Source organism: Pan troglodytes, chromosome 6 (assembly GCF_028858775.2).
Source record: "Pan troglodytes isolate AG18354 chromosome 6, NHGRI_mPanTro3-v2.0_pri, whole genome shotgun sequence".
NCBI classification, from domain to species: Eukaryota; Metazoa; Chordata; class Mammalia; order Primates; family Hominidae; genus Pan; species Pan troglodytes.
In genome coordinates this window covers 88,866,020-89,154,377 of record NC_072404.2, presented here as the reverse complement: position 1 = coordinate 89,154,377, position 288,358 = coordinate 88,866,020, and the positions used below count along the sequence as shown (strand labels likewise).

The window sequence follows — 288,358 nt, the reverse complement described above, 5'->3', positions numbered from 1 at the left end:
AAGTACAGTAGTCACAGAGATGTGTGTTTAAAATATAGCAACAAGAATGTGTATTAAATAATGTTTATACATGGACACACAAGCAATAGTTCATTATTAAAATCTCTATACAATCTCAGTTACTATTCACTTCTAAAAGAACACATTTCTGGTTTTAACCACCTACTTTGGTTTAAAAAATATTGTGTACTTAGTGACAATACCTCTCTAATTAATTTTAATTATTGCATAAAGATCTATTTTAAGAGTCTTTGGTCTCTTGGAAAATTAGTCTACATTTCTGGCACCTTAATGACAATATATAGTGCCAAATTCCTATTGTTGAAAAAAGCACTTTCCCAACAAGGCAAATTCCTTTACCAGTAATCTTTAAATTCCATGCATGCAAAGATATGCTTTTACAGAGAAACTTTTAATAATAAACAAGGAAGGTAGATTAAAATGCAAAATTCCAGCCCAGCTAGAAACAAAACAAGTGAATACTTCAATGAAAACATTATGAGAAAGAAGACTTCATTCATCTCATTCTCTGTTGTATTATTGGTGTCTCGGAGAGGACAAGACACATAATAGGCACCCAGGGACTGCTAAAGTGAACGAATAAGTGAGTGAACAAAGGTAATCGAATATTGGGGGAACCCGCCAATATTTCAACGTAGGTTCTTTCTATTTTCCCAAAGTGTCAGCCAGCTGAGAAATAAAGAGAAAGAGTACAAAGAGAGGAATTTTACAGCTGGGTCTCCAGGGGTGACATCACATATCGGTAGGACCATGATGCCCACCTGAGCCACAAAACCAGCAGGTTTTTATTAAGGACTTCAAAAGGGGAGGGGGTGTATGAACAGGGAGTAGGTCACAAAGATCACATGCTTCAAAGGGCAAAAGGGAGAACAAAGATCACATGCTTCTGAGGACACAGGGCAAGGACAAGAGCAAAGATCACAAGGCAAAGAGCAAAATTAGAATTACTGATGAGGGTCTATGTTCAGCTGTGCACGTATTGTCTTGATAAACATATTAAACAACAGAAAACAGGGTTCGAGAGCAGAGAACTCGTTCAAATTTACCAGGGTGGGATTTCTTCCCCACCCTAATAAGCCTGAGGGTACTGCAGGAGACCAGGGCGTATTTCAGTCCTTATCTCAACCGTATAAGACAGACACTCCCAGAGCCGCCATTTATAGATCTCCCCCCAGGAATGCATTCCTTTCCCAGGGTCTTAATTATTAATATTCCTTGCTAGGAAAAGAATTCAGTGATATCTTCCCTACTTGCACATCCATTTAAAGGCTCTCTGCAAGAAGAAAAATATGGGTCTATTCTGCCCGACCCCGCAGGCAGTCAGACCTTATGGTTGTCTTCCCTTGTTCCCTGAAAATCACTGTTATTTTGTTCTTTTCAAGGTGCACTGATTTCATATTGTTCAAACACACAAGTTTTACAATCAATTTGTACAATAGTGGTCCTGAGGTGACATACATTCTCATCTTAGGAAGATAACAGGATTAAGAGATTAAAGTAAAGATAGCCAGAAGAAATTATGAGTATTATCTGGGAACTGATAAATGTCCACGAAATCTTCACAATTTATGTTCAGAGATTGCAGTAAAGACAGGTGTAAGAAATTATAAAAGTATTAATTTTGGGAACTGATAAATGTCCATGAAATCTTCACAATTTATGTTCCTCTGCAGTGGCTCCAGCCAGTCCCTCCGTTCCGGGTCCCTGACATCCCACAACAATGGAAAATAATTGCTATGGTGTGAATGAGTCTCCCAAAACGTATGTGTTGGAAACTTAATCCCCAGTGTAGCAGTGTTGGGAGTTGGAGTCTAAGGAGAGGTGATTAGGCAAGGAGGGCTCTGCCCTTATTGGATTAATGTCATAATTTCAGGAGTTGGTTTGTTAATTGTGAGAGTGGGCTCTTTATAAAAGAGCAAGTTTGGCTTTCTCATACTCTCTCCCTTGCTTGCTCTTCTCCCTTCTGCCATGGATGACAGCAAGAAGGCTCTCACAAGATGCTAACACCTTGATCATGGGTATTCCAGCCTTCAGAACCACAAGCCAATAAATTTCTGTTCTTTATAAATTACCCAGTCTGTGATATTCTGTTATAGCAGCATAAAATGGACTGATACAGAAAGCTGGTACCAGTAATGTGGGGTGTTGCTGTAACAAATGTCTAAAAAGGTGGAAGTAGCTTAGGAACTGAGTAATGGCAAAGGCTGAAAGAGTTTGGAGAAGCAGACTAGAAAAACATTTATTGATGGAAATTCTGGAGAGGGCTCAGATGAGAACTGCAGAGAAAGCACACACTTTCTTCGAGATGATGTAAGTAGTCAGGAACGAAATGTTAGTAAAAATATGGCAAGTAAAGGCCATTCTCATGAGGTCCCAGATGAAAATGAGAAATATTTTATTGGAAACAGGAGTTAAAGGCCATCCATGTCATAAAGTTGTAAAGAACTTGGCAGAATTGTATTTATGTCTTAGGGCTTTACGGAAGACATATTTTAAGACCAATGAACTAGGATATCTGGCAGAATAAATTTCTTTTCTTTTTCTTTTTACTTTTTCTTTTTTTTTTTTTTTGAGATGGAGTATAGCTTTGTCACCAGGCTGGAGTGCAGTGGCATGATCTCAGCTCACTACAACCTCTGACTCCTGGTTCAAGCGATTCTCCTGCCTCAGCCTCCCAAGTAGCTGGGATTACAGGCATGCAACACCATGACCAGCTAATTTTTGTGTGAATATATATATATATATATATATATATATATATTTTTTTTTTTTTTTAAGTAGAGACGGGATTTACCATGTTGGCCAGGATAGTCTCGATCTCCTGACCTCATGATCTGCCCTCCTCAGCCTCCCAAAGTGCTGGGATTATGGGCATAAGCCACCATGCACAGCCAGAATAAATTTCTAAGCAAAATACTGAAGAAGCTGAGGAGTTTCTTGTTTTTTTTCTTTTTTTTTTTTTTTTTGAGATGGAGTCTCGCTCTGTTGTCAGGCTGGAGTGCAATGGCGTGATCTCGGCTCACTGCAACCTCCACCTCCCGGGTTCAAGTGATTCTCCTGCCTCAGCTTCCCGAGTAGCTGGGACTACAGGTGTGCACCACCACACCAGGCTAACTTTTGAAGCTGAGGGGTTTCTTTTAACTGCATACAGTAAAGTAAGAGAGCAGAAAATGATTTAAAGATGGAATTTATAATTAAAAGTGAAGCAGAATGTAAAGATTTGAAGAATTTACAGCCTAGCCATGTAAAGAATGGAAAAGTGTGCAAGGATGTGGCCAAGCAACTGTTTGATAAGATTAGCATGGATAGAAGGAAGCCAGGTGAAATTCTTCAGGACAATGGAAGAATGACCCCAAAGGCATTTCAGAAATCTTCAAGGCTACCCCTCCAATCTAGGACTTTGAGGACAAGGTTTCTAGAGAGGCATCCACTAGACCTCAGGATTCAGTGCTCTGTGATGTCTCAAGTTTCTTCTCCCTGCATTTTAGCACAGGACTCCTTGGCCTCTTCATTTCTAGCTACGTGGCCCTAGGTATGCTTCCAGCCACCATTACAGCTACTACTCTGGAAAGTATAGGCTATAAACTTTGATATAAATCAACATTGTAGTGCTGACTGTGCAGATGTGCAGAGTGCATGACCTGTGGAGGTGTAGCTGTCTCCAGCAAGATTTTAAAGGAAGCTGTAGATACCTATTGTAGGAGTGGAGAAGAGTTCCCAGTAGGACAATACCTAATGAGACCTTGATGGTGGAGCACCCCTGAGACCCGAGTACTGTAGAGTCATTAACATGTAGCTTCAGCCCAGAAGTGCTGCAGGCACAAGACTCCAAACTGTGGGAGTTGCTGTGTGAGCTGACTTCAGCAAAACCATAGAAGTGGAGCTGCCTGAGGCTTTGGGGTTCCAAACCCTATCCCAGTATATTCTGAAGGTGACACATGGAGTCAAATATTATTCTGGAGCATTAAGATTTAATATTGTTGATCATGTTGTCTTTTGGACTTACTTGGAAGTTGTTAACTCCTTTCTTTTTCCCTATCCCTCCCTTTTGGAATGGTACTATTTATCCTATGCCTGTTTCACCACTGAATTTTGGAAGTAGGTAGCTTATTTAATTTCACAGCCTCACAGCAGGAGGGAAATTTACCTCATGATAAATCCTTCCTGAGTCTCATCCATATCTGATGATAAGACTCTGGAATTTTGAATTGGTTCTGGAATTTGTTAAGGTCCTGAAACAAGTTAAGATTTTGGGGCTATTAGAATGGAATGAATATATTTTGCATATAAAAAAGACTTGAATTGTGTAGCTGTGGATAGAATGCTATGATTTAAATGTGCCCCTCCGAAGAAAGCATGTGTTGGAAAATTAATCCGCAGTTCAATAGTGTGAGGAGGTGGGGCCTAAGGAGAGATTACCAGACCATGAGGGCTCTGCTTTAATAAATAGATTAATGCTAATATTGCAGGAGTGTATTTGTTATCACGGAAGTGGATTTCTTTTAAACAGACAAATCCAGGTCTCGTCTCATATCTCTCTCCATTCTCTCAGTAGCTCTTGCATGCCCTTCCACCTTCTGTCATGGGATAACACAGCAAGAAGGCCCTGATGACATGCTGGCACATTGACCATAGACTTGCCAACCTCTAGAACTGTACACTAATAAATTCTGCTTTTTAAAAAATTACCCAGTCTGTGGTATTTTGTTATCTCTTTGATTTCTGTTCTTTCATTTCCTTCATAGAACTGCTTGCTCAGAGAAATGAAGAATTCAGGAATAACAACACTGTTCATGTTGCATGTGCCACTTTACAGGACACATAATTAAAATCATAGTACAATAGGATTTTATAGGGGATTTTCTGAACTGAAACAATAAAAATTTTTATTGAAATTGAAATGGTATTAATTTATTGGCGCTGTTTCAGGTCTTATACAAGGATTTGATATTAGGAGCACATTTGTGAAAAAATAATCTGTGTCAGACTTAGGGAATAATTTTGGAGACTTTTCTATGGTGGAATTCCGTAATTCACTTGTAGCAAAACAAAGCAAAGACAAAAGAAAAATGACTTTCTCCTTTTCCTTGAATAATTTAAGTTTTGCATTGTCATACATTCCTTTTGAAGCTAACAGTATCAACTTATAATTTATTATAGGAAAGCTGAATTTAGGGTACACCTAAATAGTACTGTTAAATTTTGGAGTTTCTGCACTTTCAGAAAGTATCCTTGATTGAAAAGTGAAATTCTTTGAAATAACACTTTATGAGATAACAGAAACCAAAGCATCAACTCCAAGGTAAACGTGGCGTCATGTGCTCAAAACTGAGTAAAGTATTTTAATAAAATTTCCACTAATTTTAGCTGAGTTTTGTTTAGTGGCTGTAGGGAGAAGAGATTCAGACCAAAGGTTAGAAATAACTCCAATTCAGATGTGAAATTATATTGCTTTTTTAGGAATCAAAATGGAGCTGAAGTAAATAGTCAATGACTGGATATTAACATTTGATTGCACAGTAACAAAAATGGGACAAGAAGCCAAAGGGTTGGGTCTAGAGTTGGCACTAGCTTAACAATAGGCAAACAAATGAGAATAATTAGAAATAAAACAATTGCTTATATCTTAAATAAGCTGAAGAAATACATGCACGTAAGACTTTGTATTTCCAGACTGTCCATCTGATATGGTTAGGCTTTGTGTCCTCACCCAAATATCATCTCGAATTGTAATCACCATAATCCCCACATGTTTAGGGAGATACCTGGTAAGAGATGATTGGATCAAGGGGGTGGTTTCCCCCATGCTGTTCTCATGACAGTGAGTGAGTTCTCATAAGATCTGACAGTTTTATAAGGGGTTCTTATGCCTTTGCTCCTTACTCTTCTCTCTCCTGCTGCCGTGTGAGGTCCAAGCTTGCTTCCCCTTTGGCTTCTACCATGATTGTACATTTCCTGAGGCCTCCCCAGCCACACAGAATTGGTAGTCAATTAAACCTCTTTCCTTTATAAGTTACCCAGTCTTGGGTTGTATAGCAGTGTGAAAACGGACTAATACACCATCCGATTCCAATTTGCATGAGTACACCTTAGTTGAGACAATGTGAGGGATGTTGCTCTGTTCATTTATGAACTCACTTAACACGTTTTTATTTTGAAATGAATTAAATTTTAAGAAGTTTTTAAAATAGGAAAGTTTCTCTTCCTCTTAACCCAGCTTTCCACAATGAAAATATCTTTTTTCGTAATCCATAATCTATTGCCATAAATAGAAAATTGACATTAATTAATTACTTCAAATACAGACATTATTTGGATTTTACATGCACTCTTTCTTGTGGTGTATATTTCTATAACATATCATTACATGTATTGATTAAACATCACTACAATCAGGACATGGGACTATTCCAACACTACAAAGAAACTATGTTGTGTTGCCTCTTAATAATGTGTTTCTCCAATCCTAAGCGCCCTGGGAACCACTTATTTGTTCTTTATCCCCAGTTTTGTCACTTTAAGAAGATGATATTAATGTAATCTTGTAGTATGTAACCATTTTTAAGTTTTTTTTTTTCTTTTTGGGCCTGTTTTTTGTTTGTTTGCTTGTTTCAATCAACTGTATGTTTTTTGAGATCAGGTCAAGTTGCTACATGGATCAAAAGTTCATTTCCTTTTGTTGCTGAACAGTATTCTGTTCTATAGACGTATCAGAGTTGACTCACCCAGTTGAAAGACATTGTGGTTATTTTTGGACTTAAGTTATTACAAATAAAGCAGCTATGCCCATTCATTTATAATAGAGTTTTTCATTTTTAACTGAGAAACTTCCAAACTGCTTTCCAGAGTGACTGCACCATTTTACACTTGTACCAGCAATGCATGAAGAGTTCCTGTTGCTCTACATCCTCATGCATCAACATGTACTTACAAGCAGGAGACTATGCCAGTATCCAACATTTTAGACAAAGTAGACATGGTGTTGCTGTTTAGATTTTATGACTGAGTAAGGAAGACAAACTTTATCAAATGGCTTACAAACATGCAGTTATAAATTTATAAATTCTAACAAGTGCTGCAAAGGGAAAGTACAGGATTCTCTAAGATCATAACATTGGTTGACTCAATCTAATCTGCAATGTCAAGAATACTTACCTGGGGAAGTGTTAAGCCAAATTAAGGTACAAACACCTCAAAATGCACACAATGCAGGTATAAAAAAATCTTTCATGAGGAAACATGCAAATGGAAGCTAATCAATACATTTTCTCCCTTAATTCTCATCAACCTTAAGGTGGGATTGGTTTGTGCTCCAGGAGAAGAAACCGCTCCCTTTCCACGTTATATATGTATGAGTAATTTGGGAAGATTCAGAGAGTACAAAACTGATTGTATTTGTGTTAGGGAAGTTTCTGATTGGAGATATGGCCTTGCTGCAAAAAGGAGCATCCTGAGCTTGACATATAGTTATATTTCAATGTATATTTTAAGAAATTTTTGGTCCCCAAACAAAACACATATGCTTGCTACATTTATAAAATCAATTTAATTAAATCGAACTGCTTGTTAAATGAGAAATGTAGAAATGTCCCCTTTTTTCAAGGTTACAATAATTCCAACATGTAATATGATCTGCAACAAATTATTTGGATATGAGAAATAAACATGAAATCCCAAGCCCCCAACTGACTGAATAGACCCCATCTTGGCCAAGGGGTCCCCAGAGTAACCTTGAAAACAGTTATTGGCAATGATGGAATGAGAGGTTAGACATACCTCATAATATTTCCTTTCTCACTAACTGCCATTGGGTTTTCTTCCCTAAGGGCTAAACAGAAACCAATCCTTTTAAAAGACTCTATCATTGATATTAACCAACCCCAGAAGCCAACCTTCTTTTTTTGCCTTAAAAGACTACTGAACAGAGAGTGGCTCTGGCCAGCCTAGTAACAGTAAAGGTTTTCATGTCCTCTGCCTCACCTTTTAATGTCAGAGGCCAAAAACTCTACCCTCAGATCATGCTAACTCTTCCCTTTTTCGAACATGGAAACCATGAAGGGGCATGGAGCTCAACTGAGTATGCACATGTTTCTCCTTTTATGAATATTCATGACTGTTCCTACAGCTTATTAAATATATATATTCAGCCACCCTGCTCAGCATAAATTTCTGTTCCCTTTGCCCCTTCAGTCTTCTGGCCAGAGGCGACATTTCCCAGCCTGTTACAATGGCCATTATTCAGGCTGCAATGCTTTATTAGAAATAAAGCTCTCCTTTCCAAGTTTATGAACCTTGTCATTCATTAGTTGACAGTTAGATACTTAAGAAAAATGCTGGGTAAATAATGATTGCAAAGCACTGATTAAATAGAATTCTATCATTTTACAGATGATAAAACTATGGATTAGGGAACTGGTGTCTTCATCACAGTCGTAAAACTAGACATGACAGATATTCGTATTAGAACCCCAGGTATTTTGTCGTTATTTTCATATTTTCTCACTATATTACAGGGCCACTAATACAGATTTTTACTATTTTTAAGTGATATACATAACAATATTCCCAGGCTTTAAGAAAATCTGGCATTATACAAACATGCCAATTTACACTGCCAAACAAGGGATAGAATAGGTTAAAATAAAAATTAACACCTATTACAAAGAAAGCAATTAAGAAAATAATATGACAATTTGAATGTTTCCCTTGAAATAAAACAGTATTAAAATATTGAGTGTAAATAGCCATTAAAAAAATAAAATGTAGGCTCAACAGAAGCTTTTCTTTTCCAGGTTGTGAGAAAGTAGAAATAGGAATTAAATGTGTTCAGTTAGTTGGCACTTTATGAACACTCTCTCAAGGAGACTGGGGTCTCTGAATTCACATCTCTCTTTTACAGGTTTCAATGAGTCATTTTACCTTTTCAGTAGTATTTGATTTTAATATTTTAACAATTATTGGTAAGTGTAAGAATTGCATCTGACTGAAATCAGTCCATGTTCTCAACAATTAATTCAAGTATAAATGAGACAGCAATATTTCTTAGACAAAAGTAATTGGTTATTATCCTTGAATCATTGTTGGAATATGCTCATTATATTTTTGAAATCTGACAAAATGGAAACATCATCAAATTGTTTATGTTTTGTTTTTGTTTTCCTAAATCCAGACAAATTGATACAAAATATCTTGCAGAGAATTAACTATAAAAATCAGAAATATAAATTTAATATTTGAAATTATGCAAGTAGTAGCAGGAAACATAGGTGAAATCCTTTATAACCTGGATTATAGAGGAATGCTTTCTAGGTAGAGCACAAAATCTGATGCAATTTAAAAAATGATTGATGAAATGTTGTACATAGAAATAATTTTTAGAGTTTTGTATGTAAACAAAACCAAATAAAAACAACAACAAAAACACCATAAACAAAGTCAAAAAATTGATATCAAAGTTGACGAAAATATTGACAAAATATATTCCTTGTTCAGAGTCATATCCTAAATACAAATAGAACTTTTTCAAATTTTAGAATTTCCTAAAATTTTTTGAAAAATGGGGAAAAATAAGCAAACAAGTCACAAAAATAAAGATAGCCATAAATGCATTAAGATATATTTAACTTCATGTATAAAAAGAATTACATAAATTAAAACTGTGTTTACATACCATTTCTCATATACAAATGGCAAAAACTTAGAAACTTGACAATACACTTTACTAATGAGGCTGTGGAGAAACTGTAATTTGTGGGGAGGGGAGACAAAATAGCACAACCTCTTTGGAATGGAATTTGGCAATATTTAGCAGAAATGCCTATGCATTTGTCCTTTGACACAGTCATCTTATATCTGTGAATTTACCATGAAAGTATTTTAATAATACAAAAAATACACACACACGGTTGTTCATTGTAGCGTTATTTGTAATTGCAAAATGTTGGGAACTATGTAAATAACCAACATAGCAAATTGGTGGAATTAACTATTGTATATACACACAATGAAAGACTATGCGGCTGTTTAAAATAATACAAGAATATATAAATTGATATGGAGAAATTTCTAGAATATATCGCTAAATTAAAAAAAAAAAAGCAAATAGCCGAAGAGTGTATATAGTATGCTATTTCCATGTAAGTCACAAGGGAAAATAAGAAAACATTAAAATATTTGCTAATTTTACAGTAAGGAATACAGCAAGAATATAAAAAGAATAATGATATTAGTTTATCTACAAGTGTGAGTTGAGAAAGGGGTAAAAAAACATAATAGAGAAAGTAACATTTCAGTGAGTATAACATTTACTACAGTTTTAAATCATATTAATATTGTACATATTCAAAAATAAACAATGCAAAAACAAAAAAAGAACCAATTATATATCTAATTTCAAAATAACCCATCACTAAAATAAAAAATAAAATAAAATAAAAAACACTAATCCAATTGATGTTGAAATGCAGTTGTTTGACTACATATCCTTTGGATAAAATAAAAAAAGAACTCCAAACATATCTGAAACTTATCTTAATAGACTTGTTTTTATTTTTTAAAGATTTAACAATTATGACTATTATGTGTATAGTAATTATAGCACAAATGATTAAATATAATGATATTGGGATTCAGTTTTCTCACTGTGGAAATGGAAGCATAAAAATATGAATTGGGAAAGGCAAAAATGAATTTTTTTGAGTATCTATTCATCTAACTCTGCCTCCTCACTTCCCTGCCCAACTCCAGCCAGCTGTGTCCTTGAAAGGGCCTCGAAGCAATCAATATTCCATTAGCAATAAGCACATTTAGCATGCAGAAATCTGGATCTTTCTTTATAAATATCATTTCTCACTACAAGACATTAGAGATTCTTGGAGAAATAGCTAATTTTAGTGCTAGAGAAAAAATGGTTAGGATGAACCTGAATCATTTTTGGTGCCGGCAAATTGGGAAGTGAACAAACAGAAATGTTAGTATGCCAAAATATTAGCATACTAAAAATACACAGGGATGAGACTGAAGGGGGGCTCTTTTTGGCCAAATCTGGAACAACTTGTATATCTAATTAAATACGAACAGTCATGGATTATGATCCGTGGACTGAAGTAAAAATCCATGATTTCATACTAACAACACAAATATGTAAATGTGAAGAAAATAATAAAAAATCTTTTTTTTACAATATAATTCTCACCTATGAACATAAAAGGGATGATAGGGTAAAAAATTATCATTTTGTACCATTATAGTAAAAATTTTGCAGGCAAGAAACAACAGCTGTTAACTTTAGAGGTAAAAATTTTGATGAGGAAGAGAATAATTACATTGCCTCGAATTATCTCTCTCTAAACTAAATATTTAAAGAAAAATAATAACTATATAGGCAATAAACCAGACAACATCTCAACCAAGTAATCAAAATTGCCATGGTCGCTAACAGGGAACAAACATCCTGTGTGTCTGAATATGACATCCTAAGCAGGACACAGCATTACTTACACAGATTTCCACCCCACAAAAAAAGCCTAACCTGAATCTAAACATAAGAAAACACCATCAAAACCTATTTGAAGGAAATTCAACTAAAATAACAAACCTAAATTCTTAAAAACTAAAAAAAAGTCAATGTACTGTAAGTTAAAGAAAGGCTTAAAATATGTTCTAGATTTAATCTTTAAAGATTAAAAGACAATTTAAGAGATACGTCAAGTAAATGCATACATAATCCTAGATATGTTCAAGGAATGAGAAAAACGGCTAGAAACGTTATTAGGACAGTTGAAGAAACTGGAATGAGAAACATAAATAAAATATTATACTAATGTTAGATTACATGAATTTGATTATTTTACGATGGTTATATAAGAGCATCTTAGTCTTAGAGAACTAAAACTGACTTTCAAGTGGGAAATGGGGCACAATGTATGCAATTTCATTTCAAATTGTTCTCTACATCTATGAGATGTAGAGAAATAATGACACAAGTAGAACAAAATGTTAAAAATTGATGATTCCAGGTAAAGGATATTTGGGAATTATTTACTTTTTTTCTAGGTTTAATTTTTTGGAGGAATAAAATGTATAAGAAATGACATTTTCCAACATTTGAGGAGTTTTATAATTATCCTTCTGAAACTTATTTATTTTATTTATTGTTTACTTTTGTAGAGACAGGGTCTCACAAAAGAGAGATCAGGCTGATCTCAAACTCCTGGGCTCAAGTGATCCTCCCACCCTGGCCTCTCGAAGTCCTGGGATTACAAGTGTGAGCCACCAAGCCCGGCCTGCGAAACCGATTTTTATTTAAATTCCATTGTGTTTAGATAACGTACTTTGACTATTTTTAGTTTGTAAAATTTGTTTAGACTTGCTTCAATGTCAATTACACAGTTTACTTTGGCAAAAGATCCAAGGGTATATGAAAATAATGTGTATTTTGCTACTTAATTCTGAATTGAGTCTCTATCTCTGTGTGTGTGTGTAATTTCATGTTTCTGTTAAAATCCAACATTCTTTTCTTTACTTTCTTGAAAATATTAATCACACAGTTTACTTTGGCAAAAGATCCGAGGGTATATGAAAATAATGTGTATTTTGCTACTTAATTCTGAATTGAGTCTCTATCTCTGTGTGTGTGTGTGTAATTTCATGTTTCTGTTAAAATCCAACATTCTTTTCTTTATTTTCTTGAATATATTAATCACACAGTTATATTTAAGCCCTTGTATGACAATTCTAATACCAACTCTAGGTCTTCTATTACCTGCCTTTTTTTTGTTTGTTTTCATTTTTGGTCATTTTGTCCTATGTTTTGGTATATTTGGTATTTTTTGACTGAATTCTCAACACATTGGATGAAAAATTATAATAACTCTGGAACATGTTATTTTTCTCCAAGGAGGGTTAGATTTTCTTTGACAGCAAATACTGTATTAGTACTTCCCTTGAGTTTGTTGTGTGCTGATTTCAAGCTCTGTAGAACTATTCTATATCACTTTCACTGTTACTTTCAGATGGTAGTCCTTGCTCTTAAGCATGTTCCTTATACCTAGGAGGTGGCCTTAGTCCTAGGTTGTGGTTTTTCTGGGGCCTTAACAAAAGACTTGGAGTATTTGAGAAAATATTTGCATCATTCCAGGGTTTGATCTTCAACATCTGCCTCCCTGGTATTATATAACTGATAAAATTTCTGTTTAGTTGTTTCCTTTCAGCTAATATTCATTTCTAGTCTTTTTCTTTTCTTCCTTCCTTCCTTCCCTGCTTCCTACCTTTTTTCCTTCTTTCCTTTTCTTCCTCCCCTCCTTTCCTTCCTCTCTCCCTCCCTCCTTCCCTCCCTCCTTCCCTCCCTCCTTCTGTCCCTCCCTTCTTCCCTCCCTTCCTTCCTTCCTTCCTTCTTCCTTTGTTCATCATTCTTTTTTCAGTTTCATTTTTCATGTGCAAGGATGGGTAATTAATCAAAAACTAGAAGGGGATTTGCCTGTAGATTTTTTTTACTCATTATAGTAGTTTCCTCATTTCAAAGATTTTTGCTTCTTGAGTCTTATCCAATTTGGCAGCTTTAAATTCCAGTCACTGACTTTCAGCCAAGTGAGACGCTGGGTTCTGCTTGGGCTCTGCTCTATGATGCAGTGAATTGAAAAATGTTTTCAAGGAAAAAGATGGATGAATTTGGAAATCATCTTATGCTCTTCCATTCTCTCAAGGATTACAGATCCTTAAATCCTGCCTCAGTTGGTTTATCTCTAATGCTTTCAAATAGTTGTTTCATAGATTTTGTCGTTCATAATTTTTTTTGTAAGAGGATTTGCTCAAAACAAATTACTTTGTTGCAGTAAGAAAAAAAATTTTGGAAGTTATTATTTGAGCTCACATTTACTATCTCTATTTTAGAGACTCTCCCATAATACAAAGCTAATACTGGAAGAAGTATAAGTTAAATTCAGATCTTTTAATGACAAGTCCATTGATCTTTCAGTAATACATTAAGAAGTATACATATTTATTATAAAAATACTTTCAATATGTAGAATCTTCTGTGTACAATTTGTATTAAAACCTATGTTATTTGTGACAGGCTTCCTAATATTCGTATATGCTACATATATGTATGTTAATATGTGTATATATATTTTTTTAATTTAAAGCAAAGTAGATATCAGCATATGTAAAACATATTTCCAAGCCTTTTATCCTAAGGTGCTATTTTTGTAGGTATGTGTTTAATAGATGTGACTAATACTCTCACTCAGCAGAAGATCTAGGGCAGAAGAGATCTTAAATAGTTAACTCAATAACAAAATTGCTAAGATGAGTCATTAACTTTAATGAAGATCATTTTTTCCTTCCTTTTTATATTTTATCCACTCATGTAATAAATAATAGTCATAATAAAACTATAAAAGTGATAATGATGATTTTGCTGGTTGTATAATTTTATACTTCCAAAAGGGCTAAAGCATATCCCATCCATAATCAGTTGTTTAAATTATATGCCTTGAAATGACACTCAATGTTTTAAAAAAGAAAATGTATTTTGGGAGATTTTCATCCTAAAAATAAATCTGCCTCAATTAGAAAGCTTGAGTCCTCATTCTCCTGCTCATTTAGCTTAATGAATGTCATTAGCATGGGCTGTTAATCATAATGGATAAGATATGAGTTGCTTTCTTTCTCCCTTATATTTTCTACCCTAGGAAAAAAAATTCTCCATGCAGGTGGGGTTTTTACAAGCTTAGTCTTTCTTCATCATAAGATAAGGATGCTGAGACAAAAAATGCATTTTGAGGCAATTTTGATAAAACATGGCTAGACTGATGTTCTTGCTTTTCAATGCAATAGCTGTAGAAATTCACGTATATTGAAGAATGTAATGTTAATGTTTTAGGGAGAAGTTTGAAAGATAAAATGATATTTATATAACATATTAAATAATATTTATAATATATAAAATATATGAATTATTATATACCTGCCAAACATATTTATGCATATATACACATATATATATGTGTGTGTGTGAGGGTCAGTGTGTGTTTTTAATGCATTTATATATAGATACGAAGATATTATAAACTCAAAGCTTAATCCTTCTTAATCTTTAGAAGGATAAATTTACTTTCGGGAATAAAATAATTTATTTGTGTGAAAGCCCTCTGATTCATCAATAGGGAATATTAAGGAAAATTCATTAATCCATAGCAGCATGTCAATAGAAAAGGGATGCAGAATACCTTCTGGACAATCAAATTAAAAATATATGCACTTTTAGATGGTTTTCTTGTAATATCAGTCTGCTTTTATCATCTAGACCAGAGGAACTAACTTACTGGCAGAAAATTTCAGTTCTGAAAGTTGGTACTGTAGTAACACAGGAATGGTACGTTTTTGTCTCAGAAAAAGACAATCAAAGCAAAGTGCATGTTTCATGTAAACTGTCGCTCAGCATTTTGATATTCTGTTTTTCTGGTACAGAGAACTACTTTAAAAGATGATTCAGAAACCTCACAGAGAAAGAAATGGGAAAATTGTCAGCCTGTTGGCAATGTTAAGAAACCACAAATGGCTGATAAATAATCGCTGTCTATCATGCAGAGCCAAGAAAAAACAGAAAAACAAATGAAGAAAATCACAAAAACAACTGCAAGAAGCCAAAAAGAATGTGAGTCTTAACAGGAAAGAATGAAGTCTTATTGTGGAAGAAAAAAGTGCATGAACAGAAAGGATAGCGTGTAAGAAGATGAAATAAGAAACATAGCAGAATATAGTACAAAACATAGAGGTTACAAAGATCAGGTGAAATAAGGTGTATGACAGAAAGAAATAAACATGCAAGAGTAAAATGTAGCACAGATGCAAAATAATTAAAACAAGGAATATTATACCAACTTCCACTTAGACCCAAAGCTTTGTGAGACTGGCAATAGCAGGATGCTGAGATATTTGCTATCTTCTGAATCTCAGCTGCAACCAGCACAGCTATTTTTCTCAAGTTATGAAACGAATATTCCAGCTGGAGAGATCATTAAAGGCTTGCTGTCATTTTGAATTTACTTGATCCTTCAGTGAACATATCAATTAAGACACTCTGCCTAAATAAAAAAGAGACCCTTTACTTGGGAACTGTCATTACAGCCATGTCTGTGGACCCTAGAGCCAACTCTGTAGTGTCATCGATAATAGCATGAAACTCTAGAGCCATAGTGTCTGGGTTCATATACTACTTTTGCCATTTATTTCCTATGTGACCTTTGACAAGCAGTGATACCTCTTATCACCTCAGAGTTCTCATTTGTGAAAAGGAAGCAATTAGACTATCTCATGAAGTTATGACAGGGATTAAATGTATTGAGTTATATAAAGTATTGGAATAATGTATGTCACATACTAAGCACTATCTGCTTATTAAAGGAATAACAACAACTGTATATGCCTATTAGAGGTACTCTCTTATTCATTCAATGAATACTTATTGAGCACCTGCTATTTGCCAAGCATTATTCCAGGAACTTTGGATTCTGTTGTTAATAAAATGGACATAAATCCTTATCTTTTTGGAAATGACATTCATAGGTATATTTTAGTAGAAATATTCTAGGTATAAAGATGATAATAATATCTCATTAGGCTCTGTTCCAATTTCTTTAGATATATTATTGTTATGGACTGAATCTATGTATTCCCCCAAAATTCATATGTCGAATATGGCCACCCCTAACCTCCACAGTGGCCATATTGGAGTAAGGAAATAATTAAGGTTAAATGAGTGAAGTGGGGACCTGATCTGATAGAATTAGTTTACTTACAAAACAATACACAAGAGCTTTCTCTATCTCTCTCTCTTTCTGTCTCTCTCATCTCACTCTGTGTGCATGCAAGGCCATGTGAGGATGCAGTGAGAAGACACCATCTGCAAGCCAGGAAGAGGGTTCTCACCAGAAACTGAACCCTGCCTGAACCGTGATCTTCAACGTTCCAGCCTCCAGAACCAAGAGAAAATAAATCTCTGTTGTTTAAGACAGCCAGTCTGTGGCGTTTTGTTACGACAGTATGAGCAGACTAAGACAATTATCAACCATGACAAGTAGTTTCTATTCCATATCCCATTCCATAGATAAAGAAAGTGAGTTGCAGAAATATTAGCTAAGATATCAAATACCTGTATGTTTCTAAGTACTTGTCTTTCTTCCCATTTTTAATCTGTTTTTTATTTGGTATTTATTTATTCATCTATTCATTCATTTATTCAACAAACAGCTATGAATATTTTCTGGCAGACCATGAGTTCAAAGCCAGAAATTCTGGCTTCAGAATTCCTCCTCTTAATCAGTTCATTTTGCTGCCTCAATTAACAATTTGCCAAAGCTGGAAAAAATTTCAGCCGTGTTGAGCTTATTACAGACTTCTAATTCCCATTTGTTTTCCAATTCAAGGATAATATCTAGTGTTGGATTACAAAATACTTGAATAAATTAGTATCGTCTGAGTAGTATTCCTCATTCTCTAATACAGTGCACTGAAACAGTCATAATGGCACGAAACTCTACCTTCTAAAAATCTCTTGAACACATCATTCCCACCCAGTTTCCATTCCTGTGGCCTTGGTTCGTGTTCTCATTACTGTCAAGTCCAGAGATGTATGTTTCGGTCACATCAATTTCTTAGCCAGCCTTTCTTTCTTTATGCTTGTTTCATAATGTAACTCAAAAGCATGTGTCTGAATGTTTATCTCATACCTATAACCTTTAACTGTTCAGAAGATATTGAATCCCTGACTCATTATAATGGCAAGCAAACCCTTTCATTATTTTCCTCTCACTTAGTTCTCTAACACAGTGCCTGGCTGGGAATGATATCAGTTCTTCAAAATATTACTTAGATGTTAGTTCAGAAAACATTTCCTGCTCAATCCCTCTGAATGTATTACATTTCCCACACCTTGTATATTTTCCCATCCTGTCATTATTACTCAGTATTAAAAATTTACTTGTTTATCTGATACTTCTAATAGATTGAACTTCCTTTGGACAGGTTTTGTGCCTCATTCATTTTTATATGCCTAGGTTTAGCACAATATTTGGCACAGACTAGTTCAATAAATGATTGTTCAATTAAATAGTATCAGGACAACCCCTGAGGAAATAGACACCCAATAATATAATTGTTCCATTAGCTATTACTAATTTTTACTCATCTGATCATTATTTACAATAAGGAATAAGTTGGTGTCAAAGACAAAAACATTACTATTTCTCTCAAAGGATTTAATTGTTTTGTTTTTTTCAGACTGACATAAAAATGGGTATTTGGTAGATCTTCCTACCTAGCAGTTTTCAGATAAACAATTTGGAAGAATAACCAGCAATCAAAGTCTCATCATCTCTACCTATCTCATATTCATTTGAAAAATTTAAAAGCCAGTGCCAATGTATGGAATAAATAGTTATTAGGCAAGCACATAAATACAAATATTGTCATCTCTAGGACTTCACATCGGTGAAGAACACAACTGTAAAAATCACTCTTAAATTGTAAACAGCAGGGATTTAATACAAGGAACTGGTTTTGGAGGTAAGGAATGAAAAAGCTGAAATACCAACCAGGAAATCTGTAAGGTTACCCAGAGATTAAGAAGCAATACTACTACAACCCTTAGGACTGAGTGCCAAAGGGAACAAGTAGTGTCACCAGAATTCAGAGATCATAATAATCTAGGGGAAGCTGGAATCAGTGTGGGCTTTTCTAGAGGGAGATAGAGGCTGGGAAGAAGCACAGCTTTTGCCAAAGACACCATTTTAGACAGAAAATAGAGAGAGGAATATATCCTTGACTGACCCTTTCTCTCACTCTCTCACCTCCTGACAATGTCTGTCATTGACTGAACCCAGGTGGAGACCCACTAGCATGGATCCCAGAGAATGCAGAGTTCAGTGACTGTCTTTCCTTTTCCTGTGATACACAACAGAGCATAGAAAATTTGACATTTCTACAAGGAGAACTACAAAACACTGCTGAAAGGAATCAGAGATGACAAAAATAAATGGAAAAACATTCTATGCTCATGGTTTGGAATAATCAATATCATTAAAATGACCATACTGCCCAAGGCAATTTACAGATTCAATGCTATTCTTTTCAAACTAATGAGGTCATTCTTCACAGAATTAGAAAAAAAACTATACCGGAATTCATATGAAACCAAAAAAGAGCCCAAATAGCTAAAGCAATGCTAAGTAAAAAGAACAAAGCAAGAGGCATCACACTACCCAACTTTAAACTGCATTATAAAGCTATGGTAACCAAAACAGCATGGCACTGGTACAGAAAAGAGAAATATAGACCAATGGAACAGATTAGAGAGCACAGAAATAAAGTCGCACACTTAAACAACTATCTGATCTTTGACAAGGCTGACAAAAACGAGCAATGGGGAATGACTCTCTACTGAGTAAATAGTGCTGGGATTGCTTCCTAGCCATATGCAGGAGAATAAAACTGGACCCTTACCTTTTACCACATAAAAAATTAACCAAGATGGATTATAGATTTATACGTAAGACCTTACACTGGAAAAATTCTAGAAGAAAACCTAGGAAATACTCTTCTCTACATCAGCCTTGGAAAAGAATTTTTGAAAAATCCCCAAAGCAACTGCAAAATAACCAAAAATTGACAAGTGAGACCTAATTAAACTAAAGAGCTTTTGCATAGTGAAATAAACCATTAATAGAGTAAACAGACAACCTACAAAATGGGAGAAAATATTTGCAAACTTTGCATCCAACAATGGTCTAATATCCAGCATCTATAAAGTATTTAAACAAATCAACAAGCAAAAAACAAAAAAGTCTATTTAAAAATAGATAAAGGATATGAACAGACACTTCTCAGAAGAAATACAAGCAGCCAGCCAATCAATATTATATATGAAAAATGCTCATCATCACTAATCTTCAGAGAAATGCAAATTAAAACTACAATGAGATACCATCTCACACCAGTGAGATGGTGGTGAGAATGTAAATTAGTTCAGCCACTGTGGAAAGCAGTTTGGAGATTTCTCAAAGAACTTAAAAGACAGCTACCATTTGACTCAGCAATTCCATTACTGGAATACACAAAGCAAAATAGATGATTGTAACAAAAAGACACATTCATTTGTATGTTCATCACTGCACTGTTCACAATAGCAAAGACATTTAATTAATGGAGGTGCCTATCAGTGGTGGACTGGATAAAGAAAATATGGTATATATACACCATGAAATACTACACAGCCATAGAAAATAACAAAATCATATATTTTGCAGCATCATGGATGCAGCTGGAGGCCATTATCTTAAATGCATTAATGCAGGAACAGAAAACCAAACACCATGTGTTCTCATTTATAAGTGGGAGCTAAACATTGAGCACACATGAACATAAACTTGGAAACAATAGATACTGTGGACTATGGTGGAGAGCGTGGGTTGAAAAACTACCTACTGGGGACTATACTTACTACCTGAGTGCAATATACCCATGTAACAAATCTGCACATGTACTCCCTGTATCTAAAATAAAAGTTGGAAGAAAAAACCTTTTGTTGAGAGAGAAATAGATCTGATGGCAAAGCTTTTTAATATAATTGTCTAAGATATATGATACCATCTGTATCTTAGACTTTAAAACTCAGACAATAGGTTATTTGGGGGATGGTAAGTATTGGTTTTTACAGCACCATCATCACTAATCAGAGAAATGCAAATCAAAGTATCTTCTACCAGTCAGAGTGGCTATTATTAAAAAGTCAAAAGACTACAGATGTCGGAGAGTCTGCTGAGAAAAGGGAACACTTACACACTGTTGGTGGGAGTAAATTAGCTCAGCCACTGTGGAAAACAGCTTGGACATTTCTCAAATAACTTAAAACCGAGCTACCATTTGACCCAACATATAAACAGAATATAAAGCCTGAAAATTCTGTTTGAATTAAGGCTTATCAAAATCCCTTATAATAGAGTCACCTACCGTTCTGACCATACAGATGAAGATTTTTTTTTTCAGTACACTATGATCATCTAAGAGAGTATTAGCTTGTATTCATTTATCTGGCCAATTAATTCACACTTTAGGAACTGATTCTACATAGCAGAGTTTACTTCATTAGGATAAAGTTTGGCAACCACATGTCTAAGTGCGGGGGAAAAGGGTGAAGAAGGAAAGATTATAACAACAATAACAAGAAGGAACGATTAGGATGACATTTTGGTCAGAAACCTGGGAGGCAGCAATACCAGGATAGGAAGACTAGGACAAAAAGGGAAATGAGGACTATTGAAAGCCACCTTATCTACTTCAAAGTGTGGATCAGAGCTGTTCCTGATGTTTCCCAGACATGGTTTCTGTCTGGGCTTAGTAGCTGATTTATCTTTAGGAAGAAAAATATAGCAACAAGAGGTCAAGTGAAAACTAGGGCTTATACTGAACCTATGTTTGCTTAACAAAATGCAGATTCTGTTTATTTTGGCTAGGGGCAAGGAGTATGATAGAGACTACACAAGATCAAGAGTTTTCTCCAAGCAAACGCTGGACCCTGCTGTAATCTCTGCTGTTTATTTCTTTGTATGTATAGTGTCAAGTCAACGTCGACATATTTTTCCTCATTTGAATCAAACAGGCTTCTGTTTCTACTCTGTTTCTATTTCTCATATTATCTTGCACATGTTACTCTTTTTCTAAAATAAAAAATAAATTCAACATTGGTTGTCAAATGTCTTCATTAATCATGAATGCCCCAATGCAGTGTAATATAGAAAGCATGGTTTTCTTTTTTTAAGAATGAAATGTAATCTTTAGGGGTGACATTTAAAATATGTTTCTTAGCAAAAGTCTTATGATCTTTCTTTGACATATTCTCACCTGGATAAATTTAATTTTAAATTAGGAATGGTAAAAATTGAAAATCTTTTTATTTAATATGTAATATCTTAATCATGAAGATAAAGTTTAATAGGACTGCATGTTTATGTTTGTATTAATGGTAGGACATGGAGATGTATCAATCAAACCAATAAAACTCCAGTACACGTAATATAAATGTCATCTTGCTTTGGTGGGTGAGTAGCATTGTGAACAGGATTTCTTGTCAAGTTGGTGCTGTTATTGAGGATATGAGAAGCAAAGTTCTTGAGTAGGTAATATTCATGCAAAATTTTCTGTTTCTAAGTATCTTCTAAATACTCTTTCAATTATAAACATCTTGGAATTAATAAAATGCAAATACCATAGGTGAATATGGAGTTTGGAGTTTAAAAATCATATAATGATTCTTTTACTATAAGTTAGTTGGGTTGAAAGATTTTAACTTTATTTGGAAGCCCCAAGCAATACGAAATTTAGTATAGAAGGCTCCCCTAAATGAAAATCAGAAAATTAGTAACAATCAGCACACAGGAAGAGGCACTCTAAGAAGGAACCCAGGAGGCGCCCCTGGAGATTTATTCTAGCATGTGTCCTCAGTGTGACTTTTTCTTCTAACTCTCCTTTACTACTACATGTTTGTCTTACATTGGACTTCCCATTTTTATCCCTATCTCATAGGGCTATCCATTAAAGTTACTGCTTTCTAATCTTATTCTTATTTAAGGTTTCTTAAAAAATTTGGCCCAGTCACCTCATGTCCTCCTCTCACATTGTTTCAACTTCAGCAATTTCAAACTGTTCCATGCTCTTCTATATTTCTAGACAAAAATAAATCCATATAATTTATCCTTTCTATCCAGGCAATTTGGGCCATGCTTTGGCTTGCCTGCTTTTAGATTAGATAGCCATCTATGGTCCAATCAGTTGTGATCAGAAACCAAATGTTCCAAAGTGAGATGGAAATCACTCTTACAAGCAAGGTTTTATAGCAGTTTTGGGCTGGGCACAATGGCTCACACCTGTAATCCCAGCACTTTGGGAGGCTGAGGTGGGAGGATGGCTTGAGCCCAGGAATTTGAGACCAGCCTGAGTACTGTGGCGAAACCCTGCCTCTACAAAAAACTGGATTAAGAAAATGTGGCACATATACACCATGGAATACTATGCAGCCATAAAAATGGATGAGTTCATATCATTTGCAGGGACATGGATGAAGCTGGAAACCATCATTCTCAGCAAACTATCGCAAGGACAAAAAACCAAACACTGCATGTTCTCACTCATAGGTGAGAATTGAACGATGAGAACACTTGGACACAGGAAGGGGAACATGACACACTGGGGCCTGTCGTGGAGTAGGGGAAGGGGGAAGGGAAAGCATTAGGAGATATACCTAATGTAAATGACGAGTTAATGGGTGCAGCACACCAACATGGCACATGTATACATATGTAACAAACTTAAATGTTGTGCACATGTACCCTATAACTTAAAGTATAATAATAAAAAAGTAGGAAAAAAAACCCAAAAAAACCCATAAACACATATAAACATAAATATTTGTGATTTAAAAACAATCTATATTTTCCAAAATAAAAATACTTAATGAGAAAAAAATAGAAAAAACATTTAAAAATAATTAGCCAGAGGTAGTGGCACATGCCTGTAGTCTCAGCTACTCAGGAGGCTGAGGTGAGACAATCACTTGAGCCTGGGAGGTCGGGTTCGCAGTCAGCCACGATTGTGCCACTGCGCTCTAGCCTGGGCGACACAGCGAAACCCCATCTCCATAAATACATACATAAATAAGTAAATCAGTTTTGGTGGTGGTTGGTTGGAGGGGTGAGGTTGGTGGTGGTAGTTAAGTAACAGTGTGATTTCTTAACACAGACAAAATTTTCTATCAGCCCCAGCTCATTTCAGATTCAGTCATGGAAGAAAGAGAAATGGCTTTCGTTTGCTAAAACTTTAATGCCATATATTTTTTGGTCAAGAACAACCTCCAAAACGAGAAAAGTGAGGGCCAGAGAGGATTAGCAACACATGCCCTCTTATACCACTAATTACGGACATTGCTGGGACTAATTTTAACCCAGGAGTTCTGTTTCGTGTAGCACAGGAAGCTGTTTCCAATTCCTTATTCATGTAAGACTGCGCAAGAACAGAAAGGAAATTTTTTTGCCTGTGAATGAGCAATACTTGCACAATGCCTATTTAGCATACTTCTGCAGATTGTGGTTGACCATGGCTTTGGGGAAGACATTAACTGATATGCTTAAAGCCTCTGAACAACTTGTACCCATCCTGGCTTTCAAGGTACTGACACCCACATAGCAGGTTTCTTGCTCAGGGCTTTGTTTTCTTTCTGTATGTAGACTATGAAAACAGAAATAGGAAATTTGGTTAGAGCCAAAAAATATTTGCCACTTTCTCTACCTAAGCCATGTTGCATAACTCAGATGCTGTTTATGAGTTACAATCATAGCAAAGATGCCACTACTTAGAAATGATTCAGAATCATCAGAGGATGAAAAATATTATAGAGAGAGACGATAAGAAAAAACCACTTTTCTGCAAACAAAGTATTTGGATTTTAGAAAATAATTAAATTTGGTGCTAAAAGAGAACAGCTTGATCAGAGTTGTTGACGGTGATCTGGTCAAAATGAGGAACAATGCAAAGGCCAGATAAAGTGTCTGCTGTCTTTCCCACTCCTTCATACACCACTCAAGCGACTATTAAAATGTATAAATTTGAAACATTTGCCATGTGTGGATTCAGGGGACTCCTGAAAGATGAGATCAAGTAAGAAAAGGAGAACAGGACTTTTAAATGATCAATTAAATACAGAAAGAAGAGAGATGAAAGGAAAATGTCAAATGCAAGAGGTAAGAGAGAGGCAAAGAGGATGGGAAGAAGGCAGGCAAAATTTTGTCTCAGAAAGCTTCAAAAATAGTGAACAAAGATGATGCTGGCCAACTGCAACATGGACATCATGTGCTGCAGTAGCTTTCAATCCATTTTTGGTATGCAGGGTACATTTCTGAGACAATTATAATTGAAGAAAATTAACACAAAAGTTACACATTTCTTGGTACCTAACAGTATAGCTCCTTTATAAATTTATATTGTTATATTTAGAAGTAGTTATGTTCCTGATTCTCTTTGAAAAAGAGGGAAAGAAAATACAAGAGGGGAGAATGTTATTGATCATCTGTTTCAAAAGAAAACAGTAACTGCCTGGCTCAGCTAAAGTCTGTACTGATTATTCTTTACAATGTCATGTTTAAACACCATGGGGTAGACATTTCCCACGGAGAAAAAGGAAGAAAAATCATGTTACGATCCTGAGTACCAGCTCTGTAAGACAATGCCCAGTTTCTCTTGAAAATGATACAAGTTAAATACTACAAAGGTTGTAGAGTTATGCTTCTTGTGTTAGAATTGGGATGAAGGCTCTGCAGCTAAAGAATACACATTATAACTGATTTAAGAATTCAGAAAGTATATCTTTAGAAATCTCCTACCCACAGACTGAAAATTGAGCCCCCTACTAGAGAGTATTACATCTCTGAGCTAAGTTTAGAACATGACCCAAATATCCAAGACACCTATTAAAAAAAAAAAAAAAATAAAAGGATCTCCTCACTCTGACTCCTGGCTGGTTTTGTTTTACAGCATTATTTTCTGCAACTCCTTTTCTATACTTCATGGAAAGGAGCCAAAGCCCTAAAATCCATTGTTCATCATTGAAAATGGATGCACTATTCCATCAGGACTGATAGTACGACAGTTCAAAAGGACTTAGATCATCCAACCAAATGTTGACGAAAAATAACTTACTATTGTTTCAAGTAATGTTTTCAAACCCATTTAACTTTGCCGTTTTGCTTCTGTAAGTTACTAATAAGAGAAAAATTAATTTTCTTTGTCATTTATTTTAATATAAAAGTAAAGAAAATTTAAACAATTGGTTAATTTAATAATAATTTAAATCCTTATTTATACAAATTTGGATTAATTTAATAATAATTATGAAATAATATATTGTACATTAGTTTAATTCTTGACAATAAACATACTTCATACTTATTTTATAAATGAATGTATTAATGTCATAGGAATTCGAAATGTTATTCCCCCTCCTTCTTTTCCTATCATACCACCTTCTCCTTCTTTTGCTTTTCCTCCCCTTCCTTTAACTTTACTTTATATTCTGAAGTTTTGCAAATATAAGTTTCTCCATTGCAAACATGCATTATTGACTCATTATTATCCTACCTGATAGTAGATCGTAACACTTTTAGCAGAATGACAAGAAAAAATGTTATTATGAAATATTTTTTTAAATTGTTTTTAAGACAGGTTCTTGCTCTGTCACTCAGGCTGGAGTGCAGTGGCATGATCACAGCTCACTGCAGCCTGGAACCCCTGGACTCCAGCAATTCTCCCACCTCAGCTTCTCAAGTAGCTGGGACTACAGGCATGAGGCATCACTAGTGCACCTGGCTAATTTATTTAATTTTTTGTAAAGATGGGATCTCACTATGTTGCCCAGACTGATCTCAAACTTCTGGCCTCAAGCAATCCTCCCATTTCTGCCTCCCAAAGCCCTGAGATTACAGGTGTAAGCCACCATGCCCAGCAATATCGTTAACTGATAAATTTCCTTGTTTTTTTGTAGTATTATGATATACACTGGTTTTCATCCATGGTTCCTGGCTTATAACTCCCATAGGCATTGTTACAGCTTTTTGTTACAGTGTTGGTTGTGTTAGGCCTCAGGGCAGGCCTCTGACCTTCTCCTCCCTTCCTTTCACTGTAATGTTTCTCCACCTTTCTTACTGTGGGTCTTAGGACCCTCCCATGAGAGAGTACCACCCTATAAACTGGAGGAAGGAATGTGAATGTCATGAAGCTTCCATAAAAACCCAAGAGGACAGGGTTCAGTGAGCTTCAGGAGCTGATCACGTGGAGGTTCCTAGAGGGTGGCACAGCCAGGGAGGGCATGAAAGCTCCGTGCCCCTTTCCCAATACCTTGCCCTATGCATCTCTTCATCTGTATCAATTGCAGTAACCTTTTTAATAAACTGGTAAATGTGTTTCCCTGAGTTCTTTGAGCCTCTCCAGCAAATTAATCCATCCAAACTTTGATTTGGTTCATGGGAACCCCAGCTTGAAGCTGACTGATCAGAGCTTCTGTAGGCCCAGACTTGCGACTGGGTGTGTGTGAGGGAGCAGTCTTGGAGACCGAGCCCTCAGCCTGTGGGATCTGAGACTATCTCTGGGTAGACAGTGTTGGAACTGAGCTAGACGACAACCAGCTGGTGTCTGCTGCTTGGTATGTGGGGGAAAAAACCCTCACACATTTGGTCACAGAAGTTTTCTGTGTTGATGATTGCTGTGGTGTGAGGGTAGAGGAAAAACATGGTGAAAGCAAGTTTTCCCTACACAATTTTATTGATTTTGTTTGTTTTGTTTTGTTTTGAGACAGAGTCTTGCCCTGTCACCCAGGCTGGATTGCAGTGGTGTGATCTCGGCTCACTGCAATCTCTGCCTACTGGGTTCAAGCGATTCTCCCGCCTCAGCCTCCCAAGTAGCTGGGATTACAGACATGCACCACCATGCCTGGCTAATTTTTCTATTTTTAGTAGAGATGGGGTTTCGCCATGTTGGCCAGGCTGGTCTCATACACCTGATCTCAGGGGATCCGCCAGCCTCGGCCTCCCAAAGTGTTGGGATTACAGACATGAGCCACCGTGCCCTACCTGATTTTATTGATTTCGATGCAGGCTACAATTCAAAATCCAACTTTTGGAAGCATTTCTGAAAGAGGACATAAATTGTTGCTAAAGAGTGAACAGCTCATGTATAGATTATTTAAAAACCCATCAAGGGTTAATATTGCAAAAGTAGAGCATCTCAGTCATGTATAATTACTTATCAGTGTTTTAAAAATAAAACTGCATGGCTCTCAAATTTTTGAAAGCCTAGATGAAAATGACTTAAAATTCTGTTTTCATTGTCTCTGGCTGAGGGAATGAACGAGATGCTTTTGTGATTAAAAGCGTTAAGAATTCTGTATAAGTCTTGTATAGACTTCAAGTTTTTTTTTCCTGTAAATTATCAAAGTCTTTTTCAAATGGAACATTGTGTTTGCCCTTTTAAATTTATGATGGATGTTATACACTTAACATTATCATGACAACTGAAATGTGAAAGCAATGGACCTACAAAATGTAATTGCTATAAAATAATCCTGGCATTTGTCAACCACAAAAGTGGAAAGTATTCTATCTCAGCATCTAAACTTTTTTTTTACCTAACTTAACACATACATTTATTTTTACTATTAAACAGACTTCTTGTTTCTTATTCAAGGTCTATATAATTACATTATTCTGGATACATTTTTGTTTTCCTTTATGAGAATAAGTTAGAATAACCTCACAAAAACAAATTCAGCAAATATTAGTTATTTACTCTACTTTATATTATTCACCTTAATTTGTGATTATTTCCTCCAAAAGTCAATGTTTTATTGAATTACCAATAACCATAGTATTGGGATCAACACTACATGTTAGCATTAGAGTTATTTACATTAACTCTGTATGTTTGTGGAAAAGCTCATAAATAGATTTTATTAAATGCTCTTCTGTATTTGTAAGTGCATATTTGCTTTTGTTTGTTTGTTTAGTACCTTTATATTTTGGAGCATACTGGAATTTTGTTTTTCACCTTTATTTTTTCCAAAGTGTTAGAATTTAACTTATTTCCCTTAAAAGTCTAAAAGTTATTTGTGTTGTCAATTAGAATTTGAAATAAGGAATCGAGTAATCTTAAATAACAACAATAAAAATTATGTTCAAAGTTTTAGCAGTTTATGGATATTTATGTTTCTGGACAAAAACTTTTTACAGAGATTCTCTCTAATTTCATCCATATTTTGATCATGTAGAGTCTCTGATCACATTTGATGATATACTTTCTAATTTATATTCAGTAAAATTATGAGATACTTACATAAGTGAATAGAAAAGGTATATGAAGCATGCTTTGGAAGCCACTCATGGTGAGTCAACCTGGAAGAATCTCTAAGCTTGGAGTTAGGCTTTCAGAGTTTTCCAACTCCAGCTCTTTCTTACCTATTATCTAGCTAACAAATTTGATCCATTTATGGGGCTAATTTGAATATATATTCCTATTCTATGTATTTTATACAATTTATGTGATTATAATTTTAAATTATGTCTGCAAGAAAACATTGCTAATTTAAAAGAGCTATGCCAATATGTAGTCATATTATTATTATTATCTATATTATCAAATAGTGTTTTTAAAAAAGCAAGATAAGCTAGAAATAAGAAGAGCATAATATGTCCAATAAAGTAAATTTCCATGGGGAACACTAAAGAGAAAAACCATGAGTAATCTCTTTATAAGGGCTAAGAGGTATTCTTGACATTATCGGGATACAAATCAAAACATGATGAAGAATTTGGGCCATTTTAAAATTAAGTATAGTCTTACATTAGGAATATCTTTTTCTCTTGTTAAATAAATAATAGTTCTGGTAAGCTGATCTTTTAAAAATATCAGATTTTGCTTTGTAGATGGGAAAGTCTTTCAATGACGGAAGTAAAGGCATATTTCTAAAAGTTTAAGTGATTCCAGCAAAGTAACAACATGGATTTCACCTTTCCACATCTGTCAATTTCAACTGTTATTTTACTGTGTTGTTATTTACCTTATGGTAAAGTTTAGCCATCCTTTCAAACTTTTGTGGAAAAGTACCAAATATTAGTTGCCATTCTCTCCCATTAATTTAATAGATTTGAAAACAGAATTAACAAGATTTTCTTGTTTGTATAGACAGATACACAGATTTTAGGCAAAGGTGAAAAAGAAGTGTTTATTACTCTGTAACCATTCTCAAGCTCATAAACAGTTCCTAGACCATAAGGCTTTCGATGTGCTGTTTTAGAAGGCTCTAATCAAACCATGTTACATTATACCTTTTAAATTTTAACAAAGAGAGTACCCATATGTAAAACAAATAAACATACAAAAAAAACCCACAGAAGGATTAGTAGACAAAACAGAAGTTTTGAAAGTATCCAATTGACAGCACCAGGGTAATAGCACTGGCAGGCTATTTTAAGTCAATTTTTCTATGCTATTGAGTAGCTAGTATTTCATGGTTGGAATATCTATGATAAGCTGTGGGACCTATGGGTAGGTAGTAATACTGATTAATTCACCTGTTTTCATTCTCTGCATGTTGCTAGAAACTGCTTTCTTGTTCTCCTTTCCAGTAAACACTTAATATTAAGACTTACAGTGCTTCACTGTAGAAATAAAGGAAAACTGGCCTTGGGCCACATTTGTAAATCTACATTCAAGTACGCCATCAATCAAATCTTACCCAAATGCCAATGTGCAGCTGGGTATTACAGATGTTCAGTAGAGCCACTCCTTTCCTTTCCACAAAACAGACCTAGGGAACAAATTTAAAACAAAACAAAAGAAAAAGAAACAGAAGAAATTAATTTTATATTAGGACTCCTTTTTCTATCAACCAAAGCTTCTTGTTGTTGACTGATATATGAGTTTGTGTTATTTACAGATTGACTGTTATTGGTACACATTTAAGCATATTCAGAGTTCTCTTTCTCTACATGTTTCCATTTCATTACTTTTTCCTTTATTCTAAATATTCATGTGACTAACATAGGATAGTTGTTACTTTGAAACACTCTATAGTACCTTTTACATTGCATTTTACTTTGGTGAATGTTTTTTGCTTGAATGGGTTAGAATATTTGGAACACTGGTTTTAATGTATTGGTTTGACATGAAGTGACACTAAAATGATATCCCCGAGGCCTTATGTTCATTCAACCAAGTTAAATAAGATTCTTGTTCTTAAAATGAAGAAAATGTAGATATCTGCAATATTGCAATATTCTTGGAAGCTTATTGAAAATTTGACTATTTTCAATAACACCTGCATTCTTCAAGCTTTATTCTATACTTTCCTAATAGTTAACATATACAAGTATTTTATAACATTACATTTCAGTTCATGAAAGAATAGTAAATATTTTTATTTGAAAAATATTTTTTAGCCAAGTATTACATTTTGTACATTAGGTGAGCTACATTATAGATTACATTTGCCAATAAGTCTTTCATAAATATATTGTAGGAAATAGCAGAATTGGCTGAGAATATGCACATTTGTAATCTTACATGCATGAATTTTGGAAAGGAACACATGATAAAAATTTATAAATAGTTGAATTATAGTATTAAATTACATGCAGCCACACTTGTTTTAAAAGAAATGATCAATTTCCATACTAAAAGAAGTGAAGAAAAAAAACTGTGGTACTCAAAGAAAATATTTAATGATGAAATATTTCCAAAACTTATACTTATTATTCTAACCTTCTTCCATTTTTGGTCAACTCTCTATCTCTCCAGAGATATAATTCATAACACGGTCTAAGGATACATCACTTCTTATAAATAACCTAATTGTACCGAGACATTTTAGAAGCTGGCAACATGAATTGAGAAAAAAAAAGCAAACATCATTCCTAGTCATGTTTTTAAAGTTAATGCTCTTCACTAGGAATATTTTTCAAATGTAGAGAGTAGAGAATACAAATATAATAAATGCATCCCTATCTGATGAAAAGTAGTGACTATTCAGACAATGTCTTCTACTCAATTGGGTCTACCCAAGTTTCTCATATACGCATTTATTTTCATATTTTGTTTTAAATGAAGCAACACTGCTGGCAAGCCCTCAGTTTAATTTCCTAATTAGTATAAAAGCTGGTAGGTGAATGGCAGATTTACCAGCCAGTTTTCCCTTATTTCTACAATGAAACATTGTAGATCTTAATAATCACGTAGTTTGGCTCTTTTCATTATAGATTTTGATTTTAGAATATTCTAACAAATGTTTTAATTTTAAAAGGTACTTTAAGTTGGGAGCACTCAAATTACATCAAAGAGTTAAAATGTAAGTTCAGACCCCCAAGAGAGTTTATAATTTTACTTGCGTATTAATACCTGAAGGGTTTTATATTTCATCATATCAGATGATTTTTGAAGTCTTCATTGTAAACGGCAAAAACCACAACTACCTTTGCACCAACCTAATATTAAGGCTGTATTAGAAATTCATCATAACAACAATGTAGAGAAGTCAATTGTATGGGACAACTTCAGAAACTGAAACTGTCTTGAGATGAAAGCCTTTTCTTTCATGTTAGTAACCAAATGTACTTGAAAAGGATTTAAGTTAAACTGATGACCCCTCAAATGTTGTTCTTAGGCTATGATTCGTATAAATATTCAACTTCTTATCATGAAATATTTTTACCAAGAATTCAGTGTTTAATCCAAACTTTCTTTAATCTAAACTTTTTGTATCATTCTTTATTGCGGTGGTTAAATGGCTCTGTGCAAATAGAATAACATCACCTACATAAAACGTATTTGTGTCTTTAAAAAATGAGCTCTAAGTCATTTTAAACCAAGGAAAGTTGTAAGTGAAAAATCTAAAATCAAAAATGATTGGTGAGAAAGTTGGCTTCATCTTATAGAAAACAAGTGTATTTAGAAAGTTACTTATTTTCTTTCTTATACATCCTATTTTCATAATAAAATTTAAATATGTGTTTCTCAGTACAAATGTGTAAAATTATATTTAAGTGTATGTTATGATTTTCAAATAAAATAGTATAAATTTATTTCTAATAATATCCAAGTAAAATTAACAGCACTCAATAGCTATAAAAGATATCTGGGTTTATTTGAACATTTGCTTCAAAAGTTGTCAAAGGGAAAATAAATACTGTTTATATGACAGAAAACAAGTATCAAAAATCCTGTCTACAACAGGCTGCATTTCAATTTTCTTTTATATTCTGATTATTCCCTAGCACTTTTTTAAAAACTACCAATAATCTTTTTTGAATAAAAGTAAAAAGGAGATTTAAACACACAAGCCGAAATTGAGGAAAGAGATTCAAAATGTATTCATAGCGAACAAACTGGAACAAGGAAGAAAATACATATAAAATTGTACACATTTTTTTCCTGGTGCTCTGCCAAGCATTTTTTAGTTTTTGACCTCTTTTAATCTTCACAGCAGTCTTACACAATAGGCATCATTATCCCTTTTTTATTGGTGAATTCAGACTTGGTCAGAGTGCTAGTAACAGAAAACACACACACACTCAATTTAAAGCATAATTTAATCATAAACTCAGTTGCCTTCAAAGATGTGGCTTTTTAATTTTTCTTTTAACCTCAAAATGTTCTGAAATAGCAAATTTTAGCATATCAAGTTTGATCAGCCAACAGTATTTATTAATGCCTCTAGTTTCCTACTGGGTGACTTCAGTCACTTCCTATCACAGCTCCAACCTGCTATATGTGCAATTCCTGATCTGGCTCTTCACAGATACTAATGGCCTAAAAGTGGCAAAGTGATCTGTCTGGGAAAGTGCTCACTCAATTAAGATTAGTGGCATACGGCACCAGTTCTAACATGCCAATCAGAAGCCAATGATTGCTATTAAAATTTTGGCCATTTCACACCCCTCTAAGTCTCTCTGATCAAATTAACAGTGAACCAAGGGGAAAAGGTGTGATGGTCTCCCTTTTTTGCTTATGAATTATAGGTGCTCTCAACCTTCAGATTTATATTAACTGCGAAGGTCCTGTTGAAGAACAAAAGTCTACTATAAAATTTAAGAAACTACTGGGCCATGAAACAATACACTATTTAACTTACTTCATTTGCCCAACTCTTTATCACTCTTACGAAGTATCCATAAGGTTCCCTAAGTTTTGCTTGTGGGCCAACTTCACAATGAGCTGCAGGTACAAATTAAAATGCGGATTCCGAGGGCCTCTACAGACGTAATCTATTAGAATCTCTAAGTGTGGTTCCTAGAAATCTGCTTTTTTAAACATGCTTCCTGAATTAGTTTTAAATACACTGGCGTTTAAAAGTTGCAAACAAAGCAACCACACTGGTCAGTAAACCCCAGGACCTAAAATTAAGACAAAAGACATTTATGCAGAACAAAGATGACTGGTATCAGTAATTATTTTGTACCTTTAATTAGCTAAGAAACCCTGGGTGAAGGGTTTTCAAGGAATACAATAGGCAGAAAGGACCCAAGGTAATCATTTCCAGGAAGATTGCATACCCAGCAAGAATTTAGTAGATAATTTAATCTCCTTTTTGTTCTGAGCTTTCATATTTTTCTTATTTGTAAAAATAGTACATATATATTCTTATATATACACAAATTTATTGAAATATCTTACAAATATCATAAACACGAGACAATAAAACAAGTGTCTAACTGGCTTTTTTTGCAACACTCCTTTTATACAATCAGAGTAAAAATGTTAAATGGCTATGAGTGTTTACCAAAATATTATAATTTAACCAAAACTCTTTTATTGGCTATATTAGGAAAACTTCTCAAATAGGAGCTCAACTTGGACTCAGGTTAGAACTAGTTTGTTCTAAATAAATGTATTGATGCACACTACGTTTATTTAAACTTTAATTTGTACTCTAGAACAAAATTATAAAATTGTTCATTTAATTGCCAGCATTTGCTTGGGGTCTTTAACACAGACATTTGAGGCGATTCCTTTACAAGAATGGTATCAATTTTAACCACCATTGTGTAGCAGGACAATTTGCTCCAGAGAAAAACCCATTGTGCTTTTTGTTCTCCAATTTGCTATCTATAAAAATGCCTATCAACCGGTCATCTATGTTTTAAGCCCTGCATGCATTAGGTATTTCTCCTAATGCTATCCCTCCCCCTGTCCCCCACCCCACGACAGGCCTTGAGAGGTGACAGTGTGCTGGCAGTCCTCACAGCCCTCACTCGCTCTACGCGCCTCCTCTGCCTGGGCTCCCACTATGGCGGCACTTGAGGCGCCCTTCAGCCCACCGCTGCACTGTGGGATCCCCTTTCTGGGCTGGCCAAGGCCAGAGCCGGCTCCCTCAGCTTGCAGGGAGGTGTGGAGGGAGAGGCGGGAGCGGGAACCGGGGCTGCGCGTGGCGCTTGCGGGCCAGCTGGAGTTCTGGGTGGGCGTGGGCTTGGCGGGCCCCGCACTCGGAGCAGCCGGCGGGCCCCGCACTCGGAGCAGCCGGCGGGCCCTGCCGGCCCCGGGCAATGAGGGGCTTAGCACCCGGGCCAGCGGCTGAGGAGGGTGTACTGGGTCCCCCAGAAGTGCCAGCCCACCGGCGCTGCGCTCGATTTCTCACCTGGCCTTAGCTGCCTTCCCGCGGGGCAGGGCTCGGGACCTGCAGTCCGCCATGCCTGAGCCTCTCACTCCCTCCATGGGCACCTGTGCGGCCCGAGCCTCCCCAATGAGCGCTGCCCCCTGCTCCACGGCGCACAGTCCCGTCAACCACCCAAGGGCTGAGGAGTGCGGGCGCACGGCACGGGACTGGCAGGCAGCTCTACCTGCAGCCCCGGTGCAGGATTCCACTGGGTGAAGCCAGCTGGGCTCCTGAGTCTGGTGGGGTCGTGGAGAACCTTTATGTCTAGCCCAGGGATTGTAAATACACCAATCAGCACTCTCTATCTAGCTCAAGGTTTGTAAACACACCAATCAGCACTCTGTGTCTAGCTCAGGGTTTGTGAATGCACCAATGGACACTCTGTATCTAGCTAATCTAGTGGGGACATGGAGAACCTTTATGTCTAGCTCAGGGATTGTAAACGCACCAATCAGCACCCTGTCAAAACAGACCACTGGGCTCTACCAATCAGCAGGATGTGGGTGGGGCCAGATAAGAGAATAAAAGCAGGCTGCCCCAGCCAGCAGCGGCAATGCGCTCAGGTCCCCTTACACGTTGTGGAAACCTTGTTCTTTTGCTCTTTGCAATAAATCTGGCTACTGCTCACTCTTTGGGTCCACGCTGCTTTTATGAGCTGTAACACTCACCACGAAGGTCTGCAGCTTCAATCCTAAAGGCGGTGAAACCACGAGCCCACTGGGAGGAATGAACAACTCCAGACACCGTGCCTTAAGAGCTGTAACAGTCACCTCGAAGGTCTGCAGCTTCACTCCTGAGCCAGCGAGACCACGAACCCACCAGAAAGAAGAAACTCCAAACACATCTGAACATCAGAAAGAACAAACTCCAGATGTGCACCTTAAGAGCTGTAACACTCACTGCGAGGGTCCGTGGCTTCATACTTCAAGTCAGTGAGACCAAGAACCCACCAATTCCGGACACAGCCTCAGTGTGTGATGTTCCGCAACCTGTGTCCATGTGTTCTTATTGTTCAACTCCCACTTATGAGTATGAACATACAGTATTTGGTTTTCTGTTCTTGTGTTAGTTTGCTGAGAATGATGGCTTCTAGCTTCATCCATGTCCCTGCAATGGTCCTGAACTTATTCTTTTTTTATGGCTGCATGGTATTCCATGGTGTAGATGAAGTTACAACAGAAGGATGAATCCCTTTATGTAAGGAAAAGTGTGATAGTTCTCAATTGGTCACCCTTATTTCTCCTGACCTCAGAGAAATTTTGTTTAGTTTTTGTCTCAAAAAACACAGGTGTGCCTCTTCTCTCTCTGGTTTGATGACCTAGCAAGATAGAACTGAAGGCACAAAGCGCTCATTAGATAAAAGGTGTCACTCTTACTGTTTACTTTTTTTATTAATACGTTCCTAACAGTTGCATCTTAGTATGTCTGCAGTACATATAAGAATTTGAGATGCAGAGAGAAAAGTTATCCTGAGTGGGAACATAATTTTAAAAATATGCCTACTTCAGTAGTATGTTTCTCTTTTACATTTACTGTAGTTAATGAGCCCACTACATTCTCTGTGTAGTATTATTTAAAAGCGTGGATTGAGAAAATAAAACTACAGTATTTAAAATCAACTAGAAAGTGTCTTATGCCTCTGGCATATTGTTATACCATCTTTACTGTCACAGGAATATCTAAATAAGTTTTCTCTATTTCACAAGAACTGATTCTATTTAACTTTTATTTCATTAAAAAATTATTGACTGCTGCTTATTTTGTATTTTCCCATTTTTACTGTATATTAGTAAACAATGAAGGTGTCTTCTTTAAATGGTTTAATAATTATAAATCCTATAGGATATGTTAGGATATGTTATTTCTGATATAGTCTAATTGAGTGCATTCCCTAGAGAAGCTACCGTTTTACTAGACTTTTCACTGTCGGCATTCCGTGTACACATCTTACGGGGCTTCATTTACTGATGTCTAAATCATTAACCTGAGAGATAATCATAAAGATAAATACTAATTCAGAACCCTTCACAATGTAAAAATCATTTAAGTCCTTTCATTTACAATGTATTATTTAATTAATCAAGAATGGGTTGCCCATTTAATTTATGAAGGAAAAAAGTGAATGCCTTTGAAATCTTTGCTACAAACTTAGGTGGACTCAAAAACAAAATCTGTGCTACAAGTATATTTCACAGCTTTCTATTAGACGACTTTCATTCCTGTAACCGTTTCAATTTTCTTCACAGTTTAAAGAAAAATATTGGATTTGCCTTTACATAAGACTATATCTGTTCATAAAGTCCACCTAGATTAGCTGAACCAGTAAAATTAATCAAGGATTAAAATTAATACCTACATATAGGCACAATCTAAGTTGGTTGATTACTACTGACATATAAATATGCATTTGTTCTTGTGACTCGAGTCTTGAGAAAATTTGAGAGCTCTTGGGAGGTTGAAGAAAACTTGTTAAGATTGGTGAAGCTATGGAGAACACGAAAAAAACAAAAACAAGAGTTCAAATAGCCAAACACTTTATTGGCAACCATTTTTTTGATCTACAGCAGTGAGTGATTTGAAGTGAAGTCTGGTGATGAACTGTTTGGGAACAAACATCTCATCCACCAGAAGTCAGCATGACAAACCAAATTGATGGAAGCAGAAAGGGCCTGAGAGGAATTCAAAATGGTACCACGACTCCCAGCAAATTGGACTGAAGTCCTCGGCTTGGCCTGGAAGTAATGAGAAATGAGACCTGACTGAAAAGACTATTTGAGCACAGTGGCTACAAATATTGAGTGGTAAAATAAGGTCTGAAGGCCAGTTTCCTCATTGTGTGCCCGAAAGACTACAGTTACATAAAACATTAGGAACAAAGAAATGTCATGTTTGAAAATAGCAAAATTTTAACAGACCTGAATAAGAAGTGAAGAAGAAACTTCCAGGGGAGCCTCCAGTGGCTCAGGATCAGCTCTTCATAAAACACCAGAGTAGTGGGGATTGAAAACTGTTTGTGCTTTTCCAAGATTTTGCAGCATTGAAAGGGTAATGCTTTCCTGGAATAGACGTTCACTTTCTTAAAATTCAAAGCTCGTATAGGGTTCTTCGCTTTGCCGTCTCTTTCAAATCATGCAGAATCACCCAATCCTAGTTATATTATAATGTGTTGGCCAGAAAATTGCTATTGTCCACTAATTTTGTTCAAGTGTCCAGTTGTTCATCTAGCACTTCTTAAATATTTGATAAGTTTTTTCCAGGAAACTGGCATTTTTTTTCTGTCTGGATCTGTATCTCCCTCTGTCATTGCATGTAGCTCTAAATATACATGGCCAAATATGTGTATGTTTGTATATATTAATCCCACTACCCAAAGACCATCAGAAACATACCTATTATAGTCAAACACATTTATGTATGTTAATTTGCTACAGTAAGGAAAATCATGCACCATGGAAATTGTGGAGAGGGAATTAAGTAAGAGGGACTTATGATAGGATTATTATAAATTCAATCTTATTCTGGATAATTTGAGGGAAAGTTTAAGGAACTATTGGTTTGTTTGGAATTAGGTACTGTCAGGTAGTAGAACCAATTCGTATTTGAGTATCCTATTAATTTGAATAGGAGGTGGGAGATGCTAAGATGGGCTGGAATTGTCACTGGAGAAGAAGCAGTAGTCATTCATATTTGCCAGGAGAGAAGGATATTTGTCATTGTGATGTTTGCACTTGTGGTGTGTTGTCTTGTTCCAGTTTGGTGACAGAGTGATCTCATCTGATGCTAACATTCTCTGAAATTGTTAATGCCCAGCAGGGCACACCACAGCATGGTCATGAGCTGCCAAGCTGGCTACAAGCTATCAGCAGCTATACAATTTTTTCTCAGCAGCTATATTTTTTACTGGAAGCACTAGCTAATTAAACTTTAATTTCATAGTAGCTTAATTAAAACCTTCTTAATGTAGAATGGATAAATCTGAGATGAGTTTTATAAGCAAGTAAGAAGAGACTTCATAATCATCTAACAGATCGGTACCTCTATGCTTAGTCAAATAGATAGATATGAACATACAGTAAGGGATGCTGCAATAATGTTTTGCCACACATTTTGTGGAACATTGAAGTATAATTTTTTAAAGACACAATTTTAAAAGAAAAGAAAAGCAAATTAAAAACACAATATTAGGCTTTGAGGAATTTAGGATCTATTAAAAATTGTAAGTAGCCACTAATTTAAGGTGCAAGATTTTTGAGTAGATCAAGATAATGTGTGAAGAGTGCTTTAAACATTTGTTGTGCAAATAGAAGGCATTTTTTCTTTATTAATATTAAATGCAGTCTATTCTTCTTTAGACTGGGGTTGGGGGAAGACTAATATTATGTAAAGTTGAACTTTTTTTAAGTTTAGAATTCAGTTCTATTTCGATGATTTGGATGAAACTTTAAAAATTTTGTAATTTAAAAGCAAGTCAGTCTGGTAAATTAAAACTATCAGCAACAGGAAAATGTAGATTCCCCACCAAAACTTATACATTTATCTTCTGGGTGAGTTTTATCCATTTCTCCTTACAGAGGTTCATGAAAGCTTTATGTTATAACCATGAAATGGACTTATTAAACCCTAGGATTAGAGTGTATCATATATCATGCAGATAGCTGCCAAGAAGTACCCAGAGAAAAAAATAATTTGTAGGGCACCTTGTGGTACTATAACTTCAAATATTTCCTTATACTGCCTCCAAAGGTAAAAGTGAAGAGAAATTACTGGAAATTATTGGCAAAAAAAGTAACTTGTTATACTTACAGGATATGCTTGAAAGTTCTGTCTAAAAAGGACAACCATAAAAGTTAGTTTTACAATTTCTTGGGTAATGTCTTAGAACCTCTATTGCAATATGGGTTTTATATGTATGGTAGTTATTTACATTATACTTAAACTACGAGATATATACGTTGCTGAAACTGGTTTTGAGAAACAATATCTGGCAGAAAAAAAGGAAATCTTGTATGATTTTTTTTTGGTCATGGTTGCTTCCTTGCCATCCTAATTTTGATGAATTTTTATAAAATTAATTATCCTTATATACTCACATATATGTACATATTGTCAATATGGCATGATACTACGATGCCATCTATTTTAACCTTCTGGCTATGCCAGTAAAATACATATTATGGTCTTATAAGTTCAATGCCCCTGTGAACCTATAACCTTCTAATTTGATCTGCTTCCACTGAAGGTTCATTCAGTCTCTTTTCAAACTCTTAGATTAATGACATTTCTAAACAGAGGGAGTTTAAGGAACCCTAGGTAAAAAGTCAGCAACTTGGCTTCAAACAGAATTTGCAGTGCACCTATCTGATATTCATTTAATCAGAACTTCAACCACCAATTTATGTCTTTTGCTGTGCGATTTCAGCTAGCTGACGGTACCTGGTTCTTCTCAACCATGAAAATTCTCTTGAAGACATCAAGATTGGAAAGAAAAAAAATTATCTTTATTTGCAAATGACATGACCTTATGAAAAACTCTAAGGATCCACTAAAATACTATTAGAACTAATGTAGATTTAGCAAAGTTGTGGGGTACAAGATCAATATACAAAAATTAATTATATTTTTATATACAAGTGATCCAAAGTGAAATTTAGAAAACAATTCCATTTAAAAGAGCATCAACAAGAATAAAATGCTTCTGAATATACTAAATGGCTATCCCTGACCCGACCTGGTGGTCTTTCTCTACCCACCCTGGTAGCCAAAGGAAAAGGTCATAATCTTTTGGGAGCTCTATGGCCCTGCCCACCACCTGAGAAAACTGAATACACAGCCAGGTGTCCCTAGGGCAAGTTTGCAACCTCCTTATAAGTCTGCAGCTGATGCACTCTTGAAACCTCCACTTCCTGGTTGGAGGCCAACAAACACAAAACCAGTGCACTAAACAAAAACACAACCAAGGACCCTCACAGAGTCCAATTCACTCCCCTACTACCTCCACCGGAGCAAATGCTGGTATCCATGGCTGCAAAAACTGAAGACAGATAACATCACAGGACTCTGTGCAGATACTCCCCAGCACCAGCCTGGAGCCCAGTAGCTAGATCCAGAAGAGCAAAAACAATTATTAGAGTTTGGCTCTCAGGAAGCCCCATTCCTAGGGGAAGGGGAAGAACACCACACCAAGTGAGCACCCCATGGGACAAAATAATCTGATTGTGGTGGATAAGCTTTTTGAAATGCTGCTGGATTCAGTTTTCCAGTATTTTACTGAGGTTTTTTGCATCGATGTTCATCAGGGATATTGGCCTGAAGTTTTCTTTTTTTGTTGTGTCTCTGCTAGGTTTTGGTATCAGGATGATGCTGGTCTTGTAAGATGAGTTAGGTAGGAGACAGTTCTTTTCAATTGTTTGCAATAGTTTCAAAAGGAATGGTACCAGCTCCTTTTTGTGTCTCTGGTAGAATTCAACTGTGAATCCGTCTGGTTCTGGGATTTTTTCATAGATAGTCTATTAATTGCTGCCTCAATTTCAGAACTTGTTGTTGGTCCATTCAGGGATTTGACTTCTTCCTGGTTTAGTCTTGGGATGGTGTATATGTCCAGGAATTAATACATTTCTTCTAGATTTTCTAGTTTATTTGTATAGAGGTGTTTATGGTAGTTTGTATTTCTGTGGAGTCAGTGGTGATAACCGCTTTATCCCTTTTTATTGTGTCTATTTGATGATTCTCTCTTTTCTTCTTTATTATTCTAGCTAGCGGTCTATCTATTCTGTTGATTTTTTCAAAAAAAAAAAAACAGCTCCTGGATTCATTGATTTTCTTGAAGGGTTTTCGTGTCTCTATCTCCTTCAGTTTTGCTCTGATCTTAGTTATTTCTTGTCTTTTGCTAGCTTTTGGATTTGTCTGCTCTTGCTTCTCTAGCTCTTTTAATTGTGATGTTAGGGCATTGATTTTATATCTTTCTAGCTTTCCAATGTGGGCATTTAGTGCTATAAATTTCCCTCTAAACACTGTTTTAACTGTGTCCCAGAGATTCTGGTATGTTGTGTCTTTGTTCTCATTGATTTCAAAACTTTATTTCTGCCTTAATTTCATTATTTACCCAGGAGTCACTCAGGAACAGGTTGTTCAATTTCCATGTAGTTGTGTGGTTTTGAGCGAGTTTCTTAAGCCCGAGTTATAATTTGATTGCACTGTGGTGTGAGAGACTGTTATGATTTCAGTTCTTTTGCATTTGCTGAGGAGTGTTTTACTTCCAATTATGTGGTAGATTTTAGAATAAGTGCCATGTGGAACTGAGAAGAATGTATATTCTGTTGGTTTGGGGTGGAGAGTTCTGTCCATATCTGTTAAGTCCACTTGATCCAGAGATGAGCCTAAGTCCTGAATAGCCTTGTTAATTTTCTCTCTCATTGATCTGTCTAATATTGACAGTGTGGTATTAAAGTCTCCCACTATTATTGGGTGGCAGTCTAAGTCTCTTTGTAGGTCTCCAAGAAGTTGTTTTATAAATCTGCCTGCTCCTGTATTTGGTATATATATATTTAGAATAGTTAGCTCTTCTGGTTGAACTGATCTCTTTACCCTTATGTAATGCCTTTCTTTGTCTTTTTTCATCTTTGCTGGTTTAAAGTCTGTTTTTTCAGAGGCTAGGATTGCAACCTCTGCATTTTTTTCTTTTGCTTTCCAGTTGCTTGGTAAATTTTCCTCCATCCTTTTATTTTGAGCTTATATGTGTCTTTGCACATGAGATGGGTCTCCTAATACAGCACACCAATGGGTCTCAACCCTTTATCACATTTGCCAGTCTGTGTCTTTTAATGGGGGCTTATAGCCCATTTAAAATTAAGTTTCATATTGTTATGTGTGAATCTGATCCTATCATCATAATGCAATCTGGTTATTTTGCACACTAGTTGATGCAGTTTCTTCATAGTGTCATTGTTCTTTATATTTTGGTGTGTTTTTGCAGGGCCTGGTACTGGTTTTTCCTTCCATATTTAGTGCTTCCTTCAACAGCTCTTTCAAGGCAGGCCTGGTGGTAATGAAATCCCTCACTATTTGCTTGTCTGGAAAGGATTTTATTTCTCCTTCATTTATGAAGCTTAGTTTGGCTGGATATGAAATTCTGTATTGAAAATTATTTTTTTGAGAATGTTGAATATTGACCTCCACTCTTTCCTGGCTTGTAGGGTTTCTGCTGAGAGGTCCACTACTAGTCTGATAGGCTTCCCTGTGTAGGTGACCTGGCCTTTCTTTCTGGCTGCCCTTAACATTTTTTCTTTCATTTCGACCTTTGAGAATCTGATGATTACGTGTCTTGGGGTTAATCCTCTTGTGGAATATCTTAGTGGTGTTCTTTGTAGTTCCTGAATTTGAATGTTGGCCTGTCTTTCTAGGTTGGGGAAGTACTCCCGCATAATATCCTGAAGTGTGTTTTCCAACTTGGTTCCATTCTCCCCATCTGGTTCAAAATACACAAATCAATAAACATAATCCATCACATAAACATAACCAATGACAATAACCACATGATCATCTCAATAGATGCAGAAAAGGCATTCGATAAAATTCAACATCCCTTCATGTTAAGAATTCTCAGTAAACTAGGTATTGATGGAACATATCTCAATAAGAGCTATTTATTACAAACCCACAGCCAATATCATACTGAATGGACAAAAGCTGGAAGCATTCCCTTTGAAAACTGGTGCAAGACAAGGATGCTCTCTCTCACACTCCTATCCAACATAGCATTGGAAGTTCTGGCCAGGGCAATTAGGCCAAGAAAAGAAAAAGGGTATTCTAATAGGAAGAGAGGAAGTCAGATTGTCTCTATTGGCAGACGACACGCTTCTGTATTTAGAAAACCCCATTATCTCAGCCCCAAAACTCCTTAACCTGATAAGCAACTTCGGCAAAGTCTCAGGATACAAAGTCAATCTGCAAAAATCACAAGCATTTCTATACATCAACAATAGACAAGGAGAGGGCCAAATCATGAGTGAACTCCAATTCACAATTGCTACAAAAAGAATAAAATACCTAGGAATACAGCTAACAAGGGGTGTGAAGGGTCTCTTCAAGAAAAACTACAAACCACTGCTCAAGGAAGTAACAGAGGACACAAACAAATGGAAAAACACTCATTCCTCAAGGATAGGAAGAATTAACATCATGAAAATGGCCATACCCTCCAAAGTAATCTATAGATTGAATTCTATTTCCATCAAACTACCATTGACATCCTTCACAGAATTAGAAAACTACTTTAAATTTCATATGAAACAAAAAATGAGCCCATATAGCCAAGACTATCCTAAGCAAAAGAACAAGGCTGGAAGCATCACACTACTTGACTTCAAACTGTACTACAAGGCTACAGTAACCAAAATAGCATAGTACTGGTACCAAAACTGACATATAGACCAATGGAACGGAATAGAGACCTTAGAAATAACACCACACATCTACAACCATCTGATTTTTGAACAAACCAGACAAAAACAAGCAATGAAGAAAGAATTTCCTATTTAATAAATGGTGCTGGGAAAACTGGCCAGCCATATGAAGAAAACTGAAACTGGACTCCTTACACCTTAACGAAAATTATACCTTATACAAAAATCACACCTTATACAAAAATTAACTAAAGATGAATTAAAGACTTAAATGTGAAACCCAAAACCATAAAAAACCTTGAAGAAAACCTAGGCAATATCATTTAGGACATAGACACAGGTAAAGACTTTATGACAAAAATGCCAAAAGCAATTACAAGAAGAACCAAAATTGACAAATGGGATCTAATAAAACTAAAGAGCTTCTGCACATCAACAGAAACTATTATCAGAGTGAACAGGCAACCTACAGAATGGGAGAAAATTTTTGCAGTCTAACCACCTGACAAAGGTCTAATATTCAGAATTTACAAGGAGTTTAATCAAATGTACAAGAAAAAAATAAACAATTCCAATCAAAACGTGGGCAAAGGACAAGAACAGACACTTCTTAAAAGAAGACATTTATTCAGCCAACAAACATGAAAAAAAGCCTAACATCACTAATCATTGGAGAAATGCAAATCAAAATCACAATGAGATACCATCTCATGCCAGTCAGAATGGTGATTATTAAAAAGTCAAGAAACAATAGTTGCTAGCAAGGCTGTGGAGAAATAGAAACACTTTTACATTGTTGGTGGGAATGTAAATTAGTTCAACCATTGTGGAAGATAGCGTGGCAATTCCTCGAGGATCTAGAACTAGAAATACCATTTGACCCAGAAATCCCATTACCAAATACCATTTGACTGAGAAATCCCAAAGGAATATAAATCATTTTACTATAAAAATGCATGCATATGTATGTTTATTGCAGCACTATTTACAACAGTAAAGACATGGAACCAACCCAAATGGCCATCAGTGATAGACTGGATAAAGAAAATGTGGTACATATACACCCTGGAAACTATGCAGCCATGAAAAGGAATAAGATCATGTCCTTTGCAGGGACATGGATGAAGCTGGAAATCATCATCCTTAGCAAACTAACACAGAAACAGAAAAAAAAAAAAAAAAACCACATATTCTCACTCAAAAGTGGGAGTTGAACAATGAGAACACATGGACACAAGGAGAGGAACAATATGCACCAGAGCCAGTCGAGGGGTGGGGGAAAAAGGGAGGGAGAGCATTAGGACAAAAAGCTAATACATGTAAGGCTTAAAACCTAGATGATGGGTTGATAGGTGCACCAAACCACCGTGGCACACATATATCTATTTAACAAACCTACATGTTCCGCACTTGTATCCCAGAACTTAAAGTAAACAACAACAACAACAAACCAAGAATCTGATCAACAGCCCTTGAATTCCAGATCTTCCCTCTGACATAGTCTACTCAAATGAGAAGGAACCAGAAAAACAATTCTGGTAATATGACAAAACAAGGCTCTTTAACACCCCCAAAAGATCATACCAGCTCAACAGCAATGGATTTAAACCAAGACGAAATCTCTGAATTGCCAGAAAACAGAATTCAGAATGTTAATTATTAAGCTAATTAAGGAGGCACCAGAGAAACATGAGGTCAAAAACATAATACAGGATATGGAAAGAAAATTCTTCAGTGAAACAGGTAGCATAAACACAAAATGATCACAACTCCTGGAAATCAAGGACACGCTTAGAGAAATGCAAAATGCACTGGAAAGTTCCAGCAATAGAATTGAACAAGCAGAAGAACAAAAATCAGAGCTTAAAAACAAGGCTTTTGAATTAACTCAATCCATTAAAGATAAATAAAAAAGAACTTTTAAAAATGAATAAAGCCTAAAAATGCAAACCCAAACCACAATGAGATACTACTGCTTCACACCTTCTAAGATAGCTGTACAGTAGCCTTTCCTTATCTGTGGTTTCACTTTCCTGCAATCAACCACAGTCCAAAAGTATTACATATAATAAGATATTTTAAGAGAGACCACATTCACATAACTTTTGTTACAGTATTTTGTTGTAATTATTCTATTTTACTGTTTGTTAAACTCTTACTGTGCCTAATTTATAAACTATTCTTGATGATGTATGTATGTATGTATATACATTTATGCATGTATGCAAACAGGGAAAAATAGTATTTATAGTGTCCATACTCTCTGTGCTTTCAGGCTTCCACTGGAGGTTTTAGAATATATCCCCTGCAGATAAGAGAGGACTACTGTAATAATAATTTAAAAAAAAACAGAAAACAATAAGTATAGGTGACTATGCAGAGAAACTGAAACCTCATATATTTGTGGTGAGAATGTAAAATATTACAGCCTTTTGAAAAACAGTTTGCCAGTTCTTCAATAACTTAAAAGCATACAATTAACATGTGATTGAAAAATTCCAGGTATACATTAAAGAGAAATAAAAACATACGTTCACACCAAACCTTGTACACAAACGTTTATAACAGAATTATTTATCGTAGTCAAAAAGTGGAAACAACACAAATGTCCATCAGCTGATAAATGTATATGAAAATATCCTATTGATGAGGAGAGACAGAGAGAGACTTTTCTTACAAGTCCAATATTTGTAATTCTTTAGATATAAATTTATTTCTGTTGTTTCTGTGAATTATCATATAGGATAGCATAATTCTTTATTTTTGATGATGTTTGATTGAGAGCCTATTGCTGATTTTAATCTTTGGGAATTCCATGAGGGAAGCTGAGCCTGGTAGTCACTGTTTGAACTGGAAACTTTGAGAGTGGCTGAAATATTGCCAGGTTGTTGTTCCCATGTACCCTCTCTGGAGAAAAGCATCTCTGATATACATGTACATACTTATCTCTCTCTCTCTATCATCTGTCAGCTCTATCCATCCATCCATCTATCCATCCATCCATCCCTCCATAGAAATAAAATAGGTATATATGTAATGTATAAACAAATAGGCAGGGGTTGGCAAACTATAGCCCATATTCCAGCCACATGTTTTTGTAAATAAAATTTTATTGAAACACAGCCACTCCATTTGTTTCTGCATTACTATGGCTGCTTTTATACTATAGTAGCAGAGTTGAATGATTACAACAGAGACTGTATGGTCCATGGCCCAAAAATATTTAATATCTGGATACTTAAGAAAAAGTTTGCCAAGCCCTGAAATAAGAGGATGGAAACAAAACACTAAGCTGTCAATAAAGGGCTATCAGGGATGTTCAGCAAAATATGAAAAAAAAAAGTTAAATTGTGTCTGGAATTGGTTCCTTCCAGGGGGTTCTTGTTCTCCCTGACTTCAAGAATGAAGCCATGAACCCTCGCCATGGACCCTCGCGGTGAGTGTTACAGTTCCTAAGGATGGTGTGTCTGGAGTTTGTTCCTTCAGATGTTCAGATGCGTCCAGAGTTTCTTCCTTCTGGTGAGTTAGTGGTCTTGCTGACTTCAAGAGTGAAGCTGCAGATCTTCTCAGTGAATGTTACAGCTCTTAAAGGTGGCGCGTCCAGAGTTGTTTGTTCCTCCTGGTGGGTTCGTAGTCTCACTGACTTCAGGGGTGAAGCTGCAGATCTTCACGGTGAGTGTTACAGCTCATAAAGGTAGTGCGGATCCAAAGACTGAGCAGCAGCAAGTTTTATTGGGAAGAGCGAAAGAACAAACCTTCCACAATGCAGAAAGGAACCCAAGCACGTTGCTGCTGCTGGCTTGGGTGGCCAACTTTTATTCCTTTATTTGGCCCCGCCCATGTCCTGCTCATTGGTCCATTTTACAGAGCACTGATTGGTCCATTTTACAGAGTGCTGATTGGTCTGTTTTTACAGAGTGCTGATTGGTGCATTTACAAAGTGTTAGCTAGACACAGAGCACTGATTGGTGAGTTTTTACAATCCTTTAGCTGACGCAAAAGTTCTCCAAGTCCCCACCTGATTAGCTAGACACAGAGCACTGATTGGTGCGTTTACAAACATTTAGCTAGACACAGAGTGCTGATTGGTGCATTTACAATCCTTTAGATAGACAGAAAAGTTCTCCAAGTCTCCACCCGACCTAGAAGCCCAGCGGGCTTCACCTCTCAAAATTACTAAGAAAATAATAATTTTAATTTAAAATATTTCATGGGTGGATTAAAAAAAAACCCTAAAACATTCAAAATCCTGAAGGCTGAGGTGGGTGCATCAGTTGAGGTCAGGAGTATGAGACCAGCCTGGCCAACATGATGAAACCACGTCTCTACTAAAACTACAAAAATTAGCCTGGCATGGAGGCAGGTGCCTGTAGTTCCAGCTAGTCTGGAGGCTGAGGTACAAGAATCTCTTGAACCCAGCAGGCAGAGGCTGCATTCAGCCAAGATTGCACCATGGCACTCAAGCCTGGGTGACAGAGCAAGGCTCTGTCTCAAACAAACAAACAAAAAACACTATGAACAGATATTAGAAAATTGGAAGAAATATGCAGTATAGATAAGCCAGAAGACAAATATAAATGAGAAGTTTAAAAATATTGAAGATAAAATAATGTGAGTGGAGTTTAGTGGAAAAAACAGTAGAAATGGAGAGGAGGAAATATTTAAAGAAATATGACTGACAACATTTCAGGAGTAATGTCAAACCTGAATCTACAGATATAAGAAGCTAATAAGCACAATAAATATTACATACTTAGTCACATGATATAGCAGTTGCAGTGCACCAAAATTAAAAAAAAAATTAAGGAAAAGAAAAAAAATCTGGAGTGTAAAGACCAGTCATTGCAAAGTAACATAAATTACACCAAGGGAAGACTTCTCACAGCAATAAATGAAACCAAAAGACTAAAATAATATCTCTACAGTATTATAAGAAAACAATTAGAAATCAAAACTTTTTTACCCAGCAAAAATATGTCTTTTAAGAGAGAATAAATTTTAAGACAAAAAGAATCCTTAGGATTAGATAATTTCCCTGCAAAATGCTCATGAGGAAAACAGGCATACATTAATAAACTAGCCTCAAAATATATTAATAGAAATATTGATAATAGGGAGAAACTTTACACATCTATTCCTATAGTAGAAGATTTCAATTCATGTTTTTAACTATTGATAGATAAAACAGTTAAAAAATTGGTAAAGATACAAAATATATGAACAACACAGTTAACAAGCATGGCCTAGTGGGTGAGATCTGGAATTCTGTACCCAAACAAGAGAATACAATTTGTTCTCTACCAAATATAGAACAGTTTTTAAATAAGTACATTATAGGCAGTGAATCAATTATCAATAAATGCCAATGAATTTCTATTATATAGAAAACATAACGCACAAGATTTGAAAAGAAAAAAACACACCAAGGTAAATTTTTTTCTGAGGTGCTAGGAGAACATCAGAAATAATAAGCATAATATAATGGAAAGATGAAGATTTCTGCCCCACAATTAAACAATACAAGTCACTCTCAGGAAAACACGCATTTACAAAAACAATGATCACAATTTAAGCTCGTAAATCAATTATCAATAAGTTCAAACAATTATTGTTATAAGGCTGCATAAAAACATAAGGTTTTAAAATGATAGAACACTTAAATTAGTACAGCCACTATGGAAACTGCATAAAGATTTCTCAAATAATTAAAAATAGAACTGCCATACGATCCAGCAATCCCACTACTGGTTAGATATTTAAAGGAAATTATATCAGTGTATCAAAGAAATATCTGCACTCTCGTGTTCATTTCAACACTGTTTACAATATACAAGATACGAAAGAAAAGCAAGTATCCAACAACATATAAATGGATAAAGAAAATGTGGAATATATACAAACAACGAAATACTATTCAGCTATAACAAGAAAGAAATCCTGCCATTTGTGACAACATGAATGGACCTGGAGGACATTATGTAAAGTGAAATAAGCCAGACACAAAAAGAGTGGCACCATATAATTTCACTTACATGTGGAAATGAAAAGAACTGGACTCATAGATGTAGAGAGAAGGGTGGTTACTAGGGACTTGCGATGGTGGGGGAGGCAGGCAGATGTTAGTCAAAGGATACGAAATATGACTTAAAAGGAATAAATTCAAGAGATCTACTTTTCAATATGGTGAATCAAGTTAATAAAAATGTAATATATTCTTTAAAATTCCTAAGAGTAGATTTTAAGTGTTCTCACCAAAAAAAAAGGTAAGTAAATGAGGTAATGAATATGTTAATTAGCTCAACTTAGCCATTCCATAATATATACATATTTCAAAGAAATGTATTGTACACAATAAATATATACAATTTTTATTTTTCAATCAAAATACAGGAAATAAGTTATTTTTTTCTCACATGGTATGATTCATTGTATATATGGGAAATTCAGTTAAATTTATGGATAAATTATTAGAAATAACAGAATTTAGCAGGGTGACAGGCAATAAGATCAAATTAAAATACCTTTCTATATATGAACATCAGTTTCATAGCTATGTAAACTTTGTCAAGTTAGTATCTCTGGAATTATAAATTCCTCATATATAAAATAAGAAAAATAATAGTAACTACTTCATATGGCTGTTAGAATATCAAATAAACTAACATGTATAAACTCTTAGAATAGTGCGTGATACATTGTAATTTCTAAATAAGACCTAAATAATAGATACATTCGCATTTATAATATTTTAGGTAAAAAGAAATATGTAAGCTATTGGAAACAGCCTTTTATGATCTTCCACTGTAATTAGGAACTGAAAAGTTTCTACAACATTTGTAAGGCTTTTGAATTACAAATTAGTTCCAGTAAATGCCACCCTCAAGAAAAATGTCCTCAGCTGGTATTTTTTGAAAAATACCCATGGTAGTAATCAGATAAAAACCGTTGTAATGGTCTGCTAAAATTCTGAAACAAATTAATATAATATAGTGCTGGAAATAACTTTTTCATCAAAGTATTAAGTTCTTATGAATGCTTCCTGCAATATTTTCTGTTTGGAAAAATTAAAGAATTTTGCTGAGGATTTTACAGCAATTATAGAAAGTGGAACAATTTTGCACTTATTCTAAAACCCGTAACTGTACTTTGACCACTAACCATATTTTATAACACAAATCTCCTTTTATTTGCAAATTTCCTTAAGAGGAAATTAGTATTTTCTCACAAGTACTAAATAAATCAGAATAAACATTTATATAATATTTACTTGTAGACATGACAAATGTTAGTTTAATCTATATGTTTCCCTTTGGCCCTTTTAATATCAAATCAGTTTTGTATAAATAAAAAAGTTACAATATCTTTTGTCCACATTCTCATTGTGCATCCAGAGGATAGTAAACTGGATGAAATCAAGCTATTAGGAACAACGTGAAATATACATATATTTACATGGCTTTCAAATGGAAGAAACAATCATAAAATGAATAATAACAATATCTTCAATGTATGTGCAGTGAATAGAGCATCGGATACTTAGTAAAGTGTAATAAATAAAGTAGCAGACAAACTAAAGAAATTTTTAAGAAATAGGAGGAAAGGGATAAACAGAAAAAATATTAAACAATTAAAGGATGAGTGACAAGATCAAGTGAACCAATTAACTTAACAATTGTAGAAGAAGCAAACAGAGAAAATGGAGATGAAGCAATAATGAAAGAAATAAAGGGACATTTAGGAAGCCCACAGATAAAAAGATCGACATAAGCAAAAATATTAAATTAGAATAACATTAAGACAGCCTAGTGTCTAAGTCTGATATTTTCTTAACATTAAGAATAAAAAATAGAACTTCAAATTATATCTGAGATCAATATTTGCCTGCAAAGTAATTAAACTAAGGATAATCTATGACTTTTTTTAGGATAGATTCTAGAAAACCATGATCAATCTACACAGTGGTTTCTTGAAAAGTGACTTGGGTCAACCTGAATATCACTGCTTTGCCAAATGGAAAGAAACATAATGTTAGCTACATAAGAGCTTAGAAATGAATACTAAAGTCAGTGTATATAAAAACTTGAAAGATACGGGTGAAAAGAGAAACACATAATAAAAATGCTTTTAAAAATAATGAATATAAATGAACAATTTAATCACTTAATGAATGTAGAATAGAAATAAAATAAATCCCAAGAAAGCAGACATTCTCCCACCAAAAAGATAAAGCAGAAATTAAAACAGTCCAGGCCTCGTGGCTCACACCTGTAATCCCAGCACTTTGGGAGGCCGAGGTGGGTGAATCACTTGAGCCCTGGAGTTTGAGATCAGCCTGGGCAATATGGGGAAATTCCATATAAACAGAAAAAATAAGAAATTATTAGGTTAGCATGGTGGCATGTACCTGTAGTCCTTGTTACTTGTGAGGCTGAGGCAGAAGGACTGCTTGAGCCCATGAGGTCAAGGCTGCAGTGAACCATGATCTTGTCACTATGCGGTAGCCTGGGCGACAGAGCAAGACTCTGTATTAAAGAAAAATAATAATAAATAATAATAAAAAATATAGTAATACAAAACTAAAAACAATTGATATTATCAATAAATACTTGCCTAAAATATAGATGAATCTTTAGACAGGAAAAAAGTTTCATAGGTAAAAAAAGAACAAAAATAATTTACTCACATTTAGTATAAGGAAATATGAAATCAACAATCAAATAATCATACAGAAAGAGAACAAATGTAGTAACAATATAGGCAAATGGAGAAATTTACAGATGCTAACCTACAAAGATAGTTTAAAAAGTGAAAAACTGTTCAATTTCCTTAGTGAAATTTGAGACACCCTGCTAAGTGGTGTCAATCAAATTAACAAAAATAAGAAAATGCCAATACACAAAAGTAGAAATAGTGTATACTAAACAGTAGAGAAACAATTTTAACAAAACCCAAAGGATATTATTCAAAATCATACAAATTTGAATAAAACATCAAACATATGAAATAATTTCTGGGAAAATGAAATAATTCAAAGCGACTCAAGGTAAAATAGAATAATTTTTAAAAAGTAAGTAAAAAATGAAATGCTTTGAAAGTACTACCTTGAAAAAAAGTCATTTTATAGAATTTTAAAGATACCATGGGAACAATTACATCTCAAATAAAATAAAAATTTCTACTATTAAGAAAAAGAGGAAAATTGTGCTAATTTGTTCCACACATTAGCTATGAGATCTCTAATGCCGTTTTGATTATGATGGATTTTCTAGTATCAAATGTGCCAGCTGACATAAACAAATAAAAATGGCAAAATATATTAAACCACACTTTAGACATTGGAGAAGGGCAATCCAGGACTCTAGTCCTTGAGAGAAAAAGCCTAATGAAATTAATCTTCCCTTTGCCTTAGTTTTCTGAGAAACTTTTTGGACAGTAGAATGGGCTGGGGTTTGGGAGAAACCCAAGTAGAGCATACGTCTCTTGCTGGGTTGAGGCATAAAAGATTACAGTGCAGGAAGACTGCAGGAGATGAAATTTTTGGTGCATAATATCAGCAAAGGAGCCACATGAAAAAAGAGCTCCAGAAACCTGCATGGGATTCCCCTTGACAAAAAATAAAGGACACATGTATAATGATTCTCTGCTATGCTGAGTAAAGAACTACCAGGAGGCTATACACTGAACAAGTTCCTGATCATGCACAGGGCTAAGAGAACTTGAGATTCTGAACAGCCAGAATAAAGAGGCCACATTGGACATCATGGAAATTCAGTAAAGACCACAGAAGGTCTGTCTTTCTAGTCAGGCGAAACTAGTCCTAAATTAAAAGCAACCCTAAACTCACCCTAAAATCATGGAGAAATGAGGCTCCTGCCAACAGCTATGTGAGTGAGCCACCTTGGGAGTGGATTCTCTATCTCCAAACAAATCTTTAGGTGATTGTAGTAATGGCCAACATTTGATGGCAACTCCATTAGAGACCCTGAGACAGAATTTCTGAACCATGAAAATGGAAAGAAATACAAAATGTTTATTATTGTTGTAGCCACTAAACTTCGGGGTAACTTGTTACACAGCAATTGATAAATAAAACAGTTATTTATCCAGCTACCTTTACTGCTGTGTCCAAACTGTAACACCAGAGGCCAGTGGTCATCTCCCGAACTGTATCATCTCCTAGGTGAACCAACCTGGGGGTCCACTGATTTCACTGTACCCCTTCCATAGATTGAAGAATCTTTTTGTCCTATCAAGAAAATACAGTAGCATAGGCATAGATTTGCCTTTCCTACAAAAAAGACTTATGTAAGAACCACTGTTAATTAGTCACTTGACAAAATGCTTATCCTGGATATTTTACACAATATTGTATTTCACCTGGAGATGCAGTTCATGGCAAAGAAAGTGTGTTAGTAATCTCACATCTACAGAAACTTGTCTTTCATCATTACTCATCATGTAGAAGCAGCCATCTTGATAGAGCAATGAAATAGTCTACTCATGTATGATCTCTCAGCTAGGAGACAATACACCATGAGGCTGGGCATAAATTTGCCAGATCTGGTACATCTTTTGAAGCTGCAACCAATATATATTGCCACTCTCTCCATGAGTAGGGTACAGAAGTCAAGATGGTGATGTGAATACTGTTATTACTGAAGTTTATATATAATTGAAAAAAAATTTCTTCATCTTCCCACAATTGGTAGACTTGGACCAGTCTTAGTGGAAGAGTAATATTCCAAATAAACAAAATCAGGTTTCTAATGGATAGGGAGATGAGTCTGCCCCCTGATCAATTTGCTCTGAGAATGTCTATGAAATAGCAGTTTGAGAAGGAGAGTTGTTAAGGTAACATGGAAGAAACACTGTTAACTTAAAATATAAAACATTTCTTATTTCATCCTTATTTTATGAATATTTTATTGTACCTCGTGAACAGGAAAGCATGTGGAGACTGCAGCAGCTATATTTAATGTTTTCAAAGCACTTCTCTTTTTTCCCTCACCACCTTACAAAAAGTACCAGTGAAACTTAAAGTTTCAAGTGGGAATATGACCGGAGTTATTCCAGGACTCCACAATTACAGTGAGGCTGATGAGACGATGATTTTTTGTGCATCTGCTATGATAGGGAAGTGTTCTCAAGCAGGCAAAGAATATGAGTAGATAGTAAGGGGCAAAATGGGTGAGCTGTACTCTCTGCTTTGTAGTCTTCTCCATTCTGCTTTCTACACCAAGAGGCTGAAAAATAAGAAATCTGCTTTCCATTGGTTTCAGCCAATCCACACAGAAGATCCAAGGTAGAGGGGAGAAAGAGATGACAACATATATTTCCCTGATTTCTGCTGCTGACGGTCACACTGAGCTGGCCATGTCCCTTAGTCAAATGCCACTACCTCTTTCAAAATGGCCAGCTTTACACAACTCTCTCTCTGTAAGTTCTTCAGACACCTTCCTTCCTTATTCTTTCTGGCCTAGAGAACAGTTGTGTGTCTGGAATCGGTGGGTTCTTGGTCTCACTGACTTCAACAATTAAGCCGCGGACCCTCGCGGTGAGTGCTACAGTTTTTAAGGTGGCGCGTCTGGAGTTTGTTCCTTCTGATGTTCGGACGTGTTAGGAGTTTCTTCCTTCTGGTGGGTTCGTGGTCTCGCTAGCTCAGGAGTGAAGCTGCGGACCTTCACGGTGACTGTTACTACTCTTAAGGCGGCGCATCTGGAGTTGTTCGGTCCTCCCGGTGGGCTTGTGGTCTCGCTGGCTTCAAGAGTGAAGCTGCAGACCTTCGCGGTGAGTGTTACAGCTCGTAAAAGCAGCGTGGACACAAAGAGTGAGCAGTAGCAAGATTTACTGCAAAGAGCAAAAGAACAAAGCCTCCACAATGTGAAAGGCTACCGAACGGGTTGCCACTGCTGGCTGGGGCAGCCTGCTTTTATTCTCTTATCTGGCCCCACCCACGTCCTAAGGATTGGTAGAGCCCAGTGGTCTGTTTTGACAGGGCGCTGATTGGTGCGTTTACAATCCCTGAACTAGACACAAAGGTTCTCCACCTCCCCACCAGATTAGTTAGGTACAGAGTGCTGACACAAAGGTTCTCCAAGGCCCCACCAGAGTAGCTAGATACAGAGTGTCGATTGGTGCATTCACAAACCCTGAGCAAGACACAGGGTGCTGATTGGTGTGTTTACAAACCTTGAGCTAGATACAGAGTGCCAATTGGTGTATTTACAGTCCCTGAGCTAGACATAAAGGTTCTCCAAGGCCCCACCAGACTCAGCAGCCCAACTGGCTTCACCCAGTGGATCCCGCACCAGGGCTGCAGGTGGAGCTGCCTGCCAGTCCCGCTCCATGCGCCCGCACTCCTCAGCCCTTGGGTGGTCGATTGGACCGGGCACCATGGGGCAGGGGGCAGCGCTCATCAGGGAGGCTTGGGCCGCACAGGAGCCCATGGAGGTGGTGGGAGGCTCAGGCATGGTGGGCTGCAGGTCCCGAGCCCTGCCCCACGGGAAAGCAGCTAAGGCCCCGGTGAGAAATCGAGCACAGCGCCGGTGGGCTGGCACTTCTTGGGGACCCAGTACACCCTCCGCAGCCACTTGCCCGGGTGCTAAGCCCCTCATTGCCTGGGGCCGGCAGGGCCGGCCGGCTGCTCCGAGTGCGGGGCCCGCCAAGCCCACGCCCAACCGGAACTCCAGCTGGCCAGCAAGCGCTGCGCGCAGCCCCGGTTCCCGCTAGCGCCTCTCCCTCCACACCTCCCTGCAAGCTGAGGCAGCCGGCTCTGGCCTTGGCCAGCCTAGAAAGGGGCTCCCACAGTGCAGCGGTGGGCTGAAGGGCTTCTCAAGTGCCGCCAAAGTAGGAGCCCAGGCAGAGGAGGCGCCGAGACGGAGCAAGGGCTGTGAAGACTGCCAGCACGCTGTCACCTCTCAGTCGTAAGAACTGTTACGCTGCAGGTAACTGCTGATTCCCTTACTCTTTTACTTTTGTAGTTAGTTTTTTAAATAAGCCTTCTCTGAGTTCTGTTTGAATGTACCATCTTATTGGAATCCAGACTGATATACTAGGTTAACTGTTAATGGCCAGAAATATTTAAGTTAAAGATAACTCTATCAAGAATCATGAAAAAATAAGTTGATCAAAATCAGGTACCATTACTTGGAACTCTTGGTTACACAGGATTAAGTATCCAGCAGACATTCAGATGGTAGTGCTGATTAATTAAATGATATTTTTTAAAAGATAAGATTATTCTTAATTCTGAGATGTGATTTTCAATTTTATAAATAACACCTCTAAGAAACACTAAAATATTCTTTGCATAGAAACATAAAAACTGCCAGGTGATAGATGAAGAAACAGTACAACAATTTATCTCTGAAATTGGCATCAAGGACCTTTACAATTACATTGTTCTGTTTTTATATAATACATGTTAGGAAGATTTTCTCACCTAGGAATTTACATGATAATAAATTTTAATTCATTTTAAATCTGTTTACATTATTAACTTATATACCTATTGTCAGTAATATCACCATTTTCCATTTAAAATTTATGTTCTTGTTCTACATCTACCTCTTCTGGGCTTTCAGGGATAGTCTCTCATTCTGCCTCTGGTTCTCTTAAAATTCACATTTTTCCACTCACCAGGGCCATTTTCCTGTAAACCATTAGGCTCCAATCTTATTTCTCTATATGAACAATTTATTTTTGTCCTTTCTTCATTAAAATTTTGATTTCTTCATGGCAGACAATATTCATGAGGAAATGTCAACTTAGCTACCACATTCAGTCACCTTTAATTTTAAGCTGAGGAATTATTCTGGATAATGAATTACACCTTTTAAATTGAGATAGTTGACCACAGTGATATATCTGGGTATGTTAATTCAACATGTATAAAGCACCTACATTAATTAATAATATTTTTTCTAATTTGTTATAATTAATAAAAAAATTATGCTGAGAATAAGCTTATGAATAAGACATAGTTTCTGTCTTGAAGGTGCTCACAGGCAAGTTGAATTATGATGAGAGGTAAAAATCCCAGAGGTGTCTGACACAGGATTGATTACATTTAGAAATCTCCCCAGTAAGTCCTCTGCATTTTATTATATGGTTCTCTCCCCAGTTAAAAATAATTTCACACCATCCATCAGAAATTAAAGTTTGTATTTTATTGAAAATGGTTTAGATCATATTCTATTTTATTTTTTACTTTTGGATATTTGTGGTATGACTTTGTTCATCTCTTATTATATTGAAACAAATAGGTCAACACTAAACAAACCAACATAAACGACTAATAAATCATTTTTGTTTTTACCAACATTAGTATTATAGCTGCAAAGTGTTTGAATCCCTTGGAGTTTGGATGAATTATTTATTATAATTCAGTAAAGGTCTATATCAATTTATCATAACTACTGCCTAAAAACAATGCACTGATCATGCATTCAGATCCTATGTAAAAATAGAGAAAAAAATATAAAAAGACAAAGAGGGGAGAGAAAAGGAGAAAATTAAAAGAAGAAAATTTAAAAAGTAAATTAATAGAGCTGAACTATCTTTTGTCTTAAATTCTTAACCTTATTTTTTTAAACGTAGTGTAGAATTTATTAGAATTACTTTTGGTGGGTGATGCATATTTATTTTGTTTAAGATTGGATTTCTTAATTTAATAATTTGAGTCATGTAGGTAAGCAGAAGAGATATTAAAATAATATGTTTAAGGGCAAGATAAATCTATCAGGTCAAAAAGGCTGTCTATAAGTTTGATGATTTTTGATAATTCAGATAAATTTTAGCAAAATCTCACTTACTTAAAGTTAGTATATGGAACTTCAAATATTCATAATCCAGTCAAGAAGTCTGAAGAAAACACCCTGCGCCACCAAAAAAAAAAAAAAAATGGAGAGGACACTCTAAGAAGCAAAGACTTATAATGACACAAAGTACTGAAAGTCTATGCTTAACAGACGGTAAGATTCAGTTGTTTGAAAATTTCCTTATATGGATTTATCCATGCCCAACAGTGCTGAATGAATAAAATATCACCATATTTATACAGCGAATAAGTTGGAATTTTTAAGATTCTTTAGGTTGCATGTGAGATAAATGTCTATATTAAAATAAACTTGATGATATGCAAAAATGCTATTTTAATTAAATAATGCATAAATGGTAGGAGAATTAAATATGCACTTCAGATAATTTCAGATGCTTCCATTATATTACTATTCTTGACTTTATGAAGGAATTATAGAGAGCAACATATTCATTAATTATATTAGAAGTGAGTAAAGCAATTCAAGAAGTAATTGGCCTTACTAGTGTATCCACAGGGACACATTCCTCTAGAATAGTTAGACATAGTGGGAGATAGGAGCAAGGATAATTCGATCATGACAGTTGTTCAATACATAGAAATGCACATTCAGCAAATTGTGGAAGAATGAAAAAATAAGTCAGAAGAGAAAAACAGAGATTCTACAGTTTTACATTATAATATACGCTGAATATAGAAATGAATTTGAATCACACGCTTGAAATCTTTCTAGGCACCAGTGCCCTTGTGCCTACAGTTCTGCAAGATGCTCCTCAAAGATTTGCAGTTTGATTTTTTATGTATTTTTGAAATGTAGGAGAAAAAAGATCTTTTACCCATCACAAATTCATGCTCGACTCGTCTATCAAAAAACAGATTAACAAGTGAAAAGAATACAAATGTATTTAACACAAGTTTTACGTGACATGAGAGCCTTCACAAATCAAGATGGTAAGAAAGAGGGAAACCTGAATATTTTTATGGACTGTAATGCAGACGTGTGATTGGAAAAGAAGAGGGTATGGTAATAAACTGAGGGGAATTTGGCTAGCCTGTTTCTTCATACGTTCCTTATGTGTGGGTAGAGGGTGGACACCTCTGGAATTAAGGTTCTGTGACCTACTTCAGATTCAGATAATTCTCTTATAGCCTGCTTTACGGGAGAGTAGCGAGAAGAAAGTGAGAATAAACTTCTGCTGCTGCTTCCTCGAATGCCAGAATGCCATATTTTAGAGTAATATGTCCTGAACTCCATCAGAGAATGGAAAGAAATATACAAACTAAAATACCTTTTCAGGCCACACAGAGATTATAATTCTTTTAGTGTTAAACTGAAATTTAAATTATTTCTTATTTCATCTTTATTCCATAAATTTTTTAAAATCCTATAAAAATATCTCATTGGTATGTTTTCTGTCTTCCTTTTTAGTATGTATGAAATTGATGAATATATTTCTGAATATATAAATTCCTGTAATTTTCTTCACATTGTTCAAAAGTACATCAGAAAAAAGCCATGGGTCATTTAATCTATGGAACATATTAAGAGGAATTAAAGACTGAAGATTTTGCGAACCTAAACTTTTAAGATAATTTTTTTCAAAATACTTATTTTTCCTTCAAATTTCTTTTGTCTTAACTTTTATTCTAGGTCCGGGGGTACATATGCAGGTTTTTTGTGTAGGTAAATTGTACATCATGAGGGGTTGGGGTACAGATTGTTTCATCACTCGGGTAATAAGCATAATACCTGATTGGTAGTTTTGTGATCCTCTCCCCTCTGCCACTCTCCACCCTCAAGTAGGCCTGTTATCTGTTGTTCCCTTCTTTGTATTCATTTGTACTCAGTGTTTTGCTTCCACTTATAAGTGAGAACATGTGGTATTTGGTTTTCTGTTCTTGTGTTAATTTGCTTAGGATAATGGCCTCTGGCTCCATCCATCTTGCTGCAAAGACATGATCTCATTCTTTTTATAGCTGCATAATATTCCATGATGTATATGTATCACAGTTTCTTTAACCAGTCTACTATTGATGGGCATTTAGATTGATTCCATGTCTTTGATATGGTGAATAGTGATTATCATATATGTGCATGTGTCTTTATGGTAGAATGATTTATATTCCTTTGAGTTTACCCAATAATGAGATTGCTGGGTTGAATGGTAATTCCATTTTAAGTTCTTTGACAAATCACCACACTGTTTTCTACAATGGCTGAACTAATTTATATTCCCACTAGCAGTGTCTAAGTGTTCCCTTTTCTTAGCAACCTCACCAGCATATTTTTTCTAACTTTTTAATAATAGCCATTCTAACTGGTGGTATGGTATGTGCAGGTAGATAGTGTATATCTCTGGAATAAAGATTCTTATTGGTATCTCACTCATATTTTATGGTATTTCTTTGATGGCATCTCATTGTGGTTTTGATTTGCATATCTCTAATGATTAGTAATATTGAGCATTTTTTTTCATATTATTTTTGGCTGCATGTATGTTTTCTTTTGAGAAGTGTCTCTTCATGTCCTTTGCCTGCTTTGTAATGTTTGTTTTTTGCTTGTCAATTTGTTTAAGTTTCTTTTAAAATCTGGATATTAGACCTTTGTCAAATGCATAGTTTGCAAATATTTTCTCCCATTCTGTAGGTTGCCTGTTTACTTTGTTGATTGCTTTATTATTTAAATTGTCAGATAAAATTGCATGTATTTATCATGAACAACAGGATGTTTTGAAGAGTACATACATTATGAAATGGTTAAATCTACCTAATTATATATGCATTACCTCACATAGTTACCATTTTTGTGGTGAGAACACTTACTCACTGTGTTAGCATCTTTTAACAATAAAAAATATCATCACTAACTACAGTAACCATGCTGTACAATAGATCTCTTTATTCCTTCCATCTCACTGTAATTTGTGTCCTTTGACCAACATCCTCCCAAGTCCCTACTTGCAAAATGCTCCAGCCTCTACCAACAACCATTTTACTCTTTATTTCTATGGGATCAACTTTTTTACATTCTGCTCTGACCCTATATTATTTTTTTCCTTCTATTAATTTTTGACTTAGTTTGTTCTTGTTTTTTTTTTTCTTTTAGTTCCTTCAGGTGAAATGTTAAATTGCTTCTTTGAGAGCTTTTTTCTTTTTTGATATAGATATTTATTGCTATAAGCTTTCCTCTTGGAGCTGATTTTGCTGTATTACATAGGTTTTGGTATGTTGTGTTTCTAGGTTCATTTGCCTCCATTTATTTTTAAAATTCCCCTTTAATTTATTCTTTGACTCATTTGTGTTTTAAGAGCAATTCATTAATTTCCATGTGTTTCATGTGTTTCTAAATTTTCCAGAATTACTTCTGTATAGATTTCTGCTTTCAAATTCTTGTGGTGAGAAATGATACTTTATATATATATATATATATATACAGACACACACATATATATGTATTTACATGTATTTATATATATGTATTTACCACTGTTATATTCTCTTGCTGTATTAACTCCTTTATTACATAAAAACTTATTTGTTTCTTTTTACAGTTTTGACATAAAGTTTTGTTTATCTGATATAAAAATTGGTACTTCTGTTCCCTTTTGGTTTCTACTTACATGGAGTATTTTTTTTTTCAGCACCTTCACTTTCAATCTATATATGTCATTACGGATAAAGTGAGTCTCTTGTAGGCAACATATAGCTGGTTCTTGTTTTCAATTTATTCAGTCAGGCTATATTTTTGGTTTGAAGAATTTAATCCCTTGATATTCAATGTTATTATTGATAGGTAGGGACTTACTACTGCCATTTTGTTAATTGCTTACTAGCTGCTTAGTAGCGCCTTTGTTCCTTTCCTCTTCCTTTATGGTAAAGTGATTTTTCATTAGCATTTCTTATAAGACAGGTGAGATGATGAACTCCCTCAGATTTTGTTTGTCTGGGAAAGTCTTTGTCTCTGCTTCATTTCTGAAGGAAAGCTTTCCTGGATACCACAGTCTTGACTGGCACCTTATTTTTCAGTATGTTGTATATATCATTCCATTATCTCCTGGCTTGTAGGATTTCTATAAAGAAGTTGGCTTGTGGTTGTACTAAAACTGCCTTATATGCTATTTGCTTCTCTCTGCTTTCATGATTCTTTGTTTTGATTTTTGATAGTTTTATTATAATATGTCTTGGGGTAGTCTTATTTAGATTGAATTTGATTGAATACTTCAAACTTTCCTGTGCCTGGATATTTATATCTTTCTTCAGTTTTGAAAAGTTTCCTATTATTTCTTTAAATAAGGTTTCTACACCTTTATCTTTCTTCTCTCTCTTGAATTTCAATAACTCAGAAAAATTGCTCTTTTGATTCTGTCACCTAAATCCTGCATGTCTGCTTTATTGTTCCTCATTACTTTTTTCTTTTAAAAAATATCTAACTGTATATTTTCAAATAACCTGTCTTTGAGTTTTCAGATTCCTTCTTCCGTTTGATCAAGTGCTGTTGATGTTCTCTACTGCATTTTTTCATTTGTTCATTGTATTTTTCAGCTCTAAGATTTTTGCTTTTAAAAAATTATTTCAATCTTCCCTTATATTTCTCATTATAGTCACTTATTGTTTTCCTTATTTGAATTGTTTCTCTGCATTTTATGGAAATTTCCTTAGCTTCTATAAAACAGTTATTTTTGTCAGGCTTTCATGCATCTCAATTTCTATAGGCTTAGTCACTGGCATTTTATTTTGTCTCTGGTGCTGTCACCTTTCCCTGTTTGATCTTGATCCTTGTGGCCATGCATAGATGTCTGTGCATTTGAAAAATTACGTACTTATACTTGTTTTTGTAGACTGGCTTTGTCCGGCAGCACCCTTTAATAGTAAGCTTGTCCAGAGATCCTTGGCAGGCCATCTTGTATGGTCCCTATGCCAAGGACAGCTTAGCCATTGCAGCACTGGGGGAACCCTAAGCCTGGGACCACTATGTCTGCTGGGGGTAGGATTGGAAACCTTGTGGCTGCTGAGGCTGGCATAGTGCTTGAGCAAGCCCAAAGACTCCTGGCTTCTGAAGCCTATCATCCATTGAGATTTGTCCAGAGCTGAACACTGCTGTAGTCAGTAAGTAGTGATGTCAGTTGCAGATAGTGTCTGCCTTTCAGGAGCTATGGGTAGCCCCTGGCACTGGGGCAGGTCTGGAGGTCATTCCACAGGTACTTGCCTGGAATCAGGGGTCATGGGAGTCTGCCTGATGATGGGCTTTTCTGTGCCAGGCCTGGTTTTAGGGTCCAAGAAAAAGTCCTCTGCTTACTTGCCTCTCCTTCCCCCAAGCAGGCAGCATATCTCTAAGTGTGGTGCTACCTGTGGTTGGGAGAAGGATGATGTGTGTAATGTAACACGGTTCTCCTATCCTCTTCCATGCATCTTTTTTTTTATTATGCATATCTAGGTACTATAGTCTTGCACCTGTTTCATTTTACCTTTTTGAAGATTTTTGTGAGTGTATAGTTGTTCAAATTGATGTTTCTATGATGGGATGATCACTAAAGATTTCTTTTTTGCAATCTTGCAACATTACCTTCTTCCCAAAATACTCTTTACTGCACAGAAAATCCTGGCCTTCAAAGACAATAAACTTGAGTCAGTAAGGGATGCTTCCTATGTTCTAAGGAAACTTCCTTTAACACAACTAATCTTTGGAATTGTTATCATGTAGATCTGGGGAAATACAGAGATCTTTTAAGTGAATCTTGTTGGCATTTGATTTTTATAATTTTATTTTTCAAGGCAGTAATATTTAGACACTAAATAGGACAATAATAATTTCAGAGACTTATCTGAATAATAAAGAGTATCTAGCCTATTCCAGATTATTTGTCAGACTTTGTCCTTCTAATTATGACAATGTTAATAAACACATATATTCTCTCATTTCCCTCAAAGTTTCTTCGTGTGTGTGTACATAAATGACTCATATGTATGTTATGATAAAACAAGGATGAAGAAAAGGAAATTTAGATTTTTTTGTTTTGAGAAGGTAATGCTCCATTGCCCAGGCTGAAGTGCAGTAGCATGACCATAGCTCACGGAAACCTCAAATTTCTTGGCTCAAGTGATCCTTCCGTCTCAGATTCTCGAGTAGCTAGGCTTTAAAAAAAATCATAGAGATGCAGTCTCACTGTGTTGCTCGGGCTAATCTCAAACTCCTGGCCTCAAGCAGTCCTCCTGCCTTGGCCTCCTGAAGTGCTGGGATTACAGATATGAGTCACCATGACTAGCCTGGATTAAAATTTTTACTGAATACCTTTTCCATGAATCTACCTGTTAAAATGATTACATATCAAAATATGAAACTTATTAATACATTATTTATTCCAATTTTCCTAGTGTGTATGAAAATGACTTTTTGTCTAAATTAATTTAAATTTTTACAGATATATTTTTGCAATATATTCCCTACAAACATCTCATTTATGATATTTACATGTTTCTTTATTGGGAACATAAGAATCACAAGTACATAATTTTTACCACTGGTATCATTACTTATAAAAAACACACCCACACACACAAAAAAACAAAAACCCAGAAGGCAAGCATCAAAGAAAAGCAATCAATATTTTAAATATTTAAATATTTTATAAATATTTATTAAATATTTAAATATTTTATAAATATTTATTAAATATTTAAATATGTAAATATTTTATTAAATATTTAAATATTTAATCAATATTTTAAATATTTTAAATATTAAATCAATATTTTAAATATTTAAAAAGAAGAGAAATCAATATTTTCTAAGCACCAAGGACTGTACCTGATTATTATTATCTCATTTAAATATAATACAGTGTTATGAAATGAGTTCTTTTTTTATACTTTAACTTTTAGGTTACATGTGCACAACGTGCAGGCTTGTTACATATGTATACATGTGCCATGTTGGTGTGCTGCACCCATTAACTCATCATTTACATTAGGTATGTCTCCTAATGCTATCCTTCCCCACTCCCCCCACTCCACAGCAGGCCCCAGTGTGTGATGTTCCCCTTCCTGTGTCCATGTGTTCTCATTGTTCAATTCCCACCTATGAGTAAGAACATGCGGTGTTTGGTTTTTTGTCCTTGTGACAGTTTGCTGAGAATGATGGTTTCCAGCTTCATCCATGTCCCTACAAAGGACATGAACTCATCCTTTTTTATGGCTGCATAGTATTCCATGGTGTATATGTGCCACATTTTCTTAATCTAGCCTATCATTGTTGGACATTTGGCTTGGTTCCAAGTCTTTGCTATTGTGAATAGTGCTGCAATAAACATATGTGTGCATGTGTCTTTATAGCAGCATGATTTATAATCCTTTGGGTATATACCCAGTAATGGGATGGCTGGGTCAACTGGTATTTCTAGTTCTAGATCCCTGAGGAATCGCCACACTGACTTCCACAATGGTTGAACTAGTTTACAGTCCCACCAACAGTGTAAAAGTGTTCCTATTTCTCCACATCCTCTCCAGCACCTGTTGTTTCCTGACTTTTTAATGATTGCCATTCTAACTGGTGTGTGATGGTATCTCATTGGGGTTTTGATTTGCATTTCTCTGATGGCCAGTGATGATGAGCACTTTTTCATGTGTCTTTTGGCTGCATAAATGTCTTCTTTAGAGAAGTGTCTGTTCATATCCTTCACCCACTTGTTGATGGGGTTGTTTGTTTTTTACTTGTAAATTTGTTTGAGTTCTTTGTAGATTCTGGATATTAGCCCTTTGTCAGACGAGTAGATTGCAAAAATTTTCTCCCATTTTGTAGGCTGCCTGTTCACTCTGATGGTAGTTTTTTTTGCTGTGCAGAAGCTCTTTAGTTTAATTAGATCCCATTTGTCAATTTTGGCTTGTGTTGCCATTGCTTTTGGTGTTTTAGACATGAAGTCCTTGCCCATGCCTATGTCCTGAATGGTATTGCCTAGGTTTTCTTCTAGGGATTTTATGGTTTTAGGTCTAACATTTAAGTCTTTAATCCATCTTGAATTAATTTTTGTATAAGGTGTAAGGAAGGGATCCAGTTTCAGCTTTCTAGATATGGCTAGCCAGTTTTCCCAGCACCATTTATTAAATAGGGAATCCTTTCCCCATTTCTTGTTTTTCTCAGGTTTGTCAAAGATCAGACAGTTGTGGATGTGTGGTATTATTTCTGAGGGCTCTGTTCTGTTCCATTGGTCTATATGTCTGTTTTGGTACCAGTACCATGCTATTTTGGTTACTGTAGCCTTGTAGTATAGTTTGAAATCAGGTAGTGTGATGCCTCCAGCTTTGTTCTTTTGACTTAGGATTGACTTGGCAATGCGGGCTCTCTTTTGGTTCCATATGAATTTAAAGCAGTTTTTTCCAATTCTGTGAAGAAAGTCATTGGTAGCTTGATGGGGATGGCATTGAATCTATAAATTACCTTGGGCAGTACGGCCATTTTCACGATATTGATTCTTCCTACCCATGAGCATGGAATGTTCTTCCTTTTGTTTGTATCCTCTTTTATTTCCTTGAGCAGTGGTTTGTAGTTCTCCTTAAAGAGGTCCTTCATATCCCTTGTAAGTTGGATTCCTAGGTATTTTATTCTCTTTGAAGTAATTGTGAATGGGAGTTCACTCATGATTTGGCTCTCTGTTTGTCTGTTATTGGTGTATAAGAATGCTTGTGATTTTTGCACATTGATTTTGTATGCTGAGACTTTGCTGAAGTTGCTTATCAGCTTAAGGAGATTTTGGGCTGAGAGGATGGGGTTTTCTAGATATACCATCATGTCATCTGCAAACAGGGACAATTTGACTTCCTCTTTTCCTAATTGAATACCCTTTATTTCCTTCTCCTGCCTGATTGCCCTGGCCAGAACTTCCAACACTATGTTGAATAGGAGTGGTGAGAGAGGGCATCCCTGTCTTGTACCAGTTTTCAAAGGGAATGCTTCCAGTTTTTGCCCTTTCAGTATGATATTGACCCTGAACGCGCCTGATCTCGTCTGAAATTAGTTCTTATTGTCCTTCACAGATTCAGAAATCTAGGCTTAGAGGAAATATGCAATATTCTTCAATGATAAACTACTAGTAACTAAATATAATTGTTATTAAAATCTAAGTCTGCTTGTACCCAAAGATCTCATTCGTTAGCTAATATATCATCTTATACATTCACCCAGTACATTTTAAAGCCCTTACTATGTCCTAAGTACAATACTAGACAATTTTTATAATTGGAAACTTATCTTTTTGACAAGGCCTCATTCTTATTACACTTCATTTTTAAGAAAAAGACTCTGATTATCATTAGGAGTTTGCTGAGTTAAGAAAAAAAAACCTCAAAACACTCAGAAAAAAACTTGTTACAATGACTATAAATAAGATTTGAAGTTTTGTCGTATTCACCTATGTGAAAAATAAAACAGATTAATAATAATGTTAGAATTAAGAGAGTACTCATAGCTGTACTACAGTCAGTTGGGTTATGTGAAATATTCTGTATTCAGAGGACAATTTGTGAAGTATGCTTCTTCAAAGGATGTAATACCTGGAGGGAATAATATTTACCTGAGCTATTAAAGGATTCTGCTTTAAAATAATGACTTAGTTTAGCTCTGGATGTGAAACTTGTAATAAGTTCTAAATATAGACATGCAGAATTTATAGATATAAAAAAGCTATAGAACTAATTAGTTTTGTTGGAACATTTGAGCTGAAAAATTTGCTCTGACCCATCACTGGGAACAATTGAGATATCCATAGATGTCAAGGCAAACAAGTTATTTCATTGCAGGTTCTGGGAGAAAGAAGTCCTTTTTAAAATTTTCATAAATCCTTACATTATCTCAGAGGTTCTGTATTTACTATTAGACCTTGATTTCACCAAGATTATGTTCACCTACAAAATATTTAGAAAATTTAAATTATCAGCTGCTGAAAGATAACACAGAATGGTCATATGCGATTTGCAAATAGGCGCTAGTAAGAATACCATTGAGTTCTCACTGAATAAAGTGTTGTGATTGCTCTTTTGTCTTCCCACTGGAGAAAACTGTTATCACTATGCCTTTGGTTTACTATCTAAGTAGTAGAAATAAAAATCCTCAAAGGAACAATTTATTATTAAGTAAGTGAAGTAAATTAGTCAGTTCAGCACTTGGAAGTGGTAGTTACTTAGGAAACGTCTGTCTCTAACAAAAATTTAGTTTGTGAAAAAAATAAAGAAACCCTTACCAAGCATATTTATTTTCATATTAAAATTTCAGCTAATGCCGGGGAGGTCATCTTTCTCTTAAGACTGACATTTATTTTCCTCACAAAGAGTAATATCTTTTATAACTTTATATGCAAAAGAACAATATTTGTGACAGAGCACAATGACTTGTAGCTTACATTGTATTTGGGTTGATTTTATGGCCTTTTCTTGTCTTTCAGAGTCAGCCATACTGTTTAAACAGAGGAAGACATTACTGCATTTGAATGAATTTTCTTCTTTTTCACAATATTAAAGTATATATACTAATTATCACATTCATAAATTTAAAACGTTCCAAGTATTTACTTTAACCAGTTAAACTCATAAACTGCTACAAGCACTAAGTACCATAATATACAATAAAATGTAATTTTATATTTTCCTTTTTTAATGTGATATATTCTATATTTTAAAAGTAATATTTGCAGTTCCATTTTTGGTAATGAATGCATATACTCCCACAGATAACAATTATGCATTTTATTCAAAATATCTATAAACAACTATTTGAAGCACTGGTGAGTGACTAAAAACAGGCAGAAACTGCAGCATAAAATAGATAAAAACTCCATTTAGTGACATTTGTGCTTATGTAAATTTTTTTCCTGAAGACACTTACCAGTTCACAAGATGAAGACAGCTGAAAGTCAAACAGAAATCCGTAATTTTACTGATTTGAGGCATTAGAGGATAAAGTTATAGGATGCCAAACAGCTGAAAAGTGAATGAAGAAATTTTGGAAAGGAGAAAGAGATAGAGAAAGGAGCCCTAATGCTTTGTCTTTAAACTCCACCTAAAGTCTGGAGTTTAAGACAAGCATGCTTATTACTACTGTTTGTATTCAAATTTGTTGCAGAGATACTAACTACTGCAATAAGGTAATAAAAAGGAACAAAATGCATACTATTTTACAGACACTAAAAAGATAAAGATGATAATGAAATCTTTTTAAAATGTTATACCAACACATTTGATGACTTATATTATACAAAAAAAGTCCCTGAAAGAGTCCAACTAGTAAAGCTCACTCAAGGAGAAATAGATACTCTGAATGTTACTGTCTATTAATGAACATAAATTTGTAATTAAAAGCCCCTGTGGCTTCACTAGTTAATTCGACCAAACGTTTATAGAAGAAATAGTATCAATTTCACACAAAATCATATAGATAACAGAAGAGGAAGGAATATTTTCCAGCTATCTTTAGGAAGCCAAAAGCAGAGAAAATCATTACAAGAAAATAAACTATGGACTAATATTACTCATAAAGTTATATGTGGAAATCAGTAAATCATATCCTAAAATATGTAAAAATCTATGACTCCCTAATAACACAAATAAATCAATGTATAATTAAAATATGAGGACAAAGGAAAAGCTCTTATTTAGAATAGAATGTCAACCAGTATACATATAGACACAGTGAAGGCGTAAGAAAATCACAATACTCTAAAGTCAGTAGGTAAAGACTTTTAGAGAATAGGATATTTTCATTGTCTTAAGGTATTCTCCACAAATTGGTTATCAATTGATAAGGAGAGAGTCACATCATAATGGAGAAACCTGGGGGACCCATTTTACTAAGTGATCAAAGTTGAAATCATTAATATTGGGTCGGTACTGAAAGGAATTAACATAATGGCCTGAGACTGCTGTCCTTACAAAGGCTTCTTGCAAGGTTAGTCACCAGCATCTGGGAACTTGGCTCTCCAAATGTTCCCTGGGCAACAGTTAACTGATAATAATGGTGGGGTTCACTGTGCATAGACTGCACGTGCAAACAATATGGTTATGTTAAATGCCTGCTTTTCTCTTCAGAGTCTAGAATTTGTGTACATGTAAGGTAGAGGGTGCCTACAAATAAATAAATAAAATCTTAAATAAAAAGTATGTTTTTTTCTTTTTTACAATATTAAAATATATCTACTAATTATCACATTCACAAATTAAACGTTTATGAATAAAAAATAAAAATCTTAACTACTTAAATTAAAAAACAAAAATCCTAGCTGCTTAGTCTCTAATGAGCTCCCCTAGGCAGAAATACTGCACATATGTTGCTGCAGATGGGGTTCAGGACATGCTACACCAAAATATGGCAGCTTGGCCTTTAAGAAAACAGCAGAAGCAGGATGTCCACTTACCTTCTCCTTTCCCTTCTTCTTTGAAGTAGGCCATAAAACCTAGGTCATTCTTTAACCTTCCACCCTCCCTTCTCTTCTGAAGACCTTCACGTGACAGGTATCCTCCCCTGCCCAGATGGAAGGAATGTTACACAGGGATGCCAAGAAGCATTTGAACAAGCCGGACTTGCTAAGTTCCTCCCAGTTTATTACCAGAGATCATACCCTTTTGTCCTCCAATAATACTTCTCTACGACTGTCCATAAAAATACACTGATTCTTCTGTTTCTTGGGGGTCTTCATTTCTGGAGACTGCAATATCATGTAAAACTTATATTAAGCAAATTTGTATGCTTTTCTTTTGTTACTTCATCTTATGTTATGGGGCCTCAGCTATGCACTTGCAAAAGGTGAGGAAAAAATATTAATGTAATTTTTTTCTCCCCTACACTATATTTTTTTGCTGAGGAAAAGTGCACTCTGGGTGACCCCACGTGGGAGGCAGAGAGTATAAGTAAGACAGGCTTCATGTGAATTCCTCCCCATTCTGACTTTTTCCCTTCTGATTCAACCATTTGTCTGTACTACATTGCTGTAATAAATTTTAGCTGTAAGTACTACTGTATGCTTTGTCTCTTGAATTTTTTAAGGGAATATCTGAGATTCTCTTGGGTGCTTCTGTCACAGGGGCAAACTGACCTGCTGTGCATCCTAACAGGAAGCAATGAGAAGAATAAAACACCATTTTTAATGTTTCTGTCAAAACTGTATAAGCTAAATGTAATCATGAGAAGACATCAGACAGATTAAAATTGAGGGACATTTTACAAAATAACTTGTCAAAAATGTCAATGGGAATACAGATAAAGAAGCGCTAGGGACTTTCTTAGAATGAAAGAGACTGAAAGAAACATAACTCCACACAATGACCTTGGAGTGAATCCTGAACCTCACAAAATTAAAATAGTTTTAAAAGACTGTTGAATAATTTAAATTTTTTTGATTTGGGACAATGAAATAAATAATAGTGTAACATTGTGGTTAAATTGTTCACACTTTAATAATTTTACCATGGTATATAAGAAAATATTACTTTTTAAATAAAAAATATGAAGTTATTTAGGAAATAGAGGCATGATGACTCCAACTTACTCCCTAATGATTCAGAAAAAGAATAATAGCAGTATGTGTGTGTGTGTTTGTGCATGCGTGTGTGCATGTGTGTGTATGTCCGGAGAGAGGGGAAAAGAGCAAGAAGAGCATGAGAACAAGAGCCAGAAAGAAAAAACAAATGAGGCTAAATATAAATAAGTGACAAATCTGGGTAAATAATACATGAGAGTTCTTTGTATCATTCTTGCAAATTTTCTTCTGGTTTGAATTTATTTCAAAATTAAAAGATAAAAATTTTAAAAAATTAAAAATAAAACAATGTATGCATTAAATTTAACAATTCAATGTTGTATAAAGAGAAAGGTCAACAGCCTCCCGCCAATCCCACTTGTGAAGAATAACCATGATAATAAACTCATGGGTGTCATTGTGCAACTTTCTCTTCACTTACACAAAAAACCCCAAAGAATGGGATGTTATATAATGTATTAAAATGTTATATATATATATATATATATATATATATATATAAAGCATTTAAGTATATATATAAAGCTTTAAGCCTTGTGTGTGTGTTTACTAAATGGAATCATAATATAAATACTACCCAACAACTTATTTTTTTCACTGAATAATATGTCAAGAACAACCCTGTAGGTCAGTACATAAAATTCTAATTAACCGTTTTTTTTAAATTGCACACACAAATATATAATTTTGTATGAAAGAGTATTTTTTTGTTGTTGTTTTTAGAGCAATCTTTTTCTGTTGATTTTTTTTCTTTTGCCTCTCGCTTACCTTTTCTTCCGCCACTAACTTATTTCTCCACACATCCTCTCTAACCAGGTAACCCATGTTAAAAATCTGGAGTATTTTGTTCTATTCCTTACTTCCTGTCTGTTAAATTCTTTTTAAAGCTTTTAAAATTACTGCCATAAATGAACCATTTTCACAATTCTATTTATATGTTTATTATTAGATTTATAAGGTTAAAAGTGTAACTATTTTTGTCTCTGATTTTGCTAAGTTTGCAAAACAACAGCTTTCACATTGCAAAATGAATTGTGAGACTAACATCATCTATTTACATAAGGAGATGAAAATCCATCTTTCAATATTTTTAACAGCTACTTACAGCCCATAAAAGTCATTGGGTTGTGGCAGGTTAAAGTGATTCCTTAGGGAAAAGCAGTGCTGTCTCCAAGGGAGAGGGTGTATGGCTCCCACAGTTACCTCTGGTCATGGAAAGGGGCTTCAGTGGGATCATTAGGGTAGCTTCCTTTGTCTTCTATTTATGTCTGAGAAATATAAAGGAGGTGAGGGGCACTGGCTTCAAATATGCTCTCAACATAGAGAAAAACAGAAGTGGTGCTTTGGATGGTTTTTGTATCCGAAGTTTGAGCGCAAAGGATTCGTTAAGTATTTTCTGTGGATTAGAGCTGAACCAGATGCAAGAATGTCAGAAAGCATTAGAGCTTAAACAGCTTCCAAACCTGGGGGTGGCTTTGCCACCTGACAATAGCACTAGTCAAGTAAAATCTTTACTGTTTCCTACTCTCCCTCCAACTCCTCTCGTCCAGTAAAAAAAGAAACTGTTAATTCTGTTGTCCTTTATTTGGGCAATGGAAAAAGTAAATGATGGGGAAAGGAGAAGCAGCCATGCACTCACAGTTCTTTCAATACCACTTGACCATCTTGCAGTTGCCCAGAAATGGGAAAGAAGAGAGATGAGGGGGCTGTCTCAAAAAAAAAAAAAAAAAAAAAAAGAAAAGAAAGAAGAGAGATGAGAACGAAAAAGTTGATGACATTTAAACCTTTTATTACTTCATTGAACTGGACTTAAGGATACTGAATATTAATTACCTACAATGACCTGAAAAGTCATGAGAATGTCTATAAATTTCATCTAGGAGAATGAGAAGACTCAGCATCATAGAATAAACATAAACAGCTTTGAGAAACTATTTCTATTATTCTAAGGTAGACATATTTATTTTTTCAATGTTTTATTGACTAGTTTTCTGATACAAAATAACAGACTTTTGTTGTAGTCTACTAACTTTGTAATCCAGTGCTGAATTTTATTTATCCAATTTACTAATACTTATTCAATCTTTATAATTATTTAAAAATTTTATATTAAGAAATATAATTTGTCTTATGCTTTTCTATTCATGTCTTCTTTTTAGATTTTGTTATGATTGTTATAAAGGCTTTATATGCATTAGAGATAGCGTCATTTCTTTTGGAGTGAAGTAGTTTAAATATTATTGGAAATGTTTTATAATTCATTTATCCAATTTTTCCCTGTGATTATTTGTCATTTCAAATCTTATATGGTTTTATTCTTTTTAATTTATGTAATCAAAATGTCAAGAATATTGTTGGCATTATTAGTCAAAGAAACCATGTTCGAATCCACTTATGCTTTTACAATTTTCCATTTTCTATTTTATTAATCACGTATAATCTTTATTAAATTCTTCTCTTCTTGTTTTTGCATTTTTGAAAGTACTATGAATTTTTTTTAATGAAGGCTATACATTTCCCATGGAGCAAAAATAAATAAATAAATGGATTACTCTTTGTAGTGTCGGTGGACGTCATTCAATCAGTTGAAGGCATTAAGAGCAAAAACTGAGGTTTCTAAAAAAGGAAAACAATAGTTTCAAGTGGTGGTGCACACCCATAATCCCAGCACTTTGGGAGGCTGAGGCTGGAGTATGGCGTGAGCCCAGCAGCTTCAGACCAGCCTGGGCAACAAACTGAGATCCCATCTCTACAAAAAAATGAAAAAAAAGTCATCCAGGAATAGTGGTGTGTGCCTGTGGTCCCAGCTACACCAGACCCTGAAGTAGGAGCGTAAAGAGCCATGTTCCTACCACTGCACTCCTGCCTGGGTGATATATCGACACACTGTCAAAAAAACCAAAACAAAACAAAACAAAAAAACAGACTAATACAGGAAATTGGTACAAGGAGTTTGGGGCACTGCTCTAAAGATATTTGACAATGTGGAAGCAACTTTGGAACTGGGTAATGGGCTGAGGTTAGAACAGTTTGGAGGGCTCAGAAGAAGATGTGGGAAAGTTTAGAACTTCCTAGAGACTTGTTAAATGGTTTTGAGCAAAATGCTGATAGTGATATGGACAATGAAGTACAGGCTAGGGTGATCTCACATGGAGATGAGAAACTCATTGGGAACTGGAGCAAAGGTCATTCTTGCTATGCTTTAGCAAAGAGACTGGTGGCATTTTGCCCCTGCCCTAGAGATCTATGGAACCTTGAACTTGAGAGAGATGATTTAGGGTATGTGGCAGAAGAAATTTCTTAGCAGCCAAGCATTCAAGAGGTGACAGAGCAAAAAAGTGGAGAAAATTTGCAGCCTGACCATGTGGCAGAAAAGAAAAACACATTTTCTGAGGAGAAGTCAAGCCAGCTGCAGAAATTTGCATAAGTAATGAGAAGCTGAATGTTAATCACCAAAACAATGGGAAAATGTCTCCAGGGAATGTCAGAGATCTTGATGGCAGTCCTTCCCATCAGAGGCCCAGAGGCCTAGGACGGAAAAATGGTTTCATGGTCCAGGCCCAAGGCCCTGCTGCTCTGTGTAGCCTTGGGACTTGGTGCCCTGTGTGCCAGCTGCTCCAGCTCCAGCCATGGCTAAAAGGGGCTAAGGTACAGCCTGGGCTGTTGCTCCAAAGGGCTGTTGCTCCAAAGGGTGAAAGCCCCAAGCCTTGGTGGCTTCCATGAGGTGTTGTGCCTGAAGGTGCACAGAAGGCAAGAGTTGAACTTTGGGAGCCTATGCCTAGATTTCAGGGATGTGGGGAAATACCTGGGTGTCCCGGCAGAAGTCTGCTGCAGGAGTAGAGCCCTAAAGGAGAACCTCTGCTAGGGCAGTGTGGAAGGAAAATGTAGGCTCAGAGCCCCCACACGGAGTCCCCTCTGGGGCACTGCCTAGTGGAGCTGTGAAAAGATAGCCACTGTCCTTCAGGCCCCAGAATGTTAGATCCACTGACAGCTTGCACCATGCACTGGAAAAGCTGCCAACACTCAATGCCAGCCCGTGAAAGCGGCCACAGAGGCTGTACCCTGCGGAGCTGCAGAAGTGGAGCTGCCCAAGGCTGTGGGAGCCCACCCCTTCCATCAGTGTGCCTTGGATGTGAGAAATGGAGTTAAAGGAGATCATTCTGGAGCTTCAAGATTTAATGTATGCTCTGCTGGGTTTCAGACTTGCATAGGGCCTGTGGCCTCTTTTGTTTTGGCCAATTTCTCCCATTTGGAATGGGAATATTTACCTAATGCCTATACCTCCACTGTATCATGGAAGTAACTAACTTGTTTTTGATTTTACAGGCTTCTAGGCAGAAGGGACTTGCCTGATCTCAGATGAGACTTTGGACTGTGAACTTTTGAGTTAATGCAGAAATAAGACTTTGGGAGACTGTTGGGAAGGCATGATTGGTTTTGAAATGTAGAAAAGACATGAGATTTGGGAGGGACCCCAGGCAGAATATTATGGTTTAGCCCTGTGTCCACATCGAAATCTCATCTCAGATTGTAATCCCCATGTGTCAAGGGAGGGACCTGGTGGGAGGTGATTAGATCATGAGGGCAGTTTCCCCCATGCTATTCTCATAATAGTGAGTGAGTTCTCATGAGTTCTGATGCTTTAAAAGTGTGTGGCAGTTTCCCTTGTTCTCTCTCTCTCTCACCTGCCACTATGTAAGATGTGCCTTGCTTCCCCTTCTGTCATGATTTTAAGTTTCTTGAGGCCTCCCTAGCCATGTGAAACTGTGAGTTAATTAAACCTCTTTTGTTTACAAATTACCCAGTCTCAGGTATTCTTTATAGCTGTGTGAAAACAGACTAATACAATACTTTTATAAATTGATATGCTCCTGCTTTATTTTATTTAGATTTGAATCTTAAATTTCTTCATTTTTAATGTTAACCACGTTTTGTTTTTGTTGTCATTTGTCTGGTATAGTATTATGCATACCAATTCTTTTTTTTGAGACAGGGTCTTGCTCTGTCACCCAGGCTGGAGTGCAGTGGCACAAACATGGCTTCCTGTAGCATTAACTTCTCATCTCAGCCTAAGTAGCTGGGATTATAGGCACTCACCACCACGCCTGGCTACTTTTTGTATTTTTCTTTTTGTAGAAAAGGGGTCTTGCTATGTTGCCCTGGCTGGTCTTGAACTCCCAGGCTCAAGCAATCTGTCTCAGCCTCCCTAAGTGCTGGGATTACAAGAGTGAGTCACCATGTCAGGCCCCAATTTTTTAATTCTTAAACTCTCCTTCTGACTTAGCTGTATTACTTATTGAAAGACTATGGCTGATTTATATTCTTAACCTAATCTGATAGTGTCTTGTTATGTAAGACTTCAGTTCATTCTCATTCAGGGATTTGACTAATATACATGATTTACATTTCTTGATTTATATTCTATTTATTATATGATTCTTATTATATTTTATATTGCTTATACTTATATTTATATTATTGAGCTTCATATTTCCTTTTCATTTTTTATTTGATTGAATTTTTCTCTAATTACCTTTAGAGTTTTTTTTTCTCACACCAAATAGATCTATTATGCCACTGTTGCCACTGACATCCAATGATATGAGAGCTTTAGAACATTTACTCTTTCCTGTTTTTATTCTCAAAACAATTTTGACAATGATTTTACTCACCTATTTTCACCATTACCTCCCACACCTCTCCACAGGGCTGGCAAATGCGAACTGTGGGCTGCCTAAGGCTGATCCTGGGCAGATGTGATGTGCTGGTCTTGGGGATGCAGCATTCACTGTTCTCTGTTCCCAGACTTCATTTGTTGGGCCCAGTGCATATTCCTGCTCCTGCTCTTCTTCCAGGGGTAGTTTTTTTTTCCTCCTGTTTCCTTCCTCCAGCAGCAATTAATTTATACCTGTTCCCCTAAGTTGGCAGTGTTATGCCCTCCACCTCAAAGATTAAGGCATTTATTTCATATGGTAGATAGGGAAGAAGAGTCCAGATAAAGTTTTTGACATTCCCACACCACTGATGTTCCCCTTTTCAAGTATGTACCACCAAAAACTTTTTCTTAGGTATCTTCCCATTCTTTTCTGTGAGTTCCTGTAAGAGTTTACAAACAGAGAGCCTGCCATTGTGTGGGGATTTCCCCAGTTTTAGGGGTCCTCACAGACTCTACACTCTCCATCCCACACTCAGCCTCTAACAATTCATCACGCACTCTAGCAGTGCTTTTTGTACCTGAGTCCATCTGTGTTTCCCTCAAGTAGAAGAGTGAACACTTGTCCTTTCTTCCTTCAGACTCCTGTCTCTCCTTATATTGTGGGCCAGTTGGTGGCTCTGCAAACTTAGGCCTAGTTGGGTTTGAAAAAAAATTACGAATCTGAAGTTTATCTCATTCCTTTTTGCTGTAACAGTTAAAGGGACACCCCTTACAGGCTGTCTACATTCTTGAGCCAGAAAGTGTTCTTAACTCTTTGAAGTTTCTTGGAAAATTCTCAAAAAAGATATGTTTTCTCTTTAAAATTAGTGTACTTAGAGTGGTGTGCTGGAACTAGCTAGTACCAGCTCAATAGAGTTGCTTGTATATTTTCAGGAATTTTATAAGCTACTTGCATCATCCATGGTGAGAATATCCAACCATAAAATAAGCAAATGCTGCAATTAAGGGTGTTTCTTTTTTTTGTCCTTCTAGAGAGTCAGTTTTTAAACACTAACCAGCATACCCTACATGATAAATCATAGGAATATGGGTAAGAATCTCAGATGAAAGCTAGGAAATTATAGGTAAAAACATGAAAACAGGAATTAATATTTTTTGTGTGTACAAATGGCTATCAACACTGAATATAAAACCAGGAAAATATCCAGAAAGTGAATATACGTGGAGTAAAAAACAGACAACGCTGATCTTGCAAAATTTTTATTCTTTGGGAAAATTAGGCACAAGGATGAATAAATGAATGAATGAATGTATATCAACAGTGGGATGAGGCAGGGTGCAGTAAAAAAGCAAGCAATAGTAGATATAGGACATTTTCTATTCCAGTAATGTATTCAATAAAATGATTCTAAAATTTATCCAGGGTAGTTCAAAGCGTCATTTTCACTTTATGGCATGAGGTTAAGCATAAGATTGAGAATATTTTGTTTTAGATTATGTATCAAGTCTAAATTTTTAAAAATCTACTTGATGAACAAACTCTCTGGCTGTCTTTCATACTTCACTGAGAAATTGGAGGTGAATTTCAAACTCTTTCCACCTTTAATCATACATATGGATGACCTTGTTTTTAACAATAATATTTTCAACATTATTATCAATCAAGACTTTTTATTTTCAAAGACTCTTGCTCTAATCTTGTAAAGTTATAAGAATTTAATCAACACAGTCAGGACTTCTAGATTTATTTTCCCATAATTGAAGCCAGATATAAAGGGCTCTTGAATTTGTTCACTGAAATACTATTTTTCCTCAAAGTGAAAATTGTGCTCTTTATGAGAAAGTTAATATGGAAAAGCACATTTATGTGATCATAAATTGAATTTGAAAGAATGTATAAAATTAAACTCTCACTTTTCTCCTGTACCAATGAAGATTTAATACAGCTCCACTGAATAAAAACCAAGGTTTCCAATTTACATAATTGCCAATTTTGATGTTACCCAATGATTATAAATACCTCTTGGGTAAATTGTGTAGCTCTCCTTTTTTTCTGCACTTCTCAATGAATGGTCTGTCTAGAAAATAGCCAATAAATTGCTGTCAATAACATTTTGAAAATGGAATATTTTCAAATATCACATAATTGAAATTCAAAGTGTTTTCATTTAATTATATTGTTATTCATATTGGTATTAATGGCTATAAATTAGCAATGATATGAATACTAGAAAAATAATTAGATATAATGGTTGTTTACAAAGAAAGGTACAACTTCTTTGCTTCTTCATGTCAAAATGTCATTATAGTATGGAGTATAAGGTCTCCTTTAGAACATATTCAACTAGAGACCAAAAGTTTAAGAAGGTTTTTATGGAAAAACAATTTTCCAGTGGATATGTAATCATGTAATCAGGTGATCCTTTTACCACTGCTATGTAAGGCATAGGATACAATTGTAATATATATGTGTATTTATTTTACAATTGTATTATATATATCTATATTACAATCATATCATTGTGTGTGTATATGTATCTATACACATATTTTTACATATAATTTTCTTACCAATAACATAGTCATACATATGCTCCTATCAGATATTGTTTTTCAGCAGCCTTGGCAAGCAATAGTTCATTTTACTTAAAACTATCTGCGTTTTGTTATTGCTGTTCCTCTGCTGAAGCTGTCTTTTTTGAGCTAATATCTACATTTATCTCTTTCTATATGTTTCTCAATACATTTATACAATTATTTTGTTTTCCTGATGTATTTGCTATAAAACGTTTAGTGGCAGTTGTAATAATAGTAACAATATTTCCTTGAGTTGTCTTCATTTTGTCCAACCTCCAAAAGTTGTCTTTAAAAATGGCAGTTTATTACCTTCCAACTACAAGTTCAGACACATTTCTATTAAAAGTTTTAATATTCAGGTCTTATTTTAATAGAACTCTCAATGTATTTGAAGGATAGTTTCCAAAGACTATATAAGGAGGATTATCACTGTTTTTGTCACCTCTACATTATCCTCATTAATTTTCCCCAAGAATTACTTTTTTTCATTGTTATACAATATTTATCTTACTTATATCCTTTCACAAAAGTAATTAGACTCAGTAACAGTGATCTGTATATAAAGCATATTCAGTCCAACAAAATGCAGAGAAAATAATTTGTTAAAGTGTTTGTATTTGGCTTGAGCTGTTGAAACCTGTGATTGTGCCTCATTCCCTCTATGAAGTAACTTTGAAAACCAAAAACTGAAAGAAACTAGATCCACTCCTCTTCATTTTCCCATATTTAATTTTTCTTTTAATTGAATTGCCTTCTTTGTGTTGCTCTTCTTATTTTCCAGTAATTCTCTTAAAGTCTGAGACAGAGTCTTGTTTGAAGGTTTTTTTCAAGTGTTTAAAACTTTGATAGAAAAGGTTTGTGTGGACGTTCATTAACATTAATGTGTCTCCCCTCCTGGCAACATGCCAAAAATATCTGCCTCCTGCAATCAAATACATAATTTCTAATTTTTTATTCATCATTAAAAAATGTTCATTGGGAAGTATACTCAAATAACCCAAGGTAAATGAGAAGTGGTTGCTGGTCTCTAAGAGCTCTCCCTCAGGAGAGTGGGGACCACCAATGGATATGCTAGGAAGGAATAAGAAAGAGACATGAAACTAGAGAGAACAGTGGCTGCTTTGACCTTCCAAACTGTGCAATTTTATTTCAAAAAAGTTCATGGCATCATTAAAAGCAATATTTATATAAATAATCTTTGGTTCACACACTATTTAACATGATCTTATTAAGGTTTGGGGAAAGGAAAAAATGCAGAAGTTTCCTGATAATAAAGGATAACATAACTTTCACTGGAGAAAATGCGTAACGCATTTCAGAACCAGAAGCAGATTTTACTTTTCTTTTACTGGAGGTCAATTTTGTCATATTGAATGTATATTTGGGTTTTAAAGCACTTTATGTTCCCAGAATTCACTCATCGTAGGCCTTGTTCCTCTCAAACTGTCATTTTCAAGACTGTTGTATCCTATGAGTTAACGTTTTTTAGGAGATCAAGGTTCGGTTCTTTGTTATTCTTGTAAATAAGTAACAGGGAAGAATGACATAAAGTAAACTGGTTTGAATCTAATTTTTAAAAAATCGAACCAGGACATGCAAAATCACCAAGTTCTCAGAATTAAAATGAAAGATTGCTTTTCCAGATATCTTCTCTATACTAAAAGAGACAGCTACTTTAGCATATTGTCAGTCTGAATGAGTTCACTAGCAGCTGTCACACAATTTTAGCCAATTTCCTACAGTCACATAGAGAACAATGTCATCACAATAACAAGGAATGTCATTAACTGTTACTAGAATGTACATATGTTACTTGTAAAATTTTCATTAAAATATGTGTTGTTCACTCAAGACTGCATTACTTAAAATAGCTTGATAGTTTGGGGCATTGGTAAGAAGGCTCTGTTCAGACAAAGCCATCAAAAGCAATATGTATTTCTTCCTCAGATAAGACATTGTGTCTCATGTTTAACAGTAAACTATGTTTTGAAGTGATGACAGGCAGTGTCAACACTGGTGATATTTATGCTGGATTGCCAATGCCAACGCTTTGGTATTACTTGGGTATTAGAATTTTTGAGAGAATAGACACTAACGTAGATTGACTTAAGCAAAACAAGTAAACAACAAATAAAAACTATTTCATATGAAACATTGGGCTATCTTGTCTCACAGAATCCAATCCAAGAGAAAATTTCCTTGCAAGTTTTCTACAAAGAAAAGCTCTTAGTCTCAATGACAGGGCTTAACTACCCCACCTTAAAAGCTGAACTATTGCTAAGGCTAACCTTCTAATGCTACTCACCATTTCCATATCTCAGACCAACATTCCAACACTAGGAAAAATAGCTAGGATCATAGTGTGTAAACGTAGCCACAGGGGGGTCCATCTGTGAGAGTGAAGTTAAGATCCTAGCAAAGAAATGTCAGATATTACACCACAGTATGTTACATCTCTAGAAATTTCTGAAAAAAAAAATCAAGCAAAGGAAAAAAATCTAAAACTAAGAAGTGCAATAAATAAATAGGCCCACACCAAAAATAAATTGTTTTAGAAAAAACGTTCAGTTATTGGGTGAACTATAACACTGTGCAATGTTGATTAGATTTAACACACATGGAAATTAACATTGGATCTTCCTTATTGGGAAAAATCACACTCAATGCAATTACCTCCTTGACTAAGGCTCTCCAAGAAGAGAGCAAAACTGGGGTCAGAAAAAAGCAAAACTCAGTCCAATAGCCAGGACAATGGGAAACATGAAATTTATTCAATATACTTTGAGTAGGTCTACTCTTTCAAGTAGAGGCTAATTCACATTAACACCATACCCAACCACATAAAACCCACTTGGCTTTTTTGTTTATTCCCCAGAGAAAAATCTACTTTGCAGCAGTAGATTATTTCTAAATGAATTCATTAAAAGCATTGCCAATATACTCTGTTCTTTAATTCATCAGTTGGGCATTCATAAATTTGTCAGTTTTGTCAGAATTAATAAGCTTGTTAATTTGAAATATTTTGCAACAACACCCCTGAAGATCATATTTTGTTTTGAACTTTGCATTTAACATATGTTATTTCTGACTTTAGATTTCTGTAAATGATAAGACACTAAATAATAAGCTTCCTCTTTGGCTGTTATTTATACACATCGAAACATTCAATCTTGAAGTCAGAAAAAGCTGTGAGAAAGAGTTTATTTGGGACATAAATTCTCCCCGTAGTTTAATTAAAGATTGGTAATTAGGATTATTATGTGTTGTGGCTTATCTTGAATTCTGATCACTATGTTTTGTTCCCAGTTGGCCCGTTTGATCTTTTCTTTCATGCTCCAAATAGTTTTACCAATTTATGTCTGAAAAAAAAAATCCTTTGTGACTCAATTTAAAAAATATGTGCCACATCAGTTCAGGGAGAATAATAGTGAAGATGTAATTGAAATGTTATGATGAAGTTATTTCTTTTGAAGTGTGTTCTGCCCGAATTTATTTTCCTTATCTATTTTTCTTTTAAGATATAATTAGTATAAACTCATTATAAAATAATTCCCAATTATCATCTGTAGGTTATGTGTATCTGTTTATATATGTATGCATATATAACAATTTCTTCTTTATGATTTTTTAAAACATAGTTATACTTTTAATAATTTCTAAATGGAAAGCATACCATTTTCTTCTTTTTTAACAGGGTAAATAAAATAGCAGAATTTCCTCAAGACTTATCAAGTGTTAGATAGCTTTTTTTTTCACTTTGTCAAAACTTACTACTTTGATTTATCCAAGAGAGTCTAGAAACTTAGTTGATATAATAAACTATGAATCTCGAATTTAAATGGTTAAGAAATTTGCCAGATTCACAAATCGTGCTTTAGGGTTTCGGGGAGAATAAAAAGATTATGTGCTGGAGAATGTTGGCCAAACCAAATTCAAACATTCTGTGTGACACAATGGGGAAATCTTCCATGCTATCTCAATTTCAACCTCATGGAAAATTCATGACTGCCATGAAAAGACCAAGATTGTGAGTTTTATTTAACCCAGCTCTGACACCAGCAAATTCAGGAGAGAAACAAAATCTAGGTATTTTAGTTTTTAATTTTCCTTTGAAAACAAAAAGTTCCATCAAATCCAAGCTTCGGTTTTAAAGCCCATGTTCTTTTGTGCTACAACTTAAAAAGACAAACATATTTTGTTATGTTTGTATCTGTACAATTGTTAAAATAATGGATTACTGGCTCCAGTCAATTTGCTATTTCATTGTACCACAGATGGTAATGCTTAAAAAATAAAATAAAATCAAAAGTTTATGAGATGTAGGATTTTTTATAAACTGAGGTTGTAATATATTCCTGATAATTAAAACTGAATTATATCAATTTTTATTTCTTATTCTATTAATTTAATTAAAATTTTCTTCTTATGACTATAATTCTTTGACAAACTGAATTCTATAGTGATTTACCACTTAAAATACGTAGATATGGGCATATTAGTAAGAATATATATGGTTTTCTAGTTACTAAAATTCTATTTAAGATAGCAGTCATAAATACGTCTTTTGAGGAATCCTATACCTATCATGTTCATGCTCTGCAGGCAGTTGAAGAAATGGCTTTCTGTTGTTTTTTAACTTATTATTATTATTATTTTTTACCGTGAATCTACTAGCTATTAACACATTATTAAAAAAGTCGTTCTCTTTGTCAGTCATGATAGGCGGGGTAAATATTATGGTAATAAACAGCCCCCAAATCTCAATACCTAATGCATTGAAGATTTATTTACCTTTCACACAATTTCTGCTGGGCTTAGGTAATTCTCCAGGACAACTGACCTACATGATGGAAGTCAGTATCCCAGGTTACACCTCCATATCGTCAGAGCTTCGACAACCGCAGCAGCAAGATAAGGCACAGCATGAAAAGCCACACACATTCACTTTAACACTTCAATCAGGAAGTGATTCATGGTACCTCTGCTCACATTTTATTGCCAAAGGAAGACCTATGGGATTGCTTAAAGTTCGAGGAGTCAAAAAAGAGCAATCTTCCTATATGCCTGAAAGGAAAAGAGAATCGGAAATATTTATGGGCAATAGTAATATCCACTATACCCTATGAGGTTTTTTAATTTACTTGTTGGGTTTTATTACTTGATTTGTTTTCACGATTGCAGTGTACTTCAGCAGGGGTTGGCAAACCTTTCCTGTATAGAGTAGCATAGTAAAGATTTTCATCTTTGTGGGCTATATCCTCACAAATACTCAGCTCTTTTGTTATAGCATAAAATCAGCAATAGATAATAGGTAAACAAGTGAGCATGGCTGTGTTCCAGAAAAACCTTTTTTATGGCCTGCAGGCCATAGTTTACTGGACCCTGACTTGGAGTAACACCCATCCCTTCTGATACTGGTAGCAAGAAATCCCTTGGATCTTTCTCTTTTTCGTCATTTCTTGGCCTCCTACCAAGGCTTCCTCATCTAGCCATGCAGATTATTGTGCACTGTGTAAACTCAATGGGAATTTTTCACATTGACTACAATAGGAATGGTGCCTCCTGGATTTCTTCCCTGTGGGAGCCCAATCTACTAAACCTTGCATACAAGTTACAAAAATCTCTTATATTTCTGTGTAGATACCAGTGTGTTCTCTTTGCTCTTACAACGTAAGTTCAATATAGTACTCAAGGGAATGGGCAAGATGTTGAGGAACTGTACATGCCATAAACATTATCAATATTTTTATTTGATAATGGCTCATTTTGATATATGATTTTTAAATAAAAATTAGCAAATGCAGAAAAATAATGAAATAAAGAAACAAACTATAAAAGTAGTTGTGTTTTTAAATTTAATATTTTCCATTATTATAAACTTATGGCATTATAATTTTTAATAAATCTCTAGTTTTTTATTAAATGAATTAGCTATAGTTTTTTGATGGACTCCCACTTTGAAAGTTCAGCAAGTTTTAAATTTTTGCTAGTAAAAATAATACTAAATGAAATGGTTATACATAAGTATTTGAGCATTTTCTCAGGATAAATTTGTTAAGATAAATTATTTTCTTAGGACAAATTTCTATGGTATATTTTGTAGGTCACCCTTACATATTCTCATTTAAAAAAAATAAGAATGTGCCTATTTCATCTTTTCCTCACCAAGATTGGGTATTATCTTCATACAGTAAATTCATGTAAAAATACACATTCTTGATTATTTGACTATTATTTCCTGATTAACGAATGACTCATTTATCTGGCCATTTCAGGAAACAAATTTACACACAGACACACACATATAACTTTTCCAGGTATTAGTACATACCTATTAGAGAGCATATATTTGCTGTACATTTATCTGCCTTATTACAAAGGGCATAATGTAAACTTTTCTCAAAGGTTCTAAGTTATCATTAAGATAACATAGAATGAAATTTTCAAAGATCATTATCAATATTAATGAATGTTCACTCTGTGATATATTTGTAGTATTTGACTTTGTTCACCTTGAAGATTTATTATTCTTATGATAAAAATAGAGATAAATAAATACATACAAATGAGTTGGGACTATGCACTAATAAACTGTTTTCTTAATGTCCCTCGGGAAAATCAATCTTATTAATGTGTAGCTATATCTTTACATTATTTATGAGCTTATGTTTTGTAGTTGAATAGTCTGTGTTTGTTCTTATTCTTTCTTGCTGAGTAGTAGGGACAGGGGAAATAAGCAACTCTTCCAGTTAGTCACAGAAAGGGTAGGTACATAGCAATCCTGGAGAAAGATGGTTTTAGAGGAAGTCTATTTGAGGGCTGTTTAAGAAAAAAGTGAGGGCGAGCATTTGATTCCACAGGGATAGGTGGGTTTAGGAGCCCCTATTTCCTGCTATACTTTTGTTTTTCACATTTTTCAAGTTTTCTTAAGATATCCTGTGTACTCCCAAATGTCCCCTCCAATAATGTTTTACTTGTCTACTTGATTCTGTGAGAACACTTTTACATGTCACTTTTTTCAAAGAAAATATGAAAGGCAGCTGTTGACTATAAAATTATGATAATTATTGTTAATTAGTAAGTTTTCCTTTGCCTTTTTAAAATGTCATCTACAATCTCTACCGCTATTTTATTTACTAGACACGTGTTGAAAAAGTAATAATAGAAATACGTTGGAGCAAGACAGAAGAAATAGGAGTAGTGGTCAAGGAAAGAAATTTGAATTTTAGAGTAATAACAGTGTAAAAGGCCTACATTTAAGAAGACAAGTATACTCTATTTTTGTTAATATACACCAGTGAATGAAAGATGTTAACATTAAAAATCTAAAATATATATATTAGCACTGCTTATGAACAATGTCTTGCAAATAATGAAGGCACTATGTCAGTGATGGTAGTACTCCTGACTTTGTATAACCTCAAACTCTAAGAAGCTGTTAGGAGATAACATCATTAGTCAAAAAGATTATCGTTCTCGTCTAATAGGGAAATGAATCAGATAGTTTACAATTGTCCCTTGGTATCCGGGGTCGGGGAAATTGGTTCCACTGGTTTGCACTAGAAAGCGAAAGTTAATGCACAATTATAAGAAAATCTATAAGAAAATCAAAAGCAGGCTTGGAAGTAAAGGCAAGCAAAAGTAATTGTAATAGATGGTAATATTAGTATGATAGTATGATTAGTATAATAATAGAATAATATTACTATGAACAAATACTAATGGACATTAGTATAATATAATAATATAAGGCTGGGCGTGGTAGCTCACGCCTGTAATCCCAGCACTTTGGGAGGCTGAGGTGGGTTCATCACAAGGTCAGGAGATCGAGACCATCCTGGCCAACATGGCGAAACTCTGTCTTTACTAAAAATACAAAAATTACCTGGGTGTGGTGGTGCATGCCTGTAATCCCAGCTACTCGGGAGACTGAGGCAGGAGGCTTGAACCAGGGAGTTGGAGGTTGCAGTGAGCCGAGATTGCGCCACTGCACTCCAGCCTGGCAGCAGAGCGAGACTCTGTCTCAAAAAAAGATACATATATATATATAAAATAATGGTAGTATAATATAATAATATTAGAACTTTGGGAGTACATATGGGTGATTACATTTATTCTGGATATCAGGCTAGGTTTCATAGAAGAATTAACACATGATTTAGACCTTAAAGAATGAGTTGTGTTTTTCCAGCCTTGTCTTTTCAGAGGTTTCCAAGAGCCAAATTTATCACAATGTCAGATGGGCTGCATCAGGAAGCAGTAAATTTTCTATTACTGAAGATGATACCACACAAACTGGACAAAGCTTACCCAGAATGTTGTGGTGGGCCCTTAAGCATCTATGTTGGGGTGTTTGTCAGATTACTTCTCTAAGTTCCTTCTTCCTTGAGATAATAATCTTATAAACTATCTGAGCTGGGGGAGTTGTTGGGGTGAGGAGAGAGTGGGAGGGAGAGAAAGAGAGAGAGACAGAGAGAAAGAGAGAGACAGAGACAGAGAGAGACAGACAGAGAAAGAGATAGAGAGATGTAAATGCATTCCAGGCAAATGGCAAGCATGTATAAAGTTCTACGAGTGACTTATATATTTGGAAAATTTGGAATAGGCTTATGTGATCAGGATGAATAATGGCAGGAGTACATTGGTGAAGAGGGAAGTAAAAGTGGAAAGAGATAAGAGATGGAAAGTACAAGCTGAGTTCAGATTAACAAGATCCTCAAACATAATGTTAATACATTTTAAATTTATTCTATTAGCTACTGAAATACAACAAAGATTTTGGAGTAAGAAAGGTGAACAAGTTTGGAAAAAATCGAGTGAAGATATCATCATTTGAAAAATTGAAAAACATCATAGGCCGGGCACGGTGGCTCACGTCTGTAATCCCAGCACTTTGGGAGGCCGAGGCCGGGGGATCACGAGGTCTGGAGATTGAGACCATCCTGGCTAACACTGTGAAACCCTGTCTCTACTAAAAATACAAAAAATTAGCCTGGCATGGTGGCAGGTGCCTGTAGTCCCAGCTACTGGGGAGCTTGCAGTGAGCCGAGATCGCACCACTGCACTCCAGCCTGGGTGACAGAGCGAGACTCCGTCTCAAAAAAAAAAAAAAAAAAAAAAATCATGTAAGATGTTTAGTGGGCCTCTGTTATTTTTGCCCACAAAGCATTTCTCCTTCTCTTGCTAAAAGTACTCTCTTTTTCTTTTAGAATAACCTCTTCCATTATAAGCAGTCTTAGTAAAACTGTCAATTAAGAATTTGTAAAACTATCAATTAAGAAGGAAAAATAATCTAAGCTAGAAAGTGAAGTTCCCCTTCAATTTGGATCTTGTGCAAAGCATCACAATTGGAGCTAATGATTCTCCCACAATGACTGTGCCTTAAAAAGATTGTTTACTAGTTCACAAAATCTAAATCTGAAGGGCTGCTTTGTTCTTGTTTTTCCTGGTGGTTAGTCAGGGTTCATTTCTGTTGTTTACAAACAGAGAATATTAATTCACAGCCACAACAGCCCTGTGTGAAAATAAGTATATGCTTCTCACATTACCAGGTCACATAGTAAGTGACATCTTTGGTATTATTTTAACAATAATGCTGGATATCAGCAAAGTGGTGGATCAGCAAGTTCTGAACACTCCTTTCCTCCACAGACACAGTGATACAGTGATTCAGCAATACACAGACCAATTCCCTTGGCGAGTAACTGGATTCTAACATACATGATGGGTGAGGAATTGGGTTGTTGTTATTTAGATACTATGCAAAAGCTGACTTTTACTTGTCACAAAGGACAAGTAAACATAGAAAAAAATAATCAAGTTTGGGAAAGGCTAATAGAATACAATTCTGGATGCTTTGTTCTACCTATGTCTGGCTCTTGTAGCCTCATTCCTCTTAGAAAAATAGAAACTGGGAAATGGCAATATGACCATTCTACTGGAAATCTTATTAGAATTTTCTATCCAAACTAAGAAAGACTATGTTTTTATAGGTAATAATTATTTCACTTTCTCTCATTCTCTAGTGCCCCTTATGCTGCCCTGGGGCATGGTAGGCAGACAGCAACACTTTATTGTTTCTTCTTTGCTCTTAACAGCCTTGAATCAAACCCTAAGCATCCCTTGGCCATAACTGTCATATTCACACCACAATAGGGGCTTCCAAGTCCATAGAGTATTATGGAGGCCACAGAGGAGTGCACACTCTCTGGGATCACTTCCAGAGTCAGAGAGGTGATGATTTCATTTGTGGTGACATCTGGAAGCCTTTATTATTTCTGTGCATAGAATTCTTCAGAATTTCTCTAGGAAATACTATCTAAATTGTTAATGTTCATTTTCAACATTTCATTATTTGTTGTTGTAAAGAAATCTACATATCTGGACCAAATAGAATATTGTAATTATACTGCGGATAGAGCCAGACTCTTCTTATTTCATGTATTCATTCACTTATTTAACATATATTTATGGAGTGCCATATTAGTCGGGGTTCTCTAGAGCAACAGCACTAACAGTATATATATGAAAATTAATGATAATTGGCTTGCATGATTATGAAGGCTGAGAAGTCCCTTATTATGCTATTTGGATAGCACTTTCTTACTGGAGACCCACGGCAAATTGGTGGTATAATTCAGTCCAAGGCCAAAGACCTGAGGGGGGCAGTCACTGGTGTAAATCTTAGTCTGAAGACCCAAGAAAAAAGAGCTCCAGTGTCTAAGGGCAGGAGAAGATGGATGTCCCAGCTCAAGAAGAGAAAGAGAGAATGTGCCCTTCATCTGCCTTTTTGTTCTACTGAGTCCCTCTACAGATTAGATAATGCCCACCCATGCTGGTGAGGGCAGATCTTCTCTACTCAGTTTACTGACTCAAATGCTAATTCTTCGAGAAGTGTCTGTTCATGTCCTTTGCCCATTTTTTAATGGTGTTATTTGTTTTTTGCTTATTGATTTGTTTAACTTCTTTATAGATTCTGGACATCAGACCATTGTTGAATGCATAGTTTGCAAATATTTTCTGTAGGTTGTCTGTTTACTCTGTTGATAGCTTCTTTTGCTGTGCAGGAGCTCTTTCATTTAATTAGATTCCCACTTGTCCATTTTGCTTTTATTGCAATTGCTTTAGCAGACTTAGCCAAAAATAATTTGCCCTAGCTGATGTCAAAAAGGGTATTTCCTAGGTTTTCTTCTAGGATTTTTATAGTTCGAGGTGTTACACTTAAATCATTAATCCACATTGAGTTAATTTTTGTACATGGTGTAAGAAAGGGGCCCAGTTCATTCTTCTGCATGTGGTTAGCCAGTTATCTCAGCACCATATACATAGAAAGTCCTTTCCCCATTGCTTGGTATGTCGGCTTTGTTGATGGTCAGATGGCTGTAGGTATGCGGCTTTATTTCTGGGTTCCCTATTCTGTTCCCTTGGTCAAAGTGTCTGTTTTTGTTCCAGTGCCATGCTGATTTGGTTACTGTATCCTTAAAGTTACTTTGAAGTAGGTAATGTGATGCTTTGTTCTTTTTGCTGAGGATCACTTCAGCTATTTGGGCCCTTTTTTGGTTCCCTGTTAATTTTAGAATAGTTTTTCTAATTCTGTCAAAAATGATGTTGGTAGTTTGATAGGAATAGCACTGAATCTGTAAGTTGCTTTGGGCAGTGTGGCCATTTTAACAATATTAGTTTTTCCAATCCATGAACATGGAATTTCTTTTATTTACTTGTGTCATCTCTATTTCAGCAGTCTTTTGTAGTTCTCTTCATACAGATATTTCCTCTCCTTGGTTAACTGTATTCCTAGGTATTTCAGTTTTTTATGTGGCTACTGTAAATGGAGTTGTGTCCTTGATCTGGCTCTCAGCTTCAAAGTTACTTGCTTACAGAAGTGCGACTGACTTTTCTACATTGATTTTGTATTGTGAAACTTCACTGAAGTCATTTATTAGTTACAGGAGTCTTTTGGCAAAGTCCTAGGGTTTTCCAGTTATATAATCATATTGTCAGTGAAGATAGTTTGGTAACTTCTTTTCCTATTTGGTTGTCTTTTTTTTTTTCTCTTGCCTGATTGCTCTGGCTATGACTTCCAATACTATGTTGAATAGGAGTGATAAGAATGGGCATCCTTGTCTTATTATAGTACTCAAGGGGAATTGTTCCAGCTTTTGCCTATTCAGTATGATGTTGGCTGTGGATTTGTCACAGACGGCTCTTATTATTTTGAGGTATGTTCCTCCAATGCCTCTAATCTGTTAAGGGTTTTTATCATGAAGACGTGTTGGATTTTATCAGAAGCTTTTCTCGTGTCTATTGAGATAATCATATGTGTTTTGTTTTTAATTCTGTTTATGTGGTGCATCACATTTATTGATTTCTATACATTGAGAGAAGATGATATGGTTTGGCTCTGTGTTCCCACCCAAATCTCACCTTAAATTGTAGCAATCCCCATGTGATGTGGGAGGGATGCAGTGGAAGGTAATTGAATCATGGAGGCAGGTTTTCTTCCATGCTGTTCTCATGTTAGTGAATAAGTCTCACAAGATCTGATGGTTTTATACAGGAGAGTTCCAGCATGAATGCTCTCTTGCCTGCCGCCAGGTAAGACATGGCTTTGCTCCTCCTTTACCTTCCTCCATGATTGTGAGGCCTCCTCAGCATTGTGGACATGTGCACCAATTAAACCTCTTTTTTTTTTTTTTTAAATAAATTACCCAGTCTCGGGTATGTCTTCATTAGCAGTGTGAGAATGGACTAATATAGAAGACATACTAGTAGCCAGCAAAGCAATGAAAAATGCTCATCATCATTAATCATCAGAAAAATATAAATCAAAACCACAATGACATACCATCTCACACTAGTCAGAATGGCTATTACAAACTCCAATAATAGCAGATGCTGGTGAAGCTGCAGAGAAAAGGCAACATTTATACACTGTTGGTTGGAATGTAAATTAGTTCAACAACTGTGGAAAGCAGTTTGGAGATTTCTCAAAGAACTTAAAAGAAAACAGAGCTACCATTGAATCCAGCAATTCCATTACTAGGTTATACCCAAAATAAAATAAATAGTTCCACCATAAAGACACATGCACTCATAATGTTCATTGCAGCACTATTCACAATAGCAAAGACATGACATAACCTAGGTGTCCATCAACATTAGATTGGATTGGATAAAGGATACAACATGGAATATTATGTAGTCATAAAAAAGAATAACACAACATCTTTTGCAGCAACGTGGATGCAGCTAGAGGCCACAATCCTAAGTGAATTAATACAGAAACAGAAGAGGAAATACCATATATTATCACTTATAAGTGGGAGCTAAACATTAGGTACTCATGGGCATAAATATGAGAACTATAGACATTCTGGACTACTGGTGGGGAGGGAAGGAAGGGGTGTTGGTTGAAACGCTACCTATTGGATACTATGCTCACTACCTGGGTGGCAGGATCTGTACCCCAAACCTCAGCATCATGCAATATACCCGTGTAACAAACCTGCACATCTACCCTCTGTATTTAAAATAAAAGTGAAAATGTTTTTTAAAGTGCTAATCGTTTCTGGACACACCTTCACAGACACATTCAGAAATAATGTTTTGCCAGCTACCTGGACATTTCTTAGACTGATCAAGTTATGCATAAAATTATCCATCATAGATACTTACTAAGAGCCAATCACTTTGCTAGGCACTGACTATTGAGTAGCATAAAAGATAAACATAATCTGACCTTGTGGAGCTTGAATTATATTAAGGGAGACTTTGCACCAAATTAAGCATATATATTGATGGTAGTCTTGCCCGTGTCCTCAATATATTAAATTCTATACTCTAATGTCCCCTACTCTGAAAAGACATTCCCAGGACAACATGTCTAGATTCTTGAGTAAGAAAGATACTACAATTTGCTTTTCTATTTAGTCACATAATAGCATTAATATATTTGTAGTATATATATACATAAATCATATATGTTACATATAATAAACATACATAAAATATTAAACATGTAACACATTTAAACTAGTATAATCTATAACAAAGCAGGGGAACATTTATTTGTTATTTAACACATAAATTTTATTTGAAAAACAGCACTTATAGCAGAATACAGAACAGGAAGATGAAGATCAGTGTAATGGAAAAGACTTTTTTTCATTTCTAATGACACAGAATAATATGAAAAGCACTTTAAAATGTTAAGTGTTTTATTTACTTCTTTTTGTTGTTGAATGTGAAATGACTATGAAAATGTATGAAAAAATAATGGTTTTTCTCTAAAAAGTACACAGTTAAAAATACGCCCATCTCAAAATGAAAAATAGCATTTCATGTTAGTTATCATGTACTGGTAACTAGATAAGTATGCATGAAAATATGAGTGTGATACTAATACATCATGCAAGAAAGCCAAGCAATAAACCCTCACTTTCTCAAGAAAAAGTACCCATTATCTTTTACACTCCAAAAACAACTTTTGTATTTTTATAAAGTAGTAGTAGATGTATTTTCAGTTCTTCAGACTCTGTTCAAGCTACTGAGTTTTTTTTTTTTTTTTTTTTTTTTTTTTTTTTTTTTTGAGACGGAGTCTCGCTCTGTCGCCCAGGCTGGAGTGCAGTGGCGCGATCTCGGCTCACTGCAAGCTCCGCCTCCCGGGTTCACGCCATTCTCCTGCCTCAGCCTCCCGAGTAGCTGGGACTACAGGCGCCCGCTACCACGCCCGGCTAATTTTTTGTATTTTTAGTAGAGACGGGGTTTCACCGTGTTAGCCAGGATGGTCTCGATCTCCTGACCTCGTGATCCGCCCGCCTCGGCCTCCCAAAGTGCTGGGATTACAGGCGTGAGCCACCGCGCCCGGCCAAGCTACTGAGTTTTAAGCTGGTTTAATTTTACAAAAGTGCAAAGAAGGTTAATTTGCATTTTTCTATTACTGCTTATTGTTTTGTTTATTTTCCCCCTCCTGACCTGCCTTTCATTAGTTAGATTTTTGTCATTATTTCTTTTCTGATAACTTGAAAGTTGGAATTGTGAGGCAATTTTTTATTTGAGTGATTATATCTAAATTCTTAAGACCTATTCCCCTATTTGATCTCCTTTATAAATTTCTAAACCTTATCAATGCCTAGATTTTTGCTAAAAACAAGACTATTACTTTAGGCTTTTTACCTTCTGTTGTCCTTGACATTCTACCTTATAAACTTTCTTATATGTTACGAAAAATTTTTGGCTCACAAAACTGGAAGACCAGATAGAAGTCAGGCTTCAAGATTGGCTTGATCTAGTCACCCTATCTCTGTTTTTCAGTAATTCTGTCCAATATAATTTATTCAAATTCACTCTGTGCTTGCTTCATTGCCAGCCTCAATTTTTTTTTTTTTCATGATGGAAAAGTGGCTATAGTATAATGTCAGACATCTGACCCCTACATCAGGAAGAAGGAAACCTATCTCTTTTGGTGGATCTCTTTTAAGAGGGAAGAAACTTCATTTCCAAAATCCTCCAGCAAGTCATTGTCCATGTCTCTTAGCCTCATCTTAGTTCATATATTCAATTTATATCCTTCATTTTGCCTAAGGGTAATGCTGTATGATGATTGGCTGAGGCCTGTATCATTGAACCAGTCATTATTACTCTTGAACAATAAAATTTGAAACTTCAAAGTGGAATTTAGGTCAGTTGCCCTTAACGCAAATGAGATATTTGGAGAATTTTGAATTTGCTCATTTTAAAAATCAAGTCATTGATTAAAAGAGGAAACAGGCAAGGCTCAGTGGCTCACAACTGTAATCTCTCAACACTTTGGGAGGCAGAGGTGAGCGGATTACTTGAGTTCAGGCTCAGGAGTTGGAGACCAACCTGGGCAATGTGGCAAAACCCCGTCTTTCCAAAGAAAAGAAAAAAAAGAAAAGAAAAGAAAAGAAGAAAGAGAGAAAGAAAGAGCAGAAAAGAAAGAAAGAAAGAAAGAAAGAATTAGCCGAGTATGGTGGCGCATGCTTGGGAGGAGCAGTTAAGCACAGAAGGTGGAGGTTGCATTAAGCTATGAGTGCACCACCGCACTCTAGTATGGGCAAAAGAGTGAGACTTTGTCTTAAAAAAAAAAAAAAAAAAAGAAAGAAATTAAAAGTAAATAAATAAAATAAAAGAGAGAACAGATGAATAGTTACCAACAATAATCTCTCCATTCATTATCACCATATTTATTTAAAATATACGCCAAGTCTTAAACAGTTATGAAGAACAAGAAAAATTAAAAATAAAAGGAGATATAAATATCGGAAATCAGTGACTTGGAAGGGTTACAAATTTGTCATTTTATAATATTATCTTACAAGAAATAAATTAGAGCTCACTGAAAGTATAGATTATTGGATAAGATAACTGGGTACAAGATCAACACTTGAAAATATTCCACATCAGCGTAACTGATTAGAATTTGTAATAATTTATTACATACTCATAATAGTCACAAATCTCTGTTAAATGTTAAAATAAACCTAATACATAATATGCAGTATCTGTATGTTTAAAGTTATAAAACCTTACTAAAAGACTTAAAATGGGTAAAGGACTGAAGAACATGATTAAATATTTAAATTTTTACAAAATAAAATGTAGAAAGAACAAAAAATGAGCCACAACATTCCTCACCAATATTTCTTTAGCATAATCAAGGGAAAAAAATATTCCATATTCTAACTGCTTTTACTTTAACATACCTTAAATAGAATTAGGAGCCACAACTCTGTAAGTACACGTTCATGTGAGTTCAGTTTGTCGATTTTTAGTAATATAACTTGTTGAAAGGACAAAGTTTACAATACCTAAAGAATGGAAGAAGAGTTTACATTTTATTCTGTGGCTTCTGGAAATGATCTAATTCAGTGTTTCTCATCTCTGTCTGCATGGTAGAATCACCTGGGATCTTTAAAAATTATTGATGTCTAAGTCTGTGCTGACCAATTACATCATATTTCTGGGAGTGATACTAGGCCTCTGGAATTTTTGAAAGTTTCCCAGGTGATTCTAAAGTAAATCCTGTGTGACAATCTCTGACTAAATTCCCTAACACAGGCTCTGTGACAATGGTGAGGAACTGCAGAAAAGAAAGAACGCAATAGCATTTTTCTGGAAATTTAGAAATATTGTTATAAATTGTTGGACTACAAAGAAATTGATGAGCAAAACATCTTAACCATTCCAAGACAATATGCTTTAAAAGACTAAAATGATTAGAGAACAGGACAGAATGTTTTGGAATCAAAACATCTTTCATTCTTATAAAAGTATAAAATTGCCCAGAAAATTACTTGGTGTGTTGCCATGAGAGATTCTGTAGATGTGTCCATTTCCTAATGCTGAAGCAGACATCCAGCCCCAAAGGAGACTCAGACGCGGTCAAGAGGGTGCAGACCAGAGTGGATGATGAGGAGGTGGTAAAGGTCAGGTGCAGATCTGGGGGCCAGAAAGCTTAGCTGAAACAAAAAAAATTCAAAAGCAGGCTGAAAATTATGTAGAACCAAACCTGAGATTTCATGATACATTGTGATTTTCTTTATTCCAGTCCTGACCTTAACAGTGGCTTGGAGACAACAAATGCTGTGTTTCAGGGCATTACTGTTCAGTGCTATTTCCTCGAGATGATTTCTGCTTCACCTATATCAAATATCAATTGTGAAGCATCTGAAAACAAGTTGTTTAGCAAGCAACAAGTTACAAGGTCTTATTCAGGCGTATTATTAGTATTATCAGAAGGCTATTTTCATAATTCATAGGGCTTCGTTAAAATATGTTGAAATAACATTTAAAACAGAGTTATTTTAGGCTGGATCTTTCCAAGTTACATTTTGTGGGAAAATATTCCCCACTGGATGATTCTGAACAAGCTTTGCCTCTGGAAAGGGTGATTTTAAAATAATTTTGGCAGTAATTTGATGTATTAACTTTATTTTTCTGTGATTGTTGTTTTAGCAATAATTTTTTTTTTTAATTTAAGGTGATCATTTGTAAGAACATGGATAAACCTGAAAGAAGTTATGCTAAAAGTCAGTCAAAGAAAGACAGATATTTCATGGCTGCTCTTACATGAGGCATCTAGCCAAATATACAGAAGTTAGACAACAGAATGGTGGACACTAGGAGATGAAGTTAGGTGAAAATATGGGGAGTTGTTCAATTGATGTAATGACACACTACACAAGAGAAAATGCCAGAGATCTACTGTATCACATAGTGCGTATAGTTAACAATATGGTATTGTATAAATTGAACTAGCACTGTTTTTTTTATTAAGAGGGTAGATCTCATGCTAAATGTTCTTGCCACAAAACAAAACAACAACCAAAAAACACAAAAAAGGAAGAAAAGGAAACTTTTGGAGGTAATAGGTATGTTTATTACCTCAACTATTGTGACTGGAACACGACTGTATATATATATGTGTCCAAACTCACCAAATTGTATACATTAGTTATATGCAATTTTTCATATACCAGTTATACCTCAATAAAGCTGGAAAGGGCCAACCATAGTGGCTTGCACTTGTAATCCCAGTACTTCAGGAGGCTGAGGCGGGAAGATTGCTTGACCAAAGGTGTTTGAGAACAACCTGGGCAACACAGCAAGACTCTGTCTCTGCAAAACATTTTAAAATTAGCCAGGCATGGTGGCACACTCCTGTAGTCCTAGCTACTTAGGAGGCTGAGGCAGGAGGATCTCAAGTCCAGGAGTTTAGGGTTATGGTGAGCTATGATTACACCACCAGACTTTACCCTGCAAGACAGGGCAATTCTTTCTCAAAAATAAAAAGCTGGGGCCGGGCGTGGTGGCTCACGCCTGTTAACCCAGCACTTTGGGAGGCCGAGGTGGGAGGATCACGAGGTCAGGAGATCGAGACCATCCTGGCTAACATGGTGAAACCCCGTCTCTACTAAAAATACAAAAAATTAGCCGGGCGTGATGGCGGGCGCCTGTAGTCCCAGCTACTCGGGAGGCTGAGGCAGGAGAATGGCGTGAACCCGGGAGGCAGAGCTTTCAGTGAGCCGAGATCGCGCCACTGCACTCCAGCCAGGGAGACAGAGCGAGACTCCATCTCAAAAATAAATAAATAAATAAATAAAATAAAAAGCTCGAAAAAATAAATATTTTTGATTCAGTGTCTTTAACTGTTAATACTAAGAATATGTTTGTGGGATGATATAACAGAAAGAAAAGATCTACAAAAAGAAGTGACAATCATTATTTTAAGTTAAAAATGCTATATAGCCTTTTAAGTTTGGCAAATAAATATTTTCTTATTAAATTCTATGTTTAATAATATCCACATTATTCACACATTATATGTTAAAACTCTTTCTAGCATGGCAGAGTACCATTTTCTTTACTTCTTAATAATATAGGCAAAAATATTAGAGCTTAAGTGTTGATCATCTATAAAACATTAAATCAAATTTATAAGAAGAGAAATTTCCTACTGATCTATTTGCACCTTTTTATTTACCCTGTGACATTCAACTATTCTACCAGATACTTTTATGCTTCTTAGTCATATTAAAGTCTTCATAACCATAATCAGTGTCTCCAGTGTTGAAATATAAGATGTTATATAGAAAATGTTAAAAATACTTACATCCTTATAAATAATAATTTATTTTTAGCTGATACACCAATTGAAGTTCCACTGAACTGTGTTTACTGGATCACAGTTCTACTGAACACTCTTAATGCCCTTTGGATAGGCCTAGCAAACCCTGGCAAACCAGGAATATTAATGCCAGGAAGACCAGTCCAAGCCAAAGTTTTACAACCACACTGATCCCAAGACAACTTACATAGGTATCAGAAAAATTAGTTTTGGCCACTTTTCTGTCTCCTGGAAACAATACTGACAAAATTAGAAAATTCCAACATCACAGAGAAAAGTACTAGGACAACAGTGGGCTACAAGATCTTACGCCCACAGGCTGTCTAATACTTTGGGGCATACAAAGTTCTTCCCCTCCTGTCTTCCTTCTTGGCCTATGACCTAAACCATTTTACACTCATCTCAGATCTTCCTACAATGTGTCATTTTTCCTTGAACATAGTTTCCCCCCTTCCTCCATCATAATATTATTAGTACGGGAAGGTACTTCTTTATGAGGGTGGTGGGAGTGTTGTCTGCTGTAATCTAAACCATACATGCTCAAACTCTCACTTCACTTTTGGTTCATCTCTATTTTGCAGTAAACAAAATATAAATGTTTTTTAAATTTCCTCTTACTACGTCTTTTACTTTCTAAAGTATTATCAATTGAATTGTGTCCCCAAAGAAGATATGTTGAAATCCTGATCCACAGTGCCTCAGATGTGACTTTATGTGGAAACATACATGGCAAATCTTCTACTGAGAGACCCTCCTAATAAGCCCAAGTGAATTTGTGTCATTACTTCCTAATGTGTCTTATTTTTATATTGCTGTTATTCTAATCATCATGTCAAGAAACATCTAAGAATAGAAATTGAATGCAATTTGCCTAAAAGCTCAGTTATCCAGACTCCCGCTTGGTAAACAAATAGAAGTTTAAAAAGTTCTGACAACAAAAATACTGGACTCAAAATATATTACCTTAAATCCATGCACCCAGCTCAATGGAAATCCTTTGGGCTGTCATTCAAAGCCTATGCCCTCTTAATTTATAGACAGGTTTACAAGCAAAATTCACTATTTTCCGATCAAATACACAGAAATGTAAGAAATTCCTCAAATTTAGTATATTTTATTTTTGAAGCAAAGTAAACACATTAAAGAAAATGCTAAATATATTTTGAAAGGTACCAACAGATTAAATTTCCATGCATTAAAAACTTATATTAGCATTTTAAAATTCTCTCTTGGTTTTTACCTGTGTATACATCTTTCATAGTAAATGCTGTACATTTATAAAAATGTATTCTTTCTACGTTACCACTTTAAATCAAGGATTTTTTCCATGCCATTACTTACTGGCCATTACAACCATTTTAATGTCTGCATAATATTCTACTTTTTAATTTCATCCCATTAAAACTATAAATTAAAATAAGTAGATAGCAACAAACATTGGCAGATGGAACTGTAGCTTATAGAGATGAGCTGAATGATTATTTAAAGTTGATATGTGTATCAGTTTGTTCTCACACTGCTATAAAGAACTGACTGGGACAGGGTAATTTATTTTAAAAAGAGGTTTAATTGATTCACAGTTCTTCATGGCTGGAGAGGCCTCAGGAAACTTACAATCATGGCAGAAGGGGAAGCAGGCATGGCCTTCCAGGTGGAAGGCGAGAGAGATAGTCTGAAGGAGGAACTGTCAAACACTTATAAAGCCATCAGATTTTGTGATAACTCACTCACTACCACAAGAACAGCATGGGGGAAACTGTCCCCATGATCCAATCACCTTCCACCAAGTCCCTTCCTCAAAACATGGGTATTATGGGGTTTACAATTCGAGATGAGATTTGGGTAGGGACACAGAGGAAAACCATATCAATATGTAAACTCTAACATAACAATATGATGTTCCTCAATAGCTATTGGATGATTTATTGTAATACTGTATGCCTAGAGTTATTCAAAAGGTTTTAATTTTTATGTATCTGCTGGTTACTAAGTCTGAAAAGCAATATGCAAGACATGTTAAGTCATGTTTGTAGAATATTTAGGACTACTTTAGCTTAATAGAAGATATTTCAGATATAGAGAAATAACTAATTAACCACACTTGCTTGATTGGGACAGGCTAAGTGTATAAAACACTTTGCTGCCCAAATTTCCAGCTCTGGTTGCAGCTAAAACAATAATCAACCAGTCCTTATACTGGGAAAGAAACCACGCACTGTTCTGGTGGGAAAATCCCTGCTGGTAAGGAAAGATTAATATAACCCAAGCTACAATATTTCATGGGATCCAACAAGTTGTGAAAATTGCCCCATTCTGCAATGAAACTAGATTTTGAAACTCCTTTGGAAAGACTCTTCCTTACAAAACAAAAATAACCAAAATCAATTGAGGGATGTATTGTCCTAATTATTAAAATACGTATAGGTGACTTTTTAAGAGAAAAGAAACATACATTTTCTTCTCATAACAACAATTACAGATGATTAGACCTACTTAAATTTAAACCTCCCAACTTGCTAACTTCTGGATTTGTTTTAATGGTAAGGCAAGGGGAAATATGATTTGTTTTTAAAGCAGCATGAACTGAATCAGAGAACTGATACACCTCACTCAATTTAGTAATTATGACATTGCTATGGAGTATTAATTACAGATGAGGAAACAGTCAATGAGAAAGATACATGGCTATTATAAATGGGATATTCAAGATTAAAATTCTGATACTCCTTTCTTCCTGTATTCTGTTAACTTGATAGGTCTTTCCCAAGTTCAAAGAACCACAAAGGATCCTTCAAAACTATTAAGACACCTTCTTTCTTTCTGATTTAAACTCTAGCTGGAACTATTTCAGCTGCTCCTGTATGTCTCTCAATCGCATCAAAATTTAGTTCTCAGTATCTGCAATCTATGGTCTAGCAGCAAAAGAAAAGAAGGTAAAAAAAGGGATGAAGAAAAATAGAACAGTACAATTGAAAAAAGATAAAAAGATGTAGAAGAAGAGAAAGTAGATGAAAAAATAGAAACACAGCCCCAATTCCCTACGTTTTAGCTACTGTACCTGAGAAATATAGTGATAGTGCGTTTCAAGAACCCCCAGATAAAATGGAGTTCCAGCACCGGAGTGGCTAGCAAGAAGAGTGGGACATAGGTGGATACAGTGTGCCTTCCCCAGGATACTTCTGTTACCTGCTGGGCAGACTGATAACCTAATTGTCTGACCCATGACAAGGTGGCTCTCAACAGGAAAATAGTTTATATTGGAAGACGACTGTGTTGTCTTGTGGCTCTTGTCTAACCTATGCCCACTTAATGCCATAGCCATTGCCTTGTCCCTGAACCTTGTGTTCTCTCTGGCATTCTGGGGAAAACTTGGCCTCAGATTCTTCAGAGGGAAGACACAAACTGGTTATATAGCACCACAATAGGAAATAGGTTCAAAGATTTTTACTTACAGATTCTGGGCAGGGTGCAATGAGCTGGGAGGGCAGCCCACTGTCCCTGAGTCACATGAGGCAAGAATGAAGAGTCAGGCAGAGAGAGAGAGAGAGAGAGAGAGAGAGTACAAGTGTGGCAACTAGTAGTATATGTAAGAGAATAGGCTGTGAGTCACTTTAAGCTCCCAGGCAAATGCCTCAGTGGTCCATGTATTAGTCAGGGTTCTCACACTGCTAATAAGGATATAACTGAGACTGGGTAATTTATAAAGGAAAGAGGTTTAATTGACTCACAGTTCCACGTGGCTGGGGAGGTCTCACAATCGTGGTGGAAGGTGAATGAGGAGCAAAGTCATATGTTACATGGTGGCAGGCAAGAGAGCTTGTGCAGGGGAAAATCCATTTATAAAACCATTAGCTCATTGAGACTTACTCACTATCATGAGGACAGTGTGGAGGAAACCACCTCCATGATTCAGTTATCTCCACCTGCCCTTGACACATGGAATTATTACAGTTCAAGGTGAGATTTGAGTGGGGACACAGCCAAACCATATCAGTTCATTTAAAGGAAATGGAGGGACAAGCTGGGAGCCCAGTCTGGTAAATAAGAGAGAAGCCTCTAAGCTGTTATCTCACTACCAGCTTCGGCCTTTTGGATGTGGTGTTCTACTTCTAATGTCTAAGCAGCAACTTTGCTGTGATGTTCCCATGATAGCATGTGCGTGTACTCTTATATTTCAACTCTGTTATTTTTTAAGTGTCCTAGGTTAAGTTTTGAGTTTGTTGAGAGCTCTGAATGCTGACAAAATAAATGGAAAAAGTAATTCTAGAATTTAGAGTAAGACTGATATATCACACGTTGCATATTTCATCAACTGTCATCTCAGTTTCAATTTTTCTTTAGGATAAATCTGCCAGGAAGTCAGCCAGTCTTCATATCTTGACTTCGTTATCTCTGCAGTATTTGGTACCACAAAATAATTTTTAAACAGAAGCAGAAGGAAATGCAACTGCATACTGTATCTTGTGTGATGTCCCTGGGATTTGCATTTATTGCCTCCGCAATCTCATTCCTTATCAGTACTTGCAAAGTCCACCTATGACTGACAGTCCACTTAGCCAGCAAATGTGACATATTTTGTATTTTGCACTTTAAAAATTATCTAAAACACATTAGCAATTCTTTGAAAATATGGCAGTGTAACCTGAAAAAAAAATGACAGTACTGTCATTCAGTATGCTCCAGTTGCAGTCCATTGTCTGAATCCAGATTCAGGATTCAAGGTCTACCTGTGCTACTTTCTGGCTGGGTAGCATGGGGAAATTCACTTAAGCTGTGTGTGTTTCATTTTCTATTTGTAGAATAGAGAAAACAGTACCTATCTCCTACTGCTATGGTGATTAAAGGAGATAATTCTTGGAAAAGAGTATAATATCATGCTGTCCTCTGCAGATTACACTCAACAAAAATAGTAAACATCACTGTTATGATGATTATTATTATTACTGTTATCACCAATGTAAAATATCTGAAGAAATAATCTCACACACCCACAGGTGTCTAGAAATATCCCTTCCCTACACTGTTGACTATACAATGTTTATTACTCCAATTTGTTAATAGCCAATTTGCTTCAAAATTTTACATGCATGCAGGTCAGGTGAGAAGAAAAGAAAATTATATATTATTTGTGAATCAATTAAATGAAATGCATTTTGTGTGTGGTTTCTAGGCATTTGAAAGGAGATTGTATATCTATGCTGGCAAATATGGCCTAAATGAGCTTTGAGGGGCAGGATGTCTCGATAATCCTATACCACAGAGGCGGAGTATAACCAGCACTCTAAGGATGACTAGGTGGGAGTCCTGTGTGTTTCTCTCACAGAACATTTGTGGTCTCTACGTCTCCTGAAACATCCTGTAAATACATAGAACTACTGCATTTCTGTATTTATTGCAAATCAGTGTTGATGCAACAAAAAAGTGAATATACACAGTTATCTTAAAGAATGAGGACTTTTACTCTAGAATAATATACAATTTACTAATTCAAGCTGTCTCTTGAATAGTTAAATATAAAGCCCAAATAATGAAGATGTCATGAAGGCAAGCCTTCTAGTTCATTTCAGCAATTATCTGTCTCCTATGTAGAAAGTGGATACACCAGTAATTGCAAAAGTGATACCTGCATGACTATTTTACCACTAAAAATTTGTGCTGTTACCCTATGTGTAATGTCAACCAACACAATTTAGTTAAATATATTTTATAAAAATGTATTTTAAGTTTCCTCCCTGTGGCTTGCTAAATGACAGTCATGTTACAACTCTGTAATAACATAGTTTGTCATAGATAATGCTGAGATCCACAAAAGCAGAAGATGCTAACAGGCACTATTGTAAGAACTGAATTGTGATGCCTTCTACAATTACCAGAAATGACTAGGGAAAACGTCATGAGATCATTTGAGAAAGTTTTCAAAAGTGAATTAAAATTTAGTGTGGGTATTATCACTGACTAAGCATTCCTGAAAAATCAGTTGAGGTTTCTCTGAGTAAAGTAAAGCTACACTGGGCATGATAGTACAACAAAGAGAACAATGAAACTCTTCAACCAGTGATAGCCATATATTACATTTGTTGAAGGGAAAGCAAACAAACAAACAAAACCTGGCATTTGTATCAGTTAACTCTGGGTACCATAAAGTAAGAAAAATAACTGTAATGAAAAGAGAAGTATGTCTTTCATTCTAAACTTCTACTTAATCTTCCATTTTGTCAGATTTAAGCTTCTACTTTTTCATCTGCCTTAGGTCTTTTGAGTTGCAAACATGTTCTCTTACTTTTAAGATATAATTATCTTTTCCGTTAAAAAACCTTCCTGAACGATCTATTTTATTCCGCTGGAAAAAAAGCTGAAGTTCAAGTCAAACACCGCTATTTTTTTTTCCAGCAAGGCTTTCATAATGGAGTATTTCAGTTTGCTTAATTTACTATTTTAAAAAAAATTCCATATATTACTCTGTAACGCTCTAGTTTATGTAGCCAAAATTGTTGAACAACTCTTTTATAAAAGTATTTCCATTTTTAAACTTTAATTTATGCCTTGAATATCCCTATATTTTAACATCTCAGGGTTAATGCTTGCTCTTATAGTTGAAAAAGTTTGAATATTGCAGCGATTATTATTAACAACATCTATCAAAAAAAGGAAAACAATTTCTATTATTTCTGAATGTCCTCTAGGAATAATAGGAATCACTGTATCATGATTTTGCCTCTGCATCTGTGATTAATTTGTTTCATTTGTTGTAATTTTTTGTTATTAGAATCATATCTTTTTATCAATTTCTATTTGTGACCTCTAACTTTGCTCTTGCATCAGTGACAGGCTGTAGCAAAATCTTAATTCACCATGCCACAACTATGCTCCATTGGTCACAAAAGGAATTCATTATCGGACCAGAGATAGTACAAAGTTAGTGCAAAATCACCATCCAGATTACTAAAACAACTTTGAAAGTCAGGTGTATAACTATATTCATGATGGACAACACATTAATAGCATCATTATATGTAATTTAGATTCATAGCTTTTACAACATATTAAACAAGTACAAAATACTAGTAGGCATCATCAGCTTTTCTCTTTCAGCTTCTAAATATGCATTATAATAAGAGTAATAAAATCTATTACTGCTCAGAAGCTGAATCCTGTGATGTATAAAATAAATTAACATTATGCCATACACAAGCTTTCCCACTGATCCTTTATGGTAACCTTCAGTTTTCCAGTAGGTGACCACTTGCAGTAATTTGTCTCTAACCAGTGGTCACACATGCTCAGGGGATGTTGCCTAGTTGCTGAGGGAAAAATAATTTGATGAAATAGGAATGAAAATGTAATAGACATTTCATTCCTCAGCAAATGTTTTTCAGACTGTAGACAGTCTTCCTGGAATAAGAAACAGATTTTGAATTCTGGAGATGAAGCAAAGAGTATAGAAGGAAGAACTCCATTGTGCACCCAAAGCAATGCAGTGGTCATTGAAATCCCTTAGCTCAAAGGCTAACCCAAACCTAGAATTTTATCAACTTAATTCGAATTAGGAACTTGGAATAAATATCCATCTGGTTTGCAAGACCTTCATCAGATGTTGGCTCCCTGACTTTGGACTTCCTAGCCTTTAGCACTGTAAAAAAAAATATATTTTTTTCTTTCTCAATTACCCAGTCTGTGATATTCTGTTATAGTAACACAAAATGGACTAAGACAAGCCCTTAATTATACATCAGGGAATTTTGTTCAATATGAAGCTTTTATAAGGCCTTAATCTAATTTGAAAAAAAAAGAACAAACCTTGGATATTTTCCAAAAACTAAAGATGTTCCCTCTGTAGCTCTTTCTCTCTCTATTTATTTATTTTTGAGACAGAGTCTCACGCCCATGCTAGAGTAAAGTGGCACAATCTCAGCTCACTGCAGCCTCTGAATCTCTGGTTCAAGTGATTCTCCCTCAGTCTCCCGAGTAGCTGGGATTACAGACATGCACCACTATGCCTGGCTAATTTTTGTATTTTTAGTAGAGATGCAGTTTCACCATGTTGGTCAGGCTGGTCTCAAACTGCTGATCTCAGGTGATCCATCAGCCTCAGCCTCCCAAAGCGCTGGGATTACAGGCATGAGCCACCGTGCCCGGCCCCTGTCTCTTTAATACATACCATATTTTGTATTATTGTCATTGCATTTCATATGTAGTTCACAGTCCACAGTCACACACACACGCACACACATACACGCGTGCGTGCACACACGCACACACACACACACAGGCACAAAAGTCATCATAGGGGCCGGGCGTGGTGGCTCATGCCTGTAATCCCAGCACTTTGGGAGGCTAAGGCGAGCAGATCAACTGAGGTCCGGAGTTCGAAACCAGTCTGACCAACATGGAGAAAACCCATCTCTACTGAAAATACAAAATTAGCCAGGAGTGGTGGTGCATACCTGTAATCTCAGCTACTCGGGAGGCTGAGGCAGGAGAATCGCTTGAACCCGGGAGGCAGAGGTTTCAGTGTGCTGAGATCTCGCTACTGTACTCTAGCCAGGGCAACAAGAGTGAAGCTCTATCCTCCCCTCCCCCTCCAAACAAAAAGTCATGGCAGGTTGTATAATGGCCCCCCAAGGATATCAAGCTCCTAATCCCTGGACATGTGAATGTTACCTTCTATGGGGGGGGGAAAAAAAAAGCTTTCCAAATTTGATTAAAATAAGGGTATGGAGACAGTGAGATTATCCCGGATAATATAGGAGGGCTCTAAATGCAATCAGAAGTGTCCTTAGAAAAGGGAAGCAAAGCCAGATTAGACTATAGAATGGAGAACAGACCACACGATAACAGAAGCGGAGAGAGACTTGAAGATGCCACGCTCCTGGCTCTGAAGATGGAGAAAGGGACCGTGAACCAAGGAATGAAAGGAGTACATCTCTAGATACTGAAAATTTCGGGGAAACGTGTTCCCAGTGAAGAATACCATTGGGAATAATACAAAATATGTTATACACAATAATATGGTATATATTTGAAATACAATAATACAAAATATGGTATATATTTGAAATGGCTCCCAGTTTCAAATATCATTACATTTAGGGAATAGAATAATTTCTTGGCAAAAGCTGAACCTATATTATTTAAAGTTGTCTCAGCAACTGCCCTGCTTCTAATAAGTTCTGTTCTACCATTACTGATGAAGAAGCAGCAGAAATATTCTCTGTCACAGGCTCTGATATCTCTAACTTCTCCCTAAATCTTTCCAGAGATTATGGGATCAGAAATGGGCAAATGAAACAAATGCAGCCAATTTCTAGGTGGCCAGGGACCCAAGGCCTGGAAAAACTGTGAAGATATAACAATATATCTATCTCAGGAATATGTGCTGAGTTTGCCAGAAAATAAGGAGCAAGAGATGTCACAGCACATTTATAAGGTCTAGGAATTATGAGGCAGTAGGAGAAGCCAATTGAGAAGATACACACAAACCAGAAATCAATTAAAGTGAAACCATGTTGTTCAGAAAAAAAGACAAAGAGAATATATCACTCCCATGGTGTCTGTGGTTCAAGGACATTTTCTGTCCTTAACAAGTCTATGAGGATCTCTGCACCTGGTAACATAAATAGCCCTGGCTACAGTAACATAAATACTTCCAAAAATATTGTTTGAATTTTTAAATGTACTTATTTTAATCAGATGTTCTACATTGTACTTTCCCTTTCTTTTTTGAGACCAAGTCTAGTTGCCCAGGCTGGAGTGCAGTGGCATGATCTTGGCTCACTGCAACCTCCAGCTCCTGGGTTCAAGTGATTCTCCTGCCTCAACCTCCCCAGTAGCTGGGACTATAGGCATGTGCCACCACACCTGGCTAATTTTTTGTATTTTTAGTAGAGACGGGATTTCACTGTGTTAGCCAGGATGGTCTCCATCTCCTGACCTCAATCTCCTGATCTGGCTGCCTCGGCCTCCCAAAGTGCTGTGATTACAGGCATGAGCCACTGCGCCTGGTCTCTCTTTTTTAAAGGACGTTATTAGAATTTGAGTATATTTTGTATGACTTTGAAGTAATGGTTAAATCTCACACTTCCTGAATCATATAGGGTCTGCATGTATCATGTGAAGCCTGGGCTCTGAAATCGGACACATCCAGTTTGCTCTCAACTTTTTCACGTAGCATCTATGGAACCTTGGCATGTAACTAAACCAACTTACTCAGATCTAAGGTTACTCCATAGAGTAACTGTGTTGGTTCATATAAAGCATCTTACCCAGTGCCTGACAAATAGTAACTGTTAAATAACCACTGGTCATTCTCCCTCTTGCCATTATGCTAGAAGAGAGTTTACTTGGCCTAGTAGAGTTTGGACATGTAGGAGAAAATAATGGAGGAGGGATAAAATTAGAATGGTAAGTTTATAGAATTTTATTTTTCTACTGATTATCACTAAAAATTATACTTCTTTAAAAACTAAGTTGTACAATACTAAGTATGGGGGCAAACGCTTGGCCCATTCATTCTCCCTGCTTCTGCTCCATTTTGCATTTCAAGGAGGCTCACCCCTACAGACTCTTAAGCTACTGTGTCTGCTGGCTTTGGCAGGGATCAGCGAGCAGAAAGGTCTCACAGAAGACTGGAGCCTGGAATAAGAGAGAAGCTAGAGTATTTCTTTCTCCTCTCTCTCCCTGCCTGTAGTGACATCACTGGTGTGCACTTGCATCTCTTCTATGGTTCCAGCTGCCACCAGACTTCCACTACAGATCAAGCTTCCCCCAGGTGACTATAATCTTGGACACCAATAACACTGCCCCGTCCCTTGTCCTTTTATCCCTCTTGGTCTTCCTAAGCTCTAGGTGGACTTAGTTTTTCATTTTGCTGCTCAGCTCTTTCTCTACGTCCTGTTTCTATTTACTTCATTGGATACTGACAGCTATAGTGTGGGGTAAATAAAAGCTGCTTCTCACCTTCTCTGAGCATCTGCATTAGTTCACATTGTGACTACTTATTTACTATCTTTCTTCCCTATTCCACTGCTACTTTGTGAGAATGATATCTATGTTATTTTGATCACTGATATATCCTAAGTGCTTAGCACACACAAGAAAGTGCTGAAAACATTGCTTGAACTTATGGATGTTATCAAGGTTTTCCAATGCTAGCCACTATTATACTAGACTAAGTTGATTAAAGGTCTTCCAGAGACCTGGAAGATACTTAAAAATTACAGCAGCTGTCACTGTATTAGCATGCATTGCCAATAATAACATCACTTTGCTAAAATGGAGAACACGGTAGACAATAGCATAAAAAGTAGTTATCACATTTATCTTATTAATACCTTAAAATGAATTTTAAAATTAAAATGAGTTATTTAAGAATAAAAAGTCAAATCACAGACTACGAGGAAAATATTTGCAAACCACATATCTTTTTATAAAGTCGTGTATCCAAAATACACAAAAGATCTTGAAACTCAACCATAAGAAAACAACAACCTAACTGAAAAATACGCAAAAGATCTGAATGGACACCTCACCAAAGAAGATATACAATAAAAATATAAGCATATGAAAATGTGCTCAACATCATTTGTAATTAGGGAAATACAAATCAAAATGGCAATGTGATACCACTTCACACTTATTAGAGTGACATACATCCACAGAAACCTGACAATATCAATTGCTAGTAAGGATGCATAGCATCAGGAACATTCATTTTTGCTGATGAGAATGCAAAATGGTACAGACACTTTGGAAGAGAGTATGGCACTTTCTTGCAAAGCTAAACAGAGTATTAATATGCAATTCAGCAATGGCACTCCTAGGTATTTACCCAACTTATTTGAAAACATATCCATGCAAAAATCTGCATATGGGTTTTTATAGAAGCTTTATTCATAATCATGAAAAAATGGAGCAGCCAAGATATCCTTTAAATAGTATAATATATAAACAAAATGTTTTACATTTGTACATTGGGATACTATTCAGTGATAAAAGGAATGATACCAGTGTTTACCAGGGATGTGTGTGTGTATGTGTACGTGTTTATACATGTTTGTGGTTTTCCGTTTGAATTAGTGAAATATGAGAGAATTGTTAAAGTGGCGAAACATCTGTATAGTATTGTAATGACAGAAATGCTATGGTATCTATGATACTGAAAGGTAATGCTAAGTGACATTTTGCATTGTCAAAACCCAAAACACTTCCCATAACAAAGAGTGAACTTCAATTCATGCAATGTTTTAAACAAGCATTTAGGATATGGGGATAACCTAAAATGGAATGTAGACAATTACAAGAGAATTTAAATATATTACAAACGTATGAAACAACATCACTGAAGGGGATGGGGTAAAAAGGTGCTGACCTAAGTAATTTTGAAAATGAGTGAAGTCTCAAAGAAGGTAAAAGTAGCAGTATACAAACACTGTACACTAGTTGATAAAGTTGTGTACCGTGGGGTTCACTTAATAATTCTAATTCTAATTCTAATTCTAATAACTCTAATAATTCTATACTATACATATATACTGTAATAAAACAAATAATGGGTGGTTAATGATGAAAGCTAGGTTTCTATCATTGGTGTCATTGGAGTTTACAGATAAGAAAGGAGAAGAAGCTAGAATGATCCATGTGGCATGGATTAGCATTGAAGGGATCAATAGAAACTCAGGTTTACATTCATATAGATACAGGTGACTAAACAGATAAATATTTATAGATAGGTAACACAGGTAAGTATATATACAGGTATTTCCTTGTTCTACCAGTGGAGGGATGAGAAGCAAAGACTTCAGTTGCACTAAGCACATGGAACACATTATCCAATGAAAAGAACCAGGGCTCCTTGAGAAAAAGGCTGGTTCTAGGACTAGGGCAGGTAATATACTTGAGGAGCCTACAGCATTGTGTAGTGTCATAAAGTACGAAAGTAGTTGCCCTTCCTTCCACACACCACGCACACACACACACACACACAAGCACACACACACACACACACAATGATGGGGTATGTCAAAGAAACAAAAGAGCCAATGGAAAAAAGCTTCCAATGGCTAAAATTGAAAAAATTTGAGCAAGAAGATAAAGTAAGTAGTGATGAATTATAATCAAAATGTAAAATAAATATCCATGAGTCCATAATGACATAAATAAATGAATAAATAAATGAATAAAGCAGAACAGAAAAGTCTTCAATGCAGAAAAATGTCAAATAAATTGAGTACATTTTCTGTCCTTACTACCCTTTCCTTAATTTGGGCTGCACAGAGTGACTTCTTTCCAAAGAATACAGTATGCAAGGTGCGTCGGGAGGAAGAGGAACTTTGCTGTAAAAAAAAAAAAAAAAAAAAAAAAAATCTGACAGAAAATACTTCAGTGAGGAGATCAGGTAAAAAATAAGTCAGGTTGATAATATGGAGTATTGGCATGATGTAATAAGAATGGCTTTAGCTTTAGCTTTAGCTCTGTGGTCTTCTGCCCCAAAACTCACTCCTCTAGTCTATGCCTGAGAAAAACATCTGACAAATCTAAAATGAAAGCCATTTTACAAAATACCCATTCTACCAAATACCAGTTCTCCTCAAAGTTCTCAAAACTTCAACAGGGAAAGTCTGAGAAAAAGTTACACCAAGAAGAGGCTAAGGAGACATGACTAATAAATAGAATACTAATTCTGAATGAGATGCTAGAATAAAAAACAAAGGAGATTAGGTAAAAACTAAGGCAATCTGAATAAAATATTAATTACAGTAGATAATGTGTCAATATTGGTTCATTATTTTTGACAAATGTACATTCTAATGTAATCTGTTAATAACAGGGGAAACTGGGTGTTAAATTGTATTCTTCCACTTTCATGCTGCTGATAAAGACATACCCGAGACTGGCAATTTACAAAAGAAAGAGATTTATTGGACTTAACAGTTCCACCTGTCCCGGGAGGCCTCACAATCATGGCAGAAGGCAAAGAGGAGCAAGTCACATCCTCCGTGGATGGCGGCAGGCAAAGAGCGAGCTTGTGCGGGGTAACGCCTCTTTTTAAAACCATCAGATCTCCTGAGATTTACTCACTATCACAAGAACAGCGTAGGAAAGACTCGCCCTCATAATCCAATTCCCTTCCACTGGGTTCCTCCCGCAACACATGGGAATTGTGGGAGTTACAATTCAAGATAAGATTTGGGAGGGGACACAGCCAAACTATATCACAAATAAATGGAATTGTCTGTACTGTCTTTGAAATTTTCTGTAAATCCAAAACTACTCTCAAATAAAACTTTTATTGCACAACGGAATATGATTCAGCTGTTAAAAAAAAAATTGAAATCCTGCCACTGGCAGCAACATGGATGAAACTGGAGGTCATCACGTTAAGTGAAATAAGCCAGGCATGGGTAGGCAAATATCACATGTTCTCACTCATTTGTGAGCTAAGAAAGTGGATCTAATGGAGCTAGAGTGTATAGTGGTGGATACCAGGTTCAGAAGAGTAGAAGGGAAGGAGAATAAAGAGAAGTTGGTTAAGGCATACAAATATACAGTTAGATAGAAAAAATAAATTCTAGCATTCAAGAGTAGAGTAGGGAAATTACGGTTAGTAATAATTTATTGTATATCTCAAAATGGCTAGAAAAAAACAATTGCAATGTTCCCAACACAAAGAAAAGATAAATGGTTGAGGTGATGGATATCCCAATTACACTGATTTTATCATTACACATATTCAGTCATCAAAATATCACCTGTACCCCAAAATATAACTCTTAAATATCAATAAAAATTATTATATATAAGAAATCAATTACATCAAAATGAATCTGTAAATTCAAAGCAATTGAGATCAAATTAATCAAAGGAATTTTTTACATAGACAAGCTAATTCTTAAAATTATATGAAAGAGCAACCATTCAAAAAATAGCAAAGAATTATCAAAGAACAAGTTCAGAAGACTGCAATTAATGATGCAGCAATTTTTGTAATTATTTTTCATAATATATTTTAGGGATAATGTAATTGGGGAAAATGACCTATCTAATAAATGGTCCTAAGATAAACTTTCATTCAAAGATAAAAAATAAACTGGATTTCCATTTTATACTAACGATAAATGTTATTGACATTAAAATACTAAATGTGAACAATTAAAATATGTTGGAACAAAACAGAAAAGAATAACTTCATGACTGCAAGATAATCAATAATTTTGTAATAATGTGTTTTAAAAATCACAATCAAAATGGTGGTACTCTATTCAAATACATTGAAAAATAAATCTCTGCGTATCACAAAATGATTTAAAAGGCAAACCACAGACTACATAAAAAAAGTGTTTGAACAAGGTGGCCATCAAAGGGACACACATCTGAGATGATAAAGATCTCTCACAATACAAAAATAAGACAGACTGCAAATAGTTAAGAAAATAAGAGATAGTGGCAAAGACTATAAATAGGCAGTTCACTGATAAGGGAAATAAAATGACTAATAAGAAAAACAGATAATCTACTTCATTGCCAGTGAGGGCAATGCAAGTTAAAACTGTGAGAAGCAATCAGTGTCTCAGAAGCATTGGTGAAACTATACGCAAACAAGATTTCGCCCTCACTGCTTTTGAGATTTAGTTGGCACCAACATTCTAGACAGGAAAGTGGAAATATCCATTTAAGATGCCTGTACCCTACTATCAAGGAATTCAATTCCTAGTTACATATTTTAAAGCAGTACTTAAAAAAATTGACCACCATTCCCAGTTAAAAAAAAATTTGTACTACAATCTCATACAAATATACTTTTTTTTAAGGGAAAAAAAAAAGGTCCGTGAAACAATACCCTTACTATATGTGATACATTCAGATATTTTCTTTTCTTTTCTCTCTTATTCCATTCCATTCTGTTTTGATTTTTAAATATTAAGGAGACATGTGCAAGCATGTTTATTGTGTATTTTTTGTAACAATGAGAAAATATAAAATAGCTATCAAGCAAAGAATGAATGTATAGTGAATAAATGAAAGAGAAAATTACATCAACCTAAATAAATCTTAAAAATATATTGAGATAAAAATTAGGCCCAGAATCATACTTTCATATAAAATTTATGAACATACAAAATGAAATTATTTTGAGGTGTAAACATATTTAATAAAAATATATGATAAGCACTAGAATGATAACCATGAAATTCGGGATTTACACCTCCAGGGAGTAAAGGAGAGAGTATGGAACTGAGAAATCCTATAAAGGAGGTTTTAGTTATATTTATAAGGTTGTATTGCTTAAACTAGAGGGTAAGCACTTGGAAATCCATGTAGTATTCCATTTTTAGTGTGCTTAAAATATTTCATTATAATAAAAAGGAACCCAATATACAGAAATAATTATAAGAAGCAAGCTTTATAGCTATTGTGATACTTATCTTTGCATAATAACTTTATTCAAGCTAAAATAATTAATTCAAACTTGGTGTCCTCTTGGAGTTAAGATCTGGTATATTTCCAAAAAGCTCACTGAGTGAATTCATCATATTTGCATCTGGTTTTGAATCTTTATTAAACCACCTTGATCTCTTCAGTTTTCCTTGTCACTGAAAGCCCAGAAGTGAATTGGTAGTTTTTTTCATATGTAAGAAAAGTTTGCTGGTCAGGCATGGTGGCTTACGCCTGTAATCCCAGCACTTTGGGAGGCAGAGGTGGGTGGATCACCTGAGGTCCAGAGTTTGAGACCAGCCTGCCCAACATGGCAAAGCCCTGTCTCTGCTAAAAATACAAAAATTAGCTGGGCATGGGGGCGTGTGCCTGAAATCCCAGCTACTTGGGAGGCTGAGGGAGGAGCATTGCTTGAACCCGGGAGACGGATATTGCAGTGAGCCCAGATCACGACACTGCACTCCAGCTGGGCGACAGAGTAAGACTCCGCCTCAAAAAAAAAAAAAAATAATAATAATAATAATTGCTAACCACAGTATCTTACCAAAATTCTACATGGAAACCTATGGCTTTTTAAAGAGTAAACCCTCAGTTTCATGTGGATTTTACTCAAGCTGAATCTGTTTAAATATTAAATTTTCCTCAGGCAAAAATATGCTTTCGTTTTCAGGTTTTTGAACTAAAAATGAAGTATCTTTAACAACGAATTTGCTGGGCTAAAGAGTATGAGCTGAGTCGTTCAATTTAGAAGAATAGCACATCTAGACAGCATTGTAATGGCTCAGTAGCGCATAATTTAATGTGTGAATCTTTGCTTCATTTTTATAAGCTCACAGGCAAATCTGATTTATTTAAATTAATGCTTAGTTTTTAAGATATACTCCATTTATTTGAAATTATAAATTGAGTTGATGACAAACATTATCAATGACCTTACTATATATGTGTGTCTTGGTTAACTGATGTCCACTTGGAAAAGACAGATGACAGGACAGTAGAGGCTATTGGATATCATGAAGACTGATATCTTTGGCCTTTGTAGAGTGAAGCACATTTGCTGTCGATTTAAATGCCAGCTGTTCATTTCAGGCAGAGCCAGACAAAATAAGAAAGAAAGAACAAGGAAAGGATCTGTACCTTCAAAAGATATGAATACAGGTGCAATAACTTAAAATGTCAGTGAGTGGAATTTTCATGTTAAATACATGTAAGTGAGGAGAAAAAAAGGAGAAAACATACAAGTTGTATTTTTCTCTAATTTGAATCATAGATATTGCCACTTCATATAATTTTTAAATTCCTAAAGTATTATATTTTTGGTGTATAACTATGGAAATATGGAAAAATAACAAAATAACCTCCCATCAATCACCATCAAATATAAGAAATAGAACATTATCCATATTGTTGTAATTGTCTGTATATTCCTGTCCCCCCAAATTTCATCCATTGTCTTCTCTCAAACCTGTAATTTATATAATTTTAGTTTGCTGCTTTTTTACTTAAAATAGTATCATGAATTTGTTAGCTTTCTACTTTCTACAATTCTGCCCTCCTTTTTCCACTTATTCTTGATTGTAAATTGTTTCTTTGTTATGTTATTACATATTTTCAAACCACATGTTTTAAAGTTACAAATTCTATTTTTCTATCCTGTTGTTTACACTTTGTAATTTCCTGTGGAATTTTACAAAGTGTGAAGTTAATATTTTATATCTTCTTACAAAGAAAAGTGTTATAGTCTTATAAGATTTTAAGTCATCACCGCTGCCTTAAAATATGAATACTGTTTTTCAGGGTTGGCCTTTCTAACTCCACAAAGTGGATTTTTAAAGTTGTTTTTGATAGATCATTCTTATTTATATTTAACTTAAATGCTTACATATTTCTTTGTTTACCATTGTTTTTTGCATCTCTTGATTCCTGAAGTACATTTCTCAAAATCTTAATGAAGATTTATTAGTGGTAATTTCTCTGATTTTCACATTTATAGAAGCCCTTATTTCACCCTCCTTAAAATATTGTATGCAATCATGAGACCGTAATTTTAAGTTTACAGAATTTTTTCCCAAAATAGTTTAAATATATTATTCTGAGGTGTTCTGGTTTCCATTTTTCTCATAAAAAGCTGTAGAGGATGTGGAGAAATAGGAGCGCTTTTACACTGTTGGTGGGAGTGTAAATTAGTTCAACCATTATGGAAGACAGTGTGGTTTTTCCTCAAGGATCTAGAACTAGAAATACGATTTGACTCAGCAATCCCATTACTGGGTATATACCCAAAGGATTATAACTCATTCTACTATAAAGACACATGCACATGTATGTTTACTGTGGCACTGTTAACAATAGCATAGACTTGGAACCAACCCAAATGCCCATCAGTGATAGACTGGATCAAGAAAATGTGGCACATATACACCATGGAATACTATGCAGCCATAAAAAGAATGAGTTCATGTCCTTTACAGGGACATGGATGAAGCTGGAAACCATCATTCTCAGCAAACTGAACAAGAACAGAAAACCGAACACCACATGTTCTCACTGATAAGTGGGAGTTGAACAATGAGAACACATGGACACAGGGAAGGGAGCATCACACACTGGGGCCTGTTGGGGGATGGGGGACTAGGGGAGGGATAGCATTAGGAGAAATACCTAATGTAGATGATGGATTGGGTGCAGCAAACCACCATGTCACATGTATACCTATGTAACAAACCTGCGCATTCTGCACATGTACCCCAGAACTTAAAGTATAATTTAAAAAAAAGAAAAAAAAAAGTATATTGTCAGGCTTACAGTCATTCCTTTGCAAGTTATTTGCTTTTTACTCTATCTGCGTATAAGTGCTTCTCTTTGCCATTGATAATCTGGTTTCACAATGACATATCTAGGTATGGATTTTCTGGTATTTATTATGCTTAGGCTATGCTATGCTTTCAAAGTCTATAGATCAGAATACCCATCCCCTCCTCATGAATATTCTCTACTGCCTTACCTGATATACTTCATAAAATATACTTTATATTTGACTTATGCACATGTCTCCCTTGATTAGAATGTAAGCTTTATGTAGGTGGCAATTTTGTTTGTTTTATTTACTGTTGTATTTCTAGTGTCTAGATAGTGCCTGGGCTTTATGTAAGATTTAAAAGTTATATGTGTGTGTGTTATATATAAACTAAGAGACATAGACTAATCTATATTCTGGAATTAGAAGAAAAATGATTCTAAATCAAATCTCAGAGGAAAAAAAGAAATTAAATACTAAAGAAAAGGATACCTATGTTGGAAAATCTAAAAGAATAGTGGCTGTTTACTGAAAAAAAATGATTTGTACATTTAAAAGAAAATTAGTATATGTGACAACAATGGCATGCAAGTTGGAAGAAGAGAAGATAGACTTGAATGATGTAATGTCTGGACAGATGTCAAAATCACAATTTAGCATTATATTTGATGAATTAAGGAGACATGCAGTAATACTACGGTAAATAATGAATAGGAAAAGAATGCATAACTTTCAAATTGAGATCATGACAACAATTTTTAAAACACTTAAATAAAAATAAGGCAAGAAAATAGAAAGTAAAGAATCATAGGCAGATGAGTCAAATAGCCCTTTGTAATGTGGTAGTTATAAATTAAATATGTTATTTATTTATTAAATGTAAGTGGGCTAAATGTTACAATAATATGAAAAAAGGTTTTAGGTTATGAACAATAATGAGTGAAATTGTAAATGTTAGAAAACACATCTAACACATTAGTAAATAAACGTATGACATGTAAATCTAACTTTTAAAAAGCTGGCCTATGATATGGTAGCTGTAGGGAAGAAACAATTACAAGAGATAATGATATAAGGTAGACATATAGAGGAAATATGAGAATTCCAAAAATTAACAAAAGTATAAGACAAACCAGGCCAGTCTATAAAGATACTGAATGATTTTAGTATTGCTCTTAATTACTGATAGAGCATGAAGACAAAACTCAATAAAAATAGACAATGATAGAAAAGAGTCTAGACTCAGGTATATTATGAACACTTGAGTTTCAACAAGATAGCATTGCAGAGCAAATTTGTAGAAGCAGTCTTTTTAATACCTGGTGCTAGGGCTGACTGGATATACATGTGGGAGAAAAATACTTGAATACTGTCTTTTACCATGTACGTAAAAGTAACATCTGGATTATTTCAATCAAATTATGATAGACAAAACAAAAGTTACTAGAAGATAATACAGGAGAATTTATTTATGGGCTGAAGTTAAGGTCAGTCTTCTTAAATAGAATGCAAAATACATGAATAAAGGGGAAATTTATAAATTAGATTACAATAAAATTAACAATTTCTGTTTATTAAGACACCATCAAGAGACCAAACAGAAAAGTCTTAGACTAGAACAGTAAGTTTGTAACACATATAAATGACAAAAGGAATTATATTCAGAATTCATTTTTAATTCTATAAAGGAATGAGAATAAGAAAAACAGTAGAAAAATGAACAAGAGGTGTTAACAAGCAATTTTAAAAAAAGGACGCCCAAACAGCCAATTAAACATAAGAAAATATGCTAAGACTATTAGTGATAAGGGAAATTTACAAGCTAAAACTAAAATAAAACAACACACTTACCAAAGTGGCTAAAATTAAAAGTACTAACTAAGAATTGGAGTGCAGGAGGAACAATGGAAATTTCATAAACTGCAAATGGGGAGGCAAATTTGCACAATTTGGAAAACTCAATAGCAGAATCTAATATAACTTACCATATATACATGTCCAATATCTATACGTGGCTAATAGCTGCTGAATTGGATAATGGAAAACATTTATATCATCTCAGAATGTTCTGTTGGATGGTGCTGATCTACTATTAACATGTTCAAGTCAGACAGTACCTTTGGCTAATTTGGTCCCCAAAAATCTTTCTTTCACTAAGATTTGGATATTTTCTTGAAATGATTTAGATGCTGTATTTTTTAGGGTGTGGTGTGGCTGTTACAAAAAATGAAAAAATAGCAGTGGCTCAGGCAAACAGCAAATATATAACCCTTTCCAAGTGGAAGCAATCTGTTTCATGACATCAAATAATACAGGCCCTGCCAGTTTATGGCTTTGCCAGCTTCCTCATGCAGGTCTTATCTCAGGTCTGAGATGGCTGTTCTAACCCCCACCATTACATCCATACTCCAACAAAATTACAATAGGGAAAGAACAGGAAGAACCTGCCCCTTTTCTCGTAAACCACATAACTCTGAAATAGCGTATATTGCTTCCTTCCAGTCCAAGAAAGTAATCTTCAACTTGATGTCCATGTGCCTAGCTAAAATTCCTATTCCTGTAGAAGATAGAAAGATTTGATTTTGTTAACCCATCTAGCAATCCTTCCTATATATAGCTCCCTTTTATACTCTTTTAAACATGTAATTTAGTTTTCCTGCTTCCCTCTATAGCTATTCAGATAGACATGTAAAATTTTGATTGCAAACATTCAGAACATCAAACAAGATATTTATATTATCATCTGATTTCTATAGTAGAATTCTTATTGTCAATTTTGAGCTCCCTACAACTGTAAGTAGTGAGTTACCCCAAACAGGAAATAGAAATTCACTCCCATTCAGAAAAACGTTTTGCAGAAACAAAATGTCAATACAAAAAGATCTCACAGCTGACAAGATTATCAAGTTCTAATGAGCAGTAAAATCTGCTGTATGCCATCTATTCACCTGTGTGTGAAAGCTGAGTATTTGCATTGGAAATCTGTTCCTACTTAAATTGTAAAATGGAGTGTAATAATTACAGTTAATTTTTGCACAGTGCAGCACATAGTAAGCATTAATTAATGATTGTTTTACATAGTATTTAATAAAAGACTTATTTAATGGAGATGCATATTGTGTATGTAAACCATTCTCTTCACTGAATATAAATGCAAGTTAAATCAAATGTATATGGGTAAAATTTATCAGATTAATAATTTCATATAAATTCTTAATAATTGAGAAATCTCTATTATTTCAGGTTTTTTTCTTTTGAGATAGGCCACATGAAAGGAAAAATCAGATGCTCAGATTATATTTTATTTTTTGAAAGTGAACAAATAAAAGGATCTTTATGATAAATAGTATGACTACACAACTCTTCAGCCAGAGAACATAAGCCTTCATTTGATGACCCTGTGCTCGTGATTTACAAAGTGGCTGGCACCATAACACACTTGTGACAACAAGGTCAGGTTTGACATTGCTATCTATTCAGGTGGTAGACACTATATTAACAGAGATTGATGGAATACTGAGTCATTTACTAAAAATTTGCCTTCCAATTTGTCTGTTCATCATTTGTATGATGGAGTACCAGGACTCTATAATATAGTAATAGGACTTTTGTCAAAGGAAGTAAAGGTTATTAAGAAAAAAAAAACTCTCAAGAGATGCCTCTAGGCCAACTACAGATAAACATGTCATAATCCCCTTGACATTTCATGTGTGAATTTTTTTTATCAAACACTTCCTCATGTCTACCATTTCTTTCTTCACATCTTTATCTTTATACCCTCAAATTATCTCCTTCTGTATAAAACTCTCTCCTCACCTGAAGCTTCTATGTCAAAAATACCAGACCACAAAGCCAATGTACTGGCTCCCAGAGACTCATATATAAAATCGAAGAGACTGATGCTTAACTAGGGGATAGGATTATGTATTTGAGAAATACTAGAAACTGGGGGAGGGGGCAGGAAACGGGAAGATTAGGAACATACAGTGATTGACTTACCTCCAAATTTAAGCTGCAGATAACTATAATGACACTCTGAGAAAAAGAAAAACCACCTGTGTCTTGTTGTATCAAAATCGTACTTAATCCTCTTTAAATTTTTACTTAGTTGAACTATTACAAAGCCCCAATCCTTAGAAATTAGTGGAAAGCATTCCCATTTGTCTACTTCCATTTTATGTAGTTACCCAGCTATTAGCAAAACTATACCAGAACAACATAGCATACATAACTATATCTTTCTACAGTGCCCCATAGTGCTCTGACCACTAACTAATAAAATGACATATAGGTAGAGAGAATGTTCCTTAGATGTGTGTTCTTTCCGAATTTTTAGTTTCTTGAAGAATGGAAATATTATGTGTCACTTGCTCAGTAGTAAACAACTTTGTTCTATTATATTTATTAGGTTTTCACAACAAGAGAGAATCTCACAGAGGAATATTTGTTTGTTACGTTTTGAACCTCTGGTCTATACATCAGGAATCAGTCATCTCTGGAAGTTTAACCAATTTTTGTAGAGGCATTCAGATCACACTATCACCATAGGACAATCATACATTACTACATTTTTATTATAATTGTTGGTTATTTTTTAAAAATTTGAATAATTTTATTTGTGTACTTTCTATGTTCGGATTTCAAGTTAAATTACCATAAATGTGATTGTTTTCACCTTTTCTTTCTAAGCCTACCCCAATACAGGATATAATCATATTACATCTGTATTACTGCAATACATTCCTAAATGTAGTAGGAGGCACCAGCAATATAACATTGGTGCAATTGATACTACAGCCTTGACACACTCTTTTAAGCAAATTGCCAGAAACAAACAACTGAAAATGAAAATCTAACCTTTATCAGCTCTACATTGCTACCAAATTCTCAGTTCAATAGTTGAAGCCCTATAACATCATATATCACACCCTGCATGTCCACACTAGCAATCACAGTCTGATATCTAAACCTATGCTTCAGTCCAAGCATCATCTCCAAAACAAAAGAGAATAAGTAAGGAGATGAGTTAAATGTATTATTTTAAAATATGTATTAGTCCATTTTCACACTGCTGATAAAAACATACCCAAGACTAGGCAATTTACAAAAGAAAGAACTTTAATGGACTTACAGTTCTACATGGCTAGGGAGACCTCAGAATCAAGGTAGAAGGTGAAAGGCACTTCTTACATGGTGGTGGTAACAAAAAGAATGAGAGCCAATGAAAGGGGTTTCACCTGATAAAACCATCAGATCTCGTGAAACTTATTCACTACCACAAGAACAGTATGAAGGAAACTGCCCCCATGATTCAATTATCTCTCACTGTGTCCCTCACATAGCACATGGGAATTATGGGAGTACAATTCAAGATGAGATTTGAGTGGGGACAGAGAGCGAAACCATATGAGTGGTAGCTGGCTCCTCCCAAAATCTCATGTCATCACATTTCAAAACCAATCATGCCATCCCAACAGTCCCCCCAAAGTCAACGCATTTCAGCATTACCTCTGAAATCCACAGTCCAAAGTCTCACCTGAGAAAGGCCAAGTCCCTTCTGCCTGTGAGCCTGTAAAATCAAAAGCAAGTTAGTCACTTCCTAGATATTATGGGGTACAGGCATTGGGTAAATACAGCCATTCCAAATGGGATAAATTGGCCAAAACAAAGGGGCTACAGGCCCCACGCAAGTTCAAAATCCAGTGAGGCAGTCACATCTTAAAGCTCCAAAATGATCTCCTTTGACTCTGTCTCACATCCAGGTCATACTGATGCAAGAGGTTTGTTCCCATGGTCTTGGACAGCTCCACCTCTGTGGCTTTTCAGAGTACAACTTCCTTCCTGGCTGCTTTCATGGGCTGGCATTGAGTTTCTGTGGCTTTTCCAAGGAAATGGTGCAAGCTGTCAATGGATCTACCATTCTGGGATATGGAGGATGGTGGCCCTCTTCTCAAAGCTCCACTAGGTGGTGTCCCAGTAGGGACTCTGTGTGGGGGCTCTGACCCCATATTTTCCTTCTGCATTGCCCTAGCAGAGGTTCTCCATGAGGGCTCCGTCCCTGTAGCAAACTTCTGCCTGGGCATCCAGGTGTTTCCACACATGTTCTGAAATCTAGGCAGAGGTTTCCAAACCTCAGTTCTTGACTTCTGTGCACTCACAGGCTCACCTCGTGGAAACTGCCAAGGCTTGGGGCTTGTACCCTCTGAAGCCACGACGAGAGCTCTGTGTTGGCTCCTTTCAGCCATGCCTCGAGCAGCTGGGACACAGGACACCAAGTCCCTAGGCTGCACACAACCTGGAGATCCTGGTCCTGGCCCATGAAACCACTTTTTCCTCCTAGGCCTCTCAGCCTGTGATGGGAGGGGCTGCCATGAAGACCTCTGACATGCCCTGGAGTCATTTTCCCCCATTGTCTTGGGGATTAACATTCAGCTCCTCGTTACTTATGTAAATTTCTGCAGGCAGCTTGACTTTCTCCTCAGAAAATGGGATTTTCTTTTGTCTTGCACTGTCAGGCTGCAAATTTTCCAAACTTGTATGCTCTCCTTCCCTTATAAAACTGAATGTCTTTAACAGCACCCAAGTCACTTATTCAATGCTTTGCTGCTTAGAAATTTCTTCTACCAGATCCCCTAAATCATCTCTCTCAAGTTGAAAGTTCCACAAATCTCTAGGGCAGGGGCAAAATGCCACCAGTCTCTTTGCTAAAACAGCAAGAGTCACCTTTGCTTCAGTTCCCAACAAGTTCCTCATTTCTATCTGAAACCACCTCAGCCTGGACTTTATTGTCCATATCATGATCAGCATTTTGGGCAAAGCCATTCAGCAAGTCTCTAGGAAGTTCCAAAGTGTCCCACATTTTCCTGTCTTCTTCTGAGCCCTCCAAACTCTTCCAACCCCTGCCTGTTACCCAGTTTTAAAGTTGCTTCCACATTTTTGGGTATCTTTTCAGTAGCACCCCACTCTACTGATATCAGTTTACTGCATTAATCCATTTTCACACTGCTGATAAAGACATCCCCAAGACTGGGCATTTTATAAAAGGAAGAGGTTTAATGGACTTACAGTCTCATGTGGCTAGGGAGGCCTCACAATCATGGCAGAAGGTGAAAGGCACTTCTTACGTGGTGGCAGCAAGAGACAGAATGAGAACCAAGTGAAAGGGGTTTCTCACCTTATAAAACCATCAGATCTTGTGAGACTTATTCACTACCATGAGAACAGTATGTGAGATACCACCCCCATGATTCAATTATCTCCCACTGGGTCCCTCACACAACAAATGGGAATTAAGGGAGCACAATTCAAGATGAGATTTGGGTGGGGACACAGAGCCAAACCTTATCAAAATGGTATATAACAGTGAAAATATGCTCAAGTCACTATCCTTGAACCAGAGCCATGAAAGAACAAGGTAGATTTGGGAAACAGTAAATAGTTTTGTGTGGCTTCAATATAAACAAGATGGCCAGGAAAAATGCAAACTGTTAAGAAATGTCTATGTCATATTAAAGAACCAAGATTTTATGCAACATACACAAATTCATTGAAGAATTTTAAGCAGAACAGTAACTTGATTAGATTTGTACTTAAGAAAACTGTCCTTGAAAGCCTGTGGATGATTTATTGTCAGGGAGAGAGATTAGGGAGTTTAGTTTGGAAGTCCAAATGAAAAATGATGATGGCCCCAAATAAGAAAATGATACTGGAAGAGAATGATTTGAGGACAGGAGTTATTTCTTATCCCTTTCTTTTGGCCACAACACTTAGCAGAGTGCTTATCACCTATCTGTCCTTAATTTCAAAATGACTCTATAGGTAAGAAAAAGTAACTAGTGTCAAAATGTGACAAAAATATAAATAACTGTCACATTTTATAGTTTATTCATTTAACACTATGTTATTAAATGTCTCTGATATGGTTTGGATGTGTGTTCCCTCTCTATCTCATGTTGAAATGTGATTCCTAATGTTGGAGGTAGGCCATAGTGGGAGGCATTCCATCGTGGGGGTGGATCCCTCATGAATGGTTTAGCACCATCCCTTTGGTGATGAGTGATTTCTTGCCCAGTTCATGAGAGATCTTGTTGGTTAAAACGGTCTGGGACTTCTTCCTTCTCTCTCTTGCTCCTCCTCTCTCCATGTGATATGTGGGCTGCCCCCTTTACCTCCCACCATGATTGTAAGCTGCCTGAGACCCTCACCAGAAACTGAGCAGATGGTGGTGCCATGCTTGCTGTACAACCTGCAGAACCATGAACCAAGTAAACCTCTTACCTCAGGCATTTTTTATAGCAATGAAAAATGGACCAACACAGTCTCTGAGAGTACTGTTACAACCAATCTGTTAGCAGACTTATTATGAACCACCTCCCCACTACAGAATGCTTTTCATTCTGGTTCCATCATGTTTATGGTAAAAACACTCAAAGAGGAAAATTCAGCCCTCTTTCACTTATCTAATTTACTCCTTATTTCAGCCAAAAGAAAACAAGCCAAACATCCCCATTAAATCTTTTCCCTATCCAGTAAATACAAAGCTACTCAATTTCCCTGGCTAATAACACACATGTTATCATGAATGTTTTTCTCTTTAATTCACTTTGCTTTCTCAGCCATAGTGTCAGTTTATTGAGGGTAAGGATTTAATTTCTCAACACTTCTAGAATTGTACAAGGTGCAGCATGATAGACACTTTAAAATAATGTTGGTTTATTAGTTCCTAAATTTAGGCATATTTAAGTCACTGATATTATTTTACATTAAAATACAATTACAGTTGAGGAGGGATGATTTTCATATCACTGTGATGTACAGGTGCTCTAGACAGCTTTGAAAGTTTGAAACTTTGTAGGTTTTTCTGAATATTTAAGATGTCGTATTTTATTATTGTTACGTGCAAAAGAAAGGAACTGTGGCTGTGACTTGCATAAAAAAAATTCAGAAGGATGGAAAAGTCAAGTCTAAACAGGCTTTTCTTCGCAAAATCCTAGATGTAAGTGTGTCACCAAGATAAAAGCCATGGAAGCATTGTATGAAAACCTTGTATTGATCCAATTTTACTGATAGAATTAATTGCAATGGATTTTGTTCTCTTATTTACATAATACAATTTATAACTACATTTTAGTAATATTAATCTGAACCTTTTACCTTTTAGGTTCAAAGTGATTTGTTAAATGTGCTTATGACTTTAATAGTGAGAAATAACCATAAAAATTCACTAACCCATGTTTGGACTCAAGGCTGCTTGTGCATGGGCCACACCCAGGCCTTGCAATCATTAATTAAGGCAAGGGTCAGTGTGAAAATGGGGAAAAAAATTACAGGTGCACAAATTGAATACTGCTGAAGGTCTATTTGCCTGGCTTGTCAGTCTTAGCTACCACCTCATCATGGGAAGAAAGGGGGTCATAACAAAGCATATTCAAGAAACATTTATTTAGTGCCAGTTATATGCCGGGCAACCAAACCCTGAAGCTATAAATCTGAGCCGTCCCCGGAACCTGACAATCTGCAAGGATCAATGGTGTCCTCTGAAATTCAAAGACCAGACCAGATCATTTATTTCAGCTCAACTACTATGTATCCAGTCCTCAAAATATATGTCTAGTTATCCAACTAAATAATTTAATTGGCTCTTGTCTAACTCTGAGTTGACCAATTTTGTCCCTCAGACTTTGCATAACATTTACCTCTCCGGGAAAGCTGGAAACAAAGCAAATGCAAATAGCTTTTACCTCTCTTCTAGGTAATTCCCTTCTCAAATAGAAAAGATAAAAGGAAAAGCCTGGCTAGGTGTGATGGCTCACGTCTGTAATCCCAGCAGTTTGGAAAACTGAGGCAAAAGGATTGCTTAAGCCAGGAGTTCAAGGTACAGTGGGCCGTCATCACCCACTGCACTCCAGCCAGTCAATGGAGCCAGACCGTCTACAGAGATTAAAAAAAAAAAGTCTAATTAATTTTATCTACTAAATATCTTGAATCTCTTCACTGCATTCCACAGTCCTTGTTATCACCTGCTCTTGCCTGGACAATGGCAAGTGCTAGTTATAATTTCTGGATGTTCTCCTTCATATCCACTCTTGCCCCTTCAATCCATTCTTCCTAGAGCAGCAAGGGCAATCCTTTGAAATCTGAATCAGTACCTGTATACCCTACGTAAAATTTTCAATTACTTCTCATAACATGTAGAATAAAGAACACAATACATGGCTCTAAATAACATGAGCTCTAAAATTCCATGTGATTTTAGCTCTGTATCATGCTACTTTACCTGAAACCCGTGCTCTCTGTAAGACAGGCTATTTAAGTTTCTGTACTTCACCTTGATACTTTGCACTTACTGGAATCTTCTCACTGTCTGTATAACTTCTCTTCCCTAGTTTGCCTGGTTAGTTCTTTAAAGCTACACTAGCTGATATGGAAGCCACTAGCCATATGGCTATTGGGCACTTGAAATGTGGCTGGTTAGAATTGAGATGTGTTATATAGATACACTGAACTATACACTGGATTTCAAATACTTAGTAATAAAAATATAAAATAGTAGGTCTTCTGTTAAGTACTCTTACCACCAAAGGAAAAGCCAAAACAGAGCGATAGCAGCAAAAAACCCAAAGGGGATGGGAGAAACCTTTTGGAGGTAATGGATACATTTACAGCATTGACAGTGGTGGTGGTTCATATATGTATAGTTATCTCCAAACCCATCACGTTGTGTACATTAAACATGTACAGCTTTTTGTATGCCAATCACACCACAATAAAGTGGTTATAATACACACAGGCACACATACACAAAGAATGTAAAATAGTTCATCACTAATTTTTATATGATTGTGTGACAGAAGAATAGGAAATTAAGGTAACCAAGGTTTAAAACATAAGCAAAAAAAAAAAAAAAAAAAAAAAAACAAGCAGGTGCATCCAATTCTAGGCAAGAGTAAGCAGCATACAGGCCACATCCTCACTCCTGTGATAACAAGTTTCCACTTAAGCCTCTGCATGGCTGTAGGCCAAGTCTCCACTTCAGCCACTGATTAGTTGTGGGCCAGTCCTTCACAGGGTGTAACCAACTGGAGTCTAAAGGGTCTCTAGTGATGGCAGATAAGGTGTCTTTTTCTTCCAAAAGGGAAATTTTGGCTGAGGGGATCCCTCTTGGCAGTAGGTCCAACTTGTGAGCTTGTTCACAATAGTAGTGGCACTGGTGTCTGATGAGTGGCACTCATTGAGTTGTCACCGAGCTGAAGCCTAAAGCATGAACACACATGGAGAGATGATAGCTCTGGAATCTCGGACAGTAATGGCATTGGTGTCTGGAGTACTAGCACCCTTCTGCTGCATTGGTAACAGTATGCAAGGGATGGATGCTTGTGAAGTATTCAGGGAGCCTATTATAGGAACATAGTTGTGTGCAAAGTTACAGTGGCCCTGGGCGTGGCCTCTGAGCCTGGCCTCAGCCCAAGCTCTCTATGGCAGCTGAGCTGGTGTCCAGAATGCAGGCATGCTCAGAGAGATTTTGGCTCTGGGGCTTGGAGTGCAAACTAGTTTGCTATGACAGTGCTCCAGCTTCTGAGATGTAAGCAGTTAAAGTGCAACCACAGAGCACAGGGCTGGAGTATGGGCACTTTGGATATAGCCATAGCTTTGGAGTTGGGGCATACAGAAGATTTGGAGAGGTGGCATTTCTTTTCCCAAAGCAGCTCAACAATGGCTGCTTTTTATGGGGTTAGAGTTTTGTACCCAACTCTTCCTCTCTAGAGTTTCCTGGTGGAAATGGATGTTTGTTACCTCAGTTACAAAAGGAACCAGTGTTCTCAACAGAGCTGGCCACTGGAAACCAAGGTGGTTCCAGCCACATGGCTGATACCTACAGCCTCTGCCTTTCTTCTTTGTTCTTAGACATTTACTGGCATTTCAGGGATGTCGATCTCACCAGTATTTCTTTCTGTGTGTATATTCTCCATTTGTTGTTGTTTGTTTGGTTTTAAATTTTTTTTTTTTTTTTTGCTTTTTTTGAGGGGGTTGGGGGGATGAATACTGCTATTTCCTACTCTGCCACCTTGTCCCTTGTTGATGTCATTTCAAAGTCATGTAAATATGTTTTTCTCACAGTAATGCAGAAAGATAGGAACAGAAAGATGGGTACTGTAATCTTAATTTGTGTCGGTGAGAAAATTGAGGGTCTGAAAGTTTATAAGGCAAGCCTGAATTTGAACTCTGAGTCTCTCATATTTAAAATCACAAAAACACACCTATTCTGATGCTGAATTTTTATGACACAGTTGAGTATAACAGACAAACAGAGAGCCAAATCATGAGTGAACTCCCATTCACAATTGCTTCAAAGAGAATAAAATACCTAGGAATCCACCTTACAAGGGACGTGAAGGACCTCTTCAAGGAGAACTACAAACCACTGCTCAATGAAATTAAAGAGGATACAAACAAATGGAAGAACATTCCATGCTCATGGGTAGGAAGAATCAATATCGTGAAAATTGCCATACTGCCCAAGGTAATTTATAGATTCAATGCCATCCCCATCAAGCTACCAATGACTTTCTTCACAGAATTGGAAAAAACTACTTTAAAGTTCATATGGAACCAAAAAAGAGCCTGCATCACCAAGTCAATCCTAAGCCAAAAGAACAAAGCTGGAGGCATCACGCTATCTTACTTCAAACTATACTACAAGGCCACAGTAACCAAAACAGCATGGTACTGTTACCAAAACAGAGATATAGACCAGTGGAACAGAACAGAGCCCTCAGAAATAACGCCGCATATCTACAACTATCTGATCTTTGACAAACCTGAGAAAAACAAGCAATGGGGAAAGGATTCCCTATTTAATAAATGGTGCTGGGAAAACTGGCTAGCCATATGTAGAAAGCTGAAACTGGATCCCTTCCTTACACTTTATACAAAAATCAATTCAAGATGGATTAAAGACTTAAATGTTAGACCTAAAACCATAAAAACCCTAGAAGAAAACCTTGGCATTACCATTCAGGACATAGGCACGGGCAAGGACTTCATGTCTAAAACACCAAAAGCAATGGCAACAAAAGCCAAAATTGACAAATGGGATCTAATTAAACTAAAGAGCTTCTGCACAGCAAAAGAAACTACCATCAGAGTGAACAGGCAACCCACAAAATGGGAGAAAATTTTTGCAACCTACTCATCTGACAAAGGGCTAATATCCAGAATCTACAATGAACTCCAACAAATTTACAAGAAAAAAACAAACAACCCCATCAAAAAGTGGGCGAAGGACATGAACAGACACTTCTCAAAAGAAGACATTTATGCAGCCAAAAAACACATGAAAAAGTGCTCATCATCACTGGCCATCAGAGAAATGCAAATCAAAACCACAATGAGATATCAACTCACACCAGTTAGAATGGCAATCATTAAAAAGTCAGGAAACAACAGGTGCTGGAGAGGATGTGGAGAAATAGGAACACTTTTACACTGTTGGTGGGACTGTAAACTAGTTCAACCATTGTGGAAGTCAGTGTGGCGATTCCTCAGGGACCTAGAACTAGAAATACCATTTGACCCAGCCATCCCATTACTGGGTATATACCCAAAGGACTATAAATCATGCTGCTATAAAGACACATGCACACGTATGTTTATTGCGGCACTATTCACAATAGCAAAGACTTGGAACCAACCCAAATGTCCAACAATGATAGACTGGATTAAGAAAACGTGGCACATATACACCATGGAATACTATGCAGCCATAAAAAATGATGAGTTCATGTTCTTTGTAGGGACATGGATGAAACTGGAAATCATCATTCTCAGTACACTATCGCAAGAACAAAAAACCAAACACCGCATATTCTCACTCATAGGTGGGAATTGAACAATGAGAACACATGGACACAGGAAGGGGAACATCACACTCTGGGGACTGTTGTGGGGTGGGGGGAGGGGGGAGGGATAGCATTGGGAGATATACCTAATGCTAGATGACGAGTTAGTGGGTGCAGCGCACCAGCATGTCACATGTATACATATGTAACTAACCTGCACATTGTGCACATGTACCCTAAAACTTAAAGTATAATAATAAAATTTAAAAAAAGAAAATATTGACATAGGAAGTAAATAAGGTTCTCACCAACTTTCTCTTTCTATATATTCTTTTGTTAACAATTACAGTTGTAGTTTATAATACTGAGCAAAGGGAGAGCTGGCATCTCTGTCTCACCATGGATCAATATAATGACTCCATTAGCACAAAACACCTAGCTATCATTACCTCAATTTGTGTATGCAATACATTGTAAAGTTGTCATAGAACATTCTTTATTTTATGCTTTAATGTCATGATATTTAGGAATGGCCATTATCTGGGAGCAATGTTGCCATATAAGTCCCATTAAACTATGAGCCACACTTAAAAGAATTTCAATTAAAAAGATTTTTAGACGCTGGGGCTCTTTCAAAATCCTTTCTGTTCCTTTGCAAAATATGTGGTTTCTTTTTGGCTAAAGATTGTAACACCTTTTTCATTTGCTAGAATATTCTACCCTCAAAGTAAAAGTCTTATTAACATAATCAAAAACTGAAATGCATTTCTCAAAATTAATATAAATTAACTGCTGAGCAATTTAGTCCATTGCTTTTGACAGACATGTCACTAAATTGTGAAAACGAAATGCTGCTAAGTGGCAGAGATCATGACACTGAGGATGAAATGTAGACTTTAGGGCCCAAAGCAGCTATAAGAGAAGCAAGTCATGCAAGGTCTTCAAATAGAAAAAAACTTGGGGGAAAATTTGTAGCAAAAACTTATTTTGTAAGATGACAACTTGTTCTATATTTACCATTGCTATATTTTATAATAACGTAGAGAGAATTCTCACCCACCCGCATCATGGATGACAGCCCAGTGCCTTCATGCATAATCCTCTCACCTTGCTCTCAGAAACTCTAGTTCCCTGAAGGTCTTCTGTTCTTTTAGCTGGAGATACTAGGCATATCACAGAAGCAACACATTTCACACCAGCACATAGGCATTGAGCTAAGCTTCCTATGTAGCCAATTCAACGCAAGCGTTACTAAGCAATTCTAACAGAATGATGGTTGACACTTTAGCCTCTCTGTAACAGCCAAGAAACACAGAAATCAGGCAGTGACCACAAATAATAGTTTCTGGAACAATTAACATTATGAGGATATATGAGTGTCCCAGCCCAATAACTTAGAATTTTTCAAACATGAGAAATTTATCTTTTGTGAAAGCAAACAAACCAAGCGTGAAGTCTATAAACGTGAATGTGAATGCAAAGATGGATAAAAAGTATTCATGTTAACCCAATGACTTATCTGGAAGAGAACGTTTATCCTGTGGTGTGGAGGCTAGCATTAAGGAGTCAGCCCAGCTGCTTTCTTCACCTTACAATAAGCACATGTCACATTATCAGCTGTAACATTCCACTTCCATATCTTTGCACATACTATTCCCCTGTCCCCAGAAGTGCAGCCTCTGCGAACCTCCACTGTCTCCTTCTTTTGCAATTACTCTTGACACCATAGAATTAATGATTTACTCCAATTGTCTTATTCTCTGATAGTCTATACTACATAATTTAATCATTTAGATAACTGAATAATCTGTGGACATCTGGCACATTCTGAAGAAGTCCAAAGGAACGTCAGAGGAAGAGAATAAAATGACTTTGCGTGCACACACACACACATACACACAAATTTTCCATCTGAAATTTGGGAGTGATGGGAAACATATCACTTCCACTGATACCCACGCCAATATTACCAGGCAAAATATAAGGGATGCTACAATTATTTGAAGAACTAAATCACTCATTTCCTGCTTAACTGAATTATTGATCTTTCTCACCTCTCACCTCATCTAGATGTGTGGGTTGCTCTGCCTCATGGCGATTGAGATGGAAAACAAAGTCCCTTCATGTCACCAATATCTACATCTGTAACTAAATAAGCTAGACAGATATTTCTTTGACTATTGGAATTGTTAAAAGTAGAACATACATTTTAACTGTTTTGAAAACAGATGCTTCTATAAAGTAAAATGAGAAAATCTTTTATCCCTTATCTCCAAAGTCATTCCCCAACAGACTATATGTTTTCAGGGTGACGGAGTGTATGTGTGTGTAATATTGAAGGGACTTGCTATTCTAGGAACAATAGGGGAATAACTATCTTTATCTCTCACCTTTTCTCTTCCAACCTGCTCTTCTTTCCCAGCTCTTAAGGAAAATATCTTAAACTCACAGCTTTATGATCATTTTCAGGCATTAAAGGAATATTTATTTTTTAGGTCTAGAAAATTCCAGGTTGATCTAAATCAAATGTTCTGTATCTTAATTCAAAAGTTCTCTGCTGTTCCTCAGCTCAAGACTGACACAGACTGGAGAATCTGAAGTGGGAAAATGGGTGTGGTCTGTTTTCTTCCCTTTGGGCTCTTTTCTTCTTTATTTTCTTCGCTGTTATGGTCATTTTTCTTTCCCCCCTGTCTTTTAACCTGCTTTTGTTTCTATTTCATCCAGGATCAGATGACACAGGAAGGAAGGATGGAAGAACATATACATGACTTATTCAACACCGATTGTCACCTGAGGTCAGTAGCTGTATTCCTGTTGTTGCTATGATAAATTACTACACATTTTTTTTTTTTTTTTGCTTAAAATAGAGGAAATTACTTATCTTAGAGTTCTGGAAGTCAGACATTCAGAATTAATTTTATGGGACTGAAATTGGGATGTTAATAGGGCTACACTCGTTCTGGAGTCTCTCGTGGAAAATCCGTTTTCTTTTCCAGCCCCTAGAGGTGGCGTGCACCCCTGGTCATGTGGCCCTTTCCTCCACCTTCAAAGCACATCACTCCAACCTTTGCTTCCATTGTCATATTTACTTCTCTCATCCTGATACTCCCGTCTCTTTCTTATAAAGTCCCTTGTGATTATTCCAGGACAATCTAACCATTCAAGATTCTTAACTTAATCATATCTTTGATTTCCCTTTTGTCATTTAAGTTCTGGGGATTATGACATAGACATTTTTCAGGGAGGAGGTCATTATTCTGCTTATCACAGCAGCATCCCTCAACAATTTTTATTGATTCTTCAGTCAAGCACAGTAGTAATTGGTACTTCTGCAAGACCAAGGGACACTGTTCACATTCTCAAATTCTCTGGACCATCATACTCCTGTGGCAGCAGAAGATTCCAAGTCACGTCACCCCTACCTGGCTTAATTTATGTGCAGGGAAAGCACTTGGCAATTTCCTAGAGAAGAAGTGGGAGGGTGTCCAACACTCTTTTGGCCCAGTTTTGGGCCAAAAAGTGAATACCTACTTATTGACCTTGCCCTCCTAAATGCTTCCTTGATTTTTTTCAACTCTGCACAGCTTGCAGCTGAGTATGAGCCAAAGTCCACAAGTTCTGTTACATTACCACTGAGTCAGTGTTGTGGTCTATCACCTTGCTCTAGAGTGTTTGGGGCCTCAGCAGTCATGGTCTTAGCATGGGACCTTTGGCAAAGTCTCAAGATAAGGGGAAGATATAAATTAAATTTCCTGCTACATATAAATGTAAATTTAATTTTAATCATCTGAATAAGATATTAAATTTTACTTATAAGATTTGGGGCAAAAGTCTCTCCTCTCCCAAAGACAGTCTATCATTATTTGAAAGTGTATCCTAACTCTTTGTACCTAAAGAAATGTGCCATTTTGTTTTGTGTGGTTTTTACTTTTTACTAATTACTTTACTAATTTTACTAATTACTTTTTATTTTATTTTTTATTTAATTTTATTAATTACTTTTTACTAATTCACTTTTTACTAATTTACTAATTACTTTATTTAAAGTATCATATCACATTCTGTGATCTACCTCATTCTTTTAAACTATAATGCATTGTTTCATTGACTATGCCACAATCTGTTTAGCCATTTTACCAAAGCCAATTCACTGAAAGGCATTTTGCCAACTAATCAATTTGTCAAATAAACATTTTGCAATGTTTACTTTTTTACATTTTAACTATTTGTGTTGTAACAATGATTTTATTTCCTTCTTTTTAAAGGCTAAATAGTATTTCATTGTGTATAGATAGCACATTTTCTTTCTCCATTCATCTGTTGACAGATACAGGCTGATTCCATAACTCAGGTAATTTGAACAATGCTTTAATGAACATGGCAGTGCAGATATCGCTTTACATAATGATTTACATATCGCTACATATCGATTTACATAATCGCTTTACATATGTCCTTTGAATGTACACCCAACTGTGGAATTGCTGGATCATACAATAATTCTTTATGCAGTTATAATTTGTCAATTTCCAATGCAATAAAATTTAATAATTTAAAAATTACTTACAGTACTTACACAAATTTGAGGACATAAGATAATTTTGTCAGCTTTTGCAGATTTCTGCAAAATTTAAGTTGAGTTATTTAGAAATAAAAAATATTTCACTTTTCAGAAGGTGGTGATCATGTTCTAAATATATGCCCTTCTGGCTTCCCTTCTTTGTGCCCCTCGCTCACCTGTAACCCCGGTATCACCATCCTGGGATGATTCTTTCCTTCATTTTTGTCCTAGCAGCAAGTTTTCTCTATGTTCTGATTCTTTCCACTGAAGCTTCAAGTTGCTAAAGCACAAATGGACATTCCTTATAATTCTGTCAAGAAAATAAAAATAAAAAATGTGTCAACTATCCAAAACAAAATGTTTGTTTAAATTTTTCATGCAATTTAAATTATTGTAAACTTTAAAAATATTTGTTTTAATTTAAATTTGCCAAATTGATTTTTCTATGAATTGACTTTTGCAATTTGGCTATTTGGTGAATTAGCTTGTCATAATTGGCTTGAGTGAATTACCTTCAGCAATTGCCCACTTTCCCTGTTAATAGAAGCCTAGTGTCTGTTTTTTATTTTCCAGTGGGCTTTTGGAAACAAAACGTAATAATATTCTGCCTCATTTTTCTCCAAAATGGCTTTTGCACGCCGATAGGAGTATATATAAGGTATCAATTTCACCAAACCTTTACATATGCTAGTTATTATAAAAATTAGTGTTTTATTATTGTTGTTTTTGTTTCCCTGTATTAGGAAGATTAATAATACTTGCATTTCTAGTTTGTAACTCGTGTTGGGTGTGGAGCTTTTGGCAATTTTTTTCTTTTTGTGGGATTTGGGGGCTTAATGTTAATTATTTTAAGGGTTTTTGTGTTGTTAAATTTGCCGATAATGTTATTTACCATATAGTAGTTTACTTTTGTCAATTAAAATATTTTACTTCAGAGATCTTGCTTCATTTTTGGAGCATAAGATGGCCTTCCCTGCCTTAAAATCATAAAAATTTTTTATTGTATTCTGCCAATATTTTTCCTTAATGTTCAGTAAATGTGGAAGTTATAGTTTAGAAAGATATGAGATAGAGACTTCATTCAAACTTGATTTTTTAAATTATCTAAATTTATAAGATATTTTGGCATTTGATAGAGTAAGTCCCCATCTTTTTTCATTTCCAAAGTTGGTCTTGCTAAGCTGACATACTGATTATAGAATCAACTTGGCAAGTCCCATAAAAGATCTTCAGAACAACTTTGATTAAAATTGTAGTACATATATAGGTTGATTTGAAAACTAAATGTGTACCATGTTTATTATTTATGAATATGGGCTAGATCTACTTTTTCTTTATTGTATTTTTCTTTATTTATTTTAATTATACTTTAAGTTTTAGGGTACACGTGCACATTGTGCAGGTTAGTTACATATGTATACATGTGCCATGCTGGTGCGCTGCACCCACTAACTCGTTTTTTAAAGTTTTCTCAACATATGTCTTGTCCATTTCTGTTTTAGTACATGCATAGATACTTTATTGATTTTTGTTGCTGTTTTAAAGGGATTTTTCTTTTTTGCATTTTTATAATTAATTATTAATTTTTATAGGAGAATTTGGGGTTTTTATATATTTAATCTTATATCCTTTTATTTTGTGGTACTTTCTTAAATGGCCCTGAATTTATTGGAAATACTTCTACTGCTTCATAAGAATTTATTTTGCTTGCTGAAGGTTTTAGATAGAATCACTAAATCAGGTATTATTTCTTTCTATTCCTTGTATGTCAAATACTTATATCAGGAACAAGATGTAAATTTTAAAAACACCTTTCTGGTATCTATTGAAATGACAGTGGTGCTTTTCTCTTGAATGTGCTACTGTGTCCAGTATAAAATGAACACTCTATCCAAGCTTTGGGTAATGTGTCCAATACTGCCTGATAGAAGGAGAAGCGTCATTGCAACCGAAATCATATAAAATTGATCTTATTTTCACAAAGCTCCTAATGTTCTAAGGTATATTAATAATGTTTTGGTTGCAAATGGTAGATACCCAATTTCTACTCAAGGGAAAGAAAAATTTGGTAATAAAATGGGATTCTGCATAGGTTTCAAGAGGAGGATGCAACCTTAGAATGAAACAAAGGCCTACATTGATATTAGAAAACTCAAATTGTTTTCCATTTTCCTTACTTCTCCTCTTTGTGAGTACCTGTTGTATTATTAATCTTTCATTGCAAACTAACTTCTGTTTCTTAGATCTTGTAGCAGAAAATGGCTACCACATACAGCATCCCAGTGTATATGTGATAGTCCAGGCGCCCACATAATTTCCAAGGGCTAAAATTCCCAGAGAAGAGACCTTATGACTCTATCTGAGTAAGATGTTTGCCATTCGACCAGTCGTCTATGGCCAGAGAAAAGGGCACAAATTAGTATCACCACAGCTACTGCGGCAACATGCAGGTGGAAATAAAAAGGGGAACTTACCAGACAATCCTTCTGGGCCCACGATTCAAAACCTGTCCATTACACAGGAAAGACAGACACCTTTTCTTGTGTGCTGTGTTCTGTGATATGGAAAATGTGGAGTCATTAGAAATATCCAGTGCAGAGAGAAGAAGAGGCCTTATTTTTGTTTAGGGAAAAGTGCACACCTCCCAGTTGAAGTAATATTTCCCCTAAGCCTTTGAGAGTAAGTAGCCATGCAGATGTCCTAGCTGGTGATCAGCCTGGATTTTTACAGTAGAACCTCTGATTTCATTCAAGTGAAATTTGTTTTTCGAGTGAAATTAGAAAACTTTGTTCTGATAAAGCTCTAGAATTAATTTTTCTCTAATGCAGTAATTCTCAAACAAACTTTAATGTGTATATAATATTTTGGGGTAGTCTTGCTAAAATGCAGATTCTGTTTTTAGAGGTCTACAGTGGGAATTTCGCATGTCTGCAAGCTACTAAGTGCTGCTGTTAGTGCAGATGCACAGACTACACTTTGCGTTACAAGTTCTCGTGTATTTTAAGGAAAGATTTACATTTTGGAGATTAACATGAGGCTTCATGCCTTAAATCAGAAGGAATATTCACCATGTAATGAGTATTGGATGAATGAATCAAGTGATAACAGAATGAAGCATAATCAGAATTTCGCTTTTTTAAAGTAAAATGTCAAGTATCTTAAAGAGAGAAAATTGAATAATTGCAGTTGATGCTATGGCATATAAACTAGCTTTTCTTTAACATCTGGGGGACCCACTGTAAATAAAGTAATTTTTTATACCGTGTTGTTTTTATGTCTGATTTATGGCCGTTTGGTGCTTTGCAGTTATCTTCAGTGTCCTTTAGCCATCTTCTGAGGCAAAATATATAATCCTCTGGAGTTCATACAAACACCTACTGCAATTCCCCTGTAATTTCTTAGCTGAATTACTGAGCATGGGAAGCTAATTTACACACACACACACACACACACACACACACACACACTTTCATTCAAAGGTCAATGTTAAACAAATTAAGTAACAAAATCATAGTATCTTCCCATTACATACTGCGAAGTTCTCTGTGTAAAATAAGACTTGTAATAGAGTAATATTTTTAAAGTGTTTTAAACCAATAAATCAAAACCAATTTATAGTTTAAGCCTGATGCAGTAAGTTTATTTTTTAGAAAATAGACACCAAGCTAAAGATTTGCATGCAAGTTTTTTACTGGAAAATACTCCTGGTGGGGCAGGAGGAGGACACCCACAAAGAAGCGAAAGAAGGAGAGTTGGGCAAAGAGAGAAGATGAACTGTGCTACAGTTACAAAAGCGACTTTAGCAGAGCCTCAGTGGTAGCTCTGAACCTGGCCGGTCAGAGATGTTCTGGATTGAAAAAAAAATAGTAAACTATTGTTTCCTGCTCCTTGTCTGAAAGCAATTGTCTGGGAAGGATATAGCTGTGACATCAACTGCCAGTACTCCCAGAGATTGGGGTAGTGATTGTTCCATCCTGAATTAAGATCTGAGCCAGACACCACAGCATCCATCGCAGAATGCCTCTTGCACCTTACATGTTCATCATCTCTCTTCTGCCCAGTCAAGATACTCTTCTCCCATGCAAGTACTAACTAGGCCCATCCCTGCTTAGCTTCTGAGATCAAATGAGATTTGGTGTGTTCAGGGTGCTATGGCTGTGGGAGATTCTCTTCTCTATTAGCACCTCTGCTGGCCTAGGTTACTTACATGATGGGTAATCCACGCCCTTATTCCTGAGGGCTGTGAGTCCTGGTTCTTTGTCTTTCTCAGGCTGTGACTGCTGCATTGGTTAATTAATATCTAAATTGGCCAGGACAATACCAAATGATGCCACAGTAGCTTGACTGCATACTATGAACTTTTCATCCTACCCCCGTTTTATCACAGCAGCCTTGCTTCCTCCTGATGGTTAGTGTTATTTGCTTTGGCCAGAATAATTAGTCCACTCCCTGCTAGCTTCTTGTTGACCAAATGGCAACTATAGCTTAAAGTTTAGTGAGATTCTTGCTGTGTCCCCTGGTAGAAATATTCTTTCCCTGGTATTCTGTATGCATATAAACATTAGAGCTCAGAATTGTGGTGATGGAAAGCACATTTGTGCCCACATGGGTCATTGCAAGTACAACTAAGAGGGAATATTCCAACTTCTACACTTTGTTTCCTAATATATAAAATAGGATGAGTGTAGCCAAGAGTCAGATGCCCAGGGTTGCTTGTCTTTTGCTGTAAAGTGTCTTCTCTGTGTGATATGATATTAGATAGGATTCTATACTAATGACTCAAGTACTCTATAACCTCTGTGTGATATATTAGATAGGATTCTATACTAATGACTCAAATACTCTATTAGCCCTGGAATAGTAGTTTGACTTGAATCAAAACACATTACCATTATGAACTTGTCTTCCCTGTAGACAGGAAAGATACATTCATAACACTAAAATATTTTCATTCAAGTCAAACTGAACTGCTGCCCCCTCCCGAGTGGAAGTGGTTTAATGAGACCAATTTGCCACAAAATATCTCGAGTCTTCTTGGGAAACAATGCTGAATTATGGCCTCAGCTTTGATCTCTGTTGCTGGCATGTTGGAAATTTGGTAGCAAAAGTAGTTAAATTAGGATTGGTGAGTGAAAACCCATTATGTTGGGCCATTTCCTGCTACTATGACTATTCTGGTCACAAGTCCCTCATGCCAGCAATTGAATGGCTGATATCAGAGGCAGGCTAAGAACTAATAGCCAAATCACTTTCTATGTGATCGTTGAGTTCTTCTTACATAGACAATGCAATGTAGGAGGCCCTAGTATATAATACACAGAGCTTCACATTCCAGTCTTATCAGTTCATTCACAGCTTATTACCCAGAGCTTGTTGTCTCTAATCTTTCAAACTTTCTCTTTCCAGGCCCGTGAACAATCAACCAAGCCCTTACATATTTCCCATGAGATGTTTTAAATTCTAAACTCAGGCCACTTTTCTAATAAAGTGGATGACCACATACAACTTGTAACCTCTATTCATTGGGATAATTTTCCCTCCTCACCGTCTTTCAGCACTAACCCTGCAATAGTAGTAGCAGTCCACTTAGGGCTTCAGTTTGTATACCAAACTGACCTATTCATAAACCTCGTACAGCATTTCTCCTTTTCTGCCAGCAGGTCTAGAAGGAAACACAAAACCACAGTTGTGAGCTGAGAAAGATGCACTAGTGTAACAATGGTAGATGATATGACAGTCTGTTTTCTTGTGCCCAAGTATTCAAGTAAAATATGTCTTCAACTCAGTGCAGATACATTAAAATAGCCCAAGTTCTATACTAATGAATATTTCAATCTACAAATTACATAGCATTAATATCCAAAAATAACTTAATTTATAATTAATGACTTAAATGCATCACTCTCTTTTAATTAAAAGGAATATATTATTGCACATTAGCTCCAATTTACAGGGAAAATGCATTCAGCGAAGAAGAGTTCTCTCAATTGCTTTTAAAATAATAAAGAGAATTTTTAAATAATTATGAGTTAAATGTAGCAGCAGCAAGTTTTGAAAACATAACTTTTACTAATGTGAATTTTCCTGATGTTCTTTTCATTGGAATTTAATTTTAGGACAAATTGAAGCTTTCAAATAGCACCATCTGGTCATCTATTAGACGGTGACATACAATACAGCAGTTGCAAAATGAAAAGGAAGTGAAGCAATGTTAACAAGTAAGGCAAAATTGTTTCAATTTCCCAAGATGTCTGAATTGATAGAAGACTGATTTAGTGACTGTACAAGTAGGAGCATCATATTCTATACCAGAGTCATAATAAACCTTAAATTCATGTTTCAGCGGCAGAAGTGAAAGGTGTACTATACAGTAATTCTGAGTGCCTAAGAATACAGCAGAGTCCAACAGTGTACCAGGAGTTGTTTTACACTATGAACACTGTGTTTTTAATGTATAGATAAGCCATAACCAAACTGATAAGCCATTTGTTAAATTATTTACAGTCTACACGTCTGGGTGGGGAATGGGTAGAGGTGATGGCAACCAGTAATTTTGGTAACTTTTACCTAAAATCTTTTTGTTTACATATCTATGAGTTGACAGTGGGAGCAAAGAGACAATACAACTTGGCTGAAAAAAATGCCATATAAGGTATAATAACAGTTTGTGGAACAAGTCTGCTCACTGAAGCATAAGTGGGTCAGTAATTGCTCCTGGCTATATAATGAAAAATTTTGCAATGAATTAACTAAACCCTTTGCAAATAGTATCTTTTAAAAATGTTCTTACAGAAAACCTCAAAACACACAAATGTAGCAACAGAAGTAGAGTGAAGTTCTATTTCTCCACTCTCCAGTGTCAGCAGTTATCAACTTTTGAGCCATCTGGTTTTATCTGTACACAACTCACTTCCTCATACCCCTGATTATTTTAAAGCAACTGGAAAGTATTACACCTTTTCATGAATAAATATTTCAGTGTAAATCTCTAAAACATAATGCCTCTTTTTCTACACATAGCACCACCAACATAACACCTGAAAATTAACAGTAAGTCCACATTATCATCAAATATCCAGGGTTTACATTTCGTAACTTTTATAACTTTTGTCTGCCATTTGCAATCCTAGAAAGATCTGTGGATTACACTTAGTTAATATATCTCATACGTTTCTTTTACTAGAGTTTCACCTTCCATTATATTATTTTTCTGGCAATCTTTTATGGAAGAAATACTGTAGTTAGCCCCAGATTTTGCTCATTACATTACCGTGGTGCTACTTAACACATTCTTCTGCCTCCCATATTTTCTGTAGTTACTATGGAGGCAGGATAAGATTTAGTTTTTTGTGTGTTTTGTTTTGCAAGGCTATTTCATAGTTGGTCATGGTCATTCCCATTAGAAGGGATATATTGCCTGCTTTACTCTGTTTTTGTGCTATTATCAGTCATTGATGATAATTTCTTGGGTCCACTAATTAATTAGAGATTGCAAAATGATGATATAATTCTAATATTTCTTAATTTTTTTTTGGATACTTCTATAAGAAGAAACTTTCTTTTATCAACTCTTTGGTTAACTGGAGTGCAAATAGCATAGAAAACACAGTGAATGGTGTTTTCTCTCTGTTTATTGGTTTTAAAATAATGAGTCAATTTCTTCTCATCATTCGAAGATGAGGATTTTTTACAATAAAGGTTTTACGATGCATGCATGGATTTAAACATGCGTGATGTTTTTTAATCCATTGCAGTATTCTTTATGTTAACAATCAATGACCCCATTTTTGACCATTGGGAAAAACTTTGGCTTCTGTGCCCTTTTGGCATGACACCGGTAGCCTTTGATAGACACATTTCTTGGTAGCCTAACAGTATACTCCAGGCTCATGTAGTATCTTTCCTGCTTTGACTATTTTTTAAATAATTTTAAAAATTATTTTAAGTTTCTTTGTGTGAAAATGTATTTAGAGACCATAGCCTGAGTGAAAGAATGCTCATTGCTATGGGGTTCATTATTATTCCCTGGCCTCTGAAGCGAAGACACCCAGAGTATGTATACCATGTTATTTATAAAGTACATGAGTTCATGAGTTTATACTGATAGTTATAATTCAAATTCAAGTTAACAGAGTTTTATTTAACTTCATTGATCTTACATCTGTATCTCTTTTTCTCCAGGCCAAATATTCTACAGTTTTGTGACACCAAAATTTATGAACTTGCTTTATCTTCTAAACTGCATACAAAAGAGTCTCAGAATAACACTCGCCCTATCACCATTAATATGCTTATGAAGAATTCAATTCTTAATTTTTTTCCTTTATATATTTCCCACAAGAGATGTGTAGTCCAGAACTACATTTTATTATCCTTAGATTAGTTCCATTCTGCATAGAAATGAAACTAGCTCTATACATTTTTAGGCTAATCTGTTCCATTGTACTTTCAATTTTGGGAGACATTTTTAACAATGTTGTTTTATACTTTTATAATTTTCATAGTTGCAAATTAAGATCTACCAGAGTATATCCAAAGAAGTCTAGATCCATTCAAATGGTGTTCCCTCCAGCTTATTTATACCTTTAAACTATTAGTAACTTTTTGATAAAAAAGGTTTATCTTTTCGAATTTTAAAATATAACTATATATTTTACACAAAGTGCTATTTATATATCCTATACTAATTTTTACACACATACAATGCCTCTATGTACTATCCTTAATCCCTCACTCTTGCTTTTCCTTTGATTTTATTTATTGATACTTTGTGCCATGAGAAATATTTAAATTATGTGCTAACTTTTTTATCTCCTTTGACACCCTGTTATCATTATCTGATTTAAAGTAGTATCTTATTTCTCCAAAATAATATCTGAAAGTCAGTTATTGAGCATCTTATTTTTCACATAATTTCCTCATTCTCCCTCAGTGGTTAATAATTGTACAGTGTACATGGTGAGAATGTATAGCCATTCTCTGCAACACTGATTTTCTTATAATCCATTATTTTATTTTGATATACAGGTAAATATATTCCATATCAACACTGGTTCATTTGTTGATGGCTCTTCAATCATTTAGGTTACCTAAACTCATTATTAGATGACTCATGAATAGTAACAATATTGTAGAAAATACCTATAGAAGATGGCACGTTCTAAAAGGTTGCTTGTGGCCTCCATATTTGAAGTATTTGGGGTTGAATGTATAATCCCCAGTTCACGTTTTTCTTTTCTTGAGTATCTTAAATAATGTCCTACTTTTGTCTAACGTAGCATGTTGCTTTGAAAAGGTCTGATGACAATTTGTACTTTTTTTTTTTTGCAATTTGTCTTTTGTCTGGATGTCCAAAATATTTTCTTTCTTTTTTTAAGTCCAATACATTTAAGACAATATATCTTGATGAAGAAGACCCACAAACTCTGAGCAGATCTGCAGAAAGAGAGGACTGAGAATACACAGAGGGAGGATGAAGATGCTGGGCTGAACGGGGAGGAATCTGGGAACCCTGCATGGGGCTGCCAAGCACCAAGGCTTGTTTGCAGCCCCCAGTGGCTCCTGGTGAAGGGATGAGCTGAATAGGTGAGGAGTGGCCCACTCTCATCAGAGACCTCTGGAATCCTGGCTGAAGGGGACCCCATGATCCCACTGATATCTGAGCTGGCAGGGAAAGCTGCTTGGAGAAGTGGCAGGGACAGGACTCCAGCCTGTGAGGAGCCTAGAAGATTTGGTGTGGGAATAGCAGCAGTGGAGCACAGGCAGTGATGCCCATCCCAAGGTGTGTCACACTCCTCTAGGTGTCTTTGGCCTTTGTTGACTGTCTTACCAGGTCAGAGCAGGGCTGTCTTGCTCATGGGACAGGGTCAATCTGATCTCAGCACCACCATATCTGCTGGCCTCTTCTGGGTCCCCTCCCTGGCCATACCTGTTTGCAGTGCAGCGTTGGATCCTCAGCCAGGGTGCTTTCCAGAATCTGCCACTATAGCTTCTTAGCTGGTAGACTCCACTTATCAGATAACTTCAGCAGACGGGCCCCCACTGACATGCACTCCCCCAGCAGCCTCCCCCCAACACTTAGCCAGCACACACTCACCTGTGGTGCATGTGTGGACAGACTCCTGCTTCACTGTCACCAGTACATGTGTGTACCTCACCACCACAGCCCTGCCTTCACCAATATACCCACTTGCATAGACTCTCTGGCCACCAGCTGCCATTGCCAGTGCATGTAAGTGCAGACCCTGCTGCCACCACCCAACAAAGTGCTTTTGCCGGTACCTCCCCCCCGCTTGGTGTGTTGTTTCCAGAAGACTGGGAGTACCTTGACTCCTCCAGTGCAGCAGGTGGCTAACCTCAAAGGACCAGAGAACAAAGTGGTGGGCCTGATGTCAACTCTCCAGGTTAGAACATATAGCCCAGGAGTGCTGACCTGAGCCCGGGACCCCTGAAATTGTCCAGAAATGAAGCCAGTTGACTGACTTAAACCACAAACCCTCAAGGACACCATGAATATAAAAGCAAAAAGTCCCATCAAAAGGACATTAACTTCAAATATTAAAGGAAAATCAGCCTACACACATAATAAAGAACCACTGCAAGAACTCTGGCAACTCAAAAGCCAGGATGTCTTCTTATCTCCAGAAAGCTACACTAGCTCCCCAGGAATGGTTCTTGACCAGGTGAAATGGCTGAAATTACATACTTAAAATTCAGAATCTGGATGGCAACGAAGATCATTAAAATTCAGGAGAAAGTTGAAACCACTCAAAGGAATCTAGAGAATCCAGTAAAATGATACAAGAGATGAAACTCAAAATAGCTATTTTAAGAAAGAAGCAAAGTAACCTAATAGACATTGAAAGCTCACTATAAGAATTACAAATGGAAGCATTTACAGCAGAATTGACCAATCTGAGGAAAGAATCTCAAAGCTCAAAGACCAGTTTTTCAAATCAACTTAATCAGACAAAAATAAATAAAAAAGAATTGAACAAAACTTCTGAAAATTATGGGATTTTATTAAGAGAGCAAACCTATGACTTATTGGTGTCCCTGAAAGAGGGGGAAAGAGAGCAAGCAACTTGGAAAACTTTTTGAAGATATTGACCAATAAAATTTCCCTAATCTCACTAGAGAGAAGGTTGCTTCTTTTTTTGTTTGTTTGTTTCTGTTTCCTCTGGGTGTTGAAGGTTGTTTCAACATTCAAATTTAGGAAATTCAGAAAACTCCACAAGATACTATATAAGATGACTATGTCCAAGACACATAATCATCAGACTCTTTATGGTCAAAGCAAAAGTAAAAAACATTAATGGCAGCTAGAGAGAAAGGGTGGGTCACCTCCAAAGGAACCCCATCAGGCTAACAGTGGACCTTTCAGCAGAAACTGTACCAACTAGAAGAGATTGAAGGCCTATATTTAGCATTATTAAAGAAAATAAACTCTAAACAAGAATTTCATATCCAAACTAAGCTTTGTAAGTGAAAATGAATTCATTACTATCATACCTGCCTTATAAGAGGTCCTTAAGCAAGTTCAAAACATGGAAATGAAAGATTGTTACCAGCCACCACAAAAGCACACTTAAGTACATAGACCATTTACACTACAAAGCAACTACATAATCAAGTCTACATAACAACACAATGACAGGACCAAATATGCGCATATCCATATTAACCTTGAACGTAAATAGGCTAAACACCTCACTTACAAGACATAGAATAGCAAGTTGGATGAAGAAGCAAGAACTAAGTTACACTATCTTCAAGAGACTCATCTCACATGCAATGACACCGATAGGATCAAAGTAAAGAGGTGGAGAAAAATCTACCAAGCAAATGTGAAACAAACAAACAAACAAAAAGGACAAGTTACTATTTTAATTTCAGACAAAAGAAACTTTAAACCAACAATGATCATGAAGGGCAAGAAAGGGCACCACATGGTAATAAAATGTTCAGTTCAACAGGAAGACTTAACTATCTTAATTGTATATGACCTTAACACTAGAGCACCCAGATTCATAAAACAAGTTCTTAGAGACCTATGAAGGGACTTAGATAAGCACAGAACAGTAATAGGAAACTTCAACACCCCACTGACAGCATTAGACAGATCACTGAGAGAAAACTAACAAAGATGTTCAGGATCTAATTCGACATTTGACTAAATTGACCTAGCAGACATCTAAAGAACACTCCAATGAACTGTAAAAGAACATACGATTTTCTCAACAGCATGTGGCACACACATTAAAATTGATCACACACTTGGCCATAAAGCAATTCTCAAAAAATTAAAAAAATCCAAAATCATACCAACCACACTCACAGACCACAGCACAATAAAACTAGTAGTCAATACTAAGAAGATCTCTCAAAAACATACAATTACCTGAAAATTAACCTGCTCCTGAATGACTTTTAGGTAAATAGTAAAATTAAGGTAGAAACTAAGAAATTCTTTGTAATTTATTAGAACAAAAATACAACATAGCAGAGTCTTTGGGGCACAGCTAAAGCAGTAAGAGGAAAGTTTATAATGTTAAATGCTCACATCAGAAAGTTAGAAAGATCTCAAATTTACAACCTAAAATCACACCCAGAGGAAATAGAAAAAAAAAAAAATAGAAGAAGTAAAAAAATAAACCCAGCCCTAGAGCTAGCAGAAGAAAATAACCAAAATCAGCTGAATTTAATCAAATGGAGACACAAAAAACCATCCAAACGATCAACAAAACCAAAAGATTGTCTTTTGAAGGAATAAATAAGATTAATAGACTGCTAGCTAAAGTAACAAAGAAAAAAAAAAAGAGAGGAGATCCAAATAAACGCAGTTAGAAATGACAAAAAGAACATTACTACCAACCCCTCAGAAATACAGAAAATCCCTCAGAGACTATTAGGTACACCTCTACGTACCCAAAGTAGAAAACCTACAAGAAATTGATAAGTTTCTAGAAACATACAACCTCCTAAGAGTTAACCAGGAAGAAAATGAAACCCTAAAGAGACTAATAATGAGTATGGAAATCAAATCAATAATAAAAATCCCACCAATCAGAAAAAGCCCTGGGACCAGATAGATTAACAGCCAAATTCTATCAGACGTATAAAGAAGAACTGGTTCCAATTTTACTGAAAATATTTCAAAAAATTGAGGAGAGACTCCTCTTTAACTCACTATATGAGGCCAAGATCATTCTGATACCAAAACCTGAAGGACACAACAAAGAAACAAAGCTTCAGGTCAATATCCCTGATGATCACAGATGCAAACATTCTCAACAAAATACTAGCGAGTGAAACCCAGTAGCACATCAGAAAGCTAATCCACCATGTTGAAGTAGGGTTTATTCCTGGGATGAAAGGTTGGTTCAATATACTCAAATATATAATTGTTATTCATTACATAAAGAGAACTAAAAACAAAAAACACATGATGATCTCAATAGACACAGAAAAAGCTTTTAATAAAATTCAGCATCCCTTCATGTTAAAAATCCTCAACAAACTAGGCATCAAAGGGACATACCTGAAAATAATAAGAGCCATCTATGACAAACTCATAGCCAACATCATTTCCCTTAAGAGCCCAAATAAGACAGGATGCCCACTATTGCAACACCTGTTCAACACAGTATAATACAATAGTTCTAACAAGAGCAATCAGGTAAGAGAAAGAAATAACAGGCATCCAAAAAGGAAGAGAGGAAGTAAAACTCTCTCTCTTCATAGACCATAGGATTTTATATCTAGAAAATCCCATAGTCTCTCTCTCTCTCTGAAAGAGTCCTATATCTGATAAACAACTTAAAGCTTCAAAATAGAAAATAAATGGAAAAAAATCAGTACCATTTCTACACACCAATAATGTCCAAGCTGAGAGCCAAATCAAGGAGCACTCCCATTCACAGCAGCCACCTAAAAAGGAAAATACCTAGAAATAAAGCTAACTAAGGAGCTGAAAGATCTGTACAAGGAGAACTACAAAATGCTGCTAAAAGAAATCAGAGACAATACCAACATATGGAAAAACATTCCATGCTCATGGATAGGAAGAATCAAAATTGTTAAAATGGCCATAGTACCCAAAGCAATTTACAGATTCAATGCTACTTCTATCAAACTACCAAAATCATTTTCACATAATTATAAAAAAACTATTCTAAAATTCACATGGAACTAAAGGAAGAGACTAAATAGCCAACACAATCCTAAGCAAGAAGAACAAAGCCAGAGGCATCACACTACCTGACTTCAAACCATACAGAGTACAGTAACCAAAATAGTATGGTATTGGTACAAAAACAAACACATAGACCAATTGAACAATTTAGAGGACCCAGAAATAAAGCTGCACACCTACAATCATTTGATCTTTGACACAGCTGACAAAAATAAGCAATGGGGAAAGGACTCTCTGTTCAATAAATGGTGCTGGGATAACTGACTAGTGGTATGCAGAAAAATGAAACTGTACCCCTACCTTTCACCATATACAAAAATAGACTCCAGACGGATTAAAGATTTAAATGTAAAGCCTAAAACTATAAAACCCTAGAAGAAAACCTAGGAAATACCATCTGGACATAGACCTTGGAAAAAATTTCATGATAAAGACGCCAAAGAGAATTGCAACGAAACCAAAAACAGACAAAAAGGGCTTAATGAAACTAAAGAGCTTCTGCACAGCAAAATAAACTATCATCAGAGTAAACAACCTGAAAAATGAGAGAAAACTATTTGCAAACCGCATTCAACAAAGGTCTAACATCCAGAATCTATAAGAAATTTAAACAAATCAACAAGCAAAAAAACAAAACAAAACAAAACAAAAAAAACATTAAAAAATAGGCGGCCAGGCACAGTGGCTCACACCTGTAATCCCAGCACTTTGAGAGGCCGAGGCGGGTGGATCACCTGAAGTCAGGAGTTCGAGACCAGCCTGGCCAACATGGTGAAACTCGGTCTCTACCAAAAATACAAAAATTTGCTGGGCGTGGCAGCACGCGCCTGTAGTCTCAGCTACTCCGGAGGCTGAGGCAACAGAATCGCTTGAACCCAGGAGGCGGAGGTTGCAGTGAACCGAGATTGTACCACTGCAGTCCAGCCTGGGTGACAGAGCGAGACTCTGTCTCGAAAAAAAAAAAAAAAAAAAGGCAAAGGACATGAACAAACCCTTCTCAAAAGAAAACAAACACATAGCCAAGAAGCATATGAAGAATTGTTCAACATCACTAATTAGAGAGATGCAAACCAAAACCACAATGAATTACTATTCCTCACCAGTCAGGATGGCTATTATTAAAAAGTCAAAAAATAACAGAACTTTGTCACTTCTCTTTTTTATTTTCTGTTTTTCTTATTTATTTATTTATTTATTTATTTATTTTTGAGATGGAGTCTCGCTCTTGTCACCCAGGCTGGAGTGCAGTGAGGTGATCAAGGCTCACGGCAACCTCCACCTCCCGGATTCAAGGGATTCTCCTGTGTCAGCCTCCCGAGTAGCTGGGAATACAGGTTCCCACCACTATGCCAGGCTAATTTTTGTATTTGTAGTAGACACGGGGTTTCACCATGTTGGCCAGACTGGTCTCCAACACCTGACCTCAGGTGATCCGCCCGCCTCGGCCTCCCAAAGTGCTGGGATTACAGGTGTGAGCCACTGCACCCGGCCCATTTTCTGTTTTTCTAATAATCAAATTTTTAACTTTAAAATTTCTAATCCATAATGTTTTTTCGTAACTCTTACTCTTTTAATTTCTTCATTTTATTCTGAAACATTGGTTTACAGTTTTTCTGCAAGATGTCATTCAATCTCACTTTCCCTTTTCTTTTAAAATAGTTTGTGTGGAATTTAACCAAGGTACTTTTCTGCCATTATTTTTTAAGTAAAATTAGTTTTCTTATGCTTTTAGGAGGGAGAGACATTCTCAAATAATTTTCTAGTTTTGTAGCTCTGTAACTCTATTAACCTTACTGAAGTAATAAAAAATGTCTGTGTACTTTGTGAGTTCTTTCTCCTCACTTTCCCTCTCCCACCTTTATCTTGATATTCTCTTTCTTTGCTTCTATTATCTCTGTTCTACTGAATTTTTCTTCTCCCAACATTTTCTCTACACATGTGCTTTTTGCTAGAAAAGAGCTTTTGTGTGTTCAAGAGTTCTCAGGGTGCAAACTACTTCCAGGTGTTTTAGACTTTCTGATGATTCCGTGAAGTCTGAAGTCATCTGAAAATTGAAGTCTGTATCCCCCTACCAGTTATACTGTTCATCTCACAATGGCCTGACACCCATTTCACTATGTTCCTGATGATCACTTTGGGGTTTTCCTTTTCTCAGAGCCTCCACTTCCTTCATACAGATTTCAAATGAATCTAGTAGATGTTGGTATTTTTTGCTTAGATTTTGGTAGCACTTCTTTTTGTTGTAGTCATTTTTTCTGAGGTTTGGTCTTTACCATCCTAATTGCTCAGTGTGTTTTATGTGGAAATTTAGGGAGATGAAAACACTACTCCTGGCACCAACATCTCCCCAAAATGCAGCAGAAATATAGTAATTATTACTAACTTTTCAAAATCACATAGTAAATTCCCAGGATATATAGATAGAGCAAGAATTGGCAAAGGAAATAATAAAATTGACATTAGCAGTGATAGACTACATGTTTTATAATGACAGCTTTGGCCCCAGGAAACGATGACTCTATAACAGTGCATTATTTTACATGCACACACACATATACAATGTTGCTAGATAAATGAGCAATAGCAGAAAAACAATGTTTTAAAAAACAAAATAAATAAATTAAATTAAGGAAATATATAAATAGGCCAATACTAGGCTATAATATCTAAATAGAAAAAATAAATGGCTACTGCAAATGAAAGAATAAATATTAGCTAGTCTTGTAATACATACAGTATCTCAGAAAAAAATATGTCTAGGAATTATTAGGAATCTAAGAGCTCTAATCTAAAGCTCCACCTTATGTCTAAGCAATTTTCTTAAGTCTCCCAGTGTGTGCATTATGTTCATTCTTCAGTTTAGCATTATTGTGCATTGAAATCATGTAAAATTAAAATCTTTCATTAATTATATAGAATATCTAAAAGTGTCTTTACCTAACTGCATTGCAAAGAAATATTAGCTAAATATTATAGTTAACTTCAAAATTTCATACAATGCAACACAGTATATTTCTGTGACTTTCAAAATTAGTACCTCACTGTCACTTCTTAATTTCCTTTTCTTTCTCTTTTACTTTCAATTGCTAAATATTGGAGACATAATGTAAGTTAAAATGAGTTGATACAGTGATTGACAAATGGTAGAAGCAGGGCCAGGAAAAAGCATACTGTATGTATGAAGGAACAATTGCAAAAAGGCAGTTTTTTCTGACCCTCGAAATCCTTTACTGTTCAAAACTACTTTGCAAAATAGTTATATAAATTTTACGTTCCTAATATATTCCTTTTCTGAAAGCCAAAAGCACTTTTCCAAAGTTAATATGCACTTTAGATTCAGTCCTCCCATTTGGAATAATGGAAAATAAAACTTAGTGTTAGAAATGACCTTAGAAATCGAGTTGTTTTTCAAATGTTACTAGCAACGTAAGCCTTTCTTAACAAATGAAAATGTTCTGAGAGCACCAGTAAATCAGATGAGAGCAGAACAGCATTAAATGAATTTAACAAGAATGGTTGGAAATCCCCATATTTGATATCACTCAGCACCTTTGGAAGGTATTTGAATAATTCTGGAGAGCCTATTAGGGCTTCTTCATAGTTTAGATACCACACATTTAATTCAACTACTTCATGGCGTAGATGAGAAAGTTGAAGTTAAATGATTTTCCTAAGTAGAACAGTTAATTAGTAGCAGAACTGGTGTTTTAAGTAACTTGAGTCCAATTATGTGCCATTTGCATTATTCATGGTACCCTGAACTTTCCTAGAAAATCTATTAAACACTTTTACTTTTATTTTTCCATTTTGATTATATAACTATGCCTTGGTTTGATTGATGGTTCAGTGTTAATTAAAGTGTTATATAAGTTGAATTATGTAAACAAACTAGTGGAGCTCACAGTTTCCAAAATATCTTAATCTTTGTGAATCAAAGAACTTTATTGACCATATAAAAATCACACAATAAATTCCCTATGTTATAAACTCTGACTCGTTTTATATAAGCAAAGACCAATTATGTAAATTTGCAAGTGTACCTGTAGATAAACAGAAGGTACATATTAAGGAAGTGGGGGGAAAATAAGGAAAAAGAAACCAAGTGGAACAGATTTTGTCAGTAACAACCAAAAGCCTACTGAGACAGTACAATTGTTTAAAATGATGAGTGTCATCTCTTCCTAGTTTCTGTTTTGCATGTGAACTGGTTATTACTTCCTGTGGCTAAATGTCATACATTCTTATGGCAAACATTGGGCCTATAGTAATCTCTAATTATGATCCATATTTAATGTGAAAACAAGAAAAATATATTAACTTACAATATACTTCATGAAAATATAAACTTCTCAGGAAACAAAACATGAAGCACAAATGCTCTAATATTTTTTCTCTGTTTAGGCAAATTTTTATTTTCAAACAAATGACAGTGAGTTGCTCCTCAAAAGGATGGTGCAAAAGTTAAACAGAGATAGCTTTGAAACCTAAGTAGCTGATCATTTCAAAATAAAACATTAGAAAATTGTCATAATTATAATAATAGTAAAGATAACTAATATCTATTTAACACTTTCTATGGGAAGACACTGCGCTAGTAATTTATATGCATTTGTCTTATTTCATTGGTATAAATATTTTAGGAAGTAGATACTGTCAACATTTTATAGATGACAAACTAAGGCTCATAGTCAATGAATGTACTACAGTCTTTATAAACATGATTATCAGCATAGAGAGAGATCTGGGTCAAACTGGGTCACAGTTCACATCTGAGCTGTGAAACAAAAGACAAGCTATTACATGTATTTGTTATTAGAATTCCTACTCCAATAATTGGGGTAATTATCTTACAAGATTATTATTAAGAGATTATGTATGGATGAACCTGGCCAACAGAGGCATTAAACATGTTGGAAACAATATGGTACTGCTTTACTATTTTTGTAACTATTGTTTACTACCATAAATATTGTTATACTATTTTATACTCTTCATATTTCTACCATCAAAAATACTTTAATTTTTTAAGATTTTAATTTTCTTTCTTAACATATGACTAAAAGGGCAAAAAGTGCAGTAATCATAATTGTTAAGTATTCACTATAAGCTATTTGTTCAGAAATGACATTTCAAAAATGACCTTATTTCCAAACTGAGTCCAGTCTCTTGAGGAATAAGTAGAGTATGTAAGAAGTTCTACTTTACTGATATTCACAGCCCTAGGCCATTTACATACCTAAAAATGTAGGAGACATTGAAACAAATTACTATTTATTTTCCTAAAACTGGCATTTCCTGAAACTAGCTAGTAATCAGTGGCTAATTTAAAAGATAATCACTCTCTACGGTTGACTCGTTTTTAATAGTTTTGGTGGAACCTTCAGAAAAATGTCACTTACTATGATCCCAAGGAAAAGGTTCTAGGAGCCTAACAATTTCTCCCTCGTGTGAGATTATTCTCCCCATTAACCTTTTAAATGCAATTTCATGAGTTTATTAACAAGAAACAAATCTGTTAAAACTCAAGAGGATTTTTATGACATATGACTTGTCATTTTAAAACATATTAATCTCACTCACCCTACATTACAACCAACCCAAAATCATCTTAGGCAGTTTATTGTATGTGCCATTAGCAAACATAAAATAGAGCTTTATTACCACCACATAATTTAAATGATTTTTTAAAATGTCAGTAAACTCTCATCTAATCAGTTCGTTTTCTCTAACACCATTTATTATTAGCACTTGGGATAATATAACACTTGGAATATTGGCCTCTCAATATTTCACTCAAGATCAATCATTATTTAATATTTCCCTGCAGTAGTATAAATCTGATAAACACTTCTTACAAATCACATAGAAATTTATATAAAGTAAATTTTTAATGAGTGAATTAAATCAGTAAATTTGTCTCGGTGATGCTATGTTCAAGTGGTAAGTGTTTTGAACATGGAATAACATAGAAATGCTATTTTTAAAAGGAAAACTTCAGTGTCCATTCATTCTGACAAATACTTATTAAATGCCCAATTGTATTCACCCTTAGTTATTCAGCTTCACTTTCTATTGAGTAGTCTGTTTCTAGTTTTCTAAGTCACAATTTATACTTGTCAAAATAATTTCCCCCATTTCTAAACTCCTTGCTACTGTCATATTAATGAACCAATTATTTTTCATCCCCAAAACATTTTCCATATTTAAACTGCATGTAATGTCTCTGGTCTGGGAGGGCAGCACCACCTCATCACTAACTGATGGAATCTTAGATATTCCTCAAAGACACTTTAAATAGAGTCCAAAAGTAGTATCTCCCTACATTAAATTGCTAGAATTAAAATGAGGAATACTGAAACACATAAACAAATAAATGTCATTCCCTTTGTTGTCAGAACCTCCCTCACAGGAGTTACAAATTGTATGGAAGAAAAAGGAATACCAGTCGGTGCCTTCCCTGGGGAAATGACTTATATTTTCCCGGCAACTTCAGAGGTGATCACACATTTTAAAGACTTAGGCATATATTTAATAAATACTGATTCAGTGCCTACAATATGCTAACGCACTTCTGGAGAGTTAATTATAAGATAGGCAAACTTACACTCTAATTGGGAAGAGAGATCATACAAAAACAAATAAATGACCATGACAATTTTAGATGACACTAAACCCTACAGAAATAAAAATGTATAAGATAAAGTGCTGAAATATCATGGTTACCAGAGTTGGAGCAGTCAGGGAAGTCAGCTCAAAGAAGCTAACATTTGAATAAATAAATGTAAAACTAAATAAGAAAAAAAAAAAACTGAATGACAGGAACAAACTGTATAGCCAAGTCTGAACTGTTCTTAAAATCTCCACCTTCTTAAAATGGGTGTGCTTTCCAGCTAGCAGGGCTCTGAACTAGATAAGGATTGAAGGTCAGAACCAAGCCCTCAAGGACTTACACATTTCAGGAAGTTCAACCCTGAAAATGGCGACTATGGGATAGATTATTATTATTTTTTAAATTCCTTAAATCATAACACAAATATTTAGTAGTGCCTATTATGTGCAAAATACTGTTCTAGGACTGGCTTAAGATATCACAAACTAAATTGTTCATAGGCTGATATATTCAGCAGAGATTTATTGAACTTCATGTACTCAGCTAGCATTAACAGGATTTTTAAATTAACCTACTCTTCCTGATGAGGTAAAAAGCTGTTTTTGACATCCTATCCTTGACATTTTAAAGCAAAAGGTTACATTTCAGAATGATAACGCTCTTGCCTTGTTTTCACCTAAATTTGTCACCACTCATTTCCCTTAGCGCATATGATGTTGGTGTTATTAACCATTTTGACAATGCTCACAGCTATGACTTGTTCCCAAATGTTTGCCTGAGTCCAGAGAACAGGTTTCAACTACCGGCTACTTAAACAAAATCCTTTTTGAAGGACCATTATGATAATTTTTTAAGTGGTAAGTTTTCCAGCATGCTAAATACTTTCAAAATGAAAACACAATATTTATAAAACAGATCAAAAGTGCTTCAGAAAAATTATTATAGGGCAGTGAGTCAATAAATAATGAAAGCCTATTTCAGAAATACAGCACCTTTCAGCCAAAGTGCTTTATGTATGGAGATAGCTTCAATCATTCTCTCCAAAGTAGAATACACTTTATATCACGGCCATTTATGATGGAAAAAAATAAAATGATTGTACCTCACTTAAAACACAAAGAGTGTGTTAGATGACAAATTGTGATCAGTAAAATGCATCTAGTTTAGGATGGCAATACTCAAGCCAAAAGTTTCATAGAAGTTAATTTCATCCTCAAATCAATTATGAGAATGCAAGTCCAAATTGTACAGTCAGTGTAACTGAAAGTCATGAGGACAGACAAAAAGCTGGCACAAGTTAAAGGCCAATATTCAGCACATTGACTTAGACATATTCTTGTCATAAGTCTCTGTGCATCCAAAGCAGGAAAAAGCAAAGAAAAAGAAAGTCAACAACAATACAAAATACCGTGGTGACTATGCCTTATGTCTTACATTACTCCTAAGCCCCAAATAAACAGATGAATACACACTGAACTATTGAAATCTTTTGTCTTTCAATATAAAAATCAAGCCAAAACATGAGTTTGGCTACATGTGAGTTAGACTTCAGCAAGTAAAGGATAATTATTTTAAAAAAGGAAGATCTGTTTGAAAGTAACTTTACTTTTTACATGGTTTCTTTTTATGTATGCTCAGGAGATATGGTTGTTTTATATGTTTGTTTGAAATTCATGAATAGATGTATTCTATATAAAGAAGAGGTACATTTCAAAACTAGACATGATGTTATAGAAATCAATCCCATTTTCTTACCTGGTGCTCTAGCAACATGAGAAAACCAATTCAGCATCATACTGTTAAATGTCTCTATGTAGTCATGCTGTGTATTTCATAGATTATATTTTCACCATTATAAATTAACCCCTTTATAATGCCAATATCAATAGTTTACTACTGAGTCCAGATGCTTGTGGAACTATGATTTAAATATTCCATCAATCCTTCTAATTATTGATCTACTCTTTCACATTTGGATGGAGGATAAATTTAACCTTTCTTTAAAAATAATTTTCTTATATGGAACTGAAAATCTCCATAACTTCAGGACAGCTCAGATTACTATTTGAGATATTTCTATGAATTCTATCAATTAATTTTATATTTTCTTGGCTTTCTTGCTTTGCTCCATTTTTTGTCTTCCTTTAAACTCTCTGACTTTCATTGCGTCATAAATATTGGTCCTCCCCATTGCTTGGGGCATTTTTTTCCTGAAATACTCTTTTTTCTTGTACCAAATATTTATACTTTCTCTTTTCATAACTGTCTATGTACTTCTAAAATCCACTTGCATTCTATATTGCCATCCCTAAAATTTTTCTTCACCTCCAGTTGCACATTTTCTTATTTTATATTTTCAGCTGTTTGCTGACAATTAACTTCTGCTTATTCTACAAGTTCCTCAAACATAGTATTTTAACATTTTAAATGAACTCTGCATCTCTTTCTAGTAATGTGGTTGGTTAGATATTTGGACTAAGAAAGAGTAAAATCAATCAAACAAAAACTTCTAATAAGAATTGTTAAGCCATCAAAAACATAATATACCTTCAGGCAGAGACCAGGTGAAGGCAGGCATGAGAAAGAAGCAGAGTACTGGAGCAGCCTGTTATCCTGGGTGCATTTGTCAAAGGCAAAAGGTTTGGTACACAAACCTGCTGGGGGAAGGTAAAAATGGCTTAAACCCAGTGTATGGCCAAAGTGGAGAGCCTTGCAATACAGCAGCCATCCAATAAACCCAGGGCCCTGCCTGCAGTATCCAGACTGCAACGTTTGAGCACAGAGTCCTCCAGAGATGGCTAGCCCTTTCTAATATCAACTGCAATGTCAGGGGATTACAAAACCACCCTTAGTCTTGATAATTTGCTAGAATTCATAGAACACACCAGAAGCTATTATACTCACAGTTAGAGTTTATTAGAGAGAAAAGATACAGATTAAAATTAGGCAAATGAAGAATTTCATAGGGTAAAATCCAGGAGGGTTCCAAACATGGAGTATTTCCTGTCCTGTCTCTGTGGAGTGAGAACACAAAGAACACAAAACAATGCATTGCAGCTTCCATATTCAAACCTTTTATTGGGGCCCCATTGCATAGGTATGATGGACTAATTAATTGCCCATGTGGTTGATCTTAGCTTTCAGGTCAACTGATACCACATGACTGGGATACCACATGATAACACATGGCCCAGCTTTAAGTCACATTATTGGTCTTTCTGTCATAGCCAGCCCACATCCTAGGCCTATGGGGTATGGTTCACCCCATCCTTAACATCTGGTGTGACCCGCCCCCACCTTAAAAAGTCTAATGCAAAATCAGACCTCTCTTTGTTGAAGTACAATTTCTTTACTCAAAAGACTTTATAATTAGTATAAGAGTGAATTATATATAAACTCATGTTCCCCAAACTGGAGAATGAAGTTATGCCAGCCATTTTATATATTGGTGCTCAACAGAAAAAAGAAAATAATAATCAATAAAAATTTGGAATCACAGCTGACCTCCACACAATATTGCAACCTAATTACCAAGAAATGAGAAGTTCAAGAAAATCTCAATCCAAAAATATGCAGAAGCAAATGTAGATTCTCTTTAGTGTGTCACGTTCTGTCTCAGGCCTCAAACAGTTTCATTAGATATAATTCCAAGGAAAATGAATATTGCATAGTAAAAATGAACATACAATGTATCAAGACACCATAAACAAGAATATGTAGAATTAATAGAGGCAAATCAGACTCAAAAAATCTTCAAATAATGAAATTATTATGGATAGACAATAAAGTAAATATGTGTAGGACAAAAGTAAAGCTTAAATATGTTCATGTAATAAAAAACTAAAAAGTTCAATTATATGTTAATAAAGTGAAAAAATCAAATGTATCTCTACGAATAATACATGTGAATTGAAAAAATCAATAAAGAATACTGTATAATTTCATTTATATGGTTGACAGTGGGTGGGGTTGGGTAATAGCATCTACAAAAAGTCATGAGAGGTTTTTTCTCATGATAGAGCTGTTTAAATTTTGATTAATGTGGTGGTTGTGTTTATATGCATTTTTAAAAATCTCATGAAACTACACAAAAAGGGTAAATTTTACTGTATGTTAATTATACCTTAATATTTTAAAAATATTGAATGGTTTAAATAGCAAATTAGAAAGATGAGATTTAGCAACTGGGTAATGATGAGAAGAAATATGTTCCAAAAAAAGAGATAATTGTGTATACAATAAATTAAGATATATGTAAGATAACAAGGTAAATTGAAATTAATGAGATGGAAAATACACAATAAAACAAAACTTCAAGAAATTCACTACAAGGCCAAACATATATATCTAATCAGAGAGTCAGAAACAAAGGAGAGAAATAGTAAGCGAGAGGTGGAATTAGGGTCAAGGGCCAAATTTTTCAGTCTATAAAACTCCCAATCCAGACTAAAATGTCTTTTTATTAGTCAAGATTCTTCAGGCTAACTGAACCAATGTTCTAGAGAAAAGAAAGGAAGAAACAAAGGAAGGAAGGAAGGAAGAAAGGAAAGAAGGAAAGACAGAGAAAAGATGTTTATTATGGAAATTGGCTTATGTGATTATTGAGGCTGAAGTCCCACAATATGCCATCTGCAAGCCTGAGAACCAGAAAAGCTGGTGGTGTAATTCAGTGCATGTCCAATGCAGTGGGGGATTGCAGGGTAGGGAGCAGGATACTGCCATAAGTCCCAGAGTCTGAAATCCCAAAAATCAGGAGCTCTGATGTCTAAGGACAGGAGAAGATGGACATTCAGCTCAAGAAGAAAGCAGTAATTTGCCCTTCCTCTCTCTTTCTGTTCTATTCAGAAACTCAAAGGATTGGTTGATGCCTGCCTCTTAGGTAAGGGCTGATCTTCTTAACTCACTTTACTGACTCATGTCCTGATTTCTTCCAGAAAGACCCAGAAATAATGTTTAGCAACTATCTGGGCATCCCTTAAACCAGTCAAGTTGACATATAAATATAACAAGGATAGTCCTGAGTGTTTCAATAAACATACACAGAAATCACATTGTGATATATCAAAATCAAATGGAAAAAATATGAAAGACAAACGGAGTTTTAAAAATATTCCAAGGCTGGGCGCAGCAGCTCATACCTGTAATCCCAGCACTTTGGGAATCCAAGACAGGAGGATCACTTGAGGTCAGGAATTCGAGACCAGCCTGGCCAACATAGCAAAACTCCATCTCTACTAAAAATACAAAAATTAGCCAGGCATGGTGGCACATGCCCGTAATCACAGCTACTCAGGAGGCTGAGGCAAGAGAATCACTTAAACCTAGGAGGCGGAGGTTGCAGTGAGCCAGGATTGTGCCACTGCACTCCAGCCTGAACAACAGAGTGAGACTCCATCCAAAAAAAAAAAAAAATCCCAAATAAAAGACAGACTACTTTAAAAGAGTAAATGTGTATGCAGTAGACAACAGCAATACAAAAGCAAAAGAGAGTGGAATGATGTATTTCAAAATTCTAAAAAAAAAACCTGTCAATTTGGAGTACTATATCCAATGAAATATATCTTCAGAGCAAAACAAGTAAAGCAAAAATTCAAAAGACTTACTACTGCAGACTTTTATTAAGGACAAATATAAAAGGATGTTTTTCAAATAGAAGAGAAATGACTAAAAGAAAGGGCTGAGATGAAGGAAAGAAAAGAAAAATAAAGTGAAAAGCCAGTGGTTAAATTGAAAAAATACATAGTTTGAAAATATTTTAAAAACCAAAAATAGCAATTCCATGGGAATATTTAATAAAGAAGAATATATATATATAATATATATATATAATAAGATGGAAGTGGGTGAATGCAACTAAGGTAATGTTAGTGTATTGCTCTAGAGGGGGGTATAGACATTGATTAACTCTAGACCTTGGCAATAATTGAATTTGTTATTATCCAAGGAACTGCTGAAAAATTATAATACTATATGAATCTTCCAAACTTGTCAAAGGAAAACATTGAATATTGGGGGAAAAATAAAAGGATATAAAATAGGAAAGAGAGAAGCTGACAGATATAAAGAAAAAGAGAAAATAAACGCAGGAAAATGAAAAAGCACAAAATAAAAAATTTCAGATAAAAATTCATATATAAGTCATTACAAGAAATGCAAATGGACTAAACACTTCAGTTAATTCAAACTTGTTAGACTGAATTAAAAATAGTTTTAAAACTTCCATGCTAATTGCAAGGGACACAGTTAAAACATAAAACTAAATAAATATTGAAAGTAAATAATGAAAAAGTATATCAGACATATTTTTACTAAACAAAAGCTAGTATAACTTCTGATATAAATTTTTGTCAATTCTGATATCAAAGAGAATTATCCTTAAGGAAAAAAGCATTACTTCAAATAAACAGGGTAACTTAATAATAATATAGTTAAAGAAATAAAAAATATATCACAATTTTTAATCTGCAAATAAATGTGTATACTTCTAGGAAGAGGGCCTCATGCATAGTGAGAAAACGCTGACAAACCTACAAGAACAATTTGAAAATCCTCAGTTATAATGTGGACTTTAATATACCTCTCAATAGTTAATAGAACCAAAAACCAAAATAAGTTTGTAAATATAAGAAAATTCTCAACACCAAAATTGACATTCTTGATCCCACAAATACATACAACTTATTGCATTGATGAGATGCAGAGCACATTACTCTCAAACATAGGTGAGGTGCATATAAAAACTGACCATATACTGGACCATATAACAAGTCTCAACAAATTTAAAAAGCTGAATTCATATGGGATATGTTCTCTGGCTAGAAGTGCAGGTAAATTATAAATCAAAAATATAAACATAGCAATAGAGAATTCTTACATCTGTGGAAATTAAGAAATAGGTTTCTAAGTAATCCAAAGACTACAGATAACAGGTATAATTTTGAATCTTAAATTAGAAAAAAAAAAACTGAAAGAAGTTAGGGGGAAAAACAAAAAACAATACCAGAAGAATTCAAAAAAGTAGGATGAATAAAAAAAAAGAGTAACAACTAATAAAATAGAGGGCAAAACTTCAATAAAGAGAATCAAAAAAGCAAAAGTTGGTTGGTTCTTTAAACACACTAATACAACTGACAAATTTCTAGTGAAATCGAACAAGAAATAACAAAGGCACAAATAATATTGGCAATGCAAAGAAAGCTAGAACTGCAGCCAAATATTGTAAGGATAATTACAGAATAATACAAATTATTATATGCCCATAAATTTGAACATTTTGGGGGAAACAGGCAAATTCCTAAGAAAATAAAACTTATCAAACCAAATTTAAGAAATAGAAAACTTCAGCCAGTTTCAGTGAATTACACCTATAATCCTAGCAGTTTGGGAGGCTGAAACAGGAGGATTTTGTGAAGCTGGGAATTCAAGATCAGCCTGGGCAACACAGCAAGACACCTGTTTCTAGAAAAAAAACTAAAAAAAAAATTTTTTAAAGGCTGAGCCCAGGAGTTTGAGACCAGGCTGGGCAACACAGTAAGACCTTATCTGAATAGTCCTATAACCATTAAAGTAACCAAATTATTGGTCAAAAATTTTCCTACAGTGAAAACTCAGGCTCAAATGGGATTCATTTGGTTGTTCTACCAAACAATCATAGCACAGATAATTTAAACTATTATAAAAAGGAGAAAAGAAAGAATATTCAGTAATGTCGTTTATGATACTATCATACTGTTCGTACTCAAATTCAGTGAGAACAAAATGAAAGAATGGAAATTACATACTAATATGGGTCCAAAACCCTTAAACAAATAACACTTAATCTAGCAATTAGGAATACTAAAACAAAACAAACAAAACAAAAACTTTATAAAAATAGCCAAGGTGCACATACCTCTGTAAGATAGACTAACTTTTATAAATTACTCAGTGATTTCTTGCAAAATTGAAAAGTTGCCCATCACTAGCCAAGCCATATGCTGATGGACTTTTATCTGCTTTCTTAGCCATTCATACAAAATAAAATATGAGATTGCAGCCACTCTGTATGAAATAGATAATACATCATAACTCTTCAGGCCTTTCCTAGGGATGCAAAAACATCAACAAAGTAATAAACCACAAAATTATTAAAGGAGAAAATATAAAATCATTTCAACAGATGCATACCAGATTTATCAAAGTGGAAAGCTAAACAATGTCTAAGAATACTTTGAATAAGTATGGTATGATTCCATGTAAGTCGGGATCTATTTGTATAAAAGTTATTTTCTTCTAGGCAATTACTTCTTTTTTTTTAAGGGTTAAGTCTTTCTGAGAGCTTACCGATTACTATATTAGGAAAGTCAAAATAGTCAGTATTTTCAAAGGACTGTCACATCTAGAATCCCTTCATAGTATCTTCCTTTATGATATTCCAGGATAAAATATTAGATAGGTATAGATAGGAGAGAAAGAGATGGGTCATATCAAGGTCTATTTATTTATAAATATATATATATATCATTTAATATTATACCATTGAATATATTATACCATTGAATTTATAGTGATATATAGATTTTTTGGTAGTATTTTCCATTCACTTTTACTAAAGATTCTTATTGAATTTCATCACATGTACTTGCTGTTATAAATGCATTTCATTTTTTAAAAAGTTTTCACTTTGAAGTTATCAAGTGAAAATAACTAGTAATTTATTGGACATAAGTCACAAATCTATATAAAATGCATTGCTTTATTTTATTCCCAAAATGCTTTGAAAAAGAGGCCTTACCTTTATTCCTATTTTTCAGTCTGGTAGGAAGGTGTGATCAAATGTGAAATACTGCAGATAAACCAAGTAAGATGAGGCCTGTTTTATTAAGGACACTAATCCCATTTATGAGGACTCTGCCCTCATGACCTAATCACCTCACAAAGGCCCTACCTCCCAATACCATTGTCTTCATGGTGCAGACTTCAAGAGATGAATTTTGGGGGGACACATTCAGACCGTAGCAGAGAGCTAAGTTATAAGAAAGTCTTTCATTTTTCACCTGTGTAACTTTAATTTAATAGTGTTTTTATCTCCCCATAGTTGTGTATGTGTGTTGCATGAAGGCTGTTACTTTCTATCAGTAGATTTCTCATGTAATTTTTAGAGCTGTAAAACAATTACATAAGAGGAGCCATGTATTTCATAAAACTTATAGCATTATACTTTAATTTATTAGGATAAATGGGAAAATAAGCACTTTTAGAAATCTGTCAATGAAGAAATAAATTAGTTATTGAAAATGTTATAGTTTTCTAGAATCTATGTTTCTTAAACAAGATCCCAAAACAGAGTTTTTATTCTCTTGATTATAGTAAAGAGGAATTATGTAGAGAAACACATTAAACGAGTGAACTCAATGCTTGAATTTTAAGTATTTGAAAACTGTTAAACTAGTATTAAATATTTTTGGTCATTTACAGCTTAATTACAGAACACTTCAAAGTAATTCTAAACTTTATCTTCTCCCCATATTCTGCATCCCTTGCTGAATATTTTTGCCCTTAAAATGTATTAAGCACAGCACATGCTTATAAAATTCTTTCTAAATTTACGAACATCCTGTCCTTTTTTTATGTAGGAAATTTCCTGAGGGTTTCAGAATCCCATCCATATGGTCAGTATGTGCCTCCTGATGAAAGTACACAGCATCACCTATGAAGTATTTTTGTCCCTCAAACAAACCTGACTCTGATAAGCCTCTAGATAAAGCTATAAGTTACAGAAAATGCAAGGGACATATTGTATTTTAATTAAAGCAGCGTATTAAATTACATGAGTACCTATGTACTCAGTAAAATTCATGCTTGTCAACACTGCAGAAAAAATGACCCTGTTTCTTCAATAAAATATTGAAAGAAAAAAGAGATGGAGAAGTAAAATATATATTTTTAAAACTATCATTCAATTGCAATATATGGATGTTATTTGGGCCCTGATTAAAACAAAGAAATTAAAGGGCCAGGTATGATGGCTCACACCCATAATTCTGCACTTTGAGGGGCCAAGGTGGGAGGACCCCTTAAGGAGTTCGAGACCAACCATGGCAACATAGCAGTACCCCAACTCTACAATTTTTTTTCTTCAATTAGTTGGGGAAGGTAGCACACTCCTGTCAATGCAGCTACTTGGGAGGCTGAGCCAGGAAGATCAGTTAAGTTCTGGAGTTTGAGGCTGCTGTGAGCTATGATTGTACCACTGCACTCCAGGCTGGGTAACAGAGTGAGACCTTGTCATTGGCAAAATATAATTGTTACCAATTATCAGATTAATTACCAATTAAAGATATTTGATCATCTTAGAGAATTATCTTTTAACTATAAAAAATTACAATGATGATTAGTTTTCTTAAAAGTGTCCTTATCATTTACAGATGTATTCTGAAATATTTCCAGATAAATATCTAATGTCTGAAAATTGAGTTCCTTTTCATGAGTAGATGAACATATGTATGGTATGTATACTTTATGCATGACATTGTCGACAATGTTATTTTAAAAATCAGTATGATTAGTTCAAAACATCTGACTATACTATACCCTTCCTGACTATATTTTCCTATTATTGGATATGTTATATTGGAAGCTCTATATAGACATATATAATTTTATATATATAGAATTACATGTATAGAGAGATTTGGATATAGATATATTATATATAATATAAAGGCATATCATATATAATATATAGAAAGACATATATATAATATATAGAAAGACATATCATATATAATATATAGAAAGATATATATAATATACAGAAAGATATATCATATATAATGTACAGAAAGATATATCATATATAATGTACAGAAAGATATATATAATATATGAAAGATATATCATATATAATATATAGAAAGATATATCATATATAATATATAGAAAGATATATCATATATAATAAATAGAAAGATATATCATATATAATATATAGAAAGATATATATAATATATAGAAAGACACATTATATATAATATATAGAAAGACACAAGCACTTTATTTCCTTCCCATTATGACTAATTACCAACTTGTATTACAACTCTGATGCAAAAAAGCAAATATGACTCAGAGTACCTGTCAAATTTATTTACAACATGAAAGTATGCTCACTCATGTTAATTTATAGTTCATTGATTACACAGTGCAAGATGTGTAATATTAATTAATATATAGAAAGATATATAATATATAGAAAGATATATTACATATAATATATAGAAAGATATATATAATATATAGAAAGATATATATAATATATAGAAAGATATATAACATAATATATAGAAAGATATATAATATATAATATAGAAAGACATATATAATATATAAAGATATATAACATAGAAAGCTATGTATAACATAAAGATATATTATATAATATATAGAAAGATATATAATATATAGAAAGATATATAATATATAGAAAGATATATTATATAATATTTGGAAAGATTTATATAATATATAGAAAGATTTTTATAATATATAGAGATATATTATATAAAATATAGAGATATATTATATAATATAAAGATATATTATATAATATATAGAAAGATATAATATAGAAAGATACAATATAATATATAGAAAGATATATAATATATAGAAAGATATATAATATTATAGAAAGATATATAATATAATATATAGAAAGATATATAATATAATATATAGAAAGATATATATAATATATAGAAAGATATATATAATATATAGAAAGATATATTATATAATATATAGAAAGATATATTATATAATATATAGAAAGATATATTATATAATATATAGAAAGATATATAATTTATATATAAATATGAATAGAGAGATTTAGATATATATTTTATATCTTGAGGGAGATATATAATATATAATATATCTCTATATAGAATATATATATCTATATATCCATTTAATATATAATATATAACATATAATATGTGATATATAATTATAACACATTTTATATAATATATAATTAAACTATATATTATATAATCCATAAATTTTATATATTGTATTACATATTATATATTATGTATCATATATTATATAAGCCATACATTTTATTTACAACATAAAATATATAATAAAATTATATATATTTATTATAACATAATTATATATTTACTACATAAAATATATATAATTAATTAGATATATTTTGTGTTGTAAATAAAAATTGACAGTTGCTCTGAATATTTACTTTTATATGACTCATAATTTATAAAATATACATGTTATGTAATTATATATGATAAAAATAATCATATATATAATGAGTCATATATAAGTAAATATGACTCAGAGTACCTGTCAATTTTTATTTACAATATAAAACTATGCCCACTTATGCTAATTACTCACTGATTACACAGCACAAGAAGACAGAAGAAAGAGCAGTGTGGGGTGAGAAGGTGACAGAATGTCAGAAAACTGAGACCAGAATTCTGAATGAATTGAGCCTAACTTGCTGGATAAATTTTGACAAATTTCTAAGAACACCCAAGGCTGAGTATCACCTTAGGTACAGCAAAGTTTGGTATGACTTTAAAAATCATATATATATATATATATATAATATTATATATATAGTCATTATATAACATAATATAACATCTCCAATAATTAGAAAATATAGTAAAAAATAATATATTTTTATATGGGAAGCACTACATATATAGCTATAGTGTTTCATACATATATAGTGCTTTCTATATATATAGTTTCATATATATATGAAACAATGTATTTCCCAATTAAAAATAAATGTATTGACCAAAGATAATAATTCTACAAAAATAAAATGTTACAAACTTATTATTAAAGCTTATTATTTATAATAGTAAGCAAAACATGTATGAAAAACATCATTATATACCTCACATTTACAAATTGACATTTATAGTAAGTGTGTATCATATTTAATATAATCTCATAATATGTAAGCATCAATACATGTCAAGATTAACAATATCATTTACTAAATAATCGTAATTACTAAATAATTATTGACTATAAGATGTGTGATTCTTATGAAGGATGGCCAGACAGTAATTCAGAGAAAATAAAAAGTCATTCAGAAGAGGAGAGAGAGTAAAGTTCTTCTGTGATATCAGGAAAAATTATCAAAATAATATGTTTATATATAATGGTGTACAAAAAGAGAAATAGCCACCAACATGTGATTTTGCTATATAAAACCTTTATAAATATGACCAATTAATAAGGGTAGCTCAGCATTGTGGAAATAGTGTCTACATCTGGGTTTGCCATTTAATTTAACTTCGTCACCTAAACTGTGAGCCTCGGTTTTGCAATAGTTAAATGAAAGTAATAATACTGATGATAAAATGAAACAATGTATATGGGACTCAATAACTAGTATTTAGTGTCTTTGTGAACCATCTAGAATTTGTTTATTTGTGACCTGCAAATAGAATCCATATTTTTTCTTGGGGCCAGTGTCAGCATATTGTCACACAAAAATAAATAAAACAAGAACTGCTATGCAAACCTCACAAAAGTACTGATGAGAGGGATCTCTTCTGAAGGATTGCTGTCAATACTAAAGAGAGGTTTAAAAGAACATAGCATGCAGTCTACTGAAACACATTTTAAATGCTTCTATCCTAAGTTCTATTACTCATGCCAGCAGTTCAACTCTCCGCCTCTGTAAATCTAGTGGTCCTGTGCCCTTTCCCGCAAGGATCACCCGCACCACTTCCTATTTGGAGACGCTTGGATTCTCTCTGTTCTCTCATTTGTTCATATTTCCCAAAGGCCATTTTCCACCTTACCAAGGGTACCAGCAGCCAATATACATAAAGTTTTTAGAAGGCAATGAACAAAAGAAAACTTGCCAGACACAAGCACTTTATTTCCTTCCCATTATGACTAATTACCAACTTGTATTACAACTCTGATGCAAAAAAGCAAATATGACTCAGAGTACCTGTCAATTTTTATTTACAACATGAAACTATGCTCACTCATGTTAATTTATAGTTCATTGATTACACAGTGCAAGAAGACTGAAGCAAGAGCAGTGTGGGGTGAGAAGGCAAGAGAGTGTCAGCAAACTGAGACCATAATTCTGAGTGAATTGAGCCTAATTTGCTGGATAAATGTCAACAAATTTCTGAGAAACTCCCAAGGCTGCGTATTACCTTAGGTACAGCAAAGTTTGGTTTGGTTTAAAAAAATCTTTTCAGCCATGCCTCCCTACCTGTGTGTCTTATTCAAACTCAAGATAGCCTTGGCTATGCTCTGGAACTTCTTCATGACTTAATTATCAGCAACTGTCATTCTGTGCCTTCCATTGTTAAGTCTTTCCTTCTTATTCAGAATAGTGACACAGGAGAAAGTAGCATAAAAACTCTTTCCTCTACTAAATGCATCAGACTTCTCCAACTCTATATTGATTTCCACATTTTTCCTTATTTGGTTATAATTCTAATATTGAGACCCTTGGTTTCTCTTTATTCTGTTGGTTCTACCTCTCCACTGATGACACTTGCTCAGCTCATCCACAGGCCCAGTAGACAAACAGCACGAACTACACTCCTCAGAAGAAAAGGGGCCAGACATGGTGGCTTCATGTCTGTAATGCCAGCACATTGGGAGGCTGAGATGGGAGGATCACTTGAAATCTAGGGTTTCAGGACAGCCTGAAAGGCTGAAGAAAAAGCTGTAGAAAAGCTGAAGAAAAAAAAATATATATATATATATATATATATTTTATACATATAAAATGTGTATGTGTATATATATATAACATGTTGTACAGAGTATGTGTATGTATATATAGTGTATGTGTGTGCGTGATTACATTATATATATATATATATATATATATATATATATATATATATATATATAAAATTAGCTGAATATGGTAGCGTGTATCTGTAGTCCCAGCTACTCAGGAGGCTGAGGCAGGAGTATCTCTTGAGCCCAGGAGTTTGAGGCGCCAGTGAACCATGATCCTGCCACTGCATTCCAGCCTGGGTGACAAAGGGAGATCTTGTCTCAAAAATAAAAAAAAAAGAGAGAGAGAGAAAGAGAAAAGGGAAAGGATTAGAGATTGCGCTAGCCACGAGTTTCCTCATTGAGGAATTCCCATTTGTGGCTGTGCACCAAAATCACCAAGGAAACTTGAAAAGTTTTGGTTCTGTAACTCCAGAGTTACTGCCTTGAAAAACTATTACAAAAAAGGAACATTTGGTTTTACAGGGCTGAGATCTACTGCTTTAAGAATGGTTGGGTGACTAACAGGTTTTAGAATACTTTAGGATAGGGAAATTCTATTAAGAGAACCAAAAATGAACTCATCAAAATTAATAGAATAGAAATTGATACGTTTTTCTAATACTCCCAGAGAAGTGTGTTCAATGCAATACTAATTAATCAAGTGTTTAATACACTGCTCTTTTCTTATTTATATCACTGAAATTGTCTTGTGACAGTTGTTACTTATTTTCTTATGTCTTATTTTGTAGTTCCTGGAGAAAGGATGAGAATAAAGTTATCTCTTGGGTAACTTTAAAAAAATTTTTCTTATTTGAACTTGTTCTAATAGATCTAATTTTCTAATTGATTGCTTCTCCATAAACCCTGAAAGTCCAAAATTCAAGCCAGTAGAAGCCAGAATGTTTGAAATTCAGATTAGTACTTTATTTCATTTCTTTTTTTCTGTAGAAAGTGTCCTTCCATCCCCGCTAGTATCATAATTCAAGTAAACTTTGATATACATTTCAACATCCACTATTTATTCCTGTCTATAAAAAGTTTCAGCAATATGCTATGCTCTGTAGCCAAAGTTAAAAACAGTTATGCCAACTGGCTTAATTTATTAAATACTACTCAAAAAAGGAAAAACTTAATAAATTCCATTTACCCTATGTGTAATTGAAAGTTTTGTGAAGTGTTGAGAGTGTCATTCACTTTCATGGCTTGATGGTAGTCAAACGCTTTGTATAAGATAACAACATTGAAAAAAAAATGTTTTACTGCTTCACTGCTTAACCCAAGTTGATATACATATAATTAATTTCCTCTAAGAGAAACAGTTGTTTTTGTTTTTGTTTTCACAACAACTCACAAATAGATTTCATACCTATGGCTTTTAGACCAATTGAACACCAGGCCTATTTTAATTTTATTGTGTATCTTGTCTTTTCTTCAGCAGATCTTCTCAATACCTGAGGTTTGAGTGAGTACCTTGAAGCTGATAACTCCAAATATATACTATATGCTCACATTTCTGTCTTAAACTACAAACTAGTGTGTTTATTAGGTGTATATTTCTGTTCTCACACTGCTATAAAGAACTACCTGAGACTGGGTATTTTATGGAGAAAGGCTTTAACTGACTCACAGTTCCACAGGTTATACAGGAAGCATAGCTGGGAGGCCTCAGGAAACTCACAATCATGGGAAAAGGCAAGGGAGAAGTAAGCACGTGTTACCATGGCAAAGCAGGAAAAAAAAGGGCAAAGAGGGAAGTGCTACACACTTTTAAACAATCAGATCTCATGAGAACTCATTCACTCTCACCAGAACAGCAAGGGGGAATTCTGCCCCCAAGATCCAATCACATCCCACCAGGTCCTTCCCCCAACATTGGGAATTACAATTCAACAGGAGATTTGGGTGGAGAAAAAGAGCTAAACCATATCACTAGGTAATCTACCTGTATATTAAAAATTCAAAATAAAAAAATAAATAAAAATTAGCCTACATTATTCCCTCAACCTTAGCTCCCATCTCCATTTCATTGCAAAGCCGTCACTTTTTCCTAAAGTAAAAACCCAAAAAGAAAAGGAACTTCCATCCCGCTCTCTTTACCTCTATCTTTGCTGTTAATCTTTTACTAAGTACCTCAAATCTTCCTTGAACTACTGAAATAATTTTTTACTAGGCCCTGTGTTGTCTCATTTATCTTTTTCTAACACCCATATCTGATTATATCACTGTCATTGATATTTCTTCAATGACCCCCACTGTTAAACAAAGGATAAAACTAATAATCCAAACAATTTAGCTTTATTGTGAGTGTGGCTCCTTAGATTTTTGCCTACTGATGCAATATCACCATGTATCAAGCTCCCCACATTGGAAATTCCAGCAATGCTAACTTACTCAATGTTAACCTCAAGACTCTGGGCTCTCTCCTACCTTCATGCCTTATATCTTAGTTCCCTTGATGCTTTATTAAAACCACTCTTCATTCTTCATGAAAAGCAGCACAAACTGACTCTGTCTAGGTGATTCAAGCAGAAAGAGAATGTTTTGAAAACATATCTAAGGCCACAGAATATCACTGAGAAGTCCTAATAAACAAATTCTTCTCTCTCCCAAAAAATAGTAGAAACAAAAGGAGGTAAGGTCAGAGATTGCAACCCAGCTGTTACCTTCACTGGACCAAAGATGGCACCACTGGTACTGCTATTCCTAGAGACTGGATGTTGGAGGCACTGCTACTGCTACTGCCACTGCCAGGCCCAGGTGGGAGGGTCTAATAGCCACCCCTAGGGGTCTGGCTCACGCTCTATTTCCCAGAGAGATTAGGAAAGTGAGTCTCCCTGGCATTATTTACTCCTATCTCAAACAGTAGGCAATTACCAAAATATACAAAACATTCTGATGATAAATAGCAAAACAAAGAAAAAAGCACATTGTGTTTGTTTTCTACTGCTGCTGTAACAAAGCACCACAGACTTTGTGCTTAAAACAACACAATTGTGTAAATCCCAGCACTTTGGGAGGCTGAGGTGGGTGGATCACGAGGTCAGGAGTTTGAGACCAGCCTGGCCAAGATGGTGAAACCCCATCTCTACCAAAAACAAACAAACAAACAAACAAACAAATTTCCCAGGCGTGGTGGTGGGCGTCTGTAACCCCAGCTACTCGGGAGGCTAAGGCAGGAGAATCGTGAACCCGGGAAGCAGAGGTTGCAGTGAGCTGAGATCTCGCTACTGCACTCTAGCCTGGGCAACAAGGGTGAAGCTCTGTCCCCGTCTCACCACCCCCCACCACCAAAAAAAGTGCCACTGCACTCTAGTCTGACAACAGGGCAAGAGTCCATCTCAAAAACAAACAAATAAACAAAACGAACACAAACATATTACCCTATAATTCCTGGAAATCAGAAGTTCAAAATGAGTCTTATTGGGCAAAATCAAAATATCTTACTTTGGGGCCTTCTGTGTTCCTTCTGGAGACTCTAGGAAAGAGTATGTTTCCTTGCCTTCCCCAGCTTCTAGAAATTTCCTGTATTCCTTGGTTGCTGGCCCCTCATGAATCAGACTTCTGATTTTGTCATGATATTTCCTTCTCTGACCCTGGTTCCCTCTTCCACTTCTAAGGACAAATACTCTAGGGCAGTCTTTTCAAGACTTTTAACTTGATCACATCTTCAGAGTTCTTTTTATTATGTAGGGTAACATATTCACAGGTGTTAGATATTAGGATGTGGACTTTTTGGGGTGGTCATTAATCTGCCTACAACAAGCAAAAACTAAAAGAAACAGGATTCCTCTTCCATGAAGCCTTTCTGAATTCCCACAGACAAACAAGGGCATCTTCCTTGTAGGCTCATAGAGGTATTTTGTTACATTTCTATTGGTGCAGGTACTGATTTCCCAGTTTAGTCTACTAGACACAGAGATAAAGATATGTGTGCCATCTTTATCTCTATTTTTCAGTGATAATTACATATTTGATACCTGGTAGCTATTAAGAAATAATGGCTGATTGAAAAAGTACTAACCACAATTAAGATTAAAATTATAGTATTCTTAAATTGAGACCTTTTTATTGTATCCTGATTGAAATGTGTTTATCTATATTTGGTTTCAAGAGATTGTTGTATCATGGCAAAAAGAGAAAAGTGAATTAATCAGCTCCAAAGTCCTGAAATTCCATTTTCAAGACCAACAAATGTTAATATTAAATAACACATTCCCCTTCCTTCAGCGTTAGCTGAGGATTTTTTCTCATCTATTTTTCCCTATAGCTTCCCAAAATTTTACTGTATATTATAATAAAACATCATGTAAAACAATCTAACTTTACATATTTGGAAAATAAAGAATAGTTTGCAAACTAATAGGCATGATAAGAAACCATAAATCTGTCATTGTGGAAAACAATATGAGTTTTCTTATAACTTCATTTATTTATAAATACCACATGCCAAAAAAATTCATCATGATATTAAGCTATAGTGTTAACAAATGACAACTAGTTTTCAAAAGGTACTTTTGGGATTCCCCCCCAATTGCAGAAAAATTTCTCAGTTGTATATTACTGAAAGCAAGGAAAAATAAACACAATACCTCTGTCAATTTTTCTAGGTAAGACTAATTTTGTTCAGGTAGGTAAAGAATATTGATATTAATATTAGTATATTTATTAACAAATATCTGAATATTTGACATATAGTTTTCTGTGAGAAAATGACAATTTTTCAATGAAATATTTACTGGGTTGCTAGCATGTTTCACAGACTGCAGAATGATTGAGGGGAATGGCAAACACTTGATCAGTGCTATGAAAAGCACTAGGAGCTTGGATAATTTACCACTAACTGAAAATGATTTTCTGTGTATGTAACTCATCAGCAGCATCATTTGGAAATAGGAGGCAATAACAGCTGTAAAGCTAGGGGCCTACTGTCATATGCGAAGATGGGATTAGATTTTCTAGCTTAGGTTTGCTCACCATTTTATTGCTTTGACAGCCATAAAATGAAGTACCACCATTCTCATTAGGTGTATTTAGAAAAAACAACAGAGTCACCACATGAAACAAATGCAGGCTTTTGTAAAAAACTCAGCTCCTCGTCAGTTAGTGCAAACAATCCATAAACTACAATCTACGGACCTACAATGGCATGGTAGGTCAGCAAATAAGGATTGTGCCTGTACAAATGTAAATTTACAACAAAGTTGTAACCACCCAACAGGTTCACCTTGCCTGCTGCCTAGATGGAGACAATTTATCAAGACAGCGGAATTTCAATGGATAAAGAGTAATGCATGTGGAACCAACTGTTCAGGAAACCAGCATTTTATTACCGGTCAAATTGTGTCCCGAGTTGGTTTCTTTCAAGGGTTCTTGGTTTCACTGACTTCAAGAATGAAGCCGCAGACCTTCACGGTGAGTGTTACAACTCTTAAAGATGGTGTGTCTGGAGTTTTTTCCTTCATATGTGTCCAGAGTTTCTTCTTTCCGGTGGGTTTGTGGTCTCGCTGACTTCAGGAGTGAAGCCGCAGACCTTCGCAGTGAGTGTTACAGCTCTTAAAGGTAGTGCAGACCCAAAGCGTGAGCACCAGCAAGATTTGCGAAGAGCAAAACAACAAAGCTTCTGCGCCCGGAACGGGGACTCCAGCAGGTTGCCTCTGCTGGCTCGGGTTGCCAGTTTTTATTCCCTTATTTAGCCCTGCCCACATCCTGCTGATTGGTCCATTTTACAGAGTGCTGATTGGACCATTTTACAAAGTGCTGATTGGTGCATTTTTACAGAGAGCTGATTGGTGTGTTTACAATCCTTTAGCTAGATACAGAGCGCTGATTGGTGCATTTACAATCCTTTAACTAGACACAAAAGTTCTCCAAGTCTCCACCTGACCCAGAAGCTCAGCTGGCTTCACCTCTCAAAATCAGTCTCCTGGAGCATTCAAGCATCAGAGTTTTTAAAGATAATTTGGCGGGTAAGGGCTTGTGATGTGGGGAGTGCTGATTGATCAGGTTGGCGATGGAATCATGGAGTTAGAAGTGAGTTTTTCTTGTTGTCATCTGTTCCTGAATGGGATAGCAGAACTGGTTGAGCCAGATGACCAGTCTGAGTGGTGTCAGCTGATCCATGGAGTGCAGGGTGTGCAAAATATCTCAAGCATTGATTTCAGGTTTTACAATAGTGATGTTATCACCAGAAGCAACTTCGGGAGGTTCACAGCCTTGGAGCCAGAGGTTGCATGACCTCTAAACTGTGATTTCTAATCTAAGTATGTTTTTACTTTCTCTTATTACGTTTCATTTCATTTCATTTTAGATGTATATGCTTTTTAATCTCAACTTTCCTGAGACAAGATACATATGTTCTCACAGGAGTGAAATAAAAGACAAGAATGAAGAAAATTTTGCAGAATTGGTGATGCCGTCATCTTTTGACGGGCATTAGATAGCACAACAGAGTCATTGTTATATTTTAAGTTGTGCGTTTTCTGTAACATGACTCACCACCTAAGAGTTGTTTTTCTATAATTCTTGTTCCTTTTTCTAATGATAGCTCATATAAATCACAAAGGGTACCTTATTAGCATGCTTCAGCAAGGACATTTGACAGAGAAAGGAGCAGCCCTCACAGAGCACACCACTGTACTCACATTAAGTTAACCTGAGAAGGGTGGAATTTTTTCAGATGAATTTTCCCCAGTTAATGGTCCTAAAAGGGAAAAACCACAAAATTTTAGCGAAATCCAGGAAAGTGGGCTTTTTAAAATACGGTGGAAAAAATTTTACATGAACACGGATCTCTAAAGATCCTGGCGTTATAAATGTAAGTCCATTGTGTGTGTACTTCTTTGGCAAAAATTAAATTCTCTTTAGTTTGGGGTAAATATGTAACTAGTATTTGTGATACATACTGTTTCAGCCTTCACAAAACACTTCCACAGACATTATTTTAATTAAAATAATTAATTAAAAGTCAAATTGTCTCTATTTTAAATGAAAATTGTACAATCTTCATTTAAAATAGAGACAATTTAACTTTCTGGCATAAAGAATCTGATGCTCAAAAGTCTTATGTTATTTGGCCAAAAGAGATGACTTCCTCCTCCATTTCCCTTGTTCTTCCCATTAAACCCAGCAAGTCTTACTTATACTGAGCATGTGGGCAAGGTGCTCTACAAATGAAAGGCTTGAAATTCATTTTATTAATAAATTTGTGCTAAGTAAAAAAACATTAATGTGAATGTTACCAAATCGTGGTATTAGAAACATTTAAATTACTAGGGTTAGATATTCTTAACTGCAATAGAAAGAAGAGTTTTTATTTTAAAAATTTCCAATTGCAAATGTAAACAATTTGGCATAATTGAAGGCAAAATATAGGTCTAAGTTCCTAACCTAATCAATAAATTAAAAAAAAAAAACAGGTTGATACTATGGTTTAACCACAAAGAAGCCATACAGCACCATATTTTTACCTCTTTCTACCTCTAATATATCAGTGGAAAGTGTAAAATATTCATTTGCCCTGGCTGCCTGAAAAGTAGAAGTAACTGGAGAATAAGTTTTGCCCAATATATGTGAGTAAAAGTCACTGGGTAGGGGTTCCAGAAAAGATTTTTAGAAAAATAGATGAAGTCAGCTGCTTACCTTTATTTGCCCCTCTTCCATGTGGAATGTACACGCAGTGTCTGAGAGTATAGGATCGTTTTGTGACTAGAATGACAAAACTCACATGTACAGAATAGGCAATCAGGAAAATGAAAAAATCTGTCTTTGAACAGTCACTCCAGGCTCCATATTCAGTGGGATATATAAATCTTAACGTCTTCAAAGCTGCCTTTATATAGGATTCTTGTTATTTGAAACCAAAACAAAATTTTAACAAATACCAAAATGTGAAATTTGAAATTAGTATGAATATTTTTTAAAAAAAGAAATAAAGAAAATAACAACTTTGGTAAGTGTAAAAGACATAGTAAACTGAGAGGCAAAGTCCTGCCAATTGCTGCATAGAGGAGGATATTGATTCTTCTTATATGAAGACAAAGCATTCGGTCTAACTGTGGTCTGTTATAGACCACATGCTGAATCAGATTGTAACTTTTATGGAAATAAGAAAAATTCAGAATGATAGCCTATGTCAATTTCAGCAAATTCCTCCAAGAAATGGTGGGCCTTCCAGATTTGTTCTATCAAATTTGCAAATGGTAATAGAGATGTTCCTTGTAGCTGCAATCGATGTTGACTGATTGCTGTAATTTGGAGCCCTGTTAAAAAGGCAAACTTAGATTCAGGACAGGGGAATCAAGAAAACAGGAGTCTGTGTATTTGAACAGATAGTATCAGTCTTACAGGGAGCAAGACAGCCTCAGGCATTTCTTTAGCTTGCTAAAGTGCTCTGCCATTCAAAGGTGTGGAAGTGGGTGGCAAAAATGGAATTAAAATTTTACCTCAGTAAAACTGCATCAAAGAAGTTGCATCAAACTAAAAGATGGGTGGATCAGAAAGGCAAATACCCAAGAGTCAAAGCCTCTGACCTTTAAAGAGAAAATTCAGATGAAATCTATGAGTAGTTTCTCATAGATATGACCCAAAACAATTTTACTGAGCACTTACTAATTTTAGGGGAAGCTGAATTGCTAAATAATTCACAAATGTAGACCTCAAGAGGCAGGGAATGTTCAAAATTAAGACAAATTCGAATCCAAACTCAGTCTAAGAGGGAAAAACATGAGAGACTTCCATAGCCACTAGGGAATACATCATCCCCAATGTCACCTTGGATATCACCCAGAGATATCTTATAACTGATAAGGAAGTTGTTTCCATGAGCAGAATCAAGGGTTCACTGATTATTTTTTTTCATCACTAGAGCAGAATTCTCCCTATTCTTAAACAGCAGGATTGGATTGTAGTTATAGTTAGGATGTTTTTAATGTCCAATCTTTCCTTTCTGAGTGGTATTTTTTTATTGCTCATATTTCATGGCTCTCTATCACTGTATATTGCATCCATTAAAGCAGATAACTTGTCCTTTCAGCTCATAAGCTATTAGGTCATATTCACATCTACAGATAGGGGCAGACCAACTGCGTATCATCCAGATATTGTAAACTTGAAGCTGGATTCAATAATTGAATCATACTTTTGGGTGTGTATCTTGGGAGTGGAGGTGAGTGCATAAACTATTAAATAAGAATGCAGTATATTTGGATATTGGGTGGTAAAAGGACTGGCAGACGTGACAAGCTACTTCCTCAAAAGGTATTCATAATCCACATTTTCCTTGCCTTACTATAGCGGCTACAAACTTTTTCAATCTATCATGTGACTATAGGTGGTCACGAGATCCTGTTCTAGACAATGGGATGTTTGTTGAAGCTATTTTCTGACCATAAGAATGAAAAAGCCGGCTGAGCGTGGTGGCTCACTCCTGTAATCCCAGCCTTTGGGAGGCTGAGGCGGGTGGATCACGAGGTCAAAATATCGAGTCCATCCTGGCCAACATGGTGAAACCCCCTCTGCACTAAAAATACAAAAATTAGCTGGGCATGATAGTGCGTGCCTGTAGTCCCAGCTACTCAGGTGGCTGAGGCAGCAGAATCGCTTGAACCTGGGAGGTGGAGGTTGCAATGAGCTGAGATCGCACCACTGCACTCTAACCTGGGTGACAGAGTGAGACTCAGTCTCAAAAAAAAAAAAAAAAAAGAAAAAAGAAAAACCCATAACATAACTTTTGATGAAACAAGAATATTGAAGGCTCTGGATCTATGATAATGTGCTTGAAATATCTCACTAGTCCAGGATTTTCTTCTTCTAGAATTCTTGTTGTAGAAGTAGACACCATAGATATGTTGGTTAACTATTTCTTACTAAAATTCAGTGGCTTACCCCTCTTGCATCTGTGGATCAGTTAATGTAGGATATGCTCATCTGTGGCAGCTTGGCCGGGTGGCTCTGTGCCAAGAGTCTTTCATTGTTTTTCTGAGACCAGCAGAATAGTCAAAGCAAATTATTCTTATGATAATGGTAGAATAACAATAAAGCAGATGGAAACCCCAAAGGCTTTCTTAGGTCTAGAACTGGCATCCTTCTTTCTTTTGACTAAACCAAATCACATAGATGACCCGTCGTCAAAATGTGGGAAATAGGCTCTACCATATTTAGTGGAGAGAACTACAGAGTCACACAACAAAGGGCAAATGAATCCAGGAAGTGGTGAGTATTTGAGGCAGATAATGTAATTTACCAAAGCTGATGATATTCTAATTTTCTATTGTACACAAATGAAAATCTAACAGTCACCTATATAACTGTTGGAAGGGTTACATTAGCAAAGTAAAGCAACCAGTACAATGCCAGCAACATAATAGATAATATTTATTATTATTGTCATTATCATTGCAATTATATCTCCAACACAATCCAATTGAATCACCAAAGAAAAAAATCATAAATTTATAAAATAAACAATTATAACCTTATATAACTAATTTTCAACTTTTACAAATTTCATTTTATAATGACATGAATTAATGTATTTTAATTTCAACAGAACACTAATGTAAAACTACAATAAGTCTGGAGAATAAAAATATTCCTGATGATTTTGAGCTCTTTTGTTATCTGCCTGTTTAAACAATAGTTATAACAAACAATAGCATGCGTTTCATTCATAGAAAATAAAGATTGTATTAATAATCAAACTCACTGATAATGCATTCCTATTGGAAGTTGAATGTCTTATTGACTACTTTTTAAATCTTCATTAAAAACAGTTTTAAAAACCATAAGGTAATATAAATAAATGGCATGGAGTTTTAATAGAAGTATGCATTAAAATCATCAAAAATTTGTGAAAATCCAACTTAGCCTTTTTCAGTACTTGCTAGGTGCAATTCCTAAAATCGCAAGTAGAGATTGTATACATGTAATACCAAGCTCACATTCACTGCATTAAGGAACAGATGATAAGAACAGCAGCCAGCCAGAAAATAGAATTGTTGCACATGGACTGTCTGACTCTCACACAATCATTACCCTATTGAGTGAATCCAGACTTCCTAAAAGCATGATAAGCATAGTCCACAGCACAAAGAGTCAGCCAGGTCCTATCTCATCAGAACAAATCTGGTCAGGTGACTGTTTAACAGTCCAGCTGTCCAGACTCTTTTACTAAATTAAACCTAGTTGGATTAGTCTAGAGACAAGAGGCTGTGCCTCTGTCAAAGTAATTGACACAAGGCCTCTGCGTGCTCTGGGATCTTAGACTGAACTCAGCATTTTCATTATCACACATTCCCAAGACTGTAGGATAATAACCACATAAGACCTGAGCAACAGGGGCCATTAACCTGGCAACAAGGACCATTGACCTGGGTCCCATGTTGTAAAGGGGGTTCTCCCTCTCTGTTTCTGTCTCTCTTTCTTCCTCCTCTCCGTCTCTGTCTTTCAGTCTCTTTCCTTTCCTTTTCTCCTAACACACACACACACATACTTAAAATTAAAAAACACACATGGACTGGTCTGACACTTAGAATCCAATATGCAGTACACAACCAGCACACAATGACTGAGTCATTATAGTCACAACTAGACCCAATGGCAGGGCACAACCAGTAACTATGTATCTACTCTTGTGATGAATGATAGTACAAAGAAATGGAAACATTTCTCCACATTTCCTGCACTGTGTCTCCTAGGAACAAAAGCTAATTGTGTCCAAATATCATGGAAGTTTGTGGTTTGGATTGTTGCTGACATTGGAGAGGGAAACTGTTTCAGAGTTCCAGAAGGATTTCATTGGTGGGATGCTTAGGTAAGAGAAAAGACAAGTGAATCAACATGTAATCCTTCCTCTCAAATAGCATGAATAAAATAGATTTTGTTATAATGGGATATCATTTCACAGTAGCTCCAAACACCTATTTTATTTTTCTCTTTGTGTCCAAAGCATAGTTCTGGAAGTACTCAAGAATTATCATATTTGCAAAATTATCAATAGGAAAGGAGAAATACTGTATAATATTAAACAATTTATATATTGCCAAACGTGTATATTTGTAAATTTAGATTAACATGAATGAAACATAATCATTGTTCACATTACTAAGCATAGCTAAATATTACTGTAAGAGAGGGCAAACATATTTTATAAGTGATAAAAGTCAGCTTTTCGGGAGTAATGTGATAATTATAATTTATCACATGTGTGGTCATTTTACAGTATTTGAGGATGATAAGTAAAATTCATGTTAATTTCTGGATATAAATATTGCTGTAAGGAATTTATTAGTAATTCCAACTTAGTGATAATTTGAGCAGAACAAGCTATCTTTAACTTAATATGAATAAAACACTACCCAAAGAACCATAATGACTAAAGAAAATTGTTTAATTTGGCGTTACTATTATAAGAACACAATTTATGCAAAAGACATTATATTAATAACATCATGATTTTATTTAAAGTAAAAGAAAAACAGGTTTTATGAGCTAAATACTAAGTAATTTATAAATTACAAGTATTTATCACTCAAACATCATCATTGACCAGTTGAACAATACTTACATTCAACTTTTTTTATATTTCACCTCAATCATATGGAGAGATACACACATATATATATACATATGCAAACACACACACGTTCTATTTTTAATTGTTTCTATTTAAAAGGTCCGTTTGCCCTGTTTACCTCCCCTTGCCTGTGAACAGGGCTGACGTCTTGCGAGGTAGTTCTAGAATCTCTAACCCTAAAAGAAATTAAAAAGTAAAAATATATAAATAAAATAAAATCAAAGGTCTTTTTGCCAACATAGGAGATAGAATATATTTTAGAATTTATAATCTGATATATAGCTTTGAAATATATAAGCATTTAATATGTCGACCATCATTTGTGTTCTTGCTTTAGATCTCAAAGAAATTAGAAATATATTTGCCACTAGAGATTTAAATTTGAAAAAGTGGGTAGCAAGGCTTCTGAGGAAAATGAAATAAACCAACTCAGGTTGCACAATCCATGAGCATTACATGCTTGAGTCTGTAACAGGCAGTCATAATTTTGGTTTATAAAAGAAGTAGCAATATGTGTTTTGTGATGACCCTGAGATTCCCAGAAGAATAAGAAGAAATATTCTCTGCCCTTAGACAGTAGCAACAGAGACCCTTTTATGGAATATTGAAAGTCATATACACACATATGCACACATGCATGCATGCATTCATGAGTACATGTGTGTATATGTACACAGTACACTCACACAAACAGATGCAATTGAGAAAAGCTTGCTCCTGGGAAAATATAACTATCCTAGTAGTCAGAGAATACTTGCATAGAACAGGTAAACTTTTAAGGTTCCGGATAACTTACAAAAGGTATAATGGATGCAGGAGAAAAAGGTGGCCATTAAGGCCGCTGATACTTCTTCCCTTCCCTTAAATTGAGCTTTTTTTCCCCATGATGCATTTAAGATATTCATGCAAAGGCAGACCCTCCTCTTCCCCTCCTAGACATATCTGGAAATAGTGAAACTTTAGAATTTGATATTGTGATACGCTTTCCGGAATAAATATTCAAAGCAGTATAGTATTTGAATTGGACACTTTGGTTAAATCTAGGCCTCAATAATTACTATGCTACTTAGTGTACTGGTTATCTGTTGCTGCATAAGAAATTGCTCCAAAATATTGGCTTAAAATAACAATGATATTTTGTTATCTCTTCCAGTTTCTGTAAGTCAGGAATTTGGGAGGGGTCAGTTGGATAGTAACTGCTTGAAGTTTCTCCTATGATTGCAATCAGATGTTTCCTGGAGCTGCAGTCATCTGAAAGCTTGACTGGAGTTTGCATTTACAAGAGTGTGCACTCAAAAGGCTGACAATTTAATGTTAATTAATGATCAGGGTTTCCAGTGCTCTGCCCATTGAACTCTTCATGGGGCTTCTTGATTGTGTAAATAACATAATAGCTGAATTCCCAGAGCCAGTGATCTGAGAGTCCAAGGTACAAACTGCAATGCTTTATGATCTAATCCCCTCTGCCGTATTCTATTGGTCACACAAGGCCAATAGGCCTTGGTGCAGTGTGGGAGGGCACTATAAAAGGGTAGGAATATGAGGAGGCAAAGATTATTGGGAGCCATAATGAAGACTGGCTACTACACTTGGAAAATATAGCCAACCATATTAATCTTCAAATTCTGTTAAAATTAAGCTATCAATTCCTATCTCATGGTGATGTCATATTAGAGAAGATAAGTTTTTTTAATGGCCTGGCACATAGCAATGGTTCAACACATTTTATCTCTTTCCTACTTCATTTTCCTCTATACTGTTGTGCATTTCAGCAATCTGCATACCTATTTTACTTGCCACATTAAAATCTAAGAAACAAAAGGTACACATGAATCCAGATTAGATTTGTGGTTCTAATTTCTGAGACAAGCAATTCAGGGAAATCATATAAAATTTGGCAGCTGGCATATTTTCATCTGATAAATCAGAGTAAGTAAAATAACGCCTATAGACTTGCTTTCTCAATTAAGAAGTTGTATTCTAGTAATAAAAAATAAATTAATAAGCTCCTTGTGTCTTCTCTTTTGCTAGTACTCTCCCTATGGCCATCTGTTTTTATTGACACTTTGTAATTGTACTTATTTATAGGCTACAATTTGATATTTTCATACATATACATGTCATATAATGATCAAATCAGGGTATACAGCATATGCATCACCTCACACATGTATCATTTCTTTGTGGTGAGAACATTCAAAAGCCTCTTCTAGCTATTTTTTAATATACAATATGTTAACCATTATTACCCTACTCTGGAATAGAATACCAGAACTTATTACTCCCATCTAATGGAAACTTTGTAACCATTGACCAACCTCTCCCCATCCGCTGCTTTCCCCTCCTTACCCCAGTCTCTGATAATTGCTGTTCTACTCTCTGCTTCTATGATATCAACTGTTGTTTTTTGTTTGTTTGTTTTTAAGATTCCACATGAGATCATGCAATATTTGTGTTTCTGTGTCTGGCTTATTTCATTTCATGTGATGTCCTCCAGGTCAATCCGTGTTGTTGAAAATAATAGGATTTCCTTCTTTTTTGTGGCTGAATAGTATTCAGTTGCGTATATGTACAACATTTTCTTTATCCATTCATCCATTGTTAGATACTTGGGTTGATTCCATATCTTGTTTATTGTAAATAATGCTGCAATAAACATGGAAGTGAAGGTATCTCTTCAACATACTGATTTCATTGTCTTTGGTTATATACCCAAAGGTGGGATTTCTGAGTCATATAGTAGTTCTATTTTTAATTTTTTGAGGAACCTTTATACTGTTTCCATAGTGGCTGTACTGATTGACAATCACAGTAACAGTGTGTAAGTGTTCCATTTTCTCCACACTTGTTTTCTTTCGCTTTTTTGATAAAGCCATTGTAACTGGAGAAAGATGTGGTTTTGATTTGCATTTCCCTGTTGATTAATGATGCTGAGAATTTTTTCATGTCCTTTTTAAGAAATGTCTATTAATGTCTTTTGCATATTTTAAAATCTGGTCATTTGTTTTTTCCTGTGACATTTCTTGTGTATTCTATATATTAAACCCCTTGTCAAATATACGGTTTACAAATATTTTCCCATTCTGTAGATTGTCTCTGTAGTCTATTGATTGTGTTCCTTTGCTGTGCAGAAGCTTTTCAGTTTGATGTAATCCCATTTGCCTATTTTTGTTTTTGTCACCTATGTTTTTGAGGTTTTATTTAAAAAAATTCTTGCCCAGCCCAATGTCATAAAGCATTTCCTGTATGTTTCCTTCTAGTAGTTTCATTATTAAGGGTTTTACATTTAAGTCTTTAACCCATTTTGAGGTGGTTTTTGTGTTTGCTGAAAATTGTAGGTTCAGTCTCTTTCTTCTGAAGGTGGATATGCACTTTTTCCAGCATCACTTATTGAAGATTTTCTTTTTCTCAATGTGTGTTTTTGGCATCTTTGTTGAAAGTCAGTTCACTGTAGGTGTATGAATTTATTTCTGGCTTTCTATTCTGTTCCATTGGTCTATGTGTCTGTATTTTATGCCAGTACAGTGCTGATTTGTTTACTATAACTTTGTAGTATAGTTTTGAAGTCAGGTAGTGTGATGCTTCCATCTTTGTTCTTTTCACTGAAGATTGTTTTGGCTATTTGCTTTTTTTGTGATTCCATTTGAAGTTAGGGTTGTTTTTCTATTTCTGTGAAAAATGTCATTGGTATTTTTGTAGGTGTTGCATTAAATTTGTATATTGACTTAAGTACTACGGTCTTTTTAACAATATTAACTCTTCCAATCAATGAACATGAGATATCTCTCTATTTGTGTCTTCAATTTTTTATCAATGTTTTATAGTTTTCAGTGTAGGGATATTTTATATCCTTAAGTTTATTCCTAGGTGTCTTTTTTTCGTAGATGTTGTAAATGAGGTTATTTTCTTTAATTCTTTTTCAGATTGTTCTTTTTGACAGATTGTTATTAGCATATAGAAACAATACTGATTTGTGTATGTCGATCTTGTATTCTACAAGTTTACTGAATTCATTTATTAGTTCTAAGAGTGTTTTGGTGGAGTCTTTAGGATTTTCTATATAGAAGATCATGTCATCTTCAAACAAGGACAATTTGACTTCCTCCTTTCCAACTTTTATTGCCTTTTATTTCCTTCTCTTGCCTAATCGCTCTGGCTACGACTACCAGTAAAATATTGAATATGAGTGTTGAAAATAGGCAAGCTTGCTGGGAGTGGTGGCTCACACCTGTAATCCCAGCACTTTGGGAGGCCAAGATGGGTGGATCACCTGAGGCTGGGAGTTCGAGACCAACCTGACCAACATGGAGAAACCCTATCTCAACTAAAAATACAAAATTAGCTGGGCGTGGTGGCACATGCCTGTAATCCCAGCTACTTGGGAGCTTGAGGCAGGAGAATCGCTTGAACCCGGGAGGCGGAGGTTGCGGTAAGCTGAGATCATGCTATTGCACATTGCACTCCAGCCTGGGCAACAAAACTGAAACTCCATCTCAAAAAAAAAAAAAAAAAAAAAAGTAGGCATCCTTGTCTTGTTCCTAATCTTGTTCCTAATCTTAGAGAAAAAGCATTCAGCTTTTCCCTGTTTAGTGTGGTGTTAGCTGTGAGTTAGTCATACATGGCCTTTATTGTGTTGATTTTCTATTTTTTTCCAAAATTTAATCTTGGCCCATTTTAAGTGTCCAGGAAGTTAACTATTTCTCTGATCTCAAACTTGTTGGCATATAATTGTTCAAATAGTCTCTTATGATCCTTTGTATTCACATGATATCAGTTGTAATGTCTCCTTTTTCATCTCTGATTTTAATTATTTGGATCTTTTCTCTCTCTTTTTTTTTTGTCTAGCTAAATGTTTCTTGATTTTGTTTATCTTTAAGGAAAACTCTTCGTTTTGTTGATCTTTTGGGTATTTTAAGTCTCTATTTCATTTATTTCTGCTCTGAGCTTTATTTCCTTTCTTCTAATAAACCAAAAGCGTTTTTGTTTTTCTAGTTTACACATTCTTATTCTTGTTTCCCTAGTTCTTTGAGGTGCATAGTCAGGTTGTTTATTAGAAATCTTTCATCTTTTCTTTTTAGATGTAGGCATTTATTGCTATGAACTCCTCTGTTAGAACTACTTTTGTTGTGTCCCACAGGGTTTGGTACGATATGCTTCTATTCTCATTTGTCTCAAGAAATTTTTTTGAATGTATTTTGGTATTTATTTCTATTCTTATAAGCAGTATGTTTATTCCTTGTCTCAAGAAATTTTTAAATTTTCCTTTAAATTTCATCATTGATTCTTCGGTTATTTAAAAGTGTGTTGTTTAATTTCCATGTATATGTAAGATTTCCAAAGTTTTTCTTCTATCATCTTCGTTTGCACACTTTGATGAAGCAAGCCTCCATGTAGGAGATGACAATAGAGCTTCAAAATGTGAGGGTGGCCCCCAGGCAGAGGCCAACAGGGCTCATTCTGTAAGCTCCTGTGCAGAGCTTAACAATACTACCAACAACCACTGACTGAGCTTGAGGATGGAACACTTCCAAATTAATTTAACGGGGCTCGTATTACCTTGATACTGAAACTAGACAGGAATAGAACGAAAAAAGAAAGCTTCTACCAATATTCTTTACAAATAGACACCAAACAATCTTAACATAATATTAACAAATACAATTCAGCAACATATTTAAAACAAATTATACACCATAATCAAGTCGGTTTTATTCCATGGATGCAAGTCTTGTTCAATATTAAAAAGTCAATCAGCTAAATAAAAAAACACATGATAATTAATTGTTGTAGAAAAAGCATTTGACAAAATTAAACACCCATATATGATTTAAAAAAAAAGTATCAGAAAAAATAGGATCAGAATGGTACTTCCTCAACTTGATAAAGAACATCTACGAACACCATACAGCTAACATTATACTTGATGGAAAATGGAATGATTGGTCTCTAAGATTGAGGAGAAAGCAATAATCTCCATCCTTATCATTTTTATTTAATGTAATAGTAGATGTTCTAGTCAGTGCAAAAGGGCAAAAAAAAAGAAATAGCAATCATAAAAATATAATTCTTCATATTTGCATATGACACAATAGTCTACATATATATTGCCTCTATCATGACTGTATCAGGCTCAACATCTTAAGAGTCATATTGTATTATAGTTTTGCAGATTTATCACTGGGGAACCAGGTAAATGGTACCTGGGATATCTCTGTACTGTTTCTTATACATGCACATGAATCTACAATTTTCTAAAACTAAAAAGTTAAATTTAAAAAAGGATTATGTTTAAAAACATTTTTAACTTCAGATATTCTTGCATTGTGCTTGAATATGTATAAGAATTGCATAATAAAAAATCCTAAATGTTCATCAATATGGGGATAGCTAAATAAATGATATGACATCCATTTGTAATGCTATGCAGCTGTAAACAGAAATTAGAAATCTCTTCCTTTACTAGGGAGAGTTCTCAAAAAGAACATTATAATATACTAGCATTTGTGTATTTTAAGGAGATAGATATCTGTATTGACTTAAATATCTAGAAACGTAAATAATATCTAACTGGGAGTTGCTGTTTGTGAAAGGAGATGGAAATTGGGCAGATGGGGAATAGAAGATGGATGAAGATATTTTACTACATATTTTTGACATTTGATCTATAACATTATGTTACTTAATAACAAAACAAAATAAGTTATTAAAAATGTTCTGCCCATACTAAAATTCTAAGGATTAAAAACAGTGTGATACTAGCACAAAGATAAAAAGATGGAACAATAAATCAATGGAATAGAATATTCTTATTACTATAATGAAGGTGGTCTTCTGACCAATAGAGAAAGAATTATTCATTTGTGGTGAGAAAATAATTGATAGGATATTTGACAGATGGTAGAATTGAGAATTTCCATATACCATGCATGAAGCTGAACTCTGGAGGAAATAAAGAATTACATGCAAGCCAGGCGTGGTGGCTCACGCCTGTAATGCCAGCACTTTGGGAGGCTGAGGCGGGCGGATCACCTGAGGTCGGGAGTTCGAGACCAGCCTGACCAATATGGTGAAACCCCGTCTCTACTAAAATTACAAAAATTAGCCTTGTGTGGTGGCCGGCACCTGTAGTCCCAGCTACATGGGAGGCTGAGGCAGGAGAATTGCTTGAACCTGGGAAGCGGAGGTTGCAGTGAGCCGAGATCACGCCACTGCACTCCAGCCTGGGAGACAGAGCGAGACTCCATCTCAAAAAAAAAAAAAAAAAAAAGAAAACAGAATTACATGCAGAAGTTAAAGCCATGGAAAATCTGAACGTATATGTAAATGTGTGTTTCCCTCATTTCAAGATAATGGGACTTCATAGATTTGAGAAAAAAGGAAAAATTCATAGAGAAAGAAAAGAATGGTTTACATTAAAATAGATCACAGACAATAGCGTTCCAAGTTTCTATTAGATTAAAAATATTAGTCATTCTTAAGACAATATTTGATTTTACACATAAATGTGCACGTCATTATTTATGTGTGTCCATATAAATAGTAAACAGTGATTTGAGCCAAAATAAGAATTGGATTAATTTAATAGTATTTTTTTCCCTATGTTTGAATGCAACTAAACCACTGCAAATCAGTATAAATCAAACTAATAATATAAGTTTATGGGTATGCAAAAATATGATATAATTTATATGACAGAAACATGACAGAAACAGCATTTGGAATTGTGGAATTCTATGTAATATTTTTTTCTTTTTACTTCCTATATTTTCCAAATGCTCTGCTGTGAACATGTGTTGGTAATTTAATTTGGAGATATGTGATTTTTATGTAGTTTTTATACTACAAAGAAACTGAAAATTTTCTATAGTGGATATTTGATTTTGCTCCAACATCTAAACAGCTTGGAAGCTGTTTTGTGATTTTTTTTTCTAGTGAAAAAAATCTAAACAAGCTAAAAATCAATGACTTTTGTTAGATCCACCAGAGAATTGAGGTCACAGGGCAAATCATCACTCTGAAATATGTAAGGCAAGAGGCAAACACAGAGAATCACAGTTGAGATCAGTTTACCAGGAACAGAAGTCATTAGAGCTGGTAACTGATAACAACACTTAAATAGTAATTTTGACAAATCTTTTCAAAATTCTATTGGGACATTTATTTATTTTATTTATTATTTGATTTCCATAGGTTATTGGGGAACAGGTGGTGTTTGATTACTTGAGTAAGTTCTTTAGTGGTGATTTATGAGATTTTGATGCATCCACCAATCATGAGGAATCTTTACAAGCAGGGCATGGACAAGCTTGACAATTAAAAATGCCTGGAAACCCTGTATTAGATGGGATCCTAGGTCCCTACTTTTGTGGTTACAAAGAAAGGCAGGAGTGAGGGCCTTCCTGGAGCCCCCACCAGACTGTCGCTATGAAGATCTAACAAAAATTCCCTCATATTTTAGACATGCTCAGGGGGGAATGAACCATTTTTAAAAATATGTCCAGATCATTGTCCTAACAAAGGTCTCCCCTTGAAGGGAAGTTACTTTGCCAAAGCATTATCTGATGTTGGGAAAGGGCAAGGAGACCACTTCAGCATTTTCTACCCTTTCTATCTCACTACCACGACCAAAAAAAAGGCTAAGAAATACTTCTGAAGGTCACAGCCTAGAGACTCAAGTTAAGTAAAAACTGAAGATTTAATGACAAGATTATATAATCCTTCCTCTCCTCCCAGTTTTACCATCATATCATCATGTTTCCAGTAATAACCATGGACTGCAACAGAGAGCTGCAAAACACAAACTCAAATTAGAAGAAATTCTTTGAGAAATAAAAATATGGGAGAAAAAAAGAGGAAACGAGAGGAAACTGGTCTCTGGTATCCACAGCTACAACAAACTTTAAAACAGAGTCTGTTAGGATGTATATTTATCCTAATGCATCCTATTACTTGACACATCATGTCAGCTTTCAACAAAAAGTTAAAAGGACATGTTAAGAGAGAAGGAAGAGAAATACAAACTGAAGAGATAAAATAAGCATCAGAACCACATTTAGATTTGAGACAGATTTTGGAATTATATAGGGATTAAAAATAACAATTATTAATACATGAAGGTCTCTAGTGGAAAATGTAAACAACATTACAAGGACAGATTGATAGAAACAAAAAATGGAGATTCTAAGAAATAATCAAAAGGTAATGTTACAAATAAAAAGGCAGTGCAAGAGAAATGAATAATGTTCGATGGGCTCAGTGGTGGACTGGGTACAGCCAGGAAAAAGTCATTGAGCTTGAAGGCATGTCAATATAAACTTTCCAAATTGAAACGCAAAGAGAAAAAAGAATGACAAATAACAGAACATTGCAGAAAAGGCATTTGTAAAAATCTAAGACTCACTCATGATAAAAACTCTCAGTAAACTGGGAATGGAGGGAAACTTCCTCAACTTGATAAAGAATATCTACAAAAAGCCTAGAGTTGGTATCATACTTAATGGTGAGAAACTAGAAGTTTTTCTGCTAAGATCAAGAAAAAGCACTGATATTCCCATTTAACACTCTTTTAAACATTATACATTAGTCCAGGCTAATGCAATCAGATTTTTAAAAGGAAGTAAAAGGTATATATATTGGGATGGAAGAAATAAAACTATCTTTGTTTACAGGTTACATGATTACTTATATAGAAAACCCCCCAAAATTGACCAAAAAAATTCTGAAATTAACAACAGCCTATAGCAAGTTTGCAGAATCAAGGTTGATATACAAAAGTTAATTACTTTTCTATATACCAACAACGAACATTTGGAATTTGAAATTAAAATACCATTTACATTAGCAACCCAAAAATAAGAAATAAAGAAAGTATGTGTGTATGAATGTAACAAAATATGTACAGGATCTGTATGAGAAAAACTACAAAACTATCATGAAATATGTCAAATAATATTTAAACAGTGAAGAGATATTTCATATCAATGGATAGGAAGACACAATATTGTTAAGATATCAATTCTTCCAAACTGATCTATACATCAAAGTAATCACAATCAAAATTCTAGCAATTTATTTTGCAGATATATACAAAATGATTCTAAAGTTTACATTGATGGGCAAGAAGAGAGCAAAATTTACATAGAAGAGTTAACAGAATATTGAAAAAGAAGACCATGGTCATAGGACTGATACTACCTGGCTGCAAGACTTACTATAAAGCTACAGTAATCATGACAGAGTGGTATTCATGAAAGAACAGACAGAAATCAATGAAACAAAATATAAAACCTCAAAATATACTGTCCCTCCCCCTGACACACATACAGGTCAAGTAATCTTTGGACAAATGAACAATGCCATTTCAATGGAGAAAGGATAATATTTTCAACAATTGATACTGGATCATTGGATATTAAAATGCAAAACAAACAAAAAAAAACCCAAAACAAAAAACTAAACATAGACCTAAACCTTTGACAAAAATTAGCTAAAAGTGAATCATAGATATAAATGCAAGTTGAAAAACTATAAAACTTCTAGAAAACAATATAGCAGAAAATCTTTGTGACTCTGGATTTGTCTGTGTATATATAGAAGTAAAGACGAAAGAATGAACCATGAAATTAAAAAAATTACGTCAGACTTTATTAAAATTAAAAACTTCTTGTCTGCTGAAGAGAATGAAATGCAAGCCAAAGACTAGGATAAAGTATTTGCAAAACACATTACTGATAAAAGATTTTCATTCAAAATACACAAAGAACTCTTAAAACTCAACACAGTAATAGTAAAACAACTCCATTAAAAAATGGCCAAAGATCTAAGAAGACACTTCATCAAAGAAGATAAATAGATGGAAAATAAGTATATAAAAAGACACACAACACCATATATCACTGGGAATTTAATTTAAAATAATAATCAGGTATCATTATACTTCTATTAGAATGGCTAAAGTCCAAAACACGGACAAGTACCAAACGCTGGGAAGGATGTGGGGCAATTCTCATTTACTGCTGGGGGAAATGTAAAACGGTAACAGCTACTGTGGAAGACAGGTTGGCAGTTGCTTACAAAACTGAAAATAGTTTTACCAAATAATCTAGCCATCTCACTCTTGGATATTTGCCAGATTTAGTTGAACATCTGTCCACTTAAGAACCTATACATAAATATTTATAGTAGCTTCATTCATAATCACTAAAACCCAGAAGCAACTAAGATTTTCTTTAGTAGGAGAAAAGATAAACTGTTTTACATCTATATAATGGGATATCATTAGGCTTTAATAAGAAGTGAGCTATCAAGTCATGAAAAAAGTGGAAGAAACTTGAATTTCTTGTATATTGTTAATTGAAAGAAGTTAGTGTGACTTCAAATATGTAACATTTTGGGAAAAGCAAAACTATAGCGACAGTATAAGATTAGTGGTTTCCAAAGTTTCAGAAGCAGAGGAGGAGGGTACAAAGGCCTACTTGAAGTGTAGGGGATATTCTGGTTGATACTTTATGGTGGAAATATGACATTAAGTGTTTGTCGGAACCCATAGAACAGCACAACACAAAGAGTGAAACAGACTATCGACTTCAATTAACAACAACTTATCAATATTGGTTAATTTATTGTAAGAAATGTACTAACCAATGCTAGATGTTAATAACAGGAAAACTGGGGGGGAAGGAGACATGGTCACTGACAGTCTGCTCAATTTTTCTGTAAATCTAAAGGTTTTTTAAAATAGCTTATTAATTTTTTAAAAATGATTACAAAGTAAGTTCAATCTTTCATTGCAAATTTTGTTTGTTAGGATGAAGCCCTATTCATGCAATCTTCCTCCCAACTCTGGGCACCCTGCTGTCATTAGGCATTATTTGGAGAACAGATGGAGTATCACAATTAAATTTGTTTCCTAGTTTTATGCCTTGCTCACTTTATTCCACTCACTTTATTCTGACTTCATACATGTCATTTTATCTTTCTGCCATTTCCATAGGCCTAACATAGTTTAACCTTTCAAAATACAATATAGAATACATCCTTCTGATACGCTGTCAAAAATGATATGGAAAATGACCAACAACGTATTCATCAAAGATCCAATCTGTTGTTATTACAATAAATTTTGTCTTGTAAAGCCAGAAAATGTTGATGAATTACATCAGTTAACGAAATGTAATGGTGCATCTGAATTTTCAGAAATCCAGTATACATTTAAAAAATCTGAAACTGAATAATTCCAAAATCATTTCAAGGCTTTGTATTACTATTCCTTTGTGTGCTCTAAAAATGTGTTTACATCTTCATGTAAAAGGAGTCTATCATTGACTTAACACTTGGTAGCTTTCTTACTTCTTCCTTGATGCACTACTTTTCTTATTACAGTGCTTTTTAAACTGAAGCTGTCTTTTTTTCCTAGTATCTGAGATTGAAGAAGTCCACATATCTCTAAAAATTTTTACCAATCATACTTGTTTAAAATATTTTGGGAGAAATGAATTTGATCATATTCTTAAACGTTTTGTGACCCACAAAATTACTATCTTAGAACATGGCAGAAACCCTTATAGAAGGCATAGTTTTATCTCAATTGCTACAATAGATCCAAATTTTTCTACCTGAAGATAAAGGCATTATTTCAGTGTATATTTGCTTTACTCCATCTGTGTCAGTGTCGGATGTATTTGCAATTTGTAAAAATAATGCATTGACAAAAGACAAGCCAGTGTTTGGAAAAAACAGAACTACCTGCAATTCATAGTCAATGGTGCCTGAGAAATTTCCAGCTGTTTTGTTTTTCTAAAGTAACATTTTTTTCAATACAAAATGTTCTAATTTTTATTTCATATTTTTCAAAATAATATTTTGCCTCCCATTTTGTTTGTTTTGAAAATGACTGACTCTCAAATTAGGGATGCTTCATCTTGGTGAAATTCACATCCTAGCAAGTCATGGACTTCCCTTTTCCAGTTACCAACCAATAGGATGAATAGGCTTTTCCATCAAAAGCTTATTTCTTATTCATAAGCTGGGTTTTTAATCTAAATTTCTGTTGGCTTTTAGCCCACTGACTCTAGCCCAGAGGGGCTATTTTTATAATTTTTTTTCATTTCATATAAAACCTAGAGATAGCACTAATTAGTCAAATATGCACTTCCTTTAGCTCTCTCAAAGCAAAAGACATTTCCAGGTTCAGGTCTAATCACTACAAAAGGCAAGTGAAAACAGAGTAGAAGAGAAAGAATCCAAAATGACCAAGGAACAATGTTAAAAAATCATGTAACAAAAAGATTCGTTCAAAATGCAAGATAGGTCAAGGATTTTAGTATAATAGTTTGTTAATATTCTGTCAAATTGTATATTACAAGCAACTTTTTTGCTTTGTTTTGTTTTGTTTTTGAGACAGAGTCTTGCTCTGTTGCCCAGGCTGGAGTGCAGTGGCATGATCTTGGCTTACTGCAGCCTCCAACTCCCAGGCTCAAGCAATTCTCCTGCCTCAGCCTCCCGACTAGCTGGGACTACAGGTGCCCGCCACCACACCTGGCTAATTTTTGTACTTTTTAAAATCTAGTATTTAAGTTTTGTTTGGTAGTGAAACTATCAAAGAACAATATCAGTTACCTGAAAAAAAAAAAACTGATAAAATATTCGTACGTTTTCCAACTACATATCTGTAAGAGTATCTTACAATACTTCAACCAATACAACATATGGTAATAGAATGAACACAGAAGTAGATGAGAAATATCAGCTGTATTAGTAGGTATAAAATCTAGTTTTCTAGGCAGACATTAAATGGATTTTCAAAAATGTAAATACTGCCATTATTCTAATTCTTCTCATTTTGAAAAATAATTTTCTCAAATATGTTTTTATGTTAAAATATAGTAGGTTTACTGCTATTTTAAAATGGATTAATAAAATACTTCTCAATTTTAATTTCTAATTTGCTGTACTTTAATAAATATAACTTTTGGGAGTACTGAATAATTTTTAAGAATGTAAACAGTCCTGAAGCCTTCAAGTAGCTTAAGAAGCACTGGCCTACACTAAGTGTCCCAGAATTTGGTTGTGAAACTATGAGCTTTTTCAGACAATATTCAACTCTCCATCAATTTACCTTAAACAAAACTTGCCAGGAGATATGTCCCATGCCAAAGACAATATTACATTTCCTACTTAAGTGACAGAGCTATAATAAAATACACCTATTTACATAACAGCAAAGGCACCCATGCCTGCCATTTAAAATACTATTTAGTCATTCCAAAATATGAAAAGACTATCAAACGTCACCAACATTTGAGGAAAACTAGTAGCATGAAGAAAAGTGACAACTGGATATAAAACCAGAGAAAATAAAACACACATAATTTAAAAACCAGAAAAAATATATATACACACATACATATTAAAACTTTTTAAAAAGATTAAAAAATATATGGTTTCTATAAACAACAATGGGATGATAAATGAAAAGAAAAAGAAGAGGACAAGGAAGAATTTTTACAAAAACTTATTATATATGTCATATATATCACATATATGGATTCTCTATAATCACCAACATTTTAAAAAGGAATAAGATTCAATAATTTCCACAGAGTATGTATTAGTCCATTCTCACGCTGCTAATAAAGACATACCCGAGACTGGGTAATTTATAAAGGAAAGAGGTTTAATTGACTCACAGGTCAGCATGGCTGGGCAAGTCTCAGGAAACTTACAATCATTGTGGAAAGGGAAGCAAACACATCCTGCTTGACACAGTGGCAGCAAGGAGAAGTGCCGAGCAAAAGGGGGAAAAGCCCCTGATAAAACCATCAGATCTTGTAAAAACTCACTCACTATCATGAGAACATCATGGAAGTAACTGCCCCCGTGATTCAATTAGCTCCCACCCGGCCCCTCCCATGACACTTGGGGTTTATGGGAACTACAATTCAAGATAACATTTGGGTGAGGACACAGCCAAACCACATCAGAGTACGACCTAATAAAAACAAAAAAAGCAAAAATGAAAGCATAAAGGATGGCAGCCAAATGTTAAACCCAAGAAATTAAAGAGTTCCAAATAGGAGAAGAGAACTATGAGGAACAAGATTATAGCAAAGAAATAATAAATTTCCCAAAATAGAAGAGAAACATTAGGCTTCCAATCAAGATGGTCTTGAGTTTACAAATGTATATATTCATCCCAAATGATACTAACACTACATTTATTTTTTTGGAAAATTAAAGAGGTATAGCTATGTTGAAAACCCAGAAGAAAAATAAATCATTGTAGGTCAGAAATTATAAACCAGGCACTAAAGCCTCAGATTTGTTTAGCGTTAAATTCAGTAACAGGCAGAAGATGCTGGATGTTTGGCCCTTCCAGAGTAACTGGGCCCCAAGAGCTCTCCAGAGATGATTTGGAGAGGAAAGAACCAGGTTCATAATATGAAATCTGTGGCTGAAATGGACTTTCTCCATCCATAAAAAACTCTGAGCATAACTATAATTATTCTCTGTAGCTGTGACCTATGAACTCAATCTGGCAGAAGGCATGCAGACAGATGATCAATCAGTATGTTTGCCAACTGAATTGCTGGATCCAGGAATGGATAGGAGATATCCCTAGTGTATCCATGGGACAGGAGCCAAGAATCTTATAAATTCCTGGCTGAACTGGAGATTGGGCAGGTGGAAGAAAATACGATGAGAGGACAAGAGAAAGAAAACAGAAACACAACAAAATAGAATTAAGCCTCAAGATGAGTCACCAAGAGAATATTATAAAGCACTTGAAAAACAAAATAAAACAACACTAAACACTGGAGGCAGTAAAATTAATAATCTCACCAATGTGAAAATAATAACTTTGAAACAATAGCTTTCAGGTAAATATTTTTAAAGTCATTACAGAGATAAAAATGACATCTATAAAAGAAATGAGTCATTTTCAGAAAACTGAGGAAGAAATCAGTCAAAGCCAGATATATATGGAAAATAACCCATTAGAAACATAAAATATAAACATTTTTATAATCAAATTTAAATAATCAAATAGAAAGTACCCTCTAGCCTTGTCCAACAGAACTTTCTGCAATGATGGAACGATTCTGTATCTGCACTGTCTAATATGGTAGTCATTAGCCACTTCTGGCTAGTGTGCAATTGAAATGTAGCCATTGGGACTGAGCAACTGAAGTTTTAATTTCACTTCATTATAATTAATTTAAATATGTTTAAATAAGAACACATGCTTCGTATCTACTAGACAGCAGAGTGACATAGAACATAGTCAAAGAAGGAAATTGTCATATGAGAAATAGCACATAAGAATTTGTCCAGAAAGTGATATAAAGAGATGGATACAAAAAACATAAAAGTATAAATATGGGAGAATGATAATAGATTGAGACTTGAACATATGTCTAAATAAATTCCCAGAAACAGAATATAGGGAGAATCCAGGAGAACAAATATGTGAAGAAATAATGGTTGAAAATTGCACAGAAAGTAAAAGAGGTTATTTCAGATTGAAAATATGGCCTCTAATTAAGAAAATAAAGACACATCTAAATTTACCCCAGTGAAACTGCAGAATAACAAAGGTGAAAGGAAAAAACCCTAAAAATTACAAAAGAAAAAGTACTCACAATTCAATGACAGCTGGAGTAACAGAAAACTTTTCATCAGAAACAATGTTGGCCAGAAGAAAGCAGTTATGTTCAGAATGAAGAAAAATAACCAGTCTTCAGTCAAACTCTTGTTTAAGGGTGAGGGTGAAATAATGATTTTTTTCAGAAAAAAAATACAAATAAGAGTATTTATGTCCTGTATGCCCTTCATAAAAGAGGTCTTGAAGGATCCATTTCAACATGAAGAAATGGTTACTCCAAAGAAGAATACAAGAAACAGACGGAACTAAGAAATATGTAAGAAACATTGGTAAATTTAACTGTTGCATCTGTTATGTTGTAAGTAACAGACTTCTGAGTCAAACTATTTCAGAAATAATAAGAGAATTCTCTGTGTCAAATAACTGGAAAGTTCTGAGAAATAGAATCTTCTGAGCAGGTTGATCCAGTGGCTTTACAACAGATCCAAGCAAATATCTATTTCCCCTTTATTTCTTATTTTTACTATCCACAAAGTCGGCTTCATTCTAAAGATGGATTCTTTGTAAGGGTGACACCTTTTATAGTCATAGGATGGATGCCAGAAGTGTTACATGGATTCACTCTCACACATCGCAGAAGAGTGATAAACTTCAGTTTTATTATGATTGAATAACCTTAGTGTCAGTCACTGTGAGTAGTGTCATGTGCCGATTGTAGTACATTTGGGATAACTGAACATCTAACTGTGTCTTGAGGGGCTAAATTACCTTTTTCTTATAAAGACCCAGACCTAACTGTTTAGGCTTTCAAATACACTCTTAAGTGTATTGGTATGGATATTAGAGAGGAAATAAATATACTCACTTTATTTTTGTGATTGTAACAATATACCATTCAATTTCTATTCCTGAAAACAGTTGGAATTAAAATTGTAGATTATAAAAAGAAAAATAGCAGGGGTATTTCAGTAGTTTTTTTTTCTTAAACACAGTTTCTTATTTTGGTTTGGTGTGTTTTCTTTGAGGATATAAATGCTGAATCAATTTAGAATTATCCCAGACTTATAAAGTTTGATCTCTGTGTTAAAAATGCAAGAATACACATTGAAGACTAAAAATAAAGCTTGTGGTTTTTAATAAAGAGACAAGTAGATAACAAAGAATGTTTGAAATCTACCCAAATGTAAAAAATAAAATAATGGAGTAAAAAAAGACGTGATAAATGGAAACCTCAAAAATATTTGACTGAAATATGCCCAACTATATTAGTAACCAAAGTAAATATAAACATATTTAATTCACCTATGAAAAGACAAAGAACATATAATTTTTAAAATTCTAGTTATAGACTCTACATGAAAAATGCATTAGACAAAAAACAACTACACAGAATGGTTAGAAAAACTATATCTCACAAGTATTACCCAACAGAAAATGGATGTTACAATATTAATATCAGAAAAAAAGAATTTAAGGCAAAATATTAATAAGAGGAAAGGCACACAGATAGTAAAAATCAACAATGAGGAGATATCTCAACCACAAACACCTATGATCTTTATAATATTGTTTAAAATTATGCAAGGCACAATTGACAGAATTAGTAGGAAAGATTGTGCAATCCACATTCATGCTTAGGAATTTCAACCTACTTATCTCAGAAAATTTTGGATCAGAAAAACCCCAAAATTTAGTTAAGTCACAGAATATATAAACAATATAGTTAATAAATGTGATTTAATAGTTTATATGTAACCCTGTGCTACATGGAAAGCCACATTCTCTAGGCAAAATATACTTTACCTTAGAAGGCCACTGGGATCAAGTGTCAGTAAGCTGGAACTCAGGAAAAGAGAAGAGGCTAGGAAAATATTGTTAGAACCTGGATTCTAGCAGCCTGGTTTCAAGACTAGACTATGGACAGATGGCTAGGAATGGACTCCTTATGGAGCAGATGGTTGAATATGAATACAGGGTCTGATCACCAATTTAAATTTTTTCATGTTTTGTTCTATAACTCTCTGTTCCCCTCAAACTTCAGTAAAGTTCTTTTATATATAACAAATATTTTTAGTAATAGTGCTTTGCAAAATAAAAGGGGGATGAGTATGTTCACCTTAGGAGTAATGTGGATAAAACCAAGCAGATTCTAGCAATAGGTAGAAGGAAAGAACAAATGAGCCAGGGTGAGCCCAGATAGAGAAACCATGATGACTACAAGGACCCCGTGTTCTCAGGAATATGGGGGAGGGATGACAAAGACTTCTAGCAGCTGTGGGGATTAGTGTTCAGATTGTTCTCTTAGAATAATAAATCAAACGGTAACTCCTTGGTAGGGACATTCAGGTTATACATCCATAAAGTATCTCATTTACTTGAAGAACATGGCTTAGTAAACTCAAGGGAAGCCTGTTTGTTGTAGAAACAGATTTTCAGTCTGACATGCCTGAAATAAATTTGCCACAAGCTGTGTCTTCACTACACATAAAAGTGTACTTCTATGTCTTTAGAGAACTAAGCCAAGGACACTATGTTTCCTATTTAAGAAAGAAATGTAGATTTCTCATTAAAAGGCAAAGCCATCATTTCAAAAAGATGAATTAGAAAGTACTTTAAAAAGAATTCCAGGTGGTTAAGGCACTTAAAACAAGTCTAAGAAAATGTCTTGGCTCTAGGCCCAAATAATTTTAATTCAATTGTGAAAAGCATACACTTTTGCTTCTTAATTCTTGATTCTTAAGATTTTATTCTTACATGTACACAAAGGTAAGTAACAGTGGCTCAGTAAACCTTTATAACTTATTATTGAGAATTCTCAATTTTCATCAATTCAAGGTGAACTTGGAAGGGCAATATATTGTACATTAAAGAAGAAAAACTCATCAATTAATTTGGACTTCATTCTTCAAGTCTTTGAAGTTGATTGGCAAAGCAGAACTCTATCAACCTAATTCATACCTGCCTTAAAACTTGATTTGTGCATCTTTAGCAATGAACCTCATCTATGCAACACTTGTTCTGGAGTTGTAGAATTGATAGAATGTGAATCTGCTCCCTGGATCTCAGTAGCAGGTTTGTTGCTGCTGCTCCCCTTCCCGATCTGAAAACACTAAGCAAGACCCTTAAGCAGTTCCAAATTTTCAGTGGGTTGTAACACCTGAGAAATAACTAATTGATCCTTCTCTCCAAGATGACAGTCCTTGAGAAATCTTTGATATTTGAACAAGTTCCAGCCAGTTTAACACAATGTGTTTGCATTTTTTTTTTACACCTTCATAAATGAGCTCACTAACTTCATTCTGCAGCAAGCCAATCACTGGGACAACCCTCTCATAAGCTACTGATGAGAGAACATGGGAAAATCAGTGTACTTAATCATCATTACAGAAAAATTATTTAGACAATATTTTCTACTAAGTACATTATCTTTGGTCAAAGTCAAAGTATCATAACATCTGAAATGGTTATATATTTTAAATAACTCAAACAAGATCTTAGTTTGCATAGCAAAAATATCAATTTTTCTGGTATGTTGATCTTAAATGAGTCATAGCTGACAATTAATGTGATGCTACAGCCCACTGCCTTTCATTAACTACAATCAAACAGGGACTGATCTCTGTGCAAACAGCATCTAAACCAGGGCACAAAGACCAGAAAACCAATCAATATCTACAAGTGAATCAAGGAATGAATGACACTACAATAGCCTTTCAAGAAATTAGAAAAGATGTGTAGTAAATTCAAAGTGCTGTCACATTACTCATTTATTCATTCATTGAAATTGACCCTATTGTGCCTGATATGAGAGAGGAGAATCCAAGTTCATGCTCTAAAGATTATTTTGGAATCACCTTGGATAAGTTACTTAGCCTCATGATTCTTTCTCTTCTATAAAATAAGGCTAATGATAATATATGTCTCACTACCTAACCATTTTTTACAAGAACCAAAATAAATAAACAAATAGAGTATAAGAACCCTTTATTAATTACTTTGTATTATGCAGACTTAATTTAAAGGTAATTTCTGCAAGATTATTTCTAACCAAGTAGGATACTTGAATATTTGTCATAGCTCTCCCAATAGCTATGTGTAACTCTCTAATTAACTATAGTTGTTACTTTATAGGAAATATGTCCCATTGGATTTACTTTCCCAACAGCTAATATTTTCTGTTTAGAGTCATATACCTCAAGAGTGAGACAGAAAAACAAACAAACCAACCAACCAACCCACGTATTTGATACACTAAATACCATTCAGACTCTGGAAGTATGGCTGATCCTTAAAGAATGCGGAGTTTAGGAGTACTGACCCTCATGCTGCAGTCAAAAATTCACATATAACTTTTGACTCCATAAAAACTTAACTACTACTAGCCTACTAGAAGCTTTACAGTAAGATGAACAGTTAACACATATTCTTTATACATATTACATACTATATTCTTGCAATAGGGTAAGCTAGAGAAAATACAATCTTATTAAGGAAATTATAAAGAAGAAAAAATATGTTTACTATTCATTACATGGAAGTGGATCATCAGAAAGGTCTTCATTCTTATTGTCTTTATGTTGAGTAGGCTGAAAAGGAGGAGGCAGAGGAGGAGTTGGCTTTTACCATCTCAGGGGTGGCAGAGGTGGGAGAAAATCTGGATATAGGTGGACCCCCATAATTGAAATCCATATTGTTCAAGGGTCAACTGTATAGGTTTTCATTATCAGGATCCTAGAAAACACTCATGTTTTACCATGAAAAGAAATGTGGGGATATAAAAGAAATTAAGGCTGCCTAAACTTATTGAGGTACTAAACAGAGTTAAAAAGCTTGGAGAATACAGAGCTAGGTTTTGAAGCTTCTTTATTCCCTGAAATTTAATATATTAGGTTGTATATAAATGCATAAATTGTCTTCTTGTCAGAAGATCCTCTGTTGTTTATCAAATGCTCTAAGTGTTTTCCAACCCCCGAAAGATTAAGAATCACTTCTTAATGATAACTGGATAGTAGATACAGAAAATTAACCATAAAAAAAGATTATCACTTCAGTTACTGAACTGTTAAACATGGTCATGGGCCTCGATATTTATAGAAAATCTTTGTATAAAATGGAGAAATACTCTATTATTTATTTATTTCACTCTTTTTACTTTATCTCCTGGTAGAGAATATTGAGGCGATATAGTCTTTGACAATACAGTGTTCAACTGAATTAATATAAAACTATGGAAGAATTTTAGCCAAGATTTCTTATAGTGTCTATAACTAAATATTACATTTTAATGACTAGCCCAGTAGCCCTTCTCACAATGATATAAGACTTAAATATTGCCTAAAAAGTACTTAGAGTACTGAAGGAATACTAAAAAATACAATAAATTACTATATTAATATTTTCTGCTGTGTACCTTTTGGTTTTCTGTGTTCTCTTTTATAGCTTCTGCTATGGGAGTTTAGAGAAACCAATAAAATTTGCACACACAAGAAAAAGCTTTTTCATTTTAGAAATTGCCACATTATGGAATTCAGAGAAGTTACCTCATAAAGCCAATTGATTTTCAAATTGTCTTTCTTAAGTCATTGCATTCTTAGGTCATATCTTCTCAAGTTTGCCTTTATAGTTTTATGACAGAAAGTCGTAAGAAACTATAAAACTTTTTTTAGTTGGTTTCTGTATTTGCTTCTCACTATTGTTGGAAAAGCACCCAGTGAAAAGCTCACACTATGCTCTTGCTTTGTAAGGCAGAGAACTAAATAAAATGAAGATTTTTATGATATTTTTTTAAATAATTGACTTCCTAAAAACTGTAAAAATTGGTTAAAAAGCCATGTAATTTTACAACAAAAAAATTGTAAAAGTAAAGTGTTCCTCCTTCACATTACCATGAATGACAGAGAGAATTGTTATGGGGAAGTTGGCAGTAGAAGCATCTTCTTTCAAGAAGCTTATTAAACAAAATACCCTATAATAACTGAAAAAGTTCGAAAAGTCACTGTGCAAACACATCAAAAATAAGATTGAAGACGATGTAGAAGACCATGTGATCAACTTATGCTGTGTTTTGTACTGTCTTATACTTAGGTTAATTTAAAAAATATTTAAGATAATTTAGAATTAACATATATTCTATTTAAAATTAGTTAAAATTAAATAACTTTCTTGTTCAGAAATTTGGTTTCAAGGAAAAGAAATCCTTTAAAATTCATGTCAATTAGTATAGGCTCCAGGAGTAATCTTGGCATGTCTATTTGTGAACTATATGCAGGTATTACATGGATGAGAAATTCATCAGATGTATTTGTTCTTTCTTCTCTATTCTTATGTTTCTTTTCTCTTAATAGTCCACTGAATTTTTGCTCCCAGTACTTTAAGTTCTAGGGTACATGTGCACAACGTGCAGGTTTGTTACATAGGTATACATGTGTCATGTTGGTTTGCTGTACCCATCAACTCATCATTTACATTAGGTATTTCTCCTAATGCTATCCCTCCCCCAGGTCCCCACCCCACAACAGGCCCTGTGTCCAAGTGTTCTCATTGTTCAGCTTCTACCTATGAGTGAGAACATGCGGTGTTTGGTTTTCTGTCCTTGCGATAGTTTGCTAAGAATGATGGTTTCCAGCTGCATCCATGTCCCTGCAAAGGACATGAACTCATCCTTTTCTATGGCTGCATAGTATTCCATGGTGTATATGTGCCACATTTTCTTAATCCAGTCTATCATTGTTGGACATTTGGGTTGGTTCCAAGTCTTTGCTATTGGGAGTAGTGCCACAATAAACATATGTGTGTCTGTGTCTTTATAGTAGCATGATTTATAATCCTTTGAGTATACACCCAGTAATGGGATCACTGGGTCAAATGGTATTTCTAATTCTAGAACCTTGAGGAATCGCCACACTGTCTTCCACAATGGTTGAACTGATTTGCACTCCCACCAACAGTGTAAAAGTGTCCTATTTCTCCACATCCTCTCCAAAATCTGTTGTTTCCTGACTTTTTAATGATCGCCATTCTAACTAGTGTGAGATGGTATCTCATTGTGGTTTTGATTTGCATTTCTCTGATGACCAGTAATGATGAGCATTTTTTCATGTGTCTGTTGGCTGCATAAATGTGTTCTTTTGAGAAGTGTCTGTTCATATTCTTTGCCCACTTTTTAATGGGGTTATTTGTTTTTTCTTGTAAATTTGTTTAAGTTCTTTGTAGATTATGGATATTAGCCCTTTGTCAGACGGGTAGATTGCAAAAATTTTCTCCCATTCTGTAGGTTGCCTGTTCACTCTGATGGTAGTTTCTTTTGCCATGCAGAAGCTCTTTAGCCACTTTTATTAGTGTGAGCTGAGTAAATGTTTTCAGCCCAATAATGTCAGGGTTGGCCATATGCAAACTCCTGAAATAAAAAAGTCAAACCAAAAATACTATATCTGGAAAAAGTGTTGTTCAAAGCAGAAGGAGAAATAATTTCCCAGATAAACAAATGCTAAAGAAGTTCATCACCATTAGATATGCCTTATAAGAATTGTTAAGAGCTTCCTTCAAGTTAAAATGTAAGGACACTAGACAGCAAGAAAAAAAGTAAACAAAAATGGAAAGTTTTCTTGTAGAGGTAAATATATACATGATACAGAATCCTGTAATACTGTAAGAGTGGCAGGTAAATCAGTTTTAATTCAGGTGTAGAATTTAAAAATGAAGGCATGAAAAATATAATTATAAAATTATGCTAATGAATACAAAACATAAAAAGATATAACTGTGACTTTGATAACATAAAGTGTGGGAGGGAGACATAAAGGAGTAGAGTTTTGTTATGCAGTTAAAGTTAAGTTGTTATCAGTTTAAAATAGATTGTTATAACTGTAAGGTGTTTTATGTAGTCCCCATAGTACCACAAATAAAATACCCATAAAAGATGCACTCCCCCCCCAAAAAAGCCTGACAAAATAATCAAAGCCTGTCTCTACAGAAAAATCAATAAGACACAAAAAACGGCAGTAAGAGTAAAAGAAATTGAGAAAATAACTATAAGACACACAGAAAACAACTTAAAGGTGGCAATAAGTTCATCCCTATCAGTAATTATTTTAAATGTAAATACCACACTCAAAAGATTAAGAATGATTGAAGGGTTAAAAGCAATATCCAGCTATGTGCTGTCTATAAGAGATCACTTTAATTTTTTTTTTCTTTTAGAGACAAGGTCTCCCTATGTTGCCCAGGCTGGTCTCCAACCACTGGGCTCAAGCAATGCTCCTGCCTTGGCCTCCCAAATTGAGAATCATTTTAGATACAAGAACATATGTAGGCAGTCTAGGTGCAGTGGCTCATGCCTGTAATTCCAGCACTTTGGGAGGCTGAGGCAGGTGAATCACTTGAGGTCAGGAGTTTGAGACCAGCCTGGCCAACATGGTGAAATCCTGTCTCTACTAAAAATACAAAAAATTAATTGGGTGTGGTGGCATGTGCCTGTGATCCTAGCTACTCAGGAGGCTGAGGCAGGAGAATTGCTGGAAACCGGGAGGTGGAGGTTGCAGTGAGCTGAGATCATGCCATTGCACTCCAGCCTGGGTGACAACAGCAAGACTCTGTCTTAAAAAAAAGAAAGAAAAGAAAGAAAAATAAAGTAGGCAGAAAGTGAAAGTATGATAAAAAGTATTCCATGCAAATGGTAACCATCTGTTCAGCATGGTACTGGAAATCCTAGCCTAAGTAATCAAGGAAGAAAAAGAAATAAAAGTCATCCAAGCAGAGAAGAAAGAAATAAAATTATCTCTGTTCATGGATGACATGTCTAGTATATAGAAAACCATAAGAATTCCACAAAAATACTGTTAGAACTAAAAAACGACTTCAACAAATTTGCAGGATACAGTATTAACACCCCCAAATCAGTAATGTTTTACATTAACAGTGAAAAATCTTAAAAGGAAATAAAAGAAAATACTATCACTGACAGTAGCCTCAAAAAATAAAATACTTAGGAATAAAATTAATTAAGGAGGCAGAAGATTTGTGCACTGAAAACTACAAAACATAGCTGAAATAAAGACACAAATAAACAGAAAGATATTTGTGTTCATGGATTAGAAAACTTAATATTCTCAAAATGCCCATAATTAGAACTCCAGTGCAATCCCTATCAAAATCCTAATGGCACTTTTTTTTTGCAGAAATAGAAAAAATACTAATTTCATGTACAACAGTAATGAAAACATTATGGGAGTGGCAAAAGACAGATATGCAGACAAATGGAATAGGATAGAGACCAGAAATAAGCCCTCACTTAACATGGTCAAATAATCTTTCACAAAGGTGCCAAGACTACACAATGGGAGAATGGACAAACTCTTCAACAAATGGTGTTGGGGAAACTGGATATCCACATGCAAAGGATAAAGATGTCCAACTTTACTAATGTTCAACAAGCATAGGAAAAGATGCACAATGTCATTAATCATGGGAGCAACACAAATCAAAACCACAATGAGATGGGATCTCACACTCTTTAGGATGGCCACTGTCTGAAAAACAACAAGCATTGGTGAGGATGTGGAGAAATTGGAACATTTGTGCACTGTTGGTAAGAATGTAAATTAGTGAAGTGGCTACAGAAAATAGTATGGAGTTTCCTCAAAAAATTTAAAATATAACTACCATATGATTTAGCAATCCTACTTCTGAGTATTTAATCAAAAAATTGAAACAGGATCTCAAAGAGATATTGAACATCCATATTTATTGCAGCTTTATACACAATAGTCAATATGTGGAAGCAACCTAAATATTTTGGTTAAAGAAAATGTGATATATACATAAAGTGGAATATTATCTGGCATAAAAAAGAAGGAAATCCTGTCATAAGCTACAATATGGCTGAACATTGGGAACATTACACTGAGAGAAATAAGCCACTTATAAAAAGACAAATATTGCATGATTCTACTTATATGAAGTATGTAAAGTAGTCAAATTCTTAGAAAGAGAAACAGAATGAATGTAAAGTTTCAGTTTTGCAAGTTGAAAAAGTTCTACAGATCTGTTGTGCAACAATGTGCATAAAGCTAGCATTATTGTACTGTACGCTTAAAAATTATTAATGTGGCAAATGATATGTTCTTTGAATAAGATTTTTTTAAAAAACTAGAGTAATAGTATATGCATCTTCACAGGTTTGAAACAAAACAATTTATGGTTTGAAAGAAGATAAGATGTATGAGTCTTGCTCAGTATCCTGTACAGGCTCCCAAGACAACACACATTAGTTCCCAAGGGACCCCTGCTCAGAGCCTGAACTTTAGAAAGCCTAAGGTGTCATAAACAGACCCACTCAAAAAAATCATTATGGAACACACTAGTGCTCTCTCACTCCAATTGTGGTACTCAGCATAGACAGAGGACAATCCTGTAATCTTATAAACTCACTCTCATGATGAACACTATTCAAGTACGTCCAAGATAAATGTTTCTCCACATATTTTGTCCCCAAGTACTCAAAACAAAAAGTGTCCCAATCAAAATGTCATGGAGGTCTGTGAGAGTGGAAATGAAAAAGACAAAATAAATATCTTGAAAATCCTTTCTCTCAGAAGGCATAAATGCAATAGATTCTCAAATAGCAAAATATGGTTTCCAAGTGGATTTAGCTGACCATTGTCTTGCTTTTCTTTGTGTTCAATTTTAGTATGCAAACATGACAGGTGGGTAGCAGCCAGTGGCACACTACACCTGATGCACATGGAGGATGAGAAATACAATATTAATACAATTCATATTATTCCTAAATATGCATATATGTACATCTTAGATAACTACAAGAAGCATGATACTTATTTTTCACAATTACAGACAGATGAATATTGAATGCTAGAATTGTGAATAATTTTATTTTTTAAACATATTTTTAAAATCTAAGTAAAATTAAAAACTAAATGTTTCAGCATTATTTAATTATTGATCTTATTATATTAAGTATTTGCCTATTAGTTTTAATAAATCCGGTTGAAGATCTCAGAACTGTAACTTTTGAAAATATAATGAAAATATTTGTATTGAATTTTATATTTTTTTCTACTTAATAAAATATTTTCAAATTTTGTATGCTTGGAATATAATTAAAATTTAAGCACAAATATGTGACGAGCAAATGAATAAATAAGGTAGTCTTGGCAACATGAATTTCCAACAAAGTAGACCTCAAGAAAACAGGGGCATTTTATGCTGATAAAAAATTTACTGTTATAAATGTATGAACTGTGGATCTTCATATACACAATAACGGTATCAAATGCAGAAATAAAAAATTTAGAAATACAAAGAAAAATGGATAGCAATTCTATTGTTACAACATATTGTAACAAACTTTTTGGGTCAAATAGAGATAAAGAAAGCAAGAAGCAAGTAAATATATAATAGTTTTAGTAGTTGGAAGTAGCCTACTTAAGACATAAGGTTAACATTTTCATCTTTATAATGACCATTTCTCATTTTCAACCATCTAAAAAAAAATCTACAAATAATTCAGTCACAGCCTTGAAATGATTCTTACACTATTAAACATAATGCAATGAATCTAGAAACAAGTTTTTGAAGTTCTAACACAGCAAAAGTCTAAAAAATCCCACTCATTAAAAATAAAAAAACTCCTTAAGACTATGTAACTATTCACTTAGAAGTAAAATTTAAATTATAATTTCAAATATTTATACTGCATATATACAGCAGACAAAATATTTGCAAATATGACTAATATTCATATTATGCAACATATTAATCATTCCAAGTTAATGTCCTTAAACTAATTAATAGCAGCTGAAAAAGCATTAAAATTATAGTCTTCAGTACTGCTTTCAGGATTTATAGAGGGATGGAAGGTGATATATCTTAAAGCAGCAGCCAGAATTCACTAAAGATGGATTATTATTTTTCTTACTATTGAAAATGCTCCCTCTCATCTTTATTATTTAGCATTATATTTGGAGGATCTAGTTTAAGCATTATGGCATATAAAAATGAGGTGAGAAAACTAAGATCATTGGTTTGATGAATAGGGATGACTACCAGTTCCTGAAATACTGGACAAGGAATCAAAGCAAGGACTAGGGGACCAGAAGTCATTGATGCTATAAACATAATTTCCATGCTTCAGTCTTTTTTTTTAAAAAAAATGAAAATACCCAGAAGTCATCATTACTACTTAACATCATTTGAAAGTTCTGGACGACGTAATACTTTATAAAATAGAAATAATGCGGGAGAATAATAATATCACTGTTGGCAAATTATATAATTATATACTTAGAAATCTTAGGAGAAATCAGATTTATTAAGAGTTAAGCAAAATAGCTGAGTTTTTAAAAATACAAAAAAAGGATTTTCTTTATACCAGTTATTAATACTTGATAAGTAAAATAATCATTTCAAAAAGAAAATAAATCAAAGTAATAAACAAAGCATTAGAAATAATTCTAATAAGAAATGACTGCATCCAATTTTTAAAATTTATCCTTTGGAAACTTTGAATATGTAAAACGTCTTGTCTTCTCAAAGTACACCATATGTCTAACCAAAATCTCAAACAAAATATGTGTGTGTGAATGTGAAGACAATGTATAAATTCTAAATATTCTCAGGAACAAAAAATGGCCTAGAATAGCTAAGAAATTATCTAATATTTGAATATTAAGGCAAAATATTATTTACCACATATCATATAGTATAACAAAATTACAATAAAAATAATTCATAGTGTTATCACAAATGACACATTATAATTCAATGTGGAATAGACAAAAATAACAAAGGTTGTTAAGAAAAAGTGACCATTTAGAAACATACAATTAGAGTATCTGCTCACTTTAATCACTCAACTAAATTTCAAAATTAACTGTTGAAAATTAAAAGGTAAAGGTGATGATGTTGGGCTCTATTTAATTGCTCCATAGATAGGAAATACTAAATGTTTTTAGTACTCATGAAAAGAAATGCTGGCAAATTTGATTGTGTAATATTTAAAAGATTCTTGCTATTCAAGTACCAAAATGAGTTAAATTTGGAAGCTTGCAATAAAGGTGAAAGAAATAATATTATATACCTTGTTATATAAAAATTCTTACAAATTATTATAAAAATAGTACTCAATATGAGAAGATGAGCAGGCTATTCAAAAGGAACATACAAAGGGTAATGTACATTTGGTTAAAAAAAGAAAAAAGAAAGAAACATTTTCACCAGTAAACAGGAATGCAAATTTAAAGCAATGAGATAACATTTTTTTTTCACTTAGGACATTTTTAGATAATATCAGAACTAATACTCAGTGCTAATGAAGATAGAATGAAATAAGCTGAGGAGACAGGCCCAAACTCCCTTAAAAGCAATTTGTCAAAATACATTGTGCTTGAAAATGCTTCTCCATTTTATTTAGAAATTCTTCTTCAAAATGTCTGTCCTCAGTAAATAATTAATGTTGTCACAGACTTTTTATGAAACAAAATTTTGGAAACAAACTAAACGTCCAAAAATGTGAAATTATTTTACAAATTACAATGCATCAAGAGAATGAGATATTATCTAATATTTAATGCCATGCTTAATAAATGTTTCTTATAGTTCTGGAGTCAGAAGTCTAACTTCGAGGCATTGGCAAGTCTGTGTTCCTTCTGCAGACATCAGAAGAATTTCTTGTTGTTTTTTTTTCCATTTTCGAAGAGCATCTGCATTGCTTGGCTCTTGGCCCCTTCCTTGAATTGTGTCATCCTCTCGTTTCCACTGTCATATTTTCTACTTCTCACTCTGATCCTCTTACCTCCCTCTAATAAGGACTCTCTGATTACATTGGGTCCACCTGGATAACACAGGATAACAGGATGCCAACACAAGATTCTTAATCGCATTTGCAAGGTTGTTTTTACCATGTAAGGTAACACTCAAGGATTTGAGGATTAGGATGTGGACATCTTCGGGGAGCCATTATTCAGCCAATCATTGTGAAACAAAGTATAAAATGAAGATGGCATGTGCTATGGTCTGAATGTATCCACCCCAAATTTTTATGTGGAAACCTAATCACCAGTGATGGTATTAGGAGGTAAGACCCTTGGGACATGATTAGGTCATGAGAGCTGAGCCCCAGTGAATGGGATTAGTCTCCTTGATAAAAAGAAGCCCCAGAGATCAGCTTTGCCCCTTTGGCCATTTGAGTTTACAATGAGAAGATATCCATGAGGATACCAGCCATTTCCAGACACTATATATGCCTGCACCTTGATTTCGTGCTTCCTAACTCCAGAAATGTGAGAAGTAAATTTCTGTTGTTTACAAGCCACACAGTTTATGGTATTTTCTTACAGCAGCCAGAATGGAATAAAACAACATATAATCCTACCTCTCTAAATAATGGAATTATATTGTGATATTAATCTATTTCCAATGTTTTTCAATGAGAATGTAATACTATTATAATCAACATTGTTCAATGTCAGGTAGAATCTTTTAAAATTCTAATCTGCTTGTAATGTCTTAACAGCAGTTGTAAAAGCACATGCAAAAAGGACTTCTTTTTCCAATATTACTCCATACTACATTTAAAACCTTACTTTTCAGATATAACTAAGTAACTAAGTCTGAATACACAAACTTTAAACATTGAAGACCCCCCCACACACACACACTTCTTGGAATACTATATATAATTTGATCTTACCACATATAACAAGTCTACTGTATATGATTTTCTTGCTCTAAATGAATATCTTTAACACTTGTACAAAAAATAAATAAGTATCCTTTGTTTACACACAAAAAAATAAGAATAAAGTACATATTGTATTTTATCTTAATCCTTGAAGTATTATCAGTTGTTTTGCATTTTTTATAAATGCAAACATAGAGCTATAAGCTTATAGAAATTTTCTGATTCTATTCATAATTTTCCCATGCAATTTAATACTAGCATTAATTTAAAACTGGGGTCAGGTAGTTTTACCACCAATTTATGTATTTTTTTGTTAAAATAATTATAAATGAACATAATAGAAAAGTTCTCATAATAAAATTTGGGATTTTCCTTCTTTTAGCAATAATGTTGAAATGATTATCACTAGCCCCCTTTTCCCCTTGGTTTCTTTTGCAGAATTTTTTCAGTCAGTCACAGATTTTAATTTTGGTGTTAACCTTAAATACCCGTTCTTTATTCTGTATTGTCAACGGAATGCCATTCCTCGGAAGCCTGTATGAAATGTCTTTATGATTTTATGCTAAAGTTATTTAAAGGATTTTACTCTGAAACTAGCATTCAATAGCAATGCTGGAAATGCCAATTATTTATTAAACACAAAGATGAAAATCTAGTAACATTTTAAAGCTTTTAATAATTTCTCAGAGTATTCTATCTGAATTTGCTCACATGAATTGTATTAATCTCTTTATTGTTGGCTGAAACAGTGGTGTGCCTCTGCTCTCTGCCTCTGGATATTTCGATTTCATTTGGTAACTGCCAGGCCATCCTGCTGTGGAATTTATGAATCTCTTGAGTGAACGTAATGGAAAATATAATGGCACTCATTTGTGTATTACTTTAATTATGTAACTCATGGAGTCTTCTTGTTCACAGTTTAACCTTTACTTTTACCACTAGTAAATCTTCCACTTCTGCATTTTATTTGGCCCTGTTTTCATTTAGTTTTCTCACTACCTTTTGAGAACGAAACAATCAGAAATTACATGCTGATTTTTATTCTAATTCAAGTTAAGCTGGTGATGTTAGCTACCATAATTGTGTGGTTTGGCCTTGCTTTGAGAACATTTAAATGATTTTCCTCAACAGCATTTGCTACTTTTGTCTGATAACATGGGGCTTTGACACAGGAGTCCTTGGGTAACTCCAAAAGGTCAATTGAAAATAGTATTTCAATCAATTTCTACAATAAAGAATTCACCACTGGATGCTTATGGTGAGCAGCTTGAATTCCTTTCACCTTATGAGTATATTGAAAATGTATTTTATTCCATATGCACTATTTCTAAGCTATTGTTTTTGGTAACTTTCCGTCCTTTGCCATCTTTGATCTGTAAAGAAACAGATCGGACATTTTAAAATCTTTTGACCCAAGTCAGCAAGTTTGCCAATTAAATCACTCATTAACTTGAATTTTTGAATTTATATTCCAAGCAAATCCTTTAGACTTATTTAAAGTACTTAATTTGAGGTAAAAATATTTGCATGTTTTGTAAAAGGACTTACTATGTTATGCTGGTTTTCCTACAAGTACTAAATTTCATATCAAATTTTAGTAAGCTTCTGAACGTGATTTCCCAAGATTTCCAATGGATGTGACAACCACCTCTGGTCCCTTGACTTGTCTTTCTGTTAGCTCTGATGGCTTTGACTACTCCTCCAGTCATGCTTTCAAGCCCATGGAATTGCCTCTACTCTTAGCCATGACACTCCATGAGCTTCTAGACCATAATAATTTTATGTGAAAGCCTTGTCAACACTCAGTCACTATCAAATCCTTCACTCAATCTCTGGTCTTGAGAAAAACCTCTTTCATCCTTGAAAGTATAGAGAGTTCCATAACATATTTGCAGGTTATAAATAAATGCAAATTCATAAATACATTTTACCTTTTTTTTAACAATGTAAACAAGTTTAATTCTTCTGGATTTCGTATAAAATTTCTACTTATAATTAAAAATCAGCTTCACAAATTGTATTGGTTTCCTAACTTTAAAAATATTCTACTAAGTAATATAGATAGTAAATTATTTGGGAGGCCGAGGCGGGTGGATCACAAGGTCAGGAGATCGAGACCATCCTGGCTAACATGGTGAAACCCCATCTCTAATAAAAATACAAAAAATTAGCTGGGTGTGGTGGTGGGCGCCTGTAGTCCCAGCTACTCGGGAGGCTGAGGCAGGAGAATGGTGTGAACCCGGGAGGTGGAGCTTGCAGTAAGCCGAGATCTCGCCACTGCACTCCAGCCTGGGTGACAGAACGAGACTCTGTCTCAAAAAAAAAAAAAAATACAGACAGCAAATTAAATCTGTTTTCAATTTTAAAACACTCATCTGTCAAATATTCAAACTTTAAAACGTTATAAATGTATTGACTATAAAATATAAAACAAAATAATTTTATTTACATTTTAAATTTAAATTCAGTGATAAAGAATGATATATAAATATATATTACTGTTTATTCAGTAGATATAAGCATGGACATAGACATTTACCTGTGTAATTGTTTACCATGAAAAAGCTCTTTGCCTTTCTCCGTCCACAGCAATTGCATCTAACCTTTCTGAATACATGAATGCACTCATAAATAGAATAACTTATCAGGCAATTGTTTGTTTATTCAAAAATATACGAATACTAGATTGGCTGATATTTCAAGGTAAAGCATTTATTATTTTCATGGTTTTTATCTGCAGCAACAAGTAAATAACTACTTAGTAGCCTTGTTAGTCTTTTCATTGTATTTTTAAAAATCACATAAAAGAACATTAGGTAGAAAAATATTGCCCTTTACTTTGAAATTTAATAACTCATCCTAAATTTTTTACAAACTACTATTTCTTTTTTACTTTTTTAACCAAATACATTGAAAAAATAATAAATAATATTGGACAGAAATTTTTTTGTATATTTGTGCCATTGACTTATATTAAATATTAGTCCACTAAAATGTGATTTATGTTAAAGGTATGTTTTTTCTTCTAATGGAGGATAATAATAAAACTCTGAAAATATTTTGCATCATTATTTAACAGTGTATTAGTTCATTTTCATGCAGCTGATAAAGACATATCTGAAACTGAGAACAAAAGAGTTTTAATTGGACTTACAGTTCCACATGGCTGGGGAGGCGTCAGATCATGGTGGGAGATGAAGGGTACTTCTTACATGGCAGCGGGAAGAGAAAAATGAGGAAGAAGCAAAAGCGGAAACCCCTGATAAACCCATCAGATCTCGTGAGACCCCATTTTTTGAGGAGACATTCAAGCTGGCTACAGAAATTAGCATAAAAAGAAAGGATCCTATTGTTAATTCCCAGGGCCATGGGGAAAGTGTGTCCAGGCCATGTCAGAGACCTTCACTGCAGCCCATCCCATCACAGTCCCATGAGAATAGCATGGGAGTCCCATGAGAATATTCACGAGAATAGCATGGGAAAGACTGGCTCCCTATGATTCAATTACCTACCCCTGGGTCCCTCCCACAACATGTGGGAATACTGGGAGATACAATTCAATTTGAGATTTGTGTGGGGGCACAGCCAAACCATATCATTCTACCCCTGGCCCCTCCAAATCTCATGTCCTCACATTTCAAAACCAACCATGCCATCTCAACAGTTCCCCAAAGTATAACTAATTTCAGCATTAACCCAAAAGTCCACAGTCCAAAGTCTCATTTGAAACAAGGCAAATCCCTTCTGCCTACGAGCCTGTAAAATCAAAACCAAGTTAGTTACTTCCTAGATACAATGGGGGTACAGATATTGGGTAAATATAGCCATTCCAAATGGGAGAAATTGGCCAAAACAAAGGGGTAACAGGGCCCATGAAAATCTGAAATCCAGCAGTGCAGTAAATTTTAAAGATCCAAGATGATCTCCTTTGACTCCAGGTCTCACGTCCAGGTCACACTGATGTAAAAGGTGAATTCCCATGGTCTTGCACAGCTCTGCCCCTGTGGCTTTGTAGGGTACAGCTTCCCTCCTGGCTGCTTTCATGGGCTGGCATTGAGTGTCTGTGGCTTTCCCAGGCACACAGTGCAAGCTGTCAGTGGATCTACCATTCTGGGGTCTGGAGGATGGTGGCCCTCTTCTCACATGCAATCATGCTCAACTTGCATAATTATATTTGCATCATTAAAACTAATTACTAGGCAGTGCCCCAGTAGGGACTCTGTGTGAGGGCTCTGACCCCACATTTCTTTTCTGCAAAGCCCTAGCGAAGGTTCTCCATGAGGGCCCTACCCCCGCAGCAAACTTCTGCCTGGACATCTAGGCATTTCCATACATATTCTGAAATCTAGGTGGAGGTTCACAAACTTCAATTCATGATGTCTGTGCATGTAGAGGTTCAATACCATGTGAAAGCTGCCAAGGCTTGAGGCTTCCACTCTCTAATGCCACAGCCCAAGCTCTATGTTGGCCCCTTCCAGCCATGGCTGCAGTGGCTGGGACACAGGGCACCAAGTCCCTAGGCTGCACAAAGCACAGGGACACTGGGCCTGGCCCATGAAACCACTTTTTCTTGCTGGGCCTCTGGGACTGTGATGGGATGTGCTGCAGTGAAGGTCTCTGACATGGCCTGGACACACTTTCCCCATGGCCTTGGGAATTAACATTAGGATCCTTTCTTTTTATGCTAATTTCTGTAGCCAGCTTGAATGTCTCCTCAAGAAATGGGGTTTTCTTTTCTACTGCATTGTTAGGCTACAAATTTACTGAGATTTTATGCTCTGTTTCCCTTTTAAGATGGAATGTTTTTAACAGCACCTACATCACCTTTTTAATGCTTTGCTAATTAGAAATTTCTTCTGCCAGATACCCTTAATCATCTCTCTCTAGTTCAAAGTTCCACAAATCTCTAGGGTGGGGCAAAATACCTCCAATCTCTTTGCTAAAACATAAGAAGAGTCTCCTTTGCTCCAGTTTCCAACAAGTTCCTCATCTATATCTGAGACCACCTCAGCCTGGGCCTTATTGTTCATATAATTATCAGCATTTTTGTCAAAGCCATTCAACAAGTCTCTAGGAGGTTCCAAACTTTCCCATATTTTTCTGTCTTCGTCTGAGCCCTTTGCACAGCAAAGGAAATAATCAGCAAAGTGAAGAGACAACCCACAGAATTGGTTAAAATATTTGCAAACTATCCATCTGATCAGAAATTATGAACTAGAATATATTAGGAGCTCAAACAACTGAAAAAAATTAACAATCTAATTAAAAAATGAGCTAAGGACATCAGACATTTCTCAAGATAATACATACAAATGGCCAACAGGTATATAAAATAATTCTCAACATCACTAATTATCAGAAAAATGCAAATCAAAACCACAATAAGATACCACCTCTACCCAGTTAGAAATGCTGCTGTGGATGTGGAGAAAGGGAATCCTCATACACTGTTGGTGGGAATGTAAATTAATACAGCCACTATAGAAAACAGTATGACAATCCTCAAAAAATTAAAAACAGAGCTACCATATTATCCAGCAATTTCATTACTGGGTATATATCCAAAAGAAAAGAAGTCAATGTATCAAAGATATATCTGCACGTCCATGTTTGTGGTACCACTATTTACAATAGCCAAAATATAGAAATAACCTAAGTGTTTTTCAATGGATAAATGGATAAAGAAAATGCGGTATATAGAGACAATGCAACGTTTTTCAGCCATAAAAGAGAATGAAATCCTGTCATTTGTAGCAACATGAATGGAGCTGGAAGTCATTATGTTAAGTGAAATAAGCCAAGCACAGAAGGACAAATATTGGATGTTCTCTTCACATCTGGGAGTTAAAATTTCAGTGAATGTCATGAAGATCAAGACTAGATTGGTGGTTATTAGAGGCCGGGAAGGGTAGGAGTAGGGGGCAATAGAGGGGTTGATTAACAGGTATAAATATACATTTACATAGAAGAAATAAGACCTAGTGTTCAATAGATCAGTAGGGATATAATAGTTAACATTAATTATATATTTCACAATAACTTCAAGAGAATAATTCAAATGTTCCTAGCATAAAGAAAAGATACATATTTAAGGTGACAGATATCTCAATTACTCTGATTCAATCTCTACATATTATATTGATTATCAAATTATCACTTGTACCCTTAAAATATATACATCTATTATGAATCAATAAAAAAGGAATTTCACCTTACATTGGCATAGTGAAAAATAATTTCTACAATAAATAATGGGTGCCCTGTTTTAAAGGAAATCAGTTTGTCTTTTGATTCTATGGTATTCTCTTGTGCTTCTAGGACCCTTAATATCTCTAAATTGTTCCCTCATTTGCTTTTGTATAAAGTCCCCAAAAGATGTTCTCATTTATATCCAAGTCAACCTCTTCTTCCCTAAAACTGATAACTCCCAGATCTGCCACTTCTAATCCCATGCATTTTTAAACATCTTCCTTCAGATTTCCGAGTATAAAGTGTTCCAATACACTAGTATTTGCCAGTAAATACTGGCAAACCTGTATTTGGGTTGGTTGGTTCTTTGGTTGATGTCTTTTGTATTCTGCCACTAATAGAATCTTTTTCTTTCTGTGCACTGTTTTTTTTTTCTTTTTCTTATTTGACATAGTACAGCCAGACTGTACTCTGGAATGGGCCCCGTTTATTTCCCTGTGTATGTGTAAAAATAAGTTCATTGTATTCTCTGTCTCCTAATTATATTACTATGTTGTAGTCATGAGTTATGGATGGTTCGTTTGCTCCCCTTACTGGCCTGAATGGTTTTTGGAAGATGAGTGGAGAGATTTGGATTCAGGTAGCTGTTATTATCCTATAGAAAGATCACAAACCTGAATTACTGAAATGTGAGCAATGCACTTCTAGAATCCTCGAACTCTGACAGTTAAGCCTACTCATATTCACCTGTGTGGTCTTGAAGAAAGAAAGAAGATACAATTGTAAACATTTTAAAATGTTAATAATTCTTAGTAAGAATTGAACTAAGAAGAGAAATATGGAACTCTTCAAATAATTTGTTATTTACACTCTAGTAATAAAGGAGTTTTCAACACTCAACAACCAGTATTAGGTTCTGATACTTCTCCACTCAGCCATGTCAGTGTTGATTCTTGGTTACCCAGTCACAGCAATTGCCTGCTTGGGCCTGATTGGAGGCCATTCAGCTGTGGAATTATTGGCCTTACACTACCACTTCCACCTATTTATGTCACCTCAGCAAAAACTTCAATCTGCTGACAGGTCAAAGTAGATGACCAGAGGATACAGGTTGTAAAAATTCAGTAGGAACTATTCAGAGATGACAAGGAAGCAAAGGACTCTTCTTTCAAGAGGAGGTTTATTGTTTCTGAAGATTCAGTACCAAAAATAGTGTGGAGTTTTGGGTCTGACATGAGCAATAGTTAGGGGGAAAAAAAAAGACTCTTTAGAGAAAATTCTACCCTTCCTTCCAAGTCAAAGAATGATAGGACTTAGTCCCATGAGAACATTTTACACCTATCTATTAAAAAAAAAAAAAAAGTAAAAGAATAGTGAGAAATCCAACTGCATAGCACAGAAGCAGGGAGAAATTGTCCTCAGTATGCAGACACAATAAAGGTCCCTGTATGTACTGGCTTTGACTGGGAATGAACAGGAGATTGAGGTCTGAGTGAATATATGGAGGTGCAATGAAGCTTGTCTTTCATACCACTCAGGCCAGTCTCTCTGGGCTTCCTTTCCAGGAGTCTAGCTTCCTACCTAGGCTGGAGACACTTGCATGAGGAGTAGTCATCACAGCTACTGGAATGGAAGGTGGTGGTTACAGAAGGGGATAGATTCCTTAACTAAAACTCTTCATGTTGTCAGGGCTATCTGAAGCAAAGGATAGAACAGGGCAGGTCAGGATAATTTGCTTTGCAAAGCAAAATAAGTCAAAGAAAGACTTGTGCTATTAATTTGTCGCTAAATCAGGACTGAATTTCAGACTGAAATCTTAATCTGGGAAAACGTTCTATAGTAGCATCTTTAGCATTTATAGATTTTCTTATATTTATATTTAACTCTTAATGGATATGGTTCTATGCACATAATAGAATTTGCTTAGTGTTTCTTCGAATATATAAATGCTCATATATGTATCATGAGTCCTCTTGTCCTGAAACACAATAACTTACTCTTAAATTTGATTCTTATGTTTGATTATGCCATCCAATACCTAGTTCAGATCTAGGAGCACAGTAAAGATCAACTAATAACATCTTATTTTAATTGACAAATAATCTTTTCCCAGTAAGTGATATCAATAATGTTGGAAGTTGTTTCCACCACTGAAACACTGAACTTAACACAAAACACACACTTTTTTAAAAATGGAAAATTAAGCATATTAAGAGCATGCTTCAAAATCATTAATTTTAAATTACTTGTTTGTATAAAATTATAGTAATTCCTTGAAAACAACTGAAATAATTTTAATTTCCATAGGATAAGTGTTCCTATATTTATAATTAGGTTTTCTACTTGACAAAAGTCAGAAGACATTTGGGGTCTGAATTTACTAAATGAATTCTATTATATTGGGATATTTAACATTTCACATTCTGTGATATGTTTTAGTTCCACTAAAGTCAATATAAAAAGAGAACAGAACAAGAAATAAAGTATTAATTTTCATTTTGATTCAAAATGTGTCTAAAATTTAACATCCAGAAAATGCTAGAGCTATCCATGACCTCAATTTCAATAGACAGCATGCAGAGGGAGAATTCAATTGTACCATACAGACTTCATTAAATCAAGGGAACAATGGAACAAAAATGTTCAGAAAAATGCCAAACTACTTATTGACCAGCAGGATAGAAACTACTAGAGCAAACAGAATTTTGGACCTGACTTATGGCAGTCTGTCTACAAAAAGGAAGTTGAGGATTTTAAAAGAATGAAAAGAGATGTCATTATATCATGTTACTACTATATCAGGTTCATTTAAAAACAATGTTTTTGGATTTTAAAAAATGCTTAAAATTTTAATTAAGTCAAATTTGACAGGTCGATTTCTATTTCCACTAGTTCTATATTAAAACATTTATCATTCAGATAAAAATGTATAATTTTCACATGTATAAGTAAGCATATTAATTTTTCCATAAGTAGTGCGGTATTTATTATAGTTCCAAGCAAAAAATAAAAAAGCACACAGTTCAGTTTTAAAAATAATTATGCTTATAGTGTCTTAAAGGAAGCAAAAGATTAGCACATGACCTTTGTCACTGAAGGGTAATTTTCAGCCTTTGAAAAGCCTCTTGATAATCAAGATAACTTTGAAACTTTTTAATAATATGTCACAAGTAAACCATTGTAGCTGAAGTTATACAGAGCACGTTGCATGGCTTATATGTGGGACATGAATACACCTATTACTAAAATCCTATGCATCAAATGGGAAGAAAGCCAGAAACAGCAAAGTCATACCTTTTTCTCTCGTTTCCACATCCATTTGGTGACGTCTTTTTGTTGTTGTTGTTGTTGTTATTCTGGAAAAACTCATGGTTCTGATTTTACTCACCTATGTTCCTCTTTTTCTTCTTCTCCCCTCTGTCTTCTCCTCTTTCATCCTCTACTTCCTTCTCTCCGCATTTCACACTACTCTGCTCTGCACTCCCCTGTGCCTCTGTCTTCTCTCCCTTCCTACTCGTGTCCACGCCTTATAGTTGGGACTTTTTCAAGAGACTTCTACTGAAAAGGCTTTTTTCATTCAGACCCCCACAGTCAGAATAATTATTTGCCTCAAAGAATTATTTGGTTTTGATAATGCCATCTGAAAACATCTTCAATGGAGACTGCAGTTAAAATATAAAACATAAAACAACTGAAGTTCACAGTTTTTTGGGAGGCCGAGGCGGGTGGATCACGAGGTCAGGAGATCGAGACCATCCTGGCTAACACGTTGAAACCCCGTCTCTACTAAAAATACAACAAATTAGCCGGGCATGATGGCGGGCGCCTGTAGTCCCAGCTACTCGGGAGGCTGAGGCAGGAGAATGGCGTGAGCCCGGGAGGCGGAGCTTGCAGTGAGCCGAGATCGCGCCACTGCACTCCAGCCTAGGCAACAGAGGGAGACTCCGTCTCAAAAAGAAAAAAAAAAAAAGTTCACAGTTTTGAAAGACCATAATGCTGTGGCCCAGCCTACCTTACAAGTCTGACTTCCAGCCAGGGGTCTCTCACTCTCTAGCCACCACGGACTGCCTACTCTTGTTTTCTGAATATGCCCCACAATCCTTTGGTGCTGCGTCTTTGCCTGTGCGGTTTTCTCTGCCTGTACCAAGTCGCCCAAGTAGAACCCAATGATGTAAGTTTTAGCTATGTTCACTGCCACTGTCAGGAAATAAGTAGAGCAATCAGATATGAAATAACTCATCTTTGTTCAGTTAGCAAAAGGATTGAAATGGGAAACGAACCAGGTCTGCCAAAAAAAAAAAAAAAAAAAAGAATGCATTAATTCGTCCAATGTGCCAACCATGTGCCAGTAATTGTGGACTGGGAATATAAATGAGATGGACTTGATTCTTCCTTTAACAGAAGTTCTGTTTTTAAAGAAATACGATAGATTTAAACAAGGATCTTCATAGACTTTCTTAGGGACACCGTAAGGTACAAGTAACTAACCTCTGCTATTTTGTTCAGGAAAAGATCTCTTTTACAAAGTGACTCTGACAGAAACCCAAAAGGATGAGTCTGTCATCTGAAGAGGAGGAGGGCGCATTGTCCTACACACATATGAAAGCCTGAGGATGACAGAAAGAAGGATCTAGTCCCAAAACTGAGTTCATCATGGCTGGAGCCTCATGTGAGAGGGCAGATCTATTGAGAAATGACCTAGGGCCTGAAGATAAGTTAGGGGTTGGGATTGTATCCTCGAATCAGTGAGAAGGTATAATAATAGAGGATTTAGGCATGAGAGTGAGATGATCATATTTATGTTCAAGAGATATTCCCCTGGCTGCCCTGAGGAAACCTATCTATTCACCAAAAGATCTACCAAGGCTTATATGATTAAAAAAAAAAAGACATTATTTGAGCTTCACACTCGTATACACATTCGTATACACATTTAGAATCTAAAATTACAAGAATTTTTAACATACATTTTTCCAAAGATATGACTTAGAAGCAAAGGGATATATTTGGGATTAACATACACAGCAAAAAAAAAAAAAAATCTTGGTTTATTTAACCAATACTACAACTGAATAAATTATGTTACTTGATAATTATATATAAGATTAATAAGAATTGTCCATAATTCTTATTAATTATGGACAATTCAGAAGGCTTCTCAATATTAAACACATATAAGGAATATACTTATAAGTTATATATGATTTATTAGATAAAATGTTCCCCGCAAATGTCACTTTTGGTGCATATTTTTATGCAGTGTCTTTAATCAAAGAGAATATTAGAATAAACTATTATCTAATTTACTTACATGGTATCAGTTAGCTCAGTTCTCAAGATAATCATTAACAGAAATCAGTTCTCTCTTATACACAGGCATCTCACTTTCTAAAGTTTAATGTGTAATTGATATGGCAAATTGTTGGCATTTTCTAATAAGAAAGTTAAGCTGTACCTTCCCAGAAATGGTTTCAGTTCTGCCACAAGACTGAGTTTTAGTTAAGAATAAATGAAGCTAGTCATTGGAAGCCTGATATGTATTCCTTGTCTCCTTCACTGCAGAAGATGAGTACTCAGAAAACACCCTTTATCTGTTCAAAGGCAGATCCAGGTTTCATGGAACCTCTTTAAGAAAAACAAGACAGAAATTATCAACACAATCTTTGATATTAAAGTAAATATTTATTTATACTAAGAAGGCAGAGCACAAACAAAACATAAGTAAAATGTGACCAATATCACAAACATTACAAGATCTAGGATAAAAAAGACATATTAATTAATTAACTCTCTGACACATCTCTATATTATTTGCCTGCAAACATTTTTTTCAGTTTTTCATGAGACATTGATTCCATGATACAATTTTCTATCAAGATAATAGAAAGATAATTTCTTCTATTTTCCAATGTGGTTAAAATAATTATTGATAGTTGGGATTTGTAAGGTATGTATCATAATTTACATACAGATGTTTGTTTTACTGTTTGCAGCACTCTATAAACACAGGAACACTGGTAAATTATATTTTGTGCAATTCTCATCATAAAATTAAAAATGCATGGTACTTTTCTAATTTTACTCTCTCCATTTTTCCTTATATATTCCTTATATATTCCCCGTATATTATTTAATACAATCATTTTGAGAAGCCACCAAAGAGAACTATTTCTCCACTTGAAATTTTGACGTATAAGAATGTTAAAATAACTTTCCACAAAGTAGCTTCTGGATGTGTACATTTTAAACTCTGTTACTTTCACTCCTACTACTCCCATTATTTCCAGCGCTTGACACTGTATTGTATGCCTATGCAATAATTGGATCTCTGGGCTTGGATTTTTGTGTCACTAAGCCAGAGTGATTTAGCAAATGGGTGGCAGAAATCCTCCTGTCATTACACATGAATGATCAAAAATAATTTAACTTTTAAAGAAGTGATTACAAATGCCATAGTACACTAAATTCAAGTCTTCCAAATCACATTCACTTTAGCCAGATCCAAAAAATGCTCATTATTAGCCAATATGAGATACATGTAATAGAATTCACAGAGGAAAGTGATTGCATTTTTTAAACATTAGTTTATCAAAGTTTACAAAAACATATAACCATGTGAATACTTTGTAAGTGATCCTCTCAGGCATTGGTTGCATCCCTCTACAGTATACGAAAACTTTACGAGAATGTCCCTCTCCACTCTGATACCAGAATAATTACTCTTTTTCCTTGACACTTCAGGAAGTGGCAAGCTGTCCCCTTCCCAACATACACATACACACAGACACACACACACACACGCTCACACACACATTCCCACCATTACTAGCTCTGGAGTATTATACTATCTCTTATGGTTGTTTAAAAAACATCCCAATAGGATTATCCTTAAACTGAGACAGCCTCAACGTTTTAGGTTCTCCATAAATGGACCAGAGCCAAGAAGAGTAAAATGAAACTAGAGACTTTACCAATCAGAAACTGTCAACTAGCCTCTACCCTTTTCCACTCTAGTGTAGACTCAAGTCTTTCCACTTTATGCCAATCCAATACATTTTTTTTAAGTTCCTTCCACTTAAAAGCTTACTGCCCCCACTGCTGAAGTGGAACTCTTTGAACCTCTTCTGGTTCTGATGGCTCCCAGATTTGCAAATCTTCATTTGCACAAATAAACTGTTAAATTTATTTTGTCTTATGTTTTTCTTTAAATGTGGTTTTACCACATATGCCCATTTTTCTTAAATTGTTCCTTTATTTAAAAAATATTTAAATGAAAAACAAAATAAATATGAAATAAAAATTTGAAAAATTTTTCTCATTTAACCATTTGGATTGTACCATATTTTGCTGCAAGGAATTTGATATAGCCTTTTATTACTTCTTAGCTTAAATGTACATTTCTTACCAAGTTCTTTCCCAACCACTCTGTTGACACCATTTTTTTTTCTTTCATAGGCTTCATTTAATTTTTGTCACAGCAATTATTCAAATTAGAATTATTTATTTATTTATTTATCAATAGTCCCTGGTTCCAAATTGTTTCCTTTATATAAATAGCCACTAAATAAGTCATTATAGTAAAACTGCTACTGGTGCCCCTGGGTTATTTAAATCTCCCAGGATAGAAATCAAGAAAGATTACCAGACATAGCAGCAAAGAGAAAGAAAAAGCTTTAGCTTGTGCGCAAGGAAGTCAGCATCACAAAAGGAATAGGAGGGGTTGTATAGGAGGGGTTTTGCTAGCACTGGCACAGTGGCTTTACATGCTTTTTCATACATTACATGTAACATTAGCATTTTAAATTTCTACCCCTGGGTGTGCTTTTTCATATTAAAATGAGTAAGGAGTCATTATAAGTTGAAATTTAAGTCTAACTGCATGTATAGGTCCCTAGGGAAGTCCCTAGACCCCTAAAGCAGGGACTTGTGGTTAATAGCTTCTTGGATCTTTTGTTGCTGACTGGCTAGAAGTTAGGTAAGCTACAGCTTGAGTAAGGGCCTTTTGCTCTCTTTCTATAAACTACATCAAAACATAAACCAGCCAGCCTGTCTATCTTAAAACCACCCAGTAAGATATACTCACCTAGCCCTTATTACCAAAAGAGATGAAGTTAAGTTCTGACCTTTGGAGGGGTGAGTAGAAATGGAAGCAAGGGTAAGATATAAGACTAGCCATGGGAAATCAACAGGCAGCCTTATCTCACAAAAGAAGTCTCTGGATCTTCTCACGATGTCTCCCAGCCTGTTCTCCTTAGACCGACCAAAATAAAGGGCACTATGTCACCGCAAGATTATGAAAATCATTATTACTGCTCCAGATGTTCTACTCCAGTGACAGTTAATTCAATAGATATTTAAGGTAGGATACATACCTATTCTCCATTTGTGAGACTGGATTTTTTGGATCTCAATTACTACATTACAGCAGGGTTTTATTATATTGCATGAATGAGTGACTGAAGTCAAGTCTATGTCTTTTTCTATTATTTGAAAGATAACAAATATTTACATTTAAAATAGTACATGAGAATATGAAATAATTTAATTTTTACAAAGTGAATTCAAACTATCACAGTGCTTTAAGGTAAATAAAATCATTTTACTTTGTAAATAGAAAATCAGCTATCAAATGTTGTAAATTATCTATTTTCTTTTTAGGTGAATTACTGTTTAACATATTGGGAATTATATGTTCTGGGAAATCCAATGACTTTCTATTTTTGCATATGTATTTTTATTAATTTTAAAAAGGAACTTTACATCCATTAACTTATTTGATCATAAAGATCTTAGGATGTAAGTCTACTAATATGGTAAGTGACTCAATCAACATTCCTTCTGGCTCTGTTTTCCCTTATTTCTTATATTTTAAGGCTACTTATACTAAGAAGGTAGTATCTTTTTAGATTTCCTTACATCAAGTAAAGGATATGTGACACAATTCTAGTTAAGGCAAATATACAGAAGTCTCTGGGATTTCAGAAAAGTGTTTTTTGATCCAAGTTCTTCCTCTTCCTCCTCCATTACTTTGGCTTCCTGTCTGGGATGTAGCCATAAAGGTTGGAGATTCCAAAGCAGTAATGTTAGAACTATAAAGAAAAGGATCACAGGAACAGAAAACCAAACACTGTATGTTCTCACTCATAAGTGGGAGTTGAACAATGAGAACACATGGACACAGGGAGGGGAACATCACACACCAGGGTCTTTCGCGGGTGGAGGGGTGAGGGGAGGAGGAGCATTAAGACAAATACCTTAATGCATGTGGGGCTTAAAACCTAGATGATGGGTTGATGGGTGCAGCAAACCACAATGGCACACATATACCTATGTAACGAACCTGCACATTCTGCACATATATCCTGGAACTTAAAGTAAAATAAAAATAAAAAATAAAGAAAAGTTTCACAACATCACAATACTTTGGCCCTGAAATCTATCAGATAACAAATCAAGGCCAGTGGTTTCCTACTTCTTGGCATCTTTTTGCATGGTAATAAAATACACTCAAATTTATTTAATCCTCACTTTAGGGTAATAGTTTTATGGTACGTACAGCCAAAAACAATCAACAAATAATACAGTGACACAAGAATATTATTTAATTGATGAGTAAACTGACATTCAGCAGTACTTGAACAAGTTTACTCACAGAATAAGGGTTATAGCCTTTACTCAAATTAGGATGTTAGAAAGAAAAGTATTTCCATTCACTAAGAGTTTTAATATAGGGGAGAAATGAAACTTTCATTAAAACTAATATACTGAAATATGTGATAATTTATTAGGCTGGGTGATTTAATAGTAAAAATAGCTAGTACTTTGAATAGTAACTATGTGCCATTCACTTTTCTAGCCATCTTACATATAATAACTCATTTTATTCTCTACATAAGTCTACTTTATGAGTGCGATATTATACACAGCTTACAGGGGAGAATATTGAGGGTATGAGTGGTCAAGTGGTTTTAAGTAACTTGTTATAGATGATATAGTCAATAAGTGACAGAGCTGCCATTTGGACTCAGGCAGTCTGAATCCAGCAATTGTACTCTCAGCCATTGCCTCACACTATTTCTCATGCTGCAGTTATTTCAGCCTTATAATCAATCCACGAACTAGATCTTTTCATTCAAATTTTTAAGATAAGGTATATGAAGCTTAAAGAGTTATGAAAAAATTTTGAAATGCAATAAATGGAAAAATATTAACACTTAGCACTTAATATGTGTTAGGCACTATTCTAGGTAGTTTACATATATTAACTTAATAACAAAATAACAATCTGATGAGGCTGGAATTATTTATTATCTCCATTTTATAGAAAATAAAACTGAATCACAGGAAATTTGAAAAACTTGCCCAAAGTGACATAGCCAGTAAGTGGTACATATTGGACTCTAACCCAGGCAATCTGGCTCCAATATTTGGCTCTTAAGTGCTTTAATAACAAAGTACATGACCTTCTACTCTAATGCATAAATAGTAAAGGCTATTAAAATTAATGGAAGAGATAGAGAATATTTACTGAATTGTCAAATAAAGCTTCATGAAAGGGGAAATTTAATCTGAAAAAACCTTGAAAGGATAAGAAAGTAATTAGCATAAAAAATGAAATTGAGATTCAAAAAATATCTAAAAGAAGAATATCCGGGACTATAGTGTCAAGTAGAAGAGCAATGGCATTCAAGGAGATCAGTTATATTTTAAAAACCAATAGATTAACTCTAACTTTTCAATTTGATAATTAAAAAGTATTCAAAGTCAACTTGTCCTACCTTCACCTATACTTGTTCAATCCTTGATTATTATCACTTTATTGAATTTAACTATTTGCCAGTTTATGTTCTGACTAGCAGTTCTTAGGCCCCATGAAAATAAAATTTTAAAGCTATGGTTTCTGCCTTCAAAGTAATTGTCATCTTCTACATTTTTATACCATATAACTGTCACGGGCTGTCATGTTCATCATCTCTTCTTCAATTTTTGGATCTGACTGATTTCAAAACATTAACAAATAATTCAACAGATCAGTGCAATTATCATTTATAGCACAACTCCTATTTGCTAGGATTGCAGAAGCTTGATGCGGGGAAAGACACAAAACAAGTAATTACATTACAATGTGGTAATGAAGCAGTAGGGTCCACACCTTCTGGCATCAACAAAGAGGGTCATGATGGAGGAGATGAAGTGTCAACTGGGCATTTAGGAGATAGCCTCAGAAACTAATATTTAATTCAAGACATATTAGTGGGAGGTTACTATATATTGGATACCATGCTAAGAGGTGATGACACAGCACTGAAAACTTCAGACCAACTCACTCTCCTTCAAATTTTGAAATGCCAACAGGATTAATGCAATTCTGTTAGAAAGTTGCTGGAGAATAAAGAAATAGAGGACTCAAGAAAGAAAAGAATGAAAGAACAGGGGAGAGGTCATGGCAAGGAATTCAGGAACTCACAGAATGTGTTCATGCCCTGAAACTAACTGAAAAAGAGGGAGAAGCTACAACAAGAAAGAGCCAAATGAGAAGAGAATCAATCACAACACTTGAATGCAATAAGTTTTATAGTTTGAGAAAGGTCAGATATCCTGATAAATCTGGAAAGAACAACAATCAGTGAATATCAGAGGTGACTAAAAAGCGCACTGAATTGATGATTGAGTGTGACAGTTTCAGTCTTCTAGCTATGCCTTACCAAGTTAAAGTAGATGTTTTTCTTGGTACCCATGGAGTGAAAGTTAGATTGCATTGGAATGATGGTGTATTTCACTCTACAAAGTTGTCTGTGAGTTGAAACTATGCAAATTGAATCTCATTTGAATTAGTTTTAAGGAATTTGCAATAGAGAACTATGCTTCTTTGAATCCATTGAAAAACAAGTAAACATTTCTAATCAGAATGACTTCTTTATACTTTTTAGTAAATGTGAAAGTCATGTGGGAGTCCTTTCCTGATGCTTTAGTAAGCATTTTTTGTTTTATAAAGTACAATGCTAAACCCTGCATGGGAATCTATGACATTAAGATGTACTTTGTTATTGTCAAGATGGCTTTGTAGGTTTAGGTTTTAAGGAGCCCCACCTTTGCTTCAGGTACATAGCAGTGACAGATAAAATATAAAAATAAATAAGCCAAACATAAATAATAAGACTAAAAAAAAGGGAAAGACCTCCACAAATAAACCCAAAACCACTGTGTTAGCTTATATTATGAGCCTACTAAACTAGTTAGAAGCAAGTAGAGATGACTGGAAAGTCTCTTCTCTCTATAACAGATAATAAAATTACTCCATAGGCAACAGAATAAATTAACCAGGCTCAATGCATGACAGCAGGATCTGGGCCAGAGGGCCCTCCCACTCATTCTCCTGAATAAATGGTGAAAGATATTGCTATCATGTCTACCTAGAGTTCTGGTTTATATAAAGCTACATACCTAAGAAAGAAAAAAAATATGTAAACTTTCTCAACCAGCAACCTAGCCAACCTACCCAATGGTTCAGTACCTGGATGTCATGTCAGGAGAGAGTTCTGCTGTCAGTGCAGGTATGTAAGCCCCTACAGAGCAACCCTACAGCTGATATACTGGACAAAGTACAAAAACAACTGCCAGAGGATACTAAGTTGTAAACAAAGTCAGGCAGAGTATGGAGGAGTCAAAACTTTGAACTTCAACCAAAAGGGTTTTCATTTTGTTTTGACCTTTCCTGCTATGGGGAACTTCAAGAACCGTTTCTTGGGAGGCAGCATGACTTGCTTGCTTTGGGACAAGCAACCTTGTGCCAGACGGGATAGGAGAAAAATTGATCTAGAAAGGTTGAAATGGAGGAAATAACAGATCTGGGAAGCTGAGGTTGGGCATCTGTATTCCAATGACAAAGTATAAACTATCCCGGCCGGGCATGGTGGCTCAAACCTGTAAACCCAGCACTTTGGGAGACTGAGGCAGGTGAATCACTTGAGTTCAGGAGTTCAAGACCAGCCCGGTCAACGTGCTGAGACCCTGTCTCTACTAAAAATACAAAAATTAGCCAGATATGGTGGTGCATGCCTGTGGTTCCAGCTACTCAGGAGGTTGAGGCACAAGAATCTCTTGAGCCCAGGAGGCAGAGGTTACAGTGAGCTGAGATCACGCCACTGCACTCCAGTCTGGGACACAGAGTGAGCCTCTGTCTCAAAATACAAAAACAAAAGCAACAAAAACAAAAACTAACAAAAAACCCTATAAATTATTCTATGTGATTCTAGTTGTTTTAAAACAATAATCAAAAAGTGAGATCTGTGGGTCAGTGCTGCAATTATAAAATGTGTGTTGAAAATATGACAATATAGAGAAAAGGTTGTAAGATAATAAGAAAAGTTCCAGATAAGACAAAAACAATATTACATGGAGAATATAAGATCCAAATTAATTAACTAAAAAGAAGAACAAAATACAACATATTGGAAATATATTTTTGAAAGATGCATCAACTGAAATAAAATCCAAATGAAAGGCAATTGAGTTGCTGCAATAAGACAATAGTAAATAAATATTCTGAAGTAAGACAAAGAAAAATATAAATAAAAAAATTAAATAATACATACAATATATGGAACCTAGAAACCAGGATCCAACCCGTGAAAAATAGCTATTCTCAAAGTCAGGTCAGAGTACTTAACAATTGTTGTCTAAAGTCCCACTCAGTTCAAGTATGAGAGTACAAACATCCTACAGAAAACCTGAAGTGTCCATTTCAGATCAAGGAATTTTGTTCTTACCCTTATATACCACACCAGGCAATTACACAGTCCTGTTGAAAGAGCAGAGCAAATTCAGACCACAAAATTGAGCCATTTCACTTTTGTATCATTCCCTGGATTTTGGTTCAATTTATTGTGAATAATATCTTAAAATCTTATAAAATGGTAATTTCTTTTTTAGAATCTGCCTAGTTTTTTGTTTGTTTGAATTAAAGTCTCCTAAAATGTTGGCTTGTGCATTGTATGCTGCACAGAATCTTTGGATCCCAGACACTGCACTCTAGCTTTGGCCCTGTGCCGCTTTCTCATTCTCTGGGGGCAGGAGAAGCCTACAGTCTGTGGATGGTTTTATTTGTGCCAGGCCTGAGGCAATACCTGAAACAATGATTCCCAATCCCCACCATAGGTTTCCACAGCTCACTTCTCCCCAAGAGTCGTGTGCTCATCTGCCCCACATATTGCATGCCCCTGTCAGAGATGTTTTAGGACATGCATGGGATGTTCAGGATGTCTTTGAACACAAAAGTTGCCTCCTTTGCCCTCTGGCTCCTACTCTCCCCACCTCCTAGGGAGAGAGTGTTCTTCAACTCCCATGACTAAGTCTACAGCAGCTAGCAACAAGGAAAGAGCCCCTACCTCTGTGTATCCTCCACTAATGAGAACCTAGTGGCTTTGTTTCATGCTCTGCCTAGAAGTTCTATACTCAAGGGCACAACATAAAATAAATACATAAGGCCATGAATGGTAATGTGCTAAAACAATGCCAAAGAGCTGCAGTCCCTCCTGCCCACCTAAAGAATAGAAACAAGAAAGCCACACACACACACACACACACACACACACACAAATGGTACAAAAATTAAAGGCACAATGTTAAATCTATGGTAAACTGGATAAATTTTTTAAATGCATTAATTTTCAACAGACTTATCCAATGTAAAAAAATAACAGTTGCATATATAAAAAGCACGAAGAAGGCAGGACGCGGTGGCTCACGCCTGTAATCCCAGCACTTTGGGAGGTTGAGGTAGGCAGATCACCTAAGATCAGGAGCTCAAGACCAGCCTGGCCAACATGGTGAAACCTCATCTCTTCTAGAAATACCAAAAAAATTAGCTGGGCGTGGTGGCATGCACCTGTAATCCCAGCTACTCGGGAGACTGAGGCAGGAAAACCTGAGAGCCAAAGTTTGCAGTTAGCAGAGATTGCTCCACTGCACTTCAGCCTGGGCAAGAGAGTGACAGGGCAATACTCTACCTCAAAATAAATAAATAAATAAATAAATAAATAAATAAATAAATAAATAAATTAAAAGCATGAAGAAAACTAAAAAGCACTCTCTTTTTAAGTGCACAGATAAATATTACAACTTTGTTATATAATAACCTGCACACATACACGCATCCAAGCACACAAGTAAATCTAAATAGAGGAAATAATAGAGGTCCTATTTATTTTCTACCCGTAGTTGTATAGTTAATAACAAAAGGTATTTCAACCAACTACAATGTTTTTAAAAACACTGTCAAAATATCCATTTTATCAAAAAGAAAATTTACGAAAATAATACAATGGCATGGAAAATGGCCAAAAATATACTCAGAGATAAAAATCAATCATTAGTTTTTACGTATGAAAGACTCTATAATGCCAATAAAATTTATTAAAAATCAAATTTTCAAGAAAATTTTAGAAAGGTGAGAAGGCCAAAACAATAGCAATGTAAATAGAATTTAATAAAATTAAAAATGCTAACTAGGTAAAGTTTGTAAAAAGAAATCCGAGGGCTAATATTTTGACCACAAATTAACATTGACTAAATTAACAAAAATTCAACCATAGTAATAAGGGAGAAAATATGGAGACACAGAAACACTTATAGCTTTATCCAGGTAACAGATAATTTTTGGATATATTTTAACTAGCAACATTTATGGGGTACAAGTCTGAAAAGATTACAGAAAACCGTATAAAAAAATGAATGCTACATGAAACCGTTGCTTCCTAAATGTTTTATTAGCACAGCGAAGCTTATGCCTAAATTCTTTCAAAATTTTAAGGAGCTGATAATTTATTTTATAAAATTTGTTTCAAAATATCCAAATATATAGTAAAATATCAAATTTGATTCCTTTATTAAACAAACATTTGCTGCCTATGAGTCAGAGATCATTTTAGGCCTGCATATACATATGCGAATAAAATTGACAAAATGCCTGCTACCAGGACCGCCTCTCATACATACAAATTCTCCCTTTCTATGGTCCTCAGATAAAAAGAGGGATTCCATCCTCTGCACTGGCTCATGCCCACTCCAGGGCACTTGTTTTGCCATCAGACAATGGGCTGCATTTAAGTCCCCATTTACTTAGAGAAAGGCACACTGGCACAACCTCAGCTTCTATTCTGTGGAGGAAGATGATGATAAATGCGTACATCAACAAAATAGTTTCTGATTGAGATTCTTGATGGAAAAGTTTATTTTACTAAAAACAAAATTTTAACTGGCATACAGACAAGGTATTTTAAGGAATCCAAAATAAAACAGGAAACATCAGTTATAAGACTATTACAATAAATATGGCGGTCATAAACATGGAAGTGACAGTAAAGCTAAAAAGAGATGAGAAAGCCAGGATGTGGTTTTGGAGTTATCAGCTGACAATGTTGAACTTTAACTGAGACCTGTGCTCCCCAAAACAGAAATGGATAAGAAATCCCCCCACTCTTTTATGCTCCAGTAAATGACTTACCTCAAAGAATATTATTCCTCATATGTTTTAGAAAAAAGACTCCCCGGCCGGGGGCGGTGGCTCACGCCTGTAATCCCAGCACTTTGGGAGGCCAAAGAGGGCAGATCACCCGAGGTCAGGAGTTTGAGAAAAGCCTGGCCAACGTGGCGAAACCCCATCTCTAGTAAAAATACAAAAAATAAAAAAATACAAAATAGCGGAACGTGGTGGCTGGTGCCTGTAGTCCCAGCTACTCGGGAGGCTGAGGCAAGAGAATCGCTTGAACTCGGGCAGTGGAAGTTGGCAGTGAGACGAGATAGCGCCACTGCACTCCAGCCTGGGTGACAGAACAAGCCTCTGTCTCAAAAACAAAAACAAAAACAAAAAACAAAAAACAAAAACCTCCCTATCCTCTCATTCTCTTAACTCCCCAAAGATGCACAAATCACTCTTTTGTGACAAGACTAAGCACAGATATCTTCCCTCTTCTGCCTGAACCTACTGAAAAAGCCAAACACAGATCCTTTCTCTTTCACCTCTAGCCATCTCTCTATTCCGTATCTTCCCAGTGATTAGCTAAGATTAGAATGTAACTATCTAGACACAGAGATTCACACGTCCTATTCAGCTAACCGACTGAGACTTTCCCTTATTGCAAACCAATCTCAACTGAAACTTGTCTGCTCCTTCCAGTGAAAGTCTAAGACAAAACTACCCAATTGAGACAGTCTGGATCTTTGCATCTACTGCAATAGCCTAAATGAAATCAGACTCCTTACCTATGTAGTTTTTGTCTTTGATACAGAAAATAGGTAAAATGTTAGTCAATAGGACTGAATAAGGCCAACTAAAGAGAGACTTAAGAAGAAAAAGCTATCCAGGATGAGCTCACAGAATTTGAATATTTAGACATCAAACATGCACACACACACACACACACACACACACGATTGAGAAAGAATGACTAGGAAAACATCTAGAAACCCTGGAATGTATGAAAGTAAAAGAGAAAGAAGATGCAAGAAGTCAGGAGTTGTCAACTGTACTGAATCCTTTGGAACTACCAAGTGAAATGAGGATAAAGGTAGCCACTGGATTTGGATTGATGGAGATCATTAGCAGTACGGTAGTCCTCTCTTATCTGCAGTTTCACTTTCCACGGTTTCAGTTACCCAAGGTCAACAGAGTCCAGAAATATTAAATGGAAAATTCCAGAAATAAACCATTTATAAGTTTTAAATTGCATGGCAGCTTTCTGAGTAGCATGATGAAATCCTTTGCTGTATCACTCCCTCATGCCCAGGACATGAATCATTCTTTCGCGCATGGTATTCACCTTGCACACACTACTAGGCCATAAGTCTTTTAGTAGCTATCTCAGTCATAGATTGACTATTGTGGTATCACCGTGTTGTGTTCAGGTAACCCTTATCTTCCTTAATAATGGCCCAAAAGCACAAAAGTAGTGATATTTGCATATTGTTTTAATTGTTCTATTTTATTTATTGTAGTTAATCTCTTATTGTGCCTTATTTATAAACTCAATTTTATCATAGGCACGTACAGGAAAAAACATGACACTGTATACAGAGGGCTTGGTACTGTCTGTAGTTTCAGGCATCCACTGGGGGTATTGGAACATACTCTCTACAGAGAAGGAAAGACTTCTATATTTACAAGAACAGTTGCTTTTAAGAAGTGGTGATAGCAGTGGGTTGAAGAGTAAAAGGGATGTGAGGAGTTCTGAGAAAGGAATTGCAGATAATTATTTTAGGAAGATTGAATAACATTCGTATGGGACAGTATTTAGAGGGGAATCTGAGGTGAAAAATGTGTTTTTTTTTTTCTGAGATAAGAGATTCTACAAAAGATTTGTAATACAGGAGAAAGGGGTGCCTACAAAAACAAAGACTTTGGGAAACCATTATAATAAAAATAGTTAATATATATTGCATTCTTAATATGACCCAGGCACTATACTTTGTCTTTTTTATCTATTATTCTTAGTTTTTCTCATTTATTAACACTCCTCTATTAGAGAAAAATAGGACAGAGAGTTTAAGTAAGTTGATCATGATTTAAATTTCAGCACACTGCCTCCGGAATCCCTAAGTATAATTATTATGCTAAAATGCTTCTCTGTATATCTTAAAGCTACCAACAATACGTGAATTAAGATGGAAGTACTTGATACATTTCTAAGAAAATTAAGAAGTAAGCAACTTTGATTTATGTCAACAATTTACTTAACACATCTTCTAAAAGCTTAAGCCATTGCAATAAAATTTGAGCCAGAAATAATAAAAATGAATGTTAGAGAGCATCCAAATTTTATTATCACAGACAAAATAATTACATTGCTAGAAAATTCAAAATAATTTATTGAAAATCATTAGAAATTAACAGTACTTTATAAATTATGGATACAAAAATTAATAATAATCTTCTAATAATATTGATAAAGAATCTGTTGGAAAACATAATCTACTGTTCATAATGACAAACAAAACAAAAAATTATTGGAAGATATTAATGAAGGATATATTGCACTATAAAACACCTACAAAAATATTCTACTTTGAAACTGGAGGATCTATATTAAGTGCTGACATACAATGACATTATTGAAATAGCTATTCTTTTCAAATCAAAGTGCAATTTCAGCATAATTTTTATTTTTAATTAAAAAAATTATTCTTGCCAATAGAATTTTAAGCAAAAGTATGCATTTAATTTTACAAAGTTTTAAAATAATATTAACATAAAAATGAAAAAATAAACATGGAAGACAGGCTTAGAAAATTTTGAAAAGGAAATAGTGAGATTGATGGGGGACTATATCTCTTAGATAGAAAAGAAATTATGGAATTAAAGTAACTAAAATACAATAGGTAGGCAGATTAATAAAGTATATTTCAGTTGGCAGGACATATGGTCATCTATAACTTCCACAGGATAAGAAACTATAACCCTTTCATATTTCTAAAAGTAGAGGGCAAATGAATTTTGGTGAAAATAGTAATGTCAGCTGCATATATATATATATATATTTTATTCTGCCATATTAGTAAACAACTAAATATACATCAGAGCAATGAGATGTGTATGTTTATATTTCAAGTGTTAAAACGGTAAAAATAAATTAACCAATGTTGCAGAGAGATAAGTAAAATGAACTTTGACAAACACTGTTAATGTGTGTAAAAACTGATAAAACATTTTAGGAAATTTAGACAAACTTCAATAAAAGTCCAATAATTTTGGATCCTATAATCCTCCTTCTGCGAATTTATTCCAAAAAACATTAATAGAAAAAATAATCATAACACTATTTTTTGAAAGGGTACTCTGGGAACAACCTAAATATCCAAATTCAAGGAAATGGTTAAACACATTAATGTGTAATCATAGTGTAGACTATTATGCCTGAAAGTGGAACCCAAAAACAATTTTTATTGTGGAGAGATATGTGGCCCATAACTTTAATTGAAAAGTAAGCCATAAAATATTATATATGATATTTCTTTTACCTTAAGATATGTCTTTCTTAGGGAAAACAAAAGGAAGATAATATTTATGAATATCAATGGTGTTTCTCTTTGAGTAATGAAACTATAATTTATGTTCTCATACATGTCAGTATTAATTTTATATTTCATATGGTACATGGATTGCCTTTATAATTATCATAAAACTAGTTTTAGAAAATAACTTATACAAGTTAAAGGTAAATCAAAGCTATCATATTTCATTTAAACCAATACCATCCATTAACCTATGATAGTATGGAAGTTCTCTATTTCTTGGACCTCAGAATACTACATTGCAATTCTAAGACATTTCCAGTTATAAAATATAAACTATGCCCTTACTATATTTTCAGATTTTAAAATGTCATTTTTGCTACAAATTGTAAATTAAACGATGAATAAATAAATACAAATGTGCCTATATGAACATGTGTTAGACTGGACCTAGCCAGGTCAAATACATTTGAAAATTAAATGTATATATTAAAATAAAGTTGTAGTGCTCAAATTTCAAAGAGATTTAATTTTAAACACAACTATATATCCACTTAAATCTTAGAATGGCAGTTAATATAGTATATTTTCACATAAATGATGATAAAACCAAAATTTAAAAACTCAATTTAAGTATATAAGATAAAATATTTTTAAATGGAAATTTAATATAATTGATTACTGATGTATATTTTTAATTTTTAACTTTTATAACATTTATTTGAATTGGAAAAGGAATGTGTCACTACCACTCTACAATGTTAAGAATATTGAAATAACAGATTAGCATAGCATAAAAATTAGGTTACTAGTGAATTCCTATATGATTTATGTATAGCTTATAAAATATTACAAGTATAAAATATTATATATATTTGTTTTAAAAATAAATTAGTGAATAATGGTTACATAAACTTTAATAGTCAAACTCTTAAATCTTAATTTCTACGTAAAAAGAATATTAAATATCACATCTGAGATAATTTGTATTTTGCTATCTTTAAACAGGAGAAAGAGATGAGAATTATGGAGGAAACTAAAAGTTATTAAAACTAAACATGTGTCATTCTCTGTACTAGTTACTTAGCTTTTTATAATTGCAAAGAAAATCTTTCCACTGATGGAACATTTCCCATGTGCCAGGTACTATTCTAAATCCTTTTACATGCATTGTCCCATAGATTGTTCAGAGTGATTATTTCCAACTCAGGAGCATGGAGGCTTATAAGAGGATTAAATGGTATGGACATTGACCACATTACACTAAAAGTATAGCTGATCAAAGTTAGGAGGTGGGATGCTGGGAGAGTAGAGATGCTAATGGTGCAAGGGCTAATATTTCCATTTTATAAATGAGGAGTCCAAAGATAAAGTCTATGGTTAATGGAATAAAAACTAGAGTTTCGAGTATTCCACTTGAAATTAAAAAGGAAAATTATATTTAAGTGAGAATAGTTGCTGGGAAAAGAAGGGAAAGAAGGTGATAAATAATCTAAATATGTATTCTATCAGAAACTAAATAATGTCTAAGAGACAAAAAAAAACCACACCATATTGATAATAAGGATATAACTGTAATTGTCAAAAGATGCAAAAACAGACAAAAGTTATTGCTTCTGTGAAGTCAACATGGTAGAGAACAGATGAGGAAGCAGATATTGTTTGAATTTGGTATTAAATTTTAATCATTAAAAAATAATCATTAATTAATAAAAAAAATAAATATTTTTTAAATTAAAATTTTGCCAAGCCCACCAGCTAAATAGTGTCTCCCTGCATCCTTCTCTGTACCATAGTACTTATCTTACAGTATTTGGCTTACATAGTTCTCCCACCATACAGGCAATCTTTGAGGGTAGGGACTATCTTACTCATTCTGAAAGTATTCGAATCTAACACAAAGAAAACAAGATATAATTTCGAAAAAAATAAGCTATTGAATTAATTACTAATTACTACAAATATAGAACCATCAGCAGTTAAACAAATGAAATAATTTTAATCTAAGAATATACAAAAATTCAATAATTGGCAAATTTCAAATCATTTTGTTCTAATGCACAGTGTCAAGAAAACCAGATTACATTATGCTGTTCGCTATTGTCTAATTTGTTACTCAGAAGAAGCTGCCAAAGTGCTTGCATATTTAAACACTTATAAAATTTTACTAACTTGTAAATCTCAGAAAACAAGAGACGAATTTATTTGATTAGCATATAAACAACTATTACTATTTTGGCTGTTTGTTAACTATGATGATGCAGTAATACATTTCACTCCTAAATGCAGACAATATATAAAAGGGAGAAAGGACTAATGCAAGTAATTACCAAATCATGTAATTAGCTGTAGCCTAATTTTCTGCCAATAATAATTGAATAGTATGAATGCACGTGAGTGAAGCCACTCCAGGATTTATCTGAACTGAATTTATTTGTGTCTGAACCCCCAGGGAGTTAACATGTAAGTCGTAAGAATAAAATCCTGAGAATTGGTAAACACATAAATACCTTTTAATAGTATTTTAATAGTGAATTTTATAACCTCTTTATGAATTGAGCAATAATTTCATTTCAGCCATTTATATTGAGAGTAGAATTATGTGTGCTGTTATTGGCAAAGTGAAGAGCTGAAAATACTTTTTATTTTTTGGCTTAAGCAACAGAAAGTTTCACATAGATCTGAAGGCTTGAAGTTTAAGATCAGGCTGCCAGGATTGTTGGGCACTGGTGAAAGCACTCTTCCTAGCTTGCAGATGGCTGCCTTCTAACAGGATGGAGGAAGAGGAACCTCTCTGGGGTCTCTTCTTATACGAGCACAATCCCATCATGCAGACTCCACCCTCATGATCTTATCTAAACGTAATTACCACCAAAGGCCTATCTCCAAATATTAACACATTGGGGTATAGTGCATCAACAGATGACTTTGGAGGGTGATGCAATTCACTCAATAGCAATGAGTATCTTGCATGCTTGTGACAACATAATTTAAAGCAATGATTCATACAAAAGTTGGGCAAAAGTAGTTTACATAATTAATATGTTCACATGATCTAATGCCTGAAACTCATTTTAAAATTAATTATTTATCTTTTAAAATTATCATGTAGGGCCAGGCACAATGGCTCATGGCTGTAATCCCAGCACTTTGGGAGGCCGAGGTGGGTGGATCACTTGAGGTCAGGAGTTCGAGGCCAGCCTGGCCAACATAGTGAAACCCTGTCTCCACTAAAAACACAAAAATTAGCCGCGTATGGTGGTGGGTGCCTGTAATCCCAGCTACTCAGGAGGCTGAGGCAGGAGAATTGCTTAAGCCACGTAGGCGAAGCTGCAGTAAGCCGAGGTCGCATGACTGCATTCCAGCCTCAATGACAGCCTGGATTCCGTCTCAAAACAATAAAAATAAATTAAAAAAATAAAAAGTTGACATGTAATAATTGTACACATTTATAGGGGTATATCCAGAGTGATATTTTGATACATGTATACAATGTGTAATGATCAATTAAGGGTAATTAGCATATCCATCCCCTCAAACATTTATCATTTCTTTGTGTAGGAAACATCCAAAATTAAAAAGATGTTTTGGAATAACAATAGTTGTATCCCAGACAAGACCATGAAACTCTTGCTGAATCCAGACTTCAGTGGGATAAGTATTCATGGCTAAAATACACATAGTACAGATTTAGAGATCTAGAACCTGAGGTATTTTTACAAATAGTTTTCTTGACAGATAAATCTAAAAATAAATCCTGCATTCATTTAAAGTGCACAATTTGGTAAGTTGTAACATAGAGCACCATTTTTTTTCCTAGTTTTAAGCTCCTTGGGGCAAGAGGGTATTCCTCATGTTTCTATTAGTCTATCTTGGCTGGAAGTAGAAGTTGTATAAATTTGTTTTTGCAATGACTTTCAAGAGATATTGTTTCCATTTCTTTTTCCCCTTCAATCATGATTTACAAAAGAAAATAATTGAGTATATACCTTCTCATAATAGATTGTTCTTTGGCAACTGACTTTCTACCAGTTAGTATCAGCTAAGTGTTTTCAAGCTCATAGACAAAAAATAAATACCACAGTTAAGGAAAGATAATAATTACTAAAAAATAAATGGTTGTATGCATGTCACATGACTATCAATTATTTCCTTTTATGTTAACTTCAAACTCCCTTATGAGAACTCATTCTCAGTTCTCCCAGATGATAAATAACTGAGGCAATACAGGGTTCAACATTAAGAAAAAAAAATTATAGTTCTCTCTTCCTCCTACATATTAAGAATTCAAACTGAGCATATGTAATTATTGAAATGCCCTCTCACATATATTTTCTTGACATGGTAATGAAGTCGTGCACCATCACTGAAGCCATATTAGATAGAGGCCCAAAATATGTGTTTACCATCAAATGTCTTTTATCTAAGTATTGCATCACAGTGAAAAATATCATCGCAGACAGTAAAAGTAGGTGAGATAGGTGATATATTCTGGTTTGCTATATGTATTAAACAAAACTGTCAAATTGCCCAGTAACTTATCTTACTGTATTCTTTCCAATGCTATGGTCTTAATTTCCTCAACACCCCCCCCCCAAAAAAAATGATTCTTTTGGTGGAAGATATCCCTTTATTTCCAATAATACTTATAAGATATTTTACCTGCATTCTACCTCTAGAATATGTTTTCTAGTTTTGATTTTGGACTTATTGTTACGTTGGTTATGTAACATAATGAAATATATGGTATAATAAATGCCCTTGAATTTTTCTGATATTTTGTAGATTGTAAACAACTCTGATAAAAAGAGAAAACATAAATAAAATGTAGCTAATATGAAACCAGAAGGCAGTGGGCCAGGCAGCTAAGATGAACATGAGCATGAGCCCATCTCTCCTCTAAAAATATTGCACTTGTATATACACCAGTGATTGCACTTGTATATACACCAGCGTAGTTCCTTGTATACAAAATTACATAAAATTTATAAGTATATTTGATACATTTGGTTCCCTTAAAAAGGTGTTAGAAAAAGGTACACTTAGCTGGGCGCCGTGGCTCACGCCTGTAATCCCAGCACTTTGGGAGGCCGAGGTGGGTGGATCACCTGAGGTCAGGAGTTTGAGACCAGCCTGACCAACATGGAGAAACCCCATCTCTACTGAAAATACAAAATTAGCCGGCGTGGTGGGGCATGCCTGTAATCCCAGCTACTTGGGAGACGGAGGCAGAAGAATCGCTTGAACCTGAGAGGCGGAGGTTGCAGTGAGCCGAGATCGTGCCATTGCACTCCACCCTGGGTGATAAGAGCGAAACTCTGTCTCAAAAAAGAAAAAAAAAAAAAAAGTATTCTTATGCTAGGGCTCTTTAGTGAACAAGTATACAGTTTTTAATCATCATAGAATCTCAGACTAACCCAACAAAACCAAAATTCTAAAGGAAATTAATATATACCATGAAATTGTGAAGACTGTGATAAAAATTCATCTGTAAGAATTATGGGGCTGAATAAGCAGAAATTAATAAACCTATAGAAGTTCATCATTTGATGCTGTGTTTGCTTCTTGGAAAAGCAAACAATTACAATGAATAATTAAAATATTTATAAATTCTCAAAAATAATTCTCACTCAATATGTTTTATTGTAAATTTCTGCCAGATCTACTCTATCAGTATAACTCTATTAGTAACTTTCTAGAAAATACAAATAAACCTAGAGATTTTGTTTCAATGGAATATGCAATGTAACATATTACGTGACTCAAGGCTGAACATCATCCTGTCAGAAACTATTTATTCCAAAATAGGATTAAGGATAGAATACAGACATAAGGATACAAAACAGACACACATAAACATATGTGTGTTTGTGCATGTATATACACATACAAATATATGACATATATCAAATATCAATATATAAGCAAGAAAACTAAATTAGAGGCAGAACATGTAGAGTCTCCACTAGCTTTGCCAAAATCCAGTTTCAGAGGGCAACTCAATACTGGTCACCCAGCAGAGGTTTCAATGATGTCAAATCATGACTGCTTCCTCTATTTTCTAAGCATATAAATATTGTCAGTATTATCACAACCACTTACCACTGAATTCAGTGCTTTGTGTCAGGAACAAAAAGGTTGTATCTGGTACAATGCGACATGGTATACCCGTGGCAGGTGGGCTGCTCTTTCCCAAAGTATTCAATCAGCAAATATCAATTCCCAGAAGATTATAAGGTAAAGCAAATAATAATAGGGGCATAATTTTTTGGCAATTGAACAAATGAGGAGACAATTAAAATTGCAGCAGCCTTCTTTGTAGAATTTAACAAAGGAATTTTAAAATTTATATGAAAACACAAAAAAACCTAATATAGTTAAAGCAATTTTTTCAAAAAAAGAACAAAGTAGAGAAGGTCTTACTATACATGATTTCAAGACATATTCTAAAAGTACAGTAATCAAGACTATGGACCTTGAGCAAAGTAACATATAGATCAATGGAACAATGCCTTCTAGGCAATCCAAGAAATGTGGTATCAACTGGATACCCATATGGAAAAATAAATGAGTGGCAACTCTTATCATGCATTGCACATAAAAATATACCCAAAGTGAATCATAGACCTAAATATAAAATCAAAAGCTATAATATTCCTGGAGGAAAAAAATAAGAGAAAATCTTTGCAGCCTTCTGGTGATCAAAGTTTTCTTACATAGGAAACAACAGCAATGAACCATAAATTTAAAAAAAAATACAAATTGGACTTATTTAAAATTTAAAACATATTATTCTAAAGATATAGTGGAGGAATGAAATGGCAAGCTATAACCTAAGAGAAAATATTCAAAACACATAAATTAGAAAAAGATATAAGAATGTTTACAACTCTCAAGGTCCCAGGATTAGTGTAGTTCCTGCCACAATGGCAGCCTTTGCTATGGAACCATACGTGCCCACGCTGGGATCTGAACCAGTGACGGTGAGTTCATCCATCCACATCTCCAAAGCCAGGAGATAATGTCCAGTTCTTACCTGTCTTTTTAATGATGGATTTTCCAGTGAGTCTAAAAGTTCAATCAATTAGTGGTCCTAGTAGGAGTAATGGAAACGAGATCATGTTTACTTGCAGGTGGCTCATCACGGCCATAGTCAGTTACACCAGCTCATAAAGATAAAAGTGGAGCTCCACCAGTTAGAAGTATATATAAAATGACATTTTTAGACCAGGGCTTGGATCAACACTTTTAGTTTCAAGAAGAGAGTCAAACATTTTCTTAATGCAGAGTCTTCTTGTTGGAGTTAAGACAACTACTCCTGCAACTGGGCAAAGTATGTTTAGTCTAGTACATATCAGTCAGCCATGAAAGACAGCATTATCTCCCGCCCACTTGGATCCTTTTATACTCAAGGAGATCCTCTGACTTCAGAAGATCACCTCAATGACACTTGGGTGATTGTGTTTGGGTTTCCTCAAGCACCTGCTTTTTACATATTATAATTTGCATACTATGGGAATATCTTAAAATACGTTATGTCTAACACACAGGAAATTGCATATTTATTATTAATCTAAACTGTAGGCCTAGAAAGCCTTAAGCAAAGACAGGAGAATTTTTAGAGAATTCATCATGATTGGTGTACAACCATGTTTTGATGCAAGTGTTACAGAAAACAGTGACAGATGTGCTTTATCATCTCCATCTTCAGCCTTTACATCACCAATCAAAACCTTAGATAAACCAATACAACCTGGAAATACTTCTAGAATTTCTACCCTGAGACCTCTTGCTACAGCATACAGAGCTTCTATCATTTCTAACAGAGAAACACCTAAAAACAATGAAAGTCCAAAGCAACATGTGTTGGCTGCTAGCATAAGACATAAGAACTCCGTGACCAAAGAGAAGGTTGCTACGCTAAAACAGAGTTAGCAGAGTACTGCTCATTTCCATCACTTAGTTATATAACCACTACTGCAGTATTGAATAGCTATTGCATACTTCTTTTAGAAAGAAGGCTTTTTCTTTAAGGACATAGCCTGTTGTCACTTTAAAGGATGCTTGGCATACACTTTAAAGGATGCTTGGAATACATTTTAAAGAAAACTAAAAATCCTTGTAAATAGGTTTTGTGCTGTCTGTGATCATGCATGCTTATTTAAGCACAAAAAACACAGCATGATTACTGTAATTAAATAATTGAATTTGTGGTAAGGCTTCGTAGTCTTCATGAGAAGGTAGGTGAATTTCATAAATTACAGCTGCTTCTACACAAAGATTATTATTAGCAATTTGAATTATGGTCTTTTAATTTAGATAGTATTTCACATTTTAATTATCTTTGTTTATATATGTCCTTTCATGGATTGTCATCTTGGTGTATTATAAAACCAATACATTATTTTAAAAAACTTACTACTAAAGTTTCTTGATAAAAACAAACTGTCACATTGTCAATGGTAAAATGCTTACAACTCAATAATAGAACAATAAACAATTCAGCATTTTTTTTAAATGAGCAAAAGAGTTTAATAGTTATCTTGAAAGAGAAAGTACACAGATGACCTATAGAAATGGTATAAAACATCACTAGTGTTTGGGGATGCAAATTCATCACAACCCATGCAGAAGAATGGGCAAAATAACAATTAAAAAAATTAGAACAGAAGCAGAAAAGATATGGGGCAACTGGGACTTTCCTGCATAGCCGGTGGGAATATAAAATGGTATAATCACTTTGGAAAAGAGTTGGAAAGTTCATTGTAAACTTAAATATATACTTATCAGACACTTGAGATATTCCTTTCCTAGGTATTTACCGGGGAGAAACCAAAATGTGTGACTGCACAAAGACCAGGTCACAAATATTCATAACGACTTGATTTGAAATAGACAAAAACTCTAAACAACTGAAATGTCCAGCACATGATGAATTAACATATTGTGATATATCCATTTAATAACACACTACTTAGCAATGGAAAGAAACTATTAATTCATGCTATAACATGGTTGGATCTCAAAATGATTATGCTAAGTGGACAAAGCCAGGCCAAAAATCAAAAGCAAAAAGGGGGAAAATAAACACATCTTATAAATCCATTCATATAAGATTCTAGGGAATCAATATCTTAGTCCATTTAGACTGCTATAACAGAATACCATAAACTAGGTGGCTTATAAACAATAGAAATTTATTTCTCACAGCTCTACAGGCTGGATGTCCAAGATCAAGTTTCCAGCAGATTCAATGTCTGGTGAGCTGTTTGCTGATTTATATATAGCACCTGCTTGCTGTGTTCTCACATGGTAGAATGAGCCAATTAGCTCCCTTCACACTTATTACATTCATGACGTCTCTGCCTCCATGACCCAATCACCTCCCAAAAGGACCCACCTCCTAATACCATCACTTAGGGCTTAAGATTTTAACATGTGAATTCTGGGGGGACACAAACATTCAGACCATGGCAATAAACTAGTTTATAGTGACAAAAAGCAGAACAAATATATGGGCACATGAGGGATAGATTAGAAATGGGTCCAAAGAAACTTTCAGAGAAATTGAAATATTTGTTATCCTGACAGTGGTTATCATGTCCCAGGTGTGCATGCATATGCCAAAAGTTATCACATTGTATACTTTAAATATGTGAAGTTTAGTGGACTTCAGTTATACTTCCATGAAGTCAAAAACGGCAAAAAAAGAAAAAACTTTTCAGTTAAAATTAGATACACTTTAGGGTAGGTATTTATAATTGAAAAAGACATGTCTATTGTAAGTGGCCAAAAGCTTATTTATTTTATGTCATTTTACCTATAACTGATATCTGATAGCCACTAATAAAGTTTGCCACTTGTTGAATAATTGTATGCTTATTCAGATTTTTTAAGGGATCAGGGAAATAACTTTTACCATTTTTAGGAAATTTTAACTAATTTATCTAAATTTAAACCTATTTAAATAACAGATTTTCTAGTAAGAAATTATTAGATTTGTAGTGATAAAGGAATGACACAAATTTGTCTATTCCTGTGGATTTTAATTTTATCTATTTTTGAAACAATTTTTCAAAATTGTCATTGAATATACTAAAAATCATTGAATTATATACTTTAAGTGAAAAGCAAAACTTATTTGTCAATACATGTTTACCTAAATGAGAACATTGGGAAAGTATTATGGAAAGGGAGACTGGGTAAAATTTTAAGGACCTCGAATATCAATCACACTTTGGTTTAACATGCAATTCATGTTTTATCGTGGAAGGTTTTGAACAGGGCAATAGCTTATCAAGCTATGCCTTGAGAAGTTTGTTCTAGGCAGTGGCATATGAAGTGGTTTGAACTTAGGAGAGAAGGAAATCCTGTTACAATTTAATTGAAATAAATTGAATGGAAAATTACAGAGGCTTAAACTAATTAAAACTAGCAGTACTAATAACTTATTTTTAAAGTGAGTGGGTGGATAATAACAGAGTTTAAGACTTTGCCACTTGTTGGTGGTAGGGAGTAATGAGAAGTGAGAAATCAAAAAGAACTCTAACATTTGTTTCAGTGTCAGGATGAATAGAGTTTCCAATAAAGGAGAGAATGCAGTAATTCAGTATCCAATAATGGTTGAAGGGGTTGTCTTGAGCACCCTTTTTTGTTTGATTTGGAGGTACATGTGCAGTTTTGTTACATGGGTATATTGGCTTGGGGTATGGATGGTCTCATCACCCAGGGAGTGAGCATAGTACCCAGTAGGTAGTTCTTCAGCCCTTTCTCCACCCCTCTCTCCCCACTCTAGTAGTCCCAGTGTCTATTGTTCCCATCTTTATGTCCATGTGTATTCAATGTTTAGCTCTCATTTATAAGTGAGAACATAAGGTATTCAGGCTTCTGTTCCTGCAATAATTTGCTTAGGATAATAATAGCCTTTAGCTGCATCCATGTTACTGCAAAGCACATGATTTTGTAGTTTTTCCTGGCTGCATAGTATTCCATGGCATACATGTACCACATTTTTTAAAGCCAGAGTGTTCTCCTAGCTCCAATCTTGAGGATTCTAATGTTCAAGTTTAGGCAGGTCATTTAGTTAGATAGTACAACTGACCATAGGGAAAACAAATCCAAATCTTCCTGTAGAGACCCTAGGTAACAGTTTTCATTTTATAGCTGCCTAGTGTTTGAATTCCCTTGTCTATAGTTAGAGAGTAGAACATTGCTTTTGTTTTGTATAAAAGATCAGGTACTTGTTCCCCCCGACTCCTTGACCTTAGACCTCAGAAACTTGTCTTAAACTTGGACAATCAGATGTTCCCTCTCAGGGCATGAGTCTGAGGTGGCTGACACAGAGAAGAGAGAAGAGAAAAGGCCTCATGTCACCACCAACACTCAATATCTTTGCCCACTGGTGGCAGAGGCAGCATGTATTCAGGTGTAACAGGACCGTTGGCAGCATGGAAATCTGACTGGTCTTCTGGCCAGAGCTAGATATGCCTTATTATGAATGACCTTCCTTGGTCCCTGATTGACTTTAATAAAAACAGCTTCATTGAGACATAATTCACACAACACAAAATTCATGCATTTAAAATTTATAATTTAGTAGCTTTTAGTATATTAACAGAGTTTGCAACCATCACTATGATCTAATTTTAGAACACTTTCATCATCCAGAAGAAACCCTGTGCCCATTAACAGTCAACCTTCACCTCCCTCCGAACAAATATTAATAATATTCTCCCTTCCATCTCTATGGATATTTCCACTTTGGACATTCATTAAAATAAATCTTACAATGTGCAATATTTTGTGAGCGGCTTATTTCACTTAGCATAATGTTTTCAAAGTTCCAGGTTGTTGTATGTATCAGTACTTCACACCTTTTAATTGCCAAATGATTATAGGGATATATTACATTTTATTTTTCCATTCATCAGCTAGCAGACATGCATGTTGTTTTCACCTTTTAGCTATTACGAATAATGTTGTTATGAACATTTGTGTGTACATTTTGATGTGGACACACATATTTTCATTTCTCTTGGCTATGTAGAAATGGAATTGCTGGGCCATACGACAACACCATGTTTAACTTTTTCTGCCCTTCTGTTTTAACAGATGATTTTCACTGATAACTCTATTAAAGTATAATTGACAAATAAAAATCGTATATATTTGTGGATTTACAATGTGCTGTTTCAGTATACACACACACACACACACACTGTGAAATGATTAAATCAAGATAACTAACATACCCATCACCTCACATACTTATTATTTTTGTGTGACGACATTTAAGATCTAATCTTTCAGCAATTGTCAAGTAGACCATATATTAACTGTAGTCACTATGATGTACAATAGATCTCCAAAAGTTGTTTATCCTGTCTAAATAAAACTTTGTCCCTTTAACCAGCATTTCCCTCTACCTTTCTCCCACCCCCAGGCCTGGGCAGCCAACATTCTAATCTCTGCTTCTATGAATTCAACTTTTTTAGATTCCAGATAATAAGTGAAATTATGCAGTATTTGTCTTTCTTTGCCTAGCTTATTTCACTTAGCATAATGACCTCCAGGCTAATCTGTGTCATTGCAAATGACAAAAGTAACTTCTTTTTAAATACTGAAATGTATTCTCTTGTATCTTTACTCCACATTTTATTTATCCATTCACTCACCAACGGACAGAGTGATAACATCTTGAGGAACTGTCAAACTGTTTTCCGAAGTATTTTCACCATTTTACATTCTTGCCAGCAATCTATGATCATTCCAATTTCTCCGTATCTTTGCCAATACTTCTTATTATGTGTCTTTTTATTGTAGCCATCCTAGTGGGTATAAAAAGGTTTCTTTGTGGTTTGGCCTTACCTTTGTAAAAATTGGGTTGTCTTTTTATTGCTCAATTATAAGTTCTTTCTTGCTTAATTTTTGAACCGTTTGCATAGTCTTCCCATCTGTTCTTTGTATGATCTGATACTCTTTCATTAAATTGCTTTTCTACTTAACTGGAGCACAGTTGGTACCTGCTCCTTGCAAACAAGAACCAGAGACTAACTCTAGAGATGTAGAGGTAGAATTTATCCGAACAAAAGTGTATGAGAAAAATCAGGGGGATTATGCAAAATATAAAGGAATAACAAGTGAGTAGGAAGTGAGAGAATAAAGAGTAACTAGAATATTTTTAAAAACTCATTTTGATGGTGATAGAAAATAGAGAAATAGAATAATAGCTTGAAGCATTACTAAGTTTGTTTACTCAGGGGAAAATCTAAAGCAAAGATATTGGACAGGAATGTACAGGAGTAGATAATTAGTGCAGGAGATGCCTTAAGGAAGAAGGTGATAAATTACCTTTGAAAGGAGTGTATTGGTCTCTTTTTCCACTGCTATAAAGACATACTTGAGACTGCGTAATTCATAAAGGAAAGAGGTTTAATTGACTCACAGTTCTCTATAGCTGTGGAGGCCTCAGGAAACTTACAATCATGGTGGAAAGCAAACGGGAAGCAAGGCACTTCTTACATGGTGGCAGGAGTGAGAGCTAGAGAGAGAGGGGAAGTGCCACACTTTTAAATCATCAGATCTCATGACAACTCACTCACTATCATGAGAGCAGCATGGGGAAACTGCTCCCATGATCCAGTCACCTCCCACCAGGTCACTCCCTCTACATGTGGGGATTACAATTCAAGATAAGATTTGGATGGGGACACAGAGCCAAACTATATCAAGGAGGAATACTCTTTCTTAGAGATTAATAATAATAATAATAATAGTAACAACAACAACATAGAGACAGAAAGTAAAGAGATTCCTAGGTGCAGACAGGACCCTCAGAGGGCCTTCAGCAAGCAGCTGTGACATTCTCCAGAGATAGCAGTAATGCTATGCTAAGACCAAGGCTCAGAGTTCAGATGAGCATGTGAAGGAAAGTAGGAGAACAGCAGAATTAGGGACAAGGTAGTAAGTCAAAAGGAGTTAAGTGAAAAGGATTGTCTGGCAATATTATATTCTAGCAGTAGTGAATTCAAGAATATTTCCTATTCTTCCACCTCATTTTCTGAATTCCTTTTCTTTCTTTCTTGTACCTCACTTAATAAAAATGCACCATAAGGGACTAAAAGCTTCAACAAACACTCAAACACATGGAACGTTAAATATATATGAATCATTACTCTGATTTATTCTTTTGAAGTTTTTCCTCTGTGTGCTTTCCCTTTTCTTCTTACTTCAGGGTATCCATTGCAAAATGTAAATACTATGATACAAAGTGAAGTATGCTCCTTTTTTGTGTGGAAATGTAGTTTTCTAAAAATGTTCATTCGGTCTTAAGTTTTAGAGATACACTTTTTAATCTGTCAAGTATCTCTAACTTAAACAACAAACCTAAAGTGATTTCCATGAGCAATTTACAGAGATCTTCCCTATGCTTCCTTCAAAATAGATATCTCACTTAACCCCTTAATTATTGATACATTGTTGCAGCCTTATACTGACTATTTCTTCATATTACAATGTTAGCAGAACAAAAATCTCTCATAGGTCAAGTTAATCATGTTTTCTTTTGCATAGTCTATTTGCCTACTATTTTAAAAAAAATTTGCCATTGTAAATTCACATAGAAAAGGCCTGAAATGAAATTCTTGGTTAGAAATGGGAACTCTAAAATCCTGCTTGTAACTCACCATAGAGATTCTTATACTACTGAAAAAGAGAATAAAAGACAACCCATTTTATCATCCTCTGAAACAGTAAAAGATAGGATTTCTCTGCCTGCCTTTTCAGTAGACCCCCTTTGTTCTTTTCATATTTGCTTATGCATTTGCCTTAGTATACAAAATTAAAACCATACCTACAAATAAAAATGTCATGGACAGACAAAGGCCACATGAGCTTTAAAAGATACAAATCAAAATACTTTTGAAAGTGGAAAAGTGCTCCATTTCACATTTCTGTGAAATTTGGGAGTTTACATCCTCCTGAACCCTTCAGCTGAAGTTAGCACTCCAGGGGATTTCAAATAGGTTCAAAGTTATATGGTAAAGAGAAAAAGAAAAAAGGAAAAGAAAAAGAAATGGGTGAATTTCCTTCAGTTCATTTCATTGTTTAGCATTTCAAAGGTTCCTTCTATTCTCTTGATTAAAGCTCTGGTTTCATCAGGTTTGTAGATTTGTCTGAAGCAAGGAATGCGTCCAAATTCACAGCAAGCATTTATGTACCCCAAATTAAATCAAGAAGCTTAATTAAGAAGTCTCCTTTCAATTGAGAAACAACCTACAGTCTATTCAAATGCAGATATAATCTAGATATAACCAATCATATTTTAGTTGGTATGTGGAGATAAGGAGCCACCTGAGGGCTGAGAATTTGTGGACCTGGCAGTTTTCATTCCAGCTCTTCAATTAGCTAGTTCTTTGACTTTCAGTAATCATTTTACCTCTCTGGATCTTAATGTCATCTGCTGTACAATAAGATACAAAGTGGAATTGGATGTTTTTCCTATTTCTAAAATTCGATTCATCTACTCTGAAAATATGTTTTAATATATACTTCTTTGGGATACTTATGTGAAATATAGCATTTACTGTGTTTAATGTTTGCACCTAGCAAACATTAAACCCACAGAATGATAGGGTTTACTGCTTATTATGTGCATATGATGATTGTAGGAATATGCATATGTACACATATAAAGAACATTTCCTATTTGTAGAATTACACAGATTAATTACATCATAATCTAGCCATTTTATCAGAATATATTAATGTTTCATAATTGATATCCTGAGAGTTAACAAAAGTTAAAGTTGCGAATGTTTTTTATATGAAAAAATTAAAATTTTCACTTTGTAAGTTTATGATACATCAGTTATGCTTAAAAGTATTCCCTTTTGCTTGCTACTATGTCATTTTTCCAATAAGCACTGCAAAACTCCTTAGTTTTTTTTAATACTCCATTCGCTCACTGCAACATATTCAGTTAATATCTCTCTGGCCTTTAATATTGTGACTTGGGAATTATTTCTATTTTTCATTAGTTTTCCTTTTGTTCATTGGAACAATAATTTTAGATATATAAAAAGAAGTTAATATTGGTAAGTGATATATACTATGAAGGTCCAAGCTGGAGATTAGAAACAAATTTAAAACAGTATGTAATAGGTCAGTTGCTCTTATCAAACTTCCTCTTTTTTAATATCAAGTGAATAGTTTTTCTAATATTATTTTCTGTAATTTACATATGACCAAGACTGATCTTCAGAAAAAGTCAAATGATGTTAGCTTGTGAAGTATGTTAAGAAACTCTAAAGGCACCTAGCCAAATCTCTGTCCACCATATTAAAAGACTTTCATTGATGTCTTAAATTCTACTAGTAATTATTCAATGTAGTGCCTAATTTGAAATGTATTTTCTATTCAAAAGTGTGTATCACAAGAAAAAAATATATATGACTTATCATGTATGCGAATCTAATGTAAATGACATTGCTCCACTCTTTCTCAAGTGTCAACTAGTCAAAAACTGTTAAATTTTGGAATCTCAAAGAAGTAATTTTCAAATGCTCCTTCATGGGGCCTTAGAAGTTCCAGAAGGTGTCTCAAGAACTTCAACTAGAATATGTCCACTTATATTTTCCTCCAAGACTTGGTTTATAGACATTTGTAAGCCACTGGACTAAAAGACAGATAACAATTCAAAATTTGGGTAATGCTAATGGAGGATGAAACAACCATGGGAATGGTCATACAAATGGAAGAACAGGGGAGGAAAGAGCTCAGTAAACAAAAAAACAATATGATAATATTGACAAATGGGACAAAGATCATTACAGCAAGGAGTGGGAGAAAGGGCATTGAATCTTGGCAATAGACGCCTACTTTGCAAATTTGCTTAAGTTTCCGCAAGACAAAATATCAAATAATACCTCATTGTAACTCTCCAGGTTATAGTTGTGCTCACTAAAGTCTAGGAATGACTGCTGTAGTTTGTGTTACAAAATCATGTAACATGAAAATTATGAAAAAAACACTTCACAATCACAAACTATTTAAAATTGGTATAGAGATGAACAATAATCTGGCATGCTTTTCAAATAGACTAAAGCCTAACCTAGCTCCTATGTATGATAAGGGTTCCTTATGTAAAGTAACTATGAAAGTGACTAAATCAGTCAGTCTCACCACAGTAATTTTTACTGTGCTTTGCTCATCTAGTGTGAAAGTAAAAATAGTAAGTATATTAAAATTTATTTATGCTCTCAGTTTCTTGGCTGATTCATTCATGATAACTTACTGAACATTTAATATTGGTTACAAATAGGGCATATTTTAATCCAAAGGAAGAAAGCTAAGTAAAGAATAAATTTTGGGGGCCCCTCAAGAAGTTTTCACACCAATGAACATAAATAGGCAAATAAGTATTCTCAATGTGGTATATGATTTATGTTATCATTATATCCTCTAAATCTCTGAGTCAAAAGATAACAACCCTTAATTAATAAATTAATGATACATGGCAAGTACTAAAAGACATAACTTACTGTAATGAATTCTAGTTTTATAACAGAATTTTAAGTATATGATTACAGGTGTGTTTTTCTATCATACCAGGCAAACTTACTTGAATCACTGAGAAGAAAAAATGAATTGTGTATTTTACAAAACAGAGAGGCATTGCAAAATCTAGGATTTTGCTTAGTCTTTCCATTTTTTCAGTTACACATTTAAGTCATTAAGAAATGCGTATCTGGCTGGGTGCCGTGGTTCACGCCTGTAATCCAAGCACTTTGGGAGGCCGAGGTGGGCAGATCACGAAGTCAGGAAATCGAAACCATACTGGCCAACATGGTGAAACCCCATCTCTAATAAAAATACAAAAATTAGCTGGGCGTGGTGGTGCATGCCTGTAATCCCAGCTACTCGGGAGGCTGAGGTAGGAGAATCGCTTGAACCTGGGAGGTGGAGATTGCAGTGAGCCGAGATCACACCACTGAACTCCACCCTGGCGACAGAGCAAGACTCCATCTCAAAAAAAAAAAAAAAAAAAATTTTCTATTTACATTTACAAACTGTTAAACAGAGAATATTCCTCATGGTGTGTTTCCTATAACTAGTTGACTAAGGAAGAAAACATTCAGGCTTGGTTAACAGATAGTTCTGCGCAATATGCAGACATGGCCTTAAAGTGGACAGTTGTAGCAATAAATTGCTTTTATGGGAGATGCATAAAAGACCATTGTGAAGGGAAATTCATGTAGAGGGCTGAACTTTGAGCGTTTCATCTGGTTATTCATCTTGCTTGGAAGGAAAAGTAGTCAGCCCTAAGAGTCTACAATGATTCACAAGCTATGACCACTAGTTTGGCTGTATGTTAAGGGACTTAGAAGGAATATGATTGGAAAATTGGTGACAAGGTGGTCTGGGGAAGATGAATGTTGGTAGAGGATGGCCACAGGAGTGGAGGATTTTAATAATCATGTGGATAGGATGACCAGTTTTTTGGATACCAGTCATCTTCTTTCTAAGCCACTCCTTTCATTTTCCAATGAGTCCATGAACAAACTGTCCTTTTGGCTGCAATGGAGGCTATCCAAGTGTTAAGCAACACGGACTTTTATGTACCAAGTCCAGCCTGCCACTAGCTTGTCAATAGCCACTACTGAATGCCCGATCTGTCAGTATCAGAGACCAATACTGAGTGCCATCCTCTTTTAAAGACACTCCTTTCCTTTCCCAGTGAACTCATGAACAAATTGGGCAAATACTGAGTGCCCTAATATGGGCTGATCAGCCAACTACCTGGTGGTAGGTTGATTATATTGGGCAGCTTCCATCATGGGAGGGGTAGTGCTTTGTTCCTACCAGAAGAGGCACTACAAATATGGTTTTATTTCCCTGCATGCAATGCTTCTCCCAAAACTGCCATCTGTGGACCTACAGACTACCTTATCCATCATCATTGTATTCTATACAACATTGCTTCTGATCAAGGAACTCACTTCATAGCAAAAAAGGACCATGCTCATGGAATTCACCAGTCTTTCCGTGTTACCCAATATCCTGGAGCAGCTGGCTTTATAGAATGATACATTGGTCTTTTGAAGAGTCAATTACAGTGCTAGTTAAGTGGCAATACCTTGTGGGGTTGGATATTGTATGTGCTCTAAATCATCATTCAGTATGGTGCTATCCTTACCAAAACAAAGGTTCACGGATGTAGGAATCAAGGGGTGAAAATGGCAGTGGCACCACTCATTACCCCTAGTAATTAATTAGCAAAATTGTGTTTCCTGTTCCCATAACCTTAGGCTTTGCTGATCTAGGGTGTTGCTTTCAAAGGAGAAATGCTTCTACCAGGAGACACAACAATGATTCCATTGAATTGGAAGTCATGACTGCCACCCAGCCACTTTGGGGTCCTCATGACTTTGAATCAACAGGAAAAGAAGTGAGTTATTGTGCTAGCTTGCGTGATTGATCTTAATTATGGAGGGGAAAATTGGGCTGCTACGACTCAACGGAAACAAGAAAAAATATCTTCAGAATACAAGGAATTCCTTAGGGAATCTCTCATACTACCATGTTCTATGATTAAAGTTATTGGAAAACTACAAGAACCAAATTCAGGCATGGGGTAGGGTTAGGAGATTCACTGCAAATAGGGACAAGAGCACCTTCTTTGGGTGATGGAAATATCACAATTGTGGTGGTTACTACACAATTATATAACAATTATCAAAACCCATCCAACTGTCCATTTAAAATTGTTGAATTTTATTTTATGTAAATATTACCTCAATACAGTTGAATTAAAAAAAATTTTCCTATGACAGCAAAGATTCCTAATGTTGAAAAACAAAGACCAGACAGAGAGAACATGGTTATAATATATATCCCCAGAGAGGTATTTGTGTTTCAACTTCAAAAACAAAAACAAAACTCATAAAAATACATTTATTTATTCATCCTTTTATTCAACAAATAGCTTTTTAGCGTAAGTCATCCATCATGCAAAGCTTCAGATGCTGGAGCTATGTCAGTGGAAAACAAAAATACAAACCAAAAACATGAAACAAAACATCAATAACAAAAAGACTGTCCTTAAGGAGCTTACAATTAGTTAAGGGAGACAGATAATTAAACGAATAAGTAAAATAAATTCTATGACCTTGATAGCGATAATTCTCAGAGCTATGTCTAGCTCATCCATAGTACTATGTAGGTTTTTATAGGATATATTTTGGTATTACCTTCATTTGTTGCTCAAGTGTTCTATCTCTACTGAGTTTTTCCCCCTCTTTCTTGCCTACTTTTAACTCATATGAACTCCAAGTTGCCTCTAAGCTGTAAGATAGACATAGATAAATCAATGAACCAACGTAACACTGATAAAATTAGACTTTTTCTGGTTTAATTCTACTAAAGTCCTAAGTGCTGAGAATATAATAAGTAGCAAGTACCCCCATGTTTTGAAATGAGATATAATATAGTATACCATTATGCAAACACTACCAAAGTGGTGTCTCAAAAATCAGTTTTGTGATCATTAACCTATCTCAATAGTATCAAATGCTTGAGGTCAAAAACTGGACTAACAATCACTTAAAAATCTGCCCCATAAAGGTAGGCTTCCTGTCACAGACCAGGTGAAGTCAGGAGAAAGGCATTTTAGGCACCAAGGGAGGGAGTTATTTTGAGAAATAATTTGGATTGCTTAAGCATCTTTCTCTCCTTGATCACAGAGCAGGAACTCTTCCCCAAAACTTCACGCTGAGTGAGAGGGGCTTTAGGACATGATTCTGACTGCTTGATATGTGTCCCAAGAAGCTTGATGGGGCAAAAAGGCTGGTTTTGACTTAATATTGAAGGAGAGTGAGAGTGAAAGGCTCTGACTGGATTATCTGCCAGGCAGGAGGGTTCACAGAGGTGACCACTGTTACATCAAACTGCTCCCTGCCTACCCTCCTGCCCCCACAAGCTCCCCAGAGGTATGTGTTTCCTCTGGATTGGATGTGGACCCTGTGGGAGGGAGCCAGCATAGGAGCCATTTTAAAAGGCCCCACAAAATGCTGGATACATAATAAAACTGGCCAGCTGGAAGAGACATAAGGGGTAGAGACCGTTTTACTTGCTAGCAGTTATATTCTGATGCTAGTGTACCCTGGCAGGTGTCCAAATGCTGAATGCTTTTATCATGTTGTGCTTTCATAGGTTTCTCAGAGACCCTCCCACTGAGAACTACTAACTGTGACTACCTAAATGAGGGCAAAGCCATCCCACCCTCCAGCTGCTTACCTGCCCCCCCATCAGCTCTGCACCCGACAGCACTCTGCAGGCATCCTTCCATTCAGCTCTCAAGGTTGCCGCATGAAGCCCAGTTGGATGGGGTCCATTTTTAAATGACAAGAGACCACCTCTTCAAAATCAACCCTTTTACATACTTTCATAGTATAAAACCAGTTTTTGAACCACCCCCTCGGAAATCCCTATATAATTATTCTAACCACTCATGTAAGAATATAGAAGAAACCACCTATTGTTTTGTTTTTGGCCTTAGACCTCAGCTGAAGCTGAAGCAGAAAGAATTCCATTTTTAAATTGTGTTAATAAACAAGCAAATTGTAATATTTAAAGTATCTGTGCAGAAATAAGAACAGACAGACATTAAGAAAGAAAAAAATCAACAAAGCTTGGGTATAGAGAAAAAGGAGACATGAAAATCCAGTATGACTAATGATTAGAGTTTGAGATGCTAAAGGAAATGATGGTAAGATTTCTGGATAAATATAATAGTCTTTTATTCACTTTCTCTCCACACATCCCACAAAAATGCAACAGAGCATTAAAAAGTTAATAACTTATAAAGACAAAGGGAATAGGACAGAGTAGTAAATGTTATGGTCACTCTGCAAAAGTGGGAGGGAGCCCCACTCCAGGTTTGGTTTGGATATTGAGACTAATCACACCACATGCTGACATCAAGAGGGTATGAAAAGTTTATGACTTACATAATTGAGGTCTCTAGGGAAAGCAGGACAGGCCTCTCAAGCAGGTCTGAAGTGGTTTGAGAGAACAAAGAAGGAAGTCAGGCCTGAGTTTTTGTTGTGGTTAAGGTGAGGTAACAGGTTGAGGATTCCCACACGTATGGGCAGGGACTCTGTGGTTTATATCTCCTGATAGCACCTGAGAAGGGAGCACCCAGGCCTATTTAGCAGCTTGCCTGTGTGTAGACAGCAGGGAAAGAAGAGGGGATGAGGCTCAAAAGCTACCAGCAGACGTAGAACAATGGAGTCAGATTTCTCATTACAGAAGACATATTTCAACAACTTTTTCAAACAGAAAATAGTTGGAAGATTGGTAAATACCTTAGCTGGAGGGAAAACAGAGCTATTTTCAAGCAGAGTGGAAATTCTGATTAAAAGTGAGGGAGTTTGAAGTACAGAAATCCCGAGAGGCACATAGCAGAAACTATTCAGGCAGGAGTGAGGTTTACACTTTTCAACAGCAATTTATTGGAGCCCAGGACCAGTGAGCTAAAGCTTTTGAGAGGTGGAAGGAAAATGATTTCCAAATTACTAATCAACTGTGAGAGCAGGAAAAAGTGGTTTCAGACATTCAAGGTAAAACAATTTATCTACCATGATGACTTTTCTTAGGAACCTACTGGAAGGTGTACATCAGTTAAACAAAGAGAGGTCAAAGGAAAAAATACGTTTTCAAGTCCTGAAGAGTAAGAAATTCCAATTGGAACTAGAATAAGGACGTGCTCTGAGAAGTAAAAGAAAGAGGAAAAAGGAGGAAAAGTGACAGGGAGGAAGAGGAAAAAGAAAGGAAGAAAGAGAGAAGGAAGAAGAGGAGGGAGGGATGGAGGGAGTGAGAGGGAGGGAAAACCAAAGGCTGATGTGCTTGAGCATTTTCCAGTCATGTTGGGATATATGAGGGGAAAGAGTGATACTACTACATGGAAAAGCTAAGAGAAGAAAAATCTTAAGAAATTATCATCAGGAAAAAAAGTTCCATGAGAAAGGAAATACAATTATTTTACATCATTTAATGGTGAATAATACTTATAGTCTCATAGCAATATAAACATTGACTTTTGATTTAACCAAACATTATAATGTAATTATAACAGAAAGATGGAAGAAGCAGAAATAAGAGCATGGTAAAAGAATGCCAGATCCTCAGCTACCATATCAGAGAGCCAGTACACACTAAAAAAAAAAAAAAAAAAAAAAAAAAAAAGCACCACTAAAATAGCCTAATACAATACCATTCAGGACATAGGCATCGGCAAAGACTTCATGACTAAAACACCAAAAGCAATGGCAACAAAAACCAAAATTGACAAATAGGATCTAATTAAACTAAAGAGCTTTTGCACAGCAAAATAAACTACCATGAGAGTGAACAGGCAACCTACAGAATGGGAGAAATTTTTTGCAATCTAGCCATCTGACAAAGGGCTAATATCCAGAATCTACAAATAACTTAAACAAATTTACAGGAAAAAAAAAATTAAAAAAAAAAACAACCTCATCAAAAAGTGGGAGAAGGATATGAACAGACACTTCTCAAAAGAAGACATTTATGTGGCCAACAAACATATGAAAAGAAGCTCATCATCACTGGTCATTAGAGAAATGCAACTCAAATCCACAATGAGATACCATCTCATGCCAGTTAGAATGGTGATCATTAAAAAGTCAGGAAACAACAGATGCTGGCAATGATATGGAAAAGTGGGAACACTTTTACATTGTTGGTGGGAGTGTAAATTAGTTCAACCATTGTGGAAGGCAGTGTTGCAATTCCTCAAAGATCTAGAACCAGAAATACCATTTGAGCCAGCAATCCCATTACTGGGTATATACCTAAAGGATTATAAATCATTCTACTATAAAGACACATGCACACATATGTTTATTGCAGCACTGTTCACAATAGCAAAGACTTGGAACCAATCCAAATGCCGATCAATGACAGGCAGATAAAGAAAATGTGGCACATATACACCATGGAATACACAGCCATAGAAAAAGAATTAGTTCATGTCCTTTACAGCGACATGGATGAAGCTGGAAAACATCATTCTCAGCAAACTAACACAAGAACAGAAAACCAAACACTGGATGTTCTCACTTATAAGTGGGAATTGAACAAAAAGAACACATGGACACAGAAAGGGGAACATCACACACTGGAGCCCAGGGTGTAGGGGGCTCAGGGAGGGATAGCATTAGGAGAAATACCCAATGTAGATGACGGGTTGATGGGTGCAGCAAACCACCAGGGCATGTGTACCTATGTAACAAACCTGCATGTTCTGTGCATGTATCCCAGAATGTGAAACATGTTATATATACATACATATATATATATATATATATAATGCCTAATACAGTCATGCTTTGCATAACAATATTTCAGTCAATGATGGACCACATATATCATGGTGGTCTCATAAGATTATAATGGATCTAAAAAATTCAAATTGCCTGGTGTCATAGCTTTTTTAAGTTTGTAGCACAATGCATTACTCATGTACTGCACTGTCAATCCTATAAAAGTATACCACACACAATTACAGTACAGTACATATTACTTGATAATGACAATTAACAACTATGTTACTAGTTTATGCATTTACTATATTTTTATCATTATTTTAGAGTGTATTCTTTATACTTACAAAAAACAAAGTTAACTGTAAACCAGCCACAGGCTGGTTCTTCAGGAGGTATTCTAGAGGAAGGCATTGTTATCATAGGAGATGACAGATCTATGCATGTTATTGCCCCTGAAAATTCTCCAGTGGGACAAGATATGGGGTGGAAGACAGTGATATTGATCATCCTGACCCTGTGTAGGCCTAGGCTAATGAGTGAATATCTTGCTCTTTAACAAAAATGTTTTTTTAAAAACTTAAAAAATATAAAATACTTATAGAATAAGAATATAAAGAAAAAAATTTACAGCTGTACAATGTGTATGTGTTTTAATCTAAGTGTTATTATAATAAGAGTTAAATTTTTTTAAATATTAAAAAGTTTATGAAGTAAAAACTTACAATAAGCTAAGGTTAATTTGTTATTAAAGAAATAAATTTCTAAAAAATGAATTTAGCATAGCTCAAGTGTACAGTGTTTATAAAATCTACAGTAGTGCAGGTCAGTAGTCCTAGGCTTTCACATGCTCTCACCACTCATTCATTGATTCTCCCAGTGCAACTTCCCGTCCTGCAAGCTCCACTCACGGTAAGTGCCCTACACAGGTGCACATTTTTAATCTTTTATATCCTATTTTTGCTGTACCTTTTCTATGGTTAGCAATGTTTAAATACACAAATACATACCATTGTATTACAATTGTCTACAGAATTCAGTATGGTAGCATGCTGTACAGGTCTGTAGCCTAGGAGCAATAGACTATACCATATAGCATATAGAATAGGTGTGCAGTAGCCTATACCATCTAGGTTTGCGTAAGTGCTGTCTATAGTGTTTGGACAAGGAGGGAGTTGCTTAATGACTCATTTCTTTTTTTTTTCTTTTTTTTGTGTGACGGAGTCTCGCTCTGTCCTCCAGGCTGGAGTGCAGTGGTGCGAACTCGGCTCACTGCAAGCTCCGCCTCCCGGATTCATGCTATTCTCCTGCCTCAGCCTCCCGAGTAGCTGGGACTACAGGCGCCCACCATCATGCCTGGCTAATTTTTTTTGTATTTTTTAGTAGAGACGGGGTTTCACCATGTTAGCCAGGATGTTCTCGATCTCCTGACCCCATGATCTGCCCGCCTCGGCCTCCAAAAGTGCTGGGATTACAGGCATGAGCCACTGCGCCCGGCCAATGACTCATTTCTTCGGAGCATATCCCCAGTGCATGACTGTATTTAGAAATATGAATGCAAGATAGCAGAGTAGGAGATACCAGTCTTTATCCCTTTATCCTCCCCCCTACACATATACATATACATAGACACATGCATATGTATGTATACACATACACATAGACAGCTATTCACAAACCAAAATAGCGTGGAGTGGGCTCAAGGGCTGATTAAAGAATCTACAACAACACAGTGAAAAAAAATTTTTTTTAAAAAGAATTTCCACATGGAAAGGATTGCTGATAAGATTGACATGCCTGAGACACCAGGAGCAATGGAGAAAGGCGAGGCTATCAGTATCAGCCACATGGCAGCAGCCACCATGTTCCCAGCAGTCTGCTCAGTAGAGTGGCATCTCTTGCCACTGAGGTAACCAACAGCCATTCCCACCAGGGAACCTGAGAGGGAAACTTGACTGCACACCCCTCATGCTCCAGGACCAGCTGCTGTTGACCTGCTTTGAGAAAGGAGCTACCACCTCTCTCAACCTCTTACGTGTCAGGAGTCCCAGCTGCTCTAAGTAACCACAGTACAGACCTAGGCTGTGTGGTAGCACTGGGCCTGCTGCCGTCTTAGACATCAGAACCATTGCACGTGGGGCCCCAGAGCCAAGTACTCACTGTGGGGCCCATGCCCTGGGTACCACCTCAGCCCTGTAGAGAGCCAGGCCTTCCTAAGGATCTGTGCCTTCCATCATATGACTAACACTGCAGCAGGTGCCAGCACCTTAGGTACTAGGGCCATCACAGGCCTGGACACAAGAGCTCACCATTAGTGCTGTGTTTTGGACCTCAGCTCTGTGCACCTCATCAAATGCCGGTGAAACATCATTATTTCCTCATATGCAAACATTAAAAGAAAGATGACCCAGAATTTTTGAGTGTGGGAAGAGAAACTGCTGGGGGGTATAATTTAGCAAAATATTTCTAAAGATTTTAAGTCACAAATGTACCTTTAAAATCCAACTCGCAGCATTTGTCCCATGGAAATAATTAGAAATATACACAAAAAAGTTTTCTTCATGTGTTTTCAGAGGGTGGACATTTCCCATTTTCTTCTTTCTGTGATCAGAAAGGATAGGCATTCTCTACATTTTTGTTTGCTCCTGGGATTTTTCTCTCACTCTAATGTTAAACACTGAATAGCCTACAGAATTTTAAAAGACTCATCATATGTTCATCATTATGAAATTCTTGTGAGATCATTTATTGTGAAACAATTTTCCTAGGTAGTGTGGTTGCAGAAGGAATGTGAATTTCTCTTCGTTCTGAAATTCTCTTAAGGACTTAGATGGATAGGGTTATTGCATCTGTACTGAGTTCATTGCTCTAGATTTTTTTAAAAATCAGTATTGTATGAGCTTATGGCTTGTTATTAAGATTTAACCTAATGGTCAATTCTTGTGGAAGGAATTGGCATTTCTATTTTCAATCATAGGGATAATTTATACTGTCATATTAATCCCTTATCCTAGCCAGTGAAAAATGGATATACTCATTAAACAACAGAACTTTCACTACTTAAATTTAACTATGGCTACTTTCATAGGAAAAAAAAACCAAGCGTCTACTCCTCTCATATTGCGGGTATGACAAGAATAACACCTATTTGCTTTTCGCGCATCTGCTCCTTCAGAACAGAGGCAGTGTCTACTTGGTTTTGTATCCAGTGTACACTGTACATAGTCATAGCATGGTTTCTAGTGCCTATTATGCTAATAAAATATATGGAATAAATGTTTGTTGTTCATAGTGTCACACACAAGTGTTAGAGAAATATGGAAATTATGAGTAAACAAAGATAAATAGTTGCTATGTTTTATGTCATCCTCAACATAACTGTTGATGTCATAAATATGTTTTCCTAACCTCCTCCCTCTCTTACCTCCTACAGAAGATACAGTGCTAGCAATTCTATCTAACAATAGCAATAATTAATTCACACTTTAGTGCACAATTATAAGTGCCAGACATTGTGTAAAGCATTACAAATGCATAATCTCATTTCATGGTTACCCTATTCCTATGAAGAAAATGTTATTAATATCTACATTATACACACAAGGAAAATGGGATTGAAAAGAGAGACACCCAATGACCAACAGGTATTAGATGGCCAAACTGGAAAATAATCTAGCATATTTAATTACAAAAGCTCCATGCGCAAGTTCTACCCCAAATCACTTCTTGTATTGTATATTTTATAATTCCATCTTTTTCTCTATTTTCATTGCCATGAGATTCAATTCCAGATCATTGGTCCTCTAGATCACTGCCATCAATTGTTAAAGGACATTTCCTAAAATGTCAAATGATCATAATACTCCGATTAATAATATATATCAATGGGTAGTAAAAAAAATCAGATAAAACCCATATTTCCACCTTGGTAAACGAGATACTTTATTATTTCCATCTCACATACATCTCCAGTCTCTGCCTTGTACTTAACTTACCTACATGCTACAGTTCTATCTTTCCCTAAAATAACCACAGTATGCTATACTCCATTTAAGCTGTGTAAGTTATGCATTAGAATTACCACTTCACAGATAAGGATATTGAAGTACCAGCAGGTTAGATACATTGCCCAAGCCACCTTACATTTTACTGGTTGAACCATAATTTTATTTAATTAATTTATTTATTTACTTATTTATTTATTTTTGAGACAGAGTCTTGCTCTGTCGCCCAGGCTGGAGTGCAGTGGTGTGATCTCGGCTCACCGCAATCTCTGCCTCCCAAGTTCACGCCATTCTCCTGCCTCAGCCTTCTGAGTAGCTGCGACTACAGGCACCCGCCACCATGCCCGGCTACTTTTTTTATTTATTTTTTATTTTTTTATTTTATTTTATTTTTTGTATTTTTAGTAGAGACAGGTTTCACCATGTTAGCCAGGATGGTCTCGATCTCCTGACCTCGTGATCCACCTGCTTTGGCCTCCCAAAGTGCTGGGATTACAGACGTGAGCCACCACGCCTGGCCAGAACCATAATTTTAATCAATGAAAACTTTGATTCCCAATCCTATGTTTCAAACCAGTTTACCACAAGGCAAACATTAAATAACTAAAGCTAAGGTTTTTTTCTTCTTCAGCCCTATCTAGTTTTAATCCCCTCATCCAGAAGGCCAGGCTCAATGTCCAAATATTTATCCACAAGGAAGACAAAGTAACCTATCTAATCACCACATCTTACCTTGAAGTTTCCCATACCATCAAAATTTTTATTGCCAAGTTTATTGAATGCCCTTATCTTTGTATTTATAATAAATGAAAAGAATGTCACTTTAAAGCAAAGACAACATACTTCTACTTTAATTGATTTTCTGTTAACCAAGAATTAATTCACAAAGCAAATTGAATTAGAGGATATTTTAACAAAATGTAGGGACAAGATACAGGCACAAAGAAGACACATTAGTTAGTGGACCTACAATCAAGAATATTATCTATTTGGAAGAAATAAAAACAATTTCTTGATATTGCCACAATCAAGAACATAATCTATTTGGAAGAAATGAAAACGATTTATTGATATTGTTTACTTTTTCCATCTAATCTGAACTGAAGCTGAAAACACGCCAGATTTTTTTTTCCAACAACAGCATATGCCAATGTCTATTATCCGGCTTCCTTGAGCACTAACTTTAAAAAATCCATTTTATCTTTAGTGAAAAACTTGACATGTTATTTAAAACAATCTCACAAAAAAATTAATTCAGCCCAACAAAATATATATTTTTCTCATTACTATTGCAGTGTTATCTTTTCTGTATATTGTGTTTAAAGTCTAATTCTGAAGTTTGTGTGAATGCTTAGCCAAGAGATGCTGTGTAAATAAAAGTTTTCAAGATTATAGTTATTTTGGGTGACGGGTTAAAATAGTTTGTCCATTCTCATTGGGTGTAATAGCATAATAAGATAAAATATCCCAAAATTATATTAAAAATAGATATAATCCAAGTTACTATTTCCAACAGAAATTCACTAACTTTATATGATGCTTCTTCCAGCAACTAAATGAAGGAAGCACACACAACTACATAATAGAAATGATGTAATGATTAATGGGTTGAAAGGAATAGGAGAGTGTGACTCATCAATGAAGATACATTTTAAGGAAAGAGCAAAGGGTGGATTGAATTAAGGAGCTGTAATTTAATAGCTGTCATTTCTGAAGCTTACAGAATCTTTACCGTAAAAAAAATGAAATTGTAAAAAAGGTTGTTGATGAAGTCAGCAGATCCAAGCTCAAATTTTTTGAATGGAAAAAGGGAAAGAGAGTGAAAGGATGTGACAGAGAATATGTACAGTGACAGATTAGTATATTATACACACACACACACACACACACACATATATGTATATTATATGATAAAGTTCTTATTCAAAATAATTTTGGAACAGGTCTCTTCTGGTTGTATTTTCCCAAAGACCAAATTTGAAATTCATCTGTGACCTGTGGAGTATGGTGGTACCTCAACTCTATTTGCTTAAACTCTATTCACAATATAATTATCAAGAAGGGAAGTAAAAAAAGGAGCGGCTCACAGATGTAAAAGGAGAATATGGGTCTGGTAGTTAGGATATAAAAACTGCTTAAATTCTGTTTTCAATAAGATGTTACCCATTTATAATTTATCAAAGTCCTACCCTCTGTCACCATATTAGGCATTTCATGATTTAAGTAAAAGTTTTTTATGTTCTTCCCCTACAGAACCTGACATTGTTATTTCCCATTTTTCTATGTAGATTACAAGCCTGAGCATAGTCGTTTAGCAACTAAAACAATGCCAGCAGTTTACTATGTAAGTTTGTTATAAATAATTTTTTTTGACTACTGAAAAATTAATGCTAGTGTTTTCCTTTTCCTTTATGATATAGTTTTCCTCTAAAGTAAGACTTTACTGTGAACCAAGGCATTTCAAAAAGAAAAATCTCATAATGGCTTAAATATAGATACAATGCAGGTTGAGAGTGGAAGAATAAAATATTTATTTTAAATATAGATATAATGCAGGTTAGGAGTAAAATAATACAATATGTGTGATGTGTGGGATGAATAATATTATGTTGAATAATATTCTCATATTTGATGAAAAGCCTTGGTGAGCTCTTAGTAAATTTTTGTTCTGTGAGAGACATTACATGAATAATGATTATGTAAGGAATCTTTAACAACAAACTTAGAGATGAGTCAACGACCTATGGATTGCAGACCCTCCATTCAAGATGACCCTCCTATTGCCTTGCCTAACTCCCTCTCTTAGACTTATTTATCTCTATAGTATGCATCACCTTCTAATATACCATAACATTTACTCATTTGCATTTCTTATTCTGTTGACTCCCTCACCAATTATAGAATGTATCAGAGGGATATATTTGTAGAATGAATGAATGTTTTCATAGAGTGGATAAACAAAGATATAATTGAACAAGCCCATTTCCCTCTTTTTTAAATTTTGTGGCTATATTATGGACTGAGTCTTTGCAACCCCCCAAAATTAATATGCCCTAATTCCCAATGGATGGTATTTGGAGATGGCTTTTGGGAGGAAATTCTGGTTAGATTAGGTCGTGAGGGTGGGGCCCTTATGATTGGATTATTGAATTTATAAGAGGTGAAAGAACTCCCTCTTCCCTCTCCTTCTTCCCCTTCTCCTCTGCTCTTCTCCCCCTCCCCCTCCTCCTTTCTACTCTTTTCCCCCTTCCTCTCTCTCTCCCTCCCTCCATGAACAGGCACAGAGGAAAGGCCTTATAAGGATACAAGGTAGCTGTCTGCAAGCCAGGGAAGAGCCCTCGCCAGAAACTGAAACCTATTTTGTTATGGCCATCCAAGTAGACCAATACAGGCCACAAGGCCCCAAATAGTTGAGAGTCAATATGTGCTTGATGTGTCAATAAGTATGATGTGTGGGATGAATAATATTCATTATGTTGAATAATATTCTCATATTTGATGAAAAGCCTTGGTGTGCTCTTAGTAAATTTTTGTTCTTCCAGAGACATTATATGAATAATGATTATGTAAGGAATCTTTAACAACAAACTTAGAGTACCTATTTTCTCCAGTTTATTTTTGGAAAGAAAATGCATTAAATCAAAGTTAAAGGAAATAATTTACATTCATGTCAAAATTTATTGCATTTACTTATATTTAGATGAAAATGCAAACTCTAAAGCCTGTTTATATCTTTATCGTGCCATCTTTGAAAGGTTTTTATTCAAGAACATGGTGACTTTTTTTGCAACATTCATATATAACTAGAAGAAAATTACTTAAATTGACTAATTCCAAAAAACAAAATGCATAAATAAGGAGAACTATAACAAATTGCTTAATATATATTCCAAACATGTATCATGTATAAATAAATTTAACATATAAATAGCTTGAGATTTTTATCTAAATATGAAAATGGAGACACAGGAAGCTGCCTTTTAGGTACATATGACATACTGGATATAAGCATAAAAGTAATAAAATTTCTTCAGGAGAGAGGAAAGAGGACCAAATGAAAATTTTTAAAAAATATAAACTGGAAAATTCATTTTCTAGAAATGACATATGAATTCAAGTTATTTCCTTTCAAAGAAACAGATAATTAACCTTTGTTAATGGTCAAATATCATTCTTAAACATAAAATCATGCTCTTAGGTGGCAAACTTGAATGCTTTATAGACCAGTAGGGTCAAATGGCTGTTCTTCCTTTTTATTTATGTTTTGGTTTTATAAAGAATTTTGGGGATAGAATTCAACATCATAATATTTTTCAAAAGGAATCTCAGGTAGAAATTGAAATGAAACATAGAGTACAGTTAACTTCCATTTAGTTACCCGTGTACTGTAATATATGTATTATGGTGGCTATTGGTGCTTCTCAGACTTCTCGAGGTTATTGTTTGTTCCTCTCTTTCTGGGACATGACAGAATTTCATGTACCTGCCCTTGTGAAGTTAAATATAGCCTTGTGAGTTGCTGTAGCCAATGATTTGTGTGTGGAATTGTTTTGTGTCACTACCAAGGATGAAGATTTTAGGTGCCAGCATGCGATCCACTATGTTCACTTCCCACTTCCTTAGCAATTAGTCACATTCAGACAGTTGATTCTCCATCATCTTTCATTCCTGAGTAAGGATAGCAGAGCAGAGCCTCCAGCTGACTCTCAACAGATACGAAGAACAGGAGAGAAATAAACCATTGTTATATAAAGCCACTAGTGTTTGGGAATTGTTTGTTGCTGCAGCACATTCTAACCTATCCTAAGTAATGCAGAAATTGTTACTTTAAAATGTGCACTGTTAGTCATAAAAGTAAAGCATGTAATCTTAGCTTAAAGTTTAGCTTTCTGGCAGGAAGGAAACTGTCATGGTATAAAGGAGGATGTGGTGCTCATCAAATCCTTTCAATTGAACTCAGGGAAAGAAAACATTGAGAAGTGTCAAGTTTTCCTTATATCAAGAAGATGAAGGGATCAATCAGATAAAAGTGCTCAAAATAGGGGATTTGGCTGTTGACTTGCAAAAGTTATAGAAGGCTCAATGGAAAGTTTTCAGAGAATGGAGAGTATAGAATATAAAGTCAGAAAAAAAAAGTATAGAGCTAAGTGGGAATCAAAGCCTGGGAATGAAGGATAATAGTAGTTCTGGCTGTTTGTGGTGTGTAAAATATGGAGGAACAGAGGGTATTTGAAATAATACAGATGGTCTAAGGAAGACAGTTGTCTCATTAGAGAGAGTGGTAAATTATCCTATTACAGATGATTACAATGGTCTAAGGAAGATAGTTTTGGAAAGGCTGTGAGTATTGAGGTAAAGGGATTCGGGTGTTTCCAGGGCCATATAGAATTCTGAGACTCACATATGACTTTTGCAGATGGAGAAATCATGGCTGCAGAAGAGGAATCTTGCTCCTGCCATCAGGCATTCTCTAGACATCCACAAACGAAGTCTGAAAAGAGGTGATTCTACCCTAAGCATATCAGTTCACTCTGCGCTTCTGCTGAAAAAGCCCTGTATGCTCCTTGAGGGAAAATCGTTTCCAAGCACATGGGCATGACCTTGACCACTGCTATCGGTATAGTAGAGGTCTCCCCTTGTGACCCTTCCTTCTATCTTATGTTACTAATATTCATGTACAAGTTTTATCTCTCTTAATGGACAATAGGATTCTTGAATGAATATCTGGAGTCTGATTTATTTTTAAACTTATCATTATAGTGTCTGAAATGTGGTACAGAAAATACTCATTCTTTAATTCAATCAGTAAAATGCCTGTTTTTTTTCAGGTACTGTGATAAACACTGGGAAAACAACAATGGACAAGCAACACTACGTGACCATGATAATCATTAAGTTGAAATCTAGTAAAGAAAAAAGATGCATAAAATGGCATTTCTAGTATCGTATAGTGAAAAAGCGGATGAATAGACACAATGAGAACACATTTGGAGTGTGGAGTCAAACCCAAATTGGGAGGTCAGGAAAGGTTTCTGAGAGATGTTGAGTCATTAATAAAATGAGAAGTTATCCTGACTCTGTGTGTGTGTGTGTGTGTGTGTGTGTGTGTGGTGTGTGTGTGTGTGGTAGTGGTAGTAGTAGTAGCAGTAGTAATGATGGTGGGGTAAGATTGGGCAAAAAGTATTCTACTGTGGAATGATGGAGAGGTGGTGCCAAATGCAAAAGGCCACAGATGGAAGACTGCATGAATTACGCATGAATTATGCAAGAAGCATACAAGAAATGAGGCTGGGAAGTTTAAAAAGGCACCCCATTTAAGGGTCTTTTGATATTATTTTAACAAACTTGGAAGTTTCCTAAGGAATTTGTTGCAGAATTTTGAGTCGAAAGTGACAAAATCAGATTTGTACTTAAAGAAAATCACTTTTGCATCGGGTGTTGGACTGAAATAGCGAAAGGCCAAGAGCACTGGGATCAGTATGGAGAGTAATGTTTACATAAATTTCATCCAGAAAAGATTCCAATTTCCAATGATACGAATGTATTGAGAATATTCCAATTTAAATTTGTCAACTGAAAGGCACGTGGACTTAGGTGAGTTGCCTTAGACTTTATTATGTTTTTTTCCCCTAGGGCTATTTTGTCTGTTTAGGGTTTGTTGAAATTAAATTACATAGGGTCCAAAATAATCTAATTAATAATGGAACAAAAATATATAACATTGAGACTAGATACAGGGAGGATTTCCATTGAGCTTGGAATAAGTGCTGAGATAATTTTGCTTACATGACGGAATTTTAAACATCCTCCCTCACTGGACACCAACATTCCAATTCTAAACCTCATCTACAGTCTGCATTTCACTCCCTTGGTCTCTTGGTTTATTCTCCTCGGTTGTTTCTGGGAGTGCATCTCTCTCCCATAAAATTTTGATGTATTTTGAACATCGGTCTAATTTTTATGTCCCATATTTCAGATATTTGAACATACTAGGTTCTAAATATTGCAGAAATATATAGAAAACAACAAAGCAGAACATTTTTAACCTCTAAAGATTTTCTTGATGATTCAAGTCCCAGGGGTGTTTTGGTTCATTTAGGCTGCCGTAACAAAATACCTTACACTAGGTAATTTATCAGTAACAGAAAGTTATTGCTCACAGTTCTGCAGGCTGGGAAAGCCAACAAGGTACCAGCAGATTTGGTGTCTGGTGAGAGGTTTTTCTGCTTCATAGAGAATGTCTTCCGCACTGTGGAAGGGATGAATAAGCTCTCTTGGGCCTCTTTTGTAAAGATACTAATTCCATTTAAGAGGGATTTTTCAACATATGAATATTGGAGGGATACAAACATTCAGATCATAGAATGAAGACTACTTCTGAGTAACGATAGTAAGCAATCATTATATAAAGGAAAACCTATGATTTGTTAAATGATGAATTGTTCTAATTTAAAAAACAATAGATGATTGTAAATTGATTTCTGAGAGCAAACTATTTTTGGCACATCCATATGAGGTAAAGGAAGAATAATTGGATCGTTGGTTTGTCTTAAATAATTGCACGTGGAGATCTGTCTGAAAATATTGCTCAGCTAAATGCCCTGTCACTTGTGCTAATTTGAAGTGGTATTTCTGAATTTTAAATAATACAATATAAAAAGGCCCTGAAAAGCTAAAATTGTTGTATTCAAAATGACTTGTAATTTAAATGAATGCCTATTTTGTATTTGAATACATACTGTTTCTATAAACAAAATATGGAATTTTTTATTGAGTAGCAGTGAATAAGACCTAAAGTCACAATCTTCTGTTTGTGCAAACATTATTTTGAGGTAAGTCCATCTCAATGGAATGTAACATACAGCTATAAGAACGAAATACTATCACTGAATCATAGCACCATTGAAATACATTACACCATATTAAATCACCCTCTGGTTTTGTGAAATATAAGCAAAAAGTAATGAATTGAGATAAAGCCAAATAAAAAGAAAAAATATCTGTGAAAATCCAAAAGCAGAAGAACAAAGTAACTGCTTAGAATGCATCAGAGGTAAAATAACTGCTGTAAAAAGATCCTGTAATCAGCATAATTATTTTTCCGCGTGTTCAGAACATTCACCCTGGTCCCTATTTTAAGAAGACTCTACTTATCATATCCATCTCTAAATGCACCATATCCCCTCTTGAAAAGCCTTTCTGAAATTGATTATTGCTTTAAGATGAAATGCTGAATTCTGGAACTTTCACACAGGAAATTTTTCCCCAGTGTTACCATACCCACCTACTTTCTGCCCGCATCCACACAGTTGCACAGGAATGGTGATAAACAGAGCCTCACTAACTGATCTCACTTCAAATTTATGATCATTAAACCAAGAGGTGCCTCACTGCTGCCCATGAAAACACTACAGTGCATGAACCACATGGGCTTTCACGGTCCTAGATGGCTATTTTAGACTTTTACCTCTGTCCTTGAACAATTTCCATCCTCTTTATTCTCAGCTCATGACCATAATTTCTATTTCTGATAGAAAAAAGAAGCAATCGGAAGATAATTCCCTCAAGTAATTACCTTCATATCTACCCACCGAGTATCAGTGCTCCCATACTCTACCTTTCTCCTGTTACTATTAATGAACTCTCCTGGCTCCTATTTATGGTCAATCCCTTCATTTTTGCCCTGTTGTCCATCCCTTCTTATCTGCCTGAGGATATCTCTTTAGCAATTCCCTCCTGACTCTCCAGTAACATCAGTTTCCCTTTCTATTGGATTTTTCCATAAGCACCAAGTATGTTCTTATTTCTCCTGTCTTAGAAAAGTGCCCTCTTTTTTACTCACATCCCCCGTAGCTATCTCTGTACTTTTCTGCTCCCTTTCCAGCAAAATTTCTGAGAAGAATTAACTGTGCTTGCTGCAACAATATTTTTTCCTCCAATTTTCTCTTGAACTCACTCCAATGAGGCTTTTGCATATCGCACTTAACATGTCCAAAATTGAGTTCCCAATACTGCTGAGACTTCCACCCTCCCTGCAATATGTGTTGTTCTTAAAATCTTTTCCAACTCATCCCTCCAGTTGCTCAGCCCCAAACCTTTGAAATAATTTTTCTTCTTTTTTTTCCACTTCACAGTCAAAATATATTTTAAAATAGACCCATTCTTCCATCAGCACTCCTGCCAGCTTGGTCCAAGCAACCATGGTATCTCACCTGGAACTTGCAATGCCCTTCTTACTGGTCCTTTTGCTCCTGTTTTTGCTTCATGTCAATCTGTTTTTCACACAGTAGACAAAGCATGCCATTTCTCTGCTGAAAATCATTGCAGTAGTTTCACAAGTCACTCAGAGAAGAGAGAAAATTTCTTACTGTCCTACTATGACCTACAAGACCCTACATGAATGAACCTCTGTGCCCCATTAATGCCTCTAACCTTTTCTTTAACCGTCCAACTACTCCCTCTCTGCTCCAATCTTAATGTGCTTCTCACCGTCTTCCAAGAACAGCAGACAAGTTATTATCTCAGAGTCCTCTTACTTATGAAGGCCCCTGCCCAAAAATGCTTCATACAGCGTGCTCCCTCATATCATTAGACTGTTATCTTACTCAGCAAGCCCTTCCCTGACTACCTCATCTAAAATTTAAACTGCCGCCCTACATCTCGTCCTCTTCCCTGTTTCAATTTTCTCCTAGGTAGGTATCACTATCTATTATACTATATCAACACTCATCATATATATATATATAGAGAGAGAGAGATAGATATAGATATAGATATATATACACACACATAGATATAGATATAATCTTTTATTTTGACTTAGGTGTGCTTGTAAACTGGCTTTCTAGAGGAAAAGACAAAGTTGATTTACAGCATTTGCTGAATTCCATGTTGTAGATACTCGAGCTATGACTAGTTTCAAGCTACCAACATGATGTCACTGAATGCAGAGCTGAAAAGACACACTCACAATCAACTCTTGGGAGCGAGTGGGAGCTAACTTCAGTACACTACTGCTTATGTCTCTTAGTAGAATATAAGCGGCATAAGGGAAAATGTTTTAGTCCATTTTTTTTTTCACAATTCTATTGCCAGTGTCTAGACTAGTGTTTGCACATAATAGAAACTTGATAATATTTGTCGAATTAATGAATGAAGAAGCCAGGGGAATTCAGATAAATGTGTTCTCTTCTGATTGGTAGGAAACGAAATTCAACACTGCAAATGGTGCATGACCTACATCATCAAAATCAGTGCATTTTCAACATCTGAAACATAACAGGGAGGGGACTTCCAAGTGATGGATACAGTTAAGAACATGGTAAATACCATATACAACAATTAAGTCAAGATGGAGTAAAGACTTAAATGTGAAACCCAAAACTATAAAAACCTTGGAAGAAAATCTAGGCAATACCATTCAGGACTTAGGCACAGGCAAAGATTTCATGAGGAAAATGCCAAAAGCAATTGCAACAAAAGCAAAAATTGACAAATGGGACATAATTACACTAAAGAGATTCTGCACAGCAAAGGAAACCATGAATAGAGTGAATATACAAACTACAGAATGGGAAAACATTTTTGCAAACTATGCATCCAATAAAGGTCTAATATCCAGCATCTATAGGGAACTTAAACAAATTTACAAGAAAAAAACAAACAACCCCATTAAAAAGTGGACAAAGGAATTGAGCAGGCCCTTTTCAAAAGAAAACATACATGCAGCCAACAATCATATGAAAAAAAGCTCAGTATCACTAATCGTTAGAGAAATGCAAATCAAAACCACAATCAGATACCATCTAACATCAGTCAGAATGGCCATTATTAAAAGTCAAAAAATAACAGATTCTGGCAGGGATGCAGAGAGAAAGGAAAGCTTATACACTGTTGGTTGCAGGGTAAATTATCTCAGCCAATGTAGAAATCAGTGTAATGATTTCTCAAAGACCTGAAAAAAGAAATACCATTCAACCCAGCAACCCCATTACCGGGTATATACCCAGAGGAATATAAATCATTCTAGTATAAAGATAGATGCACACATATGTTCATTGCAGCACTATTCACAATATCAAGGACATGGAATCAACCTAAATGCCCATCAATGATAGACTGGATAAAGAAACTGTGGTACATATACACCATGGAATACTATGCAGCCTTGAAAAGGAATAAGATCATGCCTTTGCAGGGCCATGAATGGAGCTGGAAGCCATTATCTTCAGCAAACTGACATGGGAACAGAAAACCAAATACCACATGTTCTCACTTATAAGTGGGAGCTGAATGATGAGAACACATGAACACATGGTGGAGAACAACACACACTGGGGCCTATTGGAGGGTGGGGTGGGAAGAGAGAGAGCATCAAGAAGAATAGCTAATGCATGCTGAATTTAATACCTAGGTGAGGGTATGATCTGTGCGGCAAACCACCATGGCACACATTTACCTGTGTAACAAACCTGTACATCCTGCACATGTACCCCTGAACCTAAAACTTGAAGAAAAAAATAAAAATAAAAAAAAGTCAAACAACAACAACAAAAAAAAGCGTGGTGAATAAATGGCAAAAAAGTACTTTGATATAACTGGACCAAAGAGTATATACATAATATAATATAATCTCAGTCAGCACATTCTAAATTATCACTATGAAAATATTTACTGCAATAACTTACAAATCTTACTCAGAATTTTCAAATTGAACAGAAAACTTGCTATAATAAATTTGCATATACAATAGAGCAGTTGTGATTAAATTATCTCCTAGCTAGGATTACTTTTCACATTGTGCATTATCATATCATCTTCCTCAAATTGTTGAGTAAAAATGACTTCCAAGAAAGTAAAACAAATTCTGCAAAGAAAGTATATAAGTGTATAAGACCTAAAAAAGCCTGTACATTTAGAGGAAAATTTTGAAGTGATAAAAAATATTGAAAGTAATCAATATATAAAGCACATAAGCTTGGCACACACATCTGCTGTCTGTGTTATTTTGCTATGTGTGAGAAAATTTTAAAAATTGGGATAGAGTTGTTGTTTCCATAAATATTCACCATGTTTCTCAAGCACAACACGATATATTTAAGAAGCTAGAGAAAGATCTTGTGCAGTGGATTGATAATCATAAATAGCATAGGATGCCATGAAGTGTTGCATTGCTACAGAGAAGGTCTTGGACATCTTTGAAGATCTGCAGAAGGTGAGAGTGAGTGGATCTGATAAAGGCACTGAGTTTCAAATCAACTTAAGCATGGTTTGAGTTATGAAAATCTGTAAGTTGTAACAACTTGGATAAAAAGACTTCAAGTCATAATGGAGCTACAGTAGTTTATCCAGTGAATTGCAGACACCCAAATGCAAAGGTGATTATATTACACAGCGTATTTTCAATCTTCCTGAAACTTGGCTCCTTTTTGTATTTTTATTATTATTATTTTTTTTTGGTAAATGAATGACTTCTCATGTATTTATCTCAGAAGACGGGAACTAATGTACCAAGAATTGTTACCAGGTAGGATGGAATTAACCTGAGCTGTATTAGAAAAATATCAAGGCCAGCCTTAAGCTTAGGAAATTGATTCTCTTCTTCCCCAAGCCACATGAATTATATACAATTGCAAAGAAATGGAAAGAATAATAGACAATCTGTAGGTCCTTTACAGAAAAGGGATTAAGACTACATTACAGAGTACCTATAATGCAAAGAAGGTTGTAGTTTATTCTTTAGATATGGAAGAGGTTTAAAAATGTCTGTCTAAGGAAGCGATGTTGTAAGTTCTATGCTTCTGGAATATTTTATCTGTCAGCAGTATTTAGCAGAGATGGGAAAACAGAGAGATTGAAAATGGAGGAAACAGGAACGATTAGCTTTGGTATAAGAGAGAAGCAATGAAAAACCAGTGAACTAGTAGTGGGAATATAGAAAAAGTTGTATTTTAAAGCTGTTATTTGTTTGGGAGTCTATACAATTTGGGAACTGATAGAATTTAGGAGACAGAGATCATACAGAACTTCAAAGCCTGAGAGACTAAGTTGGCAACCCAGGAGGAGGGACACGTTTAATAATCCAATAAATATTTATTGAACCCTTAATTTATAGCAGGCATTGAGCTAAACATCATGGATTAAAAGACAAATAAGCCATAGTCTCTTATCTTAGGTAGGTTGAAGTTTATTGGAGGAATAAATGAAGTAAGATGAAATGAAAAGTGAGATTTTAGAATTAATTTGAGTTGCCAAGAGAGCCCCTAGGAATAAATTTATTTCCAGAAATAAATTTCTAGGAAATGTGAAACTGAAAATATCTTTAGGTTTATCATCTCATTTACTGAAATATATTTTTTCAAGTGTGTTAATCATTTAATGAGGAGGCATTAGCCCTTTCCAAAGAAGGAAGAATGTACTCAGAATCCGATTTATTTGAATTTTTGTTTTGCTTTACATTTTAATACCTGGCAGCCACTTAGGGAGAAGGCTATAGCGAATCAATAGTACTTAAGCTACTCAAGAGGACAGATAACAGAGAGAACTTAACATATTTGTAGAAAGAGAATCTCTACAAGGATTTAAGAAACAAAAAATTTGATTTTATTCTATTTGAATAAACTTATTTGTATGATAAACTGGATATTTTAAATTTTAGTTTAACAAGTTTTCCTCCATATTTGCAGCTATCCAATGGAATCACCACCAGTATAAAGCATAAGGGGTGAAACCTTGTGATCTCTTGGTTATTTAAAATGTCTTGTTAGAAATGAAAGAATTTCAACGCAATTCATTACAATAAAACTATTCTGGATCCCTATTTGGTCATAAATTTAATCATGGAAGATCTAACGTTGATTTTTCAAAAAAGTGATAAACAAAGGAAGACAACTGTATGTAAGACCAGAAAAAATAAATAAATCTGCTTGCAGTTTTAACCATAGTAGCCCAAGTCCTACAAAATTGACAATCTCTATCTCTGCCTATTTATCTGACTAAGGTGATCAGACTTTATAGGGAAAACAAAATGGAAAACTGTGCTCATTTTCAAGAAGACCTACCTTGCCATAGATGTCAGAATTTTCATCAGCCTAGAGCAAATGGCCAAAGTCAATTTGTAACTATAGTCTCAGTATCATATTTTTGCAACTGTAAATATTTTTCTGACTTCAATCTGCTATTGTATCTTTAAGTTGACATACATATATTATGAAAGCATTGGATATAACTTCAAATATCTAAACTGACGTTGGACTCACATACATAGTCATTATTACAAGTATTTCTCTGTAACATTAAATAAGATTGTTTCTTGAAACATTAAAAAGCCTTGAATATAGGGGAAAATTAAAAATAGTTGAACGGTCTTTCACTAGAGTGAGGACAACTTAATCACTTCAAAAGTTTATTAAAAAGTTTTTCTTATTGAATATTATAGCAAAGCCCCAAATAAATTCAGACATAGAAAATTATTTCCAACATTAAAAACACTAAAATATAAAGGCAAAAGTTATTATCAGCAGGATGAATTATATAAAATCCTTCCCAACATACATGACATTTTATGCAAAGATTCATGAAAGGAATCAAGAACCGTGAAACATACCAGCCTCACAAATCCATTGCGATGATGACATTGAGCCTGGCTTCAAAACCAAAACAGTAAAGGGAAAAAAGGGTCTAAGGTGTAACTGCGCATTTCCTCTTTCTCACCTAACTCTCCCTCTGTGTCACTCAGAATTTGTTATACAGAGCAATACTGGAAACTTCTAAACTAAAGGAATAGTTGACAAACCTTTCTGAAAGAGACAACTATTAATAGATGTATAAATTATTTCCTTGCTATATGATCATTTTATTTATTAATGAAAACTCATGAAATGGGATCAGGGCCATGGCTTCTGATACTAACTTTGTTAGGTGCACTCCTCAGCATACCATTGCCAGTGAAGTATGCGTATCTCGTCCCCCACACACTAATCCCTTAGAATGAGAGAATTCCTGCTCTGGGATCTGTTGACTTGGCAAATGCCATTAAAGAGGGGAGATTTTTTTGAAAGTTTTGTTTAGAAAACAAACATGTACAAAGCATTCCACATATTTGCAACTCACGGTATTTTAGCTGCCGCATCTTAAAAAAAAATAAATAAATAAAAATAAAAACTTTAGTGAAATGTAACTCCTGGTTTACTCAATCACGTTTTGAAGGTTTAAGTATGTATTATCTAAATGATATTAGATAGATAGATATCTGAGAGAAGTGAGTAAAAACTTAGATTCCAATAAAACGTAGAGTTTGGTAAAGGGCTTTAGGCAAACCTTAACAGCCTACTGATTCCTATCATTATAAACAAGTAATGGAATTTTCACATTATAATGATCACAGCCTAGCTAGACCTGAATCAACCTCTTCTTACTTTTAATTAAAATACCCATAAAAATCATAAAAAGAGAGACGCTGAGAGCCACAATAATTGGACAGAAAATATCAAAAGATCATATCCTAAATATCTAGGTACATCACTAATTGTGTCACATTTTTAAAATACATTTCTGAATTGCACGTGTTCTGCACTTTCACCTAGATTAATTTTAGCTTTAAGAAAGGTAGAGTAAAACTTTGACTTACATGACTCTCTGATCCTGGCTTCAGAGGGCCCAGGGAATGTGAAGAATGTAATCTCAAACAGCTAACCTCCAAACCACAGCATAGGGACAGACAGGAATGTACTCATCATTTTCGCTACTCCCTGTCTATTCCTGCTGACCGCCAAAAATTTTTAAGTGTTTTTAAAAAATATTCTTACTGACTGTGCAAATGCCAGCAACAATAGAGACAGAG

General features: G+C 35.1%; 2 long non-coding RNA genes and 1 pseudogene across 5 annotated transcripts; 2 read left to right on the top strand and 1 right to left on the bottom strand.

Moving 5' to 3' along the window:
• Positions 1–97,457: 97,457 nt before the first annotated feature.
• LOC104007308 (uncharacterized) lies at positions 97,458–205,191 on the bottom strand. Of its 4 annotated transcripts, none has more exons than XR_008549025.2 (7): positions 205,079–205,191; positions 144,070–144,169; positions 140,982–141,061; positions 138,684–138,817; positions 125,645–125,677; positions 99,739–99,871; positions 97,458–98,712 (listed from the first exon to the last, which is right to left on the bottom strand). It is a non-coding gene; the product is annotated as an uncharacterized LOC104007308 (long non-coding RNA). The 4 variants fall into 4 exon arrangements; XR_010158884.1 differs by lacking the exon at positions 97,458–98,712 and adding an exon at positions 98,726–98,893; XR_001719352.4 differs by lacking the exon at positions 99,739–99,871.
• A 45,366-nt stretch (positions 205,192–250,557) lies between these two features.
• Positions 250,558–252,013, top strand: LOC100615493 (nucleoporin NUP35-like; annotated as a pseudogene).
• Positions 252,014–277,932: 25,919 nt separating this feature from the next.
• LOC134810544 (uncharacterized) lies at positions 277,933–280,273 on the top strand. The gene is made up of 2 exons (XR_010158883.1): positions 277,933–278,018; positions 278,346–280,273. It is a non-coding gene; the product is annotated as an uncharacterized LOC134810544 (long non-coding RNA).
• The last annotated feature ends 8,085 nt before the right edge of the window (positions 280,274–288,358 follow it).